Source organism: Anas acuta, chromosome 3, assembly GCF_963932015.1.
Source record: "Anas acuta chromosome 3, bAnaAcu1.1, whole genome shotgun sequence".
Taxonomy (NCBI): Eukaryota; Metazoa; Chordata; class Aves; order Anseriformes; family Anatidae; genus Anas; species Anas acuta.
This window is the reverse complement of record NC_088981.1, coordinates 53,472,113-53,698,010: the sequence shown is the minus strand read 5'-3', so window position 1 is coordinate 53,698,010 and position 225,898 is coordinate 53,472,113. Positions and strand designations below refer to the sequence as shown.

The following is a 225,898-nucleotide window of genomic DNA, read 5'->3' as shown; positions in this document are numbered from 1 at the left end:
TGTGTCACATTTTTGTATCATTTTCAATGCACTCTGTCCATTTATAATTTCTTATCCTACTTACTTTAAGCTGATGTAAAATAATTACCAAATAGATTTTTTTTTTTTTCTGAGAATTCAAATGGAGTGTGGCATTGTGAGAGCACGGTGTGATGCCCGTTTTCTACAACAAGATGCCATAATTCAAAACTAGTAACAATAACCCCAGACAATACAATCATTTTAGGCCAGTGGTATCATGCTTTCTTTTTCAGGAATTATTTTTAAGTTGTAACAACCTGGACACAGAACCAGTACATAATTAATATGTATGAATGAACACAGCAGGTCTGTAAAAATAACACCTGAAATCAACAATGAAATTCAACAATTACAATAAAAACTTTTCACTGGTACACTTGCTTTTTTTTGCAATTATGAGTGTAACTTTGGTTTCAATGCTTGCAATGCTGGCAAGTGAACACTAATTGAAGCTGCACTCAAGATAAAGAATTGTGATCCACGTGATCCCCTAAGAGTGCCTTTGCACAACTGATCTCAGGTCTTGAACGTGAATTTCTTCAGATGCCTGTTTTACCTTTCTTGGTATCTGTCTATCTAATCTGCTCCTCCTGCAGGCCTTCCATAGTTTGCAAAGGAATGAAAGGACCAGAATAAGCAGAATGAATAGGTGAATGCTCAGAAGGCTCCTCTTGCATAATATCTGAGATTTTTAGTTGGAGACATCTACTAGAAACAATCAGATGATGTGATGGGTTAGGGGTTGAATCATCTACTTTCCATTCATTAGTTTCAAGGACCACCTTAACTCTCCAACCCATAAATTAAAACATTACAGTATCTATAGGAGTCTGAAAAACCTATGCACCATACACTATGATTATTATTTTAGCAAATTACTTTTCTGCCTTTTTTTTTCTTTTTCTGTAAATAAAAATATTAGCATAGATTGCAACATTTCTTTAAGTTACTTAACTGTGAAGCTATTATATCATGCTATTATTACAGTTAAGAGTTATAGCCACACAAAATACCTGGAAACTTCTGTATGTGCAACTCATCAGGAAGGAGACAGCACTTTATCAATGATGGAACAATTTTAGTATAGAAAGGTACGGTCGACTTGAGGTTGCAAGATGAAAGTGCTCAGCCTAGGTGACACTCAAGTATGAAATGCATTATTAAAAGAATGGCCTGACATAACATTTTTCAGGTACTGAGAAAAACTACTAAACTGGCAACTTTTTGCTTTAGAGGTAAAATAGCCTGGATGCCTCAGCTGGTGATGAAGCTGTATCGTTGCATGCCATTATTACAGTTGCTCCTCTAGTCCATGTTTCTTCAAATTTCACATTTCTTTGTATTTTAAGTAGAAAAATCATCATTATATTTTCTTTTTTTCTTAACTGATGCCATTTGAAATCCCATGTTTCCACCATCAGATGGAGCTTGTATTTTATTATTTCAATTATAATGACTTCAAATTCCCCAAAACACAAAAAAGCAAATACTTTATACCTCAAAAAATCAAAATTCCAGTGTTTCAATTAGGATTGCCATGACATTTTATTCCAATATTGCAGTATATATAAACAATGATTTATTGTCCAGCTCATTTTCTTTAGACTAATTGCAATGTTCCTTACATTTTTAATGACTCTGTACCACTACCTGAAAGGAGTATGCAGTGAGGAAGGTTTTGGTCTTTCTTGAGCTTACAAATGATATGACACAAGGACATGGCTTCAAGTTGTGCCAAAGGAAGTTTAGATTGGACTTTAGGAAGAATTTATTCAAAGACAGAGTGGTTAAGCATTGGAAGGGGCTGCCCAGGGACATGGTGGAGTCCCCATCCCTGAAGATATTTAAGAGATGTGTGGATGTGGTGCTTAGGAACATGGTTTAGTGATGGAACTCAATAGTTCAGGTTGATGGTTGGACTTGGTGATCTTTAATGTCTTTTCCAACTTAGGTGATTCTTAAGTAGAACATGCTGTTGATGGCAGAAACTATGTCTAATGCCCATTTACATTAAGCGAGGGATTACTTTTTGGTACTCCTTTAATGCCTGCATTTTCTTACATCTATCTAACAATATCCATGATTAATTGTGGCTTCTTAGTAACTGAGTAGCTTTCTAGAAACGTATTCTCAGCAATTACCTGTTGAAGCAACAGTAATTACTTGTTGGAGCGAGTCCAGAGAAGGGCCACAAAAATGATCATAGGGCTGGAGCACCTCTCCTACGAAGGCAGGCTGAGGGAATTGGTGTTGTTCAGCCTGGAGAAGGCTCCGGGGAGACCTTACTGCGGCCTTCCAGCGCCTAAAGGTGGCCTGCAGGAAGATGGAGAAGGACTCCTTGGCAGGGTGTGTGGTGATAGGATGGGGGAATGACTTTACACTGAACGAGCATAGGCTTAGATGAGATGTTAGAAAGAAATTTTTCACTCAGAGGGAGGCGAGGCCCTGGCACAGGCTGCCCAGAGGATCTGTGGGTGCCCCATCCCTGGAGGTGCTCAAGGCCAGGCTGGATGGGGCTGTGGGCAGCCTGGGCTGGGGGGAGGTGTCCCTGCCATGGCAGGGCGTGGCACTGGGTGGGCTGTAAGGTGCCTTCCAACCCAAACCATTCTGTGGTTCTTTAATTTATGTACACTGCTTTAATAACGAGGCACATTATAGAAGCTGGAGAACTTTTAACCCAACACCTGCTCGAAGCAGATGAGGCACCGGCGGAACCCGCCCCCAGCACGCGCCTACGGGCCCCCCCCGCCCCTCACCCCCTGCCCCGCGCATGCGCACACGCAACACCCGCCGCCACCGGCCCCCTGCGCCGCACGGCGCATGCGCAGCCCCGCTGCTCCCTGAGGGCCAACGGGGGCGCCGAGGCAGCACATGCGCGCCCGGCAGGCGGAAGAGAAGACCGAGGAGAGGAGCTTCCCGTTCCGGGGCAGCCCCCGCGGGACACCGTAAGGGCCGGCGGCGCCGCCTGGCTGCTGCTCGGGGGCCTCCTTTCCGCCACGGCGGAGGGAGAAAAAAAACAAAACGCTTTGCGGCTGCACCGCGGCTCGGCGCACAGCACCTCCCCGCGATCCCTCCGCCACGGCCACGCTGGCGGCGGTCGCGCATGCGCAGTCGGGGCCGCGCTGTTAGGGGCGGGGGTTGGTTGGGGGCGGGGCTCCGATAGACCCCGCCCCCTTGGGAGGGGAGGGGCTGGGGCTGGGGCTGAGGCAGCTTCTCCTTGAGGGCTGAGGCCTTACTTGCAGTAAAAAGCAGTAATTGAAACCTCTGAGAGGTTTTGTTTTGCCTCCTGGCTTGTCAAACCCACACAATGAGGCTGTTGCCCAAATCCCCTGTACACGTCCTCAGTATAAGCACTGCATACAGTGATTACAATGCTGACAGTTGAAATATAGCACCCACGTAACGATGCGTGAATCAAGTCCCACCTTGTAAGCTCTGCCAGGCTTTTAATGTCGACGTATTTTAATGTATTGCAGGTACTAGAGTCAGCTCTTCTTGGTTTCTGCCAGGGGGGAAGGAGCAGGAGCGCTGCCCTATGGCTGCTCGGGGGAAGGTGGCTGCCTTCAACCTGCCTCCTCTGCCAACCGTTGGCGAGATTATCAAGCTCTTCCGCCTTCAAGCACAGAAACAGCTTTCCCAGAACTTTCTGCTGGATTTGCGATTGACAGGTTAAATGCTTACAGACTTTAGCTACTCTAAAACATAGTATCGTGGTTTTCCTCAGGATCCAGGTCCTAGCTAAGGAGGTGGTGTTTGCATGATGACATCTGTCAAGTTTATGACAATCAGAAGATTACTTTTAAAAGCAGTTTTAGCTTAGACGACTTGATTTCACGTGTAAATTTACAGAAAATGTGTTTCCTTACAGAGTTAATTATGGAATAATTTTTAGGCAGAAAGCATATTCCTATATGAAATATGAGTTATCAATTCAAATGCAAAACTCAGAGCCTCCCTATTACTGTTTCCATTGAGTTACTGTCATTTATAAGTACTATCAAGTATTATCAAACTATTATCAAGCTTTGATAAGTTACAAGTAAATTCAGTTTATAAGTTTGATTCAAAAACGAAGGATATTTTCAGGTTATTATGCATCATAAAAAGTGTAGTAACTGTGTTTTAAAAGGTCATTTGTCTCATCTGTCAGAAATGTAGCTCTTTGAATCAGTTACGTTGTTCTGAGCAATTCAGTTGTCTATAGCTTCATCTCAGTAGTGGGTGACAAAGATGGCAATGTTCAATTCATAGAGGGTTTCTTTACTGTCCTAGTGGTGGCTGGGTTTTGCAATAATAAATGCAGTGCAGCTTCATGTATCTGATTTGATTATGCATTGTGAATCAAGTGATAAAGATTGAGGATGTGAACATAAAACTCAGTTCCCCATCATGAATAACCAGAGTCTTACTGTGGAATAAAACTGTATGTGTGGGTTTAGGAGTACCTTATAGGTAGGCACATTTTCAGATATCTCTTGTTTTTATTGCATATTTAGGAGGCTTATAGACTGTGCAGTATAATATCCCTTATCATTCCATTCCTTGCTTCCTAAGAATGTCTTTTTTTAATTAGCTACATTTTTAATGCTTAATTTAGTCATTTTTCTATCATTAATATGTTTTCCTTCCAGTCTGTAATCAGTTTTTATGTTGTATCCTTCCATCTGGGTACAGGAAGGAAATGTCCTTTCCTTATCATTTAACTGCCTGCCTTTTTATAATTACCAGTTACCTGTATTCCAACTCTAGCTTTACTCCAGCTCTCCCTTTTTGCTCTCTACATACTGTAGTCTTATTAGAACTTGACTGTATCCTTTTTGCTTCTTAAATGTCCTTGAAATAGGTATTCTGTAGTGAAGACACCTTTGTAAAGATAAGTAGTAGAGGCTTAAGGTTGATGAACAGAAGTGCTTAGAGGAAGAGTAATAGTACTGCTGACCTACAGATGAAAAATAATATTCTCTTCTGATTTGATTCTGCAATAAGCAACATTGTAAAGAGAGTAAACTGAAAATAGCCTTTTTTAAAAAGTTGATTGTATCTTTTAGCATGAAACAAATCTGAATTCTGTGCAGTCTAGCAGGCATGTGATCATTTATGTGGGATGTGTCACTGTTTGTGTCTACTCTGAGATAAGCGTGCTTGCACTTTAACAATAAACAATGAATTTATCTTAGTGAGCTGGATCCTTTGGAGAATAAAGGCTTAGTATGTTCTTTATGTCTTGCAGACAAGATAGTGAGACAAGCTGGCAAGCTGAAAAATGCTCATGTTTGTGAAGTGGGCCCTGGGCCAGGAGGAATTACCAGGTCTATTCTCAATGCTGATGTTGAACAGCTCCTTTTAGTTGAAAAAGATCCTCGATTCATTCCAGGATTGCAGGTATCAACTGTAGAATGATTTGTGGTGTAAATGTATGCATAACATTGAATAAGAACAGTTTAAGAACATGGAAAGGTTCAAAGTGTCCAAAACAAACAAACAAACAAAATAAATTTTTGCACCTGTCTTTGAAACTGATACAAGTTCACAACTCATTGTGGTATTTCTGAAATGCCGTCTACTTGTATTGCTATTAAAATGTCAAGTTTATAGAATTTGACTATATAGACCTAGCAAGAAAAATAGTGGCCAAACCTCATCATATTCAGCTGTTTTCGTATGCTTCTGAAACATCTAATCATAGCAATTTGAATGGCTTTCCTTATATTGCAGCTAAATATTTTTTCTCTAAAAATCAGTGGTGAAAAAAAGTAACTAGTTCACTTCAGAACGGCTACCATCTCTTTGTAGGACATTAATAATTTAAAATATCAACAAAATGGTTCCTATCCTGAAACCTGAATATGCATGTAATTATGTCTTTGTGGATTTAGCTGTTGGTAATTTACAGTATACCACATATACCTTATGAAGTGTGAACACATAGTGTTTTCACTTTTCTTGAATGGTGGCAAATCTGCATTTGCAGTTTAGATTTCAAGAACTGCTTTGGGATTGGAAGGAATTTGAGGTTAAACGATACTGACATAACAGATTTTATGTAGTTAGACATCTTTTCTGGTCTCCCAAAATGCAGCTACTGAAACGCGTGCCTCTGAATGAAAGTATGCTTTTCAGGATCTATAATCTTTGATAGGTAATCATATTTATTGTTCAAGTGAGTTAACAGCAGTCATTTTTCATTAGCCACCTCTTCACAGTAGACATAAATATGTCTGAATGAGGTTGTGAAATATAAAGATGCTAAAACTCAGCACCTGTGAATGTGAATGGACAAGAAATATATTGCATCCATTAATGTTAAATTAGATGGTATTTCTTTTTGTTTCTTTCCCCTCCAAATAAGGTGATGCATGATGGAATGATTCGTTCGTTTGTGACAGTGTGGGTCATATTACCTCTTTCTTTTCTAGTTTCCCATTAAAAGCTGTATCAAAATTTGAATGCTCATAAAAGGTTTGTGATTTAAGTAACAAAATAAATCAGAGATTAAAAATACAAATTTGAGACTTTTACTTAAAAAAAAGTCTTATACTGAAAAAAGTCTTTTTAAGTATTTATAAAATCACTGATGTAAAGCATACAGCATTGACTGTTTTTCAGGCGGTGATCTCTATTACAAAGCTGAAGTTGGGGTCCTCTTTACTGCAAAACGGAAATCTAGGAAGAACATATGTGTACAGAGTGACAGTTTGCACAAGTTGAGATTCTGTCAGTTCTGTCTCACCCTATGCTATATGCCCTAATAGTTATTAGGCTGGAAAGATTTACCAGGAGAAAAAAAAGATGCTCTCAGACAGAGTGGCTTGAATATAGAATTCTTCCAGAAAGACCATTTCATTTTTTTGAACTGTACCCTTTGTTTTCTTTATGCTTTTTCACTTGTGTGCAAAGAACAAGAGGGTCTGTATAATGGAAAATCACTTGGCTCATGTGCTTGGTGCACAAGAGCTCCTGGAACCATGCTAGCTGTACACATCGGCTTTTAAACAGAGAAAATTTCAATGAGTTTCCTCAGACTTTATTTCAAATTAGAAGTATACGAATGTGATTTTCTGCTGAGAGGTGTGTTCTCAATGATATTAAATGTGATTATAAAAATAAAAAAAAATAAAATAAAATCCTATGGTTAAAAAAAGATAGAACATATGTTAATAATCCATTACTGTGTAGGCAGCTGTCTGTTTTCTCATGTTCTGTTTTCTAAGTTTATTGATCTTATATTGCCTTTCATCATGTTACAGCATTTATGACAGATTCAAAGAAAGATTTGACAAATCATGGCAGATTAGTGAATATGTATGCAATATAATTGCTAATGTAATGCTGAAAAAAAACATTAAGTAGTTTGCAGTTGAGGTTAGATTTATTTTTCCAGTTGAAAATAATTGCTCTTAAAACTTGTAGGAACACTTAGTTTTTAGTTAAGCATTTTTAGTATTCTACACAGAATTTAGCTATTTTGAAGTTAAAAAAAAAAAAAAAAAAGTTTTACTCCAAAAATTTTAATGAAAACATTTTCATGAACATTCTCATGAAGTATGAGAAAGCAGCACTTTCGTTTGGCTCAGAAACTTGTGAAACCTCTTTGTGCCCCTGAGCATATTAGCAGGATTTAGACTGAAGAGGGAACTAACAGTGATGAGCAGCTTATTTCATCAGCTAAGCCAATAGCACTTAACTATTTATGCATTTGGATTCAGCACAAAAGCAAACTTGCTCTTTAAGCCATTTTTCATTATTCTGACTGGTAAATATCCCCCAAAGTCATCTTTATAAAAATTGACTTTCCTTTTGAATTATTCTGTTTGTGCATAGTATCATACTATAAGAGAAAATATGGCACTAAAAATTGTAACAATTTTATTGTATAAATTGACACCAGAAATGAAAGAATTGGTCATCAGACTGCATCTAGTTCTAAGTTGGTATTTCACCATTTAAGTACCAGGTAATCTGCAGAAATAGGATGGAGAGATGGGATAGAGAACATGGTAGTTTGTGAGATGTCTTACAAGATACAAAGGGTTGAGATTTCCTCTACTGCTAGGTATTCATACAGCCTGTTGTTTTGTAGAACTCCTTGGTTTCTAAAGGTTTGAGTTCAGACTACTCCCAGGAATATGAAGACAATCTTCTTTATGGAGAAGGAAAAAATGGCTGAATGTTTCTACAGTCTTGTATCACATATAGCTAAAATAATAGACCCTAGGTAGACCCTATGGGGGCAGACAGAATAAACGTTTTGAGCCTTGTTTCCATAGGTAATAGATCCAACAACTTTTCAATACCTGCTCTTTGCATTAGCACTTAAATCAGGTGGGGTTCTCTTAGTGGCCTGGGGCTTGTTAATCATCCTTGTTGAAGAGAATTTTGTCGGCCTTTTTAGGTTTAAATCCTCTTTTAGGAATTCTGCAGCTTTTAGGCATGCATTGAACTTCTTTCATTAGTGTTCTCTTTTTGAAGGTAAATACTTGTAAGCAGTGTGCTCAGTTTGAACTGTTACTCTTTTTTTGTGTATTGAAGATAAACGTACAGCAGGGGTTTAATTCCTACTGTGGCTGATGCTGGAAATCAGTGTGGTTAATACTCACTGTACGTCCTACTTGCTTGCTTACAAACAGATGCTGTCTGAAGCAGCTCCAGGAAAAGTGCGCATTGTTCATGGAGATATTCTGACATTTAAGATGGAGAAGGCTTTTCCAAAGCACTTAAAAAAGAACTGGGAGGACGGTTAGTATTCGGACTTGGTTCGTTTTATGTTTAAGGCTTCCAACTTACTCTTTAAGTTTGGAGATACAGCTGGAGTTCACTCAGTGCTTATGTGCTCTCTTCAGATACATGTTGAAGGTAAGGATAGAGAGCGGCTAACTCACTTTCTAGAAAGAAACAGTTAGAAAATTGTCATCCTCTTCTAAGACTGAGCAGAATTTGTTTGATAGTTTAATCAGTGTTACTGCTGCTTAATATAACTGCTTTGCAGTTATTTGCCTTAGGGCATCCTGACTGTACAACAGTAAGTCTTGGAACGTATAAAAGCAAATTGAATTGTATACTTGCTTCCTAGCTTCTTCCTCTTCTGGAACAAGACAGAAGCAACCACTGTTGTCATTCCACTAAAGACAGTTCTGTAGGTTTCTCAGAAGCCTTTAGGATTTTCTTATTATTGCTTTAGCTTCAAATATATATATTTGACAAATGTAGAATCCAAATAGAGATTTATTTATTTACTTACATATTTTTAGATCTGAAATTCTCATAGGGCTTGATTTTACCTTCCTTTTGAAACGCGTAACAGTATTTAGATAAATTGGAAATGACCTCCCAGGCTCCTTTTCCAAATGCCTTAATTTATTGTAGAGTCACTGTCTGCAGTGCCTGAAGAACAGTAAACTGCTTTCTAATGTAAGACATAAAAGACTATGCCACATTATCTTCACCTTTAAAAATGCCTTGCATATTTGCAAAGGGTTCACAAAACTATGACCAGATGCATATGTGAAGGTGTGCAGTTTTAAAAAATTAATGTTTCTTCTACATACATATGTTATTCTCGTCTTTGGAGCTGACTAATTACTGGTAAGATATACTTATATATATATATATATATAATATTGTTGCCACGTGAAAATCTGAAAGTCTGGTGGATTTCAGAGAGTTTAGAAACTGCATAATAAGTAAAATGTACCAAAGAACCAGCTGAATTTAATAACATCATCTGCCAGCCATGTCACTAAATGCTGTAGTATCTAAGAAACTGCAACACTTTATTTTGTCCACCTCTACTGCTCTCCTGCGTAGAGGTGAGGATCCTTACTAATGAAGTGCCTGCTTAACACATACACCGATGCAGTACATAGTTGAATGATACTTACGACTTCATATGGCTAAGGAGCTGTGCTAAGCCTTGTGCTTGTTAGAAGACCTTTTGATTTCATAGGGCTCTATACAAAAGGAGAGCTCTCTTCATTTTGAGCTAAGTGATTGTTTTAGTGAAGTGAATTGTTTTTGTGAAGACTCAGTAAAATGTGTCTGGGAGTAACATGTTGGACAGAATGATGAGTGTGGCTATTTACTCTGTACCTGATAGTTGTAGTTAAAGATCATTGAATTGTTGTCTGTATGTCTGCTATTCTGAGTATCTCTGCTGAAATCTACCAAGCAGCTGAAAATCAGCTGAAAGTTACTGATTTATTCTAATGTAAATGAAAACCAGACCTAACCACTTATTTTTTTTCTAGCTAATTACCATGAACAGTAACACCGTTTTGTCAGCATAAGACAAGCATAAATGGAAAGGCATAATTTTGATGTGGCACAATAAAAATTGTTTTCATAGTTTTAATCTAGATTGATAGGCACATATCTTTCTGAAGTACTCATTCATGGCAAAATCTTATCCCAGACATTTTGCAAGTTGTTTATTGGTTTTGTTTTTCCCATCAAATGTTAACAGAGCCACCAAATATTCATATCATTGGGAATCTACCCTTCAGTGTTTCAACTCCTCTAATCATCAAATGGCTTGAAAATGTTTCCAAAAAGAATGGGCCTTTTATTTATGGCAGGACACAGATGACACTGACTTTTCAGAAGGAAGTCGCAGAGGTAAGATGTTACCATTTTCCCAATATTTAAAAACGATAAATGGAACAAAACTTGGTTGACATGCAGCGTTTTGTTTAAAAGTTCAAAAACATTCTTAGTTGCCTGAAAAAAGAGAGGAAAATATTAGTTCAGTTTTTAACATTGAAATAATCGTCTGCTCTGATCTTTTCACAGCGCATATTTTTTTTTATTTATGATTTCTTATAGAGGGTTATATTTTCTTAAGCTACTTAATGTGTGTGTTTTTTTGTCTGATTTCTTCAACCTGAATAGATTCCACAGCCCTCTTCCGTCCTTAACTAGTTTCCTTTTCTTACAGTCATTCATGCACCATTTCATATCTTTTTTTAATTTATTTTATAAGAATAACAAAAGAGACTTTTTTTTATAATTATGAAAGTAGTAAGCCTCTTACCTGAATCCAATTTGATGCTTAAAAAACAATATATATGAAAAAAAGTAATTGCCCATCAGTCTGAAGACTGAATTTCCATCCAATTAGTTAGTAATAACAGGTTTTCTCTACGCAAGCTGTGTTTGTGTTGTTTTAATTATCTTTACAATTAAAATTCTAAAAATAAAATTTTACTGTGTTTTACTGTATGTAAATTAATAGTAATTATATATACAAGTGTCTATTGTCATTTGGGGTCATAGAGAACCATACTGTGCTGTCATTACTGTAGCCCTGAAATCAAGCTTCAAGGTGAGTACTGAAGTTGTTCCAGTAGGTGGCTCTAGAGAACACCAGGGATGAACATTTATTATGAAACGAGCTGGAGTTCTGAATTCACTTCTGAGCTCATGTGGTTACTGGCATTAAAAAATATGGTTCCGTTTTCTAGAAGGACTTCACGTCATCTGAGATTATATCTTATTGCAAGATATGGCTCACAGACTGATACAAAATGCAAAGTGATGATGAGTAAAATACAACGATTTGTAAAAACAGTGGAAAAAGTGGCCTAGTGCTGAGAGCATAAATGGACTTTGTGCTTTATATAGCTGTAACCAGCTGCATACACCACTGGTGACATGTAGATTATAGTGCTTCTGCACTCGGCATAGATCAAATGAGATGCAAAACACCATGCACTCTTAAGTTCTTTGTGTTTAGAAAGTGAAGTTAAAAACACTAGGAAATTGAGTGATATGTTCAAGGTTGTGCAATGAATCAGTGTTGTTGTTGACTTTACATTTTGGGACCTCCTTATTCTTGTTCTTATGCTTATTCAAGCAGAGAGCTTCCACTGAAGACAAAATTTTTCATAGTTCATGGTTTGTGTTTCCATAATTGGTTTGACATAATGAATACTCCTTTAGGAAAAGCTACTTGGTCTTCTGATTAGGAGGAATGGTAATGAAAACCTGTGCCTTTTTTTGTGGTCTTCTAAAGTAGCTTAGCCACTGTGATTTGGCAACTACAGGCATATTCAGTACCAGCAAATACAGAACAGTTTAATGCAGATAATAAATTAGATCTTTAATTTTCTACTAATATTTTGTGTATCTATGGATTTACATTCCTGAAAGGAAAATTTCTTAACAGCTTGGTGTCCTCACTGGTCCCTTCTAAGAGCCTAAATACTAAAGAAAGTCTTGGTGCATACATGTATGCCGTGCTGTCGGTGGAAGGGTAGCCTGCTGTGATGGAATGGACCTATGTGCTTCGTAATCAATTAGGATAACTTGATGTTAACAGTAAGAAAATAAAGGAGTGTGCCATGTTAATTTGCAGTCAGGCTAGGTTCTACTATTATAAAAGGTTAAAATATCTTTGCATTTCTCTCTGGTGTTAATTTCCTGCTTTTCTATTTTCTAACAGCAACATTGTCATGAGTTATGACAGCATAGGCCTATTACTACTGAACTCTGTGTTTGATATGATTTGATTAAACTGTTGATGAGAACCAGTAGTTATGTTGTTATATGCTGAGTTCTGAGGCACATTAAGGAGGATAAGGCCAGATATCCACAGCATTAAAATTATGTTTGTAAGTGTCAGGCAAATCATTTTGCCTCTATAGTTTATTTTTGTAAAATCAATCCTTATTTTGAGGAAAAGATATTTTACTTTGCCACAGGTTACGCAGTACTTCACCTCCAATTTGGTACCTGGGCTGGATACTTCCTGACCATTAATATGAGTCTTATTTCAGTTTAAATGGAAGATATTTGTTAGTCTCTAATATTAAAGTAAAACTGAGCACAGAGTGCAATTTGAACTGCTCTGCCAGTGCCATCTGAGGGCTGCCAGGCTGGGTGATAAGCTGTTAGGCATTTACAAGATTGGCATGTTAGAAGAGAAGATTACTTAATTTGGGTCTAACACTGCTGTCTATTTAGAACACTAGAAAAAAGGCACTAATTAAGTGGGAAATAGTTCAGATTTTTGAACAGCAAACAAGAAAAATTATCACGTTTTCATAATTCTTATAAATTGAATATAAATATATTCTAAAAAAAAAAGGCTTGTATACAAGGATGTGTTTAAAATTCCTTCATATGGCCAGCTTTGCCAATCTTAGTTCTTCACGTACGTTAATTCTTGTGATGGATTTTGCAGATTCATTGATAATGGGGTTTTAATACGTGCTTATGAAAAGCACGGTTGTATTGGATAGCTTACTGGGTAAGAAAAAAATAATAGTAATCCCTGAGGTACCTTGAGAGGAGTTGGTAGAGAGCACTCCTAAAGAGATGTCAAGTACCACCTGGGCTATATGTTCTCTGCATTTTTGGCTTCATTGAGAAGTGCCGTACTCAGGTATGTTCCTGCAGATGAGATTGAAGTGATTTGAAATGTTACTGCCCAGACTTGGATGTTGCTAAGTTATCCCTTCTGTAGCTGAGAAGTAGGAAGCCTGAGGCTTGCTGTTTTCATGGAGAGTAAGAGTAGCTTGTTTAAATTGTCCTGTCTGTTTCATTTCCATTGCAGAGGTAAAGGAAGTGCATATCTGATTGCATTGTTAGACTGTAATGTGGTGCTTTTCTTTAAAAGGAATAACGACTGTGGCACATATATATATAATAGGTTTCCTCCAAAATAAAAAATTAAGGTAGTTTTAAATGCTGATGTAGGCAAACAGAATCACTAAGCTTTCTTTCTGAGAAGTCACTGAAAAGTATTTTATTGGTTCTATGCTAACACTTGAACTGCCTTTTAGGAGACTTGTTGAAAAAAAAAAAGAAAAAATCTTCAGCAATGTGTATAATTTATTTTTCAGACATAATTTTAATAAAAGTGGCAGGATATCATGAGTATGAATTTCATGTGAAGCTGCATAATGTACAGATGTTACCAGATACAAAAATTGACTTTGTGTAGAAAACCTCCACTCTCTGGGTGACTTTTTGACTATCTGTGTAAGAAATCCCTTGGGAAAACTAGAAAACTGCTAATTTCAATTTTAGGTATTAAATGCTGGTGTTGTTAGGTATCTAAACTTACGTAAAGTAGAGTGAACTTATTTGCATATAAACATACACCACTTTATAGTGAAGAAATTTCATTTGGTATCTGATTTTGAGTTTATGGAGGTTTGGTTTTGGAGAAGAAAGAAAAATACTTGATTCAGAAAGAGTGGAAGGAAAGTATGTGAGAATACCATCAGCCAATGGTGTTCAGTTTGAATTCTGCAGTCAGAGTGTTTCAGTATTCTCTTGTGCCCATACAAAATTATTTGAACACTCATTAAGTTCTGCAGAAGTTCAAGGAGCTCCTTTTCATGTGCATTTGATTGAAGGACTGAGGTTGTAAATTACCATGATATCTTAATGAAATGCTGTTACATCAGAGGAAAGAATTCAAAATGAGCTGGGCATAAACTCTGATATGAGTTCTTAAGAATTAATTTTCTTTTTTAATGTATCTTTGTCTTTGATTATACTGATAATCAAGCTTTAATCTAATTGACCACTTGGTCAATTCAGTTTCACTGATTTGTGCATTTTTGATTCTTCAATAGAGGCTTACAGCTAATACAGGAGGCAAGCAACGTAGCAGACTGTCCATCATGTCTCAGCATCTCTGCACTGTTGAAAACCGTTTCGTAATACCAGGTCAAGCCTTTGTTCCAAAACCAGAGGTAATTTTGTTTGTTTTGTGTGTGTGTTTTATTGTTAATTTTTCAGACAGGTAATATATCTGATTTTCAGTTCAGCATCTCTGTACTACTAAGTAGAGTGGTGTCTTACACCTGTAAGTGAAGCGTACATGGTTCAAGAAGATACTTTTTTGTTTTTTGGTTCCTCAGAACTTGGCTTTGACCTTCAAGTCTTATCTGTAAGATCATTGTACTTCTTTGGGTGTTTCCGGAGAGGGTGATACAAATTTAGCAATAGGATAGTCTGCTATCCTATTGGATATTGGAGCATACATAGAAAATAGATTGGAGCATACATAGAAAGCCAGTTATTTTGCAGTTTGCAGTTATGAACAGTTTGGGAACTGTGCCTGGAAAATCTGGTGGGTCCTCTGAAAGACCCTGATAAATAAAAGCTTTTCTTATGTCAAAGATCTCTAATTTTACCACATGTATAATCTTTACATTTCACCCTGCTTATCTTCAGTATATTTAACACCCTCTTATTCGCTATACCACTTAGTCACCTACATCCTACTCCCTGTTTAAAAAAGTAACCATCTGATCTCTCTCCTATCTGCTTTTGAGAGGAGAACAGTGGCTTTGCTACCCTCTTATTTACTGCCAGATTTTTATTAATAGCCATTAGGATTACAGGAATCAAAAATGATAAATTTAAACTAGATTTTAGATGTAGATCATTTTTTTTTCTTTTTGTAAAAATATGTGCCTGATACACTGAGTGGGGTATGTGTGCCCTAAGTGCACGTGGAAATCTACTTTCTGCTTTTGAAAGATCCTCTTGAAATGGTTTGTTCACCTCTTCAATAAGTCATCCTTTCCCTTTATCACAATCTCTCTCTTGGTCTTTTTACTCCTCAGACTTCTCTCTTGAGAACCTTTTTAAGCCCATTCCCTCTCTCTTACCACAGTGAATTTTACAGTCTTTTGCTGTGCATATTTTGATAATGATTTAAAATTCTTTTAGTATTTTTTGAGCAAGAAAACATTAAATTATTATTTGTGACAGCAGACGGTTGTGAAGTAAACTGATCATACATAAGACCTTTTTTTTGCATTTTTTTGTTTGTTTGTTTTGCCGTCTCTTATCTTTTTCAGAAACAATTTCAAGATTCCATCCAAGTGCATGAAATAGTGTTAAATAAAGCCCAAATTCCAATTTTGTGGTGATTGTTTCTCAAAGGTGGCTGTGATTTGAGAACATAGTAGAGCTGTAGTAAAAAGGCTCCTGCCATCTGTATCTCAGAACTGGGAAGCTCTAACCAATACTCCCATTTTCCTATATTGAAAAGGCCTCAGCTGATTGAGAGAGAGGGAAAACTCACAGAGATGTGACAAATATCTCAGTATAAGCAAATCCTATAAAAAGGGAGTACCATTAAAGGCAGGCATGTATTAATTCAATATATTTTTTTGATTTAAAGCAAAAATTGATTATATTGCAAAAACAGGAAGTCTAAGCTTTTCAGGTGGTCCTGGTCACAGGTGCTCTATATTTTGTTTCTTTCAAACTCCTGTTGTAGATTGACCTTCTGTATTGTCACTGTTTCACTTAGCAGTAGACTGACATAGTTTGAGATGTTACTGTTGCTGATAGAACCTTTGCATTCTTGGCAAACTCTTGCAGTGTATTGTCAATGATGCAGCTCAGTGCTTGATTTTTATTTCATAGGCATACAAAGACATTCAGGTACTTCTGCGTAAAGTTTTTAGAAAGAAAAATTTGCTGCTTATATAACTTAAGAATACTTCATTTCTCTTTTAGTATGCAATTATTACATTTTTTATGTGTCCTCTAAAAACATCTTTGGCTCTTGTTTTATAAATGTTTGTTTTAATTCACGTATATTAGCAATGATCACAGCATAGTGTCATGTCAGGCCCCTTACTAAAGGTGGAGAAGCATGGTTTGCGGGAGTGACTTGATTACCTCATTAGCTCAATGAATAAATATTTTTTAACAATACCTATGAACATTGAAACATAATAGGTTTCTGGTTTATGGAACAATGCTGCACAGCATTGTGTCTTAAGCAAAGAAAAATGGCTTTTTGCTCATGGTTAATTCTCTATAATACTAGCTAACTGTGATGACAATGTTAAGAACAGTACAAAACGAGCTCCTTGATGAATAGATAGGAAGCTCAAAATGGCCATGTAGCAGTAGTAATAAAAGCAAGATGAAGTTTCATTCAGAGAATATGGGCAGTAGAACAAAGACTCTTCACATTATTAGATGTAGAAAGCATTTCACTTTCTAAAATGCTGTAACAGAAGTTTTTACTTTCTCTGACAAATTAACTCTGTATATAATGTTATATATATATAACATTACACTGGTGTAATATATAACAGTATAATTTATACTGTCCTTATGAATTTCAGGCTACTAACATGGGAAGTGAAAGTTGTATATAGATACACAGAATACGTATCAATTGGATTTATTGAAAGACTTGTCTGGAATTATCATATTCCTAAATGTAGAGGCCTGCATCATGGCCCCTTACGTGTGCTAGCAAGCTAACATCAATTTGATTTTCATTTGGGAAAGCATTTTGATAGGACATCCTCTGCCAGTGAAATAAAATCTATGTGTTGAAAGAAAAGGTTAAAGGATCCAAGATTATTATTCAAAATAAGGGAGTTAACAAAATATATTTAAAAGAAGCAGCAGTTTCTTTATCATCATTGTACATTACATTTTTACAGTAATGGGATACCTGTGTGTGGGCCTGCAGCGTACCTTAGTGGAATTATTAAAAGCACCTGTGAAATTCTTCTAGAAGGCCAGAAATGTTCAAGACAATGGATGGTAGCTGTAGTATCTGAGCTGGTAAAAGTTAATTTAAGCAAGTGTAAGCCAGAAGGCTTCCAGATTTTTCATGTGCATAGTTTGCATCCTGTGCGCTACAGTTTACAGATGTTTTCATAGTCTTGGTTACATTTCTGTTGTACTGCTCATTATGTAGTGATAGATTAGTAGCAATTGGAGAATGCCCAATAGGCATTTCTGTAACAATAATAAAGGAAACCCACAGCAGGTGGCAGTTTGAGGCGGGAGACACATTTTTGGCACCATCTGAATAGTACTGCTGATTCTTCATCCTGATATGCAAATAAACAATGCAGCTAAGGTGTGGGGGGGTACAGGTCTTTGTGTGTGTGCTTTTTGTTGTTCTTTTTCTTGCTTTGTTTTTTGGTTTTGGTTTGTTTGCATGGTTGGTTGTTGGTTTTTTTTCCTTTTAGGAAATCTAGTTACCAAGACAATTTGGAACTGATAATGAAAGGCAAGTGTGCCTGTTGCTTAAAGGCCATTCAGTTGGGCTTCTTGGACAGAGAGGTGTTTTTTGTTTTTTGTTTTTCCTTGCATCATAGATAAAGAGAAAAAGTAAAATGCTCTATAAAGCATTCTATGTTACTGATAGCCTGATTTGATAAATAGATTGTTTTTAAGCATCTTGGCTGTAAGAAACCATTAATTGTGCTGTTGCTTATGTTGAAATAATTACTTTCTATTCAGCAAATGTTACTTGGAAAGTTGAAAAGAATGGTTTGAAAAATCAACTGAAAAGTACTCTTGCAAGAGACTTAAGCATTGTTTCCTATCACATTCTTTCTGCTGATCTCACTAAAACCAAAATACCTTGCATAAATATAATTGCAGCCCAGATGTAAGAAAATTCAAGTGTTAGACATTCTTTAAACTAATCAAACTAATCAAACTACACTTAGCACAAAAAAATAAGACCACCTCAATGAATAGAAACAACTATATTTACACATAGTCCTTCAAGTTGTAACCTGCATTGTTCTCCTGCTGTGTGGATGGGAAATGCTGCTGCTTTGGAGGGTAAATCCATGCTCCTTGCTGCTTTTTGAAGCAGGAAGTGCAGAAGATGACACCTGCGACAAGCAGAAACCCTGCTGAAATGAATCCTATATAAACTGCTCCTCCTGGTTCGTGCTTACTGCTTTCTGGAATGGTCTGGTCCAGGAAATTTGAAATGATTTCTCTCGTGTACCACGATGTCGGTACTAATCCAAAGATTCCCGCAAGAACGAAGCAGACTCCTCCAGCAAAGCAAGTGTGACTTTTGCTGTCAGTGTCCCCTCCCAGTTTTGTGCATTTCATTCCAACTGTAGTGATGCAGATGCCAAAAGCTGACAGGATGCAAGACAGTACCATGGTGGTCCGTGCAGCCTGGATGTAGACGGGCAGTGAGAGGACAGAGTATTTCAGGGTGCAGCTAAACATCCCGGTGCTGTACCACGTGCAGTCCATCCAAAGTCCTTGCATCTGTGTTATAGCTGTTATGATATTGGAACCAACATCTGCGTTTACCTTCCAGTTTGGCAACAAGGTGGCTGCGATGTCTCCAAAAGCACCAAACAAAGCCAGCATAAAAGCAAAGAACTGCAGACCTGCTGATGCCATGGTTATCTGCTGTCCCCTTTTGTCTGCCCGTTTCTCTCCTGTAAACGTGTGTAACTGGTTGGCAGCTTCGTAGCCGGGGCTGGAGCCGTCTGTGTGATAGGGAGGAAGGGGAGGAGGGGGAGGAGGAGAAGTGCAGCCAGAAAGAAAAAGAAATCAGCAAACAAAAAAAGCTTGCATTTGAAATCAGAGCTATCTGAATGAGTATCTGAACGTGACCCTGCAGCAGATGAGAGCAGCTGCATGCAAGGCACTTGAACGTAAATGGTGACAAATGGACAGTGTTAGCATGGCTTGTAAGAGGGGGCTGCTCTTTCATACGTGATTAAAAGCCATCAAACAAAACTTACTTTACTGGAGTTGCACTCAGTAATCATATACAGATTGCAGGCTTACTAGACAAATACACATTTTGAATGAAACGTTAGAAACTTGCAGGTTAGAAGCCACTGTAGAAAAACACATTGGTGAAAAATATATTCTACTCTTAATGCACCTTAAGTGTGTTGATGGATGTAATTGTAGCTCCTGTTGACTGTTTTTTAACAATGAACATTGTTATCTTTTGTTTAAAGTATAGTTCAAAGCAACCCTTTATTTCAGGTCTTTAAATATTGCCGTTCTCTTCTGTAGTAACTGATCCCAATTTTCATGTTTTTGAAGAAGAATAAGAAGGTGCTTAGTTTTTGCAATATTTCATGGTTGACTTACATAACTAACGTTTCTGAATCACTGTTTTATTTTCAGCCAGTGCTTCTCAGACCTTGACATAGATCAACAGTCTTAGCAAGTGGATTATAAGTGTGAATACGATGTGTTGTTGTCTATAAAATAAAATACTGGTTTTAATACTGATAAGGAACAACTCAGTTGTATAAGTGCATTTTTAATCAGAAAGCTATTGAAAATAATTTGCAAATTTACCATACAGTGGAAGATTTTAAAAATTGTTTAAAAAAAACAATCATGCATAAAGGATCAAGTTTAATTTGACAGAGTAGAACATTTGGGTAGCACGATGCACCTGTGAAGACAGAACTATTGGTGTTAGATCAGTTGGACCGCTGGGATAGCAGATGAAGAAAAATGGTTTGAAACAAGTGATGAGGATTATAAAAGGTGTACAGACTTCTGAGGGGGGATATATATTTGGCAGTTCTTGTTTTTTATCAGCATGATAAAGAAAGATCAATCTTTATGCTTTCACAGACATTCTGTCTAAATAAGACCAAGTTTAATGTTACTGTTCAGTACTGTTAAAACTTTTTTGAAAAGCCATAACAATAGGGATAAAGTTGAATTAAGTGGAGCACAAAATAACAGTGGCATTATACTCTTATTTCACCTTTTTGTACACAGAACTGCAATTTTTTGATCACTGTGTCTTTAGTAGCATTACATATCAAGTAATTCTCTAATTTTGTAGTGCAGTGTTAGTAATAAACTAGAATTTATATATTTTACTTAATTCAGGTAATTGTTTAAGGATGTGCTAACTCTGTCCAGCATAAACATATGTATATATCAAATGATTATAGTTAGGGTGAGTATGTTAACAGCTACTCTATTTAAAAATCTTATTTCCAAGTCTTTCCTATCTCCAGATCCCTTTGGTTTGTTCAGTATGTGTAGAGTTGCTTTGGCAAATATATATCATTTGCTATATCAGGCCCATGGGAAAGAGGTCTTATCTTTCTTTTACAGAAGGAACTGACATGTCTAGGTAGTTCAAAATCACTCAAAAGCATAATCTGGAAGAGCTAATTAGGATCTTGAGTTAGCCTTTTTATTGCATCCTTTTTAAAATTTCAGCATTTTCAAGCATGCAAACAAACCCAAAGCACTGCAAATGGTAATCATATATTATAATTAACAGGGTGAACTGATTTAAGGGCATGATAAATTCAACTATAAGCACTGTAAATGTAATAAAATACACAGTTATCATACATTTCTGTTTGTGTAGCACTTACTGCTCGATGTGAGGTCTGAGATGTTTTCTTCACTGTAGATATCTTGGAAAAATGCAGTTTCTCTTGAGTGGAACTGTCCCTTCTCATATAAAACTGCATTGGCATGTATTAACAAAATTTCTTGGAGTGTTGTTTTTTCTGTTCTCTACAGCAAGTGCAGTACTGTTGTTTGTTCCCTCTCTTAGTTCCATCTAGCAGAGAATAAAGGACTACTTTGTTTAATGAGTTTTGTTTGACAAACACTTAGTAAGGGAAAGCAAAGAGATTATAGAGAAAAATACATGGACGCCGTTCGTGCTAAATACATCATGATACCCAGCCTCTATGATGAAAACTGTAAACAGTGATTAAAAGGTGGAGTAAAATCTTGATAATCCAAAAACCATAGATTTATTAATTCAGGGATGGGGGTAGGTAGGATTCATTTAAGTTGATCTGAAAGCTAGACAATTTTCTTTTTTTTTTTTCCTTTCTTTCTCCTTTTTTTTTTTCATCACATATAATCTTATTATGAGTTTAAACTTCCTAGGAAAGAACTATGCAATGTATTTTAATTTCTAATTGGAACAGCAGCATATTTCCATTCAGCTACAGGTTTTCCTCATCTGTCCTTGATAGCTTTTGCCTTCTGTAGATCATCCTTTACTTTGTTATCATTCTATATAAAAGAATGAAGGAATAAAGCTACTAATAAAGTTTACATGGTAACTGCAATTTATTGGTGAAGTGGCCTCAGCAAGTCAGTATTAGAAACTGAGAGGCTGAGAGAAGTCTTGCTGCTTGCAGCAGTGATATAACTGTAGGTTCTGTTTCTGGCTTTCGGTTTCCTGTGTTCATCTTTGTGGTGCAAGATTTGGGGGATCAAAATTATTTTATTTTCATTTGCCAATGAGGAGGAATCCCTGGATTTGTTTCTTTAGACATGGTGACGTTTAACAACTTGTCAGCTCTCCCATCTGAGGGAAGCTTCTCAGTTCCCAGGCAGGCACTGGTGTGATGGTTCAGTAACTGCAGTATGAGCTAATATCATGTGTCTGTTCTGACATAACGTCTTTAGATGTGCTTCGGGGTTTTCCAGCTGGTCAAGAACTTTCTTACAGTACTGGCCAAACTGGTAGAAACTACTTTAAAAATCAAAATAAGCGGATAATATATAAATGCTGCAGTAATGTGTAATGTCTCATAAGTCTATTTGGGGTTCTTTGGAGCAGTCAGAGAATGTGTGGATGGACCACAGTGAGATTTACTTATGTTATGAGAAAACATTTGTGATGGCCTTTCCAAAGGTCTTGAAAGAATTAAATGGTCACAGAGTAAAGTAGAAAGGTCTTTACAGGGGAGAAATAGTTGGTTGGAAAACTAGATATGAATAGATGGGTAGAAATAAATGGTCAGTTTTCACACTGAATGGAGTTTAATTTATTAGTCGATTTGTAGAGTAAGTCTAAGTAAAAGCTTGTGCTGCATAACATCAACAGTCTGGAAAAATGTGAAGACCTATGAGAATTTTTGCTCATGAAAATTTTGAGAATAGTAAAGATGAGATTTAACTGAAAAATTGCAAAGGGAACTTTATAGTACTACTGATTTGATAAAGTATCAAATTGAAGTGAAGCATTAATATAAATGACGCAAGGGGAAGAACACACGTGCAGCAATAGTTGAATTCATTAATCTGTTTTTTTTGTTTGTTTCTTTGTTGTGTTGTGGGGTGGTTTTTTTTTGAGTTTTGTAGTGAAGTTCACTGTGGTACTTTGTAAAGCCATATCTTGATGGCTCCTTGCTCCATCAAAAAAGTGGTTGGTTAGTAAGGCAATCAGAAGTTTTAACTTCTGTATGAGAAACAATCTAGTGCCTTTTCATCCTGGAATGGTGATGTTTATGAGAAAGGCTAAGCTAAAGCACTGAGAAGTTCAAGGTATGATTGGGAAGGAAAATTCTATATTTTCCAGTATGATAAGAAGGAGTTGTATATTAAAAATAGCAGATGGCACAGCTACAAATTGAGAGAACTAGACTGCCTCCTCCATGCATAAACTAAAACCTTGTCTCCACACAGTACAGGGAAATGCACAATGCTTGCAGGCATTCAAAAGCAATTAGGCCAAATTCTTGGTAGAAAAATCCCTTGAAATTTAGTAAATGTGAAGACAACATTTTTAGCTAAGCAAGTCCCTGTGCACAGATTGCAGAAGAGTGGGCATCCTGGACAAGTTTTGCTGTGTGTTTGACTTGTTCTGGTACTCTTTCTCTGTACGTGTGCGTGCTGCTTATTAGACTTGGTGGACCTTTGTGTTGAACCATACTTATATATTCTTAGTTTACGTCAGAAAAAACACCAGTGCCTTTGCTACTTAAAAAATACTTTGGGAATTATTCTTAAAATGTAATATCAGCAGTAATAAACTTTTGTCTGAAAGCAGTTTTGACCTTTGTTGCTACCACTGCTCCTTCTGAAGAAGTAGGGAAGGAAACCAGATGAAGATGAGCACCGAAGGTATGAAAGAGATTATCGTCTAAATTGTAACTCAAAGCACAAAACGTTCAAGGGACTTTTTTTCAAGCCCTGGAGGTGATATGAGTCTAGTGGCAATGGAGTTAAGTTGTTACAAGGCTGTTGTTGCACAGGAAGTAGATTATTGCTATTAGTGCAGTGCTGCAGTTATTTTCTGCTGGAAAGGAACCAAAATGAAACCCTAATGTCAGAAGAAGACCACTATGAGACACATATATCTGGTGTTAGATCTAACATATGTCTGTAGTAGACAGGTACAGTGCTGGTACTGAACACTCTGTTGATGAAAGTGCTGATTTAGGACTATCTTTTAGGAACTCACACAGTCTATTTTAATGAAGTGTAATAAGTTTGCTTAGGTTTCAGTTCCCTATAGGAGAAAATTACAGCTTGGAAGGGAATATGTGAGTTTTCTTTTGATAAAGGCTAGTTGCGGATACATGCATTGCCCATTATGAGACCTTTATGTTTAACAATTAGTAAAATCGTCTCATTTAGGCTTATTCTAATTTCAAGTGTTGAGTTCATGAGCAAGGCAGCAGACTGAATTAAACTGTGCTGTCACGTGTTCCTCCTGCCTTACTAGAACATGAACCTTACTTGTACTCATATACTGAAACAGTAAGGGAGAACAGCTGTTATGCTACTGACAGTTCCTACCAGTAGGATAACTTTCATATTCATTATTTTATTAGAATTGAGTATTATTTTGTAAATATTACTAATGTACTTGGTGGGCAAAAGGAGTGTTACCAATAAAATTATCCTTTAAGAAAAGATAACATTTAATAAAATGAACTTGTGCATTCTAAGTGCTCTCGTGAACTCCGTTTTGGTTTTCATAATTCTTCTCTCTGTTTTATGCATATTAAAAAGGTTAGGGAAAAATAGCTTGTGTCATTGTAAAGGAGCGGCCCATTACAAGGAAAAAGCTTTGCCCTGTATCTGTTGCTATAGCTACCAGGCAGCTTTCCTGGGGTCCAAAGAAAACCATGTCTACAGTGGAACAAATGCTGAGGAGTGCTGCGTTTTGTTTCAGAAGCAGAAATTATTGCCCACTGGCCTTGAGATTGCAAATTGAGCTCTTTTTTACTCTTGAATTCTGCGCTGCTTCTAGATTGTGTTCTTCTTTCCTCTCCCTTAGAATTTTATTTTTAAATACGCAGGTCCTGCTCTCAACAACAAAAGCATCTTCATACCTCACTTAGGAGCAGTTCTGCAAATCTGGGGGGACTAAGAGAGATCCTAAATGGTCTCTGGTGGTTTTCTTGTCCCTAATTTTGTGGGGGAAAGGTATTTTTATATTGCATGATAAAAAAAGTAGATAAACATCCACATATATAAATAAGCTCTTAGTGTTTCTGTGCAAGGAGTTGGTTGTGTGAAGTATATATTTATGTTTCTAAAAGATCAACTTTTCAGACACTTGGTGTGAACACAAGCTTTCACTGTGTGCTGGTGGTCTTCCTGACAGGTAACAGCCTGTGACAAGTGTAGAAGCACATGAGAAATTCAGAAACTGCTTCGCAAAAGCATGTATGTGCATTTCTCTGCATATTCCTGTATGTCAGGTTTTGATTTGTCCTCTCGCTTGTAAATAAGCTGTGATTTTTTTTAATTTTCTTTTTTTTAAAACCATTTTTATATTTTAGTCCTTTAAACAAATTTTCTCTCTTGGTCTTTACCCTCTAGCTTACAGAAAAAGTGGAGAAGTGGAAAAAAACATTGTCTGAATGTGTTGTTTTTTTCAGGGTGTTTCAACATAATACAATGTCGCTGTAATTGCGTGACATATTGTGTGTGTTTTTATATGTACATCTGTGTATATAAAGTGTACATCTGTGCATCGAAGGCAGGATGTTGTTTCATTCTGTTTTCAGACACAGGGGAAGTGACAGGTCTGTGAACCAAGCTGATTTGAGAACTATAAAAGAATAAACAAACTTGAAAGAGAGATGTGTGGAAGCATTCAGCTATGATTTTGGATTAAGTGTGATGGAACACAGTGTAAATACAGAGCTCAGTTGTCACCTAAATTGAATGCAAATTTATTTCTACCCATCATTCCTTTGAATAGACTAGATTTTTAAAATCTTACTGTATTGAAAGGGAGGTTCTTGGCTTGCATTTTGCGAAAGCCCTAGAGCAGATGAAAATATATAGGGAGTGGGTTTGATTTCTAATTATAATACCATTTTTTTCCAACTGCCCTTCAGTCTGCAGATCAAATACTGTCTAGTAGAATTGTCTTGTGGAAGGATCTCAAGAAAGAAGTGCTAATTACTTTACAGATTACGTGGAAGTTGTTCTCAATGGAGAAGGTGCCATGGGGAAAAAAGTACGAAGGACTACTGGCATGTGAGCTAATTAGAAATATGTAGATAACTAAGAAAGACTAAAATTCTCCAGGGCTTTGAAAGTCAAGCCAAATCAAATACTATGACACTAGCCATCACACAGCTGTTACCTGTCACAATGTCTTCCTGTGTTCTGCCTGTTTCCTGCTGCCTCGCTTGTTAACTCTAAAGAAATAACACCTCTCAAAGGACTACATCTACTTAAATATTTGATATTTTGCTTTTCCTTATAGGTGGATGTGGCTGTAGTGCATTTCACTCCATTGGTGCAACCAAAGATACAGCAGCCGTTCGAGCTAGTAGAAAAAGTGGTTCGAAGTGCTTTTCAGTTTAGAAGAAAACACTGCTTCCGTGGAATTGAGTAAGGAACTTCCAAGAAAAATTCTCGGGCCATGTTTTTGTAAATGCTACTACATCAGTTGATAACACTTCTAGCCATGCATTTTATTTTATTCTCTCCATTTATAGATGTCATCATGGTTCATCAAATCTTTCCATTTCAGAATGATTTTTAGATACAGAACTGAAAGGTGAATGTGTCTCTGCTTTAGCTGTAGAATAATTACTCTGTGTTTCTGTTAGTGTAATTGAAGCTGTTAAAATTACTGGGATAAATTGGTGATCTTTCCAATAGTCTGTCTGTCTCTGATACTTTAAAGCAAATGGACAAGCAAACAAAACAAAACCACAAAATCAACATCAATTGTTGGATGAGTTCAAGAATAAAAGTCTCAAAATTCTGAATTGAAGCTTGCAGTGTGTGGGGAAAGAATTTGATCTGTGGGAACTGTTACTTATTTCGAGGGATAGTGGCAAAAGGTCAAATTCTTGTTTCGGTGCCTGCCCTTGTATGGAGTTCTTATTGCCTCTTTAAAAAGCCCCACGTCTTGCTGAGAGAATTTACTAGGTTCTGTAACTGATGCAGGAAAACTTCTGTCTGTTCTCCAGGGGTCCTGTTAAAACTCTAGCACAGACACGTGTCTGACTTGGTATGGGAAAAGCTGGCATTCAGCCTTGTGGAAATATGGGACATGGCTGGGGTGAGGTACTAGAGGCATACAACTATAGTTTTGGCTAACTGAAATTTGCTGGCCAAAGTTTGGAAGCAGTTTAGAATTAGAAAGGATAAGACCTTGTTGAACTACATGCCTTATTTGTTGCTATTTTGAAGGTGAACAGAGAATTTTGCCTCTAGTTTTCAGATGGGGTAGTGTTATATTTTTTCTGCCTGAGGCACTGTATGATATTAATGTCTGGGATGTAAACATTTGATCAAAAGTGAAAGTTGCTTCACCTGTGCTAACGTTTGAGTATCCATTTGGAGGTGGTGAGAAAATGAGTTATCCAAACTGTCTGGGTTTGTATTTGATTTACTTTTTTTTTTTCTTCATGAAACAGTGGCTTCAGTTGACAATATAAGTAGAAGGCGCACACAGTCAGCATGTATATGTTATGCAGAATATTTGTGCCAAAGTGTTTTTTTAATAAAATAATCGACTATTGTGTAATTTGAAATAGCTAATAAGCGTTCCGCATTCTTTTGCAACAAGAAGGCAAATCTGAATTTTTGGACATCACATAGTCCACAACAGATTAACATGCTTTAGCCCTAGCATGCAGCAAAGAACCACAATCCTCTTATTCTTCAGTTGACCTGAAAAAAAATTAGCAACTTCTAGTGCATAATGGAGTTATTGCATTAGTTACAAGGTACTGTATAAAAACAAAAATCAGTGTACATCTGTGTGCAACTTCTGACACCTGAGTGAGACGTGGCATGCTGGATTAAAATACTAAATCGATGAAGAAAAATAGTTTGATTTACTGCTCATGTATGTTTATAAGATGATTCGTGGCCTGTATATAAAAGGTGATTAAATATATTTGGCTTGAGGAACACCTTTTAACTATTAGTTCAAAGGTGAGAATAACTTAAGAAAGGATCAAAATCCTGATCCATTTTAACCTTGCTGACAACGCTTCTGAAAATATTGGAGAAATTTTTAATCAAGACCTTGTGGCACACTACTTTAAACCAGGTTGTTCCTAGAAATTCCATCCTTCTCTTGTCTTTTTAAAGCCCTTTTTAGCTTTGTGCTCTGTCTCCACCAAGAGACAACTTTCATTTATACAAAGCCTTCTGACTAGCTTGTCCAGGCAACCTGCAAAGCACACTCTGGGGGCGTGGGATGTGCTATTGTATTCGCTGCACAGCATTTTTAGGTCTTATGTATGTAAGACAAAGGCAGGTAATTTGAAAATTGAGACATGCACATCAACCATGTGCAAATTGTCTGCCTTCCTGGCCTATCGTAGACAGAATGATTGCAAGTAAGAGCTAGTCAGCTAGTACTTGCAGTAGTTGGCACTTTGTTAATGCATTTTTGCAAGACATTAAAAATCACTTGAACTAGTATTATTATGATTTGGGGAACTTGTGAAAGAAAGATGCTAATGTGTCAGGTCACAGAGTACATGAGCTTATTTGACCATCTGTGAACAGTGACAGAGCAGAAAATGAAATCTAGGACTCCAGGCACATCTTCCATATTAAAACATGAACAATAATTAAATATTACTTTCTTCCTCTTTTGCTTTTTTTTCTGGCATTGGAATCACACTATTAATGACAAGTGATAACAATATCTGGCCCATTGGAATGATACATCCTAAAAAAAAAGTTATGTGCAAAATAGATCAGGACAAAACAAATTTGAATCTGTTGTTGCTCTCTAAATATTAGGCTAGTTCCAAGAAGGCTCTATGACAGCATCCATACCCAAAAGCTCTTTTTTTTAATATTTTGAATCATGAGCATATAGCATGTGTTTAATGTACAAGATATAACAACATGGGAAAGTATATGCATAAATTGCATTTGCAGAAAAATGGCCCTTGTATAGTTGCATTTGGGTAGACACTGGCCTATATTAAGAGTATGTAGAAGCCCAAGAGAACTTTGCCTCTCTTAGGGGAAACTTAATTGTCTGAATTATTTGAACTTGTCTTTCTGCTCTTTGCCCCTGCCTTTAGGACCTTGTTTCCTGAAAGTGAACGTTTGAAAAAAACAGAAGAGTTGATGATGGCAGCAGATGTTGATCCAACTCTGCGTCCTTTTCAGCTGTCCATGTCACACTTCAGAAATTTGTGCAATACATACAGGAAAATGTGTGAGGAAGACCCAAGCCTTTTTGCATACAATTACAGAGAAGAACTGAAGCAGAAGAAACGGCAGCATTTACCTAAAAGTATCAGTCAGACAGAGCAAACTGAAGAGGAAAATTAGCTGTAACAGCAGCGAACTGAATCTGGATTTAACTCATTGATGATGCTGACTGGTGTTGACTTGCATATTCCTACATCTGTTCGGGTATGGAAGAAATACTTTGGAAAAAGTGGTGGAGAGGGCTTTTCCATTTTATTTATTCATTTCATTCAGCTGTAGACAAAAGTTATAGGACAGTCCAGTTACAAGGTGCCTACAGGTGGTTCTTGCTTGAGGGGAATGGACAGAACGAATACCCAGAACAAGGTATGTCAGGAGATATGTAATTAAGTTGGAATAATTAAGTTTGTATGAATGTGAGTGCATTATTGCAACAAAGAAAGTAACAAATTTTTCATACTTCAGCATGTAAGAAAGATGTTGTTTGGGGTTTTGTGCTCTTTTTATCTGGGAAAATCCTACTGTGCAGAGTAATTTAAAAAACAAAACCAAAAGCCTTGTATAAATATACTCAAGTGACTGGCTTACAGGAGGATAAAGTGCACAGATTGCCTCAAGGTCTGCTAATACTCTTCTCATGTATACAAAAGCAAAGAACTTGGGATTTTAAGCTCTAACCAGAGAAAAGCAGCATGATAAAAAGTAGAAAACATGGCTAAGTACAATACTTGTGTCTTTTACTGTACAGGCTGGTAGAGAAAATAAAAAATACAGTCAAATAAAAGATTACAGGCCAAGCTTTGTTTTTTTTGTATTTACACATATATATAAGTATAAACAGCATCTCGAAACATACAAAAATGTAATTTCTGCACTATTGTGCACTAAAACACGTTAAAATAACTTAATTCTGCTTTAAATAAAGCAAAAATGAAAACCAAAGAAATTAAATGCCCAAGGTATTGAAGAAGTCATTTTGTAATGCTGCTTTCCACTGCAATGCCCCTCTGCCACTCGCTAGCACCTTTTCCGCATAATTTAAAGTACTAACAAGGCCCTTCTGCCCCTCCCCAAGAATTCTACATGATCTCAGTAACTGCTTGAAAGGGATGAACTAATTTACAGACCTTGGCCAACTTAATCTATTTTTGATCCACAATAAATTAAAATAACTTAAGAATCCTTTACAGCTGTTCTTGTGGAAAAAAATGTATTAGTGCACAAAATCAGATAGTAGTTTTGCTGCGGCTTCCATGAATTCACTGGTTTTAAAGCAAAATAAGTTTGTTGAATTTTATGTGGACTTCAAATGAACATTTTCAAGCTAGGATTTTCCATGCCTCTCCACAGCTTCATAAAAACAGTCCTCATTAACTACAGACGTTAAACTCTGGACGCTAAATTCCCTCTCTAAAATAGAGTTCAGATCCAGGTTTGCAGCATCAGAGTGACTGTCAAGGGATTGATGACGTTCTTGCATTGCCGTCAAAGTTCCTCTGTTACGCTTTGTGCTGTTTACTTTTCGCTTCACTGGGCAGAAGTGGCCACGCACCAGCTTTGGATGGTCTCCTGTCTTGAAACGATCTCCTTCCTCCTTTTCAGCAGCTTGATCTCGTTCAGAGTCAGTACTAGGTTCCTCTGAAATCTTCAGCTGTTGGAACTGTATTTCAATGTCTTTAGTAGGGCTGCCCTTCTTTAGGCTCTGATAGTCATCATCGTCATCATCACTGAGAATATCAGATTCCTTGACAAGAGCATTAGAAAAGTCAGAGGCACAGCTCTGTACGTGTTTCTCAGGAGATGAGTTTTTGGGCTCCTGTATGCTCTCTGTGGTGTGGCAGCTGCTGCTCTGAGTGCTGCTGCTCAGGCTGCACTCATCAGAATCCTGGAAGGTGCCCTTCCCCTGCTCACCGTTCCACTCACTGCTGGGTGAACTCTTCAGTACCTTCAGGGACCTTGTGGAAGCTGTGCAGAGGAAGAAGGCAGTTTTATTTTCTCATCAAAACATTATCTGGCTATGCTGTCTGTCTCAATAGCCCATTTCCAGTCACAGTGTACAGAGTCTCACTTGATAATGATTTGAGGGCAGGTGTGTCAGCGTTCTGATACTGACAGTGTAATCAAGTGGCAGATTTTTCACTCTACCTACCCCACCCAGGGCTTGCATTCATGCGTAATCTATGCAAAATCTTCCAAAAATGGCAGTAACCATTTACATGCAGCTACAGGAAAGCTAAAAACTGACTTGGGTATCTCAAGCAGTAGAGGGCCAAAACTGTCCCAATTCCTGCAACATAATGGGAATTTTACAGTCAACTGAACACATGAAGAACTAGAAATACTAGTAGCCAACACCTACTCAATTAGCTAAAAGATCTGAAGTCTTGCTTAATTAATTAGGGTAGCTGCTGGGAATGCAGATTAAGTGTGCTGAAAGAAGAAAAACCCCTGCCTTTTGTCAGTTGCTTTAGCTTTAAATGTTACCAAGGCTGAGTCACTAGAGATAACCCACAGGGAAGAACACAGTATTCTGCATGCCAAAGGGACTCTGTTTCTAACCAGCAAAATTAATTTGAGCCTTATTAAATCTTCCCTTAAGCCAGCTAATGACAAATCAATAGTGAGAGACAGCAAGCTTGCTTATCTCCTTTAGCTCTTGGCACATACTGAGTTGTAGAGAACTATCACCACAGCTACCCCGCCTGAAAAAGAAATGGGATTTGTGTGTCTAGTACGGCACTACAGTCATGTTAACAATTGTGAATATTCTGCCAACTCTAGATTCCAGCCCGTTTTTCACTTTGTAAACCTGTTTCTTACCCAGTTTAGCTGTTGCAGGCACACGGTTCTTGAGTGGGACAAGGCGATCTTTACAGCTTTTCTCCAGAGGTAGATCACATTTTATGTGGCGTCTGAAATTCTCCCGCAAAATAGAACGGATCACCTTCACGATGTTAGTCTTGTTCTCAGAGTCACTGCAAGTTAAGAAAACAGATAACCTCATTTTCCCTTCTGAAGTAAGGCATCTGTAATAAAATCTGCCCTCCTGCTTTCTGCTGATGTCATTTAGAGTAGTAGTTTTTTCACTCAATTTCTTTAGTAATGGTTTTGCAGTTAACATTGCTCTGTGTTGTAAGGCATTCTGCACATTTTGTGTTTTGAGATGTTTGTTACTTGCTTAGAAAAAACAGCCTGCAAGTAACTTCAGGACCCAAGGGATTACCCTCTGAGTGGTGTTTATCAGAAGTATTTTCTGCTAACCAACCAAGAAACTGGTAAAGTTAGTTACTTTGCCCATGTCATACTGACATTTATCATCATAGGCCTGTGCAGATTTCTGACATTGGATCGCTGCACCAAGTTCACTCTAATTTCAAATTGTTATATTTTACACAGTTAAACACTGGCGTAGTGCCTAGATTTAAGGAATGAGACATGCTTCAGAAGTGCTGACACAAAGGTCACGGGGGGGTGGGAGAGGAGCTTTTATTTTTTAAATCCATTAATGTAATTTGTCAAGTACAACCTCCACGTAAAGCTTACCTGCTGCATAGCTGAAAAATTGTTTCTGGCCTGCCTTCTAGTTCTGACTTTGTGTGAATCAGTTCCCAGATACAGCTGTTCTCTGTTCCTGTGCATGGAAGGAAGCATTATTTTTGTATTTACTTCACAAAACCATTGGTATTAGAAAGAGCAGTGTAGAGATCCTTCCTCTAGTGACACCTTACACAAGATACACAACTGGATAGGATCATAAATATCCTATTTTCTTTCTTTTTTAAAGATCCTGTTTTCAGGGAGAAAACAAAACCACGGCCCTACACTACCACAGATTATGCAGTCAACTTTCCCACGTTTGTAAAAATGCAAGATTTAGCACACACAAAAGAGTAAGTGCATCACCAAGATGTCAACCAAGGGAAATGCCCACCCTGTTCACAGTATCTTTTCATGGGGTATTTCTATTCTGCCATTCCTTCACATCATCTTGCATCTTTGTGAATTCATGGAAGAGAGACGAAGCCAGCAAAGGATAGTGTTTATGAATCAACTCTGTGCCCAGAGGGCAGAGACAACAGTAGATATTACTTTCTCACCACCTGTTTCCAGAGGCTCCAAAAAGACAAATCGAAGAAGCAGTAACACAGAATGCCAGAAAACTTCATTCCAAAGTATTCAGTGCACAGAAATTACCTGCTGTGTTACCCAGTCGGACTTGAAGAGCAGATAAAGGAATCAGCCAGCGGAACTTAAATGGATCCAAGTCACCATAAGTATGTCCAGCACGAACGTTAGTAGGCTGCAAAAACAAAAAGAGGATATTTCTAAGAAGTAAAAGTCAAAGAAGTTTTTTTGGTTTTAGTTTTAGAAAGACCCACCTCTCAGGAGAAAGCTTTTTCCTTCAGTACCCTACACTGTAAATGTAGTTGTAATGGTGATAGACACAGCTTTGGAATTTGTATTTGTTTCAACTTTTAAAAGTATTTGTTTTTAACGGATTACAAAAATACTTTACATATAAGTAATGCTAGGGTACAAATTTCCCATGAAGAAACCCCAGCTGTAGACTAGCAGAATACATTAATCATGTAGCTTCTACTACTTTTAAAGCCCCTCCATCTGTTACAATTTGCAGGTTGCAGTACTTCACCACTGGTACTCAAGGTATACAGTTTGCTGCTTTAGTATTACAGTTCTGTAAATGGGGCCAGAATAGGTTACATTTATAGTGTTCCCCTTCCTTTCAAAATGATCAAGGGTCAATAAAAAGTGGTCTTTAACCCTCACTGTGTTAAGGCAGGCCACCAAAAATGCCATCTGAAAGAATATGATTCCTACATGGCTGTCCACCTGGCAGAACTAGTGTGTGGCTCACACAGAGGAGGTGGTGCTCCTTATTGAAGAACCAAAAAATAGTTCTTATTACATAGATACTGAGAATTTGTTTTAGCTGTACTAGCTAAAATTCCAGCCCAGTGAGAGAAGGTGACATTTTATTTACCACAGTCACTCCCCCTTCAGCACTGTTGTGGTGCATCTTACACTGCAGCAGGATCCTGGGTATAAATATCTACCACTTGACTGTCAGCAGACTTACCATTTTCTTTTTCAGTTTGTAGTTCTCCTTATACACCAGTATTACAGCCCTCTTAAAGACTACAAAGAAAAAAAAAAAAAACTACTATTAATTGCAGGTGTAATGTTTGATGAAGCTGAATATTATAGGGTAAGATAAGCATACTGATTGAGAAGCATCTGCCCTGTATTAAAGTGACAACTGAGTTTTTCATTCTATACTTGTTCATGCAATAGCAACATTATTCCTTCAGATTTTGTAGTGAACATTTAGGACGAAGCCATTCTGCACCTCTATTCTGAAACTGCTATCTGCCCTCAGTCCCACATTTTGGGTGCATTTTCCATGCTGCCCACACAGTTTCTGAAGTGGGAATAAAACTTCCCAAGTGACAGATGAGCACTCTAAACTAGGCATCAGTCCAGAGTCCTTTCATTCATACACGTCCTGCTAGGAACTCCCAATTCCTGGGCTCAAATGTCTGGCATGTGTAGATCATTGAGATGCTCATTCAAGTGAACCTGTGGAAAATGCTCCTGCTCGTTCTTCTAGAGGTAAGCATGTCCTGCCCTAATCTCTCACGTTTTCCAAGGGGAGGAGTACACAACAACCCCGAGGAAGAGAAACTTGTCTTCTTAAATGACATTTTAAAGAAAAGTTTGTGGGTTTTTGTTTGTTTGTTTGTTTTGTTAAAGAAATGGATAAGTGCTTAGCATGTTTGACTGGAACCTTTTGATTACTCAGGTAATTATTAAATGATTACCAGTATATATACAATTTAGTGAAACGTTTGGTTGTATGCTCTCATTTCCACTTCCATCTTTCAGGTTAAAAAAATCTGTATGGAGATTGCCAGACAACACATTTTGATGCAACAATTGTAAAACAGAGGGGAGGCTGGATTGCCAGGAGCGGAATAAATCACCATTTTCCTACAAGTCTCCTTTGAAAGACTAATTTAGCATATTGTTCCAGAGAGAACATTGTCTCTTGAAAATCACTGTTTTCCATAGATTACACATAAAGCATCTGAGGTTGGATCAAACAGTAACACCAAATAAATGAACGGAAACTTTTCATGTTAGGAAGTCTTACAGTTCTGTGTATGTTTTCAGATACAAGTCTAGCCTAGATAGCTAGATCTGAAAGAGCAGAGAGTCCTGAAGGAAGACACTTACCAAACACTGTAAGTTCAAGGTCTTTTCTTGCTTTGCCCAACGATGGAAAAGGATTCAGCCAGGAAACTGTAGAATGCATCAGAAGTTCTCCCATGGAAAGCTCGGTCACCTGCATTAAATTATAACAATAGATAAAAATACAGACAATTAATAAAAATATAATCAATGCTGTGATCCACAGATGTGAGTAAAATGTTAAAGTGAGTACACATTGATAACACTGTGTTTTCTTTATTTAATGTATGTAAAGTTAGTAAGACAGATCTACACTAGGGCAGGAAAGCACGAGTAATCCCTTTTTAAAAATAGATAATAACATAAAAAGTAATAGCACCTAAGTTATGGAAGCTGCATAGAAGTCCTTGCTATTAATAACTTAGAAGAATATTAAGTTGATCTGATGACCTGTCATTTACGTATAGCCAGTTGTGAATGGGCTGATTTATTAGCTGTAAGTATCTTTAATTTCTATGGAGTAATTAGTATTAATGATGCTGCCAATGGCAGAATTAATGGAAGCCTTGTTCTCCAAGGCTCTTCTTTCTTCGGTGGACCACAACGTGAAACTGAAGAATCCCTCAGGCTGTCAGGTTTGTTTCCTATAAATGATGGGAAACTACATAGCCAGTGGAGGGTGATTTGGCTTTACGAGGAAATAAAACAACTGAGCAGGCATCTTTCATATCTGATCTCCACCTTTACTGATTTGATCTGATTAGTAATCATTTAATGTAAATGGCTAAGCTGAGACCTTGCTGCCCCAGTTCAGGGAGATGTGTGCACACAGTTCATTCAACTAATTGCTTTTGCTCTGTCAGATACTCATGGATGCCTCAGCACTAGAAGTGTAGAGAATGAGAGTAACAGACATTAACGTGAATCCCCTAGAATTGCCACTTTCATTTATATGGGTGGAAAAAAAAAAGAAGTCTTAAGAACTTAAGAACTCTGAAGCATAAAATCTAAATGCCTTTGGGCATGGATAATCTCTGCAGCATTTGAGAGAAGGAGGATGTCATTATTTTTTGCTATTGAGAATTGTGTCTATGCCTGCTTGCAATTCTTGTCAGTCCAGAAGGCAGCTCTGGCAGCTGTCTGAAAATTTTTACTGTAACCTAGTGACAAAAAGAAACTTCACAGGCATATATGAAAAAGAAGTCACAATATTAAAGGAGAATGAATGATGCCCAGCACAAATAAGTTCCCAAAATTACTTCAGGAAAGATAAAGGCTCCAAACAGCTATTGGGATAATGCTTCAGGAGTGAATAAAACATGTTCCTTCTCTTACCTCCTTCTCTGTTCCACTTTGATCTGCAACCAGTTGATCAAATACAGTGCCGTAATCTTCATAAATCTTCTGCATCTCATTGATGTGACTTGCTACTTTTTCCATTGCCTTCAGTGCTTCTGTAAGGTTCAAAAATTTCATAGACAGCTATGTAATTCAATTGTAGGTTCTAAATATGACATTTTTTATTGAAATGTACTTGAAGCAGCCAAACTTTTGCAGCATTCCCAGGGTTTGGTGAACAGAATTCTACGTTTAGATCAGTGCTTCTCATAGCAACTGCAGAAAGCATGCTTCCTGATCAGAGTAAGTGGAAAATGCTTGTCTGATCTCTTAAGTGCCTGAAAAAGACTGCAGTGTGTTCTAGTGATGAATATTCACATATTTGGGGGCTCACGACAACATGATAGTAAACACAATTAAGTTTTGCATTTTGTATAAATGGGGCCACTAGGCTCTCCAGAGTAATCTACACTCATACTAGAGTAAGTCATTTGATGAGCTTCAATGGAAACCAATTGAATTTAGCTCTCCACAAAGTGGATTAAGAAATACAGTACTAGGCTGTGCAAATTCCTCACTGATTGTTATCCTTGAAATTAAATGCTGGTAGTCAGGTTTTATTTAAATTTTGTTTTCCAGGCAAGAGTGACACTAGATTTCATTACTTTTATGTTAATCCACAAAGGACTTGGAGAAGGCCACTTAATTTCCCTAGTTCTACCAGCTCTTAATGGTATAGTCTTTTAGCAGCTTGGCATTTACCCTGACCTGCAAGTGAGTCACCCCCAGCCTGGCTGTAATGGCAAAGAAACAGTACTAGAAGCTCCATTCGAAGTCAGTAACAGCCTTTTGACTTTTTGCTGACAGTATATTTGGCCTGAATCTATTTTGTTAAAATGAAAATCGATCCATAAAATAAATCTCTGGACTTTCATCTATGAGCTGCTGACAGATCTGAACTGGAATTTGCCAGGGTGAAGTCCCAAGCATCTGAGCCTAGAAAAACAATCAACCCTAATATGTATTAGGCAGACAAGTCTTTCTGATTGGGAAAACAGCAGAGCTTTGAGACAGGACACTTCTACGCAAGCAAGAGTCACAGCCAAGCCTCAAACAAATAAAATATCCTTCTGTGATGCTGCTAAACTTTGACACATTTCAAGAACTTAATAACCACAAGATGGAGCTTTGGTCAGTGTTTCCCAGGTGCAAGAACAGCACAATGATCTAACATTCCTGTCACAAGAATTCAGGAGAAAGACCCCAGTCCTATTTGTCATGACAAATCCTGGGCATACATACCTCTCCCAGGGACTTGGACACACCAAGTGGGAATGTCTGCTAAAAGCACAAGAAAGCTACTTGCTGTTTTTAATAAGTGGGAGAAAATTATCTAGGTCATCTTCAGAAAAGCTTGGAAATCAAACTTAATTCATACTCAATCCAGTAGAGGAATGCAAGAAGTTACCTGTCAAATGATAGTGCTCCTCACTCTCGTTGTCAGTCAGAGACACCAGCTCTTTTAAAAGCAGAGGATATTTCAGCACTCTCTGAACAGGCTTGATGAGATACGACTCCAGTGTAGAAGAGTGTTGCTTTGTGGGATTGCGAGCGTCCAGAAAGGCCTTAAAGGCACTATCTGTTTTGGCTAAATACAAATAAAACAGTCGGTCAGCTGAACATGGAAGTGATAGCTTGAAAGCACAAAATTGCAATGTGTACCAAAATCCCCACATTTTTCAATAGGTGCCTTGCACTATTCATTTCATAATCATGTCCTGCATTAAATAATGTACAGAAGGGCTAAGAGAACAACTATTTCAAAGTGACATTTTCCACTGCACTGCAGACCTATTCTGCATCAAATTAAAAAAAAAAAAGAAAAAAAGTGATAGAAGAGGAAGTAATTCCTCGCTTACTCTGCCATTTATTGCAGCTTTGATTGACATCCATCCTTTAACACGTATGCATACAGAAACCAAACACAGCTGCTGCTTTTTGGAGTATGAGCTGCATCTGCAGACAGCACAAACTTGTGGCCAGATGTTTGTTGCTCTTCAGGCCACTGCTTACTTGTCACAAAAGAAATCTCATCCCTTCAGTTCTACACTATGCTTTAGCAGAACTGCAGATCTCAGCTATTTCTCTTGAAAGATGCCCTATTAGCCCTTGCTTTGTACCAATATTCTCTGCAAGTCAAGGAGATTTGTTACAGCACTTCACTGACATTTAAATTCATGCTAATGAATTACAGTAATGAAGACAATAAATTACCTCTCTCGAGAACTTTCTGAACTTTGATGTGGTTGGCACAGAAGCCACTGTACAGTTTAAAGTGGTCAGCATAATACAGAAAGGATCCTCCAAGGGAGAACAGCAATTTCTGAAAATCACAATCAAAATATTTACTTCATTACTAGAATCCAAAATAAATGGTCAGGCACATAGCACAGGCTCAACGATGTGACTATCTGCTATCTTCATTTCTATATTCTATATTACATATATATATATTACATGAATACATTATTGGTAGTAGTTCCGTGATGTTTCTGTGTTTTTCTTAGGGTGTAGAGTTCAGCCTATTTCGGCAAAGCCTGCATTTTTTCCTCAGTTCTCCCTGAGCAGGTGACACCACTGTAGACATTGACTTACTGTATCTTTGAGGTGGCATAGGAACAAAAATCAACAAGACACCTAATAGGGTATGCTGTGCTGAGAAAACACATGAGCACTTGGAAGCAAGGCATAGAAGCACCAAAGCCAGAAAGGACAGCATAAAACAAATACAGGATTGCTTTCCAACTGTTTTCCTTCTTTGAGGCAGGTAGTAATTACAGGGCACCTCTCATCTTCTTGGATGAAGGGGAGGATGGGAAGATGTGGGAGGGACTGAATCACGAGGGAGATCTTTTTAGAAAAATGCTTCCCAAAGCAAAGACAAGTAGTGAAGGAGGAGGAGGGGGAGGAGAAGAAGGAGGAGGAGAGCAGCCCTCTCCCCTCTTTTTAATCAATGTTTGCTCCACAAAAGGCAGCAAGTGTCAGAGAGACCTGCCAGCAGTCTCGCCTAGCTCTTTGACAGTGACAACATCTCCGAGGAACCTTCCTCCAGTTATGGCAGGTACTGAGAGGTGCCACAGAGGGAGACAGCACAGCAAGGGCACAGTCTACAGTCATCTACACTTCACACGCCCTCTTAGACCTCGCAACATGAGAAACTTGTGCTGCATTTAACGGGAAAAGCTTCTAGTCTGTAGTGGGTGAACTGGGCATAGCAGGGAGCACAAGGCAGGGAAGAATTAAGCACAGTGACAAAAACCTTTCTACAGAAGTGATGCATCACGTAAGCATTGCTACTTCATAGCATACTCAGAAGTATGACTACTCCACATCTTCCATTTTACATCCTCTGCCATGGGAAAGAGGAAGATAAAACCGTGGAAAATAACACTTATCTTTCACTGCTGAATAGGTGTTTGTAATCCAAAGTAATGCTTCAAACATAAAAGCAACCATATGAAACAGTTTTAAAGCTGGATTTCTACAAACATTTCCAAGCACACTGAGAGGTATTTAATGACCAAATATTTACCCGGAACTGGGATGGTGTTTCCAGTGTATTAAAATCCGAGGAAGAAGATATTCCATCTTCAAGGGTCTCCAGAAACACCTTCTGAAAATCCAGCATTTCTGGCAGGCTGCCGAACAAGGACTCCATCTGTGAAAAACATCAGGCTATGAGGTACAGCACTGCATACATCTAACTGTGGTCTTGAGAAAACAGTCCACTAAGGAGACACGACACACAAAGAGGTCACAAAGGCCAGTAACATCTTCATTAATACTTTTTGAATGGGTTTTATAAAAAAGCTGTTACAAAACCCCAAAGATTTCTTAGCAGTTAAGTCAGAACAATTACCATTTAAAAAAGGAGTGACGCATGCACCAAACAGAAAGGCAGTGACTAGTGTAATTCCTATTGTTGTGTTCGTTGTTTTCCTTTTCTCTCATGCTCTCAGCAATGAAAAATCCAAATGCCAAGGTCTTAACCCACAAAAGAATTAAAAGAATATCTTTCAGTTATTCCCTCACCTCATCTTGGGTAAGGAAGGTTTCATTTTGAAGAGGCTCCAGGTATAGCTCAAAGAGGCAGCTTAAGTCCTGCAAGAAACAGAATTTATTCACTTTTTATGTAACAATTTGAAATTGTTGCTTATATGACAACTGTGGGATTACAGGTAATTTTCAGGAGTAAAGCTAGAGATAAAATTCCTTTTCTGTAACTAAGTCACCTGTGTGTTGTTAGCACTAAAGTGATTGCTAAATTAAAAGCAAATTGATTTCAGTGTAATGTTTTTGTTTCATCCTTAAGGCTTCACAGACTGATTATAACAAATTATATTTTAGTATAGCATGAGGAGAAAATGTTACAGACAATGGCTTTCTAAAGAGTACAAAGGTCTGTGTATGTGAACAGCATCAAATGTTTTAATCATGCATGTTAGATAAACCATATAAATAGCCACTCATTTAAATAGCAGAGCTAATATTTGTAAGGACATATAACATTTTAAAATCCTATAGGCATTAAAGCATTCGGTTATATTGTCAGGGAGGCATGATTAGGGGCTGTTTCAGTCACTTCTTCAAAGAATTGGTGCCACTTTTGCAGACTTACTATCCCACACCAAAGCATGGCGGCAAAGTTGGGGCCCACACTGCAGGGCTCCGTGACCCTGAGAAAAGAAACGGCAGAAATCCTTATGGAGAAGGAATAACGAGCAGTTCTTTGAGAAACCCATAATGAGCATTTACAACCTGCTAGGATTCTGCCTGGTACTACTGCATATTTCAGTGACCTCCATGGTCATGCCTCCTTTGTTCAAGCGATTTCTCTATCAGAAACACCAGCTGGACATACACAGGGGTTCGTGTTCGGTAAAGCTTCCTCAAGCTTTCCAGCATATGGTTGTATTAGTGTGTGGGTGGATATTCTAAAAACAACAGCCTGAAAGTGCTTTCTCTTGTTTTCCATACACATTACTGCAGCAAGTGCTGATATCACTAAGTATGTTTTTTGAGATCAGGTAAATGATTCCTCTTTGCTGAAGGTCAATGATATCAAGCTTACCACATTTTTTTTTTGGCATTCATCCACATGAATTTTGAATTTATAAAAAGAAGAGACATATCTATCAAATTATGGGCTTATCAGTCAAAGGAGAAATAAGACGTATGATGTTACAAGCAACTGGCGTTGTGTCTTCTAACTTTGCTGATTCAAAAATAATTAAGCACTATTTTCCACAATTACACTTTTTTATAATTTGTAGAAGACTGATCTGTTCTACCAGGATTTATTTTCATTTTGAAAACTATGGAAACCTATCGCAGAATCACAGAATCAGCTAGGTTGGAAGAGACCTCCAAGATCACCTAGTCCAACATCTGACCTAACACTAAACCCTATCACTAAACGTCCTCCACTAACCCATATCACTAAGCTCTACATCTAACCTCCCCTGGAAGACTCCAGTGTTCAAACACGACAGATAACTACTTCCCATAAATTACCACTTTCCAATATAAATACAAATTGACTAAAACAAAAGCTACTAGATCAAATCCTACAGCCTCTATAATAGTTTACTAAAACAAGAACAATTAGGTAAGCAGACTGTATGTTACGACCCTCGTTACATAAAGGTAAGCATGAAATATATTAAGAGCATCTATAAGTCATGGCCAGCCTCAAAAAGAAGGGTGTAGCTAGCCAGGTTTTCTGTTTGTTTATTACCTTGACATAGGATTTCTCAGTGTCCATAAGTTCTTGGATGACTTTCCTCAATCTGTCTGCATCAGAAAGGTGGCGAGCCAGTGGTCGTGGAGGTTGATCCTGGTTGTCCTTCTGTCCTTCCATATTGCTCGCCTGGACTTCTTGGAAGTTTCGGCACAGTGCGCTGATCTGTTCTGCGCTCTGATAAATGAAAAGAAAGAGACAAGCACTGATGTTTTAGAACTGTACTATAATTATTTTTAAATTCCTCAAGTTTTGCTCCTGTTCCAAATTCAGGCTCCAGAGCATGTGCTGATTTTTGTCAAATACATATCCTTGTAGCTTTGAACAGCTTGAATTTGTAACAGATCTAGATCATAACAGTAAAATTAAATAAAAAGTTTCTAGCACTTTTGCAGTGCAAAGAATTTAGAGTCTTTACATACAAGCTTGTGAGATGCAAAAGATGGGAGAGCACTCAGATATATCATGATTTGATTCTTTTGATAATAGCATCACACTATTTTCCACCTGTCTTGCAACACTCACTACATCAATATAGAAGGAATTGGTAGATAAAGATCTTTTAAGCATCCAAAATAACGTATATTTGTTGTATGCTACCTGTATGGTGATGTGTGGCTTTGTTGCTGGTTGATGGGGGGGGAAGTAGTTAGGGGGACTGGTGTGTGTGTGGTTTTTTGTTCAAAAGGCACGGATTGTCAAAAGATGTTTATTACACTTTCAAAAATGAGAAATTGAAACCTAAATTTTTGAATTTTTTTAGAAGAATAATACATATGGAAAAAAAACAAACAAACAAACAAACAAACAAACAAAAAAACAAACAAAAAAAAAAAACACTACATTTCAAGCCAAGTAGGAGCTGGAACAGCAACTGTTAATCTTATAAAGCAAAGATGGAGGAAAAAGAGATTTTCTGACAGTATGAAATGGTTGTGTAGTTTGCTTTTGTATGACCACCACTAGTATCTGAGAGCAGCTTTTTCAGGCAATAATGCTTAGATTGAAAATCATTCCACTGTTCTCTTTCATACATAACATTTTCTTGAATATTGCTACCATTACCCAGTTCTACCTTAGCAACTGTTGGTATCTACCTCTTTATACTACATGAAACAATTTTTCTTAAGTGCTTCTGTCTTACGCACTCTCTCTGAGATACTGGACAGTTGCACATGCTGTGCCACTGATTATTTCCTATTTAGTGAATGCACTCAGATGAGGACTACATGAATGCTGCCTTATTTCAAGTGGAAGTCTTGTTTCAGTGAAGAAATCAGGGCATGAGTGCATTTCAGAACTGTCTTGATCTGTACTAATTTTGTGCGAAAGCTGTTTCAAGTGGCCCTTTTAGGATCTCGTGATTCACCACTGATTATGTGGAACTGTGAAGTTCACCAACATCCTGTGTCATCAAATGAGCAAACACAGAAGTTATTCTGAAACGGAACTGAGCTATACTAAACCCTCTGTAAGGTGGAAGCTAAATGTATGAGCAATAATAAATCTCAGCCATTCATGTGGAAAAACAGATACATCCCTCACACCTCTCTGAAGGAAATAAATGTTAAAATGTCAAAAACTCGCCACGTAGTCCATATCACTGCAGAGCTTCCCAGCCTCCAGTTTTGAACAATGCCACCACCTCTAAAAAAAGTTGTTACTTCCATCACTAAGATGTGAAACCATCCTCCACAATCCTATCTAATGACAGCTTTCAGGACTCTGAAATTCAGATACATACTGTATTTACAGTATTTATTAGGACCCGATAAAATGCAATGTGAACTGAAAGGTGTTTGTTGGCATTACAGATGCACACTGATGGAGTATGTTAAAAAAAATAAAAAATAAAAGAAAAAGAAAAAAAAAACACCTTTGTGCTACTTAAAATACTTAATGTTTTGGAAATAAATCATAACTTTGTTTAGTAAATGGGGGAGAAAGGGATATTTTATAACAACTTCTAAATAGCTCTAAAGTACCTGAGTTTTGTTTTCATTGTTTTTGATGTCAAAGTTTTGAGTTTGTATCAGAATGACTCAGGTTTTATGCTGTCTGCAGCTCAAGGTGTATGTGGGCAGCCTGATTTACATCAACATGATGCTTGATCAAGGGTACTAGATCAAGGACATGAGGCAGCCTATTGAAAGCCAGTCCTAAACATCATCGTCATGCAGTTTTACCAGGAAGAGTATGAAGTGCTCTGTTACTCCTCAATCACCACAGCACAAAGGGTTAGGATAGGCAGATGCTGGAGAACATGCTGCATGTCCTCCATATCCTCGGGTTTTGGGCTGGAGCTGCATCTGCCACTAAGAACCATGAAAGGCTAGTCAATCAGAAGTTACATGCATACAGAAGGTATTGCACATCCACTCCTACACATCATACAGACCACAGATGTAAGAATATATGTTGCCAGTGAAGCCACAAGGTGTACATTAGGTTCTGGACCAGAAGCACAATATTCATGAGGAACTTCATAATGATGAACAAATGGAAAGGAATAAAAATAACTCTTGTACCCTGTTTCTTTCCAAAACTCCCTAACCACCTGGGTTGGAGTCCTCATCCTTTAATGCTACTCTGGATGCTGGTTTCCACCTCCCACACCAACCAATGTCCTGCTCTTTATTCTTTTTGCTCTTTCAAACAGATCTTTCTAGAAGGGCTCTAACGACAACCCCTAAGAACACATCTTTTATAGCTGGTGGGTGGGCAGGAAAGGCCCAGCCTCTGCCCTGTTACTACCATCAATGCCCTGTTAGCATTGATGTAGAATTTCAAAGCCACCTTGGTATTTTGGATGTCAAAGCAGACTTTGGCAGTCCAGTGCCTTTGAACCAGGAATCCTCAAGAGGAGCCCCAAGTTACATCCTTGAGTTAAGGTAGGAATTAACCCTGAATTTGCTCTGAAAATGGCACTGCAGCACCTAACACTGGCAATTTGACTCTCAGATACATCTGGTAAAGTCCTCAAGCACACAGCTTCTTTTATTTGCACACGGCCACAGCTGTGAGTCCTTAGTAAAAATCTATGCCAAACTTTGTAGCATGCAACCCATCAGAATAAAATTATGTTAGTTGGTGGATAGAAAAGCCCAGGTGACTGACTGTGGCCAAGGCTGCAATGCAGCTGGGTATAGAGAAGAGACGAAGAGTATACACTGGAAGCAACAAACCTTCCCCATAATCCATCACTTGAGATTATGTACACCACTTTCAGCAACAGTTGTAGGAAACCGCAAAGCAGCTTCAGCTTATCTTTGGCTCTGGACAGCAGATAAGGCTAAAGATCCAAAAACTCAGACTAGTAGTGCTAGATTTGAATGGCAAAGTTGGGAAAGAGAATGGGAGGTTATGCAAGGTTTGTAGAAAAGCAAGTACTTGCATTCCAGAAATCAAGTTAAGCAGCACTGCTCCACTTTATTGGCTGCTTTCACAGATTTTCCAACAAACCTGTATAAACCCTTCTACCAGACCCAGCAGTCAAGGGAGGAAGCTTCTTGTCCCATAAACTCTCAGCCTCTAAAAAATGGAAAGGTATATAGAAACAGCCTTGAGAAACTCTTTCTTTTTATCCCTGTATATTTGTGCCTCATAATTAGCTCCTACATTAGGACCTAATTAGGATTGTTCACAGCAACCTTAGCAGGGAAAGTTCCAGTCTACATAATTGTCAGCTTGACCCATAGCTGTCAACCACCACAGTGGCACTCAGCTTGTAAGATGAAGCATGTCCCATTTTCTATAATAGTCATGAGAAGAAATATTAGAGATTATTCCTTCAAAGTGAACAAAAGATACTCTTACAAGGAATGTCTTAAAGATTTTCTTTGCTCCTTGCAGACAAGCATATCATCATCTGAGGCTGTGCTATCCCCAACAGAGTTAAAAATCTCCATAAAATTAATTGGTGAGAGTGCAGAAGACATTAATCAACGGTGGTTAAGCATTAGCACAACAATTTCATGGCTACCCTGTGACTTTCTACTGAACGATAGTGATTGAGCATAAATGCTGCACAAGGTCAATTAGTGTTACGGTGTCTCTGCTCATTGCTGTTTATTCTACTCTCATTTATACACCTCATGTACTCTGTCAGTAGGGTTTGGTGTGGGGTCTTTTTACTGTTGGTAGTGGTGGTTGTTTTTTTTGGAAAAAGTGATGGAAAGGAAAATATTGAGTAGGCTTACAAGACTCCTCAGGCTGAGAAAGATTCCTTGGGAAGGTTACAACAGAGCATGTCCTTTGACAAGTTTCCAGATTCCTGTACCTTTGTGAAGGACGCTGACCACACCAATGTGCAGATCACTGACCCTTTGAATTCTTTATCCATAGAGGAAGTGTATGCTCAGAAAGCAAGCTGCTGAAACAGATTAGTCTTGTATCCTTTAAGAATGAGCAGCCTACAGCTCAGAGCTATCTGGTGTATATTTTTCCAGGAAGTAAGACTGGAAGCACCAGTCAGCAGAAGAAACACAATTACATGGGATTTTCAGAAGGAACAACTGGCCAAAGACATTTTTACACCCCTCGTTGTGAAAAAGGAAAAAGCCTTTGGAGGTGTCCATCGCATTCCTTTTGTATCAGAAGACATTTCTCTCCGGAACAAAGGCAGGCCTTGCAGCCATCGCATTTTGTGTGTCTATCACTGTACAGGCTTCTCTGTCACCATCAGTCTGGCAAATGCTTTGTAACAAGTAATGCAAAAAGCTGGAAAGTCACAGGTCTTAGATCCTCAAGACTGATGAAGAAAGCAGCCGCATGTTGGACACCAATACAGTACAGGCACTCCTCTAAACTGTTCATTAAGACTGAAAAAATTCAGCATGCTTTTACTGAAAACAGCCTTGTGGGATTTTCACCATAGGTTTCTGGGCAAGGCTTCTGCTCAGCTTTGGGCAATAGATGTTAAAGCAGTAGATTCACTCATCACAATTTTTGTTTTGGTCTTTCTTTTTTTTTTTTTTTTTTTTTTCCAACAACTTCAAGGCCACTTAGAAGATGAAACTGGTCCTGACCAACATTGCTAAAATTCTGGGGGTCTCTTTTATTTAGCTGTCTTTCTTGCACACCTTTTAATTAGAACAGTTTAAAAATTGCTAAATGGAACCAGTCAAGGATAAATAAAATCTTTCAGTCAGAATTTCCCAGTTACAGTGAGATTTGCACTAGGAAAGTTATCCTGTGCAGGTAATGCACGAAGGCATCACCAAAGTTACGCAGAAATCAGAAGAGCAGTAAGAGGGCTTGCTGCTCCCCTAACTCTTTCCTGACAGCAGAGGGCAAGGCCTGAAAGAAGGCTGAATGCAGGGCTCTGCAAACCAACCAAGACAATTCATCTGACTCGATGCCTAAGGTATAGTAACATGAATTGTGTGGTGGGAAACCTGCACCCTCCCTTGCCCATCTTTCTCCTTGGCTACACAGAAAGAACCTCGGGTGACTTCGGTATTCAGTGGAAACGCGAGCTGTAAGCCAAGTCTGTGAGATGGGGTCTGGGCCCAGGAGCCTGCGGCAACCAGGCCCCAAGGAGCAGCAGCTCCTGCTGAGCTCACAGATGCTGTGCTCAGCTTCTCTGGAAATCACTCACTGAAGTCACCGGATCCAAGGCATATCAAAGGTAAATGCAAACCAGAAATCATTTCCATCGCGGAAGGTTAAACCCTGACCACACAAAATGTAAAGATAAGGGAAAAGGGCATAAAAAAAAAAGCAAAAAGAGAGGAACCCTGACAGTCCGAGTCACAAAAAGGAGGAAGGCTCCCATCAGGTAACATTAAAGCACAAAACACAGACTTTCCCAAACCCCGACCCTGTGAAAGTATTATCTCTCCTCTTTCCCAGGTCCCTATCCTGATGCTGTCACTCTTCAATACAGAAGGCTCATGTATTTTTCTGCCATCTGTGTTGTTTTATATTTCCCATCCATTCCTTGATTGGAGTTCTTAATTTTTCCATGTTTTTCCTACAATCCCAAACTATTTTTCAAAAAGCAGGGAAATGGTTAAAACTGGTCAAAATTAACAGTGCGGATATTTCCAAATTTTCCTGAAGAATCATCTTAACACCATCCCATCCCACCTCTTGTCAAAATCTGGATCATCACTTAGTCCTTTCTCTGACAGACACAAGAAATAACCATTTGCTGGAGCTCAGCAGCAAGCAGCACACACAACCAAGCACCCCCACCCTCCCCCCCGCCCCCCCCCCCCCCCCAAAAAAGAAGAAAAAAAAATCAGAAAGCCCAAACCTTGTCCAGTGCAGCACACTGATATAAACTCACCCACCGAGTGCACATTACCAGCATCCACTCCCTGATTATCAGAGCTGCTATTCACCAAGCACAGAGACCCTGGCAGGGGCGTGCAGCCCAGTCCCCCACCCCAGCCCTCCCGGCTGCTGCTGCCGAACTCACCATAGAAAACATCCTGTGCAGGGAGCCGTAAGCTGCTGCTGCCTGCTGCTGGGTTTTGCGAGCCAACGCTAAACTCTTCGCTCTGGTTTTACTCCTCCTGAAGGCGGGCATAGTGGCTCGTGAATACAAAGTTTGCCAAAGGAAAGGGCCCTTCTAAAGGAAGGCAGGGACACTTCGGTCTCCCACAAGCACACCTTCTCTCTGTGCTGAGCCGCAGCGTGCCAGCACACGCAAACACAGTGCACAAGTTTTTCCTTTTGTGCAGATTAACAAAAATGGGAAACACTGTCAACATCCCAGTTTAAGTGGGACACGAGAAACAGTCATGCCTCCTGTTTTTACTACAAACAACAGTAAAAACCTGCCAGATGAGATTTTTTATACATTGCCTGATGTAGCAAATGCTGGACAAAGTGCAGTTATAGCAAGGGAACGTGGGTTTTATCTCCCCAGAAATGTACCTGCCTCTCTGCCTGTGAAATTTACTGCATAAACAAAACATCAGGTGCTTTGAGAAAATTAGCCAAATATCTAAAAATATCTAGAGGGTGCTGACTGCCCTGAAGGTCAGCGTGAATTATCAATGGTACTGATGCTCTGTCAAGGGTATATGCCACTAAATGGTGTGGCATACAAATGAACTTACAATGATAAAATGAGAAACAAATAGGCAGCTCTCTGTAAGATTTGTTCACATAATTGTGCTTGTCCTTTGTTTGAACTTTCTCGTAGTAATTACATCAATAAAAAGAAACGTAAACTGTGCTCAGTAATAGATTCAGGCTTGAAAGTAAAAGTACTTATGTTGATATATTTACACAAAACAATCACGTCCACAAACAGATTATTCTAAGCACAATGCAACTTTAAATATAACATTATAGAACATTATGCCATGGAGCTGAAGAGTTACAAGACTGACAAGCAATTCATTAATAAAAGGAGAACTATACCAGTGACATAATAAAACACAGCAACTCCCATGTTCCCTCTATTGCAGCACTGTTAGGGTGCCAGGATGCTAAGATATAAGGCTTCATTCAGCACTGCCCTTGCCACCACCTCTTTGCTCTCTCACAACCCTTTTTCTTGCATCCAGATGACACGCTAAGCCTGGGTGCATATATCCTTGGTTATGAGTGTGCTACTTCACAGGTTTCAAGGATATTCACCTCTCTACAAGCAAGGGAATAACATAGGCTTCTCCTTTAATTACCGCAATTAAACTTACATCCATCTCTTTCCAAACCGTTAGCACAACTTGACAGCTCAGCATTTGCCAAACCATAAAGCTCAGCAGCCGGGCAGCACACTATCTGAAGAGCAAGGATGCTGGCTCCCTGAAACAACACGCTGCTGATAAAGCACACAGAACACATCAAAGGAGTAGGAACCGTTCATTTAGCTGATGTTTTTTGAAGACTGGGCTATTTTGCAGACAGATATCAGATTCACTGGGCAAGACGACTGTGCAACAGAAAACTAAAGGAATGGTCTCAAAGGAGTCAGATTTTCCAGGATACACAGCCTGGTATAAAAATCCAATTACATGGACCACCGTGTAGCATATACATTTCTTATCCACCATTTGTGGTTGCTTTTACAATAACCCATAAACACTAGGGATCCACAGATCAAGTTCAAGAAGGAAAAAATGAAAAAAAAAATATCACTAGTTTTCGGAAATTAAATGTTTACAGTACCACATATGGCACTGAAAAAATCAATGACAGATGTCAGGTCAACATTTATCAAAAGTGTAACTGTACTGTCAGGAAAGGCATTGTTTCAGCTTTGTTTTTAAAATCAGCATGAGTTGTGGCAACTTCAAGTTCTGTTTTTGTAACAGATATATGTTAAAAACACAGTGCATCCACTGGGACTGGAAAAAAAAAAGAAGAAAAAAAAAGGCTGCTAAATTTCAGGTCCACGCGATATCGTCAATCTTGATTAAAAATAAAAATAAAAACAGGACAGGCCTTTTTAATTCCATATTAGGAAGTTATTCTTCCCCAGATTTTCTAATTAAGCCTGAGTTATTAGCTAGCCATATGCCAGCTAAAAGATGTCATCAATTAACAGATTTTTTTTTAAATGTGTATTCATTAGGAAAAAAAAACGTTTTAGTAATATTTCCAACTCCTGTTGAGGGACTGGGATACATCAAAAGGTAAAAAACACAAACTAAAGCAAATCAAATGAATGAAAGCCTTTTCTTTAGCATTTCTTCTTCTCCAGAAACATGAAAGAAACATTCAAACCCTCTTTAGGTACAGGTCTCTTAAGTAAAATGTACAGACAAAATAATCAATCACCTTGAAATACTTTTAAGATGACTGGAAAAACAACACAGTCTCATTGTTTGTTCCTGTGTGCTTTGAGCAACACTCTTTCCCTTTACAGACATCTGTTTTTCATCTTTCCATTTCAGTGGCAGGAGGCTTGATAGTTACCATAACAGTAACCTCCTTCGCAATGCAGGCTTCCCTCTATTGTCCCGATGCATCTAGGTGCACTGAGCTGCAGAGTTCGTTTCCCATCCTGCTTTTGCCCTTAATCCATGAAGGTAAAAGGCTAATTTTGCTCTGTCTTTATCCGCTTTGAATTAAAGGAAACAGCGGCTTGCCTCTGGGACAACTCTGAGCACTTGTGAGCTAACTTTTAACGTTACTCAGGACCACTAGTGAAGGAGAAAAACAACTTGTATATGCAACATATATTTTGTATATGTATATGTACAATACATACATAAGTATCCTGGACTAAACAGGAGCTCTGTCATATTAGTAGTCTCAAAGCATTGCAATCTAAGCTCATGCTTAATTCAGCTGGTCTCTAGATCTCTACAGTGATCTAGAAGGACTTTGTTTTTCACTTATAAATGTGGGTGGATGATTTTCTCAGTATTTTTGTCATTCTTATTATGCTAATAACATGCTTTAAAATGTCTTTAAAGCATATTTTCAAAGCATAATTGACCAAAATGAAGACACTTGCTTTAATTCCAGTGCTTAAAAAATAGTTAATATTCCAAATGTTTAAAATGAATTCTAGTTTAATTTTTAAATTCAAGCATCTTAAATACAGTTTTTAACATTTTCACCCATAGTGTTTTGTGCTGAATACAAAAACTTTTTTTTCGAGTGCCAAATTAGAAACTATGGCAACCATTAAGACATTATCTTTGCAGTTGCATTCATCTTTCACAATATATTTCCGCTAAGTGCCTTTAAAGTCAGAGATGGCTACCCTTACCTTTTCATGCATATTGAATCTCAAACGTTAAAAGACGCAATAATCCCACTGTAAAGACAGAGGCAGACCCCTCAACTCCACACCAACACTCCTCCTGGTTTCATTGGTCTTTTGCTTGGAATACTACAGGAGGACTCGGCTTCAGAATTATTTCAGACGGAAATAATTAATCAGCACACAAATGAAGGTCTAGATCTGCCTGCAGTATGCTGACAAGCAGAGACAGGCACACAAGCGCTATGGACAGCAGGTAATGAAACGTGAAAATCTGTTGGCAGCTCCCTGAGTATCTGACTCAACTGATCCCGTAATTTCTTAATTCTTCCCCTTCTTCCTTCCTTTCAGGTATCTTTTTGTTTTTGCAGAATCTCCTGCAGGTACTAGATTTTTTCAATTTTGGCTTTTCAGATCTACCTTTGGCCCTACACGTTCCTGACAGAAGAAAATAGGAATCAACGCCTAATTAAAGCACATGAGGGTAGCCGGGATGCTGTAGTTGTCTGAAATCCTGTACTGTGACTTTGTGCCCTGTGTGTGATGCATTGCGTGCGACACTGTGTGCAACTTTGAAGTGACTTTGTGTCCTGTGGATAAATGCTGGGCACATCACATACCTCAGCATGCGCTAAAATTGTGCTTAAATGCTTCTCCATGGCAAGGGGGAAAACATATGTTATTTATTGTCAGCACTGTAATGGAACAGTATCTCAGTCTTTAAAAAAGAAGAAAAAAAAATATATATATATATATAAATCTACAGCTTGCAGAGAGCTTTTCCACTTCCCCAAGTCTGTCAGCAGCATGACTAGGTATCTTTGCCTTCCACTTCAAAGTCAAATGCAGCCATCCTGTCCTATACTGCAGATGACCAAGGTTGCCTTTGGAGGCCCAGGGTGGTGGATGCTAATGAAGATTCCTGTCCTTCATCAGTGAAATCAAAAGCATCTCCAGTGACTTTGCCAACCATATTTTCTGCCAATGAACCAACACTGTTCTCACATGCTTCTCTTTTTACCTGCAGCCCCAGGGTTTTTCCCAGAAGACCAGGAAGACAAGCTGCATTGTAACTTGTCTCTCGCAATCTTCTTTTGTTTGCAAGCATCAGCAGAGTTTCTTCTCCTGACCAAAACCATCTGCACAGTTTACACTGACAACTGTCATGGTGCTTTTGAGAGGACATTTCCTTCAGTCAGAGGAAAAGCAACCACCACCTCCCCTCCAAGCCCCAGCAAGGCAATGTAACAGCACAAAGCACAACAACACAAGTTCACACCTCTGCATGCAAGATCTGCACAACCTTCTTTTGCTTTTGTTTCTTGCTATTCCCCACCAGTAAGTACATATGCAGCTCTCCATCTAGAGCCTGAGTTAGTGTCTGGTTACATGCTCACTCTAGATATAAGACATTTCATGCTTAAAGCTTTACGTCTTCAAGGCTCCCCATTACATTAGTCAAGACAGGCAACTTGTATTCGAATTTTAGGTCATCCATAGGATAGCTCTGCTGCATATGAAGAACTGCCTGACAAATGCAATAAAGTGAAATCCAGGACTGGGGTTAGAAGCAAGCACTCACTGGTAAGTTTACAGCTTCTGTAACCTAGTGCATCGGTTTTGGTGCTTTCTCCAGGGGATAGAACAAAATACTGAAATCTAGAGTTATTAGCAAAATGCTTACAGACTTCCAACAGTCCATGAGTGACAACTCATGTCACTGATACCCTCCTGGAAAGGATGCATGATGACAGCAAGGCTTTGGCTCCACACTGCTGGGGCCAGCCCCTTGGGTTGGGCTCACTGCAGGCTAGGCTGTCTGCAAGGGAAGCACAATAATTAACAGAGCTCCCCACGGCCTCTGTCGTGCTTTCAGTGCAGAACTGTCCCCTCCAGGCAGAAATGAATCAAGGAAAACCACTGCTGAGGAACATGCTTTTTTCCCATGTTAGCTCCCAGACTCCCTAAATGCATCTCACATCTGGAAAGAAATGACACTGAGATTGAAGAGGTGTACACACAATTTTGAGACCACTACGTTTATCATTGTTAAATCCCTTTCCTACAAAGAAGAGAAGAAGGGATGCTAATTGCGGACTACTCCCCAAGCTTTTGGATCTTGTCAACTGCTGAAGAGAAGTTCTCATGATTGAAATTAGGGAAAGATTCTTAATGTCCTATGGATGTTGAGTAGACCTTCAGGCAGACATTTCTCTTGCAATTAAGGACATGCTGTGCAAGCAGGAACTGCCTGGGTACTGCAAAATAGAGCTAATAAGAAGCTATCACCATGAACATCATTTAACTGTAATTGCCTCCATGCATAAAATAGGTTTGGGACCACATGGGCATACCAGTAGTTTTTAACTCCTCTTGTTTTACTTTTCCCAGAGGGACCTCTGGTTGAGCTTCTGGTCATTTCTACTTCTCTTTCTTTCAAGTTAACTCAACAATTGGTGTTTACTTGATTACTAATATTCACCTGCAATCAAAACACAATTTTTACTTCCCAGTTTTGAAGTTTTATGCAAAATATTATTGCAAATCTTCCTTCTAACTTAGTATATTTTAGTAAATCTTTAACTTTCTCACTCAAAAATCATACCAGGAAACTGTTTAACTTTGGTGGGGAAGAATAAACATTTCTTGACCCATTAACAACCATCCACTGCTTACATACACATTCAGACTGATGATTCTTATATCATATCTGAGCATGGATGAGTGTCATCACCCGATCAAAATAAATAAACAAACCACCACAACTGAACATATAGGATTACATTTACTGACAATGACTATAGAAGGCTGTTGAGTGTGTTTTGAATAATGTTGTCCTGAGCTATCTCACAGCACATATGCTATAGATCACATGCTTGCACAATGTTTTCTAGGTAATAGATTAGAGGAATATATCATTTCTAGCATGTACTTGCTTTCTTCTGGAAGAAGAAATGTCATTCAAATCATCCATAAACATTAAACAATTATGTTAATTTTCTGCTAAGATGGGACTCTATGAGTAATGATTACTAACTGCTTTAGCTTCCATTATTCCATGACAGCTGCTGCAAATGCCCCTTCCTCCCCCCAAAACCAAAGCAACCCTCACCTTTTCTTTAACAAATGGGTGTTCAGACAGACTAGCAATGGGATACACATTTTTACACTCAGGTTTGAACCTAGAACACCATATAGTACACCTGGGGATTTTTACTCTTTTCTGCATGAGAAGTTGACGGCTTTAGTGCTGTTTCTACTGAAGGGTCTTCCACACTAGTTTTAGATGGGTTCAAAAGAAATCATTATTTTTTTAACCTTACGAAGAGCATCCCTCCAGTACATGGCTACACTGTATATACCAGAGGCCAAAACACTATATGCAGCAAACTTTTTACAATACTCACTGATTTTTATTACAGAAGTAGCTGTGTGAAATCAGTTAATACGTAACACAAAGATGTCCTTTTTGAAATCATGCTGCACTTTGCCTTTGTTGGAAGCGCTGTTTTGGGAAGCTTGTTGTGATAAGTGTTGCCTTCTGACCTAGTCTCAATCTCTCCAATTACACCACTCAGGGACCATCTGACACGCAATCCAAACACTCAGTTGCACTTACTTTTAGATGGTCTGGAAATAAAACCTCATAGTTGAAACATCAACTTCTCACTACACCTGCCATACCTCCTTTCTGGCAAATGAGGGACTGTCCAATACTGGCATCACAGTAAACAGAAAACACAAGCTTCAAAGGCACTGACAAGATTATTTCACATTATATGAAAAACTGAAGCATCCCAAAGCAGATTCTGAAATGCACAAGTTTGTACAATATATTTGTCTATGTTTGGTTTGCACAGTGAAGCAAAGGCAATTTTGTATGAGTCTCTATACCCAACTTATTCCCCAAATCTTTTACTTCATTATTTGAAAGAAATACAGAACCACTTCAGAAACGTTATAAAATCAAACCTGTTGGCCATTCTGTAGAAAGCAAATTCTTGTTAACATTCAAAGTTTCTCATCACACTAGCTTTCATTTCTGCATCTGCAATGTTAATTTTTGAAGATGCCAGCATAAAGCCATTTTGCATTCATTGACTATTTTTAACTTGATTACAAAGTTTCACACTAGCTATTTTTCTTAAGTGTGAAGTTATCCATCTTTCTTATACTCTATGATATAACTGAAAATGTAATAGTTATTTCATATGTTCGCATAGCTTACTCTACATTTTTTTAATACGATCTGTAAAATATTTGAAATGAAAATATATCTTCTCCCCCACACAGATGCATTTATATGAAGATCTGTCTTTCCTTCTGTTGAAATTTATTTTGATTTGGAAAATAGTTGTCTCTGATCATATTCAAAAGATTTAGAGTAACTGAAAATCAGATCACAACAGTCTCAACTCCTATCCTTAGGATAGGAGTTACATATATGGTAAAATTTCATCTTTTAGCTATGCTTATCTTTCATAAAGGGATATTCACAAAATATTGCAAATACAAAGTAAAGTTAAGCATGGTGGTACGAGACTACTGAAGTTAATTTAGAGGAAACCATGGGCTAGAGAAAGGACTTCTGACTGATACGGATTGCAAATAGAAATCACAAGTAACTAAAGGAAAAGCAGTATTCTGCTTTCAGTTTCATGCTACTCTGATACACAGAGACCTTGATTCTTGGCAACTGTCAACATATTAGGATTTAACAGAGCACCAGGGGTGCTGACAATTAGTTCTCAAAATGATTAAACACAACTAAACCTAATTGTACTGACAGGCATACCGAATCCCCCGATTTTCTGAGGTCCTCTATTCTTCTGTCAACAGGACACCTACATACTCCAGAACCAACAATTGCAGGGATGACTTGCCACTGCCACATAAACAGTATTTTAACACAGTTTGTAAATGTACTGCAGCAAAACGTGTTAGAGGTATAACATCTATCCTTGGTAAATGAAAGAGAAAACAAATATAAAGCAAATTTTCATTAAAGGTATAAATGAGATATTCCAAAGAATATAGAGCTGACAAAACTAATGAGCATCTGGAATGGATGGTTCTTGACATGCATGTGTTTTTAATACTACTTCATAACTGAAGGAGCAGTTTTGGTTTCTGGAATAAAATAATCCTCTATTGTCCTCTAATTCATTAGTTAACTCTCAGATGAAAGACAAACACAAGGCTCTACTAAATTCATTCATTTCTTGGACTACAAAAAATGAATGAGCGCATGTTTGAATGTAGCACACATGTAACAAAAGACTTTTTCCTTTGAAATTACTTCCGAAATTCCTCCCTGCATTTTCAGTTGAGTCTAACCTTGAAGAGAATAATAATGAAAACCAACCAAACAAAAATGTTCCAAATGAGAAACTTACAATCCAGAAATCAAACATGCAACCATTACATGGAAACCTTTAAGATTGCTTTTTATTTACTTACATTTTATGGGAAACAAATCAAACAAACTTCAAAGGAGTCTGCTCCCTCAGAACCACGTAATTACATCTACAGCTGTTGTCAACTGGGAAATGAGCATGTCTAGCTGCTTCTCCTCTGAAATAATCCCAAACTGCCTGTTGTTCCAGGCTGTGCTCAGAACCTCCTAGTGCCACCAACGTCCTCTCCACAAAGCTGTGGCTACAGATCTTCTCTCCCCCATACTCCTGCAACATTGCGTAACACTGAGGTGTCTGCACTACTGGTCTCCCACAGGCATGGATCAAGTTAGCACAGGCAGGAAACAGAAGGCAAAAAGGGGAAAAAAATCCAGATGCTGTGCTTTTTGCGGCTGCACAATTTCCGCAGACTACCTTTTATTAGCAATAGCTATTGTTCATCTGGTGAGCAGTCCCAAATCACAGCTATAAAAACAGAAATCATTTTAATTCTTTTTATACCCAATCACTGAAACACATATAGTATACGCTGCTTCCTAAATTTACTGTGAGCTTTTTTTTTTTAATTCTCCGTCTATTGGAGAAATCAAAAGGGTCAGACAAAAGCTCTGACAGTAATAGGCACCCTCCAACAGAAAGGCGGCAATCAATTACAAACCATTTGCAGAAATTGTAGAGCTGTCACAGACTCGTTTACAGCTGCAGTTCAAGCCAGACTGCCTTTGATTGCCAAGCCATTTCTTCCTCCTTGCACCATGAAAACTAGGACAGCTTCAGATAGTTTTTAACAAAAGGACACTAGCAGACCCACACGCCAGCCCAAGAAGTGAATTGCAATATGGTATGGGCAGTTATTGCAACATATTGTGCACAAGCCATTAATATTGATAGATGTGACAGATCTTCAGCTGGAGAGAGGAGAGGGAGCAGACCTGTCTGTTTTCCCCTCTTTCTTTATGACCTACAACTGCAGCACATAATTCAGAGCTTCAGGACAAATTTAGCATGTTCAGAGCAACAACTGCCTTAAATTAATTGTTCTCTGTGTATTTAAATCTGATGAACTCTCCCTAATTTCCTACTATTTGCTGTATTTGACACGGACAATCAGGAGTGACTTTGACAAGCAAAGCCTTTGTTTCTTGGCTAAAGTGAAGCTTGAGCCCAAGAGGCTCCAGCAGGATGGGTGCTCAGTCCTGTTTGTGCACCCAACAAGGAGGGCACCACAAGGCACCTGGGCTGAGGGGGGACCTTGCCAAGCACCAGATTCCCAGGGCAGCCACTGCCTGAGCCTAGGTGTCACCCCAGCTGGGTTCTCACAAAGCAGGTGGCGGGTGCTTTGACCCCCAACCACTAACACACTGCAGACACCCTAGAACTGGACAGCAGAGAAATCTCCATTGTCCCTTCCAAAGGAATAATGGGCCTAGGGTGAGAAAAATCTCCCTAGGATTTATTCTTTACTGGTTGCAAAGACATTTTAGAACTGTAACCAAGGTGAAACACAATACACAAATTATCTCTGTGGGAATCCCCTGTGAAGCTGGAGAGAGGCTAAAGGCCCCAAATCACTGTGTGTCTCCTTACTCTCAGAGTAAACTGCATAAAGTCACCCGTATTGGACTGAAATAGATGCTAAAACATCTTTTACATTTAGCAAAAAAATGCTAAATGTAAAAGAGGATCAGTTCTTCTCAGTAAGGTGTGGCTAGAGGCACAATGCATTCTTCATTTTGGTCCTCCGAGATTTAAAGTTTGCCTTACCATTCTACCCTTCCTGTCTTATCTCTGCTCCTCCATCTAAAGATTTCATTCAACCTAGTTAAAAATAATATATTCCTATATGAACTTTTGTTTTGTTTTGTTATGTAATTGTGTAATGCAAGTGTTATCACACGTGATTTGAGATACAACCATATCAACAACAAAAGTAACAAAACCACTTCTGCCAATAACTAGTAAAATCATATACCAATAACAAGGATGCCAATAACTAGTAAAATCATTGCTACAGACGTGAAAACTACCCATGCCAGCAGCTGGAGGTTTCAAAACAACGTGCACTTGAGCTGGACAGAGATTGCAATTTGAATGACACAGAAAAAAAAAAAAAAAAGTGCTCTTTGAAGACCAATGCATTCATAGGTTGACACACTAATTCTGGGGGTTCCTGCCTCAGTCTCCAAAGCCCTGAGAGAAGGTTTGAGTATCCATTACTCCATCTGAAGTTAAAACAGCAACTGCAGGTGCATAAAGGTTCCCCAATTTAGACAGCTGGAATCACTGGGCTCCCAAAAACTGGGTCTCTCAAAGTCTGTAGTCCAGTCTGAAATTACTGGTGTTAAGTAAGTGTTGCTATGGCCACTGCAATCTTAACAAAAAGCCTTAAAACTCTCAGCAATAACTAAATAAATAAGTATATATATATGCATTACATGAACTGAATTAGTTGAAAAGCTACAGCAGTTTCACTGTTCTCTGGAGAAGTGGGTTCAAGCAACACATAAAGATGAATTTGATGAGTTTCCGCCTATTTACTATTTGCCCCATCACAATGCTTTTGGAGATGCAGCAGCTATTCCTAAGATGCTGACCTGTCAACCTGACCTCAAGATAACAAAACACTAAATACACTAGTAGGCATTCAATTTTTCCAAATTAGTGCTATACATTACATTCTTCCACCCAGAACGCAGAGCATTAACACTAAGTCACCGCTGCCTTTTTGTTTATAAGGACTGTTACCTCAATCATGTTCTTACCCTGAAAGGTAGATCAGTCTTCTCCCTGTGTGGCACTTGGTCCAGAGTGCCATCAGTACTGCTCCTTTTCAAGCTGGATGTGACATCAGGTACATTACTAAAATCTGCATTTGAGAGAAAACAAATAATTTAGAGGGTTAGAGAAGAGGAACAGGAAAAGCATTTGGTTTTATCTGCAGATATTTTCAATGTCTAGCAGAATTACAGTAGGGGGGCAGAAGGAATACAAGATTTGTCACTCACCCCCATCACCTGAAAAATAGCACAAGAGGTCAAAACAAGAGAAACTATGCCTGCAAACTCTGCTTTCAAAACAAGCTGGACTTCTAAGACTATCTGAAGCAATAAGCGTATCTGATCTACAAAAATAAACCTCACGTTCTTGCTAGCGGCATGCTTTCTAAGGTAGCATTATCTATAATCAGCACACTCTGTGCTGAGACAACCAATGAGGATAATTAAATGCACTCAGTAGTTCTCCTTGGATGAGCACACTATTTGACATGACTTAGTACTGAATCCCTTAAAGATTTAAAAAGAAAAGAAAATTTTGCCTTGGAACAAGGCAAATAATACTGATAAAATCTCTTCCTCTTACCAACAGTTTAACAATTTTACTAAGTTTGGAGTCCAAATATGTAACACCTGGTACAATGCAAAAAAAAAAAAAATAGTAAGAGGCACTGCCCTACTCTCCTCATTGACAGGCTGTAGCTATCAATAACATTTATGTGTAAGCTGAAGATCTATCAAACAATGCTGAACATTCGTATCAAATAAGGATTTTTTCTCATTGCATTTCCTCAATTGTCTGCTTAAAATCTGTAGAGACATTTTTAATTAAAACTCTAAGAAATGAAGTAAAATTCCTCTGATCTTTGATCTGCAATGTTATCAACCCAAGCCACTAAAATCATAAAGCAGATACCAAAACACTAATGAGGATTTTTAGCAACCTCATATTACAAAACAGAAATAAAATGAAGGTTTGGTGTTTGGTTTTTATTGTTGTTGTTGTTGTTTTAATTTGCTGCTTTGTCTTCTATCCTGTAAGCCTCTAGGGCATAATTCACACCACATTTTCAAACTTTCCTCAACACCTACAAATGCTGGAGATTTATTTTAAGTGAAAGCTGAGATTCGCATTTAATCACTGACTCAAGAAACTAAGGCGATAATTGGAACAAGTAGCACTCATCTTGCAATAGAATCATGGGAGACTGCAACAATAAAATTGTGAAGGACAACAGTCTCTCTCCACCTTGGTGCTTAAACCCTGAAGCAGGGCTTTTTTTTTTTTCTTTTTTTTTGTCCATTTTCATTTTTAATATGAAGCAGTTGTTGTATCCTCTACAACATCTCATTCTGATGGAGAGCTACCAACCAAACCTCCCTTTCCCAGGCAGCTCAGAGATCTCTTTGCAATCTGGCTTCACTCTGCAAATCTGGTTGAGGGCAGGGACTTGCTGCTGTCCTGTTCCCCCAGAGTGGAAGCAGCTCCTGTCAGCAAGGATTCACAGACACGGACTGAAATGGAGAGGGAAGTGGGAATTTTAGGTCCAAAAGACCACCTTGCAGCCCACAAGGGGCTTTCCTGGGAATACAAAACATGGCAGAAAGACTTCACAGGAAAGCCAGAGAGAAAGATGCAAATGTTGCTTTCTCCCTGAGGATACTGCGAGGAAATGACTCAGTGTGATGTCATCTTGAAACTTTATTTTTCCATATGTTATTAAGGAGCCTATGTCAAGCTTAGTGTCAAGGTTGTCACTTTCCACCCAGGTACCAAAGACCAGATTACTCTGTCATTTCCCTATCCATGTAGGACCAGTGTCCCATCACTCTTCTCCCCTCAAGCTTTTGTAGCTTTCCTTCCTGGAAGCAGGTGTAGCTCCTGGTATCTCAGATACCCTGAGAGTTACCACCTTTGCAGAGAAATAAGACATTTTACACAGCTCCATCAAACAGCTACCCACCTTCATTAAGAATTTAACAAGGAGCCTACCTTATGTGTTTATTTTATTATGCCTCTACCCTTCTTCTTTCACCATGCCTGAATAATTTTCTTCTACCCTAAGAACTTCTAAAGTCATAATGAGCTCCTCTTCTGAATATGGACATGAATGCCTACTGACTTCAACCACTGTCAGCTCCTGGGTTCACAAAAATTAAGCCAACCCTAAAACATGAATCAACTTTATTTCCCATTAGCATTCTTTTTACTTCCATTCTGGGTTTTAATGCACTTTTTTCCCTTACCTCCAAACAGCATGCACCTGAGATTGTCTGCTTTACTTCTTAGAGAAATACCTTTCCCTGATTTTACAAAGTAACTATTAAACATATCAGACCTTAACAAAACAGGAAGTAAAACTAACCTACATAAGCAATGAAGCAAAAGCATAAATATAGGAAGAGGACAAAAAGGTAAAACAATCAGTAGGTAACATGATCAAAACAAACTGGAAATAACAGCAGCCAAGGCAGACAAAAAAAAAAAAAAAACAGTGTACCACTTTTTTTTTTTTTATTTTTTCCCCAGATGATCTATCTTTTCCTCTCCTCACCTTTATCCTTTTTTTTTTTTTTTTTCCTTTGCAGCCTATATGGCTGTCAGAGGTGGGCCTATATAGTCTCACCCAGTTTTATAGCATTAGTTATTGACACTGTGTGTTCTGATTATAGTTAAGGTAAGAAACAGTAAATGTAATTTTATTTAGTAATAACTAAAGAAGTTACACAGAAAGGATCCAAGGTGAGAAAGGACATCCTACTGCATGCTGTTTGCCAAACTAACATGAGGAGGGAAGGAAGGAAGCATGGCTCGTTGATCAGTTTAGCATCCATATCCTGTCTCCCTTTCCTCCTTTTACTATAGAAGCAGACTTCCTCTGGATTTGCTCCTACACACCATTGAACTATTCCCAAAGAGCAGAGAAGCATCATCAGCTGCAGAGCTAAAAAAAAAATATAAATGTCAAGGGGTGAAGAAAAATGAACACTAATTTAGAGAATGTGTAATTTCAAATGCAAAGCCTAAAGACACAACACAATAGCAAGTTTAATGTTGAAATTCTCTCTACTTGTAGCACTAAGTGGAAGGGGAATAACAAGAGGAGTAACCATACAAACTGTACTTTCTTAAAATTTTTACATTTGGATTCATCTCTACTGCAGGATTCATGTAACAAAGATGTTCAAGTTGCGCTACCTTACAGGCCAGGTAACCACCATCCTTTCAGGCAAAACTAGTAACACAAGAATAGAGAGTATGCATGGAACTGAGAGAAATGTTATAGATGTGCATGTATGAAAACTGTTCCAGTATATAACATTCTGGATCTTTGCTGGAAATTTGCACAGTAGAGTATGCCAGTAGATACACATTCCTAAAATTCATCCAAATGCAAGGTCAAATCAGCGCTTCCTGGCAACTCTTTTCTTCCTCTTAACCACTTCTGATGTTCCTTACCTCAATACAATTACTTTACTGACTGGTTAAGAGAAAACATGGACTACTTTGCTGTAAATATGTTGCCTGAGAGACTGTCCAGCATAGTAATGGCAAGTTGCATTACAGCAGTACATTACATGTATCCTACTGATACACTTGTGATAAACCTTTCTGGAAGAAAAAAAGGGACTAATAATGCTGGGTTAAACATAACTTGGTTTAAATATTTTAAAATATTTTTTCTGTACTACAGCACATGATACTGAATGCACACCCCTCTGTCCTGTTCACACACATACACACTTGTGCATGGTGAGTGGAAACGTGTATCACTTCCATCTGGGAAGGACAGCATCCTCAGAAGCAGATAGCTGCTTCTTATTTAGCAAACCAGAGTGTCTCCAGATGTTAAATACAAAGTCAGCTTGCTGTGAGCAAGGAAAGTAGCAACCCCAGATAAATGATAAAATCCTTGGAAAAGTACAGGGACAAAATGCCATTGTGTGAAAAGGTTAACTAAATCATATGATGTGTACCAAGCTTTATGCTTAGTTTCTAGCAATGAATGAACAGCACAAAGAACATGCTCAGCACTTTCAGCTACCAACATCGTCACCAAAGAAGAAGGTGTGGTGTGTGTTTCAGAGTTTAAATAAATGCAAATGTTCTGATTAAATCTCCTCCCTAATGCCATTACTCCTGCAATACTGTGTCTTGCTGGCAGGCAGATACACAGCTCAGTATCATTCAACAGATACGGTGAAAAGAAAGAAGTGTTAATGTAACCACTAAAAGCTGAAAGAAAGTGTACTTCCTAAGTCATGCTCCTCACTATTAATTATTCAGTTTAAATTGGGCACAGAGTGCACAGATGGGACAATCATTGAGAAAGATAAACACATACGGCACATCCAAGAGCTCTGTACGCCTACAGGAACGTCTTTTCCACAAATCTGCAGTGATGCACGTACAAGTGGTCAATATGGAAGACATTCAAATGTTTGTGAGCAATGAGGTACAATGGAAACATATCCTCCAACAGATGTGCGAGACAATAATAATCTGTGCTACAACCCCAGCCAAGAAACCAAAGGAAATCAACTGGAAAACATCAACATCGACCATCCGACAACTCGTTTACCATAAAGAAGTCATCAACAAACGCAAATGTCACTGATCTCCTTTTTCTGCTTAATTAACACAGAAACCTTAATTACTTTCTAGTCAGTGCAGCTCATACCACTTCAGCACTCATTGCAAACAAAGAAAGTAGGAACTGAGAATCTTCTTTCATTTATATATATGTATATATATATATATATATATTTTTTTTTTTCCTAATTCTTTGGAATTTGTTCTGTTTTAGATTTTTCTCACCAATTTCAAAAACATCAAATCCTCATATCAGGCATGTCAAGTGCTATCAGATGTCAAGCACTATGTAGGTGGTTAACCACCCCCTTTTCAAACTACAAAAAGAGGGTGTGTTTCCATCTGCCACTCTAGTAACAACAATAAATTGAATAAAAAATTCCTTCTAGATCTACAGTAGAAGACATCAAAGCAGTCTCTTACTCCAAGACATACTAAGAGAGTTGCAGGGGCATCATTTTCAGCTCTTGGCAGCAGCAGTTCTGTGCATCACTTGGTAACTACCCTCTGCAAGTAGTTTTGACACCATGACAGGCACAGGCAGCCCTGAACTTGGTAGCAAAATACACACATATCTTTATATATAGCTCCTACACCAGTATTGAAAATTGGTTTTCCATTTTGCCACATTTCTGAGATTTCGAAACTATATGAGATTTCAAAACTATTTTGCTTTATATCAGAATGAAACAACGTTCTTTTACAGTACATTATTTTACATTATATTCTTTTACATTTTACATTACATTAATGTTCTTTTACTTTTTTCTTTTTTTTTTTTTTTTTTTCCAAAATGCTGGGAAAGAAACAACACAGGACAAAAAGAAATAGCTTGACACCAGGATATTCATCCGTGATGTAGGAGAGAGAGATGAAGTCTGCTGCTCTGAAGCTTCAGGCAAGGTAACTGAACTTGGGTATGTCTCAGCTAACATAAGTTCCTTGATTAACGGCTAATAGCTGCTAGCCCTTCCTGGTGTCTTCAGCTCCATCTGATCCTCTTACAGCATCAAGAAATATTCACTACAGCGCACAGATTCAGACTCTATAGCTCATGGTAAAGCTAGTCCTATAGGACACAAGCAGTCCAGCCTGAAATCTGTCTATCTTCAGCAGGAAAGGCAGGAAAGGTAGGAAAGGAAATAGTGACTAGAAAATGACCACACCTCAGAGGGGTGCAAACTGAGCTACACTCATGCCCAGCAGAGGGCTATACTTTCTTTATCCCACAACAATTAAAACCTGGCATACGAAATTGAAACACAAGAGAAAGGATTTTAATAATGATCCAACTAACAATAGGGAAGCCAGGATGATGCTATGCTATGCATCTTATGAATAACAAGTAATACCTAAGTTTAAAGAAGGAGTTAAAATATTGGGGGAATCTATTGTAGAAGGTGGCAGATCTATGGCCATCATAGTAACCAAAGGCTTTCAAAATTAAATGTTAAAGGAAAAAAATAAAAAATGTGAAGATTAATGGGATTGCATATACATGCAGCATGCTTAAACAGACTGCATCAAGCTAACCTGACATCTGTCTTTGATAATAGATACTTTAAAAAACAAAGAACATAGGATATATCTAATGTTCCAGAACCTTACTTTAAAAAAAGGACAGCTTTATAATATCCCAAGGGAAATTATCTGCTAAAATGGAAAAATATAGTAATTAAAACAAGGCAGAAGTGGCTAGCAGGGAAGGCAGCAGTAGATTGGTCTGAAAGAACTGCTAGGTCTCAGAAAGGCTACTGGTGGATTTCTTCCAAGGTGAATTTGGTGACCAATTTAACTTGGTATTTTCATTATTTGTCTCAGCACAGAAAGTACAACAGGAATTACTCTGATTAAATACACTTATCATTCAAAGTTAATATGTGCCATTAATTAAGAGCATGACTGGACTACCACAGAGGAGATGCAGGATGACCTTGAACACAGAGCCGCAGTTCCAGAATGAAATCACACAGGAGAAAGTTTCAGGGACTAAGGAGAATAATTCCTTCTACAAACTGCAGCTCATCAGTTGGAAATATGAAAAAGCAAAAAGCGTGGGTGTGTGGAGAAGAGGGTAAAAACACGAAGCTTTGAGCTAAAGCTACCTGAGCAAAGGTCAAGGCCCACAGAGGCCAATCGGTTATAATCAGGAATATGCCAGTGCAATAATAAGATTGGCTTTTAACCATCACACAAATGAATTTCTGAAACAGGCTTACCCAGGAGAAAAGGATGCAAACAGTTTATCCTATTTAAAAATTGAATAGAAATATTGTATGAATGAGGCTATTGAAAGCCTTGACTAGCAAAGGACTGGGCTCAGAGAGTCTGGGAATTCCTTCCCATCCTATGTTCCTTGGTCACTAATGTAACACAAATAGTATGTAGATAGCTAAATGCAGCTATGCAGAAAAATAGATAGAAGAGCAAGAAGCCTCTGTCTGTGCAGTAGAACACAAGAAACACTTTGTTTCATTAGTGCTGGTATATAAAGATCTGGGCAAAGAGCATTTACGACTATGACAATGCTTCTAGCACAAGTGCACATAGGTGTAGAAACTGTTGCTAATGGTTGTCTTGCATGCCAGTCACTTGCTGATTCCAGCTTAGACATTCGTTATTAACTCTTCTTGTTTCTCTGCTGCAAACTGATCTTAATCATGGTTGTAGCTCTCTGGCACATGGGAGAGAAATGGCGCTCTCATTTCCTGTCCTCTTGACTGAAGTAGATACATGTTTCAGATATAAAAACATGCATGCACACACAGCTTCAACCAATTATGATGGCCTTGGTCTAGACTGTAAAAGACAGATACCCAGATCTCTGATAAGAGCAATGAACAGCATTTTTGAACACTGATACTGTCTGTCAATTTCAGATATAGGTTGCAAAACAGCAATAACCTGGGTGGTGACTTATATCTGAGAATACCGATATGAATTATAAGCTCAAAAAATTAGGATCCATAATTATGAGGATATGAGGTCCAGTCTATCTTCTAGGGAAGAATGTATTCAATATTTTCACTAATTCCTTACTGTTCTAAGAACTGTCAGTAACACATAACAAAGCCAACTTTTAGTATGCAAGATATTCTCAATCTGTAGACATCCACTACAGAAAGTTTCCATAACATGGCTTTAAGGTTAGTATGGAAATAAGAAATTATATTTGGGCAATAAACTTAAGCCAGGTGTATGGAAAGTTATGTTCTTCATTGCTGTGTGAATTCTCCAGACTGATCAGCTAATTACAGTAAATTTGAGGTTCCCATAAACTTCTAGCCAACGTTACTATCAAGAGAAAAGTAAGTTTCCGAGAGAAGATAACAAACATTTCCAAAACCCCTGGTGCAAATAATACTAAAACCTGAGCCAAATCTCAGAAAGGTACAAAGTCTTGGTGGTCTTAATTCCTTTAGACTTACTGAAAACCAGGGAGTGGTTGGTGAAGCATTCCAGCACTGCCTGGAATCACGAAATATCAGCGTGTTGAACTCTAAAAATGCTCCCTTAGAGATCAGTACTCATAACCTCAGTTAAACAACTCAGCCTGGCAGGTAGCATGCATGTGCTTATTTCTCTTGGTCTGATACAACTAGATATATTTCAGGTTTTCAACAGTATATTTATTTACTCTTTTGTAATGAAGTTAAAAGATAGGTATGTAAGCATTTCCTTCTGTATCATTTTCCTTTCTGAAAGACCTCACAAAATATCTTTCAAAAAGTAACAGTTGATCCTGAGGAATTTATAAAACATCTTTCAAGAGATGTTCTCACAATCTTTGTTCAAGAAGGCATCCAAGTTTTGCAGGAGAGATACGAAGGTTTCTGGGTTCACTGACTCAGTTATGAGTAACTCATATGTCTTGCTTATGTCAGGATCAGATCTTTCAGTTCTTCGGCTCATGTTATCCCCTGGGAGCAGCACAGAAGGGGCTCTCAGCTGCTGGCATTCAGGACAGAGCTCATGTTATTTCTTCAGTCCTTTAAATTTCTGCCTATGTTGCAAACAGCACTGTAACTGCAGTCAGAAATGAGAAAAACAAGATTGCCCTGGGAGGAGAAAACAGGTTCCTGTGAAAGGTTCAGTACCTGTTCCACAATGGTTATTTGCATTGGAGAAAATGCTAGTAAAGTGAGAATGGTCTAGATGAGGTGTGTGGATAACAATAGGTAGGAAGGTTTAGTAGAGCTGTGATGCAAGAGGACACTGGAGTTAACATCATGAAGGCCCAGGTCTGGAAGGATTAAGAGGAGTATGGAGGCAGACTGTGATTTAAGGACCTCATATGAAAGCAGGTCTAAACTCTCTAAACCCTCTTTGGTCAGAGATGGATAGACTTAGTGATATGTCAGTTGAAAAAAATTCACAACCCATAATACAACAATGTCCCAGCAAAAGTGACATGTGGAAAGCTTATTTCCACCTTGTAAGACTCCACTAAAAGGTCCTGATTTACCTCAACCCATTGATCTAGTTCCTCTGCATGTCACAGCAGGAAAATAAACATAAAATTTCACTCCTTTGCACAAGCCTCAGCACAATGACTTGTTACAGAAACAGTTATTTTCTAAACCGAAAGCTTTCTCTACATAGTTTCTTCACTAAGGAAACAGATACAAGAAAAGCCAGCCTCTCTTCAGCCTGCTCTGCTCTGGTCTGAGCAAACCAAGGTACCTCAGCTGCTCCTCATACTTCCTCTGCAGACCGTTCACAGAGCAGAGCGAGACAATCCTTTCCCTGAACCAGCTAGCAATGCTGTGCCTGATGCACCCCAGGACACAGTTGGTCCTCCTGGCTGCCAAGGGCATGCTCTGACTCAGATTCAACTTGCCATCTACCAGAACCCCCAGATCCCTTTCCGTGGGGCTGTTCTCCAGCCCCCCACTTGCCCAAGGGAGTGCTTCCACTTTGAAGCCAGAGCAGAGTCCTTCAGAACCCCTGGGAGTTCCTTGGTTCTGTTCATCATGAAGCAAAGTAATTTGACTCATTTGCTAAGGTCAGCATTCAAGTTTCACAGAATTATGGGAGTATTCACGTTACATAAATTCCAGTTAAAATTACAGAAAAGAGCTAAGTGTTTAACTATAGCACAGTGCCAGTTCAGTTGTTTCCCTGCAGTTGGTACTCACAAGCAACTATTACTACTTAGGCACTCAGACTCTATTGCTGGAATAAATTGAAAACAATTTGTGGGCAATAACTGTAGGTATCTGTGCAGTGGTTTATAGCTTTTATGCTGCCTTAACTAACAATTTAAAAGGTAGTGACATACACAATTTATTACCAATTCAAAAACTTCTTCCTCTTTCTGTTTAGGAAATTTTCACATTCTTCAGAAAACCTTTGACATAACTGTGGATAAGAACTAGCTCTAATTCTTGCTAAATTAACATGACTTCACTGTACTAATATTAGTAAACTATGAAGAAACTCCAGTTCTAGAAAATGAACATCTTAGAGAAACACAAAAAACGTACGGCATTTTCTCATTCAGAAAAATTTTCTTTCTTCAAGGCATATGGGCTTTTATCACTTGGTTGTCCGAAGTATTTTGTAACTTATTCTAAGACTAGCTGGTAGGCTTGTTCTCAGCTTAGCATGATGGTTCTAATATTGACTCTTTGCTGTAGTTAGAAACTTCTTTCAGGAATTCATTCACAACACTAAATCTTGAAAGAAATTTATAATGCAGCTGTCATAACATCAGTCTTCACAGATAGGGTTCGAACCAGAATTAAGATACCTGTCACTGACATGACTAATTGTTGCCAAATAAGACATGCAGTTACTGGCCAGACAAGAAGGTTCCGCTCGTGGCCCCTCTTGTCCAGATGTTTTGGTTTCAGGGAGCCAGCTGTGAAACATCAGCAGGTGCTCTATCCACTTGCTGAAGAACACTACAACCAGACTTCTTTTTGCAGATCTGATACAGCCTAGATAAAGAGAAGCTTACTTCTGGCAAGAGTCTGAAATGCTCAAGTAGGACCTTTGTTCTTTATCCTTCAGCGAGGAAAGTGATGCGTCTTCTTTAAACATTCCACAGTTTCATGTTTAGAAAAATCCAGTATGCTCATGCAAATATTCTTGTCTCATAAAGCTTAAGGCATGTTGGGCCACATACTGAACAGTGGCTTAGCTCCAGTAAGCCACCTACTTCTGCAAGTGCGACTTTCTGTAGGCTGCTTTATGCTCTTTTCTTTTTTTTTTTCTTTCCTCTCAAATATCTGCAGAAACATCCATTTTGAAGTTAGAGCAGAGTCCTTTAGAACCCTTGGGAGTTCCTTTGTTGGTTAACTGTTCATCATGAAACAAAGTAATTTGACTCATTTGCTAATTCAGTAATCTATAGGAGATACAAATTACCAACATAATAGGAAATCACTGCCTACGCTTCTGTAGCAATGCCTGATTACCCCCTGCATTTCAATGATATGTTTTTATAGGGTTATTTAACTTGCTAAACTTTCTCTGTCCAAGTATCTGCCATTCAGACAACTATTCAAGCTTTTTGGTTTTAAGATTAACTTCACACTGGCTTCTCGAATCGTTACCTGAATACATGCATTTCCTAAGTGCATACTCCTAAATGCCCTCTTAGATACAGTCTCCAGTGAAGGCCAGTGTTAGCTGTATCTAGCACATCACCCTTCTATTCCATTTCAACAACTGGTGATGTGTGACTGTGGTACAGAGGAAAACAGCATTTTTGGGGTGGCCACCATTCTCTACAAGTACTAGCAAAGGCTGCAGCCCACAGCTGCCTTTAGGTCTTCCAGGCTGGGGCTGCAGGACATGCAGGGCTGCTGCCAATACCTCCCTTCCTGGCTTCTGCTGCTACTGTGGGTTTGCTTACATGGGACAGCTTTGGCCATTCTCAGTGGTCATTTGCTTTCAGGAGAGATGGAAAGCAAATGGAGCTGGCCAAGTGCAACACCTTAGAGGTACATTTTCTCCTCTATCTAAATCACAGAAGAAAACAGGCAATAAAAAGGGAAAAAGAAGTAAATAGCTTAGCAAGAATTTGTGGCTAGCTTAACCAGCTATTTTTTATAATTACTCAACCTACCTTACCTCTATGAAACACATAACACCATCTGCTGTTTGATGTGTTTTAAACGTGCCAAAGGCAATAGTCTATATGTGGATGCCTCTCTAACTTTATCATTATTAATAAATCTCCCTGTTGTCTGTATTGTCACTCTACATGATTCAGTAGGATGGGCAATGTCATGATTTATGCCTACGTGTTGTCACTGAGCCAGAATGTGCAGTTTCATGGGGTTTAATGGAGTTTACACCAGGAAAAAACAACTTTGGGACACTGACTTCACAGGGATTATATCATAGCAGCACTTAGCAAAGCAGAACAGAATGCTCCCTCAGTAGAAAAGCACAACGAAGAGCAGTTAAGGATGTCCCATTTTACAGCATAAACAATCTTTTCATTTGCAACATGCACATCTAGCAGGAAGCAAACAGGACAGTTTGTCAAGTGCCAGTAAGAGCTCATTAAACCACTGCTCTTGGGAAACATTCTGTATTACACAACATGCAGTCAGCAACAAGTGCTCGCAGGAGGAGGCAAATGCTTTCTTTGAATTAACTGCTACATCGTTATAGTCCCAGGTGTTGTCCAGGGCCACAACTGATCTTTTCCCAATGATGCACCAGAGCACAGCACCAGGATATTTGCATTAATGGCACAAAAGCAGTTGTGGTGGAAGCCAAAGTAACACAGTTATCCGAGGTTATTTCAGACATACCCTTCATCTCTGAGCTCTACTTGACAACCAGCCACGGCATGTCCTCTCATGCTTACATTGCTTCCTGCTCAACTACACAGGGTGACGAGTGAAAAGAGAAACCCCAAGTCATAGATCTTCGCATAGATAACCAGTCATGCTGCACAGACAGCTACATGGCCACGCTGGGACGTGACACTGGTCTTGTCCCACACCATGGAAAGCCACTAGGTATCTGCTACTGGAGCCACCAGGCAAGAGCCAGAAATGTGTAGGAACCTGCAAAATTACCACGCCTTCCTCACAGATGAGGACTCATATCTATAACAGGGCTGTGGGAGTCCTCAGGAAGATAAAAAGCAACGTTCACCTCCTCAGAGCTCAAAAGAGCTTCCTGTGAAAGAATAAAAATAAACTGCTTTTATTCCTCACACACACAGAGCCTCCCAGCACCATGAAGATCACGTCCCACAGCAAGATGAAGTGAATTTGACATTGAAACAGCAGCTCGGTAAGCAAACAGGATGCGATTTGCAAAGAACTACAAGAAGAGGTTATTTAGAAATGTTTTTCAATTTAGTTTTACTTTTGTTTGCAAAATGCTTTGAACTTTAGCTTAAAAGTGGCTTATGAACTACTTTAAAAACAATGGACAAAAAGCAACAAGCGGGACAGCAGGAGCCAGCACTTCATATTGCAGGCAGCAAATTACCTTTGCTTTCCTTCTGACTTTCCCTCATTTCTTAAGAAGGGACTTGCAGGTCTTTCCAAATCAAATGGGGCTGGAAGAACATGCCGGGACTGTTCCTGTGTTACACAGCAAGGCTCACACAGTGACATGAGCACAGGCTGGTTGTGGAACCAACCTTGGCCTTTTCTTCCCTAGGCTCAACAGCACCTGATGGATGGAGCAAGGCTTTCTGGAGAAGTTGTGCTTTGCAACTGAACTTAACAGAGCCACCTAAACCATCCAGCAAAAATGTATTTGAAATAGTAAGCACCTTGGGATTGACAGCAATCCAGTTGTTATTACTACCACATTTCTAAGAAGGATTTAGGTATATTGAAATCAGACTTGTGGCCAAATGATGTGCTGTGCTTCCAGGCATGCTTTTGAAGGTTAAAATCAGAAGTCATTTATTTCCTTGGAAAGAGAAGAGCCACTTTCCGTGTGAGTGTTCAAACCACTGATCCTCCTCCTGAAACAGTTACATTCTGCATAAATATCTGGTAGGTATTTAGTAGATAAGGTGCTGAAGCGTCATCGCTCCTCTCCAGCATGTCCCAGCTACCTGTTATACTGCACAAAGCCTGACTCTCTGGCTCCAGTCATGCTTTATACAATGTGAAACAGCTTCATGTGGAGTAACACAAACAGGTGTATCCAAGCTAACCTGCTGCCTGGGGATCAGCTCAAGTGGTGGGAAAGCATAAGGCAAAACCCATGCTCCAAAACGATGAGAGGTGCTCTGAGGGAAGGAAGGTCATCCAAAAAAGAGCTTGTGGCCTCCAAAAGCAGCTCTCCTTGCAACCAGCTCTGCCTCCCAAGCCTTCCCTGCTCCCAGCTGCAGGTCCTGCTGCTTACCTGACTTGGCCCTTGTCAGACCTCTGCACCCGCCAGTTCAACTCACTGAGTTTGCAGGAGGGAAGTAATAAAAAAAGAGAAGCTTTCTCCTGAACTAGCTTCAGCAAGTGCCACTGTCAGCACAGGGGTGGGACCAGTGCTGGGGGCTGGACAGATGGGTCCAGGGAGAAGGAGGAGGAGGAGCAAGCCTTCCCCTTTGAAGCCACAGCCGCTCTTGGCTTGCCTGTGGTGCTGGTGTCACAGCACCTCCAGAAGGGCACAACCCAGGCCTCTCTAAGGGTGCCTTGCCCCAGAGATGATAAGTACAATGGCAAATGAAGAAACAACATGTCTGGTCTTATGTGATTTTTTGTTTGTTTCCCCTTCAAATTTTTAAATAGTTTCTTTGCCTCTTAGACCTCTGACCCTCCCAGATTAAAATTTTCCTTGTGGAAATTTGTTAAAGTGTATCCAAAGTACTATCTCCCACTTCTTTTTTTTTTTTTTTTCCTTCTTCTTTTAAATCAGAACTATTTACAAATTAGGGTTGATTTCAACAGTGTCAGCTACCCAGAAATGACAGCTTATTTGGCACAAACCCACTTGCTGGGGGAAAGAAAAAAAAAAAAAGTCCAACTCTGACAGCAACTCGCACACTGCCATGGGTTTTCACACCTACTAAAGCTTCTGCCTCCTGCCTCAGCACGCTATAGATATACCACTAACACACACGGGGCCGTCCTGAAAATGCAGTTTTCAATTCTTGTCCCTTCTCTGCTGTTTATTCCTGAACTCCTCATGCCATCTTAAAATGAGGCATTTTTCCCTCTATAGTTGTAAGAATTCTATCCCAATTCCCTCTTTTTTTTTTCTTCTATACAAATATTTGCTTTATTTCCTTAGCACTGGACCTTGAAGCAAATGTAGCTGCTCTGTTATTTGGTTTTCCACATTTACGAATATGTTTTTAAAAGTGTTTCATCTCATTTCTTTTCCAGGATAAGCTCACTACCAGCCAAATGGCTAAGCAGCAAGCATACAGCGTTGCCATGTGGAAGGTCAAATGATATGACCGCAGGCAGGTCCAAAGTACAGCTACAAGGGTATGGCAACCTCTTGGAGAAAATGAATCACTCTGACAAAAAAAAAATCACTGGGAATGGTTTTTAGGAGTGGCAGAGTTAGTGGCTTTGGAAAAAGTCAATCACTTCCCTTCTGTACAGTAAAAGCTGCCAAAGTTTGGCAAGAGGTATAATTGGGTATCCTCAGCACAGCAGGGTATGTAGGAAAAGGCATTCATCAGGGTTATGCTAAGCAGTCACAAAACTGTAAACAACTGTGGACAAACTATTTCCACCCAAGTTATATGAAGCCAGAGATGTAAAGTAAATTCTGTTTTGCATTTGGCTGGTTGTTACAGGCACCAGGAAGGGTATTACCATATGACTCTCCAAGTCCTGAAAATTTCCATTTTCCAAGCACTCCATTAATTTTAGCTTATTAACCCTCAGATAATTCTAGAAATATAAATAGCACTAGTGGTTTTTGCTTGTTTTTGATTTTTTTTTTTTTTTTTTTGGTGGGGGTGGGTGGGGAGGGGAGGGTTAAACAAGAAAGTGACAGCAGAAACAGTAAGGCTTTTAATTCCAGGTATGTATCTTGAGACAAATTGTGCTTGATTTGTTAAAAAAAAAGGTCCACCTCTGCTGACTTTCAAAGGCACTGCTCAAAATGGATGCACAAATACCAGAAATTATTTCTGAAAACTGTGGTCTTAAGAGTGACTTGCTCAACTGTATCAAAGGAGACAGAACAATATCAAAAAATGTATGAGAATTCAGAAGTTCCTGGCCTCCAAATCCCTGGTAAGCTTATTAAATATCCCCTCTTCTTATCTAAAATCTTATTGAATTTCTGAGCAAGTAAAAAGGACATAGAACAGTTAAACCCTTTAAGATGATCTCTTAATTCAGAGAAATGTCATTTTCTTCTGTTTCCATTTGAACATGATCAGGAGATCAGACACTAAGCACTGATACTCGGTAATTCAATAAACATGGAAGGCCTTCTCAGGAAGCTTAATTTAGAACTATTTGTTCCTTTTCTGAATAAAATAAATCTTCTTTCACTGCTTTTAAGCAGGAAAGCAAACATGCTATGTCCCTTTATACACTAGTGCTTGGAGTATAACACATACTCCCATAACTTCCTAATATAATGGACTATTTGCACAGGTTGCAAATTTATCCCCAAGGAACGACGAGCCTAGTGAATGGACACATACATTTATTATGCCAAATATTCCAGGTAATGCTGGCTTATGATATCAAGCCAATAAGCTGAATGATAGTGCTGGTATAATTATGTAATTAATTAGCTCTATCATAATTTTTGTTTTATGACACTAACTTTTATGTGCTACTAGTCAATTTAATGGCATTTTAAATTGAACTAAGGCCCCTGAGAGAGATGCTACTTACTGTATCGCAAATCTTGTATTCAGATTTCTTTTAATTTCAGAAGATGACCTAATAAAATTACTTTATAATTAAATCCATTCTAACAACTTCTCCTATGTGATTCTTTCTTTTTTTTTTCCTCCCATTTTTTAATTACAAAAAATTCCAATCAGGAAACACTTGCTACCATAATTATATATGAAACCCAGAGATCCTTTTTTGCACCTCTTATGGCTCTCCCTTACACAACAGTCCACTCTTGCTAGCTTTCCTGCAGAATTTTACTAGCATCCCCCAGAGGTGCTATGAGGAAATTGCACCTTTTTCATTCAAGAAACAAGTTAAATTTGCTTGAATCTTGTTTGAAAAACAGACAGGGCATGGGAGAGATGGGGAGCAAACTCCCAAATCCCTCCTGTTTCAGACATGCATTTACACGTATTCTAACATCACAAGATGTGTTTCTCACATGAAGTACGGTGGCTGAAACAAGCTGGATCACTCCACAGTGCTTTGTAAATGCACAACATGAAATCTCTCTTACACGCCTCACACACACCCCTCACCCAGGACACATGAAGCCCCCCGGAAGGGTCCTCCTCACAGCATGCTCCCTGTGCATGAGCGCAGCAGAGGACTGCACACTGCAGCAGAGAATGTTAATGGAAAGGATGCAAAGGTTTTTCTTGAGTTAAACAGCTTACAGCAATTTCATAGCAGTTGGTCTTCATCTTTTTCTCACTGAGGCTTTCTTGAGGACACTGATAGCTTTGCATGTTATCAGTCTCTCATGTCCCCCTGGCTTGGAGGCCCAGCTATGAAGGCCGCTGGAGGTGGCCAACTTTACCTGCAGTCTGTCATGCACCTCCTCACAGATCCTGTGTAGGATCCTTTGCCCCAGAGAGAGGAAGGATGACCATGTCTTTCCTCTGTTCAGCACGGCTGTGCCCCTTGACGTGCCACCTCCTACTTCCAGCTGGAAAGGCAACCCAACAGTGAGCACTGGCACTTTCCTTGGGGCTGGCAGGGCCAGGGGCAGTCCTTACTGCAGAGGCTTTTAGCACCTCCATTGCCTGGTGCTCCTCACACAGAAACCCATCATGATCTAACCCTGACACACCTCTCTATTCGATGTTTAGTACAGTGGTTTGCATTGAATAAGAAATATGAGCAGGTATGGTAGCAAAACAACTTCTGTGAAAGATGTTTTCTTAGGCTTTTCTCTACACAGTGAGTTGCTGTATTCAACTGAAATGTGCTAAAGTTAGTATCTTTGGGTAGGAACAGAGCTGAAGGACTCCTTTCTGAGGTGATAATGATTACTGCATTTAAGGCACTCTTAATGTACGTAGTACTTTAGCTTATGTAAAAAGCACTCTAAACACTTCTGTCTCTGAAAGCCATCAAATCACTTCAACCACTAATGCCCAGGAAATGGATGTACTGGAAATACCCATCGGCACACAGAAATGTGCCGTTAATACTGGATGGTTGGATGGTGCAGCCAAACACATTAAACGAATTTAATCTTCCTGCAGAAATAACCATATTCCATTCCACTTCTACTTCCTAGAAAATAATGAAATAACAGACAGATATGGAGCATAAATGGAACTGCACTGGTTTGCATTTGGGTTTCTCACTGAAGCATAAGCAAAAATATAAACATAAATTAATTTAAATAAATTGTTGTCAACTCCTTACCATTTGCTGTGTTCTTTCTGAAATTATCTAGAAACTCTTCCAGGAGCTGTGACTGGTTTGGAGGGGGCAACAAACTTTTTGGATCCCTGGAAATGTCACCATCTGACCAGGATGCACACAAGGGTTGCAGAGTTCCGCAGTGGCTCATTCTCAGAGTGAGCATTACGCTTCTCTCCAAAAACAATAGCTCCATCTGCCTGAGGTCAAGATCAGACACAGCCTCTCCATTTATGCTTAGGATTTCATTGCCTACTCGTAGCCCTGGGAGCATGTGAAAGGAAAGAAAAGGGAAGAAAAAAAAATGAAAGAAAAAAGGAGGGAACATAAAATGGAAAGGGTCACAAACCAAACTTTATGCTGCTTCACCTTTTAATTTTGTTTTCCATAAATCTGTTAGAACTGATGAGAGTTTTATATGTTATAATTATATAGTTTGCCTTCATGTTTACTTTGATACTACTACAATCAAGTTGTTTATTTCTAAAGAGGATATTTAGGGTGGGAGGAGAGCACACCTTTTGAAAAGATCAGAATAGAAGCACCTTTCATGACTCAGATACCCTGAATTCATTTCAAAAGATGGCCCATCAGCATACAGCACAATAATACAAATAGTATTATCCCACTCTGAGAAGACCAAGAAACTAGTCACACAGATCAAATCATTCATGATAAACTGGAATAATAACAGATGGAGTCTTTATTAGCCTTTGTATAAATCTATACAGTGGCAACTGATGTCTTTCAAGGTTAGCATCAATCAAGTGATCATTAACCTCAGGTAGCTACTGAAACTTCTTGTCTATGCTTTATGGTTTTGTATCTCTATTTTTCAGAGAGCAGAACAAACACAATCCTGCTGAAAAGAAACACTGTTTCTGAGCACTGTAGTAGAGAAGTTGCCCAGGGAGATGTATGCAGAAAACTATTTGGGGGAGGGAGTCTACTTTTCACTGTCAGGAAAAGTGGAAGTGATGGGTCTTGGAGACTGACCAAGCCCATGTGGTTCCCCAGTGTGAGATAAACTTTTCCTCCAACATGTTTCTTCATGCAAAAGCACTTGGTTGGATTGCTGAATGCAGAATTTGTCTCCAAGAGTGAAGAAGAACTCTCCCCACTCTATTGGAAGGATAATTCAGTTGCTCTGTGTACATTATCTTTCCCAATATCACATATTTTCCAATGATTTTAAGGAAAGAAAGCTATGCATAGTAAAAGCCAAGAACCATTTCAGACAGCAGTACTAAAGCTCCTTCATATATGTGAATTTAAAAAGATAATTAAATGCAGTGTTAAGCATCAATATGATACATACCTTCCTTGTATGCGAGTCCATCAGGGAGAACGTCACTTACAAATATATGGGTGAGATGCTGATTTTCGTCAACTTGAGCTGTGACTGCAAAACCTGAAGTAGGAGAGGTCTAAATTTCTCTGAAACTTTCTCTGAAATAACTCTTACTTTGTGTGTTTAATAGACTTTACATAATCAGCGAGTTGACAATTCTCATGAGAACACTCACAGATTACAGAAAAATTATCACATAGTTTCTGAGTGATTGTAAGGACAGCTAAACTTAACAGGACATTTCAACATTCAGGAAATATCATGCTGTGCTGTAAAATGATAAATCACATTTCAAAAAAAAAATGTTTCTATCTTAGTCCCACAGGACATTTCAATAACACAGCTCATCATTATGGTATGAGTTCTATAATGTGTCCATCAGACACAGAGTTGTTTTAAACATTTCCAGAAACACCTCCTGCAAATAAAAAGTCTGTCAGAATTTATACCAAAGGATAACCTGTTGACACTGACAACAGAGGATCCTACTACCAAAGAAAGGGCAGACCTTGACCATAGCTGATAGTATTAATTTCAGTATAGCTGGCATATTCTGATAATTCCACACTTGATCTATTTGGCCAATGAATCAGAACAGAAAACAGGCCCTTCCCAAATGGAGACATAAGAAATGTATTTGTCAATGTAAAACAACCAGTTTGAGACTTCATTATAATGCCACATGTCCTTTGCAGACTCAGATATTGTCAAGGATGGCTCTACCTGCTCTCAAAGACAGAAAGCTCCTGAAAAGAGAAAGTAGGTAATGAGAAGAATAAAAATTCCTGAGAAATGTTTTGGTTAAACTTACCAAAATCAGTTATGTTTTCAGTCTTTGTAAGATGAACGTGATAAACATTTAATGGACAAATTTCTATTTCATCATACACCTGTTGGAAAAAAGAAGAAAAAGAAAAAGTAAAAAAAACAGCAGAAGTTATCAAATTATGAAAGTACAAGCATCAAAGCCTAAACATACATTATGGAAAATAAATACAGCACCATTTATATTAATAAAGAGCCAAACCTTGCTATATTTACACAGACAGAATTGTGTTACTTTGCAAGCATCATCGACATCAGTGGGACTAAATGCAGAGTAAACTAAACATAGAAAATCCAGCCTGGAGTTGAGACTGACACTTTGTGTCTGTACCAGAAGCCCCACTTCAATCTTCAAACAGCTCTTGAAGAGAGTGTTTGTAGTGCCTAGCCATCTGAACGTCTGCATAGGCATGAGCTGTGTGAACAAGGATGGCAGAATGCAATTCATGAACAGCTTTAAAACCTTATTTTAGATCTAAATCACACATATTCATAGGTGATAATTTAACTGTAGCTACAGACAACATGGAGCTTTATATAAAATGAATCACACTTTCCTGGTCTACTATGTATTCATATGGTTCAGGAGCACTGTATTCAGTATTTTCATCAACCAGTCTTCTGAGTTGTAGACCGTAGTGTCTTGGCTCCAGCTGTTTCATCTAAGGAATATAAAAAAGAAATGGGGTTTACAACTTGTTATTTATTTCCAGAATCCCAGCAGACAAATAAGCGACACATACACACACACACACCCCTTTAGGAATCATGCAATTTTAAACAAATAATTTTCTAAATACTATTTTTGTGATATAAACAAAACTAGCTGCATTGCTGAGAAGATAATGTTGAAGTGCAATTTCCATTTTCCCTTAAAATCTTCCCTACTTCTTTCATAAGCACCTTGTCTTAGCTAACAGATTAACTGAATGTTGTTATATGTTTCCAAAGATATTATAACTGCTTTGTGTCCTTTTGAACTTACATTCACAATCATCTTTTTCTGTAACTACTTGCAATGACTCAGTTCTGCTCAGCAACTTTTTCTTCTGATGTAGAAAATGTATATGCATGCATGGGCTGTTAGGAAAGGGGATGGGATGGGAAACAGATTCCCTAAGGGTTTGCTTTTTATTGGATTGTATTTTTATTGCTGGGTTTCATCTACGATCAGAGAGTTTCACCTATTTTTTTTCACCACATGAGGTCAAAGCCCAAATCCTGTATCAACAGGAAGTCAAAGGGAGACAGGAGTACTCCCAAAGGATATTAGCCTGAAAGTGTTGAGCCCCTGATGAGAGTCTCTCTGAAAAATCAGGATGCTAGTGAAACCACTGCAAAAAACATTTTGTTTTAACATACTAATAGAGCAGCATTGCTTAAAAAAAGGAAAAGGAGGAATGACTGCATCCGTTCGGATTATTTAACCTCTTTAGCACAACTCTGCAGCTTATGAAAACTAAATTTACTGAGTAACTAGTAATTACTTGAACATTTTATTATGTGTAACAGCTTATGAGTTGCATGTGTACTGTATCCTAAATAATTGTATTCAAATGCACGTTTCCTCTATATGTGCTATCCAAAAGACTCAGATGGAAAACAGAAATGAGAAAAGTATAAACCCCATAAAGCATGAATGAAGAAAAAAAAAAAAAAAACCTTTGAAATTTATACTTATAACATTCAAACATGTTCTGTTAAGAAGAAAGATTCCTTACACTCAGAGCAGAATGAAAATGTAAGAAAGAAAAGAACCAGAATAGATGAGAAGAAAGTATTCAGTATTAGAAAATGCTTATGAAAAGCTTTACACACAGAGGAGGAAAAAATAAATAAAACAGAAAAATATTTCAGAGAAAAAAATATATATACATGTATATATATTTAAAACTATATTTTCATGTAACACAGACGTTAAAAAATTAAGAGCCAGCTTTAGAATTACAAGTATTTTGGAATGATGGAGTAAGAGAGGTAAGGCATTTCCTTTTCAACTTACTTTTATAAATATAAATTTTTATTTCTCTTTCAGTGGTCTTCTATGTTACCTTAATGATTTCCAAATGTTTCAGCTCTACTGTGCCATCTGCTGGTCAAACAATGTTTCACCTGTACAGTGAATTTTTAGGAAGTAAACTAGCCTAATAAACTGTTTCTCCAGGATTCAGTCTCCACTAACAAGAGTAATGAGAAGGTAATTTCTTCTCAGAGGTGCCTGGTATATGAACTGTGACTTGACTAAGAAGAATGTGCTTATTTTGATTTAAAACACATAGTACATCATAGATTTTTAGAAACTTATATAATTCCTTTCTTTATTTATTTATACAACATTATCATGTGGAAAGAGCTATTAAATTGAGCTATTAAATTGAGGCCTTTCCATCATTAGAACCCTCAAAATTCATTAACTTCAAGCCAGTTGAAAGAGCTCACCTGGTACTATGTACCAAAAAAAAAAAAATCCTCTTTTTTTTTTTTTTCTCCATTTTTTTTTCTCTTTACTTGTGAAGTGAATAAACTATACTTACCACTTGTTAGAAAATAGGAAAACATGATTTGGGTGTGAAAGCTGTTCCAAAGAACTTGTTTGTATAATTTGATTTGAATCATGACGTCAGAGCCAAATTCAACCACTAACACAAATGAAGACCAAGGGGCCAGGTAAGTTGTGATGCTCTAGAGGTGGTGGTCTTTTGTTGGTAGTTTTTTATTCTACCCTCCATCTGTGACTCCACTTTCTGTCCCAAGATCTACTGCAATCCCTCTCAAATTTCTGGCACTGACTGTCAAAACATAACATACTCTTTGAAATTTTCAAGTAGAACATGTGCTTCATTAATCAAAAGCCAAAAAAGGACCCTTGAAGAAGCAAACATATATGTTAGCCATTGTTAACAGCAGTTTTCAGTATCTTCTCTCCTGACATTAAATCAAACAGTCCCCGTTACTCCTGTGACTAATTTGCACAGAAAGCTCAGTTTGCTGCAGTGACAACTCAGACTGGACATGGATGGAGATATCTCAGGGGCTGATTACCTGGCAAACTGTCACCACTCTTTAAGGATTCAGTGTGCACAGACTTGAGCAGTGCCTCTTGAAAAGCTTTCCACATCCCTGCTACCTTGTCTACAATACAAAATAATACTGCTAAAGGAAATGGTGCAAACGCTCAAAATGTGCCTTAATGCAGAGACAGGGAGATGCTGGTATTATTCGTTCACTATTAAGGAGTCCTCAGAAGTATTATGGTCCTTCTGAGGTCCACAGTTGTTAATGAGGTGCAATCGTACATGAAAAATGCATACCTTGCAGGCCAGAGAAAGAACATCTTCCACTCTGTGTTCTGGCTTGAGGGTTAATGCCACTCCTTGGCCATCACAGAAGTGCACATATGTTTGTGTTTCCCATGCACCCTCCTTTTGGATGCTGTCTGGCACTGAGCAGTAGACGTTCAAAAATTCATCAACTTGCTGCTGGAAACAAGGGAGAAAGGTACAACACATGAGGATGTTGCTAAAATAAAAAATGTACAGTTCCACTGATAGCTTGCAGTGCACATATACCACCATATCTTTAGACACAGTACTGTGCACTTTCCCATGGTGAGCAAGGGACAAAGTTCTGTTACCTGTTCTCATTCATTGTCAATGACTCAATTTTCTTGAGAATGGATTGCATTCCCACTGAGTTCCCATTATGGGCTTTTATGCCTTTTCATATTATTTGTTGATTTAACTCTAAGTGAAAATACATAGCTACCTGATATTATGCCGCAGTGGGAAACATTTATTAAGAAGAATTGACTACTACAATTTTATCTAATTAACAAATGTGAGAAAAAAACATAATTACTATAATTTTAGCAGAAAATGATAATATAGCAAACTTCCAGCAGAGAGCACTGTAGAGCAAGGCTTGCCATAACATAAAGGACTAAACATGAATAAAATGTTCTCATTCTATTTACAGTTTAAGATCATATTATTTGATAGGTAGCAGAGTACTTGCTTGTTTACCAGTCTGGCTCACATCCACATTCATTGCAAAGCCACTCAAGCTTGATCAAATACAATATCCACCCTAACTAAAATTCCTGTCATTTTCTCACCCTTCATTTTCACACTTTCTTCTGCACCACACTTCAGGCTAGATGGTTCAGAAGCCACACAAGGAGAAGAAAAACACTGAGAGCAGTTCTGAACTTGGAATTTCACCTCTCTATTTGGGTCTGCCTGTTCAGCATGTCACTCCACTGCCCCTATCAAGGCGTTTATGTTTACATAGAGAGGCTCCCTGGATTCCCCCTTTCAGCCAAAGGAAAGTGACAATAACCCAGAAAAGCAGCAGAACTGTGACCCAAGACAGATCTTACGATAGCCTGAGCTGTTCTCAGGAGTGCCTACTTCCCGGCTGCTTTTTTTTTTTTGTTGGTTTGTTCTTTTCCCCTGTTCCTGTGGGTTGGGGTGTTTTTGTTGCCTACACAAAGCCCCTTGATTATGCAATTCTTCCTCCTGACTCTGCAGGGACACAAGCCCAGTGGTCCACTGCAATTAAAAGCTCCAGCAAAATCACTGCACAGGGACTGCTTCCCTTGCTGCAGGCAGCAAAGTTATTGACAACAATCTACCAGTAGCAACAAAGAGACCAATATTATTTTGTTTTTTTAAATAACAACTGTGGCTGTAAAAACGATGTAGTAAGCAGTCCTACTTGTGTAATTACCAAACAATGCAGAAATTCAGGTTGCAAACGAACCACAGTAATAATTTTATGCAAGAGTAATGCTGGTTTTGGCAGAATTATATTAATGAACTAATAGCATGCAAGAATCTTATAGTGATTGCTCAACTGTCCTTTTTAAATAGCTAAAAATGACACATTGATTAACATAGGTCCATGGAAATCCTACTAAAATAGAGCAACTACTATGCATAACAGCAATACTGTTATGCTACTGCAATTAATGGAGCGATGAAATCTACACCAGGTGAAGTTTCACCTCGGTGGCTGTGGCTCCAACCTGCTCGTAAAACTGTTGTTGTTGAAGAAGATAATTCCAGCAGAACCGTGGTGCTCTCAGAAAGCAGTAAATCAAGTGCCTGGTAATAAATGATGTCCTCCTTCCACAGTGCAAGTAGGAGGAATGAGAAAGAGCAAGGCATGCACGCTGCAAGAGTTGAGATGGAAATGGTCAGACTGAATTCTCCAGTGGCTTCCTTCAGGGAAAGATGAAGCCATGTTGACTTAGGTAGGGAGATGCTCCCAGCAATTCAGACATTTGTAATTACCAAAATGGTTAATTGCCCTGCAATAGTAGCTCTCCCTGTCTGTTCAACAGAAATAAATCTCACTATTGCCAAGGATTAAAATAAAGAGGATGAAGGTGACGAGAAATAAATTTAAAGTCACCTTCTTCTGGCAGCTTTTAAGACAAGACAAAGTTCTTCCACCCATCTAAGACTCTTTCCTTTCTTTGCCATGCATACTGGTGCCCAAACATAAGCCTCATATCTGTTACTAAACAAAAATATGTTCCTTAGCTGCCGTTGAGATACTGTTGCTTCATCCACATTTTCCATCTCAGAAAATCTGACATGAAAAGAGATTTTTTTTTCCTGTTATGCCTGCAGTGACTAATACTACAATAGTTCATTCATTCATTGCCACGTTAAAACAACCCATCCAATTTTCCAGAAATATGCGCCAGGATTTGCAGACTGTCACACGTTGTGCCATAGGGTTGCTGCAGGACCAATAGGTTACTTCATAATTTCCCCCGCTATTTGTCTCTGTTTTTATCATCCTTTTCGGGGAAAATATAGCCTTCCTGGCAGACTTCACTGTTTGTAATTCACTGCATTCCTCAGGTAGCATTTTATAAAAGTTTTGATCCTGTTTGTGTTTTTTATTGAAATCAGCCAATGAAAACGGGCTAACGCCAAAGTAACGGTTTTCAGAGTTATGATGAATCACTTCTGAGTTGTCCGATGATTCATGAAAATGTCAGGATCTTAAAAATGCCCACACTATATTTAATTCCCATTAAAAAAAAAAAAAAAAAAAAAGGTTTTGAAATACAGTTCAGATGTTTTTCTAGAAATAAAGTTGAGATTCAGAGCTCCACTTCAGCACCTGAATTGGGGTGGGTTTTGAGTCCTGAAACAGCCCTGCTAAGCTCTGCAAACAGCCTCTCCAACCTCTGCAGTGAGGCTGACCACATGCCAGCCCCCTCCACCCAGGAAGCAGGGCTGTGAGCCCCTGCCTGAATTCAGCAAAGTAATTTGGAAAAACACATAAGCTCTGTTGCAAAAGCTGGGTCGATACATCAGACCTTGTCCCTTCCCAGACAAGGCACTGAGGGAAGCAGACGTCTTTTTCCTGCCCTGCGGCACCTCCAAAACCTGTTTGTATCTCTTCAGAGGGAAGCAAGAAAAGCAAGCTGACAAAGAGTGGCACCATCAACCCCAAAGGGGTCAGTGCTAAAGTGACGGAGCACCACAGCATCCCTCTGAGAGGAACCTTCAGGAGTTGCACCCAAGAAATTTTTCCTCATCTGTTTTAGGAGAGACCTCATGTTCCCATGGTTTAAGAGGACCTGTCAAGAATGAATTGTCTTTGCTGCTGCCGAAGTGTGAAACTGAGGCAATCTGACACCACAGCCATCGGTACATTTTGGAGGAACTGGTGAGTGTTCTCTACAGGAGACCATGTCACCCAGAAATCCCACATAATTGTAATTTATTTGGAAAAGAGAGAGATGATTTGGTATAAATACCTTCCCAACCCAGGGAAATAAAAGGGTGGTCAAATAATGAAGGGAATTAATTTGTTTCAGTATATTTCTTCAAAAGACACACAAAAAGTGAAGATACTTTCAAGAGTAAAGCAGCATTTTTAGAGGATTTGCTGCTGTCAGGTGGAGATGCCTCTCACTGGTATCATTTCTGCATAATTATATATTTACTACGTAGCCACTAAATGAATATCCTTGATGGGAAAATAAACCTTGTATCATATGATATAAAAATAAAATAAAATAAAATAAAATAAAATAAAATAAAATAATAAAATAAAATAAAATAAAATAAAATAAAATAAAATAAAATAAAATAAAATAAAATAAAATAAAATAAAATAAAATAACAACACATAAAACTATGAGAAACGACGAACTGTGTCCAAACCTTCGTCATGAGATTCATTACAACTGTTCACTATAGTTAATCATTTCCAAGAGCAATATTTCATTCTAAATGTAAATTTTTACTTTTTGTCTAAGACCTGGTACAAACATATTCATCTGAAAATGAATAGTTCTGTGGTATGATTTTTATTTATTTATTCATTTTGTCTTCTTCCAAGTTTTAAACTACATTGGAGAATATCTGACTCAGGAAACAAAGGAGGAATATGGACAGAAGGTTAAGTTGAAAGACAAATATCCCTTTCCGTCTGGTATGTGTTATAATTAAAGCAATCTAGTTATACTATACACAAAACAAAGTCCAGAAACCCTGTGTCTAATATTTAATTTTAATCTTTTATTTGGAGCTTATCTGCACAAGCCAACTAAGGGAGGAGTCTATCTATATAAGCTCTGCAGTAGGTAGACAACACTTGGTGGTCCTACGCACATGTTATTATGGACTTCAGAGCATCCTGCTTTGCTTCTAGACCAGGGGACAGCAATGCTATCCCCAGGGAGGCTGCAGGAACAAAGAGGGATGGTGCCTGATGTGCTGGCACTTTGCTCTGTTCCTGCACAAGGTTGTTTTCTGTGGGCACTAAACAGTATCAGCAGCAATTTTACTGGGCAACATGGGGATGCCACTTCCTCTTACTTGACTTGGGTAATATCTAGCTATACATTAACTCACACTTCTCTGCTGGTATGCTCCACAGGATTAAATTAGACTTCATTTGCCTTAATACTAAAAATATACAGGTTCTGTTGAACTAGGCAAAGTAGAAAACACAGCTTGTGTTTTGCCACGCCATGAAAGATGTTTTCCAGCAAATTCAATTCCAAATCTCTCTGTCTCTTCTTAGACACCACCCTACATATAGTATACACCTGTAAGGACTAGTGCTATAAATAAGCTTCTAGGGATTTTTATTTGTTTATTTATTTATTTAAAGCTACCATGCATCTTCAGAAACTTATGTTAAAGTGGTTTCATTAGCAGAATTATAATTCTGACATCTAATGCTAACTATACTTTCATGAACCTCGATGGGGTTTCTGAACCAGTCTCATCATATGCTTAGTGAAACATATTCATGAATTTGAAAAACAGATGGTGCTGAATAGGGACAGGCTTATCTTACCTCAGCAGAGTTGGCTGAATTCTGGACACCAGCGAACCCATGTCCTCCAGCTGAATCAAAAATCTGTTAAAAATAATACAGATAAATAAATGGATTAAACAAATTAAAAACTTTATTTATGTGTATTAGGCAAATTATTTGGATAATTAAAATCAAAAACTAAATGAATATATCAAATCCCTAAAGACCAGGGATTGTTTTGAACCTCTGATGGCTAGAAGTAGTATTAAAGACATGAATTCTTCCTCCATATAGAAAATTTAAGTCAGTTCTCAAATTCAGGCCACATGTACACATACATTCAAACATATATCAAAGAATCCACATGCTTGTTTCCTTGTTTTTTTGTGCTTTTTTTTTTTTTTTCCTATCTACTATTTAGCAATAATGGTCATTTACCTTCTAATCATGCACTGTGCTCCAAGATACAGTTCTACCCTCTGGTTTATCATCTGATATAGCTACAAATCTCATAATGATTTAAAAGAACTATTTCAAATTAATGTTGACACTTTTGGAAAACTTCTTCCCCTATAATTTTTCAGTTCGTCTACCTGAGCAGTTTTGACCCCCACCAGCACTAGCAAGGAATGAAAATATCTGACTATTGTGCCTGCTTTGGAACTGCAACTTACATTCCCCATCTGTGTAGAAACTCGTAGTTTCTAGAGAGATAATGTAACTAGCAGTTGTTGGTATCTCACAAAGGTGGAGAGATTATTCAAGTAATTAAAAAAAAAAACATGTAAATGAATAAATAGCTAAGTATACAATCAGATATTTTGGTGAAAAGGGCTGTATAAACATAAAGATAGGTCTATCCAGCTTACATACCAGCTTGAGTTTTGCAGGTACTAACATTACCATCCCCAAGTGCAAACAGAAATATCATTTTTAGGTCTACTGAAGTCAACAAATCAGGACAATATCAAACTTAAATCTTTTTTTTTTTTTTTTTTTTTTTTTTTCTCCTAGCAGAAACCTTTTGGATAATCCAAGGCAATGGATTTCTAAAATTTCATATGTAATGCAGTTTCTGACAATGTGAATAACAGGCACCACTTTTTAACTTCTTAACTTTTTAACTTTTCCTTGTCTTACCCACAGATGTAGTCAAAGCATTTTATTGTTTATTATTTCTCAAAATAGTTTATCATTTAGATTGAAGAAAAGCAGATAAGCATTTAAGAAACTGAGGATAATGTGAGCCTAGACATCCCCCATCTGCTACAGTTCAGTTTTATTAACTGATTTCTAAAAGACTGAGACACTTCAATAATATTTACGAAAGCCTCCCAGCATAGAAGCTCTGAACACATTTTTTCCCCCTTTTATTTTTTTTCCAGATTACTATTAACAACATACAATTAAGTTAAAATTAAAAACTTCTCTGACACAATGATGTTCAAGAACACAATATCTAATTTTGAAGCTAGGGCACTGTAGATAAACACATACTAGCTGTAGTCAAATGAACTTTAATTAAATCCACGAAAGCAATAAATTTTTAACCTATTTTTTGAAACAGACATTGGAGTACAATAAGGAGAGAACCAAGCTTCACTTTTCTGCTTAACCCAGTTTCCCATCATTTGAAAGAGATGACAAGAAAGACAGCCCCAGGCCCATTCTGATTTTGATACACAATTATGTGCATACACGCAAGTCTGAGCAATGACATGGTTCCCTTTTTTGCCACCTTCCAGGTTCATGGGTCAGTTTTTAATCCATGCTTTTAAAATGCTTCACTTTTATGGTTGAGTCATAGCCCGGTGTTATTAATATGCAGCAGTCAGCATTTACATTTCCTTAATTTTATTGTAGGATGTTTAAGAAAGTAAGAAAGAAAAATAATAAATACAAGAACCTGAGCTCTTGGATGAAAATGAACACTTTTTTGGGCCAGCTGGTTGCAAGCTTTGTAACAAAAAGGGTGAGGACACGCCAGGGACACCTCCGCCTGCAGCCAGGGCTCCCTCCACCGTGCTCAGAAAAGCACTGGCAAGGCAGCAGGAGCCTCCTCTCCTTGCTGCGGAAATGAGATTCCCTGTCCCTGAGCTCCACAAAATCCCCTTCACGGGCTATAAAGCATACAGGAGGATGTATCACGCAGTTAAGACAGCGAGAGGTATCAGCCCAGCTGGGAACAGAGCTAAGAGACATAGCATCCCTTCCCCCAGTCCTGTTATTAATAAAGAAATAGAGGTGCAGGGCTCACAGACCACCTTCTCTTGCCAGGGAGTACACTGAAAAACATATGAAAAGGACCACCTGGAGAAAATCCCTCCTTCAGTTCCCTCTTTCAAAAGGCAGACTTGAGTTTCTATTCTTATTCAATTTCACCATGTAAACACATCTCGACTGATATACTAAAATTCCTAGCAGTCACCCAAAGATTTTTCAACACAGCACAACACGTAGATAAATATTTACCCATTAAAAATATAAACCACTAAACAAGAAAATCCTGATGTGCTCTTTTGCAACAGTAAATCTGTTGCATCAGCTCTGGGACTATTGCAATGCAAGCACAGATAGGCTTGCTTAAATATTCCACAAGCAGAATGCCACATGTGCAACAACAGCCAATTTTCAAGTGCCAATCATAGATTTTTTGTTTACTAATAAAATCAAAATACAAGACTCAGGGAATAGCAGGAGCAAGGTCACCTGATGAACACAGCACAAAATACTGCTTTGCAGTATTAACAGCAGACGTGGCAAAGGCCAATGAAAATAGTGATGCTCTGAGTGAGGGTACACATCTACAACTTCTGCCTTACCATCAAGGAAGCGTGTCTGCTATTTACTTTTTTTTTTTTTTTTCCTCCCAAGGAGAAGACTGTGAACTTTTGTTTCACTTCAGTTGTGTTTTTATTGAAGAAATACAGATTCCACAAGAGTGAGGTTTACACTAAATGCATGCACAGGCTGTTAGTTTCTTAAACAGAAGAGGACCCTGCAAGATGCTGTTGTGTTAGCAGTGATGCAGCCCTTCAGGGAGGCATCTGTGAGCCTGGCTAGAGGCAGTGGTGCAGCCTTTCTCACAGGGGCCTGCCTGCCCCAGCATTTGTGCCAAGCCTTCAACTTATGTAAAAACTGGCACAGCTTCATTTGTCAGCTGTCTGCACCTGCTGGAAAACTCGCCTCCTTGCATGAAAGCAGTCTTCACCTTGTGGCTACTTCCAGGCAGAGTGTGCTACTTCATAGAGGTGATTTCAAGACCACCATCCACAGACCAGTCACTCTTTTTCCTTGAAAACTCACCTGTGTTGTTCTGTATTAAATTGCAATAGTACTTCAAAGTCCTAGTTATGTGTCAGCACAATGCTGTATTAAGGATTTGCATATAAGCCCTCTCCAACAAAATCCTACTTCCAGTTTACAATGCGGCCAAAAGATGAGTTTTCTTACAAATTCAAACCTGATGGTCTTGCACTGCAGGTAATAAACTAACTCGCTGTGTCAAAAGCTCTCATTTACCAACTGCACTTATCACAAAGGAATCAAAATACAGATATGTGCTGACGCCAATTCACAAATCTACTGAAATTGCAAAGGCAAGTTTGATAGACAGCTGTCTCCTTCCTCATGCACCAACAGCATTTGGCAGAATCAGCCCCAGTAGAAACAAGCCCTTCTCTGCATCCAGTATCCCAATCATCATCAAGTAAGATTTACCTGTGTTATTGAAGGTCGCTTTTCTTTCCCTTTTCTTGCCAGTGTGTCCAGTCCTTTCAGTGAAGAAAATAAACCCTTTTTATTACGGACTCTTTGAGACAGAGACAGGGTACGCTTCCTGAGAGCAGCTTCATCCCTGGAGCAGATCTATTTAAAGACACACAGGCCTTCTTATAGCACTTTCATAAGAGCAAAAGACTAACAGTTATTTCAAACCAAGACATCAAATGAAAGTAACTTCAGTTTATCTCAATGTAATACGCTAACATGCAAGGACAATTAAACTTTAAGCACCGACACTTCTTTTGGTATTCAGATGGTGTGACAGCATAATTATTTGTCATGGGGCAAAATCAGACAGATTGTAAGGAAAGAACTGAGAAAATATTGCTCTGTACAACAGAAGAAGTTAACGAACAGACTCCAAGAATGATAATCTACTAGTCAGATGTAAAATTGCTAGAGGAAGAAAGACTCAAAACTGGTTAATACAGGAGATAAATGTGCTATACTATTGTGTTATTGACAAGCAATGACACAAAATACGCAGTTAAAAACAGCAGTAAAGAGAAACACATTCTCTGACGAGACTTTGAGGGCTACTGTTCCTTGCAGCAAACAAGATCCACCCCTCTCTGCAAAGACCAGCCTCTCAGCCCTGTAAAGGATAAAAAGCAGGGGCAAACCTGCTATTCCCATAGTTCACTTGAATCCAACAGCTTACAGTAGCTAAGGAGCTTCCTCATTCTTTGCAAATAGAGGCCATAGTTTTTAAAAATGACATTTCAGCCTATTCTAAAAACACTTTCTGTTCAGGAGGGTATCAAACTGCTTGTAAAAACTAAAAAATGTTTTAGTTGGTCTGGGACCTCCATAAAAGATCAGCTCAACCCAGAGGGACCAGAATTACTTGTGGAAATCTTAGTGTTAGTCTCTTTTCACTATAAGTGACTTAGGTCCTATACACTTTAAACTCCTAACTCAACGGAGGTAAAATCACAGCGACAGAATTCCAACACTACTACTTCTTTATCACAGAATCACAGAATTTCTAGGTTGGAAGAGACCTCAAGATCATCGAGTCCAACCTCTAACCTAACACTAACAGTCCCCACTAAACCATATCCCTAAGCTCTACATCTAAACGTCTTTTGAAGACTTCCAGGGATGGTGACTCCACCACCTCCCTGGGCAGCCTGTTCCAATGCCTCACAACCCTTTCAGTAAAGAAGCTCTTCCTAACATCTGACCTAAAACTCCCCTGGCGCAACTTTAGCCCATTCCCCCTCGTCCTGTCACCAGGCACGTGGGAGAACAGGCCAACCCCCACCTCTCTACAGCCTCCTTTAAGGTATCTGTAGAGAGTGATAAGGTCGCCCCTGAGCCTCCTCTTCTCCAGGCTGAACAAGCCCAGCTCCTTCAACCGCTCCTCGTAGGACTTGTTCTCCAGGCCCCTCACCAGCTTCGTTGCCCTTCTCTGGACCCGCTCAAGCACCTCGATGTCCTTCTTGTAGCGAGGGGCCCAAAACTGAACACAGTACTTGAGGTGCGGCCTCACCAGAGCCGAGTACAGGGGGACGATCACCTTTTATATTTACATCTACTTTCTTTCATTTATTTATTTATTTTTTTTATATGAGTCAAAAGTGCCCGATTTTGGATTCCTTACGGACCAAAAAAAGTCATGGTCATATCCTCATGGTTTCCAAGTCTGTCTCTGTGAAAGAACATTTTCTGCAGTCAAGGAAGAGACAGAAAGGGTGGGATGGGAACAAGGCCATCTGAACAATGAATGTGGGTGCACCCATGAATTATCCTAGCACAATTCCACATGTAAGTACAACATTAATGAAGGCTTTGTGTAGCACATCCATAAAAAGTACATTCAGACTTACCAATGCATGAAAGGATGAGACAGAGAAAATTCCGAGCCTTCCCAGTGCTAATTTTGAAGGACGACTGGCAGCAGCCAAAAGGCTCTTTGGGTTTGGGAGCTCCCCACCTTGCAAACTGGCTAGGTAACATCGCATTCGGAAAAGGTCCATATTAAATTTTTCCAAGTTCTGTTCCCATTGCTGGATCTGTTTAGATATAAAAAGGGACAATTAAAAGAGGAAAAATGTCTTTGTGGGCTGCACTGAAAATCTGAGCTCTTCCACAAACCCATAGTAAATTACTTTCATCTGGTGGTATATGGATTAGATTAGTTATTCCCTGCCAAAACACATTCAGTCATATTGTGTTACATCAACCCAAAAGATGGCTTGAAATAAAACAAAGCTGGTGGTCTTAAATGCATACTGACAAGATGAACATACCATGAACTTCGGGTAGTTTGATAGCCACAAAAGCAGTTACATAAAAACATAACCCTGTGGTTCATGAGGGCTTTTTTTTTTTTTTTTTTTCCTCCTTTTTCGTTTTGGAGATTAGTTTTGTTTCCTTCATTTTTATGAGTTTAGATTGTATAGCTGCCTGGCTGAAAGCAAGGCTGCATAGCTACACCAATTCACTACACTAGGTGCAGTAGCTGTGCTGATAGGTTCTGCTCAGGCTTTACCATCTTCCTACGGCCTCTTTATCTATAAATAGGTAAATAGGAGACAATACTGGCAACGTGAGCATGTACAGCTCTTTGTCTGACTAATAGGTTAAGACATGCTTATGGCTCAAGCATACTACAAAAATGAGCTATATATACTCAATACAAATTGCTGGACCAAAAGCAAGAATGTATACATACTCCTTCAAGAAATTTTAAAACATATTTAACACAGAGAGATGCAGATGTAACAGACAGGTTTAATCCAATTTTAAGGTAAAATTAAGAAAGTGAAAAGACTTAAACATATACTAGTTGAGTACAGTTCAGAATCAAGTCTTAGATGACAGATTTTAAGTATTTGTGTAGATGCACACTCGTCTACACAAACACATAAACACTGCACTGAAGTCAGATTTTGCTTTTGATTTTCCCAATTTACAAATTGGTAGCTGCAGCTAAAATCTGCACCACAGTGTACAACATAGATTAAGATTGATAAATAGTACCAATAAGAACACAGCTGTGTTTAATATAGTAGATATTCACACATGAAACGGCAGAATAAGCATGTACATTAGGTTAATGTACATTAAGTTATGTACATTAGCTGAAGATTGTTAAAATTCCCTGACAATGCTCTCCTTCACATGTCAGCTCAGATCACTGTAAGCTTGTTGTTAAACAGGTGGTTTAGGGTTGTGGAGAACGTTTATCACTTTTTCTAACATGCATTGCCTTCATACCTTTCACCGACACGCCTTGCCTGTCCCTGGGAGTACAGGACATTATCACCTTAAATTTAGATTAATCAAGGACAAGCAGCTTTATGACTTAGAAAACAAAGTGATAAAAACCATAAAAATATCAGGTGAACTATATCACCTACAGGCTCATCTAGAAGGAAAATCAGTTCAGTTTCCTTATAACGCTGACAAATACCACAAATTACACAAGTGTCTTGCCTCTTACTTTCTACAATGATGAACAATCAATGAAAGGGCAAGAACTGCCCTTTTTACAAAATGGTGCTAAAGGCATGTACTACAACTGATAGAGATGTGACCTATTCTGGCTTCCTTACACATGGCTTCACAGACTATAGCATCAGTTATATCTAGCTAAACCTGTGGAAGCAAGAAGTGATCTTATTTGGCAGGGAGGATACATCTGCAAATATGAAATTACTAGTTACCGTACACTAACAAAAAAAATCTTTCAAGAAAGCAATGTTAAAAGCAAAATATTGAATTTACAAAAGCTTATAACCAATCAACTCACAAAAATTCGGAGAAAAAAGGACAGAGATATGCACACAATGAAGATGCCTCTTCTAATCTCTCACTACAGACATTCGAAATGTGCATCCTTTGTGTCCCAGAAAGAACAATCATTTTTTCTTGGATCTATTTGATCACTCTCCTTTACTTTGCATTCTTTTTTTTCTTTTTTTTTTTTTTTTTCTGTCAGACACTCTTCACCCAATATTTTTCTGCTTGCTAGTACCTTTCTTGTGGGATGATTCCAGAAAGAGGCTTTGTGCCTATCTCTTTCACCATGTTGACACCCAACTAGAATGAGAACATGGTGAACATGGTTGCCAGTTTTTCACAAAGTCAAAAGCTACAAGTTCAGGTGAAGTCTTTCCCTTTGGGATGACACTTCCATAGGTACAGAGCCAAGCCAATTTTGAACACCTCAGGAACAGAGCAAGGCTTGTTCTGGGCGCTGCTGGAGTGGAGCATCCTGTTCCCACTGAACACGAGTTGAACACAGGCATTCCTGTGTTTCTGAGGCTTTCTTCAAGATCCTGATTACACATTTCTACTCAGTTGTACATTCAAATAAAGACAATCTAAGAAGGGGGAGTGAGGTATACATAAGGACATTCAGAAGAAATAATTAAATTACAGTGTTTATCAGTCATGCAGGATGCTCGTTAATCAGCTCCAAAAGCATTGGTAATCACAATGTTACATTTAATGGCATTAGCAAAAGCTGTAGGCAGGGAATTTCTGGGATTGTCTTGCAGTCTTATCAAAACCAGGGATGTCTGGAACCAATTGGAGACCACGGACCAGTGCCAGCTGCTATTTGTCTAAGCCTTTTAAACTATGATAATTCTTCCTAAAGATTTATATTCTTGAAAACTAAATGGGGGAAGCTCACAAATAAAAAAGCAACAACTTCAAAGTGCAGTATGACCTGGTCCATGAAGTTAATTTACAGTCTGCAGATTAGATGCTGCAATCCTCATTCTACTATTGTGTCAGGAAAATCTCTGACCCACGTGGGAGGACTGCCCGAAAGACGGCTCAAGGACTTAGCTTCATTGTGCACAGACAAGACAAACCTTTTGAAATCTCTTCTAAAGCAAATGGGAAAAAGTGGGTGCAGCAGACAGCAGTGAGAGTGGGAATGGGTGACAAACAGCAGTATGAAGTGAGTCCGCAAAGAGATAAGAGATAATGGCCTGAAGTGAGGCACGCCAAAACAAACAAGCATACATGAAACTGCACCCGGTGTGACCAGCTCAGTTATTACTGCTTGCCTGCGCTGCAGGCTTGAGCATCCAGGGCATCCAAAACCCTTCTCTCTCTATCCCAGTTTCAATCACAGTTGAAAAACCTCTGGATGGACTTCTAGGAAAAGCATTAAAGGAGGTGAAGCAAAAAGGCAAGATGGCATCATCAGAACAGGTAAATTTTATTGCAAGGATGTCTGAGTTTAGTGGCAGAATGAGAGAGCACTGGAGAAAGACAAGGAGGGGCCACCCAAATAAATCTATCAAGGCTAATAGGATCCCTGTAAAGTAGAGATAAAAAGGAGACCATGGCAGAAAGGTAGAAAGTAGTAAAATGTGAGAAGCCCAAAGAGTTAGGGCCATGGATGATTTAGTCTGGGCTATCAGGAGAAGTTAAGGCAAAGAAGCCTGGTGCAGGGATAAGACAGTAATTATGTGGGGATCGCTAAGTGAAAGGGCTCGTGTTGGCAACAGAGATTTAGACCAGGCAGGAGATCTTAAGGGTTAACTTACTTTTGGCAGTACTTCAGCAGTAATGATCTTTTTCAGATCATAAACAGTAAATTCTCCTCCAGGCTAGTGAAACAATTGTAAATTAATTACATTTTAAATCATGCAAACAGGTGAGCTAAAGGGGGTTTCTGTTCATTCAATAACTCTGCCAGGTTTGCTCCAGGTAAACTCTAAATTGGGAGCTTGGAAAAGCCAAGGGGATACTTTTAGAGCAGGCAACTCAGACCAGGGAGTTCCAGCACATGATACAGGATCCATCAAGTACTGCTTAGGAGATTATAAAAAGTGGACAGGGAAGAACAATTCCTATCTAACAGTTCCCAGCTCCTTGCCCATCCCATCCTACAGTGCAAATGGTGTCCTTTGGGAACAGGGAAGGACTCTCCCTCTTTCAAATACACAAAGAGAGCCCAATGTAATAAAACCCAAACCAGAATATGAATAGCCAAAAGCTGTGCCAGACATGACACCATATCAACTCAAATAGGAATACTTCAAGGAATGGGAGGAAGGAAGGAAGTTGCCTCCTGGACAGCTCACCTGACAACAAAACCAGTTTTCCACTTTGCATTTATTTAAGGTAGCATAAAAGAAAAGACACAGAGGGAGGAGGGTGTTCTCTCAGTGCGTAAGCCTTTAAAATTGATTTGATTTAGCGGCAGTTCTTACACTGTACAGAAACATGAGCTCCTCACTGACATAATTCACTATCTATAGAAACAAGAAATGCAGATTTTTCCCCTACACAACATCTTCTGTCCAGATTGAAAGTGTCTCCACGAGCTGATGTAGGGAACTCTGTGGATTTAAAAGAAACTTCTGCTGCTGTTTTATATGAACAGCTTTTTAACCACATTACAAACAACACCAAACTCTTTGCATTCCAGTCCCCGGTTCTCAGACACAATTCATATTGCACCCATCTGGATAAATGAGTCACTCAGCATCTGGGGACAGGGAAAAGAGTTTTATTGTCATTACTTCCTAAAGAGAACTCGGAGAAGCAAAAATATCACTCTCCCAGAAATTCCATTACTTTAAAGGATACTACAGAGATACTGTTATTACTTTAAATTCAAAGAAATAAAAATCGAACATAATACAGAGAAACAACAATGATGTGTGTTTGGCAATAGCCTTTATTTTTCATTCTGGCTACTGACTTACGAAACAGTTAAAATTTCTTGCAATAACATGACGATAGTTTTATGTTTTGTTTTGTTTTTTGTTGTTTTGGTTGGTTGTTTAAATGTCATCTTCCTGATTGTTTTGGATGGACAGAATCGTCATGATTTCTAACCAAAACAGAGAGAAGAAAACCTATTCCCAATACCACTGGTAGCACAAAAGTGCACCCGCATCTACCTAATTTATATTCTCGTCAATAATCTGACTGAAACTGGCAGTACTACATGCATGACATATGTGTCTATAGCCAGGGATGTAATTCAGAAAGCCGCTGTTTGTTATTATCCAGCTGCCCCTCCCCCAAAAACAGAAGACAAGATCTTCCTGCACACACTCCTACAGCAGCTTCATCCTACAAGTCACTGCTACGCAATTCTACGTTCAGAAACAGTTTATTCATTATACTAAACCTTCCTGAAACAAAGATGGAAATTCAGTCATCAGCCAAACAGTAATTACAACAGTGAGGAGAAAGGAGATGATCTTCCTTAACTTTCCTGGCTGCCTATTCACTTCATTCCTTAGTGACAGGCTACTACCAAAAGAGAAGGATTTTACTAATAACACAGAGAGGGACCATCCCACACTGAAGTGTAACACCCGAAAAGAACTGAATCTCTCAGAAAGCAGAGCTCTGCTCTAGCCAGTTCAAGGACCACCCAAACTGAAGATCTGTTATAACAAGTTTAGATCATGTTTTTCAGTTTAGGAGGGTACGGAAGAAAGAAAACTAACTACATATTGCAATTAAATTTGAATTTGTATGTGACAAAACTGGCAAGTGCTAGTAAAGTTCCCTGAAAAGATTCTTTTTGAGTTGTTATTGTGACTTTTCACCTAATGTTGGACAATATTTCATAAGATGCTTTGGAGAAAATGAAGACATACAACTTGGTCTTCTGAGGGAAGCCTGTAGACTAAAATTCCTGAAACTATTCCAGTCATCTTCCTGTGCTTATTACTGAGAGGAAAAAGAAATAAGTACATTTTAAACAAAATGTAATGGGGTCATGTCCTGTGTAAAAGGCCAAAAACCGCCACAGGCAAAAGAAGAAAGGTACCAATGGATCTAATGACTATCCAGAGCAAGCAGAACATCACCTTAAAGATCTTTTTATTTTGCTTTTTATAGTAACAGATAAACTACTTTTGGTTGCAGGACACATATGAAAACTTCCATAAAATCATCTCCAACCATATGCCTGTTCTTCTCATTAATGCCTCATCATTTCAGTGCCTGCAAGTAAATACCTCTGTTCATAACCCATCTGATAAGTAAGTTAAGTATCATGCACACAGAAAATATGAATCACATCAGAAAACTCCGAATAGCTTGGAAAACATGATTATACCAATATATTAAAATTTGAAGAGAAAAGCCCAGAATGCTTTCAAGAAACCATTATTCATATTATTGTACTAAAATGAGACAATAGAATAGGCTTATGTACCAAGTACATAAAGAAATACACCCAGAGCTGCTGTGCCCTCACTGTGAGGCTGATTTTCCATCCCATTAAAAACAGTTCTACAGGCAAAGACAGCCCTGCTTTTGACTTAATGTGTACTATTTTGTTAAAAAAGCTCCAAATAAATGCTAATAATCCCTTTTGCTAACTTCAATGGCAGTTAGACAGGGCTCCATATTCACAGCAAACACTGTGATTTCTCTACCAGGTTAAACAGCTAGGTAAACTAACGTTTTTTTTAAAGACAGACTCCATGGGCTTTGAAATCATTCTCAGTGCCATGGGATTTTCCAACTTGCTACCTTTTGTCTTACTCTCTTTGTCTTGGGGGAGAAGTCACACCCTGGGTAACAGCACTACCACCAACATATTTATTGCATACAGTAATATAAATGTCCATGGTCATGGGTCGCACAGGCAGACTTGGGATTTCCAGCCACGTGGCCAGTGGCCTAGTGGGAGTAGTTGCTGTATGTACACTGCTTTCACTGATCTCTTCTAAACTGCCCAACAATACTGATAGCTATACAAATGGCTGCCACTTTCTCATACACTGCTCTTAAATCTATTATTATATTAGAACAGTGAGCCTGGAAGGAGGGAATTCCTGATCTAGGCTGCAAGGCTGAAGACATTTCTTAACCAGTTTGATAGCATCATGTTTATAAAATAATCGTTTCTCTAGAGAATAAACCTTTTCATTCTAATTTTTTTTTGCCAGCCTGCAAATCCACCCACTTGCTGGACACCAAATAAAAGAAACACGTGCGTACATTTAAGTACATAGAGCAATTTTAGAAGTCCACATTTCCTTACTCCAACTGCCTTTCAGGTGATTCTAACTGAAACTAGAAAAGGTTTTGCATACTTGTAAAGCCTTGTGAATTACTAAGTCTTCAGCAGAGAAGTACTGGTTTTAAATCAATACAGATGTGAAAGAAAATAGAAACGTAAAGTTGTGTGGTTGTTTTTCTGAGGAAGAGGAAGGAAAGAGAGAAAGGATTTAGAAATCACAATTTCTGATATAATTCCCCAGAGAAAATAAATATTGTGCCTCATCTTTTTACACAAAAACCACCATGGTCCCCCTGAAGTCAATCATGTTATTTCCTCTGACTTCCCAAAACATATCACTAGTGAAGTTATCTTGAACAGGATGTATACAATATGCTTCAGTCATAACTCCTACATGATTGAAAACACGACCAAACTTAGAGGAAACAAACCCAAGAATTTATATCCCTTTTGCTTCTAAATGTAGGCAAAAGACAACTAAACAACCACAGCTCTAAACAACTGAGCTACATATATGCAAACTTCTCCCTCAGGAATAATGCTTTTTCAAAACTGTTAGCTTAGTAAGTATATAACTTACTAATTATATCAAGATTTTTTTTTGGTTTGTTTTCAGAAAACCATGCCTGAGACATAAAATCAAAAGATTAGGAAACCAAGTTATCTACTGACTTTTCTCTAAAGTGACTTTGCCAACAAACCTTCAGCAGTTGTAAGGAGAGATTTTAAAGAGATCAAAGGCTTCAAGCATGGACAAAATGCTCATTATAAATTTATTGTTTGCTAATGAGTGGATGCTTGCAAACAATCCATCTCACTCTTTGTCTAACTGCTTTGCCCCCAATCAATGTTTTGTGAAATTAACACCCAGAAGATTAGCAGGAATAAATCTTCTGCAGCCCTAGTAATGGATTGCAGTTATAGCAGAATGCAGCCAACTTCTTCCAGGGACTGAACTGGAAAACAATGGCAGTTGTTCAAGGACAGAACATCTAATTAGCAGAAATTAAGAGACCATCATTAATACTGTTCAGCTGACTCCAAATAAACTACTAGCATCAGTATGTTGTGGGTGGGCAAATTAAGCTGCTATACATAAGGATTTTTATTCAGTGCGTCACATATGATGGGCCATATTAACCACTAGAGCATCTCTAGAAATCTGTATATACTTATAGATCTCAAAACCTACAGCAATTAAAGGATGCCTAGTTCATCCTCCATTCAAATCACTGGGCTCTGGGCCATAAAATAAAGTGACATGGAAATTATGAACATCTGAGCACTCTAAGAACTTATGAACTCTTATGAACACCACATATCCCTACACACACCTGCATACCTTATGAACTCTGCTCATATCGCTTCAGACTGAAGTGTTCTACAAAGAGCTTGATAGTGAAGTCAGTATCAGTCAGTCTGCCCTTGGTCAAGTTCAAACCAGTAAAATAAGAATTGTAAATAACACAAGCATCAACTTCATGAAAGTAAGTGTTTCACCAACCAAAGTAACATAATTATGCTGTATGGAATCAAAGGAAATAAACTTTGGTTGCTACCCAAGAGGCCTTAATGTGCAGCTTGAAGTAATGCTAGAGAAATAGCTACTCTGACTGAGAAGGCAGAGCTCTCAAATGAACTAAAATTATCAGATGTCTTTTGTTAATGGCCTAATAAAATCAAAGATACAGCAACTTCAATCCACAAACCTATTAGACTGAACTACTAGACAAGCTTAGTACACAGAAGAGGCCCTGGGCAGCGAAGCCTTTGCCCAGACACTGAGCATGCATAATTGAAGCATCGTGTGACAGTTGCTGCCTGCAAATCTGTGAGCACGGACAAGATGTCAAAATCTCAAAACGTACTTCCATAAGGTATCACTGGAGGGATTCCTGGTTCACTTGCTGGAACTGGGAGCAGAGTAAGGCTTCATGTCTTATGCACCACTGCACAGACAATAACATAACTGTTTTAACTGAAGAACAGTTTTAGCTGTTCATCAATCTGCCTGGTCTTAAGCATGGCTTGGCTGGAATCCCAAGACACACACAGACCAAGAAAACTAAATTTCAAGGGGGAAAGAGGGGCTCCAGTTTTCATTTTAGAAACAAACTTCAGTGGTGAACCTTCCTCAGCACTAAGCTGCTGCTTTAGCCAAGATTCAAGTATTCCTAACACCATCATACAAAACTGTGATCAGAATAACGCATTAGGCATCCAAAAGCTATTTACAGGGGGAGGCACCTGATGATTCAGCTCAATTCCTGCTGCAGTGAAACAAAATTAGCCTGGTTACAAGCTTGGATGCAAACATTTTTGTCTGTTCCAGCCACAGGTGAAGGTTTTGGCTGGAAGGCATTAGCTCTCCCAAGCTAAGCACCAATTGTCCTGGGCTTGTACAGAGACAAACGATTCCCAGTACTCAACCAGAGAGTGTTACAAGAAGTGTTGTTAGTGACTAACTGCACCCCTTTCCTCTGAATTGATACTGGAATATTGCTCCAGAGACTGCCAGTGGTATTAATGGAGGAGCTTTTCTCCCCCAAGATGGAAGGCTCTGATCTTGACTTCTGGTTCTCATTTAGACACCTCTGGGGCTATTTAAGAAGCCTAGAGGATCTCTGACCTTTTAGTCATGGCTAAATTTCAACTGAAGCACGTTGTTTTGTCTGCCATAGTCCTTCCAATTCCATTTGGATAAAGCACACTTCACATCCCATCTAAAGGTGTCAAAAGGTATTGCTATGTACCTATACCAAAATCTTTACATTTTCCATGGAAGATGCTATATATTCTGTGGTATGCTACACAACATCTAGATATTATTAATAGCTAAGCATATCATAAAACAGAGAGGTGAAAATTAAATACATTTTTTCCGGAAGTGAAAAAGCTTCGTGCTCATAAAACAGACTGGTCTGATCCTCAGCTTTGAGTGCTGGCCTACTCCATGAGCTGCTCTAGATTGTTGTAGAAACCTGGCAATAGTTATGAATACCATACCATGCCAGCTATGCCCAAGACAATTGCTCTCAGGCCTAGAAAGCATCAATAGTAGGGGGCCAAAGCAAGAAATGGCGATAAATATGCTACTGCAGTAATAGTCTGTAGCAGAAACAAACCGCGCTGTTTCCAATACCTGATTCTCTATGGCCTTCCTGTTTTTTGGATCACTAACAATTGAGAGCTGCAACTCTGCCATCTTTTTCATCTTACTGTCCATGTCAATCTTCTGGAAGAGACTCTTGGTCTGATTTTTCAGCAGCCGAATGGTGTCCTCTTTCCCAAGCTTCTTCGCAAAGAGGGAAGCACAGGCTGAATGTATGGCAGTAACCCAGTTTTCCAGATCTGTTTGGCTTGTCGCCTGTGAACAAACAAGAGGTGCAACATTACGACCAGACAAGAGAAAATCAAAATGAATCTGCAACTCTAGGATGCAAATTGCTTGACAGGTTCACTGAGATCTCAGGCACTTTATCTTAAAACTTCTCTAGTAAGGTTTTACCTTTAAAACTATGCAAAATAAAGGAACTGTGAGTTTTTTTCTGCACTGTCATAATTTGTCCCCAGCCTTCAGCTTCTGCTTCTTAGACCTTCAAGGTCTGAGGGCTCTTGTGGGAGTGCAACAGAGCTCACGAGCTGTGGACAAGATGTGACTTGCATCCTTTATCCCTCCAATTAATTAAGGTGAAAGCCAACACATTTCAGAGATAAACCTCCTGTTGTGGAGGTAACATAGCAACAGGGATGATTTTAAAAGTAAGGTCTGAGGAGAGGTGTTTGCTTACTTAAAAAATGCCAAATTAGTGGAACACAGCATAGCAAGGCAAGGAGAATACATCTGCACAAAGTGTCTCCAGAGATATTTACAAGTGTGCCTATGAATCAACATGTTTTTATGCAGGCGGTTCCACATAATACTGTTCTTTATTAACATTTCCAGTGCTGCAGTTAAGCAGCCAAGATCTTTAGACTATTTTTAACCTTATTTTGAATGTCTCACTCAAGTAAACTCTCTGAACCCAGCAGATTTAGGGTTGAGTCCATTATTCTGTAAAGGCAGAATGCTGACAGACCTGAAGCCATTTGATAACACAGCTGATTTTCTGGAAGCTTGTGACAACTAGGGATCAGAAGTGTCTTGCTTATTTGTGATCTCTGTTCTCTCTATTTCTGAACAGTAATTGTCTGAGCCAACTGGTGTAATTTCATATACCTGAAGTCATATCGTACACTTAAATCAATATTATAGTAGTGTACTCTAATAGTGTAACTATATTATTAATTTTAAGTCACAGGTACAGACGTGATGTGTGTGCGTGTATGCATAGCCACACACATGCACGTGCATACTCACAGACACATCCTAAAATGGAAACAATCACAAAATCAGGTATGCATGCTGTTACCTGAAACAGGTAGACGTCTCCAAAAGAATTGCTGAGACAGAACACGTTTTCTTTCTTGGGATGCTCTGGAACAGACTGTACTATACTGTCTTCTGCAAACAGGGCGTATCGAGGCAAACTGCTCTGCTCCATCGAATTCCTTCCGTAGGTCTCATAGAACAGCAGAGTACAACCTTTGTAGTTCAGAGGGACAAAAATCGTAAAGAGAAAATAAGTTGGATGTCCCGTTCAAGTTCTCTTACATTAATATTTCTGTGAATTAAAATTCCCAGTGACAGGGAACGTTAGCTACCCTCTTTTGAGCTAGAAAAATAAGGAGGATCTTCTAAACTGGGAAACAGGAGAAGTTAATGTTGAACTTGCCAATGAAAAGTTGGAACAGAAAACTAATAGAGATGTAAAACAAAACAAAACAAAACAAAACAAAAAACACAGGATAGCTCAGTAAACTCAGGCTATTAAAATATTTAAGCATGTAGAAAAATTCCTGCTTCATTAAATCAGCTTTTGTGTTCTGTTATTATTTAAGGGAACCAACTCTCAACAGTTGTTAAAGGAATCTTTGTAGAAACATTTGTCTTCCAAAAACATGCTAAGTGAGTAAACTTCTCAAATTTAAACTGGGCTTCCTTCGCAAACTGGGGATTTGGACTATGAACATTACCTGGATAATTTAAAACAGTTTAAAAGGGTTGAGTTTGATCATGTTCAGTCTCATAGATGCTATAATATGTAAGATATGAGACTTGCATCCACAAAGCAAATTTCATCCTTGATGACAACAATCAGAGATGCAACAAGAGAAACAACTTCTGGAGGACAGCAGAGCAGCCTTGAATCCAGTTCCCAAAAGTACGATGACATTGCTTTTGGCAATGAAGCTGGCTTAACAGGGGCCTGTCTCTCCTACATCCCTTGCCAGCCATTCATTCCTGCCTCATGTTGCAACCTACTGTCCTCTGAGATGTGTTGATCTACCTGCTGATGGAAGTCATAGTCTGAAGTGTATACTAAAATAATCTATCTAAAAATTATCTTGTATTTCTGCAGAATTTCATAGCCTATTTATGCATCTAGAGAAAAGATGTAAATACACCTCACTTCCATACCTGGGAAACAGCAGCTGAAAAATAGATTTTATTTATGATTTTATTTATTTATTTATTAATAATAAAAATGATTTGATTTTATATATTTATTTTAATTCATAAGATTGATTAATTACTGTGGCTGGATGTTTAAGCTGGAAGAAGTAAGAGCAGATGTTATAAATACAAAACAAAACTGAGGATAACCTAAGCAGTTAGGAAAAATCTGAGGTTGGTGGTAGACTCCAGCAACTATATTCTTCTCCAAAAGATATGCTTGAATTCATTCAGGAATTAATTTAGGGAAGACCTACGGCCACATTACACAGTGAGTCAGAGTAAATGATCGCAATGGTCCCCTAGGGACCAGAAATCCATGAATACATTACTGTTGTAACCCCTATACATATTCAGTAGAAGACTTGAAACTCAGCCAATACAAGGATTGAGTTTGCTAGGGCTATACCATTGTTATTTCTCTGGTCTGCTTTTTCTTGTTGTTGTTTTTCCTTCAAATTGAAGAGGCAGCACAACACAAGGCAACACCAAAACTTAAACAAATATACCTAGGCAGTGTGTATGCATGGAATGTTGTAAAACCTGCAAAATACGAATGTTCCTTTTATATACACATTTAAAATTGTTAGGTAAAAGCAGACATCAGCCTTTATTCTAATTCTCTAACATTTACAGTTAACACTGCATTAAAAGTCTCAAACACATCACTCAAATTCATGAAATTTTGAGGTGAAGATTACTCTAAAGTTAGATTTGAAATCAGAACCAAAATCAAGAGTTTTTTTTTGATTCTTCTGCCTGATTAAGGGGAACAATGGGCTGGCTAGAGTTTGTGGAGCACGTTTGCTGTGAAAAGTTATGTGTTGGAGTCCACTCTTCCTCTCATGGCCCAAATCTACAGCATATGAAAAGAGAAAGTCAGTCAGATGGATCTCTTCACATTCTCCACCACCAGTGTGTATAAAGCAGTTATAAGAAAAAAAGGAAATATTTGTTAGAGGTTACTGACCGAGTCAGTTGACAACTGAAAAATTTTCAAGGGAAGGCATCAAACAAATCCAATTGCTTGTGCGTTATTTAAGTGCAGCTTTTCCTATTGCTGTCTAGAGTGTCTGGCAGAATATTTAGAAGAGTGGATCCTATAGAGTTGGTCCTACCCTTTCCCCTTACTCATCCTTGCCTGCTCTCCTTTATGATACAGAGACAGCTGGAGATCTCTGCAGTAGGAAAAGAAGGATATGGTTTGTTACACTGCATGTCAGATGTAGGAATTCTGTAGTCATTTCAACATAATAGTGCAAAGAAAACCAGTAAACCAAGTCTTCTGCACTCTTCAGCAACAACACTGTACAACCACTTCCACTTCTGCATTTCAGGAAAAAGCAAATTAAGTCCTATTTAAAACTTCAGTATTTCCCTTACGTGTTATCAGAAAGGTAACTAAAGTTATGTTGATTTTTATCCTGATAGTTTACATGGACAAAACCAAACAAATGAGTACATAATAGATGAAGAGCATGAACGTGTTTAGGTGTATGGCACCCCAGATATATCTTTGGGTCAAGCCAAGTGATCGCTAGCAGCAAGTAGTTTCATGAACTCTGACAGAGTTCTAAGATTGATTATAGTCCAAGTATTTTGATCAAAATGTGAAATGAGGGGGGAATTGGAAAGCAATTTCCTTCATTAAAATAAATTAATTGGACAAGACAGATGGGAAAGAGAGTTCCTCGTGTTAAAGGGTTACTAATCAAGCTCGGGTCCTGATCGCCCTGAAAGTGGAGCAAAGGCCTCAGGACATGTATACTTTTAAGTCTGGCAGGTAACCAGATGGTTATAAGCCTTCTGCATATTTATAATTAAACACATCTCACCAGAGTGCAAAGAAACATGCTGTTCTCCATTTGCATATGTGGCTATTTTAAGTCATATTTTAAAATATCTTGGCTATTTAAATTTCCAGAACAAATTAAATACAAACTTATTCAAAATCCTGTATAAGGAAGAACTAACGCAAGTGCCTTGATCTTGATACAGCGTATTACAAAAACAGAACTACGCCTTGATATCCAGACAGGCGAGTTTATTTTGGCATCAGAACTCTCTACAGGACAATAAAGGTATGAGATCAAGGAAATTAGGAATGTATATTTAACACAGCAAACAAAGCGGAGGAGATCCTGTACCACTAATACCGTATCACTCATATGACACAGAAAGCATTATATTTAATACTTCTTATAATGTTAGAAGTTAATAAACCTTTTACAAATAATTTTATTATTTTCTTTCTATGGCTGGGTAGATTCAGCTAACAAGAAGGGATGTGACTTGTTCAAGGTCACCAGTAAGTCAATTTCAAATCAGAGAACTGAAAACAAAGCACCAGACCTCCTTCTCAGAGCACCATAGCTTCATTATCCCCAAAATCTATGGACTACTAGTATATAACATATCTTACAGTTTAACATTTGGCAGGATTGTTAAGAAACTACTTGAATTTTAGAGGAGGCAGATCAAACTCACATTCACACTCCATAACACAAACACATACAATAAAAGGGTGGCATTCAGATACTGTTTTTCCTTTTGTATATACTGCTTGTAAGCATGAATCATGCTATCTGATGATCTGGATAAGTGATTTAAACTGTTAAGACTGCCTACATTTTGATCCTTTGATAACAGGTCTCTGAATTATTAGGCAGAATTGCTACATTCTTGCAAGTTTGCTTCTTTTAAATCAGCACTATCAAGGGTAACATTCTCAGCACTTGCTGTTTGCTGTTCATTTTTCTTCAGGTCTACACCCATGCAGAATTTTGAAAAGGGCAACCTGTGGGAAAGTTGTTATTTTCTCTCCTCCAGTCCCAGATATGCTAGGAAATTATTAAGTTTGATCATTTCCTTACTCATTAACTTAGCATTATATTTACTGAAAGGCAAATCCTTTGGATGCAGTTCAAAAAAAAAGGGTGGGGGGAGAAAAAAAAAAAAAAAAGCTTATGAACTCAGCCGTTAAATTCCTCTTCCTCCCCACAATAGATGTTATTTTCCTTCTCACACTTCCTGACACCTATCCACTTCTTGTGGCACACCTACCTGCTCTATTACTCTGAGCCATCAACGTGTGCTGTTGGCGTAGGGCTAAACACAGTAATCACACAGCAGCCCACTGGCAGCAGCCTCTGTTAAGTGGATTGCCTTCCCACAGGGCTGTTTCATGACAGGGGAAGGTGGGGGAGATGGGAAAGCAGGCATGCTGAAAGGCAGAATTTGCCTGGCAATATTGGGATCAGGCCACGTGAAAGACCATCCGTGGCAAAAGGGAAACTGGTGAGTGCTCGGAGTGGCCTCGGGAGCCAGCACCCCACACTGAGCCCAGGGCGCTGCAGGCTTTCCCCTGCTGCTACTGCTTCTGCCCTGAATGGGACCTCTGTAGGGCAATGCTTTTCTGTGCAAATGACTCAGCATGGAGGCACTGACCTCTTCATTACATTGCCACCTGATGCTCTGGCAACAAACTGACTGTTTTTATGGTAATTTTAATTTTAATTTTACAAGTAAACTGTATAGCAGAGACAGAGAAACAGCATGCCTGTTCCAGGGATTCAGGCACCAGGGACTTTCTGATCCTTGAATTTTGACTTCCCTTGATATATGTCTACCTGCATGTAAGTTATATGTCCTGTATTTTTATCTGTTTCAGTTCAGTTTGGTCTTTGACCTCCAAATATCCCCAAACATCCAAAGAACGCCTAATTCTGTGTGAGTACAGAAACTGGGAAGTCAGATGAAACAATTCCCACTACGGTAGTAAATGCAAGGCTGCACATGCAATACAAAGCACATGAGCAGCACCTCTATTTAGCAGGCTGATTTGGCGCACGCTCCACTTTAAGCGTGAGGGTAGACAGCATAAAGTTACTGGAACTGCTAATAGGACCTGTCATGCATGAAAAGCTGTGGAGACCCAATGGAAACAATTGCTGCTGCCAAGCGAGAGGAGCAACACAGCACTTTACCTTTGAGCGTTACCCAGTACTGCTTCCACTTTCGCCGTGTGACCAGCTCCAGCTTCTTCTCTTTCTGCAGGGTTACCAGTGGTTTGAAGAACAGCCACCCTGCCTTGCGCACCACTCCTTGCTCCTTCTCATACAACAAATCCAGCTGCTCTAACGAGCTGAGGGACTCGCTGCTGGAGTCCTCTGTTTCCGAGGAAGTCTCAGTGTTCTCCAGGTTTGTCCTGCTCATCTCCAGCTCCCGCATGAAGTTTTCATAAATGTTCTGCCTCAGGGCATCGCTGCTGACCGCATTGGTAGACTCGCTTCTCTGGGACAGGACGTGGCTGGAGCCGGGTGACCACAGCAAAGCAGAGAGCTGTGACGGTGCCAGCGTGTCTGTGCTAAAGTTGTCCATTCTGCTGTCAAAGTATTCACTCCCATCTTTACATTTTGGCTCCTGTGCATAAAAGGAAATTGCCAGCAATCAGTCACCAGAACTCAAAGTAAAGACACACCTCGTTTGGCATTTAAATTTGTTGCGTGTTTAGCCACAGTCAATTCCTTCCTCAAAGGCTACCTTTTCACCATGACATCACAGCCTTTATTTACCTCGGCAGCCACTGCCACCACCTCTGCTCGCTCAGCAAACCCCCATTAAAGCCTCACCACTAAGTCAACCGGCCTTGGCAACTCAGACCAGGTTGCATAGCAGCAAGTAGCCTCCAAATTCAGTGGTAACTACTGGGGCTGCTGCTTTCTGAAACCTGATGGGCTCCAGGCAACAGCAGACCTGCCGTCAAGGCTTTCCTTGTTTCTCCACATGAAACTGCCACTTACATGCCTGCCAAGCGGGAACAATGCCATGGCAAGTTTTTGGCATGGCTTTATTATTACAGGGCTTTCGATACTTTGCTGACACTGTTCATGCAAGGCAGCTACCTTCACCTTCAGCACAGCTTGGCTGATTTTACCTCTGCTTTCTCTGTTACACAAAATCTGCACAACCAACACAAAAAAGGTCAAAAGTTTAAAATATTTTAAGCCTGTTAGCATTGACCAACTGACAAAAATCTAATCTAACAGAAGATGCAATTAAAAAAAAAAAAAAAGACAGACAGGCTTGCTGACTGGCAGGAATCCAGTTTCCAGACTGCAGAGGTGTATGTTTTCTGACTTGCTGGAAACCCCACAAGAGCTTGACTGTCTCATCAGGCACCCATGGGCCTTTCCCCTAATTGCATTGTGCAACTTCATCCCTGCATCGAGAGGTCCGGCCAACTTAATTTGAAATACCCAGGCCTGGTGATACGTCGTGCATGACTTCAGCTGTACCTGGTGATATGACTGCTAATACATGCCCAGATCCTGCTGCTGCTTGTCCAAATGAGACCGAGTTGGCAGCTTGGGTCCTGCCTGGCTGAGGCCTTGCCCAGCAACGAGCTGTCCGCTCCCACCTCTCCCAGGCTCCAGCGATGGCCGAGGGGTTCATACCTGGAGTAAACCCCCTGGTGAGAGCCATACCATGCATCACAAGAGGCCACTTGTTGTCTTTCCTACTTGTGTGTTACTGATGCTATTTAAAAGCAAATGAGATCTAAGAGCATATAGCACAAAAAGTCCAGTGCCTTTTGCTGTAGAGAAAATTTAGGATTGTTGCTTGCAACGTATGAGGGAAGAGAAAACAAGAGATGACTACAAAGAATCAAAGCAGCAAAGCTATTAACCTTCGGTAAAAATAGAGCTATTATACTTTCACGCTGTCTCTATAGTAGCATTTATTTGCTCACAGATTTCTGTACACAGATAAAGTAAATAAACCTTGGTCTCCTGTGAGTTGCTCTCACCAGCAGCTTTGAAAGCAACTACTTTTTTATTTCTTTGCTTCCTACTCAATGCTCCTCCAAACTGCAGAGCAAAAGCAGTGCCATGTTTTGATGGTATAATGGCCTTCAGCACACAGCCAGGAGCCACAGCGAGCTCACATGCAGGTGCAAGTGTCACAGGGCAAGCCACTTCTCAAGCAGCAGGACACTGCTGGTGGTGGCCTCCCAAATACCATGCTCAGTTGGAAACTATCACCCGTTATGGTACAGTTAGCTTCAAGTCTGGCTTCTTTGATCACCCTGCCTGGCCACAAGGATGGAATTGTCACAGTTAAGGCAGCACCTCTCACAAACTTCATGGTGTAGTTTTCATCAACGCTCTTGGAGAGTAGCTCGCTGAACATCAGCAGTTTTGCTTTTTAGACAATGATGCCAAATGTGCCTACAGGAAAAAAACTAAAATTCAATGAATGGGAATGCATGTTCTAATATATACAGCTTGAAAAGATACAGACTTCCAGTCAGTGGGGCCTGTGAGAACAGATGAATAAATCTAAGGCATCAATGACAGTAAACAATTTTCCACAGGCAAGCTGAGAGACTGTTTGAAGAAAGGGGGAATCACATATGTAATGTGTTTATGCCCACAAAACGACTGTACAAGATGGATCACACAACTGCACTGGCCATGTGCAGTTCTGTGGGAAACGGGAAGCTTTCTCCACCCTCTTTTTAATTACTGTCACTGAACATGTGTGCCAAAATTTTGTATTTTAATTGTTTGACTATTCTCCAGGAACTGACAGAGTTCTCCAGAAAGCATTAGCATACAGTTTATGGAACATATTCTATTTCTTTCAATCCCAAACCACTAATAAGAAAAGCAAAGAAAGAAGCAGATATAAGAAGGTGACCTCTGTGAAGGGCCATTACTGGAACAGCACACAGGATATAACCTGCCCACCAGCACATCCTATGTTTTCTCAGAAAGGATCTAAAATGAATGAAACTTTGGGATTATACACACTTCACCATGACAACATCACTCGTATTAGTTTTAAAAGAGCAGCACTGGCACAGTCACTGTCACAGTCACGCAGTCTCTGCTGATCCTCAGGGAGGCTGACACTGTAGCAGTATCTGGTCACTGCTGAAACATCCTGACCCAAACTGCTGCTGGGGGTGTTCACCCTGCCGGGTGAGTTTCTGTTCATTTTCGGTCTGTTGTATCTAGCAATGATAGAAAACTACCAGTGTATCTGCTCAGCTGTGTTCAAGCAGATCTCTCAATGTCTGAGATATATCCTGGAATAATTGCAGATAATGCAAAAGATAAAGCGGCTAACTAAGACACCAATTAGACAAAGTGACGCATTTAATAATTAGTTGTAAGGAACAGGGCAGGAAACAATGCAGGCTGTTAAATTCATTAGGACCCAAGCTGAAAGTGGGAACTAATACCTGTTTTCAAGCCAAATAAAGAAGTTACCTCAATTCAGTTTTCTTTTAAATTCTCTTTATACCACCAAATTTCAGTGCTCTGTCTTATAAAAGCCTTTACATTTCAGAAACAATTCCTATAAAGAGGCTACTTACTTAATTCAAGAACCTATCTGCACAGTTGTTTCTGGTGGCAGGATTTTAATTTTGCACAGAATAAACCTGTTCTCTCCATGTTATATAGACAGACGCACGCACAGTTGCATATGGAGCTTACATGACCATCTTTAGCAGGGATGGTTGTGCAACAAGTCTGCCTAAGCTCTGTCCACATATCCATCCCACATGCACCACTCACACCTTGATGCTGACATATACTGTGATAGAGTATCTCCTCAGTGCTGTTTCAGCCAGGATTGAATCAGTGAGGATGGGTCCTGCAGTAGACCACCAGTGATACAGAAAGGGAAGGCATTAGGATACCCTCCTGCAAAGAAAGCTGGGTGATGGCACAGAACAACTGCAAGCCTTTGGCGTGAGACAGAAAGAAAGAAAGACAGTAAGAAAGGCAAACTCAGTTCCAGGATATATCAGATCAAGTCAAGCATAAGGATGCTTCCAGATCACCAGACAGGGCACAGCCTAGGGCTCGTCCTGAATATCCCATATCCAAATCTAGTTATGAATGATTCAAAACAGGTGCAGGGAAAATGTGCCAGAATGAAAAGGAAACAGACTTCCTATCTTAAGACAGAGAACCACAGAGAGTCTGTATGACCCAGCAAAGGTGGTCCGTAAGATACAATTTCTCCCTTTAAATAAATGATAACACATTAAATAATAAGGAAGGATTACTAATGGACAACACCAGCATCAGAATGGAGTGGCCAGGAATATATTTAGTCTGCAAATTAGATGACGAATTCCAAGTATCTGAATAAGAGGGTTTGGAAATGCTTTTCAAGCTGGGGGACAAACGTAACGGATTTTAAGCTGCAATTTGTTCACAGATATGAAGGAGATTATAGTCCACTGCCTTTCCAATGGAAGGGGACTGACATCAACACCCCAGACTGGCCTTGAGCCCCTGTGAAGCAGGAGGCGTGGCCAGCTGGAGGGCCCATCCACCTAGTGCTTAGGCCTGCTGATAGGGAAGTATTCCAGCTTTCACCTACACTCAGCCTAAGTGACTCAGCCAGTTATTAGTAATATAATGAGGAAGGGACACAGTGTTCAGAGCAAAGCACAGGGGCTGCAGTTTCCATGAAGAACAGTCCTATTGACTGGGACTAACCAGCTGCCAGCAGAACCATGCATGGTACTTCTACACTTTTATGCCAAAGGAGCTGGTGAGTGTGTAATTGTCACCACACTACACCACAGCAGTCCCTAGAAAAGATCACAGGTTAATCACAGCATGTGATGCAGAAAGGAACTGACCAAACCTCATGGTGAAGGCAAAACCATAAATAATCCTCTGCCTGCTTTGTCTTACCTGTGGATACTTGTCTGATAAAAATCAGTGCCTATTTACTACACCTTTTTCTAAGAAATCATCATTTCTGGAGCTACGGCTGATTTCCTTCTATAAGAATCAAATTCCATTTTGATGCAATCTCACCAGCAGAATTTCCTCGCTGTGCCTGAAGTCAGCTCAGTGCATAGTGAATTCAAGGCAGCTATGAATCCTGCACCACAAATACCATTCTGAAAATGTCATAGCTAAGTAATACATGGCAAAGGTCTGGGATGCAGAAATCATATGTAAAGCCTGGCTATAAAATCCAGAATAGCTACGGATGTCGAAATCAGTGAAGAATCCTGGCAGAAAGCACTGAGGCCCACTTTATTGATTCCGGTTTTTCTGCCTTCTCTTTCACAGCTGAGTAAGAAGGTGAAAAGACAACATCTGATAAAATACATGAGCATCAACTCACAAAGAAGTGATTCAAATACATGGCTTTTATTTTCATCTTCCCGGTTCTGTAGCCCTTACCTAGGATTTATGCTGGCAAACCATATAGTGACCTCATTTCTAAGCCACTGGAGTTTTACACTGCAGTGACAGATGCCTCAAAGCAGGCACAATACCTGTCCAAATTTCCAATATGGGAGATGGCATTTGCTTTACATGCCACAGAAGGATTGTTATATAATCTACTGCTTAGCTGCTGCCTAAATTGCAGAAGTTGGTGTTCCTCTTAATCTCTGCTTGCCTCTGAAGTAGCCAGCACCCCAATGTTGCTGAAAGGGAGCAGATTCTTCCTTTAGAGTAGCACAGTGATTCTTTCTATGTGAGAAACACCAGGGAAGATTTAAAAAAAAAAAAAAAAAATGTAGTCCCTGCCCTCCAGCTCAGCTTGTGAACTCACACGTAGAAGTCCAGGCATAGTCTGGCATTTAATGAACTGACTTGGGGGCCTACAACTAGAGATGAGAATTTCATTCTTGACCACAGGCATCCTAAATTCCTATTAATGGGATTAGCCTTAAATTCTTCTAAAGAAACATCCTTTCCCTCCCTCTTGCACTCCTCCTATCTCCTCCATACCACCAACTCCTGGCGAGCCAGATGGCAACTCAAGCTCCTCCATCTGGTGAGCTAAGCTCACGCACAGGAAGGAGGAGGGCACCCCATGTAATACCTTCATGGGAGGTAGAGGCAGACCCAGCAAGTCTGGCTGGCGGTCTACAATTGCTCGCCTTGCTAGGGGTGGACCAACAGTGAAACCAAAGCCAGTGGTGAATCACACAATACAAATAGAGAGTATTTGCAAAGATATTTATAACATGCTACGTCTTGAATTTATTTCTACTGCTCCTTTCAAGGTCTTTAAATAATATATGCTGATTTATAGTATGTCTATGTTATATTTTTCATATCTGAAACAAAGAGGGCTTAAAAACTCCAAGTCACTTCATAAATAATCTGATAATTTCAAAAGCTAATTCACTGAGACATTAAGCTCAAATTAACTAAGACAATGCCCAAATACAAAGAGAGAATTTGCATACACAAATATACATCTTTTTGTTCTTGTTGCTGATACTTCACACAATTTCTGGGTTGGAATATTTCATAGAATTCCACAAACTAACAAAGGAAATTATAGTTAACTATTCTGGTAGAAAGGAAACATGATGCAATCATTACATTTATAAGAGGAATCTACAAACCAACTTCAAGACACTTAGTCTTGGGTTTATTTGTTCATACCTGCAACTTCCTTTTCTTCCTTGAGAGACTTCCTGTCCAGTCACTGATGCGTCGCATACGGCTTTTTAACGTATCCTTCTTGGATGCCTCCTCAGTGAGAGGCTTGGACTTTCTGCATGGGAGCGTGTAGGAGGAGTAATGCGCGGGACTTCCCTGCTCTACCCTGGAGGGAACATCAATGTCTGAGGCAAACGAGACACGATTGCTTAGACTGCCATGAGTGTCAATATACTCATCAGACAGCCTGATCCCAGGTGAAGGAGTGCTTTCCAAATTTGTATCCTTATAGAGATCTCGAAGTGAGGAAAGAGATGAACTTTGATTGAAGGTCTTCTTGTTGTCACTTGCTGGGAAACTGGCATGAATGCTTGTGTCCGGAGTGCTCCTGGTCAAATACGGACCATCCAACTCATTGATATCCCCGGCATTTCCCCAGAGAGAGTCGTACCATGAAGATTCAGAGCTTAGCGAACTTCCTTTGCTAGATCGAAGCCTTGAATCAGTAGGTGACAGACGATGGCTTGAAGAACAGTCTGCACTGGAGTTCCTCCTGACATCAAGCAGGTTATTTGACTTAGACTCCAAGGTAGGCGAATATCTCAGCAGCTGGACCGGTCCACTGGACTCCTCGGTCGGTACTTTGTTGTTGCTACTGTTGTGGAATTCAACCCTCAAGCAACCGTCCAGCTTCCCCAGTGTTTTAATGAGAACTTTTGGACTCCTCCTGTCCTCTGATGGGGAGGTTGATGCAAGGCTCTCGTTCTTTCCATAGCAATTTAAAATGTGCCCATTGCATTCTCGGGATGCAGCATGATTACTTCCGGCTTGGAGGCCAATATAGTGGAAACCGTTATCAGGCAGAAACACTGCATTATTTCCTTGGCAGTAGTCCCCTGAGGGATTTGTCCTGTGCTTGGCATGGACACTGCCTTTAGAGACCTTCACTGCAGTGTCACTGAGTCTGGCTGAATAAGGCTGACTGCTCTTGAAGTGCGAAAGGCAACTTCTGGCAAGAGACCTCGACTTGTAGTTTGAGCCACTGTTGGTATGTCCCCATCCATGCAAAGAGCAAGACTTCTCATCTTTAGCATGAATGCTCCGAATTTTTAGAGAGCAAGGCTTCTGCTTGGCACCAGCTGTGGCAGCAGCATGATTTTTTGATCCCTGAAGACTGTATTGGCTTTCTGAATTCCCCATTTTCCACTAAATTAAGAAGAGTTTCATTAGAATCTTTGAACAGAAGACAAAGTGAAAAGTAGCAGACCATTTTTATTCTCTACACAGGAAAGTGCATTTTTTAAAAATGATATGAAACAATTGTTTGAAAAAAGACCATTAAATAGCCATTTACAACATCAAATTCATAATTGAATTTATTTTAGGGGCAGGCTAGGAAAGCCTATTCTCTGTATGGTTCATTACCCCTCTGTTATAAATCTGGAATCTAACTCCATTGAAATCATGTCAACACCTTTCTCCACCCACACCCTTGGCAACATCCTTTTCTTATAACTTACAAAACCTCTGGCTCCCAAGAACAATGGCATAATGAAAGGGAGACAGCAAGATAATCATTACTTAGATGTAAAGTGAACTGTACTTTCAGAGAAATCCCTTTTGCCAGGAGACAAGCAAACTGCAGTTTCAGCTTGACTGGCTTCTGTGCAACCAAGTGTTGCCTCAATAAACTTTTCAGCAAACCCCAGCTTTGTGTTTAAATGGAGTCAATCCAGGAGAAGGAAAAGAAAAAAAAAATGACTTCGTTTGTGAAAAGCCTCATCTTCCATTACAGCACAGAACTGCATTATGTTCTTTCAGCATGGGACAGTTTGGTAGTTCACATACTAAAATACTCTTCAGCTTTTTACTGGATTCGCAGGGAATGACACACAGTGGAGTAGTCAAATCGCCAGAATGAGTTAAGTAAGATTTTGGACCTTCAAAAAGTGTACTCAAAAGTAAAAATGATCCTTCTGTTCTTTTTGTTACTTGGAATGAATCTCTACTCTTTGTAATTTACAGAAACAACATCAAAGCACATTTTCAATCAGCACTATGCCTCTTTGTCAGATCTCAGGCTGTCACTCTTAGGAGGATTTACTGTAGTTTCATCAAAATTTTGCCAAAATAAGCCTTTGTGATGACAGAATCTTATTTTCTAGAGTTTATTTATATTTTAACATCCTAATTTCCATCCCTTACCACTTTTAGCTAAAAAGAACTGTATTAAAAAAGGAACATACCTGCAGGAACTCTCTTAAATGTGGATATGGTTGTCAGTTAGCATGCTTCGCATCGTCTTCGTGGCCAGCCACTACACTTGTCAAAAAAACAAGGTGGTGGTATACATAGGCTCTCTAGAAAACACCAAAAAGACAAAAAACGGCTCTTAATCAAAGAAAACAAACTTTACTCAAGCTATAAGCAAAATGAATAAAAAAAAAAAAAAAAAAAAAAAAAGCAGGAGCAAAAACAGAATGGAGAATAACATTAATACTTGAACAATTGACACTGAATTAATACAATTAAGTCACTGGGTAAATGTTTGATTTTCTACTTCTATCCTTTTCCCCTCTCACTGATGTATTAGCGTGAACTCTGAGCACCCTCCATTTGGTTTTTGGAACACCAATTACAGATCACTGGACTGTGCAGTGATCCACTACAATTCAGACCAAATTGATCAGGGCATATTCTATAAGATCTGTTTATCTTTCCTTGTTCTACCTAAATTCCAGCTGCAACCCCTACAAGTGAAAGGCCACTGCACAACACACTCCACCAAGCACCCAAGCAAGCCCTCTCCTTAGGTTTGTTTGATTTTAAGCTAATCTGCCAGGCAAACACCAAGCACTGCACATACCAACAGGTAGCAAGAGCAAGGTTCTTCCTGGCCATCCAAACATATCAGCTCTTCACTCAGCACACAGATACCATAACTCAAAAAGGATGGACAAAAGCCAAATTTCACAGAAGACAGCAGCTGTGCAGGGACTAAAATGTTCAATACAAGCTGTACAAGAGCTCAGGCTCGGTGTTGGAACGTATATTTTAATTAGAAACCATTCTGAAAAAATACATTACCTGACAAAATATTATTTGCTGCATAAATTCAGTGGATATTGTTCATAATTTTTAGTTGAATAACTATCTAATTTAAAACAGAGTTTTGCCCTTTTTGACTTGTTCTGTGGCATTTTTGTGGCGTATTTGTGGCTCTTCATAAGAACCTTGCAGATATTTAAAAGAATTCACTCGTAACCTAGGTATTTTGTTACCTTACAGGTAACCAAAGGTACAGGTTAGCAATGAAAATTAAAAACAGTCTCAACAGCAAGTTTAGAGAAATGTCAGGAAATAAATAACTTAGAAGAGATATATCCTTTTGGCTTAAGTTAAAGATGCTACAGACCTACAAACACAAAACCATGGATACTATCGCAAAGATATTTGACAAAAGAGGCCACAAATTTCAGTTTACTCTTGAAAACAAAGCAAAAGAAAGAATATGTTTAAATTGTTTACTCTCTAACAATTTGGAAGGTTGCTAGTTAGGACACCCGTACCTTGCAGGTTTGGTATTCCTATGCTGCTAAGTGTACCCATTGATGTAAACAACGTTAATGACATCAAATGTAACAAGCATTGAACAACAGAGACTTGAGATTGAAGGTAAACACAGGACAATACACAAGCTTCATGAAGTCCCAAACTTTTGAACAAATTGCGACCCCCACCCAGCAAAACTGCCTTCCTCAGTCAAGGAGGCGCCGACCACAAACAAGCACAAGTCTGCATTCACAATTCTTCATCTGGGAGCAAAAACTACATTCAACAAGGGGGCTTTGAGGGGCTTATATCTATTCATAAGGGAACACTGAACCCAATTTGTCTAAAGAAACAGGCAAAAAGACCATCTGGTCTCCATAGCAATTGTGCAGTGGTTAGGTAATCCTTTTAACAGAGTGGGTAGCGAGCAAGCTGCTGTCATGAACCTCAGAAGATAGACAGTCAATTCTTCGAGCCTCGAGCTGCTGCTACAGCATCCATTGTACTCGTCTGATCCAATACACAGATCACATAATGGGTGAATGAATAAATTTATCTCAGGGTACAATGTCTACAAAACAGTGTCTCAGTCTGTGCAGGAATCAGTTAGCACTACAACAGAACAGTCAATAAATCCCATAGAAATGGCCCCAAGGGATTTTTCTCAGTATCCCAGCCATCCAGAAAGCTATGGTAGGCTAAACATTCACGCACACTGTAATAACCAACCGCAGCATCTGCGGAGTCGCACAAAGACCATCACCCTGAAAATCAGCTGAGATGCCTTTCTCTTGCCTCACACTTGTGTGGAGCGATTTTCTTTCTGCTAATTACAATAAGGGGCACGGGGGGAGCAGGCTTGCTCTCAAAGGCAGCGTGACACCAGGTCACGGAGGTGGTCAAGGCAAAACTCTGGCTGCACTGTTCCCAAACACTTGCACGTTTTACGCTGTTTTAATTCTGGAAGTTTTAGAAATTACAGTGCAAGGGACTGAGTTCAGCTTCCCTTCTATCTCTGAAAGCAACCTCCTACCCCAGAAGACAGCATGCTTTTCTCTGTTTGTTTGCAGAGGTAGAGGGATAAATACTTCTTGTGAGCAACACCAAGGTCTATGAATATTTGCTGCATTTATAATCAGTATATTTAGAAGCAGCTCACAGCCCCTGAAGATGACTATTAAAAGTTTATTTGCTTTCAATTATAACCACATTCCTTAAAAAAGAAGTTTTTAATCTTCACCCTGGTTCCCCTTGACACATTTAAAAAACACAGCTATGCAAACATGCTAATCCGGGAACCCCACCACCACCACCACACCCAATAATTAACGCAAATCATAACCCCAGAGCTAAAAACGTATTTCCCCACCTTTACAGTCCTGCACATAAAGCCCTCCTAGATGTTTTTGGCTCAGAAAAACAAACACAGAAGCTCAGGAGCCTGCCACCTATATTCCCTCATTAATAACACAGCAGCCAGACTGCCTTATAAATGCTAGAGGGGAAAACATCTTCCTTAGGATCGAGGTGTGTGCACATGTAGGGCAGCTCCCTGCCACTGGATGGGTGCTCACCTCCCCAGCCTTCATCTCTCAAAATAAAGGTTTACAAAGCTTGACTTGCTAACTACATTACAAGCTAAACTGAACCATAACAGTAACATTCCAGTATTAGGTTTGCTTATGAGATAACTAGGATTTTTTACATTATGAATTGGTGGCAAGTTTGAGTCAAAGGTGAAGGGGCTCCTGCGCTGCTCTGGGCTGCTACACCAGCAGTGTACACCAAACGCAGTTTTGCTGCTGCCAGCCATCTGCTTCCAGTACTGTCATACTCACCACACTAAGACTTTCTAAAACTACAGGTTAGAAAACCACAAACTCCAGACTGACGGGAGGTGAGCACAAAGACGTAAGTAGACTGAATGCTCTGCAACCACAGTGAGTATCAGACAGTGGCCATACACCAATGTGCAGAAAGACAAGAGATTGTGGTAGATCTCCCTAGGGAGGTTCTGATTTCTGGAGTGACAACGTCATCACCCAGGGTGTTGTAAGAAATCAATTATGTAAGCTTTAGCAATGGTAAGCTTTAACCTGGAGAACGAAGTTATGTTCTGGAGACATGAAGCCATGCACCAAAGCTATGGCTGCTGTATTTTGACACCTTTTTTCTCTGGATGGCTGGTGACAGTGAACCATCACCCATAGATGTGATCTACATCAGAAGATGTGATCTGGATCAAGTGAACTACAAACTATTTAATCCCTGTTGAAGCTTTCCTGCGAATCCACTGGTGAGATGCAGGGAAGTTGATTCTCACTCCCCTAAACATGGCATTGGTGCAAAACTGCTGAAAGCAACAACTACAAAAGAGCGTAATAAGGGTTGGTCAAGATTAGGATAACGTTATCTGTCAATATCAGCTGTCCCCTCTACGGGCGGGACACCTCTGAGAGGGTCACTGAACCAGTTCCCTACTAGCTGCCACCATGCACAGTCACTCACAGCTGTCAACTTGGGTATATACGTTTGACAAAGAAAGTCAAGGTTTCAACTCACCTTGCAGTGAAATCAATACTATTACAAAGGGCCTTTATATATGAAGGGCAGTGAGTATATCCCACCACATACCCTACAGTAACGAAGAAAGAGGAAGCAGGCAGAGTCATGTATGCTTTTTGTTGTATTTGGAAAACCTATTTCCAAAAGGGCACTTCAGGACTCCTCTCCCAGCTGCCGCGTGTGAGTGTAATATTCACCTCCTGAGCAAGCAAGGTGGAGTGGGAAGGTACAGAGGGGAGCATGGAGGAGAAGAGAACAGGAGGTGCCAGGGCCCTGCAAAGACGGCTGCTCTGGGTACGTGTTTCATACGGGCACCACGGGAGACTGTCATCAGGATTTGTGGAGCTGTGATAATGGAGAATCAGAAAGTACTTCAGAGAAAGAAGAAATGAAACAGAACCCCTCCTCATTTACACGAACTGACCAATTTGTCATTTCCTTTTCCAGTTAAACATACTGCAGGCTGTGATGCAGAGCACCTACTTTCTGTATATACATACATATGTGTATGTATATATGTATAGCCAGAAAAGTTTTTTTAATTGACCAAGCAATTCCTGTTTTTCCTTTTTTCTTTCAGACAATTTCAACATTCTCTAATGCCTTACCCCAGGCTAAAAGGCCAGCCATTTTAAATGGCTTTTGAAGCCTTAGATATTTTAAATAATTATCTTTCAGATACTGACCTGTTCATAAGTTTTGCAAAGAATCGACGTGCTCAGTGAATTCTTGCAGGGACAGAGAACTGAAGATTTAAAGTTTAAATTAACTTTTAATCTACTTTGGTTTTTAATATGAAAATAATAGAGAATGCTAGAACGTAAACCTGTCCTCACCTTCCCACATGGCTGCATATCGACGGGCACACAGAACTAATGAGGGAGGAACGATAGCACAACACTGAAGCTGGATTAAACATGGAGTTTCTTACTGGAAACAATTTACTGTATTTTTTAGAACTACGCACTTTGGTCACATGCTCCCACAAATCAGAAGCAGATTTCTTATTCCTGCAATCTCAATCACATTCCTATTACAAAAATATACCATAATAATTGTACCGTAGTATTCTTGGCAGGATATTTTGCATTATATACCACTGAATTCAAAGAATGAATAACCCAAACACCACAAGTATGTCCTTAAAAAAATTGGATAATTTTGCCTTAAAAATCCAGTTTGAATCCAAAACTCCTCACTCACTCATTAGTCTCTAAAGAATTATAGCCTGTATAGTTATGGTATTAGAAATTACTTAGTAGCTCACAGATAGAATGAAAAACAATATTTTTTCTCATTAAACATAGTCATCATGACCTTAGAAAATCTGTTTTATGCTGTTCATCATACCAACATCGCACACAGATTTTTCACATTTTAAACAAGAAGGAGTCAATCCCCTTTTCTGGTTCCTTCTCTTAAACTAAGATTGATGCCAACAGGTCTATGCTGCATCACAGGTATATCACATCAGAATGACACATCTCACCTGGGATACGATTCCTTCTTTTCTTCAACCCATTCTTCTGGGTCCAAGGCATTGGCAGTTTAATTAGATTAGGCCTTACAGCTTTCAAGTTAGAGCAATATGGAATGTTGAGTCAAGCCTGAAGATCCTTATCATATTATACCAATGCTGATACAATCTAAATCTCTAGAGACGTATTTTTCTTGGCAGGAAAAACAAATTTCACCATTTGTAAATGTTATTGAATTTATACACAATGGCTAAAGTGACCATCTATTTAAATAAAAGCCATTAAGCTTTTTTTTTTTAAAAAAAAAAAAAATGGAATGCCAGCTCACACCTTGGCTTAATGCAGTATCTGTAGTAGTTAAAGAGTTGATAAGTCAAAGGGTCTATTTCCTGCCCTTGGAGGGGAAATGAACTCAGTGATCTGAAAGGTCTTTTCTTTTCCACCTACTCTGGTTGTGAGCATGCTGGCAGACCCTGAAGCAGACTCGCATGGTGCTTTCAAGGGATTTCCAGGACTGAGGCCTCGGGTGGGGAGGATGGTACATCCAAAAGGGGCTGAGATGCTCCACACAGCCGCAGCTTCAGGGACTGAGACCAAGCAAACCCCCCAGAGGTCTCTGCCTCAACAATCCTTGTAATAATGGCAGGAGGAGAGTCTGGAGCTCTGTGGCTAAACGGTAAATCTCAAATCCCAGTCAGGAACATCTGCTCTCCTCCTCTTTTATCCCCTTCAGTAACCACTTTAGCAACCACCTCATGCTATCAAATACAGCCCCAGTGCTGATCTTTGGGCTGAGAGATGGAGCCTGCCACCCATGACACAACTCGCCTCACAGCAAGGAGGGGAAACCACGCTGCATTTGGCGTGGTCTGTCCTGCCTCTCGGTGTACACATCCACAAACATCTGAGGGTGCTGACGCCAAAGTAAATGCTTTCCCACCGCTGGCCCTGGGACTTCCTGAAGAGGACAGAGGATCTGGGGCTCAGTCACCGGAATTTAACTTGAGACGGGGTCCTTCGGAAAATTAAAAGCAGATCTTGATTTTAGCATGCCAAGAGCCCTGCAGCAGCAGCACAGTTTAGGGCTTACTTTCCTGTACCTCCGTGGTACCAGCATGTTACTCACACATTACAAGAATAAAAAGCACGCTAAGGATTACGTTTCCTTGCTAAAAGATTCACTTTGTAGCTTTACAGCTATAGAAAGCGCCAGTTCTCCCTTCCATGACATACAGATACCCTTTCCTGTTAAAGCTGATCAGATTAAAAAAATTCCATCCCTTGCCTCTAACCAGCAATTTGCTATACATTGTATAATTTTACCAAATCATCCACTCCAAAGGGAACGAAAGGCATGATTTCCAGAATGAAGTATGAAGTCACCAGAGTACAAAATTAACTCAGTGACCACATCAGCAAGAAGCATAAACAAAGTGGCAAACTTTGGTTGCATTGCACAAGCAATTAATCACCTCCCTCTTAAAAAAGAAGAGAGGAAAAAGAGACGCTTCTCTATTTCTCCAGCATTTCCCTCTTTTCTTTTTTTTTTTTCTTAAATTTTCCTGTGCGACTGAACATAGTGTTTGCACAATTTCTGTAGAGTTATGTATTTAAAATTTAAGTAGCATTAAAAATCTTTGTAGAAAGATCAAAACCTGTTCAGGACCTACCTCTGCCAGAAGCAGCAGCTCTGCTTTTCCACATCATCCCAGTTCAGAAGTAGCAGTGGCGCTGACTGAAACATTTTCCTCTAATGCTTCACAAAAAAACTATCCAACCTTTGCTTGGGTACGCTGTCTATGTATTGAGAGTTAACTTTACATTTTGGTGAAAATAGAATCAAAAATATAAAAGATTTGGAGGGATTATGAATCATATTTTATTAGTAGAGTCACTTTTAACGTTGCAGAAACTACAACACTGAACATACTTTCTAATACTTTGCCTTGGAAAAAATCCGTCCGTGCTGCAGCAGAGCTGTAAAATGATACCGGCGGTGGTTTATTTAGCAATTCAGGCAATCGGCTTTGACAGATGACCAGCGAGAACTGTTTTCTGGAGGCAAACCATTCATCTTAGCACAGCCTGCGACGGCAGAGGAAGCGCGGTGGCTGGGGGCTCAGGCACGACATGAGCCCACTCTGCTCTCCAGGCTTGGAGGGGGATTTCTCTCCTCTCCTCCCCTCTCCCCAGCCCAAGCCCCCTTCCCGCTCCCACTTACCTCCCCTGGCTGCCAGCTTCAGCCTCTCAGCCCCACATTCTGCCTTCGGGACACACGGACACACGCAGACACACCGACTCTCCCTGCCCCAGGCAAGCCAGGAAACTGTGTCTAACACTTCCAAACGCTCAGCTCAGCCGTTGGGAACTAAAAACAGCCCCTGCCCGCGCAAGGCTGGATGTATTTTTGTCTGCAGGCTACACACCCTCCTCCTGGTGCTCAATTTTTTCCATTGGTGGAGCAGCACGATGCAGGCTTCACCAGAGGGTGGTTTTCCACCGGCCGCCCGAAGTGGTGCCGGGAGCAGCCCTCATTGGGCTCTCGGCCGACCCCGCGTGCCACAGCCACCGCCAGCTTCCACAGAAAGGATGCTTGTCCGAAAGGAGCTCTGGGGTCTCTGATTTTCTCTCTTTGTTTGGGTTTTGTTTGTAGTCCTTCTTCCCCCCCCACTTTTAAGCTCATTAGGAGTGAGTAGGTATTCCCAACGTCCTTGGGTGAGTCGTCCTGGTGAAAACCTACCGCCCAAAACCACAGCAGGAATGTCACAGTCATGAAAACCCTCTCTTAAGAGCAGCTCTCAGTCGCATTTAACGTATCTACGCAACAGCATCATGTATACAGCTGCAAACTAACACTCTTCGCTGCTGCTTTCCTCTGCCACGCTCCTTATAGTGTCATATGGAGGGAATTAGTTGCTTTTTTAATAACTAGCCTCAGATAAAACCAGTCTCTTTAGATGCAAATGACATCTCCAAGTTCCAATATAGGGAGCTAGGCTGTTAAATCTGCAGTTAGGCGCATGAACAATTGCATTGTTATCAGAAGGGATCAACACTTCATTGATTGAAGCAACAGTTGGTGAATGAACTCAGCCAAAAAAACAAGGCACTTATTCAATTATCCTAATAAAATTACAGGGTCACATTTAAGTGCCAAGCATGAAACTCTAGCCAAATTATATTGCAGATGATGTACTAAATCAAAAAGAAACACATGAACACTCTAACAGAAATCATCAGAAACCCATGAAAGCCCCAAATCAATATTTACGTCCACAAAAGTGAAATAAATATTTGCATAGTAACATAGGAATTGCTACCTAGCAGTGGACTTCTGTTTCACAGTTTCCAGTATCCTGTCTCACTGGAGAGGAAACTCCAAGACTCAGCAGCTTTGGCATAACTGAGAATAAAATTCTAGTTAATCTCCCAAGCACAGTTAAAGTTAACTTCTCCACTCAAAAATAACAACTCAAGTCTTTTCTAAAACTTCCAAGGTTAGCAACATTAGCAATGAATATGCTTCAACTCCACCAACCTCAGTTAAGTTTTCTGTGAATGAGTTCCACAGCTTAGTTTTTGTAAAAGGCATCAGAGCAGTACAAAACTTAGGTCTGTACTCCTGGATCTATGCCCGAATGTATGTCTGGGAGCTCCGTGTCTGCTCATCGTTCTGGTGACAATTTCACTCTCTGTGAAACGCAAACTATTTTCTCTTTCCTGTTCCTGATACAGTTGTATTCTCTTCACTTAGCCTTGCTGTGGTCCAATGACTTCCATAACAGGCCAGATCCAAGACCTGGGATTAGTGTCATAAGCCATGTGGAAGTAATGACAGCTCCTGAGCCAAAGCACTGGGTCTCTCTCAGGAGCACTGGTTGGCCTCTGCTCCCACCCCGGTTCCCACAGTCCTGCATTTCTCCCAGTAGCCCTTAGTAGATTAAATAAGCCACGTCCATGTGATTCCTTCAGAAAGGTTAACATCCGCTCATCTCTGCAGCCTTTCATCAGCACCTGTTTTGCTGAATTTATCTTTCTGAAACATGGATGTTCAGAAGTATAAATGCTATTCCCAAAGATTCCTCTCGAGCACCTTGTACAACAACAGTAATTCTTCCCTAGCACAGCCAAAAATACCTGGACTGACACATCCTAGGTCCCAGCTGAATCACGTTAGTGGCACACAGTCTTCCAACAGTGGATAATAAAGCTGCCTGTTCTGTTCCCTTCCTCTTTCGTTTTCAGAGGGTCACTCCCAAACATCAAGAGGCAATTTTGCTATTAGTGCAAAGCACTCAACCCTGCACTTTCTCCTTTTCCAAGTTCGTTGTATTTTATCATTCCAGTCCTTGGGGTCACGCAGCTCTTTCCTACATTATTTCTAAACCACCTCTATGTTTACTACGTGTCCCACTTTGTATCAGCCAGTGTCACCAACACATAGCCATTTGTTGTGGCAAGCCCATCAACAATTAGTTTGGTCTTAAGACCCCATTCAATACCCCCAGCTCTTTCATTATTGCCCACCTCTAAAGTACTGACTTTAAAGTACTGACTACTTTTAGTGTACTGGTATTAGATGTTGAAGGTGTATTTTTCTGACTTCTACTTGACTTACCTAGAGATGTAACATCCTCCACCTCAGGTGGCTACGCATGCCTTTCCTGATCCTCCAGGACTCCTCCGCCTGTCCTGCTCCTAGGGAAGCTCCTCAGGAAGTATGTGAGTTGGGCTGCCTGGGCTTTGTCACAGACTAGGTCATGGCTTACAGCATGAGGGTCCTTCTTTGTTACAACCCCCAAAGTAAGTCTCCACATCCACCTCCTCCTCCTTCTCTTACCCACTGCGTTGCCATTATCAGCTTGTGACAACCTGATAATGAAATAGCCTTTGGAGATCAACAAGGAGCAAGCAAGCTACATGCTGCCCACAATAGTTTAATCTCTTAGTAATATCTGAAGTATTTATGTGCCTCACACACTTCCATAAACATATCATCATAACACTGCTGGGATGGAGAAAGGTACCATTATCCTACTTTTCTAGAAAACTGCTGTGTCACATAGGAAATTAAAAGGTATTTCAGTACAGTGCGAGGAAGCTATGCAGCTTGTGTTACTGCGTGTCTCTGCTAGCTTAATGGCTTGTAACATCTCTGTTTTGCAGTAAAAACAAACCGTAGGATGTGCACAAAAGTCCATAAGGGAAGCAAAAATACAAGTTGTGCCTTTGGTAGCTGGTGGCTATATAAATGCTCTAGATTAACATACAACCCTCATAACATATTTTAAAGCATATGTTCTACAGAATGCTTTAAAGCCAAGAACTTATTTTTATAGATGGAGATACATGAATTATCCAGATTAAACAGACAGCTATTTAAACACATTTTTACACTGCTTTTACACTAGGGACATGTTCAGATTTCACTTTGAAGGTGCTAAGAGATCCCATTGTCACCACTGTTTTGTTTCCTAAGCAATGGAAATCCACTAAGAAAAACACAGAATGCAGATGTCCCTGGCCTCCAAGCTAAGAAAGGACACCCATCTCTTTTATGCTGAAGTCAGCCTACTGTTACAGAATGTCACCCCTATAAAATATCTTTTCCTAGAAACAGTGCGGTCTGTTTCTGAAAGACTAGTTCTCTACTTTGCCTCCTGCCCTCCCTGCCATGCATACCTGACAAGGACAGAACAGACCAGCATACAAGCCCTTGATGAACAAGGTTCCTTGGCTGATATGCAGCAGAATCAGACGGGCACGTGCAGCCAGGATTCAGTACCTTGCTGATTACAGCTCAGCCACAGACTGGTTGATGTGCACAGAGATTTTGCGCGGAGTTCAGGGGTTAACTATAAAATTTTCCCCACTTTGTCTCCCAAAACAAAATGCTTATAGGAGTTAAAGATGTCTGGAGTAACAAATCAGGCTTCCCAAACAGAACTCTAACAGAGCTCTCAAGAAAGCAGGGAAGTTGTGCTATGCAAGGTGTAACTAAGCTGCTAAAAAATAATTACATGTTATTGTCAACAAGATAGCAAGCAAGCATGATTTAGAAGCCTTGTTGATTTCACGACTAAAACATCTGAATCATGCAACATCTGATAGAGAAATGTTCTCATTAAACCACACTCAAGGTCTGTCCTTGGTGTCTTTGGCCCTGGAGGAGAACAGCAAGAAATGAAGCAGTCTCCCATTCACCCTTGGTGAAGGAAAACCCTACACCATACAAAATTCCTCCAGAAGACATGTTTGCAATTTCTCTCCTTTCTGCAAACCAGTGCTCAAACCCTCAGCTTCCTGGTGTGATTTCCATATGTTTGTCAGCTAGGAGAGGACATAAATGATTAATTGAATTTTATTACTTAATTACAATTTATTGGAACTTGGGAAGAAGACAAAAAGGAGACTATGCATTAGCACATGCCTTGTCTCCAGAGCTCACAGAACCAAAAAGGACATTTCACCTACTGAATGACAGCATCAACGTACCTCGAACAGCTCCGTCTGCAGGTCAGAATAGATGTTAAGCTATGAAAACTGGTTCAGATGGGGAAAACTTTATAATTTCATCTATAACAGAGACTTACAGTGCTCCAAATGGCACTGGTGGAGGCTCCTGTGCTCTGTGAAATACTGTAATACAGGAGATGAAAGAGATGCTCCCCATCTCCACCTCCTCATGGAGCCAGCATGCCCTCGCCCAATGCTTGCTTGTCCAAGAGACACCGACGCACACCTCATTCCTCTTGAATGGGTTTTCCCAGTGTCCAAAAGGGGACATTTAAGGTACACAATAAACCACAGCTGATGTTTAAAGAAAGACTTTTTTTTTTCCTTTATTTTATAAAGGTTCTTTAGCGCTGTTGCACACGTGAGCTTACTATTTGTTGTTATGAGCTATTTTCAAGTGAGTTATAGAGAACAGTTGGGGAATCTAAGTGCCTCTGGTTACTGTCTTATTAATTTCGGTGTAATTAAATGAAGAAAGATAAAGCATGACCACGTGATAGCAGGGCATGTGGCAGAAACACTACTGAAAACTAGAAAATCAATTAGGAGAGAAAAAGAGAGGAACTATGCAGCAAACCCACCTCCTCCATTTCAATGACTGAGCATAGCAGATGAGAGAAACCAGCCTGCAATGATCAGTACTGCTTACAAACAGCCCTAGCTCTGCTCAAAATCAGCACCAAATACTAGCAGGCCACACGGAGCTGTGAGCATCTTCCCTTCCCTGGCGAAGAATGACAAAGCTCCTTTACTAGGGGGGCAGCACTGTCACCACAGGAGGACATGTCTGAGACCAACGTGGCCCTCATAAGCCCTGGTAGCTATTGCTACAGAGAGGCTCACCCTGCATGGCCTGAATGGCTGACATCTTTTAATTTTCTTTTTCCTTCCAAAGCTTTGCTTCTGAAGAACAAGGTGATATACCAGATCAAGACAAGGATCCCTTTCTGAGTAATATTTACTACTTTCCATACCACAAGAGCAGCACTGATGCATCTTTTTTGACAAGTATGCTGTTTCAGGGATGCATTTTTTTCAATAAACAACTGGCAGTAAGAAATCTTTGTTAACTAGGGAACTGTTAATTGTTTCTTCCTAACTGTAATTAAAAGTTGTTCAACTACAACAGGTAGGAGTAAACATGCTCTCAATTTAGGACCATTCCTATGCAGGGACTCAAATGCAAAATGGAAAAAAAAATCTATCAAAAATATGACCAAAAACATTTTAAAAATACATTAGGTTAAAAAAAAAAAATAGAAATGAAACCTTCACACATGCTGTTAAAAAAAGCACATGTCTATTAAACATGTAAAAATATTTGAAGGTGGAGTCATTTGTCACAAGAATATACTAGGAGCTCTTACAACATAAATATTTATAAAGCACAGATGTTATTTCACATAGCATTGCTGCCATAGCTTGTTCCATTAACTGATCCAACAGACCAGCTAATTACTTGTGCAAGACTGACTATTTGCTATCACCCATTTAAGACAGAAGCACAAACATTTGCAGGAGGCAGGGAAGATATAAGGGGTTGTTTTCTAACCAAATATATGAAATAATGTTTCATTATAATACTGATTATGGTTTCATCAATTAATTTAGAAAAAATTGCAGGCATAAGTATTATTATAACAGGATAAGTATGCCAAAGATTCCAAGAAAATGACATCAAATCAATGTTTGCTTCAATAGCATGCACCAAAAGGCATACAAAACAGATTTTATTACATAATGAAGTTTAACTAAAGTAGCTCTGCATGGGCATATGATTTTATAGGAAGTTTCAAGACAGATTTTTTTCCATAAAATCTTAGATCCTAAGGTTATATGAGATACAACAAATTCAGTTTAAAATACATCTAACCCTTCTGTTTGTAGAGGGCTTGAAAATAATAATAATAATAAAAAGATTAACACAACAGATGGAATATTAAAGAAACCCAAGTAAATTGTTGGTTTTTGTTTTTGTTTTTTTTTTTAAGCCTTGATTGTTGTTTCTCGTTGTTAGCTGGCAAACATAGTTAAAAGCAGTAAATCACAATGTTTGGAGATTACAATATTATTCAATTAACAGAAAGAAATACCAGGGTATAAAAGCTAGAGCAAATCTGGCCAACATGTGTTGATTATACCCACACGCACTGACTAAAGGGAGCGATGCACGGATCTTGTAAGTCGCTGCAAAGATATTTGCCTGCAGCAGAACTAACAATAAGAACAAGTTCAACATCTGCCAGTGTGTCCAACTGCTCGACAATTTTTCTGGTCAGAGGGGGCATTGTTTAAGTTGACAGGTTCCTAATGGTCTGAATTATTTAGCTATTCTCCAAAGACTCTTTCTACTCATTAGAGGGGAAAATGCGAAACAACACAGGCAGGGTTCCCTTGCTCCCCAGGAGCCGATCATGCTAATTGAGGAGAACATCACAATGTGTCCCATTTTAATCACATGAGTTAAGCAGGCAAGGAGCTTCCATTATCCCTACCGTACAATAAAAGACCGAGGCGCCGGCTTCTGCAAGGATGCACACCACAGTATATCAGCTCAACTTTTGTTTTTTTTTTTCACTTTGAACAAAGAGGACATATGTGGTTGGTAAGCACTGCACCTACCAAGCAAATAAGTAAATTCTGTTAAGGAGAAATTCGAGGAGAGGGGGCAAAGAAAAAGCTATTTATTGATTTTTCTTCTCGGCTCTCACATGAGAGATGACAAGCATAAATAAACTAATAGAGCAGCATGGGAGGTTACAGCAAATGGCACTCCTACTTACAAAGCCAGATCATTCAAAGACATTCCCAAGTCTAGTGTCTACAGAAATGAAGGGGAACACTACCAGTGAGGGAGCAGAGTAACAGCAGCTTTACTTTTGATGGATTATTTCTCAGCCACTTATCTTAACAGTAATCAAACACATTCTACAGCAGTAACTATCTCACGTAATCCTAGCCTTACTGAACATGGGAAAAATGCAACAGTTTCAGAATCAACAGGACTGTGATTCTTTTTTTTTTTTTTTTTTTTTTCCATGGCATCAGGAGACCTCTAGTAATTTGGAAACACTTCAAAATTGCAGCACCTGAACAGAGTTCCTCACAGAAACTTGGTAAGGAATGGCAGTGCAGTAATTAAGCATGTCTGCAGCACAACTCTATTAGCAAAACACGGACCATGTGTGAGAAGAAAGAGATTTACGCATGCATTCAAAGGCTATAGAGGAAGACATGTAAATATTTAGGAGATTACCATATGGAACACGACAGCTATATGGAATAGCCAGTCTGATGGAAGGACAAATGGAGTAAGGAGATTCAAAATTAATATCATTACTTCTGTTCCTAGGCAACCACAATATGGATAAGAAATAGAAAAGATAAATTACCTTAATGCTTATAATAGGAGTTCAAATATTCAGGAAATTCCTTTTCCATTATTTAAAATGATGCTACAGAGATAAACCTTTCAATTAACATGAACAGAAATTAAGCCACTGGTTTACATACAAAATCTATATTTTGTCATCTGTGTGTAAACATTTCCAGAAACCGAAGATTAATTCAGCAAGCTAAATGGGAAGACATAAAATATTTTGCCGGCATGACACTGTGAATAAATAACTAAAAGCCCCAAAAAGCAAAGAGACAACACGATACTGGCCTATTCAACCATAAAATTCATTTCCAATAACCACATTTCAGCATGCAGCTTAGATCGTATGTAGCATTCTCTTGTTTCAGAGCATGCAAGATTGATTATTATGGGCTCAATTGTCCCATACACAGGCAAACAACATGTAAGGAATAATTAAATCAGCAAGACTCCCCCCACAGAGCCTCCTACACATGCTTACACTCAGGCAAAGCAGAGGTGGGGTCTCTCCCATGAAACAAAAGTGCAGGATTAGGCTAGAAGCCTGAGACCATCTGCACAAAGTCATGTGGCCAGGGATTTCCTCTTCCCCTCACTGTGCATAGGGCATCCTTTCTCACTTCTAGTCTGAGCCGCACGGGGGGCAGCCAAGCTGGGCTTTAGCTCCCGGCCCAGGGACAAAAAGGAATAAGGGACTGGGGGGTTTCTGAGGTCCTCATTGCCTGTGCTTACTGCCTTCCAAGCTAAGCCACTTAAGGATGTAATCCTTTATACCTCCATTTGCAGAAGTTCGTCACGTCTGGGTCATTCTGAAATTCTGCATAGGCTGGTCCCAGCCCAGCCCCACTTGTATCTGCCTCCAGGCACAGGCACCATGCTCTTATCCATCTCCTGGGGATAGAGGCAAGGAGCTTTTCCCTTGAACCATGAAAACCGCAGGAAAGATGCAAGCCTTTACCCATTCATATCCCCCAGTTTTGTGTGAATTAACAAGCGGAGCATTGGCATTTTCTGTTTCCTATTTTCTTTCTAATTTGAGTTCCTTTCTCCTTGCCTGAGGTAGAAAACTTGGATCAGGGAAAGAAAAAAAAAAAAGTTCTTGACCTCAACAGGATATTTTGTTAGGCTATGGCAGCCTCAAGGACTCTTTCCTCTTTCCTGGCATCTGAGAAGGGGGGTTACAATTAACGTTCCTGCTGGTTCACTTTTTCCATGCAAGGCCCAGAGGGGAACTCTATAGCATTTTTCCATATATAACGAAACATTAACTCTATTCTCAGCAAAGGCAACCCACAAAGCAATGTTTGGATGCTCTTTGACTTCAGTATCCCTAAGCAATTTGCAGAAGCAGATCTGTTTTTTCCGAAGTTTCTGTCTAAACAACATTCAAACCCACGTGAAATCTATTCAGAAGCAGTGATTTCAGAGTCCTGCCTGCTCTCTCCTCTCCCACCTTATCAAGCTGCCTTTCAGCTTCCTGAAATATTATTGACGACATAATGATATTATTAAGATAGAGCTTGATCCAAGCCAAGCGCAGAGAATAGAAAGGCTCCCACTGACTTCCGTGGGCTTTGGTTCAGGCCAAAAACAGTGAAAGTACCCAGAGGATGAAGTCACCCAGATCTGCTTTTAGACTTCTTTTTAGTATGGTCCTTAACAATAGGCCTAACTTCAGATGTTGCACTCCTGGCTTTATGTTTGCCTGGCAAGGTACACTGAGACAAAACATTAAAACATAACTCTTGCCTTGGTTTAAATTCAGCTTAATACCTCTTTACTTTTCTGCAAATTTGAGATAAAGGAAAAATCAGGAAAATGTTACTTTTAAATAAAGCAAAACCACCATCCTTTCTAACTGTGCTAAATACAAAGAAAAAGGAACACTCTGCTCACCCAACACATTAATCACATAACAAGTTTATCAAGGATGACTCTAGTTTTGCAACATATGAGACTGTCTACAAGCTCTTCTTGCTGGCTGGATTTGTGAAATGCAAGATGACCTCAGGGCCATCCCCAGGAAATCCTCAGCTCCTCTCTATTCATCAGAAATATTAAGCAGTCATTACCTTCCAGGTCCAATCAAATCTTGTTAAATATCCTCCAGTGATATATAAATTGGTCATCCTTCCAATGCAAGATTCATGTCTGGACCTCAATTTTGAACAATATTCAAAAACTAGGAATGTCTGGATCTCAAGGCTTTGCTTAATTGTGTCTGGAATAAATCAAATCCACAGTCTAGTTTGCATTTCAGCTCTACATTTTCCAAGTGGTTTCAATGTAACATTTTAATGTGGACCTATTGCTACTTTTAGAAGTGGTCAAAACCATTCAAAATTAATGTGTTTAATAACACCCTTTTCTTGAAGTGTGAAATTTTGGAAAGAGCAAGTCTAACTCAAAATCTGCATCATGTTCTTGTGAATTACCATTTTGCAACAACAAACTGCTAAGACTGATAACTATGAAATTGTGTGTGTGCACATTCATATATCAAACACAGAACCCTTTATTTTTCAGTCTGTATTTGTAAGGTTTAGATCAACTGCCAGCACTCAATATCCCAAGAGGCAGAAAGTCATCCCCAGTGAGGACAGCTGTTAGGCCAACCAGCATCTGAAGAGCTGAGTGAAACTATAGGGACAGTGTGGCAACAGCATGCTGTTTTTAATAAACCAGATTAACTCCACTTACACAGTTTGTAGCTGTTACAGCAACCAAGCCAACACCTCAACATGAACCAAGGAGAAAGCTCAGCGTTGAGGCTTGCAGAGATTGCAAGCATTTTTGAGTTGAAACTTTGTCAAGGCATGAAGAAAAAAATGATTTAAACTATGAACAATTCCATTCCTAGGAAATGAGAATGGCCAACTAACCCAGGGTCATGCCAGGTTTAGGGACAGAAGGGCAGAGGGAACAGCCTGTTTGTTGTGCTTGGGGTTGGTTTTGTCACAATTGCTTAAGAGAACTGTTGCTGCAGCAGAGGCAGGGTTCAGAAGTGCTGTCAGAAAAACATGGAAGGGAAGGAAGAGGACCAGAAATTTTTCAAAGCTCCACACCCACGGCTGCCAGACTTTCTGGGATGTTTAGTCAAGAACAGAAACAGAAACATATCTTCACATGGTCTGGCAGTGGGAGCTGAGAGGCCCTTAAGCCAAATGTTTATCAGCACTTGCTAGCCACAGGCTGATAGGAAAATGGAGATGCTGGCCAGCCCCTCACAGGAGTCTGACCAGAGCCTTCTGGCCCACAGCTAGCTCCCCCCAGGGCCAAAGCCCCTTTTTCTTGGCATGGAGAGAAGCACCACACAGTTATGAACCCAAGCTGGTACGTGTAGCTCACTGGCTCACCAATATTTAGTGCCTTTTTTCATGCTTGCTTCCTATGGGTTTTTTGGTGGCTCCTAGTCATTACAGACTATGGACAAAAGCAGTTGCCCTATTTGCACATACTAGATTATTTGGCAATAACAGGCAAAATGCCTTTTCCTCGCTGACCCGGAAATACAAGAAGTTAAGAATAAACACAAATGGATGCATTTCCTAAAGACAGGATTACAAATCAAACTCTGTTGCCCTGAAGAAAATTCATCTCTTTACAAAGTAGTCTCTAGAGACTACTGTTTCTTATTCTGCCAGTGCAGGCTGGGCATCAAATTTGACCCATCACAACATGTGGCACCTTCCAGCAGCTTTGCACCAAGGTAAATAAATGCAGAAGGAAGGTTCTTGAGAGATGCTTCCTGGGTAAATCACTTCTTGTGCAACAAGAAGTGGAAATAGCAGATCTGGTCTCCCCTTTGCCTTCTGCCATTTATTCTTATTGGTTGAGAAAATAAAGTTATAAACAAGCTTGTCTCAAGAATAATCGGGAGGAAGCCAGTCTTTTCAAAATCCTGGAAGCTGGGTTAAATAAATACCTGAGTTCAAAGCACAGACTCAGAGGATGGCATTTCTGGCAAGCATACAATACGGACTAAGAAAACCATATCATTAATCTGGGAAATGGAATTTCTGGTGATACCAAAAGTACCATTTACTAACCTGGAAATGCAATTTCACAGGAGAAAAGCATTGTGTGGCTCTTCTGTTATGCACACATTTATATTTAGAACCATCAATTTATCCTTTCTTTCTATATTATTGTGTTTCTCATACCACACAGAGCTTTATGTAGTTACTCCTAGGAAGCCCATAAACAGCAACCTTTTTCCTGTGCTTTGCTTTTACTGTTCAGCCATTGTACTGCTTTTTCCTCTTTCCTCCCTTGGGACTAGAAGCACAAGTTTCTTTCACTTTCCCTTATAATACAGGTCTTGCTCAGTATTATTTTTCTGTTTTCTATTGTTATTTTGTGCTGTATGAGGTGATGTAGCCATTTAGGATCCAAATGAGGTGACAGATGAAACAGTAACTTTATCCCACAGACTGCAGGCTCCAGATCGATACCAGAACTGGGGGCTAAAATAGCAAAAGGATGAGCACCTTCCCAGCAAAACTAAGCACAAAGCCTCATGGATTCATGGTTGGCTGGCTCTAAACCATGAGGTCATGTGCTAGATTTTTCTTTCAAATGGATAGTAGGTTTTCCTCTTGAAAGAAAAAGGCACACTTTCATGGTATTTTAAAGTAATTTTGGTGGTAGCACCTACAAGACCACTTACTTGACAAATAACACCATAATGATGCCTGACCAGCCTCTTTATATCAGTAATAACTCCATTGAAATCTCTGCAAGTATTCTGTAGCAAAGACAGAAATGGTGGGGAATGGAGAAAGCTGGGTCTTCCACTGCATTCATCTATGTTACACCATTTCAACTGTTCTCTGCTTTCTCTATATTGTCAGCTGCAGGCTGATCTTGCAAGCACACTGGCATATATATGTGAATCGAGAAGCCTGCATTTCAAGAGCATGTGGAAGATTTGTGTGACTTGTGCAAGTCAGCTAGGGAACAGCAGGAAAAAAAATCATTCTACTTCTTTCGAAAAAAAAATAGTCATGTCAGATTTTTTTGATGGCAATGAAGGCTGTATGAAATGATGAACTTTAAAGTCTTTTTTTTTTTTTTTTTCTAGAGCATTCAGTTTTCAAGCTCATTCTGTCCCTTAGAACACCCAGCAAAACGCTGACAAATGGGAGAACAAAACAAAAACATTTCACTTGCAGAACATTAATCAGACAGGAACTCAAGAAAGTGAACAAATTGAAACTGTGGCAAACCTCCCCCTCCCCTCCCAAAAAATACCCAAAACAGATGACAAAAGTATCAAAATTGTCTCATTTTCCCAATAAAAATGCCTAAAACCAGATGGGGTTCCCTGAAGACATGGTCTGGGTTCTTACTTATATTAAAGTAAAATCCAAATCTGATCATTTTAATCCATCATAGCTAATCCTATCTACCTTAAAGTAACTAGCACAGATATCTTTCCTCGTTAAATGTGTTATCTCTTCTGCTCTTTTGCTGCTTCAAGAATTTGAGATACATAGTTCTTAAGAGCAGCAAGTTGGTGCTCTACAGAACATATACGTTCCTCCTCCTTCAGCTTTAGAGAGGAAAGTTCTTCATTTTGCCTTCTAATACGAAGCTCTTCCTCGAGACAGCTCATCCCTGGTTTTTGTTTGTTTGTTTGTTTCGAAAAGACGCATCTGTGGAAGCTTTAGTTACACCACCAGCAGACAGAAGAGGCAACCCACACCTATAGTAACACAGATCATTAATCAGTCCATAAAGCTGTTGTCAAGACCTGGAGTAAGTTCACAGACTACTTGGTGTTCATAAAGTTTTCACTGAACATCTGTTGAGGGTGTGGGAGTCTATAGCTCTTAATGCAACTAATCTAGCCAAGATTAGGTTAAAAAAAATAAAATAGAAAAATAAACTACTAGTGTTGAGACTATGTATCTTAGGGTGTCTACTCTTAACCTACATTAAAAACCATCTTCTACCTGGCAAATTTTAACATTTTTCCTCAACTCTGTCCCAAATACGTATTGCTGTCCTACTTGCACCATTTCTTCTGCCGTAACTTCCCCTTTGTCCAACAGCACATGGTTTCCAGACATCATGTAATTTAGTTATATCCATCATGTACCAGCAAAAAGCCAGGACAGAAACTGGTCCACTACTGCAGCAAGCCTCCGGGGACAAAATCAGCAGTGCAAAACTGCAGTTCAGCAGCAGCTTTCATTAAATATGGTTGTTCCCCTTCTCTGTGAAAAAGAAAATTATGCTTGTTCAACAGGCATCACTGCAAAGAAAAGGACATTTTACAGTCACATCCTGACTGCTACCTATCATAATGGCAAAAATTTAAGAGAGATCTGATGATAAATGATGGTGGTTTTTTGAACCAACTTTTTTTTATTTCAGCTAAATAACTGAATATTTTGATAAACTTACTTGACTCTCCTCTTGTAGCCACTACATTTAAGATGTCCCACTCAGCCAACTAAAACAAATACATTGTTTATCCATTTTAAATAAGTCCAGCTTCCAAAAAAATACAATTTGACACAAATAATAAGAGATTAACAAGCCATGAAAATGTCATGTGCATATATATACTGTACATATAAAAGTGTCAAAGTAAGAATTTGCTGAAATTAGTTACAATCATACAAATGTTTAAATGAAAATGAATCAGTATAACGTGACTTGCTGATATGCAAAAAGGTAAGTACAATTACTCTCCTCAGCTCCAAAACGTAATTTCTTTTTTGGTAAATAATCAAGGCAAACTAAGCCACCTTTAGGAAAACAACTAGTGTCCAGTGAAAAGCAAATTTAATACCTTGGGATCACCTCCTAAGGAATTCTAATAACCACTCAAACCATCAAGTCCTCTCTTTGATTTTACCCTTGATTCTAACCTAAAAGTCACATTTGAGTTCTTCTTACAGATCTTTATAAGGACTGTTTCAGCAACAGATAATGAAAAGAGAAAAATGTAATAAAATTGTTATTTCCAAATTAGAACTAAAAAGCAAAAATCAGAAGACAATGCTGGTCTCCTCTGTGGCCTTAAAGGCTGAACAAACACACCCACTACCACCATGCATAGGTCACCCTCAAAATGGCAGCACAAGGAGCTCCAAACCCTCCCATGCTTTTGAAGCCATTTTTCCAAACCCATATGGGACTTGAACACAGTGGAAGCCCACAGTTGGAGACATCAGATGCTGCTCTGGTTTTCCAAAAATGAGTTCCCATTTAAAACTCTGGTTCCCCACAGGGGAGGCAAATGGTTGGTCGGTTCTGTCCTCCCTTCCCACTTCCCTCCCCGGGCCACCCATGAAGGTAATGCAATTGCATAATAAACATCAGATGAGATGGCATTTACCCGGTCGTGCTTGTACGAGAGCTGCAGCTGGTCATGGGGCCTCGTTGCAGAGACACTGCATGAGGAGCCAGCCCCAGACCCTCCCTTTCCAAGGTTTCCACCATGGAACAGCACAGGCCACAGCTGGCGATACAGGTGGGAAGGAGGCCAGTCAGCAGCTGGGTTCAATGCTTGCTGGAGGACGAGCACGTCCAGGCAGAAATGCCCAGCCAGCAGGTGGAGGAGGCAGCAGAAATCCAAGGTTACTGAGAGAAAGACATTTGCCCTGGCCCTGAGATAAATCAAGGCGGCGCTTTCTCAGTACAGCGCCAGCTGAAGGGGGACTGGGATTCTAAGGGAGAGCAGAAGATCAATCGTACTGCCTCCTACCATTTCACTCCAGCTGCTTGCTGGACTTGCTTCACTTGATATATGTATTCACCATAAAGGAACAATGCTTCCACAAAGAAATTCTCAATTTTTTACGTCACTCCATTTCCTCATGTAAATAACCCAAACAGCAAACAGGCACTAAAAGGCATGTCAGTATTTTAAACAGCAAACATTACCAACAAGAGCAACCACTGACTTTCATCTGGGTGGGGGGATAAAAAAATAAAAATAAAAAAGCTTAAGGAATGACATCTATTTGTTGCTCTGGCCTCTTGAACCCCCTTGACTATGTCCAAGGGAAAGTCTTTTAAGGACACTTTAAAATACACTGGCACATGTTTCACAATGGAGTGTTATCCTTTTGCTCCTCACCCCTGTGACAGACAATCCCAGGAAGCTGTAAGTCCTGAGATCTCTCGGTTAGCGTCTTCTGTAATCACAGCAAGGCAGCAAGGTCAAAAAGAGAATAGTAGCCATAAAACAATTTTTAATGCTACTTTTCTTTTTTTTTTTTTTGTTATTGTCATTCCGAGTCACCTTGTATGCAAGACTAAAGAAAACATGCTCTCTCTCTTTTCACAAGGAAAGCATTTATCCACTTAGATTTCAAAGTCTGCTTTTCTCTCTTTTTTTTTTTTTTTTCTTTAATGCTTTTATTTCCTTCCAGAGAGCAAGAAGAGACACACACACACACACACAAAAGTGATATATCGTGATCCCAGCCGGCTTCCTGTCCTGGTTTGCATCAACAGTGTCATGAAATGAAGAATGACATAATATGCAATGGCTCCCCTGGCTTTGAAAAACACATGTTCGGGTGGCACATGCACTCCACAATACTGCAGCCAGAGAGCACAGCTCGAGTACTCGGTTTCCATTTGTGAAAACCTCAGAAAAGTACTTTAAGCACAAGTTTAACACACTTTTATCCTACATGTCCTATATCCTTAACTGATGCTTATTCATTTTTAAAAGTTCCTTTTTTTTTTTTCTTTAAAGAAATTCCTCCATTTCTGACCTTTTCACTTCATGGCAACTTCAAGAAGTTTAATGCAAGTTAATATTAAACTACAATTATGAACTTTTACAATTTCCTTGGAGACACATAACAGGAAAGGTACATTAAAAACCCACCAATTACAATAAATGTTATTTTAGTAGATAACTCATTAGTTAATTCCCTCAGTTTCTTTTGAATAACAGAAAGTATATTACCAGACACACTTGAAAAGATGCATACTTTTTCATTAAAAAACACACACATTCAGTTTCTAGTGACCAAGCAGTATACAGCATATGAAAAGACAGTATTAAAAGTGCTCAAAACTAAGTCCCAACATGTGCACAACCCTATTAAAATGAGCAGTAAGTCTTGCATATAAAACTTAGCACTTTCCAGCTCTAAACATTTAGGCTTGTGAGCGAGACTGGAGATCAGACTGGTTTCTGATGTCTGGATATATTACCAAATTCTAGAAAAGATACTTAGAAGTCAAAAGTTACAGACTTAGAGGGAAATAAATCAGCAGTCTTCTCTGAACAGAGGAACCACTGAGGCTGGGAACCAGTGAGGGTAAGACTTCTTTTCGTACTTTTCATACTCTATAGAAAGAATAAAAGATCTTACACTATACTGAACAATGCAGAAAAATAAATAAATATCACCTACTACCAATTTCTCCTTTTCCTTTACATTTCTAAAGGTGGAATCCCGGTTAGACCAAAGTGAGTATGAGGTCCCTCACTGCAGAGCCAGGATTTCACTCCCACACTACAAGCTTTCTTCAGATTAGCCTTGGAGAGTTTTCCCTGTCCCCAAAGATATGACAGTATTAGATGAACAATGCAAAGCTTGTGCCCTTCACTCAGCACCTCTGCCAGCACTACCTGTGAGAAGGTTGGTCTGGGCTGGCAGGGCACATGCAGCAAGGAGCCCCAGGGCCATTAGCTACAGCTTGGAACTGCACAAACAAGTGATTCACGCGGTTTTGTCCATTTTCCTTGTAAGTTCTGCTCCCCACTTTTTTTTTTTTTTTTTTAAACTTACTAAGTTACATGGAAGAAAACAAAACAAAACAAAACAAAACAAAAAACCTCTCTTTTCCACTGTGAAATTCTTTGACAGTTTGCATAAAAAGTGAGGTCAGGGTATTTGCCTATGTGTCAAAATCTCAGTAGTCAGGGAGCAGGTGCATTCCTCTGGGATCCGAGAGCCCCAGTTCCTGACCCTACCATAAATGAAAGACTTGAACCTGAGTCCTTGAACAGGAAAGAGCAGAAACTTCCAAATACTGTCTGGTCCCTCTCCCTCCTCCTCCCCAGACCTTGCCCTGACAACTTGTTTGGGAGCCCAGGGTCTGCAGAAACCAGTATGAGCCAACACATTTCACTTTTGACAAACTTTTATTCTCTGAATTTAACTTTTTTGTTTTCAGACTGTTCCAGCTGGCTGGTGTTGCAATGACCACACGTTAGGATGGCTGGAGGCCAGCAGCCAGCACATGCAGCTTCTTCTCTTATTTTCATCAGTGGCAACCTTGATGTATTTTTTTTTTCTTAGTGATGTCTGAGGAGTTATACGAGACAGACAAGGTGATCAGACTATCATCACTTCACAGTCCTGAGCTACAGAACTCCTAATTTTGGAATGGGTAAAGTTACTTTACATGTTATTTCCTGTGTTATGCAGCCATTAACTGGGACTTGGAGAAGCTGCAAACTGGGCAGGAACCAGGGAGAAAAGAGATGATAATGGCACTCCAGATGATGACTTTCACATGGCTGCAAAAGTACCACAAAACTCAGAGCACGTGCACTGTATAGGGAGGGGGTGATGGAAAGGAGGTGATAGCTTTAAGTCCCACTCCATCCTGCCCAATAAATCTGTGTCTGACAGATCCCCACAGGCCTGTATATCATTTTGTCTTTTTGTAATTAGGAGACCAGCTGCAATTCCTTGGCCGGAGCCCAGCCAAGCTTCCCATGCTCCTTCTATAAGCTTCTCCAAGAAATATCACTAAGAAGCAAAGAAACTGAAGACAAAATTTAGCATGTGACAAAATCTTCCATGTGTGACCTCTGTACCAAGCAACCTGTGAATCTATATCAGAATGACTTTTTACATAAGGTTATGACAACAAAAAAATGCACCTGGATAGACTATGGACTTTGTGTCCCAACCAGCCTTTCTCCCTTATCTGTCTCTCCCCACATCATCTCCCACTTCTGTTCAACTTGAATGAAGAAGCACCACCAATCCCAGGATAAATATGTATAATTTATAGCAGAGTAGCTCCTTGTCCAAGTCCAATGATAAAGCAGCTTGATAAGGTATTTACTGGAGAGAAGCATATTCTCCCCCATAAAAAAATATTTTCACAGCATATGAGAACTTAAATCCAGAAGCAGGGAGAACCCAGTATCAGAGAGAATCCACTTCCCTTTTGTATATTCAAGACAATGAAAATATAGCTGCCTGAAATGCTTCCCCTTCCTCTTTCCTCCAATAAAAAGTTACCCTTTTAGGAATTAGGAATCCGCTGGTATCTTGAGACTTTTCAATGGAAGTAGCAATTACTTTCAAGAAGCTGGAAATGAAGAGTAAATCTACATTGTGCATGCCAATTTGCCTCCAGTGAGCCTAGAAACAGAAATATGAACTGCTGTCCTGCATATCTTCCATCTGCTGCTTCTCCTATTCCCCCCTGGAACACTTCATTTAAAATAAAAAGGAGAAACAAAAATAAATAAATAAATAAAAATAAAAAGACCCAAATAATTCCTCAGTAAGCACTGAATTTCTGTACTATATGGGCATCCAAGCCTGTGACCTGAAGTTACTCCCAAGGCTTGGCGCCCTTTGAAAACTCTTCTTTCAGAGAAAAGATAAGAAACGAGTACCCAGGGGCTGCTGCAAAACTGTCTGCAAACCTCCACAGTGATATCACTGCCACTTGTAGTAGCAAGGGAAGGAAGACTGAGCTTTCTATGTCCATGCTCTTTGGGAAGTAACACTGGGGATATACTCCTAAATTCACTTTAACACTTATTTCATGATACAGTGTTCATTCATATTTATGAAGAAGCAAAATGCTGCCCTTCACTCCATGATAACCAGCACATTTCATCAGCTCATCCCTGAAAACACTGGACAGTGCTGCCATAGCTTCTCATCAGGAAAGAGCGCAGCACCGCAAACACGGACGGATCAGACCATCCTGCTCTGAACCCAGTCCCTCATCCCATTTTCTCACTACATCTTTGATCATATTCCCAGTGCATGCAGCAGGGAACAGCCTTCAATGTTAAAGCCAGGGCTTCTTCCAAGCCAAGCAAATGGGTAATGATGAGATATTTTAAAGGAATCTTGAGAAGATCGTGCAGAGGAGAGGAAAGTACAGTAGATTATAGAAAAATATGTGCAATGAATAACTTCTGATTCACTTTAGCTTCCGAAGGCAGTGATCAGACACCATGTTAGTTTCATGCAGGATACAATGGGGATGGGATGATCACGCTCCACATCCCTTGAGGCAGGCTTGATGCTTGCTATTAGGGTGATAGCCTAAATAGTCAGAATCATTTAATGTTAAAAAAAAAAAAAAAAAGAAGCCAAGAATTACAAGTCTCTCAACAGGGCAGAGAGCATATTAGGCTGCTACTGAATAAAGTCCATGTAAAAACAATCCTTGCTATGATGTGTTCGCTGTTCACCAGCAGGATGGCAATAGACAGCAGGCGACCTGGGGCTACATGAAACTCCCCAGAGAAGTGGTATCACCACTGCCACCACGCACACCAGCAGGCAATGGGCATCACTGAGCAGAAAGCTCCAGTTCTTAGCCCTTCTTGCAGATCTGTAATTCACTGCACAGCCAGTTTTAGCCCTCTAAAGCTGCTGCAGGCATGCTGCATGAGAAATGGCAGCTAACATGGCAGAAAACATTAACAAGAGCAGGCCCCTGGGGGGAGCTTGGGCCCCACCTATGCCTTAGGGGATACCGGGGCATCCAAAATTACCCTAAAGAAGTTAGCTGAAGGCTTATGTAATCAATTTGGTTCGCTGCTCAGGGTGTCCTTTGCCCTGAGTTATTCATCACTGCCCTGTCTAATTCACCATAAAGGAATTCCTGAGGAACTGCCTTGCCGTCAGGAAGGCTCTGTTTATCCAAAAGAAAGACCAAAAAGCACCAATAATTGAGTGATTTCACTTGGCACAGATTGCTTAATTTAAGCAGATCTCTTTAGCAGAGCAACAGCTTTGGAAAGAAAAAAAAAAAAAAAAAAGGAAAAGAAAGGAACAAGTAACATCAAAAATAATAAAGTTTCTTTTAATTAGTCATCACAAAACAAGATCTAAAACTAAGAGAGGCCATAAGCATTAATTGCCATTAAAGAAACCGCTGCTGTGTTGCATACCTCTCAGTCTCCTTGCAGATCTGCCTCAAGTTTGGCACTGTCAGGTCCCTTCCGCTCTGCATGACTGCTCCTCCTTAATCATCCACTCAACAGCTTGGAGGGGGGACAACAAAGAGAAGCTTCCTCTCCCTGCTCCCCAGAACAGTTGCCCACAGTAGCAGAAAAATGGACGTCCTCAACCATCCCAAGGAGCATATACTGGGGGGCTGAAGCCAACAGGCTCTTCAGAGCCACCCAACCCTGCCTCACCTTCATGAAAAGCACAAGTGCATGCTTTAAGAGCTCTTTGTCCTACTGGGTTTTGCTCTTAAAACCAGAAGTTCAAGGAGTAATGAAGATCTCCCCACATACATTCTCACCTTGCATATAGCGTTATTTACACTGTTGTTGCCTTCAGCTGGTGTTTTGGTATGTGCCTACATTTTATACCACGTTTCTGAATTGCTGGGGATAACCAGGGGATAAATTGGTCCCTGTCCATACCTTATGATTAAATGTATGCTATTTTCCATTATTTCAAATTTTCAGATGTGGCCCTTCATGTCACAAAATATTTGAAATTGGTTGGTTGATAGAGACAAAATGTATACTATAATTAAAGCAGCACAGATACTGCCATTTATATTGTCTCTTTCACGCATTGTAGCAGTGTAACAATATTTCCCCTCCTCAATATTTTCTGCTCTATTTTATCCCCACTCCAAGCAATCGCTTTACATGTTAAAAATTCCAGCTGCTGTAAGGTAAACAAATTGTTTATGCTTCGCAAACGGTATCAGACTCAACATAATAGTTGCAGAGATGTGGTGTAAGATGTTAAATAGAGTTTGCATGGTTCTGTTTGGGTAATTTCTGTTTAACCTTTCTTCCCCTCCCCAAATTCAGAGAATGAGGGAGATACGCCAAAGTTGTAGCAGAACTGCAGAAAGAAAGGTGCACATTTAAAGGATTTCAACTCCAACTAGTGATTACCGTACAAGCTTAGCATTATATTTCCCAAAACAAAATAAAGGACAATATGAGACTAAAACTAAATGAGAGGACATTTGATAGAATGCCAGAGAAAAATTGGAAGTGCATCCCACAAGTTTTACAGCATAATGATCTCTCTCTGATAATATCTTCCCCTTTCTCACAAAGTCACACGAAAACATAGGTTGCATAGACACAAATAGATGTTCCTCTTCCACAGCCATTTTATTATATCACTGAGTTTAGCATTTGTCACTAGTCACATCTCTAAAAATGTATTATAATAGAAGCCCTTTTCAAGAATTCCTTCCACAACGTGTTTCTGGCCTGTACCGTGCACTTAATGTCGCAGATGCAAAATAATCTTTTCCAATTTTTTTCTTTTGTGTGTGTAAAAGCTTCACACTCTATCAATTAAAACAGGAAATGGAAAGTTAAAGAAAAAGCACACACTCAGATTTTCCATAAAACTTTTGCTATTAATATACCCAGATTCGCTCCACGCTGTGTTTATGATTAGAAGACTTTGCGGAAACATCAGCTGGTTAATAATCATCTACATCTGTCACAATATCTCATTTATGCCTCAGCCTACATCCTTCCATTGTTTTATTAGCTACCTTCAATAAATGATTGTCAGAATTATTTCCTCTTCATTTGCAGGAATAATCTGAGACTGAAAGAGAAGAACCAAAAAAAAAATAAAAATAAAATAAGAAAGAAAGAGAGAGAGAGAGAGAGAGAGAGAGAGAGAGAGAGAGAGAGAGAGAAAGAAAGAAAGAAAGAAAGAAAGAAAGAAAGAAAGAAAGAAAGGTGGTGCCAATTTCTAGTATGACTGGGATGAGAAACAAAGGAGATTCTTGCATGTCGTGCCTTCAGTAAAAACAGACTACTTATTAACTAGATTTTACAGCCCAATCCATCCCCCACATTTTTAAGGGTATGGCCTGAATGGCCCCAGGAGGGTTGGTCAGAGTTCATCCCAGGAACAAAGCTCTGTGACGGCAGCAGGAGAGGGCATGGGTACCTCATCCTGCAGGCATGCAAGGGCTTCCAGCTACCACGTCCGTGCCTGGTGGGAGTCTCAGCAGGGTTGCAATCAAAGCTCAGCCATGGAGGTGTTTGTAATTGATGACTACACAGCTACCTAGCCCGCAACAGGGACAGAGCCTAGAAACTTCTGCAGATGCTTACCAGGTAAATACACACATATAATTGAACTACCTACAAGACCTTTAATGAAAGCTTATTTACCTGTTGTGTCTTTTTTCTCAAGTGTTGGGGCTTGTGGGGTGGGGAAATGGGAGGGGCTTAAGTTTTAAATCCACATTTTGAACATTTGATTCAGGATTTTCATGATTGTATTAGCAAAATCCCTCTTCTGGTGAATTTGTAAGTGAACAATAAAGCTGAAGATCTCAAATTTTCCACAGATCAAAAGAAATCGGTAGGGCAAAAATGCAGCCTTTGAGCTGCAACAAAAGGAAGAGAAAAGGCCAACGTGCATTTTGCAGGCAACAGAGATCTAGGACCAAATGTAGAGCCAGAGCTACGAGGGTATCAAGATTGACTGGCCCCACTGAAATCCTCCTTTCATTACTTTAAACAATGCACACTGCTATTTTCCTATCAGAAGTAAGATGTCCTCCTCTGATCCCTGAGGAGTCTGAGGGCTGTCCTGGAGTGCTGATGAAAGCCCAGGGATCCTGAAGAAGAGCATGCAGACACAAGGCTACAGGGTCTTTGCATTCTTGTCTTTAAAGCCCCATCACAGCCTTTGCAAGGGAAGAAACCCTCACGCCTGGAGGGGATTTGGTTCCCTCCATCTGATGTCCTGCAGAGGTAAGTGATTGAGGTGCTCTGCTCTATGCCAGTTTGGGCTGAAGGAAGGGTAACGTTACAGATCACAAAATAAGAGAACAATTAGTGCTATTGAGAGTTAATGAATAGCGATGATAACAGAGGTAACATTACCAGTGTTGGATATCCCCTTTTAAAAAGGCAGATTGCAAAGTTGACCAGAGGGGAAACACGTTTCTGTTGAGTAGATGAGAAACAGAGAAAAGATAATGTTTAAATACATACAATGTGTGTCTAACGGCGAACCTCAATCTGCTGGAAACTTTCTGCTGAAATTACTCAACCAATCTACTAAAAAGACATTAAGAATATGGAAATGTTGCTGAAAGCAGCTGCTAGTCAGGCTATCTTTTGATGATGCCTGCTGCATATTAAGGCATTTGATGCACCCAAAAGAACTAAAGAGGAAAGAAAACAATAACAATGTGCAGAGTATTAGCTGAGCATTCATTCGTGAGGCAAGATAAATACTGGTTCCACTCAAACCGCTTCATGTTTTGTTTTGCCATTGAAACAGGCAGGCTCTACTTCAGTTAATTTTCCTTAGTACTTTAACTAATCAAGGCTTAAACACAAACATTTGCCCAAGAGAGAAGAAAGCATGGAAAAAAACACCATTGTTTTGCATGGTGTCGAGCAGGAGAAATATCTGTGAAGTACAAATAGCCTATGCAAGAAAACAGCATGTTCTGTGCTGTAGGTGGAAATTGCTATCTCCCCCTGCCAGTGTGGGACACAAACCCACCCAACCTGGCCTCCTGCAGAGCAGCTCACACACTGCATGTATTGAGGTAGGTCTCACATAGTTCATATGTCAACTAGGTGCAATTCCTGGAAAACCTGTCTTTTTGATCTACCTAACAACTCATTAAGAGTTGTTCTCACCTCCCATTCCACACAAGCTCCTCAGTTGTTTGAAACCTCTTGAGAAACAAAGTGACAATCTTTTTCACAATTTTATCTCAGAAAGTAAAAGTGTTGTTGTTTACTCATTCAAAGGTACAAAGAACACATACTTCAAAACACTTCCACGTTTTGCACTGTAAGCACGGGTAAAAGAGCATATTGCCTGAAGCTGACTTTTGAGTACATAGGCAGGCAGGGGAATAGTGCTTCTTGCCTGCAAACAAGACTCACGAAAATGAAAACCTTTGCCAATGTAGTTGAGAAGAAAAGGAAGACTGAGAATCAGCCATAGGAGACAGAATAAAGGAAGAGAAAAGAGAGAATATGATGGGACCTGTGAAAAGGTTAGGTGGTGCAACCCCACACAGAAACCCACAAGCAATCCCATGGAAAGAAAACCCTAGCTGAGAAGCTAAACAAAACAGCACTGAGACTCTTTACTACTCTCCACTTTGACACGGGGTGTGTCTCAGGGAGCCAGTGGGGACCCACAAAAGCAGAGAGCAGCTGTGCCTCCAGACCTTGTGGCCAGCAAGGTGCCAGTCTGCTTGATCCCCGCACCCCCAGGCCAATGGAGCCACACAATCGCCCTCCTCGTGTGACATGTTTGGTTTCACCTTTTCTGAGAATCACATAAATTAATCCACATTTCGGGTCTTCTGAGGGAAGGGGATAGAGGCAAGTATATGCCACAGACAGCTAAAGCCACTACTTTGATAATTATTTCACTGAAGAAAACCACAGTGTCTATTCAGACTCACGATGTCCTTGTCAACGTTTCAAAATAATTCACAAGAAACATTCAGTTCCAGCACATCTGCTCAAGCACGCAGTCCCAACAGATAACAGAAAGACTGCCTTCCAACACAGCTATTGCTATACAAGCAAATAGGAAAACATTAGGTCTTCTAGTGTCCTACAACAAGTACCTAAATTCTGGTTTTACGTGGTTTTCACCATAACAAATGAGGATTTGAGAAACTATAGTTACAAAAAAATGGAAAACACACATAAAACAAAGACTTTCTCAAAAGACTGCCTATGCAGGAAGCTGCTCCCAGCTTCAAATACACAATTCAATACCATTGGTTTACAGCTTTGATTACATTTCACTCCTCCGACCGCAAATTGAAAAGAGTGTTATTTAATCTATCTGGGAGGAGCTGTTAAAACTGTTTGATTAACAAGCAGGTCTAACGAGGCCAGCCCCACAAACAGGATTATTTCTTTGTAAATATAGCATGTAACCTCAACTATATCAGCATCATTAGCCTAATAGAGATAGAATATTCTGCAAATCAAAGATGAATTATATATATCAATATCTCTAAGCATTGCTGTTCATGCAGTGTATCAAGAGACATCTCAACAGAGGTGTGATTCACAGCTTTACAGGAATGTTGTCGAAAGGCTGTTGTTATCTTCGTGAATGTTGATAATTGTATCACTGGTGAGAAAAACTTCCAGAAAGGCAGTGCTTAGTACTTGAGGAGTTTTCTGCGTCTGAAAAAGGGAGAGGTTTGCTCTTGTGAATCCAGCAGCAACATATGAACCTTCAGGATCAGTTTCTAGTCATCAGTTCCCACTGCTTTGTGCAGGCTTAAGTTTGCTGTTAACATGTCAACAAGTTGCTGTAGTCTATAAAAACAGCTCACTGCAGCACCTTGGCAATTTGTAAACTTTTCTTATATGAAGAAGGAAAAACAAATCAGCATTAACCATGGGGTTTGATTAAACTCTACTGGTTAATCCCCATAAGAAGCACAGAAGGAGAGATTGCAAAACAAAAATGTCATAAGAAAAAAAAAAAAAAAAAAAGAAAAAAGAAAAAAAAAAAAGGAAAAATAGCAACAGTCCTGGTACAAAATGTTTGTGTGCCATCTCTGTGTCAGACAAATGCTTTCCAGCACTTCACACACCAGAACAATGGCTCCCAAAGTGACGGAAATGGCACCATCCAAGAACTCAACAATATTAATTTTGTGGGGTTTCCTGAACCATGGCAAGCCACAAACAACTCCAGTCTGAAATGCCGTTTTGACTCCATCTGTGCAGCAACAGAACGGCACGCGAAGGTCCGGATCCGCTCCTACAGAGACAGCCCATGGCGCACTCAGGCAGCCCACGCCTGGCTGAGGAGCAGTGCAGACATGGCATCAGCCCTGCGCATCGTCCCCATCATCCCTCTCTCCAGGGAGTGAAGGGGGTTCATTTCCTCTGACCTGGGCTAAATTTACAAATTAAGCAGTGATGCACGTTCCTGCTGTGGTTACAGAATGACACAGGCCTTTCAGAGGCTAATTCACCCTGTCTGAGCAAGAGCCAGAGATAGCTGGGTGCCTGAATTAGCCTATCCTTTCTGAGTAATCTTGCAGCCAGGACACACTCATTCCTCCTTTCTCGCTATGGAAGTACAAGATACAAGCTACTCCACGAAGTGGTTTGGTTTTTTTTTGGTTGTTTTTTTTTTTTTTTTCAGGAACGTATTCATTGACATTTTCAACTGCTACTTTTCCTGGAAATAAGCCTTTCCTCTCTAGTGACAAGTTGCACATCTTGCAGTAATTGGAAAAAGGAGAGTACCAGATAAGGGTATCCTGTCCGCCTTGAAATAACTCTCCTACTTCCTCTTCCAAGAAGATAAGAAACATCTGCACGTGCAGACGTTATTGCACAAAAGCCACCTCTCTTCAAGGAAAAGTCTAATTGAAAATTCAAAAAAGAATAACCCTCACTGGTGCTGCCTCACCTTGCCATTTAGGTACATTACAACCTGAGCAACGAGGGGGTGCCGTCGAGCTGTCCAAATTGCATGCAAGCTTTGGCTCTTACCCAGAAACTACTCTCATAGTTGCCCTTTAGCTCAGGTAAGTGTAAAACACAAACTACACGGTGTATTGATTTTCTTTCATATGCTTCTTGGTTTCCTTTTTAGTCATTCTTATCCATCACCTTCCTTTCCCACCCTCCCTTACTTTCTCACCAGCTCCAAAAACATCCATCACAGCCACCCTGGGTGCTCACCTCACCACATCACTTGGTTTTTGCAAGCTGGCCTTTGGGGTACGGGTAACACTTTCTGCTGTGACTATGTGCTACAAACCTCTCTGAGCAGGAGAGCTGAGGACATCTGAGCTGAATCCTGCGAGACAACCAGATGGGCCATGCTGTCATCCTGTGGGTTTTGTGTGGGCTTTCTCCCACTCGCATCCTTGGACTTCAAGTTCCTCTGCCCACCCTGACTAGCAGTAGCAGCAGCTTCTGTCACAACAATTTTTTTTTTTCTTTCACTGTAACAATTAGTTAAAGAAAACAAAGTGAAGCATTCAATATGAACCATCTATTACAAAGAGAGAGTTACTGAAGCTCTGAGAGCAGATATTAAATCAAGACCAGTTTCCCCCTGCAGCAATTATTTGTAGCTAACTGCCTCCCTCTCTACGGAAAGCCTCCAAGGCAAAACGCGCTGTGACACCCAAGCTGGTTTGGTTTGGGATTTCTTTGCTCTGAAAACAGAGAGGATGGGAGTGGACTTGTTCCAGCACCACCAGAGGAGAGCCAGGCTCCAGGGGTGATGCACATCCTCAGGCAACTGCAGCACAGGGACAAGTGGAGCGATGCGCTTCATGCCCAGTCCTGCAGCCCCTGACCCTTCTGGGGACCCCCAGGAGGGACCTCCTTTCCCGCCAGCTGATCCGAGGGCTGCTTGCAGCTATCTCATGCCCCAGGCAGAGCTCAGGAGACACAGGAGCCACACCCTTCACCAGCCCAGCTCCCTGCCGCACCCAATACAGAGTGGCATTTTTCAAATTGCCCCAGTATCTTAATAAAAGCTTTTTCTCAAGTGGAAACTCCACAGAGCAACAGGCTGAACTCTCATTTTCAAAGGTGCAAGGAGGGAATTTTGATCTGTAGGGGTTAGGTGCAGAAATGTTAGTGCCCACATCCAATTAAACAGGTGAAGGCATCATAATTTGCAATTATACCCCTTCACCATCCTCCTTTTCTTTAGCTAACTATATCTCCATTGTGTGCTTTTGCACTTTCTGTTGCTGAATTTAGGCAATAGACTCCTCCAATCATGTGACAAGTTCCTGATCTTTATCAGCAAAATAACAACTCCATCTTATATCTTTTGCATTGTGGTTACTGAGAACCAAAACTAAGTCCATCTTTTTCCATTTGTCTGAAAACACACCCTACAAATAAGTCACAGAAAAAAAACACCATGATGACAATAGGTAGAAAAAAGTGGTAAGTTGTGAGAGCAGTTTTGAAAACAAATAATGCTCTTAAATAAATGGAAATGAATGCACATTTGTTCTCATGTAAATAATTATTTTTGTTGTTTTTTCTTTTAGTACATCTTTTTTCAGGTGTGCACAAAGGAAGTGGGAATGATGCTACAACTACACAAAACAATAGGAGGTTGCAATTTTCTAAACAAACAAACAAACAAAAAAGAAACAACACATTCTTGGAGTTATCGGAGGATCTGAATAATAATTCAGAAAAATCTGTCTAGAAAACATGAACTAGGAGAAAAGTTGAACGAATTGTGTATTCATAACTTAGAAAAGAGAATGAGAAATAGAAGCCAGAATATACTTTCAATATGTAAAAGGCTACTTTGAAACAGATTTAGGATCAGCTGTTGGCCATCCTCATCAAGAACAGATAAGAAATAGCTTGATTTTTTCAGTAAGGAAACCTTTGTATAGATGTCAGGGAAACCCTTCTAAGTATAAGGACTTCTAAGACTGAGTTACTTTAGGAAGGTTACACATACAGACCAATTAGCAAAAAAGGCAACGTGGAAAGGAAATGACGTATTGTACCTTACAATGGTCCTAAAAGTCTCCAGTAACTCACTATGCCAAAATGAAACAAAAAACGGTTGTTGCAAGTGTCAGCAATTTGGATCCATTTTTACAGGAAACAGGCAAAAGCAATCATTTCAAAGTAAATAATGCACGACTTAGGACTAACGGCTTTGAAACTTTTTAATACCCTATTTGCTTTAAAATAGGTCTTTCACATTTAGACTGTGTTTAGGGAAAAGTCATAGCACAAACTTTCCATACACTTCTTGCAGAAGTGTTTGGAAAAAAACATCCACTAGCTGACAGTACAGTTCTGCACTTACTTTGTCTAATGAAAACTGATCTTCGTGACACAGTTTTCTGTATGAAATAAAAATACAGACTACTTTGCTACAGTTTAGCTAAAAAAAATAACCTACCATTAGTAGGTAGTGTAACACTTGCTCTTTTCTTTCCAGAGTCTAGACAAAGGTGATGACTTTGTGACTACTGTTTCCAAACCCTTTCAGTAATAAAACCTGGGGTTTAAAATATTGTAATATTTGACTATCCAAAGACAAGGTTCTGAAAGGGACTTTTAATAAACATAACTTTATTACAGGAGGCAACAGTCAGTAATACAAACAGGCTATGATCTCTGTCCCAATAGGGCAAGTTTGCCTCAAACTTGCCAGGGGCAGGGGGAAAAAGGAAAAACCAACAATAGATGAATGCTGGCCTGTATCTCATTGATGCTAAAATCCCCCCTGTGTTCAGTGATGCCAAGACTTTGTCTAGGGAAACTATTACAATTTTACGCTATCATAACTAGTTCAGAAATCAGGCTGTTTACTGATGAATGCCACCTGCTCCTGCCTGGCAAAGCATGTTCGAACAATTACACAGGGCATATTACCATAATGAACAGGGCTTTTCATTTACAAATCCAGAAGTGCTGTGCTGAAGTGCTATCCAATCCAGAGCAGCGGGGAAGATAGGAAAGCCAGGGAGAAGAGAGACAGACATATGGAAAACCAAGTCCCTCTGGACAAAAGAATGGCCAGGGTAAGGACGGGACTCAGGTACCCCAAACAATATTGCTGCAACTCTTCTTTAAGGCTGCACACTTAATTCAGCAGTAACATTTCACCTTGTGGATTGTCTGGCCACAAATATGCAGAAAAGCAGCAGCTGGTACAGCAACATACATGGTTTATTTCATCACGTCTTGAAAGAACCCAGAAAGGGCCATGGGGGGTCAGGTTCATAGGGACATTTAGGAAAATGCTGCATTGACCTTCAGCAGAGGCAAAACATGATTTGGGGAGGAATTACAGAAATACTGTGATCATTAAGCAATCTATCACAAAATGTGGCCTCTCTTTTCTTTTCTTTTTTCTTTTCCTTTTCTTTTCAAACAAAAAATATGTGAACCAAAGTTTCCTTAGAAAGAAAAAAGCTTCAGTCGTGTGATCTGTGTTACTCAGGAAATCAAGCTAGATGATCACAGTTATCACTTCTAGCCCAGAAATATATATATACATATATTAATAATTAAAAGAGAGAGAGACAAAAATCTCACGCCAACTTCATTCTCTGTGGTTTTCCCCATGAAGTCCACAGAACCCACTCCTCATCTCCTTGATTTTACAATAAATCTTCATCTACTGATTCTACAAAAGCCTTGGAAATCACATATCTTTTCACTTCCAACTTCTGTGAATAATCAAAACTTTGTTCAACACTACAGCTTTTATTCCAATGCACATAAATAGCTTCTTGACTTGCACAAAACCTGAAACCACTTTAATCAATTCGCTATATATAGTCTGGATAAATACTGATTTTGAGATTCTGGGTATATGGCCAATCCTATGCTATTTGCTAATACTTTGATCTAAATTCACACTATTTTAAGAAGAAATGAAAAATATTCTGAGGAGAACAAAGACAACAGTAAAGAAATTACAGCCTGTGAAAGCTAGAGGATATGCACATTAGTTAAAAAGTCAACTTGTTCCAAAAGTATTTCAGAAGACAGAAATACATTTAAACTTATCAAAATCTAAAATGCAAATATCTGTAATTTTTTCCTCATTACTCCTACAGGAATTCACTTTTGGTTTTACAGAAATTTTTCACTATGTTAACTATATTTAATAACATGAGTAGACAGTACTACAGTCTAATTGTATGTGCATGTGTGTAATGTACTACTCCATTTTCAATGGCAGCATTATAGTGTAGGTGATTTATGTATGTGCAACAGAAATGGCTATTCTGTAGAAATATCACAGGAAATGACACACAGGAAATAAAACAACACAGACATCTTACAATCATTTCCTAAACTTCTAGTGCAGCAATCTGCTGAGCTCCTGAAAGAACCCAGATGCTGCTGACACGGGGAATGAGCAAACACCAAAAACACATCCTTCTCTCAACATGGTTTCTTGGTCTTGAGAGGAAAGAAGGATGAACAAGACTATAAGCTATGAAATACTTGGTTATTTGCCACCTGAAAATATTTTTTGTTAGGTATTAACCATTTACTACTGTCATGGTTCACCTACAGTGGCTACGGATGGATGGGGGGGACCCGCAGCGGCTGTGAAAACAAGAAAGCTGAAGATTAATGTGTGGTAAATGCTCAAGTAATGGCTGGGGAAAAGAAAGGCACGTGGAAAAAAAAAAAAAAAAAAAGAAAAAGAAAAAGAAATCACAGTAATCCTCATGCCAGATCTTTCTCATCTTCTCCTTTGTCTACCTGCCCCATTCGGATGTGCTCCTCCTGCTGTGGCACTTGCTGGTGCCCCCCAAGCCCTTGCTGTGACAGGTACACAGATAAAAATTCAGTTCCTGCCCTGAAAAGCACGTAATTCAGGGTACAGCAAGGTACCATCAGAGGCAACAAAATAGTCATGTTTCAGTCAGCTTTGCCAGCATGCAACAGAAAACTATGTTCTGGAAGCCAGATGAGCTCAATAACTTTTTAGCAGGGATTTTTATTAGGAAATGCTAGAACATAGCTCAGGAGGGTTCAGCTGAATGCACAGCAGAATACTGCATTTTATCTAAGCAAATTTTGCCAGTTAAAAATAGTCAGAAAATGAAGAAAAGTATCAGCCTACTTTTATTATTGCTCAATATTCTGCTATTCATTTACAGCCCTTTATTGGAAATTATAAAATAAGTCAACTATAATAAATATAGAAAATATTTACAAAATATATAAAAAACAGATTTGACATTAGTGTTCTAGTTTAAGAATCAATGTGAGGTATTTTTATGCTATTATTTCCTGGGGAGAAAAAAAAAAAAAAAAAAAAAAAAAAAAAAACAGTTGAATTATGCTACAGGAGTGTGAATACACAGAGGTGCACACAAGTACATTACATGACACGTGTGAGGGTGAAAATTGCTTGCAATTTTTTTCCTTGCCCACTAGAGAAATTAGCAGGGCTATTTCAAGACAGAAACCTAGAGAACATTGTTGTGATTCTACAACTGTTTTTTGGTTTGGTTTGGTTTTATTGGTCCATTCCTCAATTTAACCTTCAAGTACACTGAGGTCATATAGCTGGCAAAGAGCTACTTCAGCTAAGTAGCAAAGAAATACAGTACAGAAACTAGCTTTTGTAACAGGCTGTTCTTAAAAATAGTTTTCTAAATTTCAATAGCTAAAACAAACAAACAAACAAAAAAACTAAATTTAAATAACTAAAAAAATCAAAAAACAGGAGTAGAAATAAATACCTAGGTAAAATAAAACAGTTGCATTTGTTTTTTTAGGCAGTAAAGGAATGAACTACTTTCACCAAAAATGTATTGTGAATTTTTGTCTTAAATGAAAGATAGTCTGCCAGTAAAAGCTCACTGTCCTGTAGATTAAAGAAAGGAAGTTTTGAGAAAATCAATACAAAATTTGCTATAACTAGGTGAAACTTCATACTGTAAAATATTTATATTATTTTCTTAAGGTAACTTAAAAAGATGCCCAACACTTTCACTATTACCTAGAAAACAAGGAATCCTGAAATGATTACACATGCTGTGTAAACAGTCAAGACATCTTAAAACACTATGTGTAAAATCTTGGTCCCATTAAGATTGATGGCAAACTTCCCATTAACTTCAATAGGGACAGGATTTCATCCATTGTGCCAACTCATAAAGCAGAAAAGGGTAACGAAAAAGCTTTGAAATATAAAACTAAAATAATAAATAAGATTGCTTTAATCACCGCTCCTGATGGCTTTGATCTTCCATGCAGCTTCTGCCCCTCCCTCTCCTACACCAACAAACTGAAGGTTCAATGCTTAAGTAGCTGATTTATCTTATGCTACAACAGTTTTGTACCATACCCTACCCTTTTCACTTTTTCAATTACCAGCAAAACAAAACAACAGATCTTACACGATTGCATTTTAACAAAGCAGGAAAAGATCCACAACATTAAAACTCAGTTTTGTGGTGACTCATGTGCAGCAACAATCCAATCCGGAGCACTGCACTTCCTAAAACTGTTTGGTTTTGGATTTTTTATTTATTTATTTATTTTTAAGGTTAGTGGGAAGTTCCCTAGTGATTGGTGTGCAAGATACCTTATCAGAGATGCAGGAAAGTGGGTGGAACCATTTGGTTCCCATTCAAATGCTGTTTTCCTCGCAAATGAAAAGGCATTTCGCCATTTCGCAATTATATTGTCACCTCTTCAGATATACTTCAGAGACTTCAAAGGAAGAACATTTCTGGAAATCAAATGGCTGGGTAGGTCCAAGGGGAGGAATATACCTAAAGGCCAAATGTCTTCCACAAGATACTGGACTATGACAACAGCTGTTACTCATATACAAACTGCCTACTTAGGTGTACCTAGACAGCAACTGTGTCAGTATTTGAAAAGTATTTCACACAATGCCCAAATGAATTAGCTGTGGCTACATTTACTGGCCCAGTCAAGTGAAACCTAAATTCAGTAGCATTGTGGAAACTTCTACACTGTTCAGTGCACTTCCAGAACTACTTAATTGTTTGTTATTTCTGTCTTCAATTTAGCACACCTGATTTGTTGAGATTCAATAATAATTACTTTTGAATACCAGCAATAGGTCAGACAGAAAATTCTGCAGTAGGAAAGTGTAAGATAAGATAAGTTTTTGAAGGACTAGCTCTATATGCAAATTCACATAAAGATGCAGATGTTCCTCTGTACACCTTAATTTCAAATTTTCTAAACTAGTTCTTATTTGCAAGACTAGGCATGGACTATAAGCAATAACACAGAATATCAGTTAAATGTTTCTGTGACTGAACTGAACAAGGACAAATTTGTAGGATTCGGATAATTGCTGAGCAGACAGAACAGGACCAAGTAACACCACCTTACATTAGCATTCTCTTCCTACCAAGTAATAAGAGGTGATGTGCTCAAGACCAAGATTCTCAAAGCAAGAAGGATTTTGGACTAACTCAAGGACAAAGGTGGAAGTGCTGAAAAAGCAACAGCACAATGTTTTTGACTGGGGTTAATCAAAACCTCAACATTTCACAGAGACATTTTAATTTTGGGAAATGGTTTAAGAGAATTTTCAAGAAACTTTCACAATTGTCCAAAACCTACAGGTTACAAGAAATCCAGCCTAGTCCCCTGCTTTGCCCAGTTCTGATCAATCCAGAATTAAAAGATCTCCAAGCCTTGTGAGGCTGAACACAGATAGAAGCCATAAGCATAGGTCTCGCCAATACCAGGGCCGAAACCACCAAGCCTGCTATCCACACACTTCCCAAACAAAAAATCTCATGTTGTCATCTGAAAACAGATATTTTAATACATTTAATGCACCATCTACAGAAAATATTTGAAGGGTTCTTTTTCCATTTTCTATCACAGAACAGAAATTAATCATAGAAACTTAAAAGTTGTCTGGGAAGGTAAACTACTGCTACCACTCCTCTCCTGTGCAGAGCCCCCATGCATCCACACCTGGGCCAGTGATTTGAGATAGGTGGGCCTGGATATGCCTGTGCTTTGCTGCGGCTCTTCTGCAATGAAGGGGCAGACACACACAAGGCTGTAACGGTTTGGCCAGTATAAAGCACTGGCTGATTATGTAACTCCAGGTTTTTAAAATGCAATGCAGGAAAGATCTGATTAATTTAATTTTAAGGAAAAAAAGAAAGAAAAGAAAAAAAAAAAGACCTCTGATAAATCTGCGTAGATGACACTACTTTGGTGAAGAAAGATTATGCCATAAGGTTTAGCAGGATGTTGGGAAAAGGGAGCAGAAGTGCGAGGTTATTTTCAGGAGTGCACATCTCTGGGAGCAGACGTAAAGAAGAAGCTGTCAGAATTTCAAACAGGGATTTCCATATCCTCTTGATTGCAGTGCTGAGGCTCAGGTGGGAGAATAATGATCTACCCTGACTGACAGCTCAGTTAAAATGACTCCCAGAGAAATATAAACTTAGTCAAACACTCCTTCTGCTCTGGTGGTGCTCAGGCACATAGCACTGCCATTTGTGCTCAAAGCCTGGCCTTGCAAAGCAGGAAAAGCCTGCTGTGATGTTCACCGTGTGTGGGAGCTACACTACCTACCCATACCAAGTCCCTGCCACCTCACATCACAGCGGAGGAGGAAGGAGCCATCCTGAATGACAGGCAAGCTACTTTCCAGTGACTGCAGCACAGGAGCAGGCACACAGCTATATTTCTACACCCACAGCACACTCCCGGCAGCTCTACAGGGGCAGGGTGTCACTGCACACCTTTCATCTCAACATCTTGCCAGCAGGACAAGGATGTAAGAGTGCCAGACAGAATACAGGTAGCTGAGAAAACTGCTCTGTTGCTGGAGGGTAGCATCATTAAACTTTGTCAGGCATGCTTAACTTTTCACTGCCTTCTTTAGTTAGGCTGATGATCTTTGCTGACAGCACCACTGAGGAATGGAGGAATGAACCATGACCAAGAACGTAGGCAACTGGTAAATTCATATACATCTAGGAAATATAGGCAATAAGCACAACTAGCCAACTTTGGAGATATAAACATTATTTTGACCTGAAGTCTTTAGGGTCTTATATGTTCCTTCTAGGGTTGCATTGAAAAAAAAAATAAAAAGAAAAAAAAACACGCTAGATTGAATTTTTTCCCTTTCTTCCGCTTTCCCCTTTCTTCCCCTTCCCCTGCGTATTGTGAACCTTTGCTCTTCTAGGCTACATCTCAAGGTTAGTAACAGAGGCTTCCCCAAATAGTTACAAGTTTCTTTCTGCCAGATGCCTGCCTTGTCTTATATGAATTGTGAATGTATCCTGTTGATATTGAATTTATAGGTCAGTTGAAGAGTTTTTAAGGCTGCTCTGTTCCATGGTTTCAGTGAAGGCACCGGTGCGTATCCTCCTCCCTATCTTTGATTATGTTTCCTGATCATTCTATCATGAATCTGCAAATCAGGATGTTATTTTTCTTTCCTTCCCTGGATCTACAGACTTCTGTTTGACATTTCCTCATCCAATCAACCACACAACTAAGATTTGCACTTGGAAAAGAGATAAAGAACCAAGCCTTGCGTTTAATTACTTTAACCTAGGAACAATTTGTTGCGAGACTCTACAGATGGAGTTATGATCATATCTTAATCAAAAATCTGAGTCCACAGCCTTACTGCATATGCCAGCAATGCTGGGCCATAATTAAACAGCTATTAAAGTAAGCACGCAGTGACCTACTTATCTCAATTATACATCAGCTCTGCTTCAAAAGAGACTCCTCTGAAAAAGCAGGTGTCCGTCTTCCTCGGTCTGCACCACCACTGAAGAACCAGCATGAAAAGACACAGCCAGGTGCTTCACCCTCAGCACCTCTTGCTAATATAAGCTAACCTCTTCCTAATTCACTTCTGCACCAGGTATAACAAATTGCTCCCCAGCGCAGCTTTGAAGCTGGTGCCTACTATGTGCGTGCATGCCTGTGTCTCCTGAGTGGTGCCCAAGGGCAGGCCGATACTTTGAAACCTGAACACCACGCACAGTGAGTGGGTTCTTCGGCCTTGTGAATCAGCGGCCCTCGGGCCCGGGGAGCCTAAGCTCCTTGAAGTGCAGCCCTGCAAAGGAAGCAGTCCATCTGCTGCCTTCTGGCCACCCGGCATGATGGTAGGAGATGCACCTCAACAGACACCTCATTAGGGTCGGGTGTTGCCCCGCTCGAGCCTGTGCTAAGCCAGTAAGTCAAGGCAGGGCCTGCAGGGTATTGATGCTTTCCTCATGAGACCAGGTTTTAAACCATCTCTATCTCCAGAATGTACTTTGACGGAATCATTGACAATGTCCAGATGGTTATTAATACTAACAAGAGCCTGCGTAGCTCCTCTTGTACCGGGTGGTTGCTCTAACAAAATCCAGCTACAACACAAGGACAGAAACAATCAAACTTGTTACTGTGATTCACTGAGGAATTTCACGTTGTAAAGATGAACAGATGGCACTTGCAAGCTTTACTCAATATCTTAGATTTTTTAATTAGATTCCTGCTCAAGTCAGTCTGCTGGCCTACAGTCATAGACCCCAGGTTTCAAAGCAACCTTAGGAATCCCATTGCTCTGTCTGATAGAAACCACTATGTCAGGGAACTGCTGCAGGCACGGCTCCTGCTGCTTCCACCCCAGGAACTGGTCAGTAGGTAATTAACACAGCAGAATTAAAGGGATAGTCCAAAAATGCAGCTACGCCTTAGCCAAAATGCAAATTAATGCTTTAATGCACCACATTGCTTTGTAATTTTAGGATGTTTACAGTATCTTTATCATTAGGAACTATATGCCGTAATTTTCTCTTCCATGTCTCCACAGAGTTCTCAAATTCACCTTCTGCAGCTGACAAATTCGCTCTCTGCTTTTTGGAAAACTACAGGTGATCACAATCAAAATGAAACAACATGTACTGACCATTAACAAATGTGAGAAACTTGCAAGGCAATAAACAGTAAATCTATGCCATAGCACTGAAACATGGCAAAAAACACCAGCAGGCTCAGAGGGTTGTAGGACCCAGTCCCCAAAAGATACCAGTCTTTGTAAATTTTATAAACAGGTCCAATATTTCTTTTAAATAAGGAAATAAACAGATGAAACAAATAAACAAACAGATAAATAAATAATTCCCTCCAGGTTGACTAACATAGCTAAACTATGACTTTTCACAAATGCTGCAGCCTATATAATCTCAGTGACACTTGTAACCTGAGGCAGCAAAGCATGGCACAATATGCTGGAACAATAAGTCTGGTTATACTAATCACGATGGCACGGCATCACAGTTGTCCTTTTTTCAAAGCCAATTAGAAGCTGGCTTGTTGGGGGTTGTTTGCTTGCATAATTTTGTTTTTTGGAGAAGGGAAAAATGGAAAATTCAAAAGAGCTTCCACACCGTTGTAATCATGTTTAGCATAGCACTGACTGCTCTTGCAAATCCATTCTGATATTTCCCGAATTTATAAGCTAGTATTAATAATAACCTGTCTTTTTTATAAAGAGTCAACTCAGCTAATCAAACAACAGCAAATGGAGAGCTCATGCAAATTAACTTCAGTGGCACTGGTGCCCTAAGTTCCTTTCAAGTTGCAGAGCTCTAAAGTCATTACAAAATGTAGCAAAGCTCCATTATATACTCATTTTAAGAGACTAGATAGTTACAAAATAAGCAATGATTTATATAAATGTATTTTTTTTTAATTTTATCTAATGTCACATAACAATCAGCTCTAAGAGTCACCTGCTTGGTGTGCATCAGTCAAAGAAAAACCTGCAACTTGGAGAATTCCCTTGCTTATGCAGCATCAATTTGCCCCAGAGTAGTTTGTCAAACAAGAAAAGCAATCTTGTTGCAGCACAGGAAGGGTTACAATCTCTCTGAAACTGCAACCCTTCAGTGGATGTGCTGAAGACGTGGTTGAAGATGACAGCTCCTGGGGAATGAAGATGAACTGGATGCATTCACATCCAGCCCTGCTTCCTTGGACTTTGTGATGTGCAAAACTGCCCACGGGCCTGAACGTCTTAAAAGATGGTTTTATCAGGCTTACACAGTTGGTTACTGCTACAAAGCCCAAACATGCCTGGATTTTGTGTTAAGTAGTAGCATACATAGGGTAGTACATAGCATGGTTTTGAGAAAACACTGTGGGTTTTGTTTGTTTGTTTTTCAATTCATAATGGCTAACAATGCTCAGGAATTCAAAATAATGAAAAGTTGAATACACACTCTCCCATCACCCTTTTATAAAACACTATGATTAAACCTTTTAAAATCTCTAAAACAACCTCTTTGCTTCACATGACTAAACTAAAAGGGGGGGAGGGGAGAATAAGGAAACCTGCCTTTTCAAAAGCACAGTTGCACAAGGTCTTTCAAATCTGCAACAAAAGTCTGTCTCTCTCTCTCATATGCCATGCATAAAATCTGTGACTAGAGCAGAAAGACATCTGATAATTAGCAGAACTAAAATTTAATGCTGCTCTGTGCTTTGAGGACAGAGAGAGATCAGGAATAGGGCAACTCTGCTGGCAATTTTCTGTCTAATTCTGGAATGATGCAGACTGCACCAGAAACTGCTCATCCATTCCATCTCCTTTGATAGGCAGACATTTACCACATCATAACACTCTTAATAGCTGGGCAGGAAAAAGCCTAAACCCCTCCCTCTCCCTCCTTAAGTTAAGTATAGAAAACTGCATCTATGCTATTTACGGATTTGAACCCTTGTCTGTACTGAAGTTTTGTAAATATAGACCATTTTGAAGTCAAAGGCATTAAGAGTTGGATCAACGCCTCCAGAGAAGCAACTCAGATGGCCTCGATTTCCCCCAGTGCTGGTGTTCGCTACTGGTTGACTCTAATTCCTCAAAGGCATTCAGCCAAAATGAAATGTAAGACCCAGGGACTAATGTAAAATGTAAGCTGTCTGTCCCTGGACCTTGGCCCATAATTGTCTCATAATCTAATTTATACATTCAAAAATAAGCAAACCAACAAAATAGAAACAAACAAACCTTGCATCATTATTTGCTCTCTGCATGCCTTGTTTCCCACTGCATCCTGAAGTAAAAGCACAGGACTGGGGTGTATTCTTAACACTGCCCTCGCCACTTCATGAGCTGGAGAATTTTTTGCTGGCAATCTGAAAAACAAAAAACATTTTGTTAACATGTGGACACCTGGATACATTAGAAATAAATTTAGTTCTGAAGCACTGCCAGCTAAATCATTAAACTCTCACGCAAAGACAACAACTCGTGCAAAAAGAGTGGCTAGAAGCACCTCCACTGAATTCACACATCGCGTGAGCTTTCTGTGTGCACCACCCATGCACAGCAGCTAAAAACCTCTTTCTTTATCCAGAGGCAACTTAGAAACCAGCAATGCAATATATGTCAACACGTGCCTCAAGAGGAATTTTTCTTGAGCTGTCAAGGTCTGCTCTAAAGAAGGGTCTGCTCTGCAGTAGCTCATTTATCTCCACCCTGCCTGCTCAACCAAGAAAGAAGGCTTGAAAGGGGCCATTGCCACCGTGGTCCTGTTTCTACAGTGGCAGCACTGACTGTGAGAGGTGCCTATCGAATCCCAGCCATGACCTCTGCAAGACAGCCGTGCCTCAGCTTCAAAGACCTCCTGTAGAAGTTTGCTTGCACCAGCCCAGCCAGGCTCTGGAGAGCCGCCCTCTGGTTTTGAGCAGATGGACGTGGACTAACCTGCTGCTCTTTGCCTTCACTGCCTGAAAATGATAAGACAGAAGACCGCTCCACTTGTTCAATGTGAATGCACTGAAGGCAACGTCTAACTGAGCTCCCCAGAGCTGGCAAGAAGAACTTGCTCTACAAATTCTGTCATTTTCATGCTGCAAAGTGTCAGACTGTATTACAATATTTTCTGTGATGTTTAAATTGGCAAGGTTGATTTTCAACAGCTTCTTCACGGCACACAGCACCTTGTCATAAAAATATGCTCATTTGTACAACACTTAAACTGACAAACTACAGCAGAATTAAAACTAACACAAGAGTTTTATTATACTTCTGCTTCAAGAGGCAGATCTTGCTGAAAAGCCTGGTGATGGAGATGGCATGGAACAAAACATATTCTCAGTTAAAACATTACATGTAAACACGTGAAATACTAGCTAGTGGTTGCTCTTCCATCTGAGCTGTCAAGCAGAAAAATAGGGCAACATAGTACTAGAAGTTTTCTTTTAGTAAGTTTATTCAGTGGAATTAGAGCATGTTCCTACTCTGCAATAGTCCAAAACTAACTTCACTGAAAACAAACACTGCCCCATTAAAATAAAATGCAGACAAAACAGCAAATAATACAAGCTGCAAAGCCACAATACAAAAGGGACAAATTAACAATGGGCCAGCAAAGTAAAGAGCGGTATCAGGCTGCAAGTTACACCCAAAAGGAAACATGAGTAATAAGGTTTAAGTAATATTCTTCTTAGCTCTTATCACAAAACCCACTTGTAAATTTCTAACTATGAAATAGAGACTTGCTTTGCTGGTGGGGAAGAGTTATCTATCTACACCAACCATTCAGAGCACGTGACCAAAACTCGCCTCATCTTTGCTGTGAGAGTGTCAAGTGCTGCAGAGAATGGCTGTGAGTGCCACAGCAATAGAGTTCAGTTAACACTGTGCTGACCTAAGCAGCAGGGATCCCTTCTGTAGCAAAATTCACAGCGATGCTAACGTGACTGATGTATTTTTCTCATTGGTAGTTTTCTCACCCAATGGCATGGCATAGCTCTGCTCCTCAAACAAGGCAGCTCTTTCTTCACCATGATACCCAGCTCCTAAACACCACCAACTAGGACTTGAAATATTTAAATGGCAGTTTGCTCTCACTCACATGAATTTTTGCAAAATGAATTTAGAAGTACCCTTTCTCTTTCTATGTTCCAACTCACTGCAGAGTGCTGCTTGAGCATTTTCCTTTTCCTACCAGAACCACAGTCGTATACAGATGGGCTTCTTTACTGATGCTTTGATAGGAATGGAGTGAGCATATTACAAGAGCTGGGAGATGCTAAATGCAAGACCCACGTCAATATATGCATGTGATTTCAGCAATGTAGAGTTAAACTCTATCCTCACATGCAAACCTGACTCACCTGGATCTTTGCTGGCCCATAGCTATAGGGGAAATGTAGTTGTCTGTTAGCTGCTTACAGCTGTAGTGGCCTCATGACACCAAAACTCAGTCATCCAAGATTTGTAAATTTATAAAGCTAAAACATTTAATTCTGGGCGACAACTGGCAGGAATGAGGGCACGTGCTTATAGCAGGCAGATAGTGGACTACTTTTGATAATGAAAGAACCAATTATGGGGAAGTAACAAAATACTTCCCTACCCGTCAAGTTTTACATGGAGATATATCAAGGCCTATAAGGGAGTTTGTCTGATGTGTTCTCAACACTCCCAATGACCTAACTCTCAGGGAGGTCATAACGTGCCCACACAAAAATGCCCATCAAATGTTGAAAGAAGTTTGCCACGGTAAACACAAACTTTGCAGCAATTCTCTGCCATCTTCCCATTTCTGCAGTCTTGAATAATAAAGCTTCACACACGGATGATCCCCAAAAATGGTAGCATGTTGCTGCATACATACAGAGCTTTACTCATTCACGTATCTTTTAAAAGCTGGCTAGGATGAAACAGGCATTACATCAATGATCTTACAATGCTCCTCTTACTTCTTTCCTAAAACAAGCTCTTTAGTACCAACTATTCTCATTAAACTTCTACTCAGGGTGAAGCAATTCTGAAGGAATCAATCTGAAAAAATCTTTCATGCATCAGGAAAAAAATGGAAAATGGTACAAAAAGAGAGAGAAAGTAAGACAAAGAACTGCCACACTAAGCTAACACAAACTTCACACATCTCAGAACGCAATACTATCCTCCAGTCTACTAACCATGCTAAAATCCTATGCACTAAACATGGTAAATACAACACAAAAGGGTCTGCCATTTAGTTAAGGGCAGACATGTAGGCATAGCTGATAATGTCTTTAAAAAAATAGATTAGACACTAAACATCATGGCATTAGAACCAGAGTTTGCCATTAACCTTGTACTTCTGAATAAGGCAGGGTAAACAAAAATAAATGTCAGTGAACGGCTAACTGGTATGACAGTGAGGTCAGACATAATATCATGGGACCTGTTCCTGCTTACAGAATAAGAAAACAAAGGGAAAAAAAAAAAAAAAAAACACAACTCTTTCAGCCCCATCACACCATTCTTAATGTGCAAATGTACTAGACACACATAGCAGTCATTCAATCATTCTTAACCTCTGACTGATCCTATAAAAAGAAAAACATGAACACCTTGTTAACATTATTTACATATAATTCACTGATTCTACACAAAAGCGATGATCACCACTGAACACTTCTACCTCTCTCATCATCAGTTTAATTAGCAAGATGATCATTGATTAATCCACCTGAGTCACTCTGTATAAGGTGTGACTGAACAGAAATCATTCCACCCCAGATAAAGGTACATTAATTAGTTCTGGATTAAACTGCTTTCCTCTTCATTCAACTTCAAGAAAAGGAGGAGAAGTAAAAAAAAAGAAAAAGGCAAAAAGACGCATAACATAATAACAAAAACATTTTGGTATTATACTTCTGAGGTATTTTTTTTATTTTACTTTATCCTTTAGGAAGGTTCACACCTTCTTGCCTTGAATTTCATTGGCATCTATTTAACTTTGTGAATTATTGTGTTTCTGCAAAATAAACAAACCTGAGTTCAATACATATTTGCAAAGCCCTGCCAAAAAAACATAGCCACGAATTAGTTGGCTCTGCCGAGCTGTAAAGGATGACACTAATGCCTGACTGGAATGTACACAGCATTACATACATACCACAACTGAAACCAGGCATACTCCCATACAGCAAGTGAGTTTCAGTGTCCCACCTAGGGAGACAATCAAACAGAAAATCTTATTTGAAGCTTTCATCGCTCTTTTTTTAAGCTCTCTGCCCTCATCAAAAGCTCTCCATCTGAAGGCTGCCCTATGGGCCGATTATGAGGTTTTACCCCTGAAAAATGCGTAACCATTCCTTGACCATACCTGTATACCACAGAAGACATTGTGCTTAACTTGGCAAAGCTCATGTGTCACCTGTCCTTAAGGACACAATTCTGTCTGCTGATGCTCTGAACAGCTAGCAGGACTGGGTAAGTTTTGTCTTTCCATGAAGATCCCCTCCTGGCCTCTACACATTAACAGAAAGCATCCCATGGCATGACCTTCTGCTTCCTAGCTGTCTGTGACCAAGGGAGAGAGGCCATCTCCTTCTCATAGGTCTGGAGGCAGAGTGGCTGGTCCCCAAGTAAATTCAACCAAATAACCCTCCTGCTCCATTTCCCTTCATCCTGGAAGGTCTCCTGCAAGGTGGTGACTCAGCTCTGCATACAGGAGCAGCCCAATCCCTCTTCTAGTCACCAGAAAGTGACATTAGAAAGGCAGGCGTGGGGGAGACCAGACAGCCAGGCCAGGCAGGACAAGGAAGGAGGAGCAGGAACAGTCTTCCACAACCTAAATTACATGCTTTGTATCAGGCTTCTCCTGATACTTTGCATTATTCATTGACTTTGAAAGCTCAAGCCACCACGCAGGACACACCACAGTCCTGCAGAAAGTCTGGTACATGGACAGAAAGGATTTTTCCATTGGCCATCTTTACATCATTACATCTGCCAATGTAATACATAATCAATACGTGGTGTCAACAGAAGTCAAGCGAGAAAACTCATCCCACATCAACATGCCATTTTAAGAGCATCCAGAATAAAACCTTTGTGGGCCACTTCTCTGTTGCCACTATGCCTGCTAGTGGAGAGGGTTTTTTTTTTTCTGAAATCAGTTATTTCAAGGATATTTAATTAAGAACCTATGGAGAGAAGAAAATATGCTTATGTTACTGCAAAGGACTGAGGCCAGCAACTACGTTTTATTGAGACTTCTGACGGTCATAGACACCCATACATCAGTTTGGGGACACAGACTTAAACAGAGGGTGACTGATTGGAAAGGGACACATCAGAACTGAACCCAATCTATTTGAAATTAAATGCAAAACCACAGCTTTCCAGTGCTGATGGTGTTCAATCTGCAGAGAGCGTGAACAAGGCCCCAGCTCCAGCTTGGTAGTCTCGATTTCAAAACATTTTTGCAGTGAAGCAACTTAAGAAAACAAACATTCCTAGCCAGGCAGAGATCAGTCATAAACGTCTTCTGAAATGGAGATGAACTCCCTTATTGTGTATTTAAAGCAACACTATAAACCAGGCCATATCTATATAAAGCAACACTGTGGGCTTAAAGCAACAGTGGTATTATTCTCTGTTGGAGCTTGGACTGAACACCCCAGGAGTGACCACAAACAGTGCTACTGTTCAGGAACAGACCTGCAGATATGGGAAGCTAAGAAAGAAAAAAAAGATACGCTTGATAGAAACAGTCACTCAGGCAGAATCCATCCATTTCACAAATCTTACATTATAATGAGTATTCAATAGAAAACACAAAGGAAAAAAAAAGTTCCAAAAATAGTAATAATAAAAAGCAGTTTATTTCCTAAGTTCCTAAGCAAGACTTAAAAAAAAAAAAAAAGAAAAAAAATCAGAAAAAAAAATAGAGACGGTTTCTGTGAAATTCTCCATGAAGCTAACAAAGAAAGTCAAAAAAAGTCGTACATAGGAAGGTGAGCTGCAGATTCCCCAAAAGCTAGGCAACGTTATCCATGGATTATTGCTTACATTTGATGGCAGACACCAAATTTAACTGACATCCACACTTTACAGATACCATGTTATAAGAAATGCTTGAGAATACAGAACTTTTTAAAAGTACTTTATTTTGCCATTTCTAGCATATTACCTCAGCACCCTAGCTCCCTGGAAATCACCCACCATTAACTCCAGCTGTCAGGTAGGTCCAGGTGTAATTCACCCACTGATTAAATCTTAACTAAAATTTTATAACACAGACGCCTTAAACTGCGTAATTGTTTTAGCTTGCTCTATAGCCCCTATGTTTTTTCCAAATTAAAAGCATAAAGTTAACACCAATGATAACATTTGCACTCACACAAGTTTTAATTAAGTAGCATTTTTGTTGATGGGAGCATGCTTTTAAGACACTAAGCACATTCTCAGTGCTAAGGAACAGACATTACTGGATATCCCCATAGCCTAACAGCAGTGTATCATGACTGCTGTAGGTTGCTAGGACATCCATGGTAACATTCACCTTTGGGTGTGCAATGTGAATCAAAAAGGCCACAAAATGCCATTCTTCATCACTGCTAGTGCAGTAGATTAGTAGCAAGACTGTAAAATCAACCTAGGCATTTTTACTCAGCAGGCAATTATCCATTTGTTGCCATCCTGAGCTATTTCTTAGCCCACTAACTCAGTCAAGACTAGAAGATGGCCAGTGTTTCCTTCTCCCTGTCCACCTCACCTCCCAAATACAGGTCCTCCAGAAAAGCTCCTGGTGCCTCTCTGTTATCACAGCTTTGAAAGCAAAGATTTGTTTCAGTTACTGCAACAAAACATTCCCTCTACAGCTGTTTATACCAGTTAGCACCTCATGCTAGGAGCAGCATTTTGTGCCTTCTGAGTGAGCTAATCCTCCATAAATGGCTTAAGACAGGAAGAAGCAAGAGTCACCAATGCCATCATAAGTCTGAAAGAACAACATAAATGGGGGAGCAAGGAGCCCAGACTACATGAAGCCTTTAGACCCTGACTGGAGTGATGTTGATGCATCAGCAACCACTTCATTTCCACTCTCCTGAACGCCTCAGATCTACCCTCAGTCTTGGCATCAACCTCAAGCCATCAAACTCTGTTATCCCTATTTGTTCAATAGCTTAAAGTTAGCATGTGTTAGAGATTTTGTTTGTTTGTTTTTGTTTTTTCAACTTTCTTAAAACATCTCAGTAGCATTTTCATACTCTAATTTAATTATTTAATAGATATTAAATATATATATTTTAATAGATAGCTCCACCCCTTCTACAGAGAGCTGAACTCCTTTTGACTCCCAGAGGAGTGACTTTAAAATAACAAAAAAATTATTGGTAAAATCCTAAAACTTAACAGTCCTAGAGCCCCACAGAAAATTGGGAGAAAAACAGCTAAGACAGAAAGGTGATTTTCAAAGTTTGTTCCCAAACTTTGTGCAGCACATCCTAGGCAGTTCTGAGAGTGGTATATGGACCACACTATAAATTCTACTCTCAGCTACGTCAGAAATTATTGCATGAATGATTACAGTAGTGAATGAATGAAGTAGCAATTTCAACTGCTTTTCAATTATTGTCTCAAGTATGCTTTGGCATAAAGCTCTAGTGAATTTGGAAGACCATAAAACACCCAGATACCTTCTTCTCTGACAAAAACAGAGGCAGCTGGCACCGCAGGGCTGCCCAGCCTGGCACTTGGTACAACCGATCATATTCCTTACCCCAGGCATGCATAGAGGCTGGTGGGGTTGAAGCATGTTCTATATAGTGGGTGTATTAAAAGATTTTATCACCAAGCCTCTAACCTGCTCACACGAGCATGTGCAAATAATGATTTTTACCAACCTACCCAAGCTGGTGAATCTGGGTTAATTTCAATGGGGCTGCGAAAGGCATCTTGACTCCTCTTCTCTACTCCCTGAAGGTATAACAACTCTTTGAAGGAATGGCTGGCTAAATAAGGTTGACAAACCTCTCTAATTTCTGCAATGCATTCTTTCAAAAGCAGTTGGAGTAATTCTGTTGAAAATCTTTCCAAGAGGTTTCAGCCTGAAGCAGAAAAAACAGTGTGGAAATTTTTCATATGAATGACTGAAGGCTGGCAAGAACTAAACACAGGTGAAAATATGATATTAGAGTACAGAAGCATGCTTAAAAGTGCTTCTACCACCTCCACCTACAATGTTTTATATATAGCATTGCATAGTGCAGTTGGAAATGTTAAGGCATATGAAAACAGCTTTAAAACACTAATGTCTCCCCTTGTTGTTGTTGTTGTTTTGATACTTTACACAGGTGAAAGCAGGAGTACTGCGAATTTAGCAACATAAAAAAAGAAACTTTATCCTTTATCCTACTATAACACAAATTTTTCCCTGTTAAATGACAGCTCTGTTGCCAATCTTTATCATCCGTGGGGAAAAAAAAAAAAAAATGTCAACTCCTAAAAAGGAATTTTGAACCACGTTTCATACAGCATCTGTCACAAATCACAGCAGATCCTGCACCTACCAACCCATCCCCTCTGTGTTCCCAAACCAGGATGCACCCTACACCATCTCTGATGCTAATGGGGTTGTAGTGGGATGGGACCCTCAGCAAAAAGATGACCAAGATTGTAACTGAGCAGAGTCTCCTTCGAAGATGAATCTCTCCTCCATTCACATAAAGAGCCTGGAAGCCCAAGCTCCTAATTTAGGCACTTTAAGGAATTCCTTACTTGAAGTCAGACAAATCTGAGCCACACAGTATCTTTACTACTACTTTTTGAGCAACAACAAGAAGGAAAAACAAAAAATAAACAAAAAATAAACAAACAAAGAAACAAAAAACAGAGGGAGGGAGGGAGGGAAGGACTATTTTTCCAGTGGAAATGTAGATTAAGCAGCTGATAACAACTCTGGTAACAACTCAAAGTTATAATGAATTCCAGGATTCATTTGAGTACTCCATTCTTAAAAAACATAATAATGAAAGGCTTACATATGAAATTTAGTAGTAATAACTTTAGGGTCAAGTCCATAGTGATTTCTTTGGCAAAGCTTCCACTGACGACACTTAAATGTGATTTCAGTGGGTGTTCTGCCTGCAAAAGAACTTTGGGATTGGCCCACACTCTGTATATTTAAGTCACCCCACTCCCAGTATTATACAGCGCCAACCAGTCACAAAACCTAGCATTATTTAGACCATTTGCATGCCAGAATCTCCAATTGCAGGGTGCAAAAACCAGCAGGAAGCATTGATCATTCCCTCAGTAGCAAACAAAAATGCAATCTTTTTTACTTGGCTTTCTTATGATATCATTTGCCTTCTATAATGGCAATTGCTTTTTTTAAAACGTGGATTTGCACAGTGTTCAATTTGCCAGTTTCCCCATATAGATGTATATTTACTGAAATAGCCACTCACAAAATCCAAAGCCCAAGGGTGGAGACCTAAAAATAAATGTATGTACTTTAAGATCTTTTATATCCATACATGATAAGAAATCTGGTTCTCTTCTGGTGAGCCATAAAAGAGGAAAAATGGGAAAACCACAAACAAGCAAACAGAAAATAAAAATCTCTATCTTTTGCCCTACCCCTTCAAAATTGTATGGATACTACAATGCAACCACTTGGCTAAATGTTTCAAATGTTGGTTTTTCAAAGTATTTAGCCATATAAACTATCGTTTTATTTCTGTTGGCTTCAGATGCTCCATACGCTTATGAGTTTTTCCTTACATCTTATTATTCAAAAACAAAAAATATCAGCCAACATTGCCGTTATGGAGCAAGAAAAACCTAAGTACCGTTTTCCAGTTAACTCTTCTGTATCCTCCTTGAAGTGAAATCAGCAGCAAGAATTGCAGGCCAGGTTTTTCTAATCATTACACCTAATTACTACCATTTAGTATTTCATTTCCCAAGTAGTTCCATAGAAAAGTCTACACAGTTACAAGGCAAGCTCAAGTTACAAGAGTGGTAGAGCACACACTATAAAAATTTATAATTTACAGCAAAATGTGAAGCAAAAACAATAAGCAGTAGTGGGCGATGCTTACAGGCCTACTGAATGCTGCAATCCTAGAAATATTTCAAACAGCATTTCTCTTTTTAATTTAGAAGACTTAAGTCAGATTTGATACTGGATTTCTCACATTCCATATTAAACTATTGCAGTGAATACAGTCTTCATCAGTAATTCTATGCTGTACTTTTAAGCTATTATATAAGGAAATTTTATAACCATAACCTTCTTAATCTTGTGAGTTTTTTTTTCTCTGCTCTGAGATATTAATGACTAATCAAGCTGTTCCGTATTTTCCCCTTGTTTAACCTCACACCCGAATGATGAGTTTGTCACCTATCTGTTCCCACAGCACGTTAACAACTTCACAGCCAGCAGTTGTCATTGGCTGTCTAAGCGAGTCAACGAAGAGGCTGCTTCCAACACAAACCACTCTAAGGGGAACAGAGACACTACAAAGCACTGAGGTTTGCTCCCTTAAATACCATGCATGCTCTATTTGCAAGTTTTTCCCTTCTTTCCCCTCAATCTTCCTTCCTCTTGCATTCTCCAGAAGCAGAAGAGCCGGCCAGGAGGAACTTGCCATGACTCGGGACAGAAAGGCACTTTCACTTGCAGGCACCTCAGTTTCTCCAGCTGAGCCGAGGAACAAACTCAGCAACACAGCAGTGAACATTTGCACACCACTGGTTTTCAGGAGGAGCACTGCCCCTCCCAGCAGTTCCTGGATTAAGCCCAGCGTTCAAACTACAAAAATATAAGCTTATGAGTTGACTCATTAGTCAGAGAAATGCGATGTCTTCCAATGTTAAGGAATGTGACAATAACAGCAAATCTCACCTTGCTTGATAAATGGCAGGCATTTCTCCATATAAGGTGAAAAATGTGCTAGAGCTGCTCACGCAGCACTGTTAATTCTTTGCCTGTTCTTAATATGCAAGAATATAAATGAATGTATAAATCAATTTTGGAAGCAAACCTAGGAAGTCCGTTTTGCTTGCTGATAGCTATAAACCATCCAAACCACGCTCAGCACACGAGGAATGTTGAACTTAACCATTTAATCCCTTTTAAGCACAGAGCACATTTGAGCTTGGTATGAACATCTCTCTAGCGCCGAACTGAATGTAAATCTGAAAGGTCCTGGACTTTTTCAACCTCTAAATTCCCCTTCTAGTTCACCATTCCCTGGTATTCCCTTGCATTCCTGCCCCTGACTGACAGCCTTGTGGCCGGCAGTGCATCCAGGATGTGAGGACATCAAGGGAAAGCTGGCAGCCCAACAAAACCATTGGCCCTTCACTCTGTGCATCCTCTGGCCTGAGCACCAGGGCTGCAAGGTATCAGCACAGGGCCATTGATGCTACTTTATCTCTTATCGTCTCTGCTCTTATTGTCTAATAATCTCTGAAGTAGCAACATTTTTGTTAAGGAGCATTTATGAAGTTGTTTGTGCATTACAAAAAGATTGCAGACATCACTCACTGATGGAGAGAGACTAATGGAAAAACTTCTGTTGATTTTTATGGGCTCTATACCGGGCTGTGATGGCAAAGAAAAACTACTTTATATGACCCCTTTTGCACAAAGCATGATAAGGCACCTGCAAAAAATCTCTTAGGCCTGGCAATGAAATCCAATTTGTTTTGAAATTAGATCTAAGCCCTGGTCCCCCCCATTTCTTTGTTTTCACACATGTTATCAACACCCCTCAAGTCATCACAATGATCTGACAAATCACCTAATGAACCAGCTGGTACACCAATGGACATTTTTCGTAGGAATGAAATGTCAATCGCCAATTGACCACTGTTTTCATAGGTGGGATGTAGCAGACTACGACTGACACCTGTCAAGATGATGGTTTCCTCTTTAGAGAGGGTCTGGAAAACGAAGGATAGCACAGAGGTAACCAGAAAGTTTGCTCACATTTCTTCAGCTATTGATTTAATGGTTAAGAAGAGATGTCAATGACTTCCTGAAGAGTCCATCAGCAAATAAAAGGCCATAAGCACACCTGACAATAGAAGGGTAGAAGAGGAAACTCATGAGAAAAAAAAAAATACAAAAACACAGGGATCTTTCAGAGAAGACTCAAAGCTGATGCAATTATCATGGGACAGATTTCTCAAAATCAAGCTGGAAACATGGAGAGAAAACAAAAGGATGAATAGAATTAAATGCTTTAAGAAAATCCTGAAATCCATTAAACACACCACAGAAGCTGTACTCTAGCAGTCAGTGACTTCTATGAGAAGAGAGGCACAGAGGGGAAGCTTCCACATACTGTACATATACCTACAAAATGTGAGTGTATGCACAAAAATAGACAGAAGGAAAAAAAGATACTTAACAACTTTCTTTAACTTTGATGAAATGACATAGCAAATTTTGATTTGATTATTTTAGTCCCCGAAATTTCTTTACATCAAAGATCAGGTGACTGCTTCAAATTGCCAATACCTTCCTGGTTTATCTTCATTCAACCAGAAAATGTAATGTGTCCTGCTGAAAAAACAGCACAGGCTGCTTTATTGCTACTGCAAATGTAATACTCTATTGCATAGACTGCATCAAATACTTAACAGCCAGAAGGAGAACATGGGCTGGAAAGGAGAAACAGGTATTTAGAACACGTTAAATGTCTCAAACAGAGATGAAAAGCACAATTAGCACATTAAGTATTTCACACATCTTTTCTTATTGCCCTGTAAGGTTCAGGTTGGAGTTCAGCAAAGAGAGTGCAACAATGCTGCAATGTCATGGCTATTAAGAAACGCAACAGAGAGGAATGACTAGCTATGGCAACTTCTTCTGATTTTTTTGAGGTTTCTCTCCATCTGTTAACCAAAATCCAACACCTTGTCATTGTTCTTCCACTTCTCTTGTAAAGCTTTTCTTGTCTTATCCAAAGGAACAGCTTCGCAGTACCCTGACACACAAAAATCCTAGAACTGAGGGTGCTGAAAATGAAGAAAATTATTAATGTGAATTTACCAGGTCATTTAACTTCATTCATTTCAGGTGAATTTCAACATTTAATCACTTCTAATTATTAAAATACACAATCAATTGTACTCTGAATGGCAAGTTATTATTGAAGAGATTACTCTGTTACTTGTCCAGTAATAAAATAGTTTCTGAGATGTAACTTGCAGAACTCCAATTGAGGAAGAGATAAGAAATCCACCAAACCCCTTGAAACAAAACAAAAAAATCCCAACCTTATTGACATAATCATTCAACATATACTTCATAACCTGTCTTTAATGACATTTATGAAGCAGTAAGAGTGAACTTCAGCATTAATTACATAGTTAATTCAGCTATTTGACCCCTCTAGGAAAAGCAAATAAATAATACAAGAGAAACCTGTTAAAAATAATATACTAATAACATCAACAACCACCACCAGGGGTACTGTACTAGACCCCTTTCCAAATAGTTGCAAAATTGATTTTAATACAAACATAATCACTATCTTGGTGGTTTCAAAGAATCATAAAATGGCATGCAGCTTTAACAAAATATCAAAAATACATCCACAATTGAGAAAAGAAAGGATGTATCAGAAAAGCTTAATGGAACAGATGTACAGCTTTGGAAGAACAGTATGTTTAATAAATTTCTGCGAAAAAAGAAACCAAGAAGGTCTCTACACTAATTACAACACTTACTTGCCTGCAGAAGTACAAAACAAAACAATAAACAGCACCAACAAAACACTTGAGGTGAAACACGTTTCTTTTTGCAAGTATAAAACATAAAGGGACTCAGTTAACTGGATAACAAGCTAATATTCTGCAGTCACATGGGCTTTAAGCCAGCACGGTTAGTGAACACAGACATAATCCCAGGCACACGTCTTCTACCACCTAAAACACTGACAATAATTGCATACTTGTAGCTGGGTATATACTAAGCTCACTGGAACAGCCAACCATTTCACTCAGTTGTAGCTGCTAGTATAATTAAAAATATTAAAAAAAAAAAAAACAAAAACAAAAAAAACAGTCACAGTGGACAGTCAGAGAGTGTCAGTACTCATTTGCTGAAAGATGAACAACAAAAAGTTTTTGCACCAGTGAGAGCTCCAGGAAACCACCAGCCTGCCTTTAGACCCATGACCTAGAGGTGAAGGCATCCTTGCCTATTCCTGATCAGTCAGGGCACAAAATTCTCACCCACTAAAAAACTGCTCCAGAGGTTTCTAGCTGTCAGAGATTCTGTTTTGTGGCGTCCCACATGTAGCACCTATTGCCTTGCTCTGTAAGCAAGTATAGCCCGTGACCAGCTACCAGGCAGCAAGCCCTGCAGTGATAAACATCTGGATTTTAGGAGCCAAGTTCCTCTGCTTGCTGTGTTCTGTGAAAGGTGGAGGGAGGGGGAACACCACAGGAGAATTAACTCCAAACATTATTTAATCATTACAGAATGATGCTTTAAGCATGTTTACAGTCATTCACATCTAAGGCTTTTTCTCATTTCCTGGAACCTTATCTAATGTGAATTCCATACGGAAGTTTTTAGTGGTATATGAAGATGCATGCAAACTAACCATACTCCAAATCATTCAGATAAAATAAAATAGTAAGTCAAACAGTGAAGAAACTAGGGCTGTCAAATTATATCTGAAAAAAAAAAAAAAAAAAAATCTGACCTTTTTGTACAAACTTACTCTTAAAGAAACTATTATACATCCTTAATTCAGATGATAACTCTGATGTGGCTAAGAACAACCATGCTTACAGTTGTCTCTCTTTTTATAGACAGAATGCCTATTATCCATGTGATAGCAGAGAGCTCACATGGCTAACCACCAGCTTAGAGCTTTTCAGGGTTTAGAACTTAAACTTTGGAGATTAGGGATTCTGCTCCAAAAACAGCTGAGAAGAGCAGCAGGAACCAGGACATGACAAAGCAGAAAGGACTTCTGCTGTACGTTGATGGATAATGTCTCCCCCAAAAACTTACCCTGTGAACTTCTGAGGATGCCATTTAATCATTCCTGCTTTTATTCTGCACGATTTTAAATATCAAATATACCTATAGGTATTAAAAGTGTGTATTGATAGTGCATATGAGAATACATACAATAATTTATATATACTTATCATGCCAATAATGCATGGGAAAAAAAAAACAAACAAACAAACAACACTTAAAACAACCATGACTAAATGATCATGAATACCTCACTCCACAATACTAAGTTCAAAATGATAAATGATGCATTACAATTCCAGCCTCTATTAACAAGCAACTTCAACTCCAGTAATTCCACAAAGAAATCCTTAGAAAGGAATGGAAAAAAAAATGTCAGCAAAATATAAAAGTTCCTCATAAAAAGATCTTTGGCTGAGGAAAATAGCTGCACAGTAAGAACCTCCTATCTCAAGAGGATGTAGAGGATACAAGTGAACTAAAAGCTAACGTAAGAGCTCCCATCCTGAGATCCAAAAACAGTTAGCTCTACATAGTTTCTTGAAGTATTTACCAAACACGTATTATTTGTGAAACGGCCTTCCCTATAACACAGAAGTCCCACTGTTACTCGAAATATTACAAGAAATAAAAACAATGTCAGTATGTGGAGCACAGGAAATAAAAAACTGTTCCAAAACAAAATAAATTATTTAAGAAGAAACAAAATGTTCAGATGTGCTTACTAGTCAAGCACAGTTCAGAAACTGGAAAAATATTTTATTGTAATCTTGTGAAGGAAAAAAAAAAAGTAGCAGAAGATAAGTATTTTAAATAACCCAGACACTTTTTGTGATGACTCAGCCCTTACTGCGACTTTTTATAGCTGACAGGCTGAATATTTTAATTTCTATGCCAGTTTTACACAGGCAAGTAGTAGCCACTGATTAAGAGATAGCTTAGTCTGAATCCAATGGATGGCGATTCATATCTCCCCTCCCGTACAGCTCTGAGCCAACATTCATAAAGCCATAAAGTACAGGGAAGGAAAAGTAATTGACTAAAAGCAAATTTTAAAGCATTGATAAAAGGGTGCTCAAAGTCACCCTTTAAACTTGTTCTTGGCCTACAATGCACACCACCATTTACAACAAAGGGTTTAGCAAATGGTTTGTCGTTATTGGCCTCAGGTGACACACTTTTCACAAGGATAAGTGTGCACGTGGAGATCTTGCAGGACACATTTTCACATAAAAATGTTGGCTCCAAGATGTTACAGTGACAATTCATCACAGATATTTGCGTCCCAAGCACTATACCAACAAAACCCCAAACGTTTTATAGTCCTAAGCCCCCTTGTGTATCATTCCAGGAAACATTTCATCATAACAAAATTGCTGACAACCAAATATTGCAGGCAATCCTAATCCCGCCAGTGAAGGACCATCTCCCAGCAGTACAGGTTCTGATGTTCTGCGTAGCCTAAATTTGAGCATCTCTAGGGGCAGGGATCTCACTGTTTCCCAGAAGAAATGTTCTACTATTTATGAGATCTGACTGCGAAAATATTCTTCCTTTTATTCAGATGAAATTTACTGCTCCCAATTTTTACCATTTATAATCCCTCGCAGCATTTTAAGTAAGTCTTTTCTGCATAAAACTGACAGCTTTCATGTATGCAAACTATTACAAACTATTACAGCAGCCCTCTGCCGTTTATTCCATGTACAGAACTTAATTCACTCTGCTTGAATTAGATTTCAGTATTCAACCATTTGTTATGCTTCTACGAACTCTCTCCAAAACACAAACCATGTCCTCAACACCATAATTTTTTGGACCCCTGTGAACTGCCTGATAGCTCTCACATGCCTTCCCACTGCTGTGGCTCCCACACCTGGATGCAGGTATCCAGATGCAGCCCCACCACAGCTGCGATGGACAAGCAGTGTTACTCACATCCTCATCTCTGCAACTCAACTTGTGGTGGTCAGATTGCATGGCCATAAAACACCATTTTGCCATGCAAGAATATTCTATGGCTACAGCCACCACTGCCATCCCACTGCATCTGCTCCTGTCTCCTCCACTTATTCTCAATTTCAGAAACACGCCTCAAATTCATCTCTGCCTCCTAAGCCTTTCGATCATCCTGAGGATCTGCAGAGCATCTTGAACTGTTTACAAGTACCAATCTCACTCCTCCTCTGTGCCCAGAGCAATCTGCTTTTGAAGAATGCCTGCTGGATTGCTGGAGATCATTAGGCATGGCCCTCCCCTGCCAGCGTGGAGGGCAAACGCTGGCAACTGCTGGGGTCACGCACAACGGCACTCCCAAAACGTCATTCAAAGCCCTCACCAACGCCGCAGAATTAGTAAAATCTTTTCCATCACCAGTGGTAACGGACAGAATCCATGGCAGCAAAAGGATCTGTGGCTTTATAATACGCTACTCAAAATATCTGCTGATGGTCATAAGACAGAAAGAGTAAGCCAAAAAAACTGTATGATGTAGTCAGTTGGCAACTGGGGAAAATCACATACAAAATGAAATGTGTTCAGTGCTGTAAAAGCAGGGCTGTGGGAAATTGTTGGTTCTCCATATAAGGATCCAATATTTTTTCAATTTGCCAGCATAGCATAAAGCATATAAAATCTTAAAATAAAATTCTAAATGTTAAACATGAAGAACGCTTTTTGCAGTATTTCTTAAGAATGTTAATTCTGCATACCCATGAGTCTCGATTTTACAATTTGTAGCCAACCTAAATGAAAAATGAGGATTTTTAACTTCTCCATATAAAAAGTCAGCCACCTTTTTAATTGAGAGTTAGAAAAGCATAATTGAAAATTACTAACCTCAACATAGTCATTAGTGACAAACCCTAACCCCAGTTAAACGCAGCCCTAATAGGATTAAAGCAGCATGCAGGATGATGTATGCAGCCCTGGTATGCACGAAAAGCTGAAGAAAAATCTGGATCCATTTGTAGAGCAGCAATCAGAAGGCAGCTTGGTTGGTGCCTGAGGTGCACATGCACCCGCCACAGCACCTCCCTGCCTTCCTGGAGCTGCAGATGCTGCTGTGGAGGCACCACCACAGGAAAAGCCGAGCACACCTGGGTGGATTTAAGAGTGCCAACATGCCCACCCTCATCTGTCTGCTGCATATAACCTGGGTTTGCACACACCAGCTGGAAGGGGCAACTCGACCAGTCTTCCCAGGCCCTTTGCACAACCATGCTGGCAGCACAGCTCTGACACTCCATGCACTGGCTTCCCCTTCCACATCATTCAGCATCCACCCATCCACAAAGGTCTTCAGCTTGTGAGCGAGCTGTTTTGACCACCACAGCTACAGATTTGCACCCACAGGTATGCCGGACCCAGGCTAAGCTTCAGGGTCTCCAAGTCCTTCAGTGGGCATCAAAACTGTCTAACGTGAGACTTCCTATTGATCACATGCCACTGGCTACACATCTAAGGAGGCTCAGGAGGGTAAATAATTTTTTCCCAAGTCAATTGTAAATTGGCTTCCTAAATTGTCTCCAGATCCTTTCCAGACAGCAGAATGGAAATAATTAGAGGTGGTTGGAAAATGGAATTTTTGTCCTGCGGGGAAAGTCTGATAGTCCTGTGCTTATTTTTATCCTGACACAGGCTAGAGTGAAAAAGCCTTAAAATATTTAATAGAGCGAAATATGGCAAGGTATTCTGATATACTGAAACACTAACATGAAAATATTTTGACCCATTTTGCCGCTAGACAAGAGGTCAAACAGAAACCATTTTAAGCTGAATTATCACCATGCCAGCCAGGGAAGGATGGGCGAGGTAGAAGAGCTGGCAGGCGTTACGGCACAAAACTGCTCCAGAGTGACCAGGGATGGGAAACATGAGGCCATGGTGGATGCAAAGAAGCAATGGGAGAAGGCAGCAACAAAGTGCTCAACACTTGGGTGAGACCTGGTCTAGGCCAGTGGTTACACCAGGAGCACCAACAGGCATGAGGGAATACATGAACGGCACCTTTCACATGTGGCAACACACTCCCACCTCCAAATGCCCCTCACACTCAGTTCACACTTGGGAGAAACCAGGCCACCACTGCTACTGCTGGCAGACAAAGCTGCTCTTCTGCTGCAAAGTGAAAAACCAACGTCACACACCTGGATGACAAGAACTGGGGTAAGGTGGCACTGCCTGGACCAGGCTGATGGAGGACCAGGGAGGCTTCCACAACCCAGGGTGCAGAAGCCCATGCCTCCATCCCTACAGAACCTCCCTGCCCCATGCAACTCACACAAGCATCGCCTATCCCTCACTTGGACACACCATCAATCCATCTAAGCTACTTATCTTCCTCCCCGAGGTCCTATCCCCCTGCCATGACTATGCAGCAATCACCAGCACTGTCGACACAAGCTAACTGTCCATACACCACCTTCTGTCTATTCCGTGACACAGAAGGATGGGGATTTACACTTAATCACCACTCCTTTGTTAAGCTTCCAAAGACAAATTTAAATAAGACCTTCTGGAGGTTCGAGTTGGGAGGCTCCCCACATTTTAAAATCAAATGCAATGGTCGACCCCTAACTTCCCTTGCTGCTTACTTTGCAGGCAATACTTGCCCACCACACCTGCATACATACTGACTTCTTCATGGAGAGCTGACGTGCCATGGGGAAACCTGCAGAGAGCTGATATGTGAAAGTCATACACAAACTGCAAACAAGCATGAAGGATGGGATTCACCCTCAGGAAGAAGACACATCCTCGCCTGTTCTTCACATACAACACAATGGTTTCTGCTGCCTAGCCAGAGATATACTGTTGAACCAAGGACCTAGGTAACTCAGGTAAAGAGTAAGACTCTCTCTTCCTGACACCTTGGAGATGGCTGCTTTATGCAAGCAGGAACCCTCATAGGAAAACATCTAGTGTCATCACCCTGCTAGGGGTCATCCCTTCAGCTGTTTTGCTGATAGAGCCATGAAAATCCCAAGCAGATGTGAATTTCTACATCATCTGAATTTTGGGTTCCACAAAATGCCTTTGGCTACTATTCATGGTGATGATATCTGTCTAACTTGCTGCTAAGCCAGTTGAATGCAACTTTTCACTGTACAGCTATGGAGGTCTCCTTGGCCTCTCCTCTTCAGATCACCTGGCAGCCACAACCAGAGGTACTTGCAGCATGCTGTGCATGCACAGCTGAAATGGACAGGGCCTTTAGCATGAAATGACTAGACATAGACACAAGCAAAAATACTTAGACCTTTGTGCCTTTCTCTGAAAACTCTCTCCAAGCCAGACCAAAGTAGTGAGACAAAGAAGCCCTCGAAGCTCACCACCCTTCTAACACCTAGTCATTTTGACCCCCCAGTGCAAGAATTCACGATTTCCATCTCTCTGAGACTATACACATTGCCACACAAAGCTATGGCAGGAAGTATGCAAAGTTGGGTTTGGTCTGGTTTTAAACTCACAGAGGGCAGCACAGTGGTTGTCACCGTCTATCAAGACAAGTTGGCCAGCAGGACTAGCCCGTTTGATTATGGGTCAAACTACCCTTGTGCTACAGACACTCCAGTCACTCCCTGCATCTGTATCCCCAGACTGGGAGAAGGGCAAGGAGAAAAGCCCTAGCTGCCCTATCTCTCAAAAGCTGACAAGGGACTCAACAGTGAAATGCTGACTGACCCATCAGGATCCTGTTTCCAGCTGTAAAGTCTTGAAGCTCACATGCAGTAAAGCAGCACTACCTTTTTCAACCAGTATCCATGCCTCATCCAACAGGGGAAAAAAAAAAAAAAAAAAAAACAACTCCTCATCTTCCTTACAGGCATGAGTGACAGCCACTTGGGAGGTCATTTCTTCCAAAAGGAGACCATTATAAAATTTTATGAAAAGCAGCCTCTGTACACAAGACTGATACAATTCAGGCTCTAAAAGAAGAGAAACTTCCAACAGTGTTAGATAAAATTAGTTTTATTAACAAAAAAGAGGACAAAAAGGAGGCAATCTCTTCTTCATCTTTACTGGGCATTGTTCCAAGGAAATCCTTCTTTGCAAGGTAGCAGCTTGTCACAAGGACAGAGAGTTTTACTCCTCTGAAGTCAAACCCTAAGGAACAGCTGCAGAAGGGATGGGAGCAACTTCATGTCTCCTGACCCTCTCATATGGAAATGCAGCTTCCAAGCAGCTTTCTACTAGACACTGCTAATTCTGCAGGTATCAGAAAAGGCTCAAAAAAGGCATCGATGAAGAAAGTGAAATGCTGCCCAGGAAAAGATAATCTTTTGGTGTTTTGGACTTGGATGGCCACCAAATCAGAAATTGTTTCTTCCTTTTTTAATATTTCCACACAGTGGGACAAGCTTTGCAAGAAAAAAGAAATCAATTAAATTCATGCAGTCAAAGAGAGGCAAAGCACCAAATGATGCCAGTTTCCTTTCATCAAAGATTCAGATTCAGAGGCTATGTCTACAGGTGATGATGCTGACAGGTACAAACTTGTTCTGAGCAGACACAAGCAGTCCCTGCCCACACTCGGAGATAACCAAAAGTCTTTTGAACGCTTAGCGCGGCTCTGGGCCAAACTAATCTCTGCTGAGCCGCAGGTACATCACCTTTAGCTCCGTGCCATTACCTTGGGCTCAGCACATGCTGGCAATGTTCACAGCACTTCACGCTGGCTCAAAGCACAGGCAGGGTTCATTCCCGTCTGCCATCAGAGGCAGACAGAGCTGCTGTCACGCTCATGGCTTCATCTTTAAGCCCTGACTTTGGTCGTGCATCCACTCACGCCAACTGCTTGCATTATCAATCTAACAGAAGACATCTCAGGCTGGTCTTCTACTCAAGCATATGTTTTGACACCAAAACAAATGTTCTTCCTGTTAAGTGTATGAAAGATCTTGAACTGAGCATCTAACTAAGATACTTGGCTTTAATTTTGAATTATGTATCTGTATCACAGCTTTTCTACTGAAAATAAAGAATTTACACATTAAAATGAAACTTCTTAAACAAAGCAGTGCTTTTATTCAAGTGTTTCTTTGGAAATACTTCCTCTACCCCAACAGGGGCCATGTTTAGGCAGCTGGCTGGGGAGCAGAAAGAAGGGGAGGATGAGAATCATGCCATGCTCATGACAGGTAGAGATGCCAGGCTTCCACCTGGCTTTCGGGCTCCCGTCTGCTCTTTGACTCAGAAATGACATCTCTACAGACAGACAGAACGGGGCTGTAAAACCAAAACATATTTTCTTAACACTGCTCCAGAAATATCCTCTGCTAAACGTGTAACAGATGCATGTTCCTCATTAAAAAAGTGTTGCTATACATTATGTCTTGGCTGCAGACAGATTCTGGCAAAGCCTGATACACTGTGGACATATAATTCATGCGTATAGTATGTGAACTCTGTACCCCACTTCTCAACCTGCTGAGCTCCTATCGTGGCTTTTGGGCTGTGGAAATGGGAGCAAAGGGAGAAAGCAACAGCATGTGTCTGATGCTGGAACTGAGAAAACAACCATTCAAAGTTTTTGAACATACTTCTCCCAGCACAATCCCCAGGCATCCAGTTTTCATTCCCACGTGTGTCATGAACTGGAAAAGCCACACCAACTCCAGCTACCTTTCTCTAAGAGGAAAAAGAAATCATCACTTGACGGTGACCATTTTGTTCCTTGAGTCATCTGTCTCCTTTTGTTAAAAACTTAACTCTTGGCTTCTTGGAAAGGTAGGCCCTAATGATGAATTACAATATTTTTGGCTGATTGGTGCTTAAAACCAGCCCACGCTAAGCATAACTTCATAGTCCACAGGGAGACCCTCAGTTTTATTCCTTGCCTGGTATCCAGACTTGTATTTAATTACTGGTTATTTAGATTTATAGGCAGATTTGCTAAAAACAGTGACTCTCTGTGTGCAGACAATAACCTTTTGATGGGTACAGTAGTAAAACTGAAATTGCTATGTAAACAGGACCAAATTTTAAAAGTAGCTGGTGTAGCTCTATAATGAAATTGGCAGCACTGTGTGGGTACTTTGTCTCAGAGAATGCTAAATGGTGCATAGCCAGCGTTTGCTCCATAAACTGTCAAACAAGAGAACCGCAACTGTTCAGCGATTTGTTTTTCTAATGTAGTTCTCCACCATGGGAAATGTCTTTTCCATGGCCAAGCACAGAAGCCAGTAGGATCCAAAAGAAATACAAGGGAGAAAGATGATGTCTATAGGGTGTCTCCCAGCTGAGAAAAAAGGTGAAGGAAAAAGTTTCTGAAAGAGTTGGGTTTGGTAGTGTTATTGAAAAAATACAGTGCTCAGGCAAGACTTACTTTTGGGATGCTATACTTAATTGTTGAGTATCAATAATGCTACTGTAACACCTAAATATTTCTTTTAATTCATTAGTCAACGTAGAGATAAAACCGATGCTTACATCAACAGAAAGATTGAACAACAACACATGTACCTGGTAACCTTCTGAGGGCCTTTTACTACTTTACAAAAAGGAGCAGACCTCATCACCTTTGAAAGGCAGAAAAACTAATACCCACCTTTGCTGAAGAAACAAACTTTCTGCAAGTAAGCGATATCCGAGCTACACTTCAGCAAATAAAGCGATACGTGAGCACTGGTCCCAGGTTTCCTGTTTTGTTCTATATTCTATTTGTCATTTCTTTTCAGTTTTATAGCTCATGTCAGTAGAACAACCAACAAATGTTGTTTTGTTCATAATAATGGAGGGTAGATAGAAAAGGAAAGTCTTTCCTACTGATGAAAGGATGCCCCTGATTCAGATTTTAAAAGCAATTGATATGGACTGACTCCATCTCAAATAGCTGTCCTGGTGAAGTCTCTCTCAGTAGTGGAAAAAACAGCACAGATCTCCTTTTTTCCTGCTTCTTCTTGGGCCAGGCAGAAAGAGAAAAAAAAAAAAAAAAAAAGATAAAACGTAGAATTGAAACCTCATTTGACCTAGTCCTTAGGAAGATGCATTACATTTTAAGGGGTTGATTCTGGAGAAGTAATCAAATACACAATATTTTTTACTGGGGTTCAAGTGTCCACAATACCCAGAGAAATAATCAAGGAAACCCTGAGTAGACTGCAAGACTCCTCTGTACATGTAGAACTACTTCCCAACGGTGCAATTGTAGCTGGTAATCAAGCCTTGCACACTATCAGGTGGCAGATATAACAGTTACTTACCCCTACCCTACAACTTCCCTGACTGCTGACAGACTGCAAACGGGTTGTTCATAACACAAGCAAAGGTAGGATGGGACTATGGTAAGTGGCTGGAGAGCTATCAGCAGTAATGCACCAACTGCAACAAATCGGCTCAACAAGACGGGAGTGTCAACACACATCAGTAACTTAGACCGTGATTGCTGAGAATCAAAGTTCACATCATTTTATGTCCCTGAAATGTCAACCCAATGGCGAATTTAAAAATAATAGTTATATCACTTTGCCAGTTATAAGACAAATCCTAGTAACATTGTGTTGATCTTGACCTGGCCTGAGACAAAGAAGTCACAGATGCAGAGAAAAGCGTAGGCCTGAGGAGCAATTACAGAAAATAAAAATTACAGCCATGATACAACATGTCAAATCCCTATTCAATCCCTATTACCAGTTGCAATCTATGTTATCCTTGGATGATATTTTTAGATAAAGATGCCTGTTAGCCACATCATCTTTTATTGAATGTCCAGCATGTTATAAGCATTATGTAAATACGTGAACTTTACAGAGGGGAGAGCATTATGCAGATATTTTCCTTTATTACTCTTAACTACTGGATTGTGATACAACTTAAAAATTGTCATAGAATCACAGAACAGCTTGGGTTGGAAGAGACCCTAAAACCCATCGAAGTCCAATGTCTCTGCCATGGGCATGGACACCTCCCACCAGACCAGGCTGTACAAAGCCCCATCCAGCCTGGCCTTGAACACCTCCAGAGATGGGGCACTCAACTCTCTGAGAAACCCGTGCCAGTGCCTCAACACCTTCCAAGTGAATAATTTCTTTCTAATGTCCCATCTAAATCTACTCTCTTTCAGTTTAAAGCCACTCCTCTAACTCAGAACCCAATGAGCCCAACAAATTTAGTTAAGACAGTTTTTACCTGCAGCAACAAAAATAGTACTCACCAAATAAAAAAAATACTGAGGAAGGAAAAAAGATTCATAGCAAGGCCACATACATGAGGTCATGAAAACCTGAATAAAGAGGGAGTCTAAAAAGGAAATAAATAAAAGGTCAACATGAGTAATTAAAAGAAAAGGCGGGGGGAAAAAAGCCACCTTATAATTATTTATAATAATTTAGCTTTTCGGGCATTACTTATACTTTATGAAAATGAAGCAGCAAAATCTTAGCACTACGTATTTTTCTATACATATACACAGGATTTTATAGGTACAGTATGCCAAATGTGGACCACTGTAATGTGGACAAATAGCTGAAATCACTGTTGTCAGGTGGCACTGATTTATTTCATTAGAGAAAATGAATCTCAAACAACATCCATTTCACTATCAGTTTCTATGTTCTGCAACCAGAACCAGAACTTGTTCATTTTGCAGTTAAATGAACAAGTGTATTCCTCCTACAAAAATAACTGCTATGATTGCTGAGTACCAAAGTGTTAGGAAAGAAAACCTCACTGGACTTTTAGGAACAATATGCCCTCTTTGCTTGCCTGTACACTGCAGAGCAGGAATTTCCTTCCCTTTTTTGGCACTTTCCTCCAAAGCGGATGCTGAATTCAAGATAATAGGGAGAATGAAAGGCAAGGGCAGGCATCTCTGACATATCCTATTCTTCTACTACTAGGCAGCTGAATATGAGACAACTAGAAGGGGATATAGAGTCAGCTGATAAATTTATTCTTTAACAGGAAATAAGAGCTCATGGAAGAGGAATCCATTTGAACTGTATCTGATCACGCCTGCTGGTGAGCAGCAGGGTGGAGGTGAACTCAAAACAGCATGCATCTTGAGCGGAAGAAGTGCAAGGACCAAATCAATAAGACACCATGTACCATAATACAAATTTTAGAAAGCTAGTATTTGGACCATGTCAATATAACACAGGCATTGATGGTTTCAACATAATTATTTTAGACTGAAATGCCTGAAACTAAGTAATGCGTTACTTACCTGAAAACTTTTACATTTTTAAGCAAATATTTTCTCCCTCAAAATCTGATAAAGGGGAAGATATACAAAATATTTTAGCTCAAGTAAAACATTCCTGTTGGTTTGAAACCACAGGAAAAAAAAAATGATTTTAACAGTTTTTTGGGGGTTGGTTTGTTTTTTTGTTGTGTGTGGGTTTTTTTGTTTTTGTTTTTTCAAAATAAGATGCCTTGCAGTCAGTTGGTAAAGCTTGAAAGCTTATAATTACTTAACAAGCTTTGTGTTCCAAACAATGGTATCTTAATGGTTCAAGTTTCTCTTCTTTCTGCTGTCATACATGCAATGATCACGCAAGTTAATTATAGAGAGTTGACATTGCCAAATATCACACGCTAAAGTTGTGATATAGTTCTACTAGAAATCAAAACTATACCCTAATTATTGGTACTGCTACCACGTTAAAGACCTCACTCTCTCTGACTATGGGCAGGTTGCATCTATGGTCAAGACCAACCTTGCACCAACTGGCCTAAGCAAATGCTCTGCAACAAGAGCACAGCTGCACAATGTCAGCACCAGATCCAGGACCCAATCTTTCTGCAGCAGATTTGTTTCTTAAACTAGAATGAGAGGTGAATGTCCAATATCTGGAGAGCTGCATCTACTATTTCCTCCTAAAAGCTACCTTATTACTCTTGTAGCACTCTGTAAAGGAAGCTAATTCTGTATATGGTTAATGCACATAAGCATGCCTCCTATCTCTCAAGAGAGATAATTTTAAGAGCATTTTCAAGTGACTAATATGAAAGCAAGTAAGCAATTTACGCTTTATAGCATCAACTGAAACAGACTTTTTGGCACACATCTAAACTCTTCACAGTGTCCCTGCCGAACACATCTATAATTCTCATTTTTATTCTAGATAAGATACATACTGCCTTTAGTATGGTGGTGATCCAATTTAAATGATTTAATTAGAATTATATGCTCTAGTCCTTGGCCACTCTCTTGCTATAAAGTAGGAATTTCCTTTGGGCAGGCACAAAAGCTAAGTTGTGATTGCTTTTCCCAGCTCCAAAGAATGTATTCTTACTTCCCATTCCTGCCAGACACCAAAAGGGTTCACTAATTTCTTTGATGCTTTTCCTTCTCCAACTCTAAATCCATCCTAACAGTATAAGGGAAGCAGAAGCAGTTGTTACCATGATACTGAGTTTAAAATATTAATAAAGACCACTAAAAAGCATCCACATTTGTACTACTTTCTGACTTACTATTAGAATCAAAGCCATGAGAAAATTCTTCTCCAAAGATGTTATTTTTCCAAGACTTTATAACCTGAATCTTTCCTTTCCCTAGAAAAGGAAGAGGATCTACTAAAACCATCTTAACATTTATCACAAAATCAATATTTTGTAAATATTGATTTCTCTAAAACCTGATACCAATAAAGAGATTTCCTCTTAATTACTACAGCAGAAAACTGTTTTCACACTCTCCTCTACAGTGCTTAAATTTCCAACAAGAAGAAAGGAATTAAAATAAGGAGCAAGAACAGATTTTTAGGCTTTCTGGCTTTTAGTTTCCATGAACAATTCACAGGAATTAATTTCTTTACACATATAAGACAAAGTTGCTGACATGAGCAAGCAACAAACTTCTGCACATGATTTCAGTGGTGTCCCAATACCCTCAAGGAGAACATTTGTCTTCTCATCCCTAACTGAAGATAGGTTCGTTTCCAAACTGCATCCTGGAGACATTTGACTAAAACTGCTTTCCTGCTTTCCTCCAGGCAAAAAGTAAACATCTATAAACATTTTGTACTAACATTGCAATGCAAAAAAAAAAAAAAAAAAAAAAAGACCACGCACTATTACATGTACTCATGTGCTTCCCCCCCCCCCCCCCTCCTTTTCTGCGTTTATAAGAAACAGGCAGTGATGCACGCCACGAGGCTGGGATCTAATCAGACACAGTAAGGCCCTGTCTAGACAGGCAAAAGTTATCACAATCAGTTAACGTGGTTGAAGAACTCCATTAAGACGCAGGCTAGCCAGGATGAAACCACATTAGCAAGCCACACAGCACAGCTAGGCAGCGAGACGGCCTTGGGGCCTTCTCCCAGTACCTGGGAAGTGACACGGATGGGCCACTGCAGCTCGGCTGCATCGGGCTAAAGTGACTGAGAACCCTAAAATAAAAAAGTCCCAAAGTAAGTCAAAACAAAGCCCACCTTATCAAGCTCACCCCTTCCAAACCGAGCCTCCCCTAATGATTTGTACATGGCTGGCATGTCACGGCAGGGCTGAGGAATCACCGTCAAAACTACAGGCAGGAGCGCAGCCCTGCTCCATGGATCTTCGAGCCAAGTTCGGTGAAGCCCCACACAGTTCACAGAGGCTTGACAGCAAAGAGGAGCCAGGCAGCTGTACGCTTCTGTGCCCGGACTCATGCTGACCCAGCACCACCAGCACGATAGCAGGTGCCCACAACAGAGAGGCCATTGCCTACCCAGCGGGTAAGTACCTGGTGAGGGTTTTCATTCTCACCCTTCATCCCCTGGAATTTCACCACTTCTGTTTGCAGGAAAACACGCTTCCGTGGTGTTTGGGATATAAGCACATATCTCCCAATAAAGAAACCCAATACACACACCAAGAAAAAGGCAAAGCATGAAAGGAATGAAAAATTAAGGAAGAGTGATTAGAATTGTACCTAATGCAAGGCAAACTTGCTTCCTTTGCTGTGATCTTCCCCACAATCTCAAAAATTTTATGGCTTCTTAATATCACCTCTCTACTTTGCAAACTGCACATCACAGCATATTTGATTCAGTGGTAAATGTGATAAAACCACACGCAGTCCATTTATTACTCTTACTTTATTACTCTTTTTCAAATAATTGATTTTAAGATAAACAAAGAATTTGAGAATGCTAAGGAGAGAAATGAGGAAATAAGAGCACCTACTAAATCATTATCATAAAGTCTACAGGCAGTAGGAGCTATATAGAAGCTATATCCAGACACTAACATTTAATCATGGCCCACAAGAAAATGAAACAAAACTCATGGAAGTGCTCATGTTTTAATTGTCCTGACAATAAAACCTATTTTCAGCTATGCTGTCCCAAGCAATGAACTGCAAGCTTTACAGCTGCTGTTAAAGGCCTCACAAACCCTTTGCCGAAGAGGAGTAAGCATATACTTCTGCGGTTACACAATGCCATACGTACACTTTGGGGAGAGGAGAGGAAGCTATAAACTATCCACAATCCACCAGGGAAAATCATTCGTCTTTGAATCAAGAACAGGCTTCATAATAAATTCCTTAGCTATTGTATTATATAATCGCATTGGTAGCATTTGTCCAAACTTTTCCAGTGCATTACTTTGAGTGGCTGCAATTTAGTTTACAGAGAAAAAATAATCCCACAGAGAATTTGACAGCATACACAGGAACACTGGCAACTTTTCAGTTCCATTATTATTGTATTATTATCCTCCCATTAACAGAAGCAATGGGCTTCACTTTGGCACTAGCAGTATCTCACCTTTGTCTTTAAATGGCAAGGCAACCCCATCAATCTGTAAAGGTGTTTCACAGCACCATGAAAGGTCCTTACTGATGTGCCCATGCACTATCAGGTGTAAGATTTCAGCTGAATTTCTCACTGCAAAGGCAAGCGGACAGCTCGGGGAGCTCAACAATAGCTAGCGGAAAGGACTGCAGGCTGGGCATCCACATCACCCTCTGCAAGCATCACACTGAAGGCAATCCAGTGTGCTCTCCAACAGTGGACTAGGTACAAGTGTTTGGTGGTAACAGCATCAGCTGAGCATGGAAGAGCTCAGACCTGGCAAATAAATGCAGGCTCTGGATGAACATCTGTAAATTGAATATAAACAGTTCTTCAAGCAATTCACGGTAAGTGCCAGGAAGAGCTGCACCGTAACAGAGGGCTAAGAGTGCCTAGATGCCATAGTTCAACATGGCTAAGCTCTGTATGCAGACACGCAGGCTCTACTTCCTTTTGGTAGCCAACAAGTAGTAAGAACTAATCATGATTTGCAATTGCAGCAACAGTTATTACTTCTAGATTGTCAGAAAACGTACCGTAGGGATCTAACAGGAGACCACAGGAATGTTCCCCAGGACCTGAACACCAGTGAACACCTGCTGACAGCTTTTCAAGGGATTGCACTAAGTGGAACAGGAGCAGCCAGGAAGGGAAAGACTGGGTTTCCCACCTCTGGCAAAAGAGAGGGCTTTGCTGCCTTATGCTGATTCCCAGCTTCCACTTTTCAGCCAGCCCATTTGGAGAAACACATGCTCAGTGGATCAGCATCCATTGCTGTCACAAGCCCATGATATTTACTGCAACTGCCATGAGCGCCTGTAAGACTTCTAGCTCACCTTCTGCTCTAAGTTCTAGACAACACTGCAAAGAACCACAAGTACCTGTAAAAGCTCACAAACACTTTTTATAAAACACGAATACTTTGTATAAAACACTGCACATGCTGCTGTGCTATCTATGGCGCTTACTGTTGTCCAAAGCAACAATTATGCAAACACTTGTGCACTTGCTTAATTTTTCTGTTACAAACTACTCCATTATGCCTAATGGAGTCATTTACAAAGGCTTGTTTTTAGCCAGGAAGGCCAGGTTCCCCAGGCTACATGGGGAATCACTGCAGAGGCTCCTGGGGAGGTAAGAAGGGGGGTTCTGCTCAGAGCACCTACAGCCACCCTGCAGCTCCACGGGGAATTTTGGCAGCAATACTAACTTCTGCCAGCTTAAAAAAGCAGCCCTGCCTTACCCACACCCTTTTCCTTCTCCTCTTACCCCCCAGTGAACCAAATCATGGAAGCAATCCAGGTTAAAATTAAATCCGGGGTTTTTTTTTGCTCTGTGCCTCAATCCAGTTCACCGCAGGGCAGCATAAGCATTCATACTGGTGTGAATGGGGAAAGGAGGCAGAGGTAGGCACAAGCTGCCGGGGCGACACTAAGCTATGCCAGGTTAAACTACAGCAAGCACAGCCATGTCCCAACACTGCACTTCCAGCTCCACTGCGCTCACCCACCCACCACTGATGGTGCAGGGATGAGGGTTGTCCTCTCTCCCCTCCCTGCCCTCTCCCCATGGTACCAGAGCTCAGCAGCCTTCACAGACCCTCCCCTGTGGGCTAAAGCAGCAGCCAACTCCTGCAAGGATTCAGGGGCTAGGTTAGATATTTGCTGTGTTAGCTCTCCAACTGACTTTGCACAGGGTCAGAGGAACCGGCACATGGGAGAGGGTGCGATGGGACCAGGACAGCTCATCCCAGCACAAGAGCATCCAGAGCAAGATGTCTGTTTCCCCCGGCTGCAGAGGCAATCCCCTCCAGGAGCAGCAGATGCCTCCCACGGGGACCAGCCACAGAAGTAAAGCCAAACACACAGAGAAACGCCTGAAGGATTGTTAAGTTTTGCTCACGCATTAAAAAAAAAAAAAAAAAAAAAAGGCATAAAAGGACATTACTGAAAGTAAAGTTAGATAAAGCAAGGTCATACAAAGTACTGGTTTCCTTTTACATTCTTTGCATATACAAAGATCCCAACAGTTCCAGGGGGATTTTCTTGTGTAGTCTTACTGAAAGCTGATTAAAGAAAATGACCATAAGCCTGCTGTTAACTTAAACCAAATTATTAATTTAATTCAGTGGGAGTTCTGGGTGTGTGGAAAGCACAACATGGCACCCTTGGATTCACACACGCAGATCTCTGGGGAAATGACAAGAGCCCTGCGGACACGCAAAAAAGACAAGATTTACTGCAGGTTATTAAAACCCAGCACACAAATCACCTATATCATCACAACATCTTCGCCAGACTTTAAACTCCTTACGCAAGATCGACCTTTCAGAATTGCCATCGTTAGCTGCGCCTTCTCCCTTTTCAACCCCAGTCGCCTCTACCCCGAAGGTCTCCAGCAGCGAGCCCTTTTATTTCACCACGATTTTCATCCGAGCTGCCGAGCCCCGCGATGCAAGGGCTACCTGCGAGGCAAGGAGGCTTCCGAGCCGCTGCTCGTTACAAAGCCGGGCACGGCCGTGCACACGCGGTACCTGCCCGGACCTTGCCAGGTCCGGTACCCGGGGGGCTCCCGGGGGGTGCCTGGGGGGTTTCCCCCTGCCTGAGGCTCTTTGTTCAGCGGCACCAGAGGCCGGAGTGGCCGCGCCCCAGCGTCGCTCAGCCCCGGGGGGTCCCCGCCGGACGGGGCGCACGGAGCCGCCCCGCTCCCGGTCCCGGTCCCGGCCGCGGAGGATGGGGCTCAACACCAGCGGGCAGACGCACGGACACCACCCGGCAGCTCCAGCCCCGAGGGGCCGGGGGCTCTCTGCCCGCCTCCATCCCCTTCTCCCCCTTTACCTGCCCGCGGAGCGCCGCAGCCCCCGCAGACTTTGTCCCCGCGGCACGCCCGGCTCCCGGCGGAGAAGTTTCTGCCTCTACTTCGCTCCTCGCACCGGCGGCGGCGCCGCTCCCCCTGCCCGCCCCCTCCGTCCCTCCCTCCCGTCGGGGGAGGCGGTGGCGGCCCGACCCCGCCCCGCGGCTCCTCCGCCCCGGCCCGGGCTGAGCCGGGCAGAGCTGAGTCCCGGAGCCCCGCAGCCCCGGGGGTGCCACCGGCTGCGGCCGCGGTAGCTCCGCGGAGCGCCCGCACGTCGGGGCCGGGGCTGTTCGCACGGCCTCGGCGGTGCCCGGTCCCCGTCCCCATCTCCATCCCTGCAGGGTCCAAGTCTCGCAGCCCCATCCTCCTCCACGTGCCCCAGCCAGGCCTCCTGTCTTTTCGCAGTCTCTTTACAAACTTATTGGAAGTCGCCGACCCGGTTACTACGGCCGTGAGAGAGATTAAAGCCCAGGAGAACTTCAGCCCTCGAGGTTTTTAAGAGCTCTTCCGAGAGGGGCTCCACAGCAGAACCGCGATGGAAACGGCTCCGGCAACACAGCCGCAATTTTCACAGCTGTTTGGGGAAGCGAGGGGCAGATGCTGCCCCTACACATCCCTGTCTGCAATTACCTGCTATGTTCAATTCTTACACTGCATTCCTTATTATTTTGGCACTGTGCAAGTACAGTTTACTTGCCTGTTATGCTGCCTAATTAGTATTTGTTAGTGCAGTGACTATGAATGCTTTAAATATAAAGCACTACATGGTTTTAAGACTAAAATGAGTGGCATCTCACATTGGTTAGGTTTCTTCTATTGAACTTGCAGAGTTCAAGCAAGATGTACTAGAGCACTAGGAATATACATCAAGTCGTCAGTACTCATAGAAGCAGAGGAATAGTGCAAAACTATTAGAGCAAGCATTTTTTCAGAGGTGTTTTTTTATTATTATTTAAAAAAAAAAAAAACTATCAGGAAAGTATTGGTCAAAAACCAGGTTCTTTCATAGTATTTGAAGCAATCATTCAGGAAAAAAAAAAAATAGACTTTCCTACACTGCAGAAAGAGTCTGCTGAAGTCATGCAGAGGAGCCATGTGTATGGCATTTTGTTTAGCCGACATCTCTGGACAGGGGGCTTTGCTACATAATTGTTTAATCTGGAATTGGGCTGTTCCCCCTGGTCCAGACCACCTCCTCCTTGGATTTGTCTTTTCTCCCTCGTATGCCTGTAACTGGAGTATCACTTTGTCAATGTGCAGCACCCCTCAAAAAAGAGTCACTGGCTTTCAGCTGGTGTCCTCTAGCTCCACAGTCTGAGCAGGAGATGGAGCAGCATGGACCCATAGAAAGCTGTTGGAAACGCTCAATAACAGTATTGCTAATGCAACATACAAAGAAGGCATATGAAAAATCATACGGAAGCCCTTAAAAACATTTTTTTTCCCTCAACAATTAGCTCTTGAACTTTCAGGATCATGCCAGGGTTATGTTTCCAATTTATTTTTCACAGGCCTGAGAGCTAACTACTTACTTTTAAAAAGAAATGGAAGTTTGAAATTGTCTCATATTCAAATGACTTCTGCAACCAGGGAATTAAAAATAAAGTGTATAAAATAAAATATACTAATATCTGTGTGTTGGTAGCACTGCAAAAGTGGTGATGGAGGCATTAATGCTCCACTGAGCCCTACATCTTAGTTCTGCTGTAAAAGATTATGTTTATAGTAAACTCACATTAGTAGTAAATCCAGTCAGTGGTGTGCTCCAGGGAAGAAAATCTCTACATTTGTAAAGTGCTGAGCTAGTTGCCTATCAAAAAAAAAAAGACACAAGAGTCATGCTAGAAGCTTTCATCTTCTGTCACTAACATTTAAAGCTAATATCACCATCAAATGCTACATAATGTAAATTTACTTTAAGACCAACATTACAATTCTTGAAAATATTGAGAAACAGTATGTCCCTTGCCGACTCACATATTAGGACATTTGCAGTCTTGGGCCCAGTCCTTACCTCATGATTCACTCAAGCAAAGCATCTATTGAAGCAAATGGGGATTTGGCAGGAACAAAGATCGAGATAGGCCAACATCAAAATATGGATAGAAACATTCTGGTCTTTTAAGGAAGTTTGGATCCTTATGTGGACCCAAAGTTTGCTGTTCAAAGCTTAACTCTCATGTAAGATTATGGGAGGACTTCCGATGGGCCTCTACCCTGCCGTGTCCTGGGTAAGCAGGCTTTAATGAATGCCATCTGTGGCTGTTCCCTGGGCACACCAGGCTCTTAGGGCACAGAGTGACATGCTGTTTCTGAAAGAATACTCTGTTTCCCCTTTGCCCCTCTATTCCTCACCTATTTGTTTTTTTTTTTTTTTTTGGGGTCCTTTCAAGGAACTCTTGTGTTAGATGTTTCTTCTATCTTAACAACTTTAATCGTCCTCCCTTTGGTTTGCAGTGCATCTGAGTGCTTGTGTGGATTTTCTCCCTGTGGTTGGTGTTCCTGCTTGTCCTCCAAGTGTCTCTCTTTCTTCCTTTTAAGTAGTGAAATCCTTTATCTGTCCCCTCCTGACCTCTCTGCTTGTCTGGCTGCTGGGCATCTGCTCTACTTTTGTTCTCCGCTCCCCAGCAGCCGTCCTTGTCCCACCCGGCTGCTGTGGCTGGTGAAGGTTTGGTCTGCTTGTGCCTGTTCCCGTGGCTTCTGGGACACCCACATCCCCAGAGCTGTCTTCTGTGGTATGAACTGAGGTCTGAAAGGCATTTCTTCTTAACTGGACTTGACCGACCCCAAGTAACATCAAGAAGAGGATCCTGCACAACTCAGGGCAGTGGAAGCCCTGTGTCATATCCCACCACTCTGCTGCATGCTGGCCTGGTTTTGTTTGAGCTTTTCAGCACTGGTTTCTATGCATTGCAAATGCTCTGCATTTCTTCCTCTCTGCTGTTGGTCCTGATAGATTCCCTCTTGAATTTGAACAGCTACAGCGCTGTCTGCAGTAATGTAGGAATGGTTTCTGCCCTCATGCCTCACAGCACTTTGGGGACATTGCAGGCCACAGGAAAAAGGAATCGTTTACTCCTGGGAGTGTGTGTAGATTCTGGAGCTGACCATTCCTTAAATTTCAACTCAGAAACTCATGCCATTCAGTCATTCAGGAGCCTAGGACTCCTTAAATATTTGGGATCCCTTCTATCCCGCCTGTTCTCCTCTTCAACACGGTATGGAAGCATACAGACAATTTCTATAAACATTTTTCCATAACTTTTCTCAAGTGACTAATTCTGATAGTGGAAAAATACATACACGACGCAAATCATCAGATGGCCAATAGTATATAATCTCTGCAATACATTTCCTCTCAACATATTTAATGAAACACAGTCTCCAAGAGTATTTGGCTGGAATCGAGACAGAACACGTTTTCATTAAGGGTAAATTAATAAAAGTAAATTAAAGAATATGAAACTGATTGTTTCTCCTCTACTCTTTGCACGCACACACACACACACTGACACACTTAGGTAAAATGCCTGTCTTCGGTACATAACCACACCAGCGGTTTGGCTTTTGTGCCCCCTCTGCTGGCTGACCTTCATGCATCTGTATCGACAAAGGTATTTTAAGAGATTGTACTGAAATTACTGGGGATGTTAGAACATTAACAAGACTGGCCATGCTAATAAAATTACTAAAAAGGATAAATAACTGTACAACCGCCCCAGAACTGTAATTTCAGAATTATTTGCTCCAAAAATATATTCAGACCTAGAATATGTTTTTAAGCATGAACATATGAGATGTCCAAAGCCTTCAGAGCACTGTAAAAATTCCTGGGCAAAGGAGCATCTCCAAAACATAGAAGACATTTGGGAGTTGGATGTTGTATTGATTCTTTAGTAATTTCCAATTTGTTGATATAAAATCTTTCTCCTTGCATTCCCATAAAAAAAAAAAAAAAAGGAAATTTATGCATTTATCACTCTGCATACTGTATGTACACATATATAAAGATATGTCAATATTTTGAGCTTATAAATCAAAACATTCAAGTAAAACTGGAATTTCAAAAATAAATTTTGAAAAAAATCCAGAAAGACACAATGGAAGATTTGATGCAAACATAAGCATGTACAGAAAAAAAAAAAAAAAAAAAAAAAAAAAAAAAAAAAAGAAAAGAAAAACAAACAAACAGATCAAGATACAAAATTTAGATAACAGATGCACTACAGCCATGCTCAGGATCTGGAAGACCTGCACTGAAACCTTTATTGATCTCATTGACATCAGTGGGAGTGGGACCAGGCTTTACCAGCTAGATGCTTTCACAAGGAAGGCAGAGTTGTACAAAGCCCAGAGAACTCATGTGTCCCAGTGCAGGTATGAACAGGGACAGGAGTTGACCCAGCTGGTGGCTTGAGTAACATCTGTAGGACTTCTGAGCTATAAAAAGTCAAGCTGGAACAATTTGAGATGAAAAACATAAATATTGACTCACTCATCAAGCAGTTTTTGTTAGTTACTAAAAGAGAAGTTATGCATTTTTCAAGTATCTGAAATACAATTTAATTCAAGATGCTAACTGTAAAGAACTAAGGGTATCAGACTTCAAAAATATATAGATATAGTGAGTTGTTCTGCAGCTTTGTCACATTAAAAACAGCAGAAAAAGCTGGAATGGAAACAGGAAGCTGACAGGCTTAAAGAGAAAATGAGCAGCAAAGATCCAATGTCTCTAAACCTTTCTTGTTCACTCTGCCATAAAAGTTTGACCTCAAACAAGGCTTATGGCCTTGATGTTATTATCTGCAAGAATTTTCCACGTGACGAGGTATCCAGGACTATACTACCGCAATCCAAAACCACTCCTTTGCATTGGCAACAGGAACGAAAGCAACCACATCGTGTTCTTTAAAGCAATCGATACACAGGCTAATTTCTGCTGAACTTCATCTTGTGTCTCATGCAGCTCCTGCAAGCACAACCCCTCGTCCCCTGCGCTCGTGCTGCTGCCTTCTTGCATTAGCTCACCACCAGCCTCCTGCTTCAGACTCTCTGGCTGTTAGTGCCTACAAACAGCACATGAACAAAAACATTTTCTTTGCCCTTCAGCAGTTGTACCAGCCATACACAACGAAGCAAAGGCTGGGACAGGCTTGTCAAGCCAGTGAGGTCCTCCTCTCCTTACACCCCGCTGCCTCTGCAGAAAGCTCCCTGGCCGAGGCCTCCAACAAGCAGCCCATCCAGGCCAATATGGGATACTGGCATTTTCCTGGTTTATCAAATCACCCTCAGAAGCCCTGGTCTGAAGCCTATAAAGCCAATGTAGTTTTATATTGAATTGCATCAGATTCATCTTAAGCCCAACGGGGAACATTTTAGTTTTCAAAAATGACCATTAAGTGAGCATATCCTCCGGTGAGGGCTATTTGCCCTGTTAGGCACCAATGGAGGGGGAAGAAAAAGAAATGTCAGCCTTTGAAAAATGCAAAGTCATGCCTAACTTCACATTTTCCTAAAGCTTTTCTTAGAAGCTCCCAGTGTGCAAGGCAAAGCCAGGCCTTTGGGCTCCTTGGGGATACTCAATTCAATTAAAGATTCAAAAACTTTGGTGTTTAGCACAGGCTTATATCCTCAAAACATTGGTGGGGAGATGGCTGGTGGGACTCCATATCAAAGGCTTTCTCAAGCTTTTATCTCATTTAGACATTATCATTTTTCAAGTCAAAAGTGGCAGAACTGCCAGGACTGCTGACACAACTCCTCCCTCCAAACCAAACCGAGACCAATGTTTCTGCTGGCACTGATATCATCACTGGTATGGAAGATACAGCAGTCACGGTATATCTTATCTTGCACAGCAGGGTGTTTACAGACTCTCCACTTGCCTTATTGTATTAGCACGTGCAAACCTGAAAGACAACTAAAGGGACTGTGCTCTCCACAATTTAGGTGTCAGCATTCTGTTTATGTTCTCATTCTGGTCTTTCCTTCTTCTACTAATTCCTGTTATTACAATGGTCAGAACACAATTCCAGTTCTTGGAGGAATTCATTAGCCCCCTACTGCTAAGGAAGAAAAAAAAAAAAATAAAAAATGTAGTCTTCCCTTTGTCCCTTGTTAGCAGTAGACATGGTCCAAATACAATGAGGGGTCAGATTTATCATGCAGTAAGATAGTAATCTTTTATATACTTTTATAACTTTTATAACTTTAGAAAAACAAAACAAAACTTTTTTAAGGGAACTTTTGCATTTGTGCTTTTTCCATTGAAATTTCAGAGCTGTATTTATTATCTTTAAAGAAAGGATACATGTAATGTTGTACTACAAACATTGTAGATTACTTTTCCTTTGAGTCCTAAATAGGTACCAAAGCATGTTTAACATATTAGTTTTAAATGCATAATCAATGTTTTCTTAAATATATCTCTTTTCATACAGACAAGGCTTTATAAACTTACAGTAACAATGTCTCACTTCTTCATGCAACCAACATTATGTGGCCCACATTTTTGGCATGAGTTCTGAGGCACAGTAAAAATGTATATGATTGCTCATTTCCATGGTTTTCATCTCTCCTTCCTATCTAGGCATTCAAGCCATGGAAGAGTCATGCAATTGTGACTCAGTTTTTACATCAATTCACTGCTGGCTAAAAAAAAAAAAAAAAAAAAGTGTACTCTAATTAGGTTCCAGATTTTAATAGACTGAAATGTGTGCTTATGTGCTGTCCTGAACCAATATGTTTTTCTGAGTCTGTGCCTAAACTGCCAACATAAGCTTTTGTGCACACACATTTTCTTTGGAGACTTCTTATCCAAGCACTTACTGTCTGAACTTTGTTAGTACTTGAAATGCAAAGAAGTAGAAGTATCATTCAAACTCTGACCACTATATGTGAAGTAGAAGGCTGCATGCATTTCAAAAGCTAATGTTTCCCTAGAAGAAAAAAGCAAACAAACAAAAAATAATAACTACTGGCTAGATACAGACAACACTGAGAGATACAGAAAGAATATTGCCTGTATAAAAGTACTTTTAGATATGCCGAGTGTCCTAGCTTAATCTAGTATACATGACTGAACTTCTTCCTGGAAAATGAAAATTATGCTATTGCTCTTTCCTATGTACTGTAGCATTTGGATTCATGGAGCTGCACAGCAATGACTTATTTCTTCTGTTTGCCAGCAGTTGCTCCAGGAGAGTGCTAGAGCAGAGAAAAGGGTCAGAACTGTGTGTTTGAGAGGCAGGCTGGTATCCTTTTACATAATAAGCCTGTACCACTGATTCCCAGACCACAAATTTCTGCAGCATACAGATTTTTTATAATTAAATCCTGATGAGGAACAGAGCCTTTAAAAGGGTTGTACTGGTCTGTGCTATTGCTTTGCAAAACAAGCAATCACAGAGTACAATGTCTAGGGTCTAGTCGTATGTGACCTACAAATCTACTTTTACTGATTTAGAACAGGCCATCCAGAATTAAGGCAGAGACCCAATTTTCACAGTCCTCCATTTTAGGTTCATGATGTAGATGTCATTTTAGGTCTTCTGAGGGCTGGCAAAAGACAGTCTGGCTGGTTTAGTAGTTCCCCTTCCTTTCTAGGGGTTTTATAGCAGTTTTCATCACCATGAAATCTGAGTACCTATTTCCTTTTTGGTCTTCAGAGGAAGAGAGGGCCATGTAGATAATTGTGCTAGAAAATCTGATAAAGTCCTTGCCAGCACAGGGGCTTCCAGGGACAAGGGTTAGGAAGGAGCTGGTATCAGACGAGGACTGACGGTGGATTCAGTTTGGTAGGAAACTAGAAGCAAGCTGGAAACTGTAGCCAGTACAGTAATTAGAGCACCTTCTGAGCAGCAGCAGGGGATCCTACTTAGGACCACAAATGAAGGCCCTGGGAGCGTGGCAGAGATGACGCTTCGTGGCACTGACCACTTGTGTTAGGCAACATTGTGATCCTTTGCACAAATCAGTCTTCCTGCAAAGGGGTAGGTCTGCATGGAGTGACTCACAACCAGCACTTGCCAGCTAAGTGCACCTTCAGCAACTGCGTCAGGTTGGAGGAGTCAGCATGAGAGCAGGAGCTAAGAGTTCAGGACAGAAGGCACTGCTAGGCTGTCAGGCACAGATCTTTGCTTGGTGACTGCATTTTATCTCCCCACTACATTTACTGAGCTTCATTTACCATTTTATTTTTTCTACTTTGCAGTAATAATCCTTCATTACTTCACTCCTCTGTCAATTAGAAATCTTTGAATAACCAGACTACAGGCATTCATTGCCAGTTCATATCTATTTGCTATCGCTTAAGTGGCTTATTCTAGCTTAAATTTCTCTTCTGGTGTTTTCCTTCCCCAGAAACCCAGCCATACCCTGGGCTGAATCTAAAGAAATACAGATAGCAGTTTGAAGGAGGTGATTCTCCCCCTCTGCTCCAGTCTTGTGAGACCTGGAGTACTGTGTTCAGCTCTGGGGCCCCCGGCATGAGGAAGACATAGGCCTGTGAGAAAAGGCCTAGAGGAGAGGCATGAAGATGATCAGAGGGCTGAAACACCTCTCCTATGAAGAAAGGTTAAGAAAGTTGGGGTTGTTCAGTTTAGAGAACAGAAAGCTCCAGGAAGACCTGATAGTGGCCTTCCAGTACCCTAAGCAGAGTCTACAGGAAAGCTGGGGAGGGACTCTTTGTCAGGAAGTGGAGTGATAGGACAAGGGGTATCAGCTTTAAACTAAAAGAGGACAGGTTTAGATTATATATTAGGAAGAAATTCTTGACTCAGAGGATGGTGAGGCACTGGCACAGGTTGCCCAGAGAAGCTGGGGTTAGCAGGGCTGGGTGCTGCTAGTGCTTCTCAGGGGTCAGAGCTGACCAGCACACATTCCTTGTCATTTTTTTTTATTTTTAGTTTTTATTTTTTAAAATGCAAGCCAGTTGAGCATATTAACTTGAGACTGTGGGGTTTTAAGTCAGTTTTAATTAGAACACAGCGTCATACCTCTTGGACTACATGGAAGTTGATGTGACAACAGACCTGTGTCATAGCTCTTGGCACGAACCCTCTTTGGTACCGTTATATTATGAAATACACCATAAAAATGGACCCATAGCAACAATGACATGAATTCCAGATCTGTTAACCACAAAGCAGAAGCGAGAGGATTTTTTTTTAAAAAACATTACTAATTTGCTTTTAGTTTGGTTCCTAAGGAAACAAGACTTACATGAACTGCCTGTCTATCTGCCTGCCCATCAGTTTTCCTCAATCCATTTCGAACAAACATAATGAAAGAGATCCCAAAGCTGTCCACATTCAGTGTAAATCTGTTAAGCAGAAAGAAAAATGGCCATATTGATGCTTCTACTAGGGGAAAGACAGTCATTGCTACTTGTTTTTTTTTGTTGTTGTTCTGAAGTGACAAACTCTTTTGGAGAAATGGTCAACTAGCACCAATGTTGGTGGTAGCCTAAACAGCAATTTATGTATGGTTTCTGAAAAAGCCACAAAATATGTTGTTTTCTACACAGCTGCTACAATAAATAAAGGTAGAAGACATGAGAAGGAGATGAAGGTAGTGGACAAGTTGGCCTGAAGGAGCTTTTAGTGATAATGCCATATGGAGGTGAAGGTGACACAAAAAGGATCTGTTTATACTGTCTTAAGTAGAGGGAGTGAATGTAGGAAAATATAACTCAAGCTTTTTGGGAGGGTGCAAGAGAGACCCAGAAAGTAACCCCTCAGAACAGATGATTTCTCTTCTCCAGCTGATTTGGGTTCATTTTATTGCAGAATTCCAGCAAGATCCTCCTTGCTATGGACCACAGCTAGGTAACTGCATTTGTTGAATAAACTTGACAAGATTTGACTGCATATTTCACTTGTCTATCCTGTATGTGTTTTGGAAGCCTTTGAGAAGCACCAGCCTTTAATATCATATTGGCTTGAATTTGAAACACTGGAGGATTTTTGCCTCCTCCCCCCCATCTCAGACTCACTTAGTGAAAATAAACTATCTGTCACATGAGTGTATGTTATTCAGCTCATTATAAGAGTTAGACTTTCCTTCTGTGCAGTTCCTAAGAGGATTGCTAATAATTATACATATATAAATATATATAAATACAAATACATTTATACACATTAAGAAATAGAGTGGATTTTTTTTTTTTCAAGAAACCTTCTCCACGTGGCTTTAAATGGTTTTAGAAGGAGGTAAATAATTTAAACACATTTTCCTCATGTTAGCAAAGTTTGGTTTGACACAGGGCAGCTTGAAGCAAAGCCTGTAATGCCAAACACGTTAGCACAGCCCTCCTTGAGGGTAGAGTGTCTGAACCAAGAATAGCAAAGGCTGAAGAATTTTGTCTCCAGAAGATCGCAGCCACAGCCTCTGAGTGCTTCTGAAGATAAAACACAAGTGGTAGGAGATGGCAAGGAGTAGGGAAAACGTAAGACACCTCTACCTACTGTGAGACTGCTTTTTCTTGGTAGGGGGGACTATGCTCTTTCAAGGCAGCAATGCAAACCATAGAGCCTAATTGTGCTTTCTGGGCATTCATTTTACCGGTATGTGTTACATTTAGGGGGAATAGTCCCTGGAGACAAGCATCCTTTTAATTCTGTATTAAGATAATCTAATGCTTTATGTACGGCACACAGGCAGCCTGGAGCATATCTCATTATCAGATCCTCTTGTAAATATTGAACAACCAGTTGTCACGACAGTCCTGAAGCTACTAGGTGAATACAATCAACCTTTCTTTACAAATGCAATTGCTGCGATTAAGTGACTGGGATTTTACCAACCCTCAGGAGTATCATGCTGCAGTTTTTTTTTTATCTAAGCTCCAGGATAACTACAAATGAAGACCTCCAAGATCTATGTACAGTTTGTGATCATAGTACTTGTGATTATAGTACTTGTGATCATACAGTAGATTTCTGAGAAAGAGTTTTGCCATGTCAATAACAAGGAAGGTCCTTCTCAAATGTAAAATTTACCCCCTTAACTGGTATTAAAAAATCATGCTGATATGTGATTGGACAGAGGTAGATGTAAATCAAAAATGTTATGACGAGAAACTGATATCTAACATTATAGACCTTGTGAGGCTGGAATGAGTTCCTGTCTTCATCCAAGCAATACACTGCATAACCCCCTAGAAAGATGTAGAAAACCTGATTTTACTGAAAGCTTAATAAAATTTTTCTTAACTTAGCTAGGATTTCTTCTGTAGTCCTCATATGCACATGCTATTTCAGTAACACCGTTATTCTTCACTATTTCTTATTATTCACAGACCCTATGATGGTACTAACAAGAAATCAGTCAATTTCCAATGAGAAAATGGTGGTAGAAAAATATGTACGCATGGTTGTGTATCATTCTCTCACCTTGTAAAACAGCCTAAGGAGTGTCCAAAGTCTGATATCGTTATGATGTTTTGTTTTATTTTGTTTTGTTTTTTCCATAATGGCAACTTGAAATGGCTGCTGGAAGTTCAAAGTCTCCCTTTCCTGCTGAGGTTCCTCTGTGCTGACTTGCAGTATTACTGCCCTTCCCTCAGCTCAGTACATGCTAAACATCTAGTCTTCCTTCAGTACAAGGAAATCACATGCACAAATGTTTTTAATACAAAAGGGCATGGTGTAAGTGTGTGAAATACGCCCATATGAGAAAGTAATTCTGCGTTTCAGAGCTTTGCTTGAGGTACTGATTTAATGCACACTTTCTGGTTATTCTGCAACAGCTTAATGGGCCATAAATACAGTCCCGCCTGCTAGGAAGCCTTCTTCACAATTATTTTGCCATCCAATATCCAATACACAAAATTAACTGGAAAATAAACTGTATTATACACAGATAAGGGCCCTTTGACAAGACAGCTTCCTCTGCAATCAAAATATTTTCCTGATTTTGTTTCCTTACAGTCTGTTCCTGCTCACACTTTTCTGTATGTTTTGTTATCTCCTGAAATGCCGTGACTGCAAAGAACACATGAAAACTCATTGCTTCCTCTGCAAGCTCTTAGAAAACTTATCTTGACATGCTAATTAGTTTGCATTGGATGACTAATCATAGGAAGTTCTGCCTAGAGTAGTAACACTGTGAAAAGGATATATAGAAGTGCAAGGATAAATGAATTGTGACTCACAGTCACTCTTAAACTTTTCTCGTGAATGTGTAGACACAACACCCTTTTATATATTAGTGATGGCAAATTTAGCTGCTTAAGTACAAGAATCATCTAACTTACAGCTACAGCCACATACATACAACTTGTTAGGCTGTGTGGCACCATACTTGTCTCACTGTCTTTTTCCAAGATCCACTTTCCTGGCTCAGAATATACAGCAAGACCAGCATGCGGCAATGATGCCCTAAGATCTGCATTCTGGTTTGGAGGGGAAGAGTTGAGAAGGATGGATACAGCTGGCTTCAGTTCAGGGAGTGGTCCTGGCTGTTAGAGTACTGCTGTAAATGTTGTCTATGTTGTCCTGGGTCAGTGAGCACGCAGCAAAGGAACCGTAAAAATGCAGCAAGATTCATATTGCTTACTTAAGTTCCTAAATTCACTTTGAGGTAGGTAATCTGTTTGAGTGATCTAACATTTTCTATCTGGAATCACATATATGTCCTCAAAGCTAACTCATATACACATATTACAGAATATAATATCCATTCCTAAGAGAAAGCCCTTAAGAGATTGACACATGTGCTGATGCCTAACTAAGGTTTCTGAGAAAGCTTATTTCCCCAATAAAAATCAAAACCATTTCCAAGCAGCAAGCAAAGCTCAGTTACTCTTATCCTAGATTTTTTTCTTTTTTTTTTTTTTTTTTTTTTTTTTTAAACCATACAAGAGCCATGCACTGCAAAGCCAACAAATAATGCATAAAAATGTAAGGGAAACACACTGATTTAGCATACCAGTGGCCTCCAGCTTCCAGCAAAGGAAGAAGCAGGGCTTTTAGAAACACTGAATAATAACTGAATTGAACTCTGCAGAGAGCTGTTATCTAGAGAGATGGGAAGTAGAAAGGAAGGATGTTCTTGGATCACATGTTATGCTGCACCCAGGAAAGTCAGATAATAGTATTGCTCCTGATGTTTGTAAGAACTCTGCAGCCCCAAGATATGGCTAGGACAAAGCAAAGAGAGCAAAACTACCAAACTGAATAATCAGATATTACAGGGGTGAATACTATATAAGTGCTTACAAAAACATCCAATAACACCCTAGTTTCTTTTTAGTGTATTTTTTAACCATCTGAAATCCTTGTAGTCATTCCTATGTCGCATTTTCTTACCATGGCATTTACTGTTCTCCCCTTCTGCATGTGTAGCTTAGTTACTCCTGTTGTCAAACCATTGCAGAAGACTTTATGGGAGATGTGAGGCTCATTGCAGGTGTCAAAAGGTTTAAACCTCACATGCATTTGTAATTAAAAATAAATCAGTTAAAAGCTGGGATATAAACAGAATATATTCCAGGGAGAGGCAAAGGGGAGAGACATAACTTGTCTGGTATATTTAGATTCAGGTATGGCTTCCTGTACACACACACTCATTTTGATTTGATTTTATATCTTAATTCCCTTCACTGGGGGGGATGGCACGCTAGAAGAATCTGAGCAAAGAACCTACATAAGCCAGGCTGTTGGGAAATGGCATGACTGTTTCCTTGTCCTTCTTCAGGCTCACTGTCAGCACAGAGTTTGGAGGAACTTATTAAACCAAGACCAACTTCTGGATCTGTTTTGCAAATCCAGATATTCCTCATCCTCAGGTGTTTCTGAGGATCCTAATAAGAAAACAACTGGTAGGACTTTGCAGAACTCTTTGCTCTGACAAAGTATCACATCACATCTGCTCTGCATTCTCTTGGTTCCTCCCCCACCCATTCTGAGCAGCTGCTTCTTTACAAGCAAACCACACAGAGGGTACTGCAGAAGCCCCTTCTTCCAAACACTTAGGGGAAGGTTTTTAACCAGTGCTGAGAGGTGAAGGGACCCAAAGCTAAGGGGAAGCATTGCTCTAAGTTGCCATCAGCCCAGTACAGCTGTGGGAGCTAGTCATCATTTCCTCTTGTAATCTGCACCACCCAAGGTGATACCACAAAAGTATGAAAGATCCAAACCAGGACCCGTTACAGTACACCTACTGCATGAATACCATGACCAAGGCTACCTGTTTCTTGCAGTAGAAATGACCTAGCTTCAAAGTGCAGCATCTGGCTTTATTTTTCACCTTAGATGCTGTTATTAATGCAACAGGGCCTTAGAGCTTTATATTCCATTCTCTGGAAGATGAAGGCCCTGCATCTTCATGCTGTCATTCTGCTTTTAGGCTGGTCGAGCTCATTTGTCCTTAGTGGAATTGCACCAGTGTAAAACTGGCATAATGGAGCAGAGAATCAGGCCCATGGGCTGCAATTTATTCTGATATAATAGGACAAAACTATTTATATTTTAGATATTATCAAGTGATAGTGCTGATGAAATGTGTCAGAATAAAGCCCTGGAAAGTGAAGTCCTTTTTCTGTCCATTAACCAGGCACAGAGTGAATGGAAAAGCACAAGCTTCACCAGCAAGGCTGCATGCTGCCCTCCAAATACGCCTGAGATGAGACCTGGGTATGCCCTCTCCCATGTGACAGGACAGTTTTGTTTCCTCATCCATTAATTTCTTGACGTCTCTGCGGAGACCGCCAGAGGGGACACCAGTCAATGTCAATGTCAGTTGTTATGCTGTTTTACTGTGCGTTGGAAGTGCACCCAAGAACTGGATTGGCACCCCTCACCCACATAACAACTGGATAACCTACTTTCCCTCCTTACTGACCTACTTATATTCATACTAGTGACCTAGATATGAAAGGCCCTATAACCTGCTTAGTTCTCTGGGTCCTATCACCATGAATGAACTCAGAACGTTAAGTGTATATACAATTTGCCAGCGTAAATTTGGTACTACAGAACCACCCACTGGGAGAGAAGATTGCATGTGTAAGAGTAGTGATTAAATGAAGAAAAACATTATCTTTGCCTCTCATATTTTCAGACAAGGATCACTTGCAGCACCAGAAAGGTCTGGATACAAAGAGTAGCAAAAGGTAGAGAATTGCTAAGAGAATGTGGAAGAAATTGATTTTGCAATTTAGTATACTTCCACTGATGCATAGTCTTTACCAAATATTATTATGTAAAGTCTCAAGACTTGTAATTATTAACAACTCGTGTTTTCCACACATGTAAATTAGGGGGAAAAGTCTATACAGCACAGTAACAGGTCAGATGTGCCACTATTTTAGCCTGTAGTTAACTGTTACCTGAGAAAACTACCTGCTTCTGTTATATATTGGTTTGGTAAAAATTGTACAGTTATTGTCATTCCTATTTTCTGATGAGCTGCATCTTCAGGTAGTGCAAATTAATGCTACTCCAGTGATCTGGATCACTGGGACAGTTTGACTCTAATATAGTTTATGTAAGAAAATGGACACATACGTAGACACTTGCCTGGTAGTAGCTGATATGATAATATAAATCAATTCTGTACTGGCTGTATTTACATCAGGGGCAGATCCACATAGCGATTCACAATGTCAGAAGCTCATGTACAAACTGGGACCTCCATACCTTTCAAAGTCTCATGACAGGAGAACAAATGGAGGTTGTAAGCTTATACAGACACATTTTAAAGGCTGTAAGACACAGAAATCCACCCTCACCTATGTGCTTTCCACGTCCTCATGGTCAAGGAACAGTTTTTAGCTCATGACACACAAGAAACGGATAATGCCAAAACATCAAACTACCCTTGCAGCCCAGGCACACATATCTGGGCATGCTGTGGGAAATCTTCAAAATTCAGATAGCAACACTCAAGTGGCTAGCTTTGGGTTTACGGTGAGACAATTTCAGTACTTCATCAGTGCATTTCTCATGTTAAACTTACTGAATTCATTGTTACTGCTTCTTAGCATGCCACATCCCTGAAACAGCAAATGGGAGAGAAAGAGATTGAGGGGAGATGCTTGTCAAGCTGCCTGTTGTAGGCCACAATCCCAAATATACTATGTATACTTCCAGTTTTACGTTGTACCACCCTATTTCTTTTATCTACATCTTATCTATAGATTAATGTGTTTCATTCACAGAATTTGAACATGTAGCCAGGGGGAAATGAGTTTTCAAAAGACATTTTCCAAAGGCACTCATGTGTGCCCACAATGTGATGTATGACTTTGTGAAAGCTGTCACACAGGTATTCCACATGCTCCAGCACTGATGTATCAGCATGCTGGCATGGTGACACAAATACAGTCTTTCACCACTGGCAACGTTTTGACTCTGCATTTTAGGCCTCAGCGATTAAAAACCCTGTTTTTCTGTTAACCTCTCACATGCCCTCTACTTGTGCTAGAAGAACAGGCTTACAGGTGGATGAATGTGTCATATACCACAAGCCCAAAATATTCCAAGGTTAACAAAGTAAGAATTGCCTTTCTATGTTGTGGGTCTATATCACATGCTGACACACTTTCCGGTTATATGCAATGGAGGTATTTCTGCTTCTGTAGCAGTCCACCATAAGGGCACTAGATTTTCTCAAACTTCTCTGAGACAGTGAGCTGTAGCAACAACCGACCAGACTATAGGGAAAGGAAACCCCAAGGTTTCTTCTTCAGGGAGCAAGCGCATCACTGTGATCTCCTGTGTGGACTTAACTCAGGTCACTGTGTGTCTCTCCTCGGCTGTCTGGCATGATACAAGGTAGTCTCCTCTGACACGACACCAACCTTCTTTTTAACCAAGGTGATGCACAGCTCAGAGAAATCCTGCAAAAGTACTGCTGCAGTTGTATCCCCAATGACCTGGCAGTTTCAGTCTCTACAAAGAAATGGATTTTGATGGAAACAGAAGTGTCCCCTGAGCACCTGTGGTGTCTGACAGTGAGAGGTGCTGAGGGCATTGCCTGTTACTGTGCCCAGCCTGCAGGGAAAAGAGCCTCCTGCGTGCATTTTTAAATCAGAAACAGGGCAGAATATAGTCACAGCAGCTGGCTGCAGATACCAGACACTAGACTGCACTCAGGAAAAAAAAGAGACCCTTGTTGCCAGTAAGTCTGTAGGCTGATAGCTTACATTTGCACAGGAGGCTTCCCGCTATCAAATGCTATTGCAGCTTTCCAGCAGAGCTGGTGCAGAAGTAGGAGGCTCCTTCATCTCAGACAGGCTTTGCTACCTTACTGACCCAGCCACAATTTCTCCTCTTTTCTGGACACCTCATTCTGCCTTTTTTTTTTGTCCCCTTATTTTGAAGAGTGCAGTAGGTATGGACAGCTTAAAGAAAATAGAAAATACCGTCAAGATATCAAGTCAAGCCAAAGCATGGGTACAGCAATAAATTTGCTTTTCCAAATGATGTGCAACAAAATAAACTAGGAACAGAAATCTGCTGGAATCTTTTTTTCCAGAGGTAAATAGACAGTAGCACGAAGTGAGCCTATCCCTATTCGGTGCCTGCAGTCTGCCCAGGCCTGGATCCAGACTACAGCTCCACAGCTGCCTCCCAAAGGACAGCACATTTAAAGAGCTCCTCAGAAATGCAACACTGTTTGCACTGTTTCTCAGTCAGCATGTCTTCCTGTTCAATTAGCTTCAACGGTTTGACATCACTGTTATGCAGGACCCACAGTGACTGTCAGTCCTCCTAAGCCTACTGCAGGAGCTGGCAGCACTGCAATGTGCAGCACGGCACGGCTGCTGTGAAGCCAAGGTAATGTTGAAATCCCAGCAGGTGCTGCACCTCTTGTGGGGAAACAGAATCCTCCTGAACTGGTGTTTGATAATTGCACTATTTTGTGGACGAAAAACACCATAACACACCTGGCACTTACAACACTGCTGAGCGGCCAACTTATGACAGGTGTAGTTGCAACACCAATTTGCAGATTTGTACTGCTGATGAGAAAGAGAGAGCGATGCTCTGTTGCTACTCTGTGGAGCAAAAATTATAAAAACATTTAAAAAAAAGTGAAAGAAACAGTTTCTTTGCCATGTGGGCTGACAAAGGGGTCTGTGTTGATAGCACCAGTGTCTTCCGGGAGATGGACGGGCTCACTGTCCCCTTTGCTACATGCAGTTGACCCTGATTCTTGACAGCAAACTCTCATCCCTTTCCTTTATGTCTAAAGCCAGTGGGGTCATTGGAAAATGCTTTCTGTTCCCACTGTCCTGAGACACACTGGTTGAAAGTTTCTTTTTTCTGTTACATTATTCCTCTGTTAGTTGTGCAGAATTAACCATGGGGGTTGCTTTCTGGCATCACTACCAGAACTGCTTTAAATTCGGCGCAAGGTTGGGGTGACATTGTATTTGACCTGAGAGAGAGCCAGAAGGTATTTTTGGCTCAACAGTCTCCTCCTGGCACGTTCATGCTCAAACATGACAGTACATGTGCAAAATATAGTCTAAAGTGTCAAAAGAAAGGCAGTGAGTCAAGGGAATATACATCAGAGAATTGAAAAACACATGAATATTAAAATAAATAAATAAATAAATAAATGGTAATGACAAACATTGATTCAGAGAAAATTCAATAGCAACGTGTTTCAGACTGCTACCAGTTGTTCATGAAAACATTCCCAAAGTTTCACTAAGTTTAACATGACCAATTCTAACTATGGATACTCACAATGGGAATCTACAATTAGGGTGGACCAGAATTATTTAACACTGGTTTTCATGGCTCATTAAAAATGCAGCTAATTAATTTGTTTAAATGATGAAAAACTAAGTTTTAGTTTATCTAAACAAAAGAAAAAAAGTTTCCCTCTTTTTCAATTTTTTTTTTTAGTTATTTTTCATCCATGAGGAATGGAAACAGTACGAATAAAGATACCATGCTAATTGGGGGAAAAATAAATAAATAAATAAATAAATAAATAAATAAATAAATAAACTTCACCAAGAAATATATTGAATTTATTTCTTGAGAACTCTTTGTTAAAGGGAATGATGAACATAACAACTTTATATATGTATATATATTTCCTTCTATTGTAAGCCCAGTTTCTCATTAGAAAACCTCTGTTGATTAAAAAGTTTTAAAGGATTTTGGTACAAGACCATCATTTTCAAGCAAGGGGTTTAACACTGGAAGAACAGAGACAATACCAAGAGGTCTGGGGCCCTCAGCTACATGATGCCAACAATGAACAACCAGAGAGCACAACACACAAGGGAGGAATGCAGAAATGGTGTGGATTACTTAGTAAATACCTGAGAATAATGAATACATCCAGATAGGCTAGAGATCTCTTCACAAGTGCTTTATAAGCAAAGGGAGGCTGAAATTACTAGTGAACATATTTGCAAGTGGCAAGTTGGAGAAGGGAAGCCACCAACAAACAATAAAATTTATATTAATTAAATAGAGTGCTGTCTTCGCAGATGAGCAGAAATAAAATATAATGATATGGTTAATGGTAAATCTGCAGGATGCTTAAACAAAGATTTACTGTAGGGGACTTTTAAAATGCAGCTCTAAAACATACAGAGCATTAAGGATTTTTTTTTAGATCTATAAAACAGCAGCTGATTATGTATAGATTAAAGTTAATGAACCAGTATACTCTGAAGTGTCTTCTTTTCTAGATACAGCTCTGTAACTTCCATTAACATCAACACACTCTTAAATACACAAATGCATTAGTCATGCATCAAATCACACCGTACATTTTGTTAAGTATCCACAGACTGAAGTGACTCATACGGTCAAAATTTCTTTTCCCATGTGAATCAGATGTAACGCTTGACAAATCTCAACCAAAAAAAGAAGGATGGCATCTTTTGAGTAATATTTTTTACATCACCCAATGGATTTAGGACCCTGTCTGTAAATTAGTCATGCTGATTTCCAAACCGGGTTTTCAAAACTGTATGAAAAACACATCAAAATATTAGGAAGCATCTGTCAGCTATGGAAACAAAGTCCAGCTCAGCATTGCCTGATCCACATGTAGCCAGTTTGCACCACTAGCAGTGAGTACCTCGCATTACCCAGCCAGGATGACAGTGTTTTGCAATCATATTTCATTAATGAATCAGATCTCAGAGGCTAGAATTAAAACTGTCCCTGCTCTTTTGCAAGGAGCCTGCTTTATCCAACATTTTCCCTTCAAAAACTCAGTTTGGTCTCCAGGTTGGTGATGAGTCATGTCACGACTGCAGATGACTTAAACAAATCATTTCTCTGTGATTCACCAGCAGCAGTTTTGCAGCCTTTTGCATACATTTCAACCTCAAGCAGCAACAATTATTGGAGCATTTGTGTTTGTCTTTTGTAATTTCCAATCTTAGTTTCTTATATCCCACCCAAGCTCCTCAATCTGTTTCCAATTAAGATCAGATGGAGGCAAATGCTGAGTAGTATGAGGAGCTTCACCACGTGCACACCATGTAATAGCTGCAGAATCTGGCAGCCCTCAAGTGTGTCACTGTGCTTCAGAAAAAGGCAACTGGCCTCACTTTGGTGCATACGTCACCCTCTTTTAAGAGTTTGGCTTTTTCTGTGTAAATAAGGCCTGTGAATGACGCATGTAACCCTTTCCTCCTGCCTCGGTGGGAGCTGCGGGTGCGCGCTGGTGATGCGAAGCCTTGGAGAAATGCCACAGGGGGCTCGGAGATGAGCCCACAGTGTGGGTGGGAGGTGGGACTGTGAAGTGCTCGTGTGCTAGGGGAGAGGAAACCCTGGCCCTGAGGTGCTGCTGCACTGCTGGGATGCGTGACGAGGAATTCAAGGGATTTTGCCCGCGTCAGAAGAGTTGGCTCTGTGGTGTGCCCCATCTTGCTGGGCTGGAGGAGACAGCTGGTTTGCTTTCACAGCTGGAAAGCCATTGAACCTGCCTTCATGCCCGTCTGATTGCAGCCAGCTCTCTGCTATGACACAGTAAAACCCACAGAGCTGGCCCGGCAGGCACGAGGGCTGCATTTTCACTGATGAAAGAGATGTTTTTTGCACTGAGCACAATGCGTGCACACACTGAAAGCTATCCTCATGTATGGGAGTCACGAAGAGCAACCAAAGAGATTAAACTCGTGAGTCTTCCTTGGAGCTGATCCACAGGCCCTCAAACATGGGGACTGAGAAAAGATGCTTCTAGAGGGAGGGGAGAGGCAATTTAAATTCAAATTGCTTTGAATGTGGGGAATGAATATGAAGATGGGGGGTCAGGAGACCTGCAGGAGGAGATGGTATAATAGGTTGGAAAGAGAAGGAAAAGACTGTTGAAGAGGGTTGAGAAGAAGGGTGACAAGATGACAGAAAAGCCCCCTTCAGACTCAGCCTTGCTGCTTCTGCTAAGACAGGTGTGAGACCCTGGTAGCTCTTGGGCTTCAGCCTGCCCTCACTGCAGTGTGGAAAACAAGTGCTGCAGCTGTGGTGGAACACAGGGCAAAGCAGACAGAGCCACAGATTTAATGGAAGAAAAGACAAATCTGTCCAAGCGAATGAGTATTTCTACCCTGGCTGCCACCTCTGCTCCAGCTAGGCATTTCTGCTTGCTTTTTAACCCAGGCTTGAGGGCTTTGGCTGGAGCAGCTTGATGTTGCTGTCTCCTTCAGCTTCAATGCCAAAGGTAGAGGATTTCTATTTGGGACAAGAAATGCCCCTCCAGATGAAGGGGGTCTTAGTAACACCTTCTATTCTGGCCGAGTTAGAGCAGATCTCCTTGTCTGCCTCTGAGTTTCTCTCATCTCCCGATTGAAATGGGATGGTCTGTTATTTCAATTCATCTTTTCTTGCCCAAAAACACAGACAGTTGCTAACCAGTATGCCAGGGACTACATTCCTCTGTCTTTGCCTGACTGCAGCACTTTATTTCCCTGCTCACATTACAGCCTGCCCACTTTGAACCACCACACTGCTTCTATTTCTCCAAGTACACAGGTCCTCAGGCCACGTGAAGATGAGATGCATCTTCTCTTTTAGGCAAGCTGCTTTTCCCTTTTCCAGTGGGAACAGCTGTGTACAGTAACTCCCTTCCAGTTCCCCACCTCTAACTTAACACAGAGACAATAAAAGCTCTTTACACACATTGAGAGTCCTTGCACTTAAGAGTGTCTTCTGGGGATTTCCTTGTTTGTTCTCAAATGCTCTGTAAGTGTTCTTGTGCTCTGCAACCACTGCATCATTTTGTGGCATCCCAGAGAGCTGATGGGTGAGGCATTCAACTTTAGACTCTGTCTCAGTCTTCCTTTACAAACAGCCCCAAAGGTCATTTCAACTCTTTACTCGCCAGTTATATTACTGTTTCTTGCCACATGAAGATCCATGGTGAAAACAGGATCTTCCGTCAAGCTACATCTCCACAGCACAATGCCAAGTCAGTGCTGACCATGCTGCTCAGAACTAATGGATATGGTAGAAGCTGTGTTGGTGCCCAGCTTTGCTTGGGGTGAGTTGTCTTGCCAGCAAGCACCATCTCAGCTCTGCTCACACCAGCAAGCTCCCGTGTTGGGTCTGACTGCTGACTGCACCTGTGTATGGCTGGGAGCTACTTTACCTGTTGCTTGGCTTGGCCTCTGCATCGAGCCAACTCCATGGCCAAGTGCACAGGTTGGTTCAAGCAGAAAGCGAATGCACCATTGTCCACACATAAAAGCTCTTCTCTTAGTTAGCCTCTAATCCCCAGCTATGGCTTCAGTGTGCAGAGATCTGTGTGGGTGTTTGCTTTCAGATGGGCAGCCTGCAAATGGGCTCAACTGCAGCTAAATCCTGAGGAATGTAGAAAATTCCTGCAATAAAACTGAGAGTGGTCACTGCAGGAGAATATGTAATTTCCCATGGAAGTAATGATACAACAGGCTGTAAAGTCTACAGCCAGACTCAAAATGACATTTTTCTGTTTATTTTTTTTATTTTATTTTTTCCTTGTCTGTTGCTGGCTGAAAAGCTTCCTTAAATAATGGGGGAAATGGTGATTTGAAGTGACTGTATAACAAAAATAGTAAAGCTGCCCATTTAAAAGTTAAACTGTGTACACCCCAACCCTCTGAAACACAAAGACAATTAACCCTCACCCCTCCTGGCCCCCCAGATTATATATGTTTTTCCTCGCAACCCTTTTGTTTGAAATAGTTTCAAGTGGGATTTCTTTTTTAAAGGGACCCCAGCTCACGCATGGCCCAGCAATGATGTGCAGGGGTTTTAACCTCTTTGGACCTTTTTAGCCCGTTCTCTCAGCCTGAGATCATTGCTGCTTCTAATTTGGCCACATCCACCGCTGTCAGTTAACAAAAAAAGAAAGCACGGCTCTGCCAGGCAGAAGGACCGAGACCGAGACCGGCAGCTCCAGCCCGCGGCACCGGGGCCACGCCGGCTGCCGGGCGGCCGGGGGCTCCCTCGCGTGGCGGCTGCGGGGAAGAACGGCCCGGGCTGCGGCAGCCCCGCGTGGGGAGAGGGGAGAAAAAAGAAAAGAAAAGAAAAGAAAAGAAAAGAAAAGAAAAGAAAAGAAAAGAAAAGAAAAGAAAAGAAAAGAAAAGAAAAGAAAAGAAAAGAAAAGAAAAGAAAAGAAAAGAAAAGAAAAGAAAAGAAAAGAAAAGAAAAGAAAAGAAAAGAAAAGAAAAGAAAAGAAAAGAAAAGAAAAGAAAAGAAAAGAAAAGAAAAGAAAAGAAAAGAAAAGAAAAGAAAAGAAAAGAAAAGAAAAGAAAAGAAAAGAGAAAGGAAGAAAAATGAAACAATTCTTGTCACTTTGATGCTGCAAGAATAAAATATATATATAGCAGTGCAAAGCAAAAATGCAGTAGATTTACATCAGCCAAAAGAAAAATGTACTTGGGCAGACAACCCTTGCTTTTGAGTAAGAGCCCTTCTGAGAGGCGTTTTTGTTCAAGTCTCCCAAGGACTGCAATCAGTTACTCTGTCTTGTCTAAACTTCAACTGAATATATAATTTCATTTAGCTACAGTAATTGGCTCCTGTTAGCCTTCATGCAGAGACCCAGGAATGCTGCCAAAGATCCCTCCCGTTTGGAGCCTGTAGCAGCAGCAGCCCAGCTCTCCTATTCTGCTTCAGCCCCTTAATGCTTGGCAAGCCCCACAGGGTGTGAGCCTGCTCCTGGGACTGGGGGGATCTGCCCTGGCCCCTGGTGGCATGTGCTGCACAAAGGTCCCCTCCATCACCCTGTTCCCAAACAGGGGCATTTGCTACACTGGGAAGACCTCACTGATGAAAAGTACCAAAACATGGCACAGTATTGCTTGTAAACCCATGTAAGTGGCAGTCGTCACCCATAGGAGCATAAAGCTGCCATTGGGGAAAAAATGTACTAGGAGCACATGCGATACTTGAAAAGATATTCTGACGTAAACACGAAGTGGCTCCCAACAACCTAGGCTTTGTAGGAATGAAGATGGGAATACTGGAATGATATGGAATTGAGCATGTAGTAGTAAAAGAAATTGAAAAGATTCTAATGTTTGGTATAGTTTTATAACCAGAAAAGCATAAGACTGAAGATGAGTTTTATTACAAGACCCTATTCATCTGAATTCGAAAGTTACATGACCCACGTGTCTCAGCTGTTGCAGTTTGGTAGCTGTCCATGTTAGAACATTTTGCTGTGCTTCTGGAGCCCGGACCTGGGCTGTTCCACCCCAATTACTCTGGAACACAGCAGCTGTTTTGCTAGGAGTGAGCATCGAGAGATCAAAGGTGGCCACACACTCACACTGGCTCTGCTGCGGGCAATTGGCCTGAAAGGACATATACAGCATTGCCATGAAACAGTGACCAAAATTTCCAGGATCAGCAACGCTTATTATGTTTTAAATGAAGCAAAACTGGTCACTGACATCAACTTTGCTTCATGACCATGACTCAGTGCATGGTGTAATCTTCCCTGCGTACAAATAGAAACACAACTAGGACTAGAGGAAGAACTGAGCCTTGGTTGTAAACACATAACCATAAATATGTTACTTTGACTTGGAAGGTGCCTTTCTAGACCTGAATGGTTGCATTTATCATTTGAGGTGTTACCACCACTAAAAAGGCTTCATCTTTCAACTGGTCTTCATTTGTTTCTATTATTTGTCCTCGCTCTTGGCTAAAGACTAGGAATCCTAGGGACAAGAGAGCTCTTGTATGGTCTGGAAGCCTAGTGTGCCCCTGGAACTGCTGGAAACTTATTTAAGATATAAGATAAGATATTTAAGACATAATTTAAGATTCAGTTCAGTTGTTGATAGCCTTCAATATTTATGACTAATTAAATGCCATTGACTTAACTAGGAAAAAATAAAAATAAAAATAAAAATAAAAATAAAAATAATAAGAATAAGAATAAAAATGTATGTTGTCGAACAGGCTGTCACGACACGGGTATCTCTGATAACAGGGGGCTGGGCTTTTCTCCTGACTTTCTGTGCCTTCACTGGCTCATGGAAAACTTGGTTACCCAGGGAAGTCATCACAATGTAGACAAAAGCTTCTACATGTGGCAATGTACCATGATTTTCTGTGCAGTAGTTTGCATCTCTGCTGTGCACTGATACATATTTACTGTCTTGAACCATGCCTTGGTCCCAGAGAAGTTAGCACAAGTTTTTCCATTGACTTCAAGAAGCTCAGTATTTCATTCCATTATTCTCAGCACAATTAA

General features: G+C 40.0%; 3 protein-coding genes and 1 long non-coding RNA gene across 14 annotated transcripts; 2 read left to right on the top strand and 2 right to left on the bottom strand.

Moving 5' to 3' along the window:
* The first annotated feature begins 2,813 nt into the window (after nt 1–2,813).
* Nucleotides 2,814–29,970, top strand: TFB1M (transcription factor B1, mitochondrial). Of its 2 annotated transcripts, none has more exons than XM_068677164.1 (8): nt 2,814–2,966; nt 3,498–3,689; nt 5,252–5,403; nt 8,649–8,757; nt 10,481–10,632; nt 14,601–14,720; nt 26,252–26,379; nt 29,052–29,970. In XM_068677164.1, the coding sequence occupies exons 2-8, from the start codon at nt 3,557–3,559 to the stop codon at nt 29,302–29,304; spliced, it is 1,047 nt and encodes a 348-aa protein (XP_068533265.1). In that variant the 5' UTR covers nt 2,814–2,966; nt 3,498–3,556; the 3' UTR covers nt 29,305–29,970. The 2 variants fall into 2 exon arrangements, with proteins under 2 accessions (XP_068533265.1, XP_068533266.1); XM_068677165.1 differs by lacking the exon at nt 2,814–2,966 and adding an exon at nt 2,986–3,117.
* Nucleotides 18,498–21,336, bottom strand: CLDN20 (claudin 20). The gene is made up of 2 exons (XM_068677166.1): nt 21,147–21,336; nt 18,498–19,265 (listed from the first exon to the last, which is right to left on the bottom strand). The coding sequence occupies exon 2, from the start codon at nt 19,174–19,176 to the stop codon at nt 18,517–18,519; it is 660 nt and encodes a 219-aa protein (XP_068533267.1). The 5' UTR covers nt 19,177–19,265; nt 21,147–21,336; the 3' UTR covers nt 18,498–18,516.
* TIAM2 (TIAM Rac1 associated GEF 2) lies at nt 29,966–200,348 on the bottom strand. Of its 7 annotated transcripts, XM_068677153.1 has the most exons (29): nt 200,212–200,274; nt 171,795–171,847; nt 167,906–168,033; nt 119,933–120,046; nt 117,690–118,892; nt 111,231–111,666; nt 106,100–106,272; nt 104,830–105,054; nt 94,552–94,737; nt 92,657–92,803; nt 88,976–89,038; nt 83,953–84,120; nt 81,202–81,303; nt 80,628–80,709; nt 79,784–79,876; nt 78,469–78,729; nt 60,385–60,488; nt 42,530–42,709; nt 40,825–40,893; nt 40,325–40,450; nt 39,007–39,115; nt 38,201–38,380; nt 36,730–36,848; nt 35,440–35,548; nt 34,283–34,341; nt 33,379–33,484; nt 32,728–32,815; nt 32,005–32,159; nt 29,966–31,149 (listed from the first exon to the last, which is right to left on the bottom strand). In XM_068677153.1, the coding sequence occupies exons 5-29, from the start codon at nt 118,884–118,886 to the stop codon at nt 30,509–30,511; spliced, it is 5,178 nt and encodes a 1,725-aa protein (XP_068533254.1). In that variant the 5' UTR covers nt 118,887–118,892; nt 119,933–120,046; nt 167,906–168,033; nt 171,795–171,847; nt 200,212–200,274; the 3' UTR covers nt 29,966–30,508. The 7 variants fall into 7 exon arrangements, with proteins under 7 accessions (XP_068533254.1, XP_068533253.1, XP_068533256.1 ...); XM_068677152.1 differs by lacking the exon at nt 171,795–171,847 and having other exon boundaries at nt 200,212–200,348; XM_068677155.1 differs by lacking the exon at nt 171,795–171,847 and having other exon boundaries at nt 83,953–84,117; nt 200,212–200,348.
* Nucleotides 150,039–162,791, top strand: LOC137854121 (uncharacterized). 4 transcript variants are annotated; one of them, XR_011094961.1, is made up of 4 exons: nt 150,039–150,486; nt 150,923–151,131; nt 154,817–154,922; nt 155,042–162,791. It is a non-coding gene; the product is annotated as an uncharacterized lncRNA (long non-coding RNA). The 4 variants fall into 4 exon arrangements; XR_011094964.1 differs by lacking the exons at nt 154,817–154,922; nt 155,042–162,791 and adding an exon at nt 152,149–152,878 and having other exon boundaries at nt 150,047–150,486; XR_011094963.1 differs by lacking the exon at nt 154,817–154,922 and having other exon boundaries at nt 150,051–150,486.
* Nucleotides 200,349–225,898: the final 25,550 nt, after the last annotated feature.

Excerpts from the sequence above, each read along its gene's own strand:
- CLDN20 (XM_068677166.1), bottom strand. The coding sequence starts at position 19,176 with ATGGCATCAGCAGGTCTGCAGTTCTTTGCTTTTATGCTGGCTTTGTTT.
- TIAM2 (XM_068677152.1), bottom strand. The coding sequence starts at position 118,886 with ATGGGGAATTCAGAAAGCCAATACAGTCTTCAGGGATCAAAAAATCAT. Across the intron at positions 84,121-88,975 it reads ATTCAGCCAACTCTGCTGAG|CAGCAAGTTGATGAATTTTT; the intron begins GTAAGATAAGCC and ends CCTTGTTTCCAG. Across the intron at positions 79,877-80,627 it reads TGAAAACATAACTGATTTTG|GTTTTGCAGTCACAGCTCAA; the intron begins GTAAGTTTAACC and ends CTCCTACTTCAG.
- TFB1M (XM_068677164.1), top strand. The coding sequence starts at position 3,557 with ATGGCTGCTCGGGGGAAGGTGGCTGCCTTCAACCTGCCTCCTCTGCCA. Across the intron at positions 10,633-14,600 it reads TTCAGAAGGAAGTCGCAGAG|AGGCTTACAGCTAATACAGG; the intron begins GTAAGATGTTAC and ends ATTCTTCAATAG. Across the intron at positions 14,721-26,251 it reads CCTTTGTTCCAAAACCAGAG|GTGGATGTGGCTGTAGTGCA; the intron begins GTAATTTTGTTT and ends TTTTCCTTATAG.